Source organism: Phyllostomus discolor, chromosome 5 (genome assembly GCF_004126475.2).
Source record: "Phyllostomus discolor isolate MPI-MPIP mPhyDis1 chromosome 5, mPhyDis1.pri.v3, whole genome shotgun sequence".
NCBI classification, from domain to species: domain Eukaryota; kingdom Metazoa; phylum Chordata; class Mammalia; order Chiroptera; family Phyllostomidae; genus Phyllostomus; species Phyllostomus discolor.
Genome location: NC_040907.2, coordinates 84,607,529 through 84,895,886, shown reverse-complemented (window position 1 = coordinate 84,895,886; position 288,358 = coordinate 84,607,529). Strand labels below are relative to the sequence as shown.

At 40.3% G+C, this 288,358-nt stretch overlaps 2 protein-coding genes, 1 non-coding gene and 2 pseudogenes across 4 annotated transcripts; 2 read left to right on the top strand and 3 right to left on the bottom strand.

The window, feature by feature from the left end:
- The first annotated feature begins 5,303 nt into the window (after positions 1 to 5,303).
- Positions 5,304 to 33,860, top strand: SMIM13 (small integral membrane protein 13). Its single transcript, XM_028513353.2, has 2 exons — positions 5,304 to 5,435; positions 30,621 to 33,860. Exons 1-2 carry the CDS (start codon positions 5,360 to 5,362, stop codon positions 30,806 to 30,808), a joined length of 264 nt encoding a protein of 87 aa, XP_028369154.1. The 5' UTR covers positions 5,304 to 5,359; the 3' UTR covers positions 30,809 to 33,860.
- A 16,551-nt stretch (positions 33,861 to 50,411) lies between these two features.
- On the top strand, positions 50,412 to 51,676 carry LOC114497926 (annotated as a pseudogene).
- A 28,210-nt stretch (positions 51,677 to 79,886) lies between these two features.
- On the bottom strand, positions 79,887 to 261,585 carry NEDD9 (neural precursor cell expressed, developmentally down-regulated 9). Of its 2 annotated transcripts, XM_036026509.1 has the most exons (8): positions 261,425 to 261,585; positions 196,799 to 196,982; positions 105,615 to 106,061; positions 88,843 to 88,944; positions 88,288 to 88,389; positions 85,615 to 86,862; positions 84,276 to 84,365; positions 79,887 to 82,195 (listed from the first exon to the last, which is right to left on the bottom strand). In XM_036026509.1, exons 2-8 carry the CDS (start codon positions 196,808 to 196,810, stop codon positions 81,686 to 81,688), a joined length of 2,511 nt encoding a protein of 836 aa, XP_035882402.1. In that variant the 5' UTR covers positions 196,811 to 196,982; positions 261,425 to 261,585; the 3' UTR covers positions 79,887 to 81,685. The 2 variants fall into 2 exon arrangements, with proteins under 2 accessions (XP_035882402.1, XP_028367137.1); XM_028511336.2 differs by lacking the exons at positions 196,799 to 196,982; positions 261,425 to 261,585 and adding an exon at positions 124,307 to 124,622.
- Positions 178,960 to 185,794, bottom strand: LOC118500730 (annotated as a pseudogene).
- LOC114498188 lies at positions 186,937 to 187,052 on the bottom strand. The gene has a single exon (XR_003684637.1). It is a non-coding gene; the product is annotated as a U5 spliceosomal RNA (small nuclear RNA).
- Positions 261,586 to 288,358: the final 26,773 nt, after the last annotated feature.

Sequence of the window (288,358 nt, the reverse complement as noted above, 5' to 3'; positions counted from 1 at the left end):
ACTATAGGCTCAGCACTAGACAAAGAGGCAATTGCCTGCATGGACTGCCCTGCCTGCCTTTATTCTCACAATAATTCTTATAATAATTGCCTTTAATTCTGATTAATTAATTGCTTTTAATTCATACGTCATTGATTCTTACAATAATTCCCCTATTACCTTATTGCATGTGCACATGGTGGTTCTGCTTCTCTGATCAGATCCTATTTTCCAAACTAAGCAAAAATGAATTAAATGAAACCAATCTGCTATCCAGTTCCTTTCATTATAAGAATATATTAGATCACTAAGATTAATAGCTAACATTTATTGAAGAGCTCCTAAGTGTTGGGTGCTGTGCTCAGTTTTTTATACCATCTCATTAAACTCTCAAAACAACCCTATGAAGAAGGTACTGTTATTAGACCTAGTTTATAAATGTTTACAAATATAATAGAGGCTTAATCTCTTAAGGATGAAGTAATTCAACCAAGTTAGAAGTCATAGCCAGAGTCTAGTTATAAAACAGGAGTTCTCTACCACCACATAACACCTCTACTCCAAATTCATTAGAACTGAAAGAAATTGTATCTTTTCATGGAATCTTAAGGACCCTCACCCTTCCCCCACAGACACACACAAAATACATTTTCATGATTTCAAGACTTTTTCCTTAATCTTTCCCATTTTTCAAGAACTTTCCTACCATCGCCCCCAGTCTTGTGGTACAATGGAAACAAAATTTCAAGTCAGGCACACTGGAGTTTGAATGTCAAATCTATCCATTACCTACTACCAAATTTTTTAGATTTCATAAGCCTCAATTTCATCTATAAAAATCTCAATAATATTCATGTAAAATAATATTTAAAATTGTCACTTATGTGCATGCCTAGACCCACCTGCTAGCTTACGGATCTTTGGCTTTTAAAAGCTATAGCCCGCAGTAAGAATATATTTTTGTATTGCAACTCAAATCACATACATACACAGATAACTGAAACAAGTTTCATGAGCAGTGCTTGCCTTTACTACTCGTAGTGCATATTGATCTATTCTATTCTATTCTATTCTGTTCTGTTCTGTTCTATTCCTTTAGTGGTTGGTCAATTCCTCACTAAACTGATTTCATGAAGCACAGATGGTTCAACATTGAAAAAATCCTTGGGTTCTTTTATGTAAGGGTTCATATTTTGTTTATTTTTTGTATTGTTATTGGCAAATACAGTTTCTGGCACAAAGTAGGTATTTGGTACATACTTGCCATAGGATTGGGTTCCTTGAGGACAGGAGTCTCATCTTAGTTACCTTGTATGTATCCAACATTTAGCATAACTCTTCCCACAATATTTAGAGAACAAATGGCTAAAACTTAGGCCTATTGCCAAGCTTTAGAGATCAAACATTTGGATCAATCAGTATCTGACAAACACCTAATATGTGGCCATACAGAAATGCTGAATTCCTGGCTCCTTCCCTTAATTATTTTAAAAGCAGTATGGGATCACTGAGGGGGAACAAGGAATACATGTTGCCCAGCTGAGAAATTTAAAAAATGAATAAGACATATGGAGACCATACTATCACCTTTATTAATAATAAAGATTAAATCAGAAAACATATAATAATGTGAAAGCCAGTCTGGCCTGTTAATTAAACCCTAATTTGAGGCATTGCTGAACTTAGGTGGCCCTCCCTATGCTGAAAGCCTGTGCTGGTGAGGCATAAGACAGCTTAAGAAGAATGTGGGAAGAAACAAGCTCAGCAAACCCAGTTTATTTTTTCTAAATGTACCAATTAGATAAATCACTCCTCCCCTCACCAGCCACAGAAGGAATAAAAGAGCATAGAGAGACCAGACAAATTATTGCCAATTGAGCTTCCTCCTTTGTGGAAGGAAACGGCAGAGAGGGGGTAAATATTCCCTTTGAAAAATCAGATTTTGGTACACACACACACACACACGCACAATGTATGTATATATAAAATAATAATATAAAACAACCCAAGGAATATCACAAAATGAGTATTAATTGATTTTTAAATATAGTTAGCACTAGTGTTTCTCAAGTCTGACTGTTCATCAAAACCTGGAGGTTTAAATAACAGACCATTTACACCATACTCCCCACCTTCAGTAAGCCCGGAATGAAACTAGTGATCTGTTTTTAAAGCTACCTGGGTAATCCCAGCGTACTGGTAGGGCTGAGATAATTGCCTTAGATGAGCTAGGCAGACAAATGAACAGGAACTGGGAGGTTTTCTTGAGGAAGAAATTGGACAGACGTTGCAGGATAATTATGATTGAGGTAGTCAGAAAGGAAGGAGCAGAGCAGAGCATTTTATTCAGGGCTGAGAACTGTAAGTAGGAGGACTATAGAAACGATTGCGGCTCAAGTTACCTCAAACCTTACTCTTGAAAACCCTTACAGAATTTATCTTTAGAAAAATGATCTATGCTAATATAGCAAATGATAAGACATATAGCAGCATGGTTTCGTGGGAAAGATCTTGGACTTTTGAGTTAGGAGACTTTGTTTCCTGGCTGTGTGAATTTGTCACAGCCACAACATCTTCACCCAGACATTTAAGAATCATTTGTAAAGATACGAGTTGGTAAAGCATTCTGGGGGGATGGATGGTTGTACAATCTTCCCCATTTCAGGGAGTGGCTCTGCCCTTCACCTAGAAACTATGGCTAAAACCTGACATCATTTTTTATTTCTTTTTCTTACCAGTTCCCACATCTAATCCAGCAGCTAATCTTGATGATTTTTCCTTCTAAAACATATCCCTAATTTGTCTACTTTGTGTTTTATTCATCACTACCTTAATCCAAAACAACACCCTTTCTTTAGATTACTCTGGAGTTTGGGAATCAATAGGTGTGGGGCAGGGTTTGAGAACATGTGTTTCTAACAGGTTCTCAGGCGATGCTGATTCTGTTGGTCCAGAGACCATTCATTGAGAATCACTGCTTTAGGATAACGGTTCTCAACCGTGGGATTCACAAAAGTATCACCTGATCTTTTAGTAACTACTGAGCTTGTGCCTGATCTCCACCAATTCTGATTCATTTGGTATGGGGATGAGGGCTAGCCATTTGTAAGTTTTAAATCTCTACTGGTGATTTGAAATGGCCGTCCAGGGTTGAGAAACACTGCCAAGGTTTAGAGATATGGGTGAGTTTGTTTGCTCCTTGTGATTTTTGCATTAGCTGCCCCCATCACCTGGTACTCTCTCCCTCTTAGGTCTTTCCATGGCTGAACCCTTTTTTGTCATTCAGGTCTCATTAAATGTCACTTTCTCTAGTAGGTCTTCCCTGATCTCTAATCTAAAATAACACCCCTGCCATGAAAAAATACAATAAAAATGAACTATTAAAAAATAAAAAAATAAAATAACATCCCTATCTTTATCACACTGTCTGGCTTGTTTTCAACATAAGAATTGGCATTTCCTGAGATTTTCCTATTTATGCATATTGGTTCTATCTTCCAACTACAATAAGCATCTCAAGCATAAATGCCTTTGCTTGTCTTATTAGACTGCTGTATCTCCAGCACTTACAACAGTGCTTGGCTCTATTAGACATTCAACATATGTGAAGAGAGATAAAAGCCTTTAAAATAAATTCTTCCAATTCTTCTATGTTCTTTTTACCTTTTCAACTAGGTTTTAATAAAACATTTATATAATAAAATTGAACCATCTATGAAAGAAGCACTAATTTATTTTTTATAAATACATCTTAACTGCACTGAGATCATTCTCTCTTCATAGGAACCCTGTATTAATCTTTTGCAAAGTCATTATCCCTTAATGTCTCATATATAGTACATATTCAGTTATACTACTGTTTCATAGGGAATACAGTTTACAGACTAAGGCAGCTGGGTATGGTCAGGATATATTAAATCAAAGGATTGCTACACAGATTTCGTTTGCTTGTTTTTGGAGAGAGGAGAGGGTAAAGGAATTTGTAGCAGAGAAAGGTTTTGGAGGGAGCAAGAGTCATAGAAAAACATGAAGGCTATATCTGGTTCCTTCTAAAAGAGGCCTACACATTTATTTTCTCCTCTTTAATGAATGAATGTAATCTGGCAGAACTGAGGACTCTTGATTTCAGGTAGAGACAGAATACCGGAGATTATTAGTGTCCTGTTTCACAGTGGTTTGTTCAAGCCAGTGCAACACAATCTTCAGTTGTGGGTCATCAGTCGCTTGGTCTCAAGGACGCAGCATGGATTAAATTGACAACTGAGATAAATTAAGGGCAAAGCAGATGTCCTTAAGTACACCGCGGACCATTTCTGAAATACATAACTATGAAAATACATAGAATAACATCGTTGCAGGAAGAAAGAGGAGATTCCGTGCCTCTGGCAAGTTTCTTTGGCAGGGATGCGGGTACTTCCTCAAAACTCGCAAGTATACGACCTTCACCCCCAAGGTATAGGGCTAGGTTCATATGCAACCAGTTTTTCAGGCAGCTGCCACCCCTTTCCTTCCTCTTCGTGCTTTGTCATTCACGGTCTTAAACAAACGTCTTTGTATGTGGATAATGGTTGAAATCAGTCTAGCACTTCGGCACAGCCAACCGCGGGGGTTCTGAGAACACAAATCCCACAGTCGGTAGACAGAGGTTGTGGCTTGAGAAACACCAAAGCCAGACCCGGGGGACGGGGGAGGGAGAAGCAAAGCCACTGAGAAGTGGCGCATCCTGGGAGTTGTAGTTTGTTTGGGGCGGTCTTCTCAAGCCTCCACCGGGCTCTAGACTGCATTTCCCAGCCGTCCCCGCGCCGCGGAGGCGGCAAGGGGTGGGGACTCTTGGTGAGGAGTTGCGGCAGCGGGAGGGGGCCTGGGGCTGAGAAGCAGCTGTAGCGGCTTCAAGGAGACGTCTTCCGTTCGTGAGGGCCGCGGGAAGCCTCGGGGCGCGCGGCCACGACGGCCGTGTGATCGTCGCGCGTCCCTGTGCTTGCCCTCTCTTCTATCCACAGGCTCGTGGTGTCCGCCATGGAAGCGCATCCGGCCGTCGTCGGGGTCTTCGGGCGCCGGTTCCCTGGCTCCCGGGAGCGATGAGTGGGTAGGGGTTTTCCGCGGCACGCCTTCGCCCGCTCTCAGCGGACCCAGGCTAGAAGGGTCTATCGGCCGGTGGGCTGCGGTGTCTGCCCCACGCCGCCCCGCCCCCTGGGGGCGCTGCCAGCCCCTCGCCGCGCCGCCCCGCCCCCTGGGGGCGCTACCGAGGGGCTCCCGCCTCCCATGCCGCCCGGGTGCCGCTCGGCGCTTGGTGCCCGCCACTGAAGCCTGAGACCCGTCCGCCGGCCCGCCCGCGCCCATCGCCTTGCTGCTCTGAGCCGGCCGCCCCTCGCCCCCCAAGATGTGGCACAACGTCGGGCTGACCCTGCTGGTGTTCGTGGCCACGCTGCTGATCGTCCTGTTGCTGATGGTGTGCGGTGAGTGGGGCATCTGCTGTAGAGCAATTGCACGCCGCGGTACACATGCCAGCTTTACTGGTGTTGCTGACTTGCTTGTTCTGTCTGGTTAAAAAAAGAATAAGGCGTGGATGGACAAGTGTCTTAAAATCATCTGTTGTCTACTTACCTCTCAGGAGTGAGCTCAGAGGAGATGTACCCCTGACACATGACAGGCCCTCTGGCATCCTGGAGAGGGAAAGAACAGAATCCAAGTCTGGGCATCTTCACTCGGGTTTAAACCAGATATTGCTTCACCGGCAGCGTCTGCTCTTGATTGCCATTCTTACCACAGTCTGCCCAGATTTTAACCTTGGCCTGTATTCGAAGGTGAACTGATTGGTTACTCCTTTTTCTTTTTTTACAGATTCTTACACTAAAGAGAGGTTTTACCTCTCTTTTAATCAGGAATAGGGTCAGGGTTGGGTTTGAAGCAGATGTGAAATCATTTGCTTACTTGCAGTTCAGGCTTAAACTAAATTCCCAACAGAAATGTTGAGACTAGGTAGACCTTAAAAACACTGGCTATATTAAACTTCCAGGGTCAGGTAACCCAACTCTTAGTTCTGTAATAATGGTGCTATTTTGTCTGCTGTGGGTTTTTTCCTTCTTGGAATGAGAAGCCATAAAACTTTCTTCTCAAGGTAATATTAGCACAATTTTAGATCTTTTTGTTTGCTATATACACAGGAGTTAATAACCACAAGTGGTCTTTTAGCAGAGTGGCTGAGCAACTGTGAAAATTTGGGAAGTGTCTCGAACCCGGTATGAAAGAATTGATTTTTTCATAACTGCATTATTGAAGTATGGTTTCAGGTTAATGCAGTAATTGGTCAGAATTCAAAATAAATACTAGGGTGTATTCATTATATGATTAATGCACTAACTCCTTACCATCAGAGTTGTGTTTGGAGAAGATATGTGTGTTTGTGCATATGCACGTATATGTATTTATGTCTATATACTTGCGTATATTCTTTTAATTTTCTTGCTTTACTAAAGCACCAGAGTAAAGCTTCTAACTTACCGCCTTTCTTTTCTGATGATAAAAAAAATTGAAAAGATTTTTTTAATTTCTGCTTTTGATGTTAGCATATTTGGTATTTAGGATTCTTGAAGTAAGGAAAACCAGATCTTTGTGATTTGTTTTGATATGAGGAAGGAGGAAAGCACATGCTTTCTTTTCTAATTTGATGTAAACTACCTGGAGATGGCAATGTGATATGCAGACCGTGTGACATGTGACAATACCTTTGATATAATATTTGCCAAACTTGCCTTTGGGACATCAAAGTTCCTAATTGCTACAAATATCAGACTTGCTCTCAGCACTCAGTTACTATTTGACTTTACTCATTTTTTTCCTAAAGTGCCCTGTTTTTGGTTTCAGAAAACATGGAATTAGACAAGAGAGGTAGTAAATAAAAGAACACATTATTTTGATTGGAATGGTCAAGAACTAATAACATTATGGAGAAGTAATCCAAGCATTTTTTGGGGGAGCAGGGAGCTAATGATAGGGGAACTTCATGTTTTGACTACGTTGGCCCTGGGGTTTACAGAGAGGAGGAAAGGATCCTAACAGACGTGAGAGAGACCCTAGTGTGCTGTGTTAGTTTGCTAGGGCTACCATAACAAAATACTACAAACATTAAACAATAGAAAATTTTTTTGTCACAGTTCTGGAGGCCAGAAATCTGATATCAAAGTGTCACCAGGGTTGATTTCTTCTGAGGCCTCTCTCCTTGGTTTATAGACATTGCCTTCTCCCTGTGTCTTCACATGGTCTTTCCTATGTCCTAATCTTTTCTAATAAGTACACCAGTTTTATTAGATTAGGGCCCCACCCTTATGAGTTCATTTAAACTTAATTAACTCTCTAAAGACCTCTCTAGTCCTGGGCTGCTTGGTATGTCAGGTGGCTGGAGTATCACGTCCCATACACCAAAAGGTTGTGAGTCCGATTCTCGGCCAGGGCACATACCTAGGATGGCTGTTGGATCCTGGGTCAGGTTGGGTAGGGGAGGCAACTGATGTTTCTCTGTCCCTCTCTCTAAAATCAATAACAACAATGAAAACTTCCTCAGGTGAGGATTAAAAAAAAAATTCAAGGCCCAATCTCCAAATGCATTTGACAATAGAGGTTAGCAATCTGTGACAGGTATGCTCCATGGAAATCACAGCCAGTTTATTTTAGAACTCTTCTGGGCTCTTTTATACAGTAAATTGATTTTCAAGTTTCAGATTACCAGGGAGGTTTTCCTTTTGCTGTATACATTGGTTGTGTCTACTTTGTCAGTCTCTCCTTCATTCTAAAATGTTTTCTACTCGGGGTATACACTGAAGTTGACATTATAAAGGTCAGTAACAAATGGCTTACATATTGCTAATTCCATGGTCACTTATTAGTCCTAATTGTACTTAATCTCTTATACAAGTGAGAATTCTTTCCATGAAGCATTTCTCTTGGCTTTTTGTACATGTTCATACTTTCATGATGTTCTTCCTATCCTACCATCGTGTCTAATTGTTTATCTCTTCCTGGCTTCTCATTTCCCTAGAATTTCTTAGCTTTTTTTTTATCTGAATTTATGATAGGAAATACATTATTCCCACTACATTCATAAGTATATGAATTACATATATTAACCAGTTTATATATACATCTATCTACCTGTCAGGTCTCTATGAAATAAAAATGCTATGGACTAGTAGTACTTGCCCTTAGCCCATGAAATGCATGCTATTTTCTATTATATTTTTATAATATACTGTGCTCTAATACAAATACATATTTCTATTTTCAGTTTATTTCCTTTTGTTCTCTATCTATATGATATATTATTCATAGAGATTTAAATATTAACCAGTGACTAAAATTGGTATCTTCACCTTTCAGTTCTGTCCTCCATCTTAGGCACATGCATCAGAAATTTTTTTCTTTTTGTCCTTTTATTTTATTTTTTAATATATTTTATTGATTATGCTATTACAGTTGTCCCATTACTCCCCCTTCATTCCCCTCCACCCTGCACACCCTCTCCCACCCATATTCCCCCCCTTAGTTCATGTCCATGTGTCATAAGTTCTTTAGCTTCTACATTTCCCATACTATTCTTGCCCTCCCCCTGTCTATTTTCTACCTACCATCTATGCTACTTATTACCTGTACCTTTTCCCCCTCTCTCCTCCTTCCACTCCCCTGTTGCTAACCCTCCATGTGTTCTCCATTTCTGTGGTTCTGCTCCTGTTATAGTTGATTGCTTAGTTTGCTTTTGTTTTTTGTTTTAGGTGTGGTTGTTAATAATTGTGAGTTTGCTGTCATTTTACTATACATGTTTTTTATTTTATTTTTCTAAGTCCCTTTAACATTTCATATAATAAGGGCTTGGTGATGATGAACTCCTTAAACTTGACCTTATCTAAGAAGCACTTTATCTGCCCTTCCACTCTAAATGAAAGCTTTGCTGGATAGAGCAATCTGGGATGTAGGTCCTTGCCTTTCATGACTTGGAATACTTCTTTCAAGCCCCTTCTTGCCTGTAAGGTCTCTTTTGAGAAATCACCTGACAGTCTGATTGAAATTCCTTTGTAGGTTACTGTCTCTCTTGCTGCTTCTAGGATTCTCTCCTTCATTTTTACCTTGGCTAATGTAATTATGATGTGCCTTGGTGTGCTCCTTCTTGGGTCCAACTTCTTTGGGACTCTCTGAGCTTCCTGGACTTCCTGGAAGTCTATTTCCTTTGCCATATTGGGGAAGTTCTCCTTTATTATTTGTTCAAATGAGTTTTCCACTTGTTGCTCTTCCTCTTCTCCTTCTGGTACCCCTATAATTCAGATATTGGAACGTTTAAAGATGTCCTGGAGGTTCCTAAGCCTCTCCTCATTATTTTGAATTCTTATTTTTTCATTCTTTTATGATTGTATGTTTTTTCTTCCTTCTGGTCCACTCCATTGATGTGAGACCCAGCTTTCATTCCATCACTATTGGTTCCTGTGCGTTTTTTTTCATTTCACTTATTTTAGCCTTCATTTTTTTCATCTAATTTGCAACCAAAATCAACCAATTCTGTGAGCATCCTGATGACCAGTGCTTTGAACTGTGCATCTGATAGGTTGACTATCTCTCGGTTGCTTTGAAGTACTAGTTGTAGGGCTTTCATTTGTTCTTCTGTTTGAGCCATCTTTTTTTTTTTTCCTTTGCTCTGCTCTCACCTGTTATATATGAGGGGCGGAGCCTTAGGTGTTCACCAGGGTGGGCACCCCAGTCTCTGGGTCGTGATGCTGTATGTCGGGGTGGGGTCCGAGAGGGAACAGTGGTGTTTGCTCTGCTCTCCGTGGACCTTAGTCCCTCCCTCTGCTTCCCCTGAACAAAGTGGGCCCCTCTGGTGCCAATTCCTGTGTGGGTGGGCTTGTGCACCTTGTGGGATTTTCCAGCAACCTCTCCTGTGAGGCTGGGCGTCTTTCCCTGCCCCCTCAATCCCCACAGGTGTTTTCAATCAGTGCCCTGAGGCTCTGTTTCCCAGCGCTGTGATCCTTGGTTAGGCACAGTGCCTTGCTTCACAATCTCCGCCTTGCTGGCTCTGCTGGTTGCCACCCCTCGGCCGGGGTCAGCCTGCTGTGGTCTTGCGTGCCCTGGATGGCTTACGCGCCTGTCCCAATACTCTGCTCTCTGTGCTTCGACCTGCGCTCAGCTGCCCGGCTCCGCCCCCCTACGGGTCTGGATGAATGGGTCTATTTTAACTCCTTGGTTGTCCGACTTCCATACAGTTCAGTTTTCTGTCAGTTCTGGTTGTTATTCTGTTTCTAAATTGTTGTTGTCCCTATCTTGGTTGTGTGAGGAGGTGCAGTGTGTCTACCTATGCCTCCATCTTGGCAGGAAGTCTGTAGAAATTTTTTTCTTAATATCTCTACTTGGAGATCTAATAAACATCTCATATTAATAAGATGGCCTCTGACTTACAGTGGTTCAGTTTAGGATTTTTTTGACTTTTTGCATGTACAGTGGTGTGAAAGCAATACATACTCAATAGAGACCGTACTTCAGATTTTGAATTTTGATCTTTTCCTGTGCTAGCAATATGCAGTTGTATACTCTTGTGAAGTTGGGCAACACAGTGAGCTGTAGCTCCCAGTAGCCACAAGATCATGAGGGTAAACAACTGATCACAAGGGTAAACCACTGATACTCCCTCCACAAGAGTACTGTGTTGGGTTTTTGGATATTGGGGCTTGGCATTTCATCCTGTCTACAAAATGTCCATCCGTGGGTTCTGCTGCTAGTGAGAAGAAAGCAATTACTCTTAAGCACATTTAAGATAGGCCAGGCTAAGCTATGCTGTTCAGTAGGTGAAGTTAATTAAATGCATTTGTGAGTTAGGAGATTGTCAATTTACAATGGGTTTTTTGGGAGGTGACCCCATTGTAAATCAAGGAGCATCTGTACATCTAAACTAGCCCTCTTGATTTCCAGCAGTTGACTCTCCCTTTCCATCTCAGATGTTACCAGTAGGGAAGACCTTGGGTGTCATCCTTGGTTTTGCCCTTTGCTTTTCTCCCCATCCATCTCCCCTTACAAATAGCCACTCCCTCTGGAAATCCAACTTTATCTCTCTCTTTTTAAAAGGTTTGTTTGTTTGTTTGTTTGTTTTTAGAGAGAGGGGGAGAGAGGGAGAGAAACATCAATGTGTGGTTGCTTCTGGTGTGCTCCCTACTGGGGACCTGGCTTGGAACCCAGACATGTGCCTTGACTGGGAATGAAACTGGTGACCCTTTGGTTTGCAAGCCCACACTCAATCCACTGAGCCACACCAGCCAGAGCCCAACTTTATCTCTTTAAAAAAATCTGAAATATATTTTCTTCTCCATGTCTAACATCTCCATTTTGGGCTTGCCTTAGTTTCCTAGCTAGTGTTTTTCCATTCCCTCTTTATAATCTACTTTTCACATACTAGACAGACATGTTTTATGCAAAAAATGTTTTTTCAAACGTTATTAACAAAAGAAAATTTCAAAGCCAATGGTACTAAAAGACTTTTTAAAAAGGAGTTCCCTCAATTTTTTATTTTATTATTTCCCTCAGTTATTGCTTTCATGCTCCTAAATGATTTGTTCATAGCTATTTCTTGACTCTTACAGTTTTACACATTATTTACTAACTATGGTAGAGGTCCCATTTCTCCCCTGCATGCCATTAATAATGATAATTTTGGGCTATTAATCGTCAAGATTTATATTTTGGCTGTGTAAATAGTCCCTGCTGGTCAATAGTGTAATAGGACTATACTTCTTTTCTTACATGGTTTTCCATTTTTTTGAGGTTAATAATGTTAATAATTGCCTTTTTAATTGACATTGTATTACTGGGGGTTTTTTTGTTTGTTTGTTTTATTTTTATTGTTGTTCAAATGCAGTTTTCTGTGTTTTACTCCCATCCCAGCTCCCGGCCCCAGTTCTCCCCACCTCCCTCCCATTTCCACCCGCCCTAGTTTTTGTCCATGTGTCCTTTATACTTGTTCCTGTAAACCCTTCCCCTTTTCCCCTAAAATTCCCTCCCGTCTCCCCTCTGGTCACTGTCAGCCTGTTCTCTATTTCAGTGTCTTTGGTTATATTTTGCTTGTTTGTTTGTTTGTTGATTAGGTTCCCGTTAAAGGTGAGATCATGTGGTATTTGTCTTTCAGCTCATGGCTTATTTCACATAAGGCATAATGCTCTCCAGTTCCATCCATGCTGTCTCAAAGGGTAGGAGCTCCTTCTTTCTTTCTTTCTGCTACATAGAATTCCATTGTATAAATGCACCATAGTTTTTTTGATCCATTCATTTACTGATGGGCACCTAGGTTGCTTCCAATACTTGGCTATTGTAAATTGTGCTGCTATGAACACTGGGGTGCATAGGTTCTTTTGGTTTGGTGTTTCAGGGTTCTTAAGATATAATCCTAGCGGTGGAATTGCTGGGTCAAAAGGCAGATCCATTTTTAGTTTTCTGAGAAAACTAAATTCCATACTGTTTTAGTTTTTCTGAGAAAACTAAATTCCATACTGTTTTCCATAGTGGTTGTACTAGTCTGCAATCCCACCAACAGTACACTAGGGTTCTCTTTTCTCCACAACCTCTCCAACACTTGTTGTTTGTTGCTTTGTTTATGATGGCCATTCTGACCAGTGTAAGGTGGTATCTCATTGTGGTTTTAGTTTGCATCTCTCTGATAGCTAGCGATACTGAGCATCTTTTCATGTGTCTCTGGATCCTCTGTATGTCCTCCTTGGAGAAGTGTCTGTTCAAGTCCTTTGCCCATTTTTTAATTGGGTTGCTTGTCTTCTGAGAGTGGAGTCATGTAAGTTCTTTACGTATTTTGGAGATTAAACCCTTGTCTGAGGCATCATTGGCAAATATGTTTTCCCATACAGTTAGTTCTCTTTTTATTTTGATACTGCTTTCTTCAGCTGTGCACAGCTTTTTATTTTGATGAGATCCCATTTGTTTATTCTTTCCTTTATGTCCCTTGCTCTAGGGGACATATCAGTAAAAATATTGCTGCGTGAAATATCTGAGATTTTCCTGTCTGTGCTCTCTTCTAGGACTTTAATGGTGTCACGGCATATATTTAAATCTTTTATCCACCTTGCATTTATTTTTGTGTATGGTATAAGTTGGTGCTCAAATTTTATTTTTTTGCACGTAGCTGTCCAGTTCTCACAACACTATTTGTTGAAGAGGCTATTTTTACTCCATTTTATGTTGTTGCCCCCTTTGTCAAATATTAGTTGACCGTAGAGACTTGGCATATGACTATTTTGTATGTACACATTATTTGTCTCCCTCTCCCATGTTCCAAATCCCACATACACACCTATCAGAAATATATGCCATGTGTTCAAAGAAATTGTTCTTTCCTCCCCACCTCCTCACTTTCCCAACTCAGTCCCAAAGCCTCCTTCCTTCTCAATAGCTTTTGTTCTCTGCCTACCCTTTACCCTCTCTGCTGGAAACTGTTTTCCAGATCTTATTTCACCATCTTTCTTGGTTTTCACACTTGTTTTGTTGGAGCATGTTTCTTAAGTAGCTTTCTAAGAAAAAATGCATGGAAAATAATTTCTTGAGCTAATGCCTGCCTAAAAATGTCTTTTTGTAATTATTGGCATTCTGAAACATTGTAATGATATGCCTTGGTATGGTTATTTATTTTTCTGAATCCTTTGGTTCAGGTTTTAGTCTGCATTTCTGGGAACATTTTCTGTTATATCTGATAATTTTTTGCTTCCATTTTCTTTATTCTTTCTGAAACTTGTGTTAGTTGGGTGTTGGACCTCTTGGGCTAATTCTTAAATTTTATCTTTTTAGCTTTTATTTTTTTTGTCTTACCTCCTTCTCCCTTTTTTGTGGGGGAGATGTTTGGGGTTTATCTTCTACCTCATAAGATTTTATTTTAGCTATTCAATTTTTAGTTTCAGATTTGTTTTCTGTAGCTATAGTAGCTATTCTTGCTTCATGTATGTAACATCTTATCACTATAAGTATAGTAGTTGTAATTGTTCTGTTGTTTTTAATAGTGTTTCTTTTTCCTGCATTGCCTTTGTTTCTTCCGTGTATTTTGTTTTTGTTGTTGTTGTTGTTGTTGTTTTTGCTTGTTTGCTTTGGTGGTAAATTTTTAGTGTCAGCTCTGTGCTCATTGCAGGGTGATTGGGGTTCCTCTGTAGAGGAATCCCCAGTTGTAAGTGTCTGGAGGTCTATTTCTCTGTGAGTATTCCATCTCTCCAGAGAGGAATACCCTCACTACCCTATTGGGTATTGTAAACTTGGGTACTTGCATGACAGTTCTGTAAACGGACTTAAGTCCCATCCTTTTTTTCTTCCCTTCCCTCACCTCTTCCCATCTCAAGTCTTGATGTTTTGTATGGTTCTTGATTGAATTTTGGCTCCAATTAGCATCCCCCTCTCCTGCCATCCAGATTTTTGTTTCTTTTGCTTTGCTAGATCAGTACCACCCTGAGCCAGCCTGTAGTATATGGGTTCTTAAGAGTACATTTATTAAAGCTGTGGACAGTGAAACAAGGAAGGGCTTAGGACAGATGGAACAGCAGGGGAGAGATTAGGCAGGACTGCTGTCAGCTCACTGGAAAGTCAAATGAAAGGGGGCCTTGGAGACAGGTTCAGGGAGTTAGCCTAAGCACAAACTGCTGCTGCCCATTGTTCCCCTGGTTGAAAGTCTCCTGGGGACCCTTAGAATTTAGGAGATGCGTACCTGTGGGGGAAGAAGAGGGAGAAGGGAAAGATAGCGTGTGCACTGGGTCCTTGGTCCTGAGGGTTGTACGGGATGAGGGTTTAAGAGAGGATCTCAGCAGAATGTTCATCAGCTTTATGCTGATGTGCCAAAATAAAATTTATTTCCTTAGCTTCCTCTGTCCTTAGGTGTGGTTGGCAAATGGTACTAATTGGGTTTCTGCTTTCTAATCTCCCTGAGCAGGGTGATTTAAACTATTTGTCCTCTGGTTGGGTGGAGAAATGTAAGCCACTTACTCTTTAGTGCCCTTGGTTATGGAAAATAGGATTTACTAGATTGCTGCAAACTGCTGGGCCTTTTAACTATGTCTCAGTTTCTCTATTCCACTTGCCTAGGAATTTTCTTAGCTCCTTACTATCCTGCCTCCACTCCTTGTGTAAAACCTATTCTCCAGTGGTTTCCCGTTTCTCTCTGAATACAGCCCAAGGATCTGGGTGATGTAGCTCCTCTACTACTCTCCCCCACAACTCTCAACATTCCACCAACAGGCAAGCCTTGTACTTTCCTCAGTCTTCCTTATTTCTCTCTCCAGGTTTTCACATCAACTAACCACCTAGGTAGTCCATCCAGTCACTCTATGTCATTTAACCTTAGTTTAGTACTCTCTAAAATAAGCTACTTCACATGTGTTTCCCTAGTGAGAGTATAAGCTCCATGAAAGCAGGGACCTTGTTTTGCTTGTTCACTGCTGTATCCCAGGATCCTAGGGTAATGCTTGGTGTATAATAGGCCTTCATGTATTTTCAGAACGAATGAAGAAAGATTCCTGTATTAATTGTTAAATTAAATTCCCATTACATGTAAGTTTTAAGTGTGGTACAAGCCTGCGTTGTCTTGTGATGGAGTTGCCTTGTGTAAGAGTTCAATAAAATACTAAATTAACTCTTACATTTAGGTGCTGTGGTTGTGGTCAAGGGTGTCCAAAAGTTAATAAGGCATCTGTTCCCTTGCAGACCTTTATACTCCATTAGGGAAGACACCCTTACCTGGTTAACTGTAGTAAAGTCTGGGCTCCTGAGTGTTAGTTTCACATACATGATTCTTCTCCCTTTTCCGATGTTTTTTTAAAGCTCAGAATCTTTTCCTAAAATAACTTTGTTTTTGGTTTATGCACACAACCTAAGGCATTATTTTACCTTCCTCATTCATTACTAATCTTTTGGCCATGTCATACACCCATTCATCTCCCAAATATTTTGAGCATGTCTTGTAAGTATAGTTCTAAGATATTCTACAAAATGACAAGTTCTGGAAGAGGATACAGCATAGTCACTACTTTCAACAATTAATTACAAGATTGTGAGAATAGGTTCACTAGTGTAGGTACACTGTACTTTTAAATGGAATTCATCAACTTGTGTGTGTGCTCGTTCCCTTTTATCACCTTCTTTTCAAACAGAAATAGGCTTTTTCTTTGTCCATGTCTCCAAGAGCAATCAGCAAGCACTGAGTTCATCTCCATGGGATAAAAAATATATATATTTGGTGTTATTGGTTCCTGGCATTAAGCTCCCCCAAACCCTTGAAATTTCCTGAGTAGTAGGAGCATCTTTTGTTATTCATAGCAGGTCCTTTCTGACCAGGCCAGAGTTTCTGCTAATGAGAGGTGTCTCAGGCTGGGGCTTCTAGATAGTTTCAGGATTGGGGTTGATCATTAAAAAAAAAACAAACAAAGCCCTGGCTGGTGTAGCTCAGTGGATTGAGTTCGGGTTGTGAACCAAAGTGTCACAGGTTCGATTCCCAGTCAGGGCACATGCCTGGGTTGCGGGCCACAGCCCCCAGCAACCACACATTGATGTTTCTCTCTCTCTCTCTCTTTCTCCCTCCCTTCCCTCTTTAAAAATAAATAAAAATTTTAAAAAATCTTTAAAAAAACAAACAAGATTAGAGAACCAGAAGTTTTAGCTCCACCGCCTGACCTCCAAGGAGGGTGGGGGCCTGGAGATTGGATTATAAGAACTTTTAAATGTTGAGTATTATGAGCATTTCAAATTTAGCGAATCTAAAACCACATTCTTGATCTTGCTTTTCTACTGGCTTTCACCATCTCAGTAAATGGCAGCTTTGTCATTCTCGTTGTCAGTGAGGCCTCTCTACCCTCTCTGAGATATCAGCTTCCCTCACAAATGCCCCCTTCTGCTTACTCTGCTTTATTTTTTTCTATAGTTCTTCATTATCATTGGGCAAATATGTTACAGTAAGAATGGTTTTTGGAAATGATAGATGCTTGATGAATATTTGAATGAATGAATAAATTTCCAGCTCTTGAAGAAGAATTGGCTAGGATGGGGTTTATAGATGGGAGCAGGAGGCATCCAGATTGTGGTACCATGTGCATCACCTGCAGAGTTTGTACCAGTAGGTGATTTTGCAAGTAATCAAATCTAGGAAATTTGATGATAGACTGTATATCTGCTTATCTATGTCATATTTAGGTACAGGTGAGTAAATGTGAATTAATTAATGTTTGAAAAATGAATTTTCAAAGATTAAATCTGGTTTTAGAAATTTGAGTATCCTTAGTTTAACATGGTTTTACTTAGAATAATATACATTTCAAAATAATGGTTGAATAAAATAAGATGTATTGATCACTGAAAAGTGTGAACAGTTTGATGAGTTTTAGCAAATGTATACAGTAGTGTGAGCATCACCACAGTCTGGATACAGAACATTTTCATCACTACAGAAAGTTCTCTCATGGCCCTTCGTAGTCAATTCTCAAGCCCCTGGCAAAAACTGAAGTTCTTTCCATGACCATTTTGCCTTTTCTAGAATTTATTATAAATAGAATCATATGATATACTTTTGTATTTGACTTCTTTCACTTAGCATAGTGCTTTTGAAGTCCATCTATGTTGTGTATATCAGTGATTCATTTTCTTTTTGCTGGGTAATATTCCATTGTATGGATAAAATGTTACCAGAAAGTGGACCTGGCCCTGAGCAGGTCTGTCTAGGGCCAGCCAGTGGTATGTGGGTTCTTGACCTGGTACAGGAAAGATTTTACTACATGAGCTAGGCGATTTTTAGAGGACCTTTATTAAAGCTGGGGACAGTGAAACAAGGAAGGGCTTAGGATATTGGAAGCAAGAGGAGAACCTAATTGGGGCTGCCTTGGCTCTCTGGTAATGTTATAGGAAAGAAATGATAAGCTTTGGTGGGGCTGGTTTGGCTCACTGGGGAGTCAGAAAAAGGGAGCCTTGGAGACAGGTTCAGAGGGTTCGCTTGGGACGAACTGCTGGGGTCCATTGTGCTGCCCTGGTTGCAAGCCTCTGGGGTGCCTTAGAGTTTAGGAGATGCATGTCTTTGGGGGAAGATGACGGGAAAGGAAAGATGCAGGCATACTCCAGGGAGGATGTGTCTTGGGACCCTAGTTTTGGGGGGTTTTAAAGCCTGGGAGTCTAGGGGAGGTCTTAAGGAAGGGCCTCAATAGAATATCAGCTTTATGCTGATGTCCCAAATGAGATTTTATTTCCTTAACTTCATTTGTCCTTGGGTGTGGTTGGCAGATGGCATTAATTGGATTTATATTGTCTCCCTGAGTAGGGTGTTCTGGTTGGTGAGGAGAGGTACAAACCATTTACTCATAAGTGCCCTTGGTTACAGTAGATAGGATTTTCTAGATGGCTGCAAACTTCTTGTTTAACTACGTCTCAGTTTCCCTATTCCAGTTGTCAAGGAATTTTCCTAGCTTCTTACTGTCCTGCTTCCGTACTAGAATTTGTTTATTCATTTACTTCTCAGTAGATATTAGGATTGTTTTAATTTCTCTTGAGTAACTTTATAAGAAACTGACAAACATTTTGCATTGCCAACAGCCATGTGGTAAACTGTTCAGATTTTTGCCCATTGAAAAGAATTGCATTGTCTTTGTATTATCAAATTGTAATTCTTTATGTATGTTGAAGACAATCTTATTAGATACACATTTGTAATACACATTTTTTCTTCACATATGCATCTTGTGCCTTTTTATTTTTAAATGTCTTTAGAAAAGTCAATTTTTCATGTTAATTAAATCCTATTTATCAAATTTTTCTTTTGTATTTAATGCTTTTTGAATCATATCTAAGAAATGATTTCTTACCCAAGGTCACAAGATTTTTCTTCTACAAATTTTTTTAGGAGTTTTGTATTTTAGGTTTTGCCTTTAGGTCTGTGATCTGCTTTGAGGTAATTTTTGTGTATGGTTTGAGTTAAAGATTTTTTTTTTTACACATAATGATATTCAACTGTTTTTTGTTGAAAATCAGTTGACTAAATGTATAGGAGTGTTTCGGCTATATTTTAGGTTCTTTGTATTTCCTTGTATGCTTCAGAATCAGCTTGTCAAAATGGACATTGACCCTGCAGGTTAAGTTGACGAGAACTGACTTATTAATGTTGGGGTCCATGACCATATTGTATCTTCATTTTTAAGGACTTTAATTTCTCTTCGCCACATTTTGCATATTTTGATATGTAATTTAGTTCTTGCACTAGTTTAGTCTAATTTAACTGTAAAGGGTTCATATTTTTGATGCGTTGTTAATGGTATTCTTTTAATATTTGCTGCTAATATATGGAAACAAATGATTTTTGTATATTGACAGTATATTTGGCAAAACTGCTAATTCATATCATCAGTCATGCATTCATTTATTTGCATATTGCCTTTATATCCTGCAAATTTGCCCAGTTTCACTGTTCTAGTAAGATTGGGGAAGAAAGGTAGAGAGGATTTCTTTTTTGTTTTGTTTTGTTTTGTAAATTCCACAGGATTTTTTACCCAGAGGCTCATGTGAACTGCAAATAAAGATTGTTTTACCTATTCTTTTCAATTTGTATGTCTTTTAGTTTTTGCCTCATTAATCCTCCAGGACAGTTTTGAAAGAAAGGGTTGTTAACTGATGGTCCTTAGCACAAATTCAATACCAGGAGTCCCCACTTTAAGGTACTGTGAAGAAAGAAACTTTATTCAGTGTAAACAGCTCCATTGTGATTCAGCATGGCTGTGAAGAATGCTACAGTTCAATTATGAAGCAGTATGGCTGTGGAACAACATGGCTGTGAGGTGGCCCTGGGGCGAGGTCCCTCTCTGGGTAGACAGCTCTGTTCTGGTCTGCTCCACCTGCTTTTGTCCAAACTGCTCCACTTTGCCCTGGTTGGGTGAGACATCAGGAAACACAATCTTCAGTCTTTGGTAGAAAGGGAAAGGGAGTGTGCTCTTGGAGCCAGAAGGGAGCTTATTTATGTAGACAACAAGTCCCTGTCCCTGGTACCTAATTTGTGTTTCCCCATGCAAATAAGGACTTCAAATCCTTATAGTTTGATTGGTCCAAAAGGCACTGTCCTAATTTGCAGAATGGAGTTGCTATTGTTACAGAATGGTCCCGGGGTGGTGGAGGGGAACAATATACTATTACTGAATGGACCCACCCTTGTGCTCTGGGGTTCCCCAACCCTGTACTAGGTTCGCCTTGTCTGCCGCCAGGGAAAGACATCTCTTAATGCCAGAGATTGGTGAAAAGGAAAGGGATTATTTATTTAAAGAGTTATACAAACTTAAGGGTAATAACTTAATGTCTTCATTGAGATCCTAAAGTCCTTTAGAATACCCACAAACACAGATGATGCGTGGGTCACCAGCCAGCAGTGATCACGGAACGCTGCGGATGGCTCGTCGAAACTCGAAAAAAACATACACAGAGACAACCAGGTCCTGTGGGGGAATAGGAGCAGCAGGGCCACTCCTCACATGGGGAGCGCACCACTTGGCCACCCTCCCTGGTGGGGAGAATGCGCCGTTCCCCCTCCGGAGAGGCTTTTTATTGGTTTCGTTCACATAAGAATTCAGGTAAAAGCTCATTATTCATTGCTAGGAAGTAAAGGATCAAACAATAGATAAAAAGGAAGTCTGAGGGCCTATTTTGAGTCAGGGTCAAAGAGCTGTAAAACTTTAAGGAGCAAATTAACTTCATCCTTGGACCCTTCTCATTCAACTGAGAGCATTCCAAACAAAGAAGGTTTCACAGGAATTTACATATTCTTTCTTAGGCCTGATCACCGGGGGAACCCGCCCTTTTTAGCACAGAGCTGCACCACCCTGTCATTGTTTCAGGCTTAGGTGGAGCAAGGGAACTAAGGCAACTAAGAGATTAGGAGATTTTCTCCCAGACGATGAGGACTCAGGCTACGTCAAAGCCGAGGAGCAAGGGTCCATCACCCCCTTTTGCTGTAGCCCCCAAAGTCCTTCTTTTGGGGGCCTCCCACGTGATCGTGCCAGTCTTAGGTCATTCCCCCCTTGGGGAATCTTACCCGTCATTGGCTAACCAACCAAGCTTTGGGGTTCAGTTATGAATGAAGCAGCAGAAGCTGCGCTCCTTCCTGCCAGGGAGATAAGCTTTTGTCTCCTTGCTGGTTTACAGTTCCAAGGGCGTTCCCTTAGCCTAGGTGGGGGTTACAGCTTCTGATACCAGGCAGGGCGGTTCCCAACACCCACAGTCCTTCCTTCCCCCTCTTCCCAGTCCGGGGTACTGTATCTCAGAAAAAGAAAAGTTTGTGGTTCTTCTCTGCCCAAGCTGCATGGTCCCAAAAAGATGCCGCATGGCTGCCACACATGGGTTTAAATCCTAGTGCCAATCTTCCTCTGCCACACCATTTCTGACTCCTCCCACAATTGGCCACAGCTGCCAGCATTCCTTTTATTCTCCAGCTTTACTGGGCTCCCATAGTAAGTCTGGGCAGGGGTGGCCCTGCAGTGTGAAGCCAGTCATCTCCAAGCTCTTCTCAATAGCCCTGCTCCATGTGTCCCATCCCCCAGCTCAGACCTGTGGGGGTGAGGACATCCTATATATACATTTTTTTCTAATATTGCTTGGACATTGAGTTCTGGACCCCATTACAAATCCCTATTTGCCATCTCCCTTTTGGCTGTACCCTGTTACTCTCTGTTTAGTGAAGATGCTAATGGTACGGGTATAGCTGTGCCACTCTGATTGGACAGGGAAAGCCTTAATTCTGTTGGCTGAAATACAGTTCCTGAAACTCCTTTATAGGGGCTGGCTCAGATGACAGGAACACAACATGGGGAGGTAGTTCAGTGCACCTGAAGTGTGGTTTGCACAACAGGCCCCTGTGTGGAAAGAGCTGCTAGGCAGTTTTTAAAATTTGAGACCATTAGTCATCAGGAGCCCTTCTTGGTAGGTACTAGTAGGTATCTTACTTCTCACAGACCATAGGGATAAAAGCAGACTTTCCTCCCTGATCTTTTGGAGAGAAACATGTAGTCTTTCACCATTAAGTAGAGTGTTAGCTGTAGGGTTTTTTTTCCTTTTCTTTTTTTAGATATTCTCTATCAAATTGAAGAAGAAAAGTTTCCTTCCATTACTGCTTTGCTGAGACTTCTTTAAATATCAGAAATGGATGTTGGTCTTTTTTAGATGCTTTTTTCTGTATCTGTTGAGATGATCACGTGATTTTCTTTCAATTAATTTTATTTATTTATTTAAGTTTATAACAACAGAAATATATTTCTTTATAGTCTAGAGGCCAGGAAGTCTAAGATCAAGGCACCAGCATAGTGCATTCTGGTGAGAGCCCTCTGCCTGGGTCCTCACAGTGGTGAATGGGGCCTTCTGGTTTTTCTTTGTTAAATATGATGAATTACCTTAATTTCAAATGTTAAAGCAACCCTACATTTCTTAGATAAAGACCTTTGTTCATGATTTATTATCATCTTTGTATATTGCAGAATTTGATTTACTAAATTTTAAAGGTTTTTCTATTTACATTCATGAGGAATACCTGTAGTTTTTGGTTTTGTTTTTTTAATGCCTTTGTCTGGTTTTGTTTTATGGATCATACAGACTTCATCAGATTTTATTTTTTGGAAGAGTTTGCATAGAATTGTTATACTACTTTTCTATTACTACATAACAAATTGTCACAAACTTAGCAGCCTGAAACAACATATAGTTATTAGTTGACAGTTTCTGTGGGTCAGGAGTGTGAGTATGGCTCACCTGGGTCCTACCTTCCCTACCTCCACCTCATAAATCTGCAGTCAGGGTGTTGGCCTGGCCCATGTGGTTGCTGGCAGCATTCAGTTTCTTGTGACTGTAGAACTCTTGGTGACTTGTGCCTTAAGCCAGCAGGCAGGAGAATCTCTCTGACACCAGGAAAGGGCTTACACTCTTTTAAAGACTTTCACTTAATTAATTGAGTAGGCTCACCTAGGATAATTTCCTTTTTGAGTAACTCAGAATCAACTGATTGAGACTTTTTACAAAATAACTTTACCTTTACCATATAACATAACCTAATAAAGGGAATACTCTTTTTACCTCTATTGGTTGGAAGCAGGTCACAGGTTCTGCTCATACTCAAGGGTACAGGTCACACAAGGTTTATACAAAGCCTTGACTCATTGAGGTTACGGAGATGTCTGCCACAGTTTGTATACTTTCTTAAATGTTTGGTAGAATTAATCTGGGCCAGGACTTCTTTTCTGGGGAAGGTTTTTTATTTGTTTTTCCACATCCAAGCATATGATATGTCCATTGATTTTATTTTTATCCTCTCCTGAGGACATTTTTTTATTGCTTTTAGAGCAAGAGGAAGGGAGAGAGAGAGAGAAACATCAATGTGAGAGAGAAATATCCATTGGTTGCCTCTTGTATGCACCCCAACCAAACCTACAACCTAGGTATGTGCTCTGACCAGAAATTGAACCTGCGACCTTTGGTGTACAGGACAATGTGCCAACATCCACCAGGGCACATGTTTATTAATTTGAGAGAGAGAGAGAGGTATGGATAATAAGCCTGAGGCAGCCTTGAGCAAGTAATACAAGAATAAACTTTGTTTCATGTGTTCGCAACTATAAACCTACTTTTGCCCTACCCTGTATATATGTAGTGTATAATTTTTCCATTCAGACTTCCTGGAATTTTTAGTATCATCCCTTGTTCAGACTTAGCACTCTTTGGTAGATAGCCTATTACAGAAGCATTAGAGATTTTACTGATTCTACATACTGTGATATGGAAATCCCCCTCCCCCACATCCTCCTCCCATCTCTCTCTCCCCAAATTATAGCTATGTAAGAACTTAGTCATTTTACTTGGAGGATAGCTTGTTGAACTTTTCTCAATTAGTCAACATAGCAGTTCTTACCAATACTACAATTTATCTCTTAACATTGCATTCCCCTCCCCCCATCATTACAGTAGCCATTGTAAAAACCAAGCACAGTGGGTATTTGTTCTTTTTGGCTGCCCAGTAGATGAGCTCCATGTCTGTATTAGGGGCATTCTTTATCTCATGATTTTTTGTGAGAAACAGTGTCACTAAACACACAAACCACTTCCACCCTCAACTTTACACACCTTACACCCAGGGAAAATAAGGAAAGATAAGCATACTTTTCAAGTTTCTTATCTCCATATTTAGGGGTAAAAATACACCTCTTAAGGTGTGGCGTCAAATGGTTTAGCTGGTGGTGGAGGGCACTGGTGAGTGTGGAGATAGTGGTGTTAACTTGCTGCTCCACACTCTGGAGTTTTTCCAGTTGGCCATCATGTTCTGAATTTTGACTTTTCTATTAATTCCTTACATTGTCTGATTGCTGCAGTGATTAATTTTTTTCTTTTGTTTTATTAAAATTGGGAGAGAGTTTGTGATCTAGCTGAATGCTCTTATTTCTCCTAAAACTTACTGCTGCGATTGTTCCCAGTTCCTTGTTTTATAGATTTCTACTGTAGGAGACTTTGCTTTGTCTTAATCATCCCCAAAACTATATTGTTTTATGGTGGGAACTCCAGTGGTAACAGCCCTTCACCATGGTTTCTTTCCAGTCAAAAGGCCTTCATTAACCTCCCTTACTTTTCTTTGTGGTCATTTTGTGCCTTGTAGCCACTTTTGGAATCTTTGATCTTTATGAGGTTCTCATCTTTGAGCTTGACTATAATTTCCCTCATGGCAAATTCACTTTCATAATTTCTATTTAGCACAGTACCTTGGGCAAATGAATTATTTTAACATTTAGATTGGGTTCTCAAAATTAACCTAAGAGTTAAGGGTTTCCCGTAGTACATGTTGAAATCAATTGGCTTTATTAATTTAAGCCACTTAATGGCATTGGGCTGTTTAAAGCATATAAATGGACAGAGTATTTATGATTTACTTAGTCGTTTCTGACTTGTTTTTCTGCTGATTTACCTGATTATCAAAACCACATGTGTCTAGCCCTAACCAGTGTGGCTCAGTGGGTTTGGTGTTGTCCTAAAAAGTGAAAGGTCACCAGTTTGGTTCCTGGTCAGGGCACATGCCCAAATTGGTAACCAGGTCCCCAACTGGGGGCATGTGAGAGGCAACCTAATCTGTTTCTCTCCCCCTGTTTCTTCCTTCCTTCCCCTCTCTCTAAAAACAAATAAATAAAATCTTTTAAAAAATATGTGTCCATTATGGAAAATTTTCTTAAATATAAAGAAGTATTAAAAATATAGTGTAGGTCTCCACAGTGATCTACAGATTCAGTGCAATGCCTTTCAAAATTTTTGCTGCATTTTTTTTGTTGAAACTGACAACATAATTCTAAAAGTCACATGGAAATGCAACGGACTTGGGGTAGCCAAAAACAGCATTGAAACAACAAAGTTGATGGACTTATCCTCAATTTTAAAAGTTAATACAAAACTACTGTAATTAAGATGATGTAGTACTGACAATAAGGGTAGACATACAGATGGAATAGAATTGATTTTAAAAACGGGCAAAGTAATTAAAGACATTTCTCCAAAGAAGACAAACAAATGGCCAATAAACACCTGAAAGGATGTTCAAATCTTTAGTCATTAGGGAAATGCAAATAAAAGCCACAGTGGTAAACAATTTACACCCACTCAGGTGACTATAACAAAAAAGATAGACAATAAAAAGTCTTGGGGAGGACATAGAGAAATTGGAGCTTTTTTTCTTACTTTTTTTTTTTCTGGTAGGAATGTAAAATGGTACAGCTACCTTGAAAAACAGCAGTTTCACAACTGGTTAAGCATAAAGTTACCATATGACCTGGCAGTTCTCCTCATAGATAGATACTGAAAAGAAATTAAAACATGTCCATATAAGAACTTGTACACAAATGGTCATTGCAGCCAAAAAAGATGGAAATGTTGTTTTTTATAATAGCCAACAAGTGGAGACTAGCCAGATGTTCATTAATTGGTGAATGTTTAAACAAAATGTGATTTTTTTCATATGATGGAGTATTATTCTGTAATAAAAAGGAATGAAACAATACATGCAACAACATGGATGAAGAACCTTGAAGATACATACTAAGAGAAAGAAGCCAGACACAAAATACTATATATTGTGATTTCATTTACAGGCATATATCAGAGATATCGCAGGTTAGATTTCAGACCACTGCATTAAAGTAAATATCGCATTAAAGCAAGTGACACAAATTTTTTGGTTTTCCAGTACATATAAAGTTATATTTACAGTATACTGTAGTCTATTATGTGTATTATAGCATTATGTCTAATAAAACAATGCATATACCTTAACTGAAAAATACTTCATTGCTAAGAAATGCTGACCATCATCTGAGGCTGCTGAGTGACAGGGTAGAGGTTACTGAAGGTTGGGGTGGCTATGGCAATATTGTTTTTTTTTAAATCCTCACCCGAGGATATGTTTTAGAGAGAGAGAGACACACACACACACTGATTGAGAAAACATCAATCTGCTCCCTGACAAGGGATTGAACCTGCACCCTAGGTATGTGCCCTGACTGGGAATCTACCTGCAACCTTGCAGTGCATGGAATGACATTCCAACCAACTGAGCCATGTGGCCACAACTGTGGCAATTTCTTAAGATTACAATAAAATTTGCCACATCAACTGACTCCTCTTATCAATTTCTTTATAGCATCTGATGCTGTTGGATGGCTTTATACCCACAGCAGAACTTTTTTCAAAATGGAAGTTCTCAAACTTGCTGCTGCTTTATCAACTAAGTTCATGTGATATTCTAAATTCTTTGTTGTCTTTTCAACAATCATCACAGCATCTTCACCAGGAACAGATTTCACCTGAAGAAACCACTTTCTTTGCTTATTCCTAAAACAATTCTTCATCCATTAAAGTTTTACCCTGAGATTGCAACAATTCAGTCACATCTGCAAGTTCTGCTTCTAATTCTAGTTCTCTTACTATTTCTACCACATCTGCAGTTACTTCCTCCACTGAAGTTTTGAACCCCTCAAAGTTATCCATGAGGGTTGAAATCAGCTTCTTCCAAACTCCTGTTAATGTTGATATTTTGTCCTCTTCCCATGAATCACAAATGTTCTTTATGGCATCTAGAATACTGACTCCTTTCCAGAAGGTTTTCCATTTACTTGGCCCAGATCCATCAGAGAATCTCCATCCATGGCAGCTATAGTCTTACAAAATCTATTTCTTAATAACAAGATTTGAAAGTCACAATTACTCCTGGATCCACTGGCTGCAGAATGGATGTTAATGTTAGCAGGCAAAACATTAATCTTGCATATCTCCTTCAGAGCTCTTGGATGACCAGTGCATTGTCAGTGAGCAGTAATGTTTTAAAAGGAATCTTTTTTCAAGCCATCTCAACAGTGGGCTTGAAATATTTAGTAAACCATGTTAACAGATGTGCTATCATTCAGATTTTGTTGTCCATTTATAGAACACAGGCAGAGTAAGATTTAGCATATTGTTAAAAGCTATAGAATTTTTAGAATGCTAAATGCGCATTGGCTTCAACTTAAAGTCACCAGTTGCATTAGCCCATAACAAGAGAATCAGCCTGTCCTTTGAAGCCAGGCATTGACTTCTTTCTAGCTCTGAAAGTCCCAGATGGCATCATCTTCCAATGTGAGGCTGTTTGTCTGCATTGGAAATCTGTTGTTTAGTGTAGTCACGGTCATTAGTTAGCTTAGGTAGATCTGGATAACTTGCTACAGCTTCTATATCAGCACTTGCTGCTTCATGTTTTATGTTGTGGAGATAGCTTCTTTTCTTAAACCTCATGAACCAGCCTCTGCTAGCTTCTGCTTTTCTTCTGCAGCTTACTTCTCTTAGCCTTCATAGAACTGAGGTGAGGGCTTTGCTCTGGATTTAGGCTTCAACCTAAGAGAATGTTGTGTCTGGTTCGATCTGCCATCCACACCACTAAAACATTCTCTATATCAGCAATAAGGCTGTTACGGTTTCTTATTTGTGTGTTCAGTGGAGTTGCACTTTTACTTTCCTTCAAGAACTCTTTCTTTGCATTTACAGCTTGGCTAGCTGGCACAATAGGCATAGCTTTTGGCCTGTGTTGGCTTTTGACAAGTCTTCCTTATTAAGCTTAATCACTTTTAGCTTCTGATATAAAGTGAGTGGTGTGGCACTGGCTGGGTTAGCTGAGTTGGTTATAGAATGTTGTCTTGATACACCCAGGTTGTGGGTTTGATCCCCAGTCAGGGCACATACAAGAATCAACCAATGACTGCATAATAAGAGGAACAACAAATTCATGTTTTTCTTTCTCTCCTCTCTTATTAAAATCAATAAATAAAAGTAATAGAGAGATGTGCTGCTCTTTCTTTCACTTGAATACTTACAGGCTATTGTACAATTATTAATTGGCCTAATTTAAGTATTGTTGTGTCTCAGCAAATAGGGAGGCCTGAGAAAACAGAGATGGGGAAACAGCTGATTGGTGGAGCAGTGAGAAACACACACAAATTTATCGATTAGATTTGCCATCTTATATAGGCATAGTTTGTGACTCCCCAAAACAATTACAACAGTAACATCACAGATCACCATAATAAGTGTTAGCCTAAAATATTGCGAGAATTATCAAAATATGACATGGAGACATGAAGTAAGCAAATGGTGTTAGAAAATGGTACCAATAAACTTGCTTGGTGCAGGGTTGCCACACAGCTTTAAATTTGTAAAAAATGTAACATCTGCAAAGCTCAATAAAGTAAAGTATGCTTGTATGTGGGTTGCTCACTGTAGGCAAATCCATAGAGATAGAAAAGTTGACTAGTGGTTGCCAGGAGCTGGGAGAAGGAGGAAATAGGGAATAACTGCTAGTAGAGTTAGAAAACGGTGATGGTTTTTACAACCTTGTGAATATACTAAAACCCACTGTATTATACACTTTAAAAGGGCATATTTTATGGTTTTGAGTTGTATCTCAATTAATTTTTTTTTTAAAGTTAGTTAACAACAAAGTAGATCCCACTGCCCAGGGGACAACCAAAGCTCATGTCCGCTGAGCATTTACAAATGCCAGACCCCTTAGCCCTTTTCTATACCATCTCAGTTTTTCCTCACAATAGTTGTTTAAATCTACTGTCAGAACTGAGACTCCTGACTCCTTCTCCAGTGTTCTTTCCATTAACGCTGTGCCTATTTTTACAAAGAATTTTGGGTGAAGAGAGAGTGTGCTAGTTTGGAATGTCATTAAAATACTTACTATTTTACAAAATTAGGTGCCCTACCCAAGCACGTAGTTAGTTGACCAAAATATGTATATTTGTGGTATAGTTCAGTTAGTATGAAAGCTTAAAGGAATGCAAAAACTTGAGAAATGGGTTAAATTAGTCTGAAGTTAGCCTTTTAGTACCAAGGAGTTTATTAATACTTTAGTTTTTTCAGAGACTGTAAGAAAAAACAAGTAAAGTTAGAAGCTTCCTTAAAGTTGGCCATTCATCCTAGCCTATTATAATGCTGGAGTTAGAAAAGTTGTTTGGATTTTATTTTAATAGAATGCCAGTTATCCGAATATGCTGTGGTCTATTGCTTTTCTATGAAATTAGAGAGTTTAAAGAAAGCATGCTGACGTGCAAAAATTTGTTACAGTGGTTGATTTTATTTAATTTATGCTCTTAACATTAGAGCAACCAGGTCAGTGTGCTCCTTTATTGTTTTCTCTTATTAAAGCCTTGTAAAATTTTGTAAACTTCTGCAAAAATAAGCAAAATTTGATTAGTAATTTTTTTAAGGAGAGTTAGTCAAACTTTTTGATAATGTTGACATGAAGATACTATATTTTTAAAATCTTGAACTTAAGGTACCAGCGCTCTGGCTTTATTCTTTCATCATGTAATTAAAGAAAATATATTAATTTTCTGTGAGAATTTGTTTTTTCTAGGAACTTATGAGTAGCTTGATCCTAATGAGAAGTTTTCACCATAGAGCAGTTGATTCTTGCTATTTAATGTCCTTTGTGTTCTTATTGAAGAGAAAATTTGCTTTTAGTAAATATTAGTATTAAAGTATGAATTTCCAAGTAAATAGTAAAGGGATTCTTTCTTCTCAAGAAAAATGCTCTCAAAATTTTGATTTTAGCCCTGATCAGTGTGGCTTAGTTGGTTGGTCATTGTCCTGCAAAATGAAAGATAGCTGGTTCAATTTCTGGTCAAGGCACATGCCTAGGTTGTGGGTTCAGTCACTGGCAGAGATGTATACGAGAAGCAACCCATCAGTGTTTCCTTCTTTCTCCCTCCCTTCCCCTGTTAGAAAAATTGATTTTAATATGTATAATAAATAATTTTACTTAGGTATTATAAACTCATTGTAATTTTAATGTAGATGCACCAAGCTTGGATTGTAAATTCTGTAAAGACAGAACTGTTTTTTCCATGCCTTTATAAATCTAGATTTATCCTTATGCCTTGTTCATAGTCCATAGTAAATGCTTAGTAAATGTTTGTTATGTAAATATATATATATATTTCAAATCACATATATATTTATTTATATTATACATATTGTGTTGTAATATACTCCCAGAAGTTAACTGGAATATTGTCAACTGATAACTGTGTGTAATAATTATTCTTAATGTTTTTATCTTTCTTTAGGTTGGTATTTTGTATGGCACCTTTTTTTATCAAAATTCAAGTTTCTGCGGGAACTGGTGGGAGACACAGGATCCCAGGAAGGAGATCATGAGCCTTCAGGGTCTGAAGCAGAAGAGGATGCTTCATTGTCTCCACACAGGATCAGAGCTGCTCGCCAAAGGAGGGCACCTGCTGATGAAGGCCACTGACCCCAACTGTCATCCTGTGTTAGTGAAAGATGATGGGCAATCCGGAGCCTCTGTCTTTAATGACTTGGTTTTGCAATTGCTAAAATATTGAAGAACAGTTGTTACTGGATTTCAAGTCCAATTGAGAAAAAAAAAAGATTTACATGTAAGCCATATGAAAATAAAGGGAATTAAAACCAAATCGGATGTTACAAATTTCATCTTAAAGATTATCTTTTGCTTTACTAGCTTTTACTTATATCAATGGCTCTTGGGTTTATTTTTCTTTTTGCACTTGTGTGAATCTGTTAAACATTACAGGCTTGAAAAGTATATTTTTTAGTTCTATAATGTACTTTCTCCCACACACACATTGAAATTGGGACGTAATTCACCATTATTGTCAACCAGGCAATAGTCGATGTAATTATCTTAGCTTGTGCGTGTGGGGACTTACAGCTTGTCATAGCATCATCACTGTGTTGTTGATATCAAATGTGTCAGATTTAATTGGCATTTTAAAATGTCTTCTAAAAGATTACACTTTGATTCAGCACTGAAATGAAAAGTTATTGTGTATGCAGAAAAGCATGGAAACAGAGCAGTGAAGCAAATATCTGTTGCTGAAGGAATGACCGCAATTCCATATTTTATTGTAAAGCAGTAACAAAGTGCTCTTTCTAGGCCCTAAGAAGGGAAGATACCCACAAGTAGATAAAGCTGTACTACATTTTGTCATTGAGACATAAGCAAAAGAATTGCCTATCACATGCCAAGTGAAGCAGTTGAAGTTGGGAGAAATTGCCAAGACCCTTGGAATAGATGAAACACAATTCAAAGCAATGAGTGCAATCAATTCGTGTGTTGAGGACTGTCGTCAAGGTGTCAAACACTTTTTCATCCAAAGGTTCCTTCTGACATTAAGCAATGGTAGAACACTCTTTCGAGAAATGGTGTATCACCAGTGCTCTTGGCACCAAGGGTGCGGTTGTGGGGAGGAATGCAGGTATTGATGACTGATTCACGAAGGGATTCAGCAGAGCTGGGTCTCGGAATAGGAAGTTAGAGTTATAACTTAACCAGTTGATTTCACAACACTTTATGTATGCACAAGACTGACATGATAAAAAATCTGTTTAACTCGAAAAGCTCTTTCAATAAATACAAACATTCTATTATACATGATATGAAAGCATTATGTCATAGTTTAATTGCCTGTGTTTTTTCTTAGTGATACATATGGTATCTCAGATTGATTAAAAAGTAGTTTATAAATTTATTTTTTCCTAGAATAGCAATTATTGCTAACTTAATTCTGATTCTTATAGTGTTGTTAAAATAGTTACTCTTCATGAGACACTTTTTTTTTGGCAGCCTACTTAAGACTTTAATAATTTAGGAATCTAAGAACTTCTATATTAGGAAGAGTAGGATTAGTTACTCCTTTTGTATGGGAGGACTTCATACTCAAGGCAGGTGTTGTGGAGAAAATACTTCCTCACAAACAGCAATTCAGTGACAAGATCTCAGGGAAACTGGGTGTTGAGAAAAATAGAGTGGGTAAAAATGCCTGCTTCACTGTAAAATGACTCCTGCCAGGTTCCCATGCTTGTCTTCACTGAACTTTGGACTGAGTGTTTACTGGAGAAGAGATATGGATTAAAGAACCTTCCTGTTTAGTGTTACCTGCTTCGTACAAGAGCGAATTGCAAAGCCAGCTTATTTTATTCATTGAAGTTCTTTTATGTTTTTAAACTTTGTTTCTAAAGAACTAGTCATCACAGAGTATCACCTTTACTATGGTGTGTAATTGTGTTTGGAACCTCAAACTTCATGGTGATAGTTTTGTTACTCATTAGCAGTTCACTTGCTCTGCCCCAAGTGGTACTTCTGATGCACACTTCTACTGTCATTGTAGCCTTTTGTGTGTACAAAAGGGGACTTTACAGAGCATAACTTTACTTTTTCAATATTTGCTACAGAAGATCCCCAGCAACTGAGAATGGGGCATAATCTTTCTGTCTTCATTTCCGTATTGGATGCAATTTTCTATTCTTGTGTGACTTGTAGGGATTAAAAAAACAATGACACAAATTTCAAGCATTAATTTTAGTGCTTCCTACTAGCTAAATATCACATTAAAATGATCATCATTTAGGGGGGGAAAAAGCCTAAAAAGCTTCTTGGTACTGGGAGGATTAAATTAGATCTTTCATTGTCTAGTATTTTGAACTGTGGATTCTATTTATAATGGATATCTTAGGTTTAGATAACAATAGTTGCTGACAAATATTGGTAGCTGGAGAGCTTCCATATTGTATCAGTATTAAAGAATGATGGGCGATGTAATCCCCCAAAAACCTATAAGCGCCATCCACAAATTAAATTAATCCATGTAAAGGTGCATGTGCTCATATTATTTATTAATATTTATGCTTTGAGGATGTCTTTTTAAATGGAATTTTAAGAGATGTTCTGCTTTACTTATTTGGGTAACATACTCAAAAGCATATTAATAGCTCATACCCTACCATGTTTTAACTCAGGAGAGTTAAAAGAAATCACTGATGCCAATATGAAAATTCTATAAACTAATTAAACTAATTCCTTTGTTTCAAACTTTTTTCTTACTCTGTACTCCTCCCAAGATGCGCACCATAGTACATATTTCAAAGGCAAGAGAAATAGTTGCTAACACAGAATTATTTGTGTGATACAGTGTTTCAATGTCTTTTGTTTTTGTTTTATTTTAGAGCTTTTGTAACTGAACTTAACATCATTAAGGGCATTTTCAGTTTCTCAGTATAAGATGGACTAGCCTGTGGTTAATTTAAAACTTTAGAAGGCTCTGAGCATTAAAAACACATGTAAGTATGAGTCGTGTCCAAATGCTCATTAACAATGATGTTCAAGTGTGCCATTTTTGAGGAGTAATTCTAAAATTGAGGACTGGTAGGTTTTTTCATTCGTGACTAACCATTCCCAAGTCTTTCTCTTTGCCTCTGAAACTCTTGTGAAAATTGCTGTTATCAAATGTGTTGGTAGCATTACTCTGATTTAAATGCCAAAAAAACCACAACACTAAATATTTGTGTAGCACTGTTATATGAGGTTGTTAATATTTACATCAAGTTAAAAATAGAATTCATCCAGTGGATTTTGTGGCATTGTTTTCATGGTGGAAACATAAGTATGCTATTTGGTGAATAGCCAATTCACAGGTGTGCTGACCCATTTCTTTAGATATTATTAGGTGAAATAATAGCTTCAAACTGTTATTTTGTTGCAAGTTGAAAATATTAAATAATGGTTTCAAAAATACGGAATTTTAAATGAAAATGTGTTAAGTGATTTGAAAGTAGTGTTTTTTTACTTTTAAGCAACATTTTAAAAAATTATTTTAAGTCAACAATACAGTATTTTTTGAAGTCAGTTTTTCTGAAAAGTTTTGTTTTAATGTGATGTGTAACCAATGTAACTTTAGATTTTAACTAATAAAATTTTATATTTGAAGTTGACTTTAAAAAGCCATGAATAGTACTCAAAGGTTACAGACTCAAGCAGCTAATGGAATAGTATTTTGTTATGGTGTCTAGAATTAAAGCACCTTGTATTATCTGCATCTGAAGTATCTTATAGCTTTTAACTTAAAGCATAAAGAGTAACATTTTAATAGAAGTTACATTTTCCATTTGTTAATGTGTGCTGCCTGTTTTATGACCAATGTTTAACATGACCCTCCAAGTTAGTTCTATGCATAACCACTCACCAAATACTGCTGCTGTGGTTTCTGAAGGAAACATTCTGTGCTGTGCTATGATGCATTGTCATCTTGCTGCTTGATAATAGGTTTATAAGGAATTAAAATCGTGTATGTTAATAGTATCTTTGTAAAATTAGAGATGAGGAATGTGTGTAAGTGATCATTGTTTTTGTTTTAAATCTGGTCAATACTATATCTAAACTTTCTGTGGTTTGTTTATATGATGTTTTAACTTTTACTTTAAACTGCACAGAATAAATTAACATGAAAACATACAAAGTTGTGTATATTTCATTGATAGAATATAAATATGAAGGGAGAGATCTAAAAGCCATTTTTTCCCAACAATCCATCTTTCACCTCATTTTTTTCTTTTTTTTATTGTTCAAGTATAGTTTTCTGCCTTTTTTCAGACTCCAAAAATCTCTAGGAATAAAGACAAGACAGTAATAGTATTCTGAGTGCCATGAAAGTAATTGACTTAGAACCTGAAAGACATATAGTATTAGAACTAAATTACATTTACCATGTTTGGCCTTTTTGTTTCTTTTTATACTTTATCCAGTATTTTGATATTCTGTATAACAGATCATGTCTTCTATTTTTGTTAGTATTAACCACCAGGAGGACTGTATGAGAACAACAACCAAAGTCAAGAAAAAAGGTTAAGGAATGTCTTTGAAAACGAGTTTGAGATAGGAAACCATTAGTTGCAATGGCTGGGGACCAACTTTTGCTTTTTCTCCAGCAGTGCTCAAGCTGCCAAGAACATAGGATGGGAATCAGTGGATTGTGCCAGCATCAGGCTTTGTAATGGTAGGAGTGTCTAAATTAGGGCAAAGTCATTAGAGATTGCATTGGGATTTGGGCTGGATTATAAGAGAAGTCTGATCATTAAGGCACTGATAAATTGGATGAATGGGAAGGGGTAGAGATTAAGATAAAAATGAGTGTGATGTTTGTGTATAATGAACAGAAGGAAGTTTGGAGTGGAGTCTAGGGTTCTAGAGGTGAAACAATTCTGAGTAGTGACTGCAGCCGTAGAGCAGAGGAATCAGAACTGTGACTCATTCTAGGGTATTGTGTGGGCTGTCAGCATGGCCACTAATATAAGCTGCTGGAGTTGGAGAAAATGACAATGACCTGGGGACCAGGTCAGGCCCTGATCTCAAGGCCTGGGATATCAAGTGTGACCCTTGAGGGAGGAGTTTCCTGAAAATGAAAGAAATGTTCTTGGGGAGCTCTGAGAATGTTTTCTCTTAAACCTGCCTACCCAATCCCCACCTCCACAGCTCTATATGCCAGTGTATGATTGTTAGGTAAACATAAATACTTCAATCTTAAAAATGATATTTATGGAGAACTTTGGGGGTGGGTGGACAGAGAAAACAGGGAAGAACAGCAAGAGCTCTAAAAATCTTAAAGGAATAAGTAGGAGTCTTCCTGGTAGAGAATGAGAAGAGGATTCCAGACAGAAGAAAGAGCATGTACAAAGTCAGAGTCATTGGAAAGTGACTCGTCTGGAGAAGTGGTTGGTTGGTTATCAGATATTTGGTTATTCCTGGAATAGTGGTTATGGGGAACAATGGTTTGAGGCTGGAAAAGTAGAGATCTAGGTCACAAAAGACAAGCAATAGCAAAGGCTTTGAAGTGCATGCCATTTGTGATGGAGAGCATTGAAATATTTAAAATTGAGTGAGAACATTGATTCACTTGTTTAACATATTGAGTGGTTATCCTTCAGGCGTCTGGACTAGTTGTAGATGGCTTAGCAAGCTCATGGTAACTGCAGCAAGGAGGATTGACTTGTAGGCTCAGTGGAAATAGAGTGTCTTTCACTGTAGTCCAAACAAGAAAATAGCTAGTGGCAGGCTGGAAATGAGTGACAACCATGGGAAATTTGAAGACATGAAAAATCCACAAGATTTGAGATTGGATTGTGGAGGCAAGTGAAGGAGAAGTATAGGCGAAGGATGATTTTAACATTTAAGTTTGAGATTGATAACACAGAAATGAATGTAGAAGAAGTAAGTTTGAGGTGAGGTTGGTTACAGGGAGATTGAAGATGACAGTCCAGTTTTGGGTATGCCATGAGGGGCATAGGTAAAAATAGATTTGGTGAGCATCTGTATGTGAATGTAGTTGAAACTATTGGCCAAAAAAAAAAAAAGATTTGCTGGGAGAGGCTAGAATTAAAGACTCAAGGAGTGGCCCTTGAGAGGCATCAAAATTTAAGAGGGTGATAAAAGAAAAACAGGCCATTAAGGGCATTGAGGACTTGAAAGAGAACCAGGGACATAAATGGAAGTAAGGTGCTAGAAGCGAAATGAAGAATGAACTTAAAGAGCCAAGTGTTCTGGAAAAAGTCCAGCCATTATTAATATAATGAGAACAGTTTGTGCGACATGTATATAACCTGGTAGCCAAGGAGAGTGAACTGGAATTCACGGGCATGAACAATGACGATTTCACTGTACTAGTCAGTGGGGGCAGTAGATGCTGTTGAGTGAGCACGTGTACTTTGTGGCCATCACATTGAAAATAACAGCAAATAAAGCAACAAATCTGCATTAAGCTTGAACATTCCTCCACAGAAATTATTTGGGTGATTCAGAAGGCCACAGCTATGGGCAACTGGTGATTGGCAGCTTCATCATGACAACACGCCTGCTCATGCCCAAGCAGTGTTTTTGCGAAACATCAAATCACCCAGGTGACTCAGCCCCGCTACAGCCCAGATTTCACACCCTGTGACTTCTGACTTTTCACAAAACTAAAATTACCATTAACAGTGAAGAGATTTCAGACCATGCATGAGATTCAGGAATATATAACAGGGCAGCTGATGGCAATTGGGAGAACTGTGTGAGGTCCCAAGGTGCCTACTTTGAAGGGGACTAAGGCATCATTGTCCTATGTACAATGTTTCTTGTATCTCATATCTTCTTCAGTAATGTCTCTATTTTTCATATTATGTGGCTGGATACCTTCTGGACAGACCTCATATATTGAAGGATGACATTGCTCAGATCTGAGTTTAAGAAATGTGGCAACAGGAAATTTGTAGTTGTCCATACAAAAGATGTGAATCTGTGCAAGACTGGTGGCAGTGAGGACAAATTGAATAGATATTTATGGAAGTCAATTTGTCAGGAAGTCAATTTGGTGATTGATTAGATATGGGAGGTAAAGGACAAGGATGAATCATTGATGGATGGCTGATGGACATGAGGTTGGGACATGTTTGAGAATAAGTCCAGGTGCATGTAAAACTTGTGGAAAGGTCCAATCTAGATCTGAGGATAAAGGTCAGGAAAACTGAATTCCTACCCAAGTTCTGTCACTTGGTAGTTGGCAATTTATTTAACCCCGCTGTTTCTTGCTCTACTAAATGGAAATGATAATATCTAGGTTTGCTACTAGGAGTAAATTTTTCAATATTCCTGTCAAATAGCAAATTCCTTACTATATAGTAGGCAGTCCATAACTTAATCTCCCTCTCTTCTTTCCTTACTTTTTATTCACCTTTGTCACCATAAAACCCTTCTTAATGACAGCTTAGTCCAGAAGTTGCTCAGTCCATTGAAAAGGTCAGTTGAACAGGGAAGCCATGGAAAGGTATATGTTCATTCTGCACTGAGGTAAGGCCAAAGCTTTTTTTTTAAAAAAAACAAACAACTGAATATAGACCCATTAGAGTTCAATCTTACTTTCTTTGTAAAAGTCAGACATAATTCTGTGATTTCCTATTTTAAAATTGGAACAAGAATAGAATCTTGCAGAGCCAAGATTTTTTTGTTGTTGTATTTTTCCATCGTTTACAATTGCCTCACTCATTCCTAGATGTGCAGGAATTTTTAGCATCTTGCCTTTATCAAATTTTCCCAAAACCTTCAACTTAAGTTTTCATAGAAACAGCAGTCCTTTTTTCACACTCATACTTCATTGTAATATTTAATTATGTATTTACAATATCAAGACAACTGAGATAAGCCAATTTGGGGACCATTTTGATTAAACAAGTCTGATGAGAACAGAAGATATGTGAGCATAGAGGTAGCAGTCCTGTACCCTTGGTTATGCTCCCCATCCAGGCAGGTACTGTGCATCTTATTTCCCAGAGCAAGTGGAAGCCTCAGCCTGGAATCCACTCACCTTTGTACAGAACTTGCCCAGCCAATACATTAGAGGACAGAGCTCTTCCTGTGCATTGGGTCCTATTTTCCTATCTTTTCAGTGGATTAACACTGTCAATTATTTCTTTTATATATTCGGTCACTATCAATTGGATCATTCTCAAAAACATTAAAAATTTTTCATTAAATATATTCTGTCTTGAAAGAGAGAAAGAAAAGACTTCCTTTTCTACCCTCAGCTGTCAGCAACTCCTCTCTTCACTTCACACCAGACTTCTCTAAGTAGTTATCTCTATGACCCCTGATATAACATTTGAAGGACATTTTCCTGTCCTCAAGTTTACCTTCCCTCATGGTTGCTCATCCCTTCCCTAAAAGGAATCCCTTCCATTCTTTTCCTTTGGATGTAATGATACTGACTTCTGGCTTTACTAGTTTTAATCCTGTCCGTCTGGCCACACCTTCATCTCACTTGCAGGCTGATCCTGCAATTAAATGTCAGAATTTCCTGGGAGGCAATCCTATTTGTGATTTCAATACCCTCTCTCCACCAGTGGGGCCCCATTTCTGTCTCTTAAGATAGTGATTTTCTCAGTACCTCCTCTTGATTTTCTTATATACCCATCAAACTCAACATCTACAAAGGCAAATTTATAACCCCTTCTGAACCTGATGTTCTTCCAATGACCTTGTATGGTTGCGGGAACACTTTGTCTTATTAATTTTACTTCCCCAAAGCTTTTGAACCCATCTACTTTTCTTCATTTTTTTATTACCACCTGCAGGCAACGTCATAGAGTGGTCAAGAGGGCGCCCTCTGGAATTAGACTTCGGGGTGCTTCAATTTTCATTTGTAAAATGGGTGTAAGAACAGAACCTGTCTCACAGGATTTGTGTAAGAATTAAATGGATAAACACACACACAACATTCAGAACAATGCCCAGGATACTGAGCATTCCTTACCATTCTATTCACCTGGACTATTCTAGTAGTGACTATCTCACATCTGTTGCAGCCCCTCTTCAGTCTTTTCTCCTCATTGTTGCCAGATTTTTCTTTTATTTGAGAGAAAGAAAGAGTGAAACAGATAGACAGACACTGGTTTGTTGTACCACTTATTTATGCATTCATTGGTTGATTCTTGTATGTGCCCTGACCAAGGTTCAAACCGGCAACCTTGGCATATCTGGATGATGCTCTAACCAAATCAGTTACCCAGCCAGGGCCAGAATGATCTTTTTGAAACTCAAATAGGACCCTATCATCTCTTTGCTTATAACATATGAATGATTTTCCATTGCTACTAGAAAAAGGTAAGTTAAATCCTTAACACACTCAGGGATGTGCCACAAGATTGCACTTCCCAGCCTCTTGGCATCACTGGTGGCACAGCACCTGCCTACACTTCCAGCACTGTGAGCCACCCCCAGTCACACAGATGTGCAGTGCCCACCCACACTCCCCATCTCCACCTCTTCCCTGCCCTGAACACTGCCTCTCCCGCCCTTATCTCCCAGTCATTCATCAGATTTCAGCTCACAAGTTATGTTCTCAGGGGAATTTTCCTAAACCATCCCCACGCCCTTTTCCAGGCATAAGACAATCTTCGTTTAGTGCTGAGATCCCAGACAAGAATTAAACATTTATGGATGGATTTATTTGATTAAACACCATCATACCCATTGTATTGAATTAATATTTCACTGTAAGGTAGAACTTGTATCAAACAATATTCTAACCCACAAACTACATTATACAATCTTTTAGTTAGAATCTGAGTCTAGAATCAGAGGCTTAATTCTTGCCTTATCTGCATTTCTTGAAAAAGGTCATCGTTTTTCTTCCATCAACAAACGCAAAAGTGTATGTTAATCAAGTACTTACTCTGCAAGCCCCTAAGTCCTCCTGTGTATTCTGTGTCCATTAACCCTTCCTCCCGTCTGGAAAGGTCAAAAGATCCTGTCAGACACCTTCCGGCAGATCCCAGCAGATCCCCGCAGATCCCCGCAGATCCCCGCAGATCCCGGCAGAACAACAGCTCTTGACCACAAGATGGCGACAGATTTCTAGCGTTAGCAGGTCATATCGTTTCTATTCTGGTCAGGAGTGGGTTCCTTTAAAAGAGTGTTGTAGGGTTTGGTAATTAAATAGCACCCTACTTTGCATGATAGGTGTTTTACCTAATCCTCTTTTTAAAGCAGCCAGGGCCAGCACAGGAATCGTTGATCACACTGGAACACTTTGACAGGGAAGGGGAGGGGCCCCACCGTTCCTCACGGGCCTGGAGGACAGATACAGACCAGGCTGTTCTGGCCACACAGGGACGTTGCTTCCCTCCTTCTGAAGCCGAGATGAGCCACGTGAGAATATATGTAGTCCCTCTGATTCCTGCTGGGGAGGCCTTAAAGTCAGGACAAGGAGTGTTCAAATAGCATTTGAACTTCACCTCCCAGAGTATGTGACTCCAGAAAACAAATAATTTTAGGAAATGAGTGATGAAAGGATGATTGCTACAAAGATCCATACATTCACTTGTGGGAGTCAGGAATCTCTGCCTCTGGTGGGACATCATGGAAATAAGAATAATGCCTTCAACTTGCAAAATCCTTTTTCATATATTGTGTTCCTTGAACCCCACAGCTTTGTGAGGTCTATAGGAAGGCAGGGAAAATGTTATCCTTACTTTACAGGTAGAGACATTGAGGTTCAAAGAGGTACAGTACTTGTCTGAGGATGTGATTAAGTGCCAAACCCTGGGTCTCTGTACGTTGCTTAGAGGTGGAAAATGCATTTCTTTTTCACTCAAAGTATCCAAGTCCCCTTATGTCATTCAGCACAAGGGAAAATAAGTACATGTTCAAATACAAACACAGATGTAGCCCCAGCCTATATGAGTGTACATGTCAGGATAAACTAATTGAGAAAGTCATAGTGTTTATTTTCTTTGGTTTCTTCCTCACTTCCCTAATAGAGCAGCTGGCTGGTGTGTTCTATAGCACTGGCTCTCCCTCCCTTCAGGACAGGCTCAGCTGGTTTGGGCTCACTGGGGTTCTAAGTTTGATTTTCCAACAGGGAAAAGGGCTTGCAAAGGCTTGGGAGGAAAGGGACATTTGGGGACAGTGACTCAGTGGCTTGTGGAGAATGCTGTTGGATTCCTAAGGATTGAAAGCAGAAACTTGGACCCTGCTCACACATAGCCCTGGGAGATGGCAGGCCTCTGATGGGGTACCTTGCTGATACTTGGATGTGAACCCCAAGGTCCAGCTTTGGAGACTGCAGCTGGGTTTTCTGTGACCACATTGGGCCCAGCAAGTGATGCTATGAGTGGACCTCAGGGGACTCGAATGACAGACATCTCAAAGGCAGCCCTGGTGGACTTTTGCTAAGTTCTCTGGATTGTGTACGACCCTTTGGACTCTTAGGAAGAGAGGTGGTTTTGCCAATAATGACTATAATATTGAATGTCTCCCCAACCCCGGTAAATAGACTCAGTGTCACAGTTAACTTGATTTAGACACAAAACAAAATACCTGCATCTTTCACTGAGTGTTGTTAATTTGCACTCATTAATGATTACATGTAAAAACAAGCTCTTAGTGCTCTTCCCAGACGGAAGAGAAAAACAGAAAGAAACTGAAGGTCCTGGCCTTTGTCACCTTCCTCCCCATTTCACACTTTGGGTCCTTTAGAGTTGAGCGCTGTGCTCTGCTGCTGCAAATGCCCATCACCTTGACCTTTCTCACTTTTAATTTCCCCTCACCTTCCCTGTACCCCTCCTGCAGCCTTGTGCTAGCACCTCTGACAGAGCACTTCCCATTTATCTGTCTTGTTCATGGCGTTCTCAGCATGCAGAATCACCTGGATGCTTGCTAAATGCAGATTTTTCTCCTTATTTCAGTCGACTGAATCAGAATTTCAGGGGGTCAAAATAAATGTCACTATTTTTAATATGTTTTCTTCCAGGTGATTACTACCCTTTTTTTTTAAAACCTCCTGTGCTGGCTCAAATAGTGTCCTCCTGAAATTCATGTTTACCCTGAACCTGTAAATGAGATATTTGGAAACAGGGTCTTTGCAGATGTAATCACATTGGAATGAGGTCATGCTGGATTACGCTGGGCCCTGATCCAGTGACTGGTGTCCTTGTAAGAAGAGGAAAGATCAGACACACCCAGACACAGAGGCAACACCTCGTGAAGGTGGAGGCAGAAAATGGAAGGATACATCCACAAGACAAAGAATGCTGCCACGGACTGTGGGCAGCCAGTGGTAGCAGGGGGAGGGGCCTGGAACAAATTCTCCCTCAGCCTCCCAAAAGGATTCAAGCTTCCCAAACCTTGATCTTGGACTTGTAGCCTCCAGAGCTGTAAGAGAATACATCTGTTGTTTTAAGCCTCCCAGTTTGTGATACATTTCATTGCAACCCTAGGAAACTAGCAACATCCCCTCCACCCCACCCCCAGCTACCCTTTTCCTGCCTTCTATTGTCTTAGGTTATCTTTATTTTGCCTTCCCTCGACAGGAAGTTATACTTCCTATTCCAAGTATTTTAGTGTTATAGTGCACACATGTACATTTTTTTTAGTGGTCCAGTGGATGATCCGTTCTGGGTGTTCCCTTCCTCTTGCATCTTTGGGAAGCTGAGCCTGCCTCTTTCTGTAAAAGTGAAAAATCTCGCTGCTTGCTGTGCAGCTGTCCTGTGCTAGCAAGTTACCTGGGTGATGGCTTCTGGCCCTAGGAGGGGCCCCAGGGAGCGCTGGCTGTGGCTCAGCAGCGGTGGCTGCAGCGGTCTGATGACCCAGGCAGTTCTAGCGCGGGTTCTAGGGTGGTGTATTGGATTCCACAGCACATGCAGGTGGAGCAGGCTGCCAGGGCAGTGGTGTCCACCAAGCCAGCTGAGCAGCCTGACTGTTGTGAGGTCCTGCCTGTGCAGCCCTGAAGCTCAGGGCTAGCCTTTCCTGAGGCCCCCCAATCTACTGATATTTTAATAAAACTCCTGCTTAAATCACCACAGTTAGTTTCTGTTGCCAGCAACTAGAAGGTCTGACTGTCACGGGTGGACATTTTTTCTTTTTAAATAAAGATTCTGGTTCAACAAAATCCAAAGACAGACAATAGTGTTCTGTCCTCGATGTCAGGAACTTATGAGGTAGTAACTGTTCCATCTTATCCATTTTTCATCTTATTAGAGTTGAGGATTTTTTTTTCACCTTAATTTTAACTAAGTCATTAATTATTCATTATAATTATGACACAGTATTTGGAGTTTATGCTTCTCCAGTTTATATCAACATATTTACTGATTTCTTGGCTCTCTATTGTTTCTTCATTTTTAAAATGATTTTATTTATTTATTGTTTAGAGAGTGGGAGGAAGAAAGAGAGGGAGAGAAACATCAATGTGTGGCTGCCTCTCACACACCGCCTACTGGGGACCTGGCTGGAAACTCAGGTATATGCCCTGACTGGGAACTGAACCCGTGACCCTTCTGTTTACAGGCCGCGCTCAATCCACTTAGCCACACCAGCCAGGGATCTATTGTTTCTTGAGATTCAGTTCTTCTGGCTTCAGTTTCCTTTTCACCAAGTACCTCCTTTAGAAGTTCTTTTGGTGAAGGTTTGCATGGCGTGCACTTTCAGTCTTTGGACATGTTTTTCCCTTGTCTGTCCTTGTTAGATGAGCTGGATATAGAATTTTCTTTTTTTAAATTTTCATTATTTAACTGATAGCATTTACTAGGGTTGAAAATAGGTATACAAGTAATACCATTCCAATGTATACGTTTAGACACAGCCTCCCCCCCAAAAGCAGATATATATTTATATACTAAAGATGAACATAAACATTGCACCCATTCCAGGGTATACAGACACAAATGAAAGGCAGGTATATGTTAGATACAAGATTTATACAGTGTTAATTGCACTATTTGTAATAGTCCTGAGTTTAAGCTATTCATATGCCATCATCAGTAGAATGAGTAAAATTTGTTGTAATTATACAATGGAATAATAGAATACAACATGAAAAAGAACTAATTACAACTAAGTTTAACGATATAGAAAAACTCACAAAGTAATACAGAAAAAAAAGAAGCCTGGCAAAGAAAGTTGTATATATTATGATTTCGCTCATATGAAGTTCATTGGAAAGCAAAATAAATTTATGGTATCATTTCACTCATATAAAATTGTTCTACTACCCTCCTCCAAGAGAATAATGGTTTCTCTTAGTGCAGGGTAGTAATCACAATGGAAACTTCTGTGGTTCTAATAATTTTTCTTGAGTGTGGGGCTGGTAACATAAGTGTCTTCATTTTATTAAAACTTATACATTGGTATATTTAAATTTTATTTTTTTACTTTCTTGCACACATGTGTAAAATGCAACATATTTCAATACAAGTTTAAAACAGACAAAAGCCAAGTCTGAGGAAATTCAAAGCTTGTGTTTTTAACCTCTGGATATATGTCCACATTTTATTTTTTTTTAATATTTTATTTATTTACTTTTAGAGAGAAGGGAAAGGAGGGAGAAGGAGAGGGAGAGAAACATCAATGTGTGGTTGCCTTTCATATGGCCCCAACTAGTGACCTGGCCTGCAACCCTGACTGATGGTTTATAGGTTGGCACTCAGTCCACTGAGCCACACCAGCCACAGCTACATGCATACTTTAAAAATAGTCCAGAGTACAATAATCCTGGCATACACGTACACAATAGATATACAAACATAATGTTACATAACATAATGTTATTTTTATTATTTTATAGTGTATATTTTATAATACACACTATAATATACATATATGTATATATGTAATAACATAATATATATTATATATGTATCCATAATATATATAGTGTATATGTGTGTGCCAGGATATAAAATCAAGTTGGGTTTTCCATTCTGTTAGATGATCTTTGTGTCCTTGGTAATCTCTCCCCGTCATTACAACACTGTCTTGATTCCTGTAGCCTCTTTAAATAATATATATATATTTTATTGATTATGCTATTACAGTTGTCTCAATATTTCCACATTCCTCCCCCTCCATCCAGTACCCCCATTCCCTCCAGCAATCCCTCTTAGTTTATGTTCATGGGTCATGCGTATAAGTTCTTTGGCTACTCCATTTCCTATACTGTTCTTTAACATCCTCTTGTCTATTTTATACCTACCAACTTATACTTCTTAATCACTGCACCATTTCCCCCATTCTCACCATCCCCCTTCCCAAATAATAATCCTTCAAATGATAAACTCTCCATATTTATGATTCTGTGTCTGTTCTGCTTGTTTGATTAGTTTGTTAAGATTCCATTATGGATAAATTTATTGCTATTTTACTGTTCAAAAGTTTCATCTTCCTTTTCTTAAATAAATCCCTATAACATTTCATATAGTAATGCCTTGGTGATGATGAGCTCCTTTAGCTTTACTTTGTCTGCAAAGCTCTAAATCTGCCCTTAGATTCTAAATGATAGTTTTGCTGGATAGAGTAATTAGGTTGTAGGTCCTTGCTTTTCATCATTTTGAATACTTTTGCCAGTCCCTGCTAGCTTGCAAAATTGCTTGTGGGAAATCAGCTGACAGTCTTATGGGAACTCCTTTGTAGGTAATTCTCTGCTTTTCTCTTGCTGCTTTTAAGATTCTCCCTTTATCTTTAATCTTTGGCATTTTAATTATGATGTGTCTTGATGTGGTCCTCTTTGGGTCCATCTTGTTTGGGACTCCCTGTGTTTTCTGGACTTGTATGTCTATTGCTTTCGTCAAATTAGGGAAGTTTTTTTTTATTATTTTTTCAAATAAGTTTTCAATTTCTTGCTGTTTCTCTTCTCCTTCTGGCACCCTTATGATTCAGATGTTGGTACATTTGAAGATGTCCCAGAGGGTCCTTAGCCTATCTTTGCTTTTCTTACAATTCTTTTTTCTTCTTGCTATGTGTTTGAATGTTTTTTCTTCCTTATGTTCCAAATTGTTGATATGATTTTTAGCTTCATCTCCCCCACTGTTGGTTCCTTGTAGATTTTTCTTTATTTCACTTTAGTTTTTCTTTATTAACTTCATTTCTACCTGGGTCCTGTTTATGTCATTGAAGTACCTATTGAGCTTCTGGAGCAACCTGATAACCAGTGTTTTGAACTCTTCATCTGATAAGTGGCTTATCTCCATTTCATTTAGCTCTTTTTCTGGAGTTTTTTTTCTGTTTCTTTCATTTGGGCAATGTTTCTTGATCTCCTCATTTTGGCAGCTTTCTTGTGTTTATTTCTGTGTATTAGGTAGAGCTGCTTTGACTCCCTGTCTTAGTACCATGTCCTATTGTAGAAAATTGCACCTGTAAGTTGTATAGCCGATAATCATCAAGGCAGGGCAAACTGTGCCACTGCTCTGTGGCTCTATGGGGAATGGCTCAGAGACAGGAAAATACCACTACCTGGCCTCTGAAGTTTTGCTTAGGAGGAAGATGTCTCCCAGCAACACCCTAATGCCAGTCACTTCACTTTCTCCCCATCTGCCACTGGTGCCCATCCAGCTGTTGCCCTGGTGTTGAATCCCACAGGGAGTGGGTCTGCATAAGTCTTAAGTCTGTTGTGGACCCTTTAAGAGGAGTTTCCCATGAGTCCCGAAAATTCTTCTGCCACCCCAACCCCCACTGGTTTCTACAGCTAGAAGTTATGGGGACTTAACTTCCTGGTGCTGGAACGCTGGGCTGGGTGGTCTGGTGTGGGGCTGGGATTCCTCACTCCCAAGGTATCCCTCTTGATTTTTATGTACCACGTGTGGATGTGCGACTACCTGTTCCATGTCTCTGTACACCTCCACACCTCTCCATTCCTCCTACCCATCTGCATTAATGTGGCCCCTTTAAATCCTTGGTTGTAGGACTTCCATACAGCTCAATTTTCTGACATTTTTGGGTGATACCAGTTTTGTAGTCTAGTGGTAATTTTTCTGTAGTTGTGTGAGGAGGCAAGGTGTGTTTACTTATGCCTCCATCTTGACTGGAAGTCTGGGGTCCCATCTTTAGTGGGTCACCAAACCCCAGGGTTGCTTCATCTCCCTATTACTACTCTAGTTTTGATTTCTCTCTTTCTTCCTGGCCTCTGATCATCTCCCATCCTTTCTTTCAGGATTATGAAATACTAAAAAAAACCAAACTACTACATCGAACTTTTCTATGCGTTTGCAGTAGAAAGGAAGGCCTGTCTGTATCACCTTAGTATGTTATGTTGCTGAAACAGATCCCTAATCATGGGTATTGTGTTTAAACATTAACAACCAAATACAGCACTTTTGGGCCCCACATGACATGGGCCCACCTCTGCATAACTCCTGAATTTCTCTACAGTTGCCACCTTCAGGTGCTGTTTCAGCACTGCCAATTCCCATTAAACCTCAGATTTTGTTCCAAATATATTAGCCAGTTGTCTGCCCATGGGAATCACAATCTTCTGGGTAGTTGCTTTTTAAACTGTAACAAAAGTCATTGCTTGAAATTCCTAAGTACCATTATTAAACCTATGAGGCATGCTCTGAGTGACCTTCATATGTGTGAAAAAAATTAGATGGCAAAACTTGGCAAAAGAGTCTCGTAAAAGTGTATGGTGCCTTATGCTTTTAAAATTTCTTTTGTAATTGCTTTTTTTGGGGGGGGGTTGTTAGTTCTTTTGCTTGTTATTTCTGTGTGTTTTTCTTCTGTATGTGAAGAGAGTGACTTCTCTGGAAGAAATGGCTTAGGCAACAGATAAGAATCAAGGAATAGCTTAGCATTTTCCTAGGAGAGAAAAATATTTTCTGTGCCATAAAGATAATCCTAGGAAAGCTTAAGTAATATGTAAATTGGATAAAATGTCAAGGCATGACTATAAAATTATGCTACTTTGGGGGCATGCTATGGAAAGAAGCTTTATTATTTTTATTTGTTTTTAGTCATGAAAAGTTTATGCTGTTAGCTATTCATGGAGAAGTACCCATTTCTAAATGATAGTTCAGACATCTGGAAATCTTTCACACATTAAAAAATGTGACTTCAAGCCCCGGCTGGCGTAGCTCAGTGGATTGAGCGCGGGCTGGGAACCAGAGTGTCCCAGGTTCGATTCCCAGCCAGGGTACATGCCTGGGTTGCAGGCCATAACCCCCAGCAACCTCACATTGATGTTTCTCTCTCTCTCTCTCCCTCCCTTCCCTCTCTAAAAATAAGTAAATAAAATCTTTAAAAAAAGCAATGTCTTAAAAAATGTGACTTCAAAAAGTCTGCTTCCTTTGTTTTTTTCTCTTTATTGATTTTTAATTTGTTTTTAACATGTTTTATCAAATAGGAATGCTGTTTTTAGTAACAGAGGGCCAGGTGATTCAGACCAACTCTTTTGCTAAAAATAAAGGTAAAGCAATGCTGGATAAAATATAAAATTTAGTTTTAAAATCATCAAAGAATTAATAAGGCTGTGAGAAATTGCTGGTCAAGGTCTGGGAGAAGATAAAAATCAAGAGAATGAACCTAATATTTGGAGCTACTCTTGTCCTGGGGAAGAGTTGCAAATGTTGGAAGGAGAACTGAAATACTGAGCTGCGCTTTTAAAAACCTCTTGAGGCTAGGGAGAAAAAGCTATGGTCCAGAGTCTGCCAAGGTTGGGGGCCTGGGACGCACCAAAATTTGGGATTGAAACCCTGAAGAAATGCCCCCTAAAAGTAAAATTGGACTAGAACTAAATGAGCCCTCATGTGAACCGCAGCCTCTCTTCAGGATGTGTGAAAGGCCTAGGAAATCTAAAGCTTTAACATCAGAATAGGGTTAGTCTTGATTCTTAATAGTGTCCCCATGACTATGGTATAGTTATGGTAAAAGCTATGGTAAAAGCTATGACTATAGCTTTTTTTCCCTAGCCTCAACACAAGTCCTCTCTGTAGCAGGATATGTCATCCTAGTCCTCTACAAATAGTTTTTCAAGTACAAATATGTAGTGTACAATAAAAAATTAGTATGGAAATATTTTTTAACCTAAAAAAATGTATGTGTGTTTATCACTCAAAAGCCTATATCTTGTTTGATTGCCAAATGTCAGATACTTGAGGGAGTCATTCCCCTCAATTCAGGAACAAGACAAGGATGCCTGTTACCTCTGCAATTATCTTATATTGCATTGGAATGTTTGCTAAGGCAATTAAACAAGAGAAAACTATTAGACTTGTAAAAACTGGAAAAGAAAAGGCAAACTTTGTTGATAATGTAATTGTCTATCTGGAAAAACCAAAAGAATCAATGCAAAAGTAGTACAAATCATAAGATAATAAAGTTGCAGAACACAAAATTTCATACTAAAATTGTTAGTCTTCATATACATAAACCATAAGTAGTTTGAAGGTATAATAGAAAACTCTGCATATAATGACAAATTGAAGTACCTAGACATAGAACTAATAAGAAATATGCAAAAATAAAAGAAAAATTGTAAAACACTCCTGAAAGATATAAAAATAGCTTTGAACAGATTGAAAAAAAATAACATATTCTTGAGTAGGAAAACTCATCATTATAAAAATGCTATTTCTCCCCAAATGAATATAAATTTAATACAACCTTAATAAAAATTTTCTCAAAATTTTCCCCAGAATTAGACAAATGAATTATAAAATCTATATGAAAGAATAGAAAAACTGAGAATAGCCAAGAAATATTTGGAAAGAATATTTAATGCATGGTTAATCCTATTAGAATATAGTAAAGCTTGGCATCTGGGGACACTCATAGCTTTTAGCACCCGGCCCACCTTCTTTCAAGATGTCTGCTGTTGACAAAATTCTGTGCAAACTCAGCTTGGAGGGTGATCAATCTATACCCCCAAATGAGAGCAGGTCAATCAAAGCCTACTCCATCTTTGATGCTGACCGGGATGCCTCGAAATGCCATCAGGCAAAACGTCAACATTTCAACCAACCACAGCAATGAACAGAGGTAGGACATTGTCTTTGGCTACCAGAAAAGACCAAAAAGGAACTTGCATCAGCATTGAGGTCAGCCTTGTCTGACCACCTAGAGAGGATGAGTTGAACCTATTGAAAACAACCGCTCAGTATGATGCTTTTCAGCTGAAGGACTTCATGAAGGAGCTGGGGACCAATGAGGACTCTCTCATTGAGATCATCTGCTCAAGGATCAACCAAGAGCTTCGAGGAATTGATAGAGTCTACAAGACAATGTACAAGACTGATCTGGAGAAGGACTTTTTTCTGACACATCTGGTGACTTCTGCAAGCTGGTAGTTGCCCTCGCAAAGGGTAGAAGAACAGAAGATGGCTTTGTCATTGATTCTGAAATGATTGACCAAGATGTCCATGACCTTTATGGTGCTGGAGTGAAGAGGAAAGGAACTGATGTCCCCAAGTAGATCAGCCTGATGGCTGAGTGGAGTGTGTGTCATGGCCAGAAAGTATTTGGAAGGTACAAGAGCTACAGCCCTTATGACATGTTGGAGAGCATCAAGAAGGAAGTCAATAAGACCTGGAAAATGCTTTCCTGAACCTGGTCCAGTATATCTAGAACAAGCCCCTGTATTTTGCTGACCAACTGTATGACTCCATGAAGGTCAAGGGGACATGCAACAAGGTCTTGATCAGAATCACGATCTCCTGCAGTGAAGCGGAAATGCTGAAAATCAGATCTGAATTCAAGAAATGTGACAAGTCCCTGTATTACTACATCCAGTAAGACACCAAGGGTGACTACCAGAAACTGCTGCTATACCTCTGTGGTGTGGATGAGTGAGGTCCGAGGTGGTTCGAGCATCCAGGAGCAGTGCTTCTGTGCTCCCAGGTAACGATTCTAGAAAATCAGCTCGTGACCATTAGCCCCCTGTGCCCACCCTTGTGAGGAAGATGTTAGCATTGCTCCTGGCCTGACCTTATTTCAGTTGCCCAAACATTGCCTGGATTTCCTCTCTAGCTTCTCCTTTTAGCCAAAGAAATGAACATTCCAAGGAGCTGGAAGTGAAATCTATGATATGAGACACTTTGCATCTTGTGTATTGTGTTGTAAATAGATGAATTAGCAGAATTTTTACTTTAGAAAACATAAAGAATATAATAAAACATTTAAAATCCTTTAAATTAAAGCACTAACTTACTGGCTCGGGAAAAGGCTTATAAACCCACAGATCAGAATAGGTCCCCAGAAGTATAATTAAGGGAAATTTAGCATATGACAACAGAGGCATTGAAATCAGAGGTGAACGTTAACTTTAAATGATGTTGGGCCAAAAGGATAGCTATAAAGAAAAGAAAAAACATTTTTTTCTCACAATGTATTAGAGAGCTAAATGAAGATAAAACAAAAACAGGAAAACATACAACTACTAGAGGAAAACATGGGTGAATCTTGCTTTTATAACCCGAGTGGACATTTCATGAGAAAAATCAGAAGATAATTATAAATTGGGAAAACTTTTGTAACTTATGAGTATATCAGAAAGTATTAATATACTAATGCAATAAAGATTTCCTAAAAATTGAGAAGAAAAAGACCCACAACTTGATTTTAAAAATAAGCAAAGTTATGAATACAAAGTTCATAGAAAAGCTATTCTAATAGCTTTTAGTCACAATAAGAGAAATACATGTTAGAACTACTGAAATACTGGCTCTCTATATAACAGATTGAAAAAATCTCCAAAATTTGACAGTGCAAATTTTGGCAAAGCATTGTGTGGAAACAGGCACTTTTATATCCTGCAGGTGGGGACACAATATGGCACAATTTCTGTGAAGTGAAATTGGCAATATCTAGCAAAATTACACAGACACTCATTCTTTAATCCAGCAGTCATATTTCTAGGATCTGATCTCAAATATTCAACAACCAATTTATAAAGACAAATCCAGAAGGCTATTTACTGTGGCCTTGTTTTTTGTAGCAAAGGCTGGAAACAGTCCGAATGTTTCTTAGTAGAGAATTTGTTAAACTATAGCCTATCTGCAAAGTGAAGTACTATGCAGTTGAAAAAAGAAACAAAGAGGCAACTCCCATTTCCAGATATGACAAAGTAGTTAGCAGAAAACTGCTGCTTCCACTGAAAGAACTGAAAAAGATGGATACAATTAAAATTGATATATTTGAAGTTTTCAGAGAGCCATTGACACAGCCTAGAGTTGAAGGGTCAAGTTACTAGAGAGAAGGGAATCTCACTGAAGTGAGCCCAACATTCTGAAAGCTGCTTTTCTCCTTTTGGAACTTGGTAATTCTTGGCATTGAGAAAGATGCTGAGAAACTTGGGAGAGGATAGTCACTTAGGAGGCAGAGAAGCAGCACAGCTGTCAGCAGTCTCATAGGTCTGAGGCTATGAAACTTGGAGTGTGGGGTTTCCAAATAAGCCAGAATTCAAGAAGCCATGGTTCCAGAAAAAGAGGGAGGTTCAGAGAAGCTAGGCTGACATTTGATGTTTTCTCTTTGAAGTCCTTGGTAATTCTTAGTCATGTAACATGAAAGACTAAGAAGCTAAGAAAACCAGCTGGAAAGCACAGCGGGATTTTTGGCAGTCTTATGTTGTAGAAATCAGGAACTGACTAGATGGCAGCACTTAAATGTCCTAGGCTTTTAGTTGGGACCCTTAAGAAGGGGTACGTTAGGGTAGATCATGCCTTACTACAACTCAGTCTTGAGTCATCTCAGTCCCTGATTGCGTTGTGATAAACTGTCCCTACTCTAGCTGTCTGCCAGCCCATAACGTGAATCCTCAGCCAGAGCCTCTACACTCTTTCAACCCAGATTCTTAGTATCCTGAAAAGAAGGCCAATAGAATAAAGCACAACAGAAACATACTCATGATGCCCCAGAGCATTGCAGTTGTCACATAGAGATTTTAAAACAATAGTAATTAATGTAATCAAGATAATAAAAAGAATACATTTACTAGAGAACTGGAATCTGTATTTTTAAAATAAAAAATAGAAATACTAGATCTGAAAAATATAGTAATCAAAATTAGAACTCAATAAATTGGGTTTAACGGCAGGTTGAACGCAGCTGAAGAGAGGACTAGTGAGCTGGAGATAGGGTGGTAGAAAACTTCTTGGCTGGAATACAAAAAGAAAAAGAATGAAAAATAAAGAAAACAGTATAAGAGATATATGAGACATGGTCTATAACATGAAACATTCTAACATGTAATTGGAGTTCAAGAAGGAAAGAAAGAATGTGACAGAAGCAATATTTGAAGAGATAATAAAAGAGAATTTTCCAAAGGGAATAAAAAGATTTGAGTCACAATCAAAAATTACAGAAAATGCTAAGTAGGATAAAGGCAATAAAAACTATGTATAGGCACATCATAATGAAATTGCTAAAAATCAAAGGCAAAGAGAAAATTATAAAAACAAGTAGAGAAAGAAGATACATTGCTTTCAAAGAGGCAGCAATAAGACCGAAAGGTAAGTTCTCAGTAGAAATTATAGAAACCAAATGATGGAATAAAACCTTTAAAAGACTGGAAGGAAATAACAGCCAGTCTAGAATTCTACACCTGATGAATATATTCTTCCAAAATGAAGACTAAATAAAGATATTTGCAGAAAAATGAAAAATGAGAGTATATATCACATACATCACCAGTAGACTTATATTAAAAGAAACATTACATGAAGTTTTTAACATCTGTATCACAATTATGGTGGTGGTTACACAAATTCGTACATGCATTAAGATTCATGAAACTATATACCATAAGTCAACATTGTATTTTTTAAAAAAGGAGTGTGTTACGCATAAGGAAAATAGTCCCAGATGGAAATCTAGAAATGCAGGAAGGGATAAAGAACAATAGAAGAGATAATCATATAGATAAATGTAAATGAATATTGACTGATTATCATTGGAGATTGCTAGGGCATTGACTATTCCTCTGAAAATAACCAAACATTTTCCCCATTTTTTCCTTTCAAACTGCATTTCAGGGTACCAAAGTAGTTGATGTGGAAAAAGTATTCATTATGGAAGAATTACAACTAATAAACAGAGAAAAAGGGTTGAATTAGATAACCATACTTGCAGCCCTCATGAAATAGTTTCAATAAGAAACTAAAAAAAAACTATATTTTATTTTTTGAAGTATTTTTATTGATTATGCTACTACAGTTTTCCTAGTTTCTCCCCTCTTTATCCCCACTCTGTCCTGCCCCGGAAAACCCTCCAGCATTCTCACCCTTTAGTTCATGTCCATGGGTTGTACATATAAGTTCTTTGAGTTCTCTGTTTCCTATACCATTTTTATCTCTCCCTGTCTGTTTTATGTCTACTAATTACGCCTTTTCTTCCCTGTACCATTTCCCCCCTATTCCTCCCTTCCCTCTTCCCACTGAAATCCCTCCATGTGATGTCCATTTCTCTGATTCTGTTCCTGTTCTGGCTGTTTGCTTAGTTTTTGTTGTTTTTCTTTTCTTCTAGGTTCATTTGTTAATAGTTGTGAGTTTGTTGTCATTTTATTGTTCATATCTTTTATCTTCTTTTTCTTAGATAAGTCCCTTTAACATTTCATGTAATAACAGCATGGTGATGATGAATTCCTTTAACTTGACCTTATCTGGGAAGCACTTTATCTACCCTTCTATTCAAAATGAGAGCTTTGCTGAATAGTGTATCCTTGGATGTAGGTCCTTGACTTTCATGATTTCAAATACCTCTTTCCAGCCCCTTCTTGCCTACAAGTTTCATTTTGGGAAATCAGCTGATAATCTAATGGTAACTCCTTTGTAGGTAGCTGTCCCCTTTTCTCTTGCTGCTTTTAGGATTTTCTCTTTGTCTTTAATCTTCAGTAACTTAATGATGATGTGCCTTGGTATGTTCCTCTTTGAGTCCAACTTCTTTGGGACTCTCTGGGCTTCCTGGACTTCCTGGAAGTCTATTTCCTTTTTCCAGATTGGGGAAGTTTTCTTTTACTATTTGTTCAAATAAGTTTTCAATTTCTTGCTATTGTTCTTCTCCTTCTGGCACCCCTGTAATTCAGATATTGGAACATTTCAGGTTGCTCCAGAGAATCCTCAGCCTCTCTTCATTTTTTTGTATTCTTGTTTTTTCATTCTGTTCCAATTGGATGTTTATTCTTTCCTTTTGTTCCAAATCATTGCTTTGAGTCCTGGTTTCCTTCCTTTCACTGTTGGTTTCCTGAATATTTTGCTTTATTTCATTTTGGGTATCTTTCATTTGTTTTTTCATTTTTTGACCAAGTTCAATCAGGTCTATGAGCATTTTGATTACCAAGGCTTTAAATTCTCCATCAGATAGGTTGGCTATGTCTTCATTGCTTGGTTCTCTTTTTGAGGTTATACTCTGTTCTTTCATTTGGGTCATGTTTCTTTGTCTTGGCACCCCTGATAAGTTGTAAGGGGTGAGGGGCCTTAGGTGTTCACCTGGGCAGGGCAACTCTCTTTGCTGCACTGCAGTGCTGACTGCTGGGAAGGGGCCAGAGAGGGAAAAGTGCAGCTCACCTGCTCATTCCTAAAGCACTTTCCAACAGACCCTCATGTGAGACTGGGAGTTTCTCCCACCATGGCAACTGCCATAGTCCACGTTCCCCTTAAGTCAGCCCTGTCCACAGAGCCTGCCGCCTCACCTCAGCCAGCCCTGCCCGACTGGTCTGCCTCCTCTCCATGTTTTTCCTCAGCCAGCTGGCTCCTCACAGTCCTGGGTCCGCCACCTTACTGGTCTGGTTGTGCTGATTGATTTTTTCTTTAATTCCTTCATTGTCAGAGTTCCATGCAGTTTGATTTTTCTGGCACTCCTGGTTGTTTATTGATTTTAGATTGGTTATTATCTTCCTTTTGGTTGTGCAAAGAAGTGAAGGGTTTCTACCTGTGCCTCCATCTTGGCAAGAACTCTATAGAAAATAACTATATTTTAGATTCACAATAAAACCACCTTTAAATTACAGAATTGAAAAATAAAATAACTAAAATTAAGATTTTAATATAGCAGGTAAGATAGAGCTGAAAAGAGAATTAGCAAACTGAACAATAGAAGAATGAAAAATGAAGCATGACGAGACAAAAAGATGATTATAATTCAAAATTTAAACATCCCTCCAGAGTGTAAGAGACAAATATGACCAAGCGGAAAGATCTGACATCCATTTAATTCGTGCCCAAGAGAGAGGGAAGAGAGAAAAAGGGTCATAGCAATATTTTAAAAGATAATGGCTGGCAGGTCTCATAGCCCTAGGGTCTGAGGATGACATTCGGAAGCATGGTGGAGAAAATGAGTTTGCAGATTTCCTGAGAAGACAGAATGAATGAATTTGGGGTCATGCTGCTTTCAGAGACTTGAAGCAGAGACTTGAAGACATTAGCTAGGTGCCTTGTATTCTGAATGTTTTTTAGGTCCTACTTCTAGTCTAGGGTGGTGTCCACCTATGTTTTCCACTTTTTGGTTTCCCTAATTTTTAGAATAAATTCCCCTTTATTTGAGCTTTTTTTGTTTAAAGTGATTTGAAAAATATTTTCTCTTTATTGTTGTATTACACTGGTTAAACAAGTCATTCTCCTCTTATTTTAGACCTTTTTGGAAATAGCATTATTGCACTGTTCTCATTTGTTTTCAGATTATGGAAACATATTTCTATTTCAATCTACAAAGAGCTTGTGTATGTTAGGAGTGGATGTGAAAATTTATTAAATATCTTTTTGATATTTATATAGATGGCCATATGGATTTATTTACTTCGATTTATTTTTGTGATGATTTATACCAACAGATTCACTACTGTTACACTGGCCTTACCTACTTGGACTAAACTTACTCATTATTCTTTGAAGGCACTGAGGTATATTATTCTTTTAATTTACATGTCTACATATTTAATTTACAGTTTATCTAATTTACATTTTTAAATATTTAATTTAATATCCTGTTTAGAATCTTTGCATATATTTTGGACTAATTTTATATTTGTTTTTTTTTCTTGTTTTGGTACCAAAATTATGCAGTCTTTTTCTATATCCTGTAATAGTTTAGCTCACCTAAGGATTATTTATACCTTTCTCAAGACTTTGATAGAACTTTCTTTAAGATTCATAGGCATCTTGTCTTATTTTGGGGTTAGTTCTCTGAAAGTTTTTCAATATTTTTCCCATAGGGATTATTTCCCACTCAGGTTTCTGTCACTTCCTGATTTTGCTCTGGTGATTTAAAATGTCCAAGAACTGTCCTATTCACCAGTTTTAAACACATTAACATAGAATTGTGCATAGCAGTCTTTCCTCTACAGCATCATTATGTCTCCTTTCATTGGTAATGTTACAGATCCATGCTGTTTTCCCACTGCACACTGTTGCCAGAGATTTGTCTCTCTTGTTGGACTTCTAAGAACAAAAATCTTGATTTTACTTATTAATTCTACTTTTGTTTGTTTTCTAATTCACTACTTTTTGCTGTTATCACTATTAATCCTTTTTATCTATTCTTTTTAGTTTATTTTTATTTTTTCCTTATTTTTGAGTGAAAATTAGTTTATTTAGTTTAGTTTTTTGGTTTCCAATTGCTTTGTTTGGATATTTCTTAAAACTTAAATATGAATATGAAGATGGAGGCTTTCTCAAAAGCACTAAGAACATTTCCAGTTTTCAACTATGGTACCATATTAATTATGTTATCTTATTTGAGGAATCAATATGAGAGAGTTCACATGAAAATATGAAGTTAGATTTACTAGAAAGAAAAGAAGATTGTAGTTAGTTTGGTAAATTGAAACAATGTCTTTCTAGGAAAACATTAAGAAGTGTGAACGACCATGTTTCTATTTTGTTATTCCTGCTTAAGCCTGAGATTATCCAAGTTCCCATTTCCTAAAACTGCAAATTCAATAAGGGTATGTTTCCCTGAGGAACATTTTTCCTTTAAAAACCCCAACCCACTTAACCAAAATTTTTATTATTAATATTATTTGACAGCTCTCATTCGTTTTGGACCAACAAGTTCTGCAGTTCAACGAGCTTTGTTCAGAAACATTTAAAATTTTTTATAATGGGGAAAAGTGATTTACTTTAATTGAAGAGAGCTTGTTCCAAATTTCCAAAATGAAATTTGAGCTTACACAAAGAAAGCCTCAGACAGAAAAGCTAATTTTTCATAAACTGCTGAAAACAGGACGCAGAATGGATGCCTGTCTGTGACCTTAGCGTCTCTGGTGCCTGCCGCAGAACTGAACTGCCATTCTTCATTGTTCTGGGACTTAACCCTCATCTATGAATACTTATGTAAAAGAGAGGCACACAGTGGGGCATTCTTCATGAGTTTAAATTGTTTACAGTTTCTTTTGTAGCTATAATTCACAATTTAAACATTCCTCTAAGTGCATTTGTTTGTATGTTACACAAGCTTAACACTAGGACTTTTGAGAAGTCCCTACGTGCTATTACACTATGAAATGTCTACTTAGCATAGAAAAGAAGGCAGTGAGTGGATGGAGAATATGACCTTATGCACCAAGAACATGTTCAAAGAACCCAAGATGTACTGTGGGAGTCTGGGGAAAGAAATGATTCTTTCAAAAATTGGAGGAAGAGTTTGAAAGAGGTGCTCCAGTATTGTGGAGGATGCACAGGAGGAAAGAGCCTGGGCTTAGGATTGGACAGAGAGGTGAGGTGATTCCTGAATGATGAAGAAGAATTAGGTTAGTGGAGAAACATGGTGAGTGTATGCCAGGAGGGAAAAACACTGTGAGCAAAGTTAGGTGTGAAATGGCTGATGTGTGAATGAAGAGGTGCTTCGTGCATGGCTGAAACAAGTGTGGGTAGAATGTGAGGCAGGTGATGAGGCTCTGGTCAGGGAGGACCTTGTATGCTACACTGAGGAAAACATTAGGGTACCCCTGAAAGGCATCATAGTCACAATGGAATTAGAGGGAGGGGACCCAAATTCAGGATGGTGAATGGGTGGGAAAAGGCAGGGTGCATAGAGGATATCAGTTAGGAGGCCCTTGCGGTTTTCTAGCAAACAGTGGTGATTGGTAACTGGCATTAAGGGAATAGTCATGGGAAAAATATAAAGTGAACAGATTCTGTCATATTAGAGGCAAAATTCTGTTGCTCTTTGTCACTGGTAGGATATGGTGCTTGTAAGAATAGAATGCTTGTTGATATCTGACTTCACCAAGTGGGGTGGATGCCATTCACTGAGATACAGCACATATATAGAGATTGTGTGATAAATCTGAGAAGAGTGGTAATGCACACTGGAAGGTGCCAGAAATGTGGAGAAGGCCTGAGACAGCCTCATGGAAAATGAATAAGAGAACTGACCAAAAACTTGTTAAGCCATGTTTGGGTTCAGTTGATGGTGGGGACCTTGAATGGCAGTCTGTATGGTTGTATGATTTCCCCCCGCCAAGCTTGTGGGAGAGGCAGATGCTGACTACCGCCTGGGCCTGGTCAGATGTCCCTTAGACCAGAGCAAGTGCACATAGATGCAGAAGTGTCCTATCCAACAGTAGCCAAGAGGTGGAAGTAACACAGCTGTCTATCACCAGATAAATGGATAAACAAAAAGTTACTTGCCATGGATTATTATTCAGCCTTATAAAGGAAGGACATGCTGCCACATGCTACAATATAGATGAACCATGAGGACATGATACAAAGTGAAATAAATCAGACACAGAAAGATAAACATGGCTTGATTCTCCTCTTATGAGATATCTAAAGGGGTCAACTAACTAGAAACAGCAAGTTGAATGGTGGTTGCCAGGGGCTGGGAGGAGGGTAAATGGGAAGTTGCTTAATTTCAGTATGGGAAGATGAAAAAGTTCTGGAGATCTATTACACAACAACATGAATATATATAATAGTACTGATCAGAACATTAAAAATAGTTAAGATAGTAAATTTTGTGTCATGTGTTTTTTTAAACCACAATTTTTTAAAAAAGGTATGCTATAAGCAATAGAGATGCTTAGCTTGATTTATAGGTTAGCAAAAAAATGTCCCCTCTGTTGTAGCTGAGCAGGTCCTCCCATACTTTCTTCTTGCCTTGTTCATCTTGGCTGGTCCTGGGGCTGGCTTAGCCTGGTGCCTGCTCTCCTGACACCCGGGAACTGACTTTGGCCGTGATGTGAGGATTTACACTGGCCTCTGGCAGTGGATTTGCTTTTTCCTCTTGCCTCCCCAGCATGGACTCAGGGAAAGCATCAGGTTTTGCTCTTCATGGTTGGTGAATGACACAGGGCACTGATTCCTCTTGTTACCCATAGAACTCTGTCATGTAATATTTAGCAAAGTCCACCTGTATGATTTATGTACCACCACATTTTATTAAGCATTGAGAAAAGCTTAGCAGAGCATTTAGCTCTTTATAACTACTTTTTAAGTTGAGCAAATCAGTGCAAGAGGAAAATAAGGAGAAAAGCATAAGATTGTTTCCCTGGGATGTATTTTACAAGATCTGTTACAAGTAGAAGTGAGACTTGCCTTTGACTCTGAAAGTACCGGGGATCATGAGTGAGAAAACACTCATGGTTCCCAAGTCTACCATGCTCTTAAGACTCATTCAATAAATACTTGGCATATATTATATCCGAGACACTATTTGGCTTTGAGAACAAAACACTAGGCAAAGCAGGAAGGGCTTCTTCTCCCATGGGATCACACTTTAGGTGGAAGTAGAGAGAAAAAGGCAGGACGTGTATCAGCTAGCAATAAAGGTTCTGAGAAGATTAAGAGAAGTAAATGTGCTGGAAGGTAAGAGTGACACTGGATTGGGAGGTTAAGGCTGCTGAACTCTGGGTAACAATAAAAAGCCTGATCTTGACCATCCCTGGGGGAGCCTCAGGGGAGGGGGCAGCTGGTGCAAAGGAATGAATGGCTGATTTGACAAGAGAAAGAGGCTCCTGCTGTTGGAACGTGGTGGGGGGGTGAGCATGGTCTAAACTCAGGTCAGAGGTCAGCATTGATTATGAAGGGCATTAAAAACCGAGGTTCCAGTGAAAGGGCAAAGGGGACCAGAGGGCACTGAGCAGGCAGCTATCAGGATGCGATTTATGTTTCTAAAAGGTTGTCCTGGCTGCTATGTGGTAATTGCATTGTAAATGGGCCTGTGTGGAAAAAGGGAGGCCAGTTTGAGGGCATTTGCCTAGGAGAGGGATGACTGCAGCTTGGATTAGGTGGATAGGACTGTGCAAGGTCCCTCAGGGAGAATAGGAGGGAGTGTAGAAGCCCTCCAACAACCAAAGTAGCTGTTAGGAAAGCATAGCTTTTCTAGGTCTGAGACCCAAGAAAAATTTCTCAGGGGGGTTTTATAAAGGGACAGTCATGTACCCCAGAATACTTCTCAAAAGCCTCACTGCATTCTCCCTTCCCCTCCACTGCTGCCTCCTTCTGCCCTTCTTTCCAGCTTGTGTGCCGGGTGCAGACCTGGCGCCTGCTCTGTGACTCAGCACCTGAGAGGGTCTCCAGCACTCGCCACGGCTGACACAAAACCCAAGGGACAATGAGCAGATTCGTTTGAAGGAGGCTGGGCAGGTTGTTCTACTGAAGATTAAAAGAAATCCAGCACTCCTGAATGAATAAAAACCTCACATGAATGACAGGGTTTGTCACTGAGGCAGATCAAATTCCAATTTGATGGGCAGATAATCAACCAAATAAATGCACCTGCACAATTGGAAGTGAAGGACAAGAATACAAATGTGCTGCTTCACTCCACAACTCACAGACAAAACCCATTCTCCATTAGAAAAGTACAATTTGATTACACAACATCTGGCCTTGTATATAGTTTTCTCCACTCTGTCATTTCCTCCTCTCCCTTTCCTTTGTTGTACATGAAGGAACTGGCATATGTCACCAGTTCTGTTGTACTAGTATTATTTTTTAGTAAATGGTCATTGATATACTCAATTGCCATCAAAAGGAAATGGAGAAAAGATGGTTTCTGTAAAAAAACCCATTAGTGGTAAACTATTCGACTTTTATTTTTACATGTCATTAAATTATTTTGCTCTCATTGTGAGATGAACAATAACAGCAAAATCCATTGCATATTTTATTTGATTGGAGAATTTTAATATATTTCATTTATTATTGTAAAACCAAGGGCAGTTTTATAATTTTATTTTTTTGTACATAACCATTACATGTAGGCAATCTGTTTTTAAGTTGGAATAAATTTTTCCAAAGGAAATGAATCCTAAGTACTTTTCCTTTCAAGTCAAGTGCCCTGTTATCTAAATGAACTTCTCATTTAAAATTACAATATAAAAATCCACCACTGCTACCACAGAACAGCGAGACTATTTCTTATAACATGTCTCTCTGGGCTAGGCTACAGTAACAACTCAAAGAGTAATCACAAGTCTGTGAGATATGAGAGGCCAACACAGTGTGCTCTAGATGCACAGCTCGCTGGAGGGCTGTTTTTTGATCAGGACAAATGTTAGCACAGCTTGATGAGGTGCACATGTCTGGGGTAACCTCAAATGATTCTTCATCACCACCTCCATGCTGCAGTCACCTTGACTTGCTGGGTTGGAGGCATTGCCACCCAGCCCATATAGCCTAGGGATGCTATAGGTGGTTATTTTCCTGGAACAGCCACAACCAACTAGGGGCTTCTTGGGGAGCCCTAAAGCCCTGGGATGGTTGGAGACAGGGTTGGCTCAGGCCCTGCCAATATGAGGGATTTCTGGGTGAGAGTCTTCAGCAGCTTTGCAAAAAAGTCTCTTAGGTGCCCCAACTCTGCTCTCTTCCAGGAGAAATTATGATAGAAGCTAAAAATGGATGATTTTATATTCCCTTCATTGGGTTTTCAGTAAAAGACTTTCTCCTTTGGCCCTAGCTGGTGTGGCTCAGTTGGTTATCATCCAGCAAACCTAAGTTACCAGTTCAGTTCCCTGTCAGGGCACATGCCTGAGTTGTAGGTTTGGTCCCTGGTTGGGGGGGTGTAGGGAAGGCAACCAATCAATGTATGTCATTCACATTGATGTTTCTCTTCCTCTCTTTCTCCCTCCCTTCCCCTCTCTCAAAAATAAAAAATAATAAAATAAAATAAAACAAAACAAAAAGACTCTCACCTATACAGTTTGAAAGAAGTGATGGCTATGAGTAGTCTTTCTGATTTTTTAATTACTTTGTATCTTAAAATAAGGTTGGTCATCTAGGATCTTATATTTCTCTCCTTTATTTCTTGGAATCTCAATATAATATTCAGAGATGTGTTTAGAAGAGCATGAGTAGTTATTTTTTCTGTGTGTATTTGAACTCGGTATCTGATTTGTAATACATGTCACTGATTTTACAAAGGCAACGTTACAGAAGGAGCTGGAGCTGCCCCACGCGCTTTTGTCCCGACCCCATGACCCCTGCTTGTCTGATCGCTCATCCAGCGAGGCGCACACCACTCACACTACTCTGTGAAAACATTGACGTGTTAATTTAGTCAGTCAGTCAGTCCTGAAAGGGAATTTTTAGATTTGAGTGTTCATTTTGTTTTTAATTTCTGAACTGTAGTAATTATTTATCAAACAGGTGTATGATGCAGGCTGTGTACCACAGCCTGTTCTAAATATTTCACAAGTTCTAATTTGTAATTTTAAACTATGTAACAAGCCCATGACACAGCTATTGTTAAGATACGCATTTGACTGATGAGGAAATCAAGTCTTTCAGAGTAAAATAACTCAAGATCAGACAGCTAAGAGGCAGAGAGATTGAAACCTAGGTTCTACTACTGATGCTAACCTCTAATAGGTAAGATTGAAGTGTTGTTGTTTAAAAAATTTTTTATTTGTAAGCAATTCCAAATTAATAGAAAAGTTGTGACAATGAGAGCAGCACGTTTTGCTGAGATTCCCTTGTCAACATGCACAAATTCTTTTCCCAAAACATACATGCCTACACGGTGGCTCTTTATCCTGGAATACTTCAGTGCATATGTGCTAGGAATATTCTCTTACAGAACCAGACTACTCATGAATTTAGCTTTGATTAGATACTTCTATTTAATTTACTGTGTGTGTTTCAATGTTGACAATTGACCTAATAGTAATGTCCTTCATTTTCCCCTCCAGGATGGGGCTCAGTGTAGGGCAAGGTCGTCTGTCTGGTTGTCAGCTTTCTCTTGCCTCCTTTAACCTGAAAAGATTGCATAACCTTCCTTTGTCTTGTACCACATTGACAGAATGTGATCCCCCCCACCTTTAAAAAATAGAACAAGCAGGCTTTATTTTGCATTTATTTGATTTCAATCATGATTACATAAAGAAATTCAATGTTATATGGGTGATGCTGTGACCGTGTGACCTCTAGAGGCACATGATGCCCTTCTGCCCCTCACTGATGGTGTTGATTTTGATCACTCCACTCCATCAAGGGGTTGTCTGATTTCACCACCATGTAATTACTCTTTTTCCCTTGTAACTAATAGGCAGTCTGCATGGAGATTGAAGGATGTTTGTCTGCTGTTTGGAAGCACCAGTCTCAAGAAGTGTGTCTATATGAGGGTGCAAGGAAGTTCTTTCCTGCCAATGGAAATGGGAGGAGAGTGTGATACATGGGGTCTGTCTAGAAAACGTTCAGCCACTGTTAATATAATGAGAACTGTTTGCACCACATCAATGTAATCTGGTAGCCAAGGAGAGCAGACTGGAATGTGCATGCATGAACAATGATGATTTCACTGTATTAGTCAGTGAGGGCAGTAGATGCTGCTGAGTGAGGTATGTGTACTGTGTGGTTGCTACATTCAAAATGACCGAGAGAGTAGAGCAATGAATCTGTACCAAATTTTGCGTTAAGCTTGAACATTCTTCTGCAAACACTATTCTGATGATTCAGAAGGCTTTTGGGGACAATGTAATAAGTGCAGTGCAAATAAAAGTGTGACACAAACACTTCAAAGATGAATCTGTTGAAAATGATCCACCTTCTGGAAGGCCTACAACAAACAGAACACCTGAGAATGTTGAACATGCATGGGCTGCAATCAACATAGATCAGTGACTGACAGTGTGAGAACTAGAAACTGATCTGGGGATTCCAAAAACTACTGTGTCCATGATTTTGACACAGGATCTCGGCATGGAACACATGGTGACAAAGTTCATTCTGTGGCTTCTGCTACCAGAGCAGAACAAACACCGTGCTGCAGTCGCTAATGACTTCATTCAAACCACTACCAATGACCCAGATTTCCTCAAGAAGGTCATAACCAGAGATGAATCATGGGTCTATGGCTATGATCCGGAAACAAAGGCCCAGTCATCCCAGTGGAAGTTGCCTAGTTCTCCACTCCCAAAGAACGCACAGCAAAATCGCAGCCAGACCAAGACCTGTACTTTTTTGATTGGGACGATGTTGTTTGTCATGAGTATGCCCCTCCAGGCCAAACAATTAATAAGAATACTACCTCAATGTTCTTCATCAGTTGAGAGGCTCAATACAATGAAAACAGCTGCAGCTATGGGCAACTGGTGATTGGCAGCATCATGACATGCCTGCTCATGCATCACATTTCATTTAGAGTTTTTGGCAAAACATCAAATCACCCAGGTGACTGCAGCCCCACTACAGCCCAGACTTGTTGCCCTGCAACTTCTGGCTTTTCCCAAAACTAAAATCACCTTTGAAAGGGAAGAGATTTCAGATCATCGATGAGACTCAGGAAAATACGATGACAGGGCAGCTGATGGTGATTCCAACAAAGTATTTTGCAGAGTGTTTTGAACAGTGGAAGAGATGCTGGGAGGACTGTGTGAAGTCCCAAGGTGCCTACTTTGAAGGAAACTGAGGTGTCATTGCCCTATGTACAATGTTTCCTATATTTTGTATCTTCTTCAATAAATGTCTCTATTTTTCATGTCATATGGCTAGATTCCTTCTGGACAGACCTTGTACTCTCCCTCCACCTGCAACTGGAAAGTCTGCACATCTTTTAGTTACAAAGTTTACAGGTGTCAAAAGACATTTGTTACGGCTTAGACATTGTTCTCAGATAGAACATTTGGGTCTTGGTGGTTTCTAGGCACTGATGAGTCAAACGTGCATCTATGAAATTATAAATTGGCTGTGATGCCTTCTGAAAGAAAAAGGAATGGGCTACTAACCCTTAATGCTATCTTTGAGGGTCACGTAAGTTAAAGCTTGTCCAAGGCTGGGTTTCAGAAAGGGATATTAGTTCTCTGAAGGGAGACTGAAAGTAGTAGCAGACATGGAAATCTGGACTGTTCCCCACTCAAGTCTGGGAAAAATTGCAAGGAAAGGTTGATTTGGGGTGTGAGAAGTAGCCAACAGAAGAATGTGTCTTGCCCCAGCACCCTGGCCATGGGCCTATGCCATGGAAGAGAATAGCTATGGGCCTGACTGGGTTGGCCCAGCCCATGTTACCAGGGACATTTGACTGGGCAGGAGGACAGACAGAGCCCATGCTTCTGTTAGAGAACAGACCTGGGGGGTGGGAGGGTGGTGAACGATATATTATTACTGAACACCCTCCCACTTTTTTTCTTCAGGGGTTTCCCCCCCATACTAGGTTTGCTTTGCCAGAGAAAAGACATCTCTCAATGCCAGAGATTGGTGAAAAGGAAAGGAATTATTTACTTAAAAGTTATACAGATTTAGAGTAGTGACTTAATGTCTTCATTAAAATACTCAAGTTCTTTAGAATACCCACAAACTCACACAATTCTTCCTTCTCCCCTTTGCCCAGTCCGGGGTACCATGTCTCAGGAAAAGAAGTAGAAGTCCATGACTCAGGCTCCTGGCACCATCATTTGTGTCACTGCCACAATCTCCAGTTAATCCAAAGCCATGTGGCACCTTCTCATGGCCCACCAGCAAGAGTCCTTTCACCCCTCCTCTTGCAGGTGAAGTCTCTCCGGCTGCCTAAGCCACGTGGCCAAAGGAGCTCCACAGAGCTGCATGGTCCTAATTCTCGCCCAAGCCAAGTGGTCTCAACCTCTGCCAAAACCGAGTGGTCCCAACCTACTCCACCAAAGCCACATAATCCTCTCCTGCTATGGCTGCAGTGCCTGGGTTTAAATCCCCGTGCCAATCTTCCTCTGCAGCCCTGTTTCTGACTCCTCCCATAATCAGTTACACCTGTCAGCATTCTTGTACTCTTCCAGCTTTACTGGGCTGCCATAATAAGTCCGGGCAGGCATGGCCCCATGGCTTGGAGCCAATCATCTTCAAGCTCTCACGCAGGCGTTGTAACCAGGGGGAGTTGCTTCCCAATTACATCCTGGGTTGAAGTCACTACCATTCACCTGGCTCAAAGCGTGGCCACAGCTGTTGGGAACCACCCTGCCTGGTTTCAGAAGCTGTAACCCCCCCATGGCTAAGGCTGAGTGAGAGACCTTGGGGCCATAAGCCACTAAGGAGACAAAGCTTATCTCCCTGGCAGGGGAGCTGCCTCTTCTTCTTTTACTTCACCCTGCTTGGCATGACGTACCATCACCGTTATCCAAAACCATGGAGTCTTAATCCAGAGATGAGTGTCTGGTCTAATTACTCCAGCGTTGTGAAAGAATGCGCTGGAGCTGAGTCTGTAGGGAGCTATGGAACATGGAATCCAGCCTCAGGAACTTGCAGACAGAGGAATCACAGTCATCCAACAACAACAAAAAAGGGCACTATAAAGTAAAGGATGGAAAATTGCTTGTAGATATGAAAAATACAACAGAAACTTATGGACAGTCTAATCCTGCCCTTCGAAGGGTTTTCAGGTTTTACTTGTTATCTTTATGGATACTGCAAAGTCCTTTAGTTTTAAAGATCTCTTAACAATGTGGGATGGTCAGGGGTCATTTGGGGGTGGTTTCATTCATTTGTTGATTGATCAGTTAGCCAGCCAACAAACTGTGCTCCTTGAGCGAGCTAGGCTTGGGAGATGGAGGAGGCAGACTCAATAGAGTCTCGATCTGAAACACACAACAGAATAAGGAGATGTGCAAAGAAATAATAATACTGCTACATGTTTGTAGAGCACTTCAGACTTGTTTTAAAAATCTTGTGGTCACAGTATTGAACAAGGTCTGCATTAAAGTCTTTATTTCAGTGGGGATGGTGGCAGAATCCCTCACGGAAAACCAAATTGTCCTCCTGGGTCTTTTGTTTCCCTACCAGACCACAAGGGGGTGCTGTGTGTGGCTCCCCTGAGGGCTCCTAAGTGAACTCTGCTTTAAATCAGCAAAATTCTGGGCACTAAAAAAAAAGCTTTGAAATCACCCTAGGTGCTGTCCAGATAAAGACATTGTCACCTGGAGCAAATGGGTGCTGGCCATTTGCACCGGCAGGGAAACAAAGGGCTCTCAGGGATCCCCTTCCAGCAAGGATAGCCACCTGGGAATTGTAGGCGCACACAAGTCCACTTTCCTTTGTGAGCAACAGGACATGATTACTTTTTTCTACAAGCCTTTCTCCACAGGACAGGCCCCTACAAGCACTCTTCCTAATGTTTCTTGGAGACCTTTTGTTTTCTTGCTTGTTGATTTTCCTAATGCAAACAGTATTGAGGGACCCATTATTCAACTGAAACCTTCTTTTGTCAAATCTTAGACCCTTTCTAGTGCTGAGTGGATGTCTAGACAGATAGATGGAAATAATTGCTCAAGGGAAAGGACAATATTAAGTAAATTGTCCATTTACAATTGGACATTCTCATGAAAATACACCCACACCAGTCCTTTTTCTTAGTATTTCAACATTGTGCAAGACTCTGGAGTCTTCGTTGCTCCTCTTTCCAATGTTTAGATGCCCCATTCACAGCCACTGTTCTTGGAGACTTCAACTTCTTTACCAGGAATTTAAGTCAGGAAGGGCTCTGGCAGTTCTGAAAAGCCTGCCTGCTCCCTGGGTCATAAAGGAGACTCAGAAACCACTTTGGGTTTTAAGTGCTGGAGGAGGGATAGATGGTGTCTGGTGTCTGATGGTATCCTAACTGCCAGGCAGACCGGAGAAAATTAGGGGTATGTTTTCATTTAACATCATTCCTTGCTGACTCTTGTCTCCCTGGAAAATTATCCATGAGGAGACAAAATAAGATGCTCTTTCTGTTAACTCAGTTTTCTTAATTATAGTTGTTGGGAAATGGCTTAAATTATGTTGTGAGGTATGGGTTTTCTCTTTCCCCGCCACCCCCCACCCCGCCAGGCTACAGAGGAATTTGTTTTACGGACTGGTAATAGTAAACACTGAGATAAAAATCAGTATGTTAAAAATTTTTTGTTGCCCTTTCTGAGGTTTCTCTCCTGTATGTTGGTCTCTATTCATTAAAATCCTTTCAAGGTTGTTTTCTTTTCTCTTCTTTCTTTTTTTCAACACAGAATAAACATGTGCCTGCGTGTTCAGGACCTGGGGGAGGTCAGGTGGACCTCACACAGCCGTTTCCTCATTTGGTCTGGGTCTCTGGGCCAGTGCCGCTTGTCCTTGGCCTAGCCTGATGGTCAGTGCCAGGGAGGATAGAAATGTGGACTTCGCAGGCCGGTTTCACAGAGCTGTCGAGACCTCTGGTGCCTCCCAGCGCAGAATGGATCCATAGGCATCCAGATGCCTCAGTCTAGCTTCCTCTTCAGGTGCCACGTCCAGTTCCTCACAGTTCTGTTGATTTCCCCTCCCACATTCCTGGACTCTATCCACTTCACCTTTCTAATCCAGGCTACCTCTGCCTTTTATCCGAGAACTCATAAAAGAGCTTCCAAACTGAGCTTTCAGGATTCACTTGGGCCCCTCCTTAGCACCTTCCCCACTGCAGAGAGCTATTTTCAGAACAGTGCATGTGTTCGTATCATTACTGCCACTGTTTCAAGAAGCATTCCCACCTCCTCTTGGATGAAATCCCTGGGTAGGCCAGTCTGTCTTTGCCTATATTTCTCTTCCCATCTCTGTATTTTATTTTCCTTCCATTTTGTTGATTTTCATATGAAAAGTACTTTTATTTCAAAACTCCTCATATAAGATTAACCTTCCCAAAGCATTTCTTAAGAGAAAAAAAATTCTTATTCAAAGGAATTGATTCTTTAGGAAAGTTCATCCAAATTAATTATCAGTCTGCTTTCTTTCTTTTATTTTTTAAGTTGTCCCATAAGTTGCTTTTATTTATTTTTAAAGTATATTTTATTGACTATGCTATTAGAGTTGTCTCCATTTTTTTCTCCCCTTTATCCCTCTCCTCCCTGCACAGCCCCCCTCCAGCAGTCCCCCACCTTGTCCATGGGTTGTACATACAAGTTCTTTGGCTTCTTCATTTCCTATACTGTTCTTAATCTCCCTGTTTGTATTTTGTACCTACCAGTTATGCTTCTTATTCCCTGTAGCTTTTCACCCCATTGTCTCCTTCTTCCTCCCCACTGATAACCTTCCATATGAACTCCATTTCTGTGATTTCCTTCTTGTTCTAGTTGTTTGCTTAGTTTTTTTGGGGGTTTTTTTTTTTAGGTTCTGCTGTTGATAGCTGTGAATTTGTTGTCATTTTACTGTTCATATTTTTGATCTTCTTCTTTTTCTTAGATAAATCCCTTTAACATTTCATATAATAAGGGCTTGGTGGTGGCGAACTTGAACTTGACCTTATCTGAGAAGCACTTTATCTGCCCTTCCATTCTAAATGAAAGTTTTGCTGAGTAGAGTCATCTTGGATGCAGGTCCTTGCCTTTTGTGACTTGGAATGCTTCTTTCCAGCCCCTTCTTGCCTGTAAGATTTCTTTTGAGAAATCAGCTAATAGCCTTATGGAAGCTCCTTTGTAGGGAACTGTCTCCTTTTCTCTTGCTGCTTTTAAGATTCTCTCCTTATCTTTCATTTTGGGTAATGTAATTATGGTGTGCCTTGGTGTGCTCCTCCTTGGGTCCAATTTCTTTGGGACTCTCTGGGCTTCCTAGACTTCCTGGAAGTCCATTTCCTTTGGCAGACTAGGGAAGTTTTCTTTCATTATTTGTTCAAGTAAGTTTTCAATATCTTGCTCTTCTTCTTCTCCCTCTGGTGCACCCATGACTTGGATGTTGGAATGTTTAAAGTTGTCCCAGAGGTTCCTAAGCCTCTCCTCACTTTTTTGCATTCTTGTTTCTTCATTCTGTTCCATTTGGATGCTTAATTTTCCCTTTTGTTCCAAATCATTGATATGAGTCCTGGTTTCCTTCCCTTCACTGTTGGTTCCCTGTATATATTTTCCTTTATTTTACTTTGGGTAGCCTACATTTCTTCCTTCATTTTGTGACCAAACTCAATTCTGTGAGCATCCTGATTATTAGTTTTTGAACTGTTTATCTGATAGGTTGGCTATCTCCTCGTTGCTTAGTTATTTTTCTGGAGTTTTGATCCATCCTTTCATCTGGGCCATGTTTCTTTGTCTTTGTGTACCTGTTATGTGTAAGGGGTGGAGCCTTAGGTGTTCGCCGGGGCGGGGCAACCCATTTGCTGCACTGTGGCACAGTATGTGGGGGAGGGGTCAGAGAAGGAACAATGCCCCTTGCTCTGCTGTCTTCCCACTTTCTGTCACTTCCCGCAAGCACTTTGTGCCCTTTAGGTGCTGATTTGCAAGTGGGTGAGTTTTTGCATGTTTTAGGACCCTGTGAGTCTCTCCAATGTACTCTCCTGTAAAGCTGGGAGGTTCTCCTGATGCCACAATCTCCACAGATCTTTTCCACATCCTGTGGTTTTGAGTCTTTAGTTTCCCGCGTTGAAACCCAGGGTTTCGTGGTCAGTGTGTCTCACTCCCCTGCTTTTCCCCAGGTTTGTCTGAGTATGAATGTGGGATTGCCTGTGCGGTCCTCCAGCCACCGCCTTGCGTGTCCTCTCCACCCCGCTGCCCATCTCGCACCTCCCACCGTCTGGTTGAATGTTTCTTAACTTCTTGGTTGTTGGACTTCTGTGCAAATGTTTCTGGCAGTTCTGGTTGTTCTTTGTTTTTAAACTAGTTGTTTTCCTTCTTTTGGTTGTGCAAGGAAGTGAAGCATTTCTGCCTATTCATCCATCTTGGCCCCTCCACTTGCTTTCTTTATTTTCATTTTAGGATGTTCAGATGATGAGAAATGGATTGAGGAAACAATAAAGTATGTTTGTGTAGCTGCCTTGTTTAGATTCAGGAGAAGGATGCGTGCCAAAGGTCAGAACAGGTGCTACTCCTTAGTCTGTTGGTTCTAAAGAGCTGTTAAAGTAGAGGTATTGATTTTGATAATAGGGTGAGACCAGTCATGATTCTGTGAGCATCCTGAGACTCTGAGAAGAGTCTCATTAACAGATCTCATCCTTTTGTTGGGGGAGGGAAACAAAGACAAGCTATCTGAACATCTTAGACCATGTTTTCGTAAGTGTTAAGAGAGAAAACAGACCATAGGATCAAAAAAGTTTTGGGAAACAGTGGACAAGACAAGTTTCTTTATTGCAAGACTCCCTAGAGCCTTCAATGTGCTCACCAGCCCTATGTCGCTCCAAATGAGCCATGTGCCATGGTAGTTGTCTCCAAAATGACAACACAACAACATATCTACTATCAGTGTATTTGTAGGAATATCTTGAGAATCTAGATTGTCAAAGAAGATAAAATATTGCTTCAGAATCTGTATTTCATCATTATTTGTTTCACTGACTTGCTTCTGATTACTCTGTCAGGTGTCTTCCTGCTGTGTCTTCTCTCCCTGTCCTCTCTATTCTTCCCCTCTTTCCCCTCCCCTCTTTTTTTAAAAAATATATTTTATTGATTATGCTATTACAATTGTCCTGATTTTTCTCTCTTTGCCCCCTCCACCCAGCACCCCCCCCCACACCCTCAGGCTATCACTGCATCATTGTTCATGTTCCTGAGTTGTATATAAAGGCTCTTTGGCTACTCCATTTCCTACACTGTACTTTACATCCCCATGGCTATTCTGTAACTACACATTTGTACTTCTTAATCACCTCACCTCTTCACCATTCTTCACCTGCCCATCATCTGTCAACCATCTGGTAACTAACATTTTTTCTCTTGCTGCTTTTAAGAGTCTCTTTTAATCTTTAACCTTTGGCCTTTTCATTATGATGTGTCTTGGAGTGGGCCTCTTTGTATTCATTGTAATTGGGACTCTCTGTGCTTCCTGGACTTGCATGTCTATTTCCTTCACCAAATTAGAGAATTTTCTTTCATTTTTTTTGATAGATTTTCAATTTCTTGCTCTTTCCCTTCTACTTCTGGCACCCCTATAATATAAATGTTGGACCTCTTGAAGTTGCCTTAGAGGCTATTTATACTATCCTCACTTTTTGGATTCTTTTTTCTTCTTGCTGTTCTGATTGGTTGTTTTTTGCTTCCTTATGTTCCAAATTATTGATTTGATTCTTGGCTTTGTCCATTCTATTGCTATTTTTCTGTAAATTGTTCTTTATGTCAGTTATATATCAGTTTGTTTCTGACTGGGCCTTTTTGATGCTGTTGAGGTCCTCACTAAGTTCCTTGAGCATGTTTCTAAGCAGTGTTTTGAACTTTGCCTCTGACAGATTCCTTATCTCCATTTTGTTGAACTCTTTCTAGAGTTTTGATCTGTTTTTTTCATTTGGACTATGTTTCTTTGTCTCCTCATTTTGGCAGCCTCCCTGTGTTTGTTTCTATGTATTAGGTAGAGCTGCTTTGACTCTGTGTCTTCATAGTGTGGCCTAATGTAGGAGGTATCCTATAGGGTCCAGTGGCTTAGCCTCCCCTATCACCCAAGCTGAGTCTTTGAGGTGTGCCCTTTGTGTGGGCTGAGTATACCCTCCTCTTGTAGTTGAGCCGTGGTTGCTGTTGGCAGGTCAATGAGAGGGATTTACCCAGGCCAGTCAGTTGGAAAGACTGGCTGTGACTACTGATCACCAATCTCTGCCCTCCATTGAAGATCAGCTGTGCAGTGGCAGGGTGGTGGTGCTCTGAAATAGTCTGTAGCTGTCCACTGGTTGTGCTGGCCCTACAGTTTACCTGGTGGTGTGGGCAAAAGTCAGCCCCTACCTGTGTTTTGCCCAGGGTACCATGCCTGAGTTGTAAAGAAATCTGAAATTGCTGCTATTTGTGCCAGGCTTGGACATTTCCAGGCAAAGTCAAGCTGTGAATCTGATCTGGCTGCTGCTAGGACTCACTGAAGCCAGTTGCCTATTGCTTGTTTGATAGGATTTTGGAAGAAAGACCAGCCATTCTTATGAAAAAGTAGCTTATATGGGCCCTTAATTTGGGTGGGGCAGAGCCTCTGGGGACCTCTAAGCCTGGTCAAACAGTGTTAACCAGGTTGATGGAGTCTCAGATATGGCACCAGCTTGCTGGCTCCATGGGGGGAGGGTTTAGCAAAGGTACAATGTCCTTTGCTCACCTTGATGCCAGACACTTCAGTCTCTCCCTGTATACCACTGGTATGTTTCAAGCTGCTCTCCCAGTGCTGGAACTCAGAGGGAGTGTGTCTGAGTAGGTGAGTCCATTTGTGGGCTCTTTAAGAGGAACTGCTTGGGGCTCCAGCAGTTTCTTCCACCATCTGAATCCCTTCTATTTTTTGCAGCCAGAAGTTGTGGGTATCTTCTTGGCACTGGAACCCTGGGCTGGGAGGCCTGATGTGGGTCTGGGACTCCTCACTCCCAAGATATCCCTCCAGAATTTTTATCCATGTGGGTGTGGGACCAGCCTGTTCCACATCTGGAACCCTTCTACCATCTGGGTGGGTGTGGTTTCTTTAGTTCTGTAGTTGTCAGACTTCTATTCAACTTGGTTTGTGGTTGTCAAGCTTCCATTCACCTGGATTTCTGATGTTCCTGAGTGATGGTTGTTCTACATTTTAGTTGTAATTTTGATGTTGTTGTGTCAAGAGATGAGCCATGTCTGCCTATGCCACCATCTTGACTGAAATTCTCCCCTCCCCACTTGTTGCCCCTTTTTTCCCTTCTGCTCTCTTTCTCCTCTTTTTATCCCTTTATGGTTTGCATTGTCTTTCTTATTTGTCTCATTTTGCCCCCATAGGCCTGCTCTTTCTCCTTTCTGTCATTTGAAAGAATATGGTCTCTTGTCTAATGCTCAGTTTCATCAAGCCAACAAATATTTGGTGCGTGATATATTCTAGCAAGTGCTCCATCATTCCCATTTCCCCCTTGCTGTGCTTGTTCCTGACTGCCCGCCTCTGCCAGGCTTTCCTCTGCCCTCTGTCTATCCTGTTAGCCCTTCTTTTGCCATCAGTCTCTTTAACCTCAATTTTCTAACCATCCTAGATCGCTTTGCTTTTGGACTCTCTGAACAACTGAAGTCTTTGCCTGAAGCTTTCAGTTGGGTATTTGTCTGTGATCTGCCTTAAATGGTTTAAAAGGCTTATTTACTTTTGGTCTCGAACACAGACAAGCAGAGAGCAGGTTTTCTCCCTTTCCTGTCCCTTTGCTGCCTGGCACTGAGTGAGCAGACACTGGCTGGGAGGCTCCTCAGGCTGGGACAGTGGTTGCCTTATTGATGGGAAGGGCAGATGTGCCTGCTCTGGCTGGCCAGGCAGGAAATATTCAATGAGTAATGGAATCTTTATTTTTTTATGCCCTCTGGTGAATGGCATCATTTCTTTTGTCATAATTCTTCAAAAACTTTGAAGAGGGTAAATGTGGTTTATGGGGAAACATCTAAAGCCCAGATGCACATTTACTGACTAGGGGAGTAGGAAACAACATGTGTCTTCCTGGTTGGTCTTGAACAAGCTCAGGATTGACTTTTTAAAAAGCTGGACTTCAGATTTGACCTTTTCTGTGGGCCTTCCAGTGTTTCTGTGGGTTGTTGATAATATTGATTTGAAAAAAATGCTTTATATCTTTTTAAAATCAGCTTAATTGATCCCTGGCTATTGTGGCCCAGTTGATTAGGCATCATCTCTGAAAGCTAAAGGTTGCCAGTTTGATTCCCAGTGCGGGTACATGCCCAGGTTGCGGGCCCAGTCCCGGCATGCAAGAGGCAACCTATAGATGTTTCTCTTGCACATCAATGTTTCTCCCCCTCTCTTTCTCCTTTCATTCCCCTCTCTCAAAGAATAAATAGGTAAATCCCCCTGGCTGGCGTAGCTCAGTGGATTGAGCGCAGGCTGCGAACCAAAGTGTCGCAGGTTCGATTCCCAGCAGGGTACATGCCTGGGTTGCAGGCCATAACCCCCAGCATCCGTACATTGATGTTTCTCTCTCTCTCTCTCTCTCTCCCTCCCTTCCCTCTCTAAATAAATAAATAACTAAATAAAATTAAAAAATGAAAAAAAAACCCTATCCTTAGTGGCTCAGTGGTAGGCCAATGTTAAAAAAAAAAAAGAAGAAATAGGTAAATCTCTAAAAAAAATAAAATCAACATAATTGAGATATGACTTACATAATAAAATGCTTGCATTTGAGGTGTATATTATGGTAATTTTGACAGAGATGTATTTGCATAATTACCTTAAGAATCAAGATATAAAGTACTGTCTAAAACGGTGGCCACTAATCACATTGTGGCTATTTAAATTAAAATTAACTAAAATTAAAAACATTTCTTCAGTGTACTAGTCACATTTCAAGTGCTTAATTGCTGCATGTGACTGTTGTTTACTATCTTGGACAATGCAAATTATGAAACATTTCCATCACATACAGCACTGATATAAAACATGCCTAACACCAAAATAAAATGTATTCATCACACCAAAAACTCCCTTTGTGCTCTTTTCTAGATATTTCCCAACTCACACCCCTGTCTTCAGGAAATCCCCGATTTGGCTTCTGATACTACGAACTAGATTTGTGTTTTTTAGAGCTTCATATACATGTACTCTTTATTTGCCTGGCTTTTCCTCAGCATAGCATTTCTAAGGTTGATCTATTCATGCCTTACCTGTAAACTTAGTCCACTCCTTTTTATTGCTTGATAGTATTCCATTGTATAAATAGACCACAATTTATTTAGCCACCCACCTGTTGATGCCATTCAAGTTGTTTTCATTTGAGATGATGAATGAAGCAGTTAGTTTTTTTAGACATATATTTTAATTTTTCTTGGGTAAATACCTATGATTGGAATTGCTTGTTTTTATGGTAAGTGTATGTTTAACTTTATAAGAGATTGCCAAACTATTTTCCAAAATGGTTGTACCATTTTACATGCCTACCAGCAGTGCAGGGAGTTCCAGTTGCTCCATCCTTTCCAGTTATTACTGATTTTCTATTTACTTTTCTATTAACTACTGAGAGAGAAATATCTAAATCTCCACCACCTACAGTTACAGACTTTCCATTTCTCCTTTCAGTTATATTAGTTTTTTTTCACATATTTTTAAATTTTGTGATAATGTGCATACACATTTAGGAATGTTTTCTTTTCTTTATGAGTTCATCATTTTTATCATGAAATACTCTTCTTCGTTGCCACTGTTTTGAATTCTAGTTTGTCTGCTAATATAGCCATCCAGGGTTTTGTGTCTTTAATTAGAATATGTGTGGTACATCTTTTTCTATCCCTTTGCTTTTAACTTACCTGTGCATTTTTATTTAAAGTGAGTGTCTTTTAAAAAGCATATAATTTAGTCTTGCTTTAAAAAAAATCCAGCTTGAGAATCTCTGATTTTTAATTGGAGTGTTTTAGACCATTCCCTGCAAAATTGACAATTGGCAAAGAATAAACTGTATGTTTAAAAAAAAAAAATTTGGTTAGTTCCGACATGCATATACCTGTGAAGCCACAAACACACAATTCCCCAAAGCTCCTTAGTGGTCCGTTCCTCCCACCAGTGCTCTTTCCTGGCAATCACTCCTCTACTTTCTATCACTGTCATTTCCATTTCCTAGAATTTTGCATGAATAAAGACATACCATATGTACTCTTTTTTGGTCTGTCTCCTTTTATACATCACAAGTTTGAAATTCATTCATGTTGTTTTTTGTTTCATTTTTCTGGTTCCCTTTTATTTCTGTGTAGTATTCCACTGTGTGGCTATATTGCATAGATGGATATTTGGGTTGTCTCCAGCGTTGGGCTATTACAAACAGAGCTGCTATAAAGAGTCTTATACAAGTCTTTGTATGGACATATGCTTTGATTTCTTCAGGGCACATACCTAAGAAAGGAACTGCTAGGTCATATCATATGGTAGGCATTGATTTAATTTTTAAAGAAACTACCAATCAATTTTCCAGTGTTTGTACCCTTTTACATTCTCACCAGTAGTGTATGAGAGCTCCATTTACTCCCCTTTTTTGTCAAGAGTTGGTATGGCTTGTCTTTTTAATTTTAGTGATTCTATTTGGTACATTTATATTTCATTTACTTATTGTTCATACATGTCTTCTTTGGAAAGTTTCTGTTCAGAATTTTTGCTCAGTTAAAAAATTTGGTTGTCTTCTTACTCTGATGCATACCCTTTGGCTGGTGGATGTGGTGTAAATATTTTCTCCTTGTCTGTGCCTTTTTGCTTTCTTAATGGTCTCCTTAAAAGACTAAAAGCTTTTCATTTTGATGAAGTTTCAATTATCAATTTTTCTTTTATGATTTATGTGCTTTGTGTTCTAAGGAAACTTTGTCTACCTACACAAAAATTTTCTCCTTTGTTTACTTCTAGAAGTATTAGAGTGCTAAGTTTTACATTTAGGTCTATGATCTATTTGAGTTAATTTCTGTGTAGAGTATAATGTAACAATTCATTTTTCCCCACGAAGAGATCTAGTCATTCCAGCATCATTTTTTTTTCAAAAGACCTTCCATTCCCCATTGCAATGCCTTGACACTTATGTTGAAAAATCAGTTAATGTTTATAGATGTGGGCAAGTGATATAAAGTATATTCAAATACTTTATAAATCCCAGGAGGGTAGAACTGAGTGAAAGAGCGGTCTAAACATTAAAAATAATTTAGGTAGTTATGAATCCCTTTTTTCATCAAATGTAGTTTTAATTTTTCTTTATGTCTATTCCAGAATGAATGGAACAGTTTCCTTTATTCTAAAAGCACATGAATGGCAGTATCCATATGATAGCAGAACTATCCTACCTATTACTTAAAGTTATGGGCTTTCTGGTGAAGAGAAGCCTTGTTCAAGATATTTGGGTTTGGTAATGTTCACAGATTTCAGCATTTTCTTCAAATGCAAATACATTCTGAAGTGACACAAAATCCAAAAAATACACAACTGGATTTTCCTAAAAAATCCAGATCTATAATATTGATAAATTGACTATTGGGAGTGCCAAAATAAGCCTATGTTTAATTCTGTGATAAGGAAGGACATGTGGAAAAGAAAACCCAGTGGCCACAAAAACAGATCTAAAAAATTTAATGATTTAAAATAGCCTCTACATACAAGATAACAAAAAGAATACAGATTGAACATTTTGGTTTTAAAACTGGGAAATGTCACCACTTAGAACAAGTCTGTCATCTAAGAAATACACATTTATAATGAAATCTACAAGGACACGCTTCTAAGCTTTTTCAAGTGTTGTCAATTTTCAGTAATCCCCTTCCTCCCCACACATTTACTTGTCATATAATAATACAACCTTTAATCTTCTTTTGGCAGGACAGAACTTTGAGAACTACAATAACAGTTGTTTTGAAAAGCACCTTCTATGGTAAGTTTCACTGGTGTTTTACCATACTGAGATCATTCATTCTGCTCTTTAAATCTTGCCATGTTCCAATGACTTGGATGTTTAAAATGCAAGCTTAATTCAGTAAAAGCACATATTGCAAATAAAAATGTTTTCAAACAAGCTGGAATAAAACCATTAAGTAAGTGGGCTGAAAGATAGTGTGCTTCTTGACTTGGTAGTATGTGAATACATTTTCTCACCAGGCAGGAAGTATTTTATTTGCCGCATGATCAATCAGGTGGCTTATGGTGTGTCTGTGCTGTGCAACACTAGTAGGTACAAGGGGACAGACTATGGAATGGATGCTGCACTGAGTGGTAAGATGGTGGTGGGCTGTGTACACAAGATCGTTGGCCAGACAGAGTAGTAAAGACTAGATGGGCTCAAATAGCTACTCTAAGTGTCAAGTATGCCTATGCATGTTTAAAGATGGTGCAAGCTCAAGCCATGAGTTCTCTTTGAGTAGGATGTGGACTCATGGCTCTAAAGTTCAGGTGATGAAGGAACTGGTCCGTTTCCCTCAGGTAATGGGGGGATAATAGCACCTAAGTGAACACTGAAAGTCAGAAAGGCCTGTACTTGCACCTGGCAGATGAAACCATCCTTTTTGTGGATGATCATAGTCTGATTTGCCTTTATAAATTCCTGATGCACATAATATGGTTTTCACAAATCTGAAAACATCATTTGAAAAATCTCATGGCCAAATCATTAAAAAATACAGACCATTAAATAGCCCCACAGAAGCACATGCTCTCCTTTTATTGTGACGTCCTATTGGTGTTCAAACAACTCAGTCTTAAATGGGGACTTGGCTGCGTAACACACGTGTCTCTTCTCTCTCCAGCACCTAAAATATAGGAGCTTGGATCAATGTAGACTTTCTGAAACTTTTTCTGTAAGATGGCTTTTTCAACCAGAAGTGAGACATTTTGTAATACGTACCTAAGATAGCCAATTTTAGAAGGAGTTTCAAAACAAGGACAAGTTATATACCATGCCTTGTTATTTGGAAGGTGAACACTTGAAATAATTTGCTTCCCAGATGTGGAAGTGACAGGCTCAGAATAAATTGCTAGTATACATAGAGCAATATTACAACAAACTGGTATGTTTTCTTAAAAACAAATGCAGCATTAAAATGTGTTTACTAAGGTGCTTCTTAATTCATGTTTTTAATGGAATGTATCAAACACCTATAAACGAACACGAATACACAAGCACATACACACAAGTGGCCAAGTTTCTGTACAGTTTATATCTTAGATGCGTATGTGTGTACATAACAACACAGAGAAAAAAAAGTTCTCCCTCTAACTCCCTGAATGTTGTCTAGACCATACAATGTTAAAATATTTCAATTTCATATAAAATATCTACAAAAATAGATAACATTTACAAAAACCAGATAGTATTTCCAGTTTTCCTTAGTAACCCACTCTGCACCCCTTTCCTCCTTCCCTCTCAGAACGTGGCCATCTCCAGCAAAGAGCGCTTGAAGAGCTGCGCGTTCCTGGACAAGTCCGTCACTTGGTGCACCATTTCTTGCAGGGCGGTGGTGCTGGGGTAATGGAGGGCGGCCATCTTCGTTGCCGTAACTATAGTCTTGAGCTGTTCGCAGAGCTGGTTGCTGGAGTTCATCACTTTGTTGCGAATGTCCTGGGCAGCAACCTGCCTTGTCAGCGTGTCTCCAATGAAAACCAGTTTGTGTGCGCTTAGAATGACAAACTTGCTGTGTGCCACGAAGATCCGCGGAGGCTGGGCCGAGCTCACGCAACTGAAAAGAGCGTCAATGGCATTGAGAAGGGAAATGTAATGGGTCTCACACTGGTCGTAGTAGAAACAAAGTAACTGCCTGTCCTGAGCACCCACGCTGCTGTTTGTTGTCAGGAGGCTCTGAGAGGGCTTCCACTTTGAAATGTCATTTTCCACCGGCTTCGTAATTTCTTGTTCCAACAACTGGAACTGACTTAGCTGCAAGGAAGAAAAAACAAAAGACTTCATTAAGGGTAAGGTAGTGTGCTGTAATGAAAATTAACCAGGGCTTAGAGTTAAAAGACCAAGATTTTAATCCCAGGTGCTTATTAGATGTGAGGGCTTGGTCATGCCTTGTTTTCCTAAATTGTAAACTCTAAAAGTTGAGAAAGGTGATCCCTAAGAAATCCTCCAGCTCTGACTTTCTATCATTGGATGATTGGCTGCCTCTGCCCTTAGACTGGACGGCAGCATAGGGTTTAAACTCAGCTCTATTACCTACACCTTTATGAAAGGTAAATGAGTAAATATTTATAAAGTACTTACAATGCTGTTTGGAATATTGTGGCCTCTATGTAAATGTTTATTAAATGTTGAGTGGTGCAAGGGAAAAATCAAATGTAGGGATCTCTTTTTCAAGTAAATCAATGACACTTTGCTTCTGGAGGAAAGTCTTGACTCTGTTCTTCAAGATGCTTAGATAAATGGCAATCCATGTCCTATTTTGGTATAAATGACAGTCCATGACCCAATGCTCAGTGTAAATGACAATGACAATCATAACCTACACTTTCTGTCCAGATTTATAAGTGTTATTATTCAGTACTACAGGGAAGACTAATACATATTATATGTGCACTATGGAAAAGAATATCTCTAAGGAAATTTGAATGCTAACTCTGCATCGTAGCAGCTCCACAGAGTTGAAAGCAAAGGACATGCCACGGAATCAGACTTAATGACTATTAGCTTTCCTCTCCTCTCATTGCTTCACCCAGATTGTGTATTCTTTACGTTGCAATGATAACAACTTCCAGCTCTAGCAACAAACCTCAAGAGAGACTCTTTTGCAGTAAGGACTATCTGTAAACTCAACATAGAACCCAGTCAATGTTTCACCCTGGGCTAGGGCTGAGTCAGAGCAGGGATAACCTCACCCAGCTCCTTCCCCAAGAAATGCACCATGAGTTTTACTTTTCTACAGAATCTGTTTCTTCTTAGGAATTACTATCGCTTCGTTAGACAGAGGGGTGAGAGGTTTTCCCATTTTATAGAGAAGTAACACAAGTCCAAGGAGGTTAACTGACTTGTGTAAGGGCACACCACTGGGTAGTTAGAAAACAAGGATGAGAACTGTGGTTTCTTGAGTGTGGTGTCACATTTCACGTCTCTACATGCCATTTTATTTCAACTAAAAAAAAGGCTTATAAATCATTTCATTTCTCTTTATTTTTATGCCCCTGCCTAGTAATACACATCAATATCTGCCCCACTGAAGCTCAACTTTTGAATGAATCTGCCCTGCCCAAAGGCCTTAGTAAATGGACTTGGATATATTTTGAGAATATTGGATCCTGCCTTCCCACCCTTGGATTTGACCAAGAACAGCCAAGCCACAGGCTTATGTTGTAGGGAAGACATAGGTAGGTAGATGGATATACAAACAAATAGAGATGACCAAATCAGAATGTTTTTTAGGAATTTAATGAGCCACTGAAGGAGTTGATTATCAGGTGAGGAAGCTGAGATGAAAAGCCATCTACAGAAAGGGCTTTGAGTGACCATTTATGGGTTCTGCAAAGTTATAGAGGAGCCAAATGAGTAGATAAACAGAGGAAATTACAAGAAAATAGAGAAGAAGGAAGCAGATTTAGGGAGAAGCAAAGGAAGTACGAGAAGGAGAATGAATATACAGTCCTAGTTCTCATTGGACTTGGCTACATCTTCATTTTCTGTTACCGAATTTCCCTACTATGGCCTAACTCTAGAACCTGTTTGCTTGGGCTAGCTTGAGTAGGTCTTGATCATTGAAATTAACAGCCTTAACCAAGAGTCCTAATATGTTAGATGTACATGTTCAGCCTGTAAAAATTGCTGTTTGGATGTAATCCAGGTACACCAGCTGGATTACTAAAATCATAAACCTTCTCTTTGTTCTTACCTCCTATTATAAGCCCCGGAGTTTATTTATACCAAAGTGTGCTGGAAGGATCAAAATCATGATCTTTTGAAGTTATACCTTTCTTATTAAGCAGGAAATCTTTTCAATACCAAGTGGTTTTGTTCTGATTGAACTTACCTGATGATGTTCCAGCTGCAGCTTGTTCTGTTTGATGATATTTTCTTTTTCCAACAGCTCTTTCTGTTGCCTTTCAAACTCCTCTTTACCCTATTATTTTCCAACATAAAGAAAACATTACATCACCACTATGATTCACTTATGCTAACAATTTCATTGACAAATGTGTAAATACTCTTTCATTTCCCACTGCCTTGGTAATTTCCCGCATATCCAGTTAGACTCTGTGAATCCCAGACAGGGATGACGTGCTTCTCGGCCAGACTTCCAGAGTCACTGTGTGCGTTAGGGCTGCAAACTAAAACCCATTTCTATGCAGGGTGCTGCCCTCTCTGTTCTACTTTACCATTTTCGGAGAGCTATCCATGACTCTCTGCAAGCCTCCTTACCCAGTACTATTTCTTGGGTTTATTTTCTAATAGATTATATGTGAACCCATTAACCTCCTAACCCAGGTCTAAATGTGGTCTATATTGCACTTCTAGTTTCTTTGAATCATCTACAATTCCACACCATAATAATATTTCTCAAAAGGCAGAGTCGGACAACCAGTCCTTTCCTTAGCACTAGGTATGGCTCATTGCTGCCTTCCCTAGTTTCTTGTGCTCAAGGGAATTGTAGTTCAATAGTTCCTAGGATAATCTTTGGTTCTTAGTCAAATGAAAAGAATGGCAGAATAAGAAATTAAGCCAAATTCTAAATAATGGATCTTGGTAGAATGCTTTAATCCCCCACAGTGAAAGGGCAAGTTGTCAGGATCCCAGGCCTACTTGGTAGAATTTCCACCTATAGGAGGCAGACTTTGACTGCTCAATTTCCCATATGCAGGTTAAGTTCTAGGTCAATTGGGAAATGTGTCATGGTTTTCAAGTTTGAGATGATGGGACCTTAGAAATTCTCTAGTGCAGAGGTTTTCAGTTATTTTTTCTTAACAGTTAAACTCCCCCACTTAAAAAAAAATTATCCTGTGGAACTATATCATAAAATGTAAATAGAAGTGGAGCTGGTATGTTTACCTAAGGACCCACTCTGGTTCTTGGGGAAGCTCTTTCATCAATGGGATCTAATACAACCCTGGGCTTCATCTGTTTTCCAAATGAGGACATTAACATCCAGGGAGTTTACATAAGTTGGTCACATAATTAGTGTCAGAAAAAGGTCTCAAACCGAGGACTTTGGACATTCAGGTCACTGTTCTTCCTCCTGTGCATTGCCTCTAATTAGTGACCCACTAGGATTAACACTAATCGTGTTCTCTCTTCTGGTAGTCCAACCTACCAGCTTCACAGGCCTTAGTTCTGGGCTCCCTGAATGTGAATGTAGGTGCTGGTTTCTTTACCTGTAGGTGGACATAGTCATAATCATCCATCCAGCTCCTTTCAGAGCCATCACTGCTGCTACAGTCAGCTATAGGCTGGTCCTTGCCCAGGCTTGGGGGTATTGTCTTGTTGAGGGCCTGGGCCTTGTGGTCTCCAGAATGCAGCAGCTGTATCTGGGATCCAGCGTGGGGGTACTCAGTGGAGTTCATGATGCTCTCGGGCCCATTCTTTACATGTGAGCTGCCGGCGCTTGATCTGAAGAGGGCTTCTGCATTGGTGTTGATGGTTGTGGTGAGCTGTTTGGCATCATCGGGCACTGTCTTTGCCACCATGACAAACCGGTCCAGATCATCACACTTGTTTTGGGGCTTGTTGATGGCCAGCACATTGAGGGACCAACTGCACTCATTTAAGTCATGGCTGGTTTGACTCAGAATCTGGTGGGAGTCTTCCACTCTTTGGAGCTCCCGCTTCATTTTGTTGTAGAGGATGAGTTCTGGGAGGCAGGAAGCATTTGCTACAGCACCCTTGGCAAAATGGAGATAGTCCCTCAGAAACAGCTCCACCTTGTCCACCGTGGTGTGTATCTCGTTCATGTGTCGTTCCATGTATCCATAACACCGCCAGTCTGTGGTGGTGACTAGTGCCATTAGGTTGGAGACGCCCATCTCCAGGGTCTGCTGGAGCCGATGAAGTCTCTCAATGGCTGTGTCTGGATCCAGCAAGAGCCTTTTGTCCTGAGATGGGGAAGCTGACAGTGAAGACTCTTTTGAGGTGGTGGAAGATGTGGACATATTACTCCTGGTGCTGCCTGTACTGGAGAAAGATAATCGGTTGATTCCATCTACCACATCCTGACAGCTTTTGGCATCCACTGGGTTGTGCAGAGGGACATCGTAAACACCATTTCTTTCTTCAGGGTTTGCTCTCTCGCTGGTTTCTATTGGTGGTTCCAGAAACTGAACCCCTCGTGGGATATCATATGCATCATTCTGAGTGCCCACTGACGGTCCCAGCTGTGGGGGCGAGTGTTTCAAGGGAATGCTTTGGTGTCTTTGTGTCACCAGTTCAGCAGCTCCTGAAGCATCACAGTTATACTTCATGTGAAGGTCATTCCCCACCAGCTTGGTACTAGTTGGGGGGATGTCATACACACCCTCGGGTCTGACGTCTGGCCTTCCAGCTTGTCTCATCGGAGAAGGGAAATCATACTCTTTTTCCCTGAGCCCTGTTTCATCTCGGCAAGCAGAGGGTGGAATGGCGTATACCTGGAAAGTAAGAACAAATTGAAGGTAGTATTTGTTGAGTTGGCTCATGTTATCATGCGGAAACAACTGTATATTAAAATAAAGTCCTGGATTCTCAGTCCTGTTTGCTGCCTCCTCCTCCACCTCCACTCACTGTTGAGAGGTATTGCCAAGGATCTGCTCTGCTCCACTCCACTTCCTCCATCCTTTGACATGTACATCCTTCCCCTGGCCCCACTGCTGCCTGTAGCGTGGATCCTCCTGGCTGAGCTGCTCTCCCTGGGGCCCAGTCCCACATTTCTTTTTTTTCCTGAGGCTTTCTCCCATATTTTAATTTATTTGTTTTTCTACAATTATATTTTATATTATTGCTTTCAGAGGGCAGGGAACTCTTAGTACAAATGAACTTCCATTTGTAGTCAATTCCTTCATAAAATAAATAATTGCCAGCATTTTTAGAGGAGGACAAATTAAATCTCAGTTTAAAGGTACCTGGGGGGTTGTTATTTGAAACAATCATGTGCTAAATTCAGTCCCACGTTTCTGACCACCTCCTGGGTATTCTTCCTTGGAGGGTTCAGGCTGAGAGGCAGTGTATGCATCAACACACTGCACTAGGTGTCAGAAGACCTAATGTCTCTCCCCAGATCTACCAGCCGTGGGATACTTAATGAGCCACTTAAATGTCTGAGATATACTTCCCTTATCTGCAAAATAAGGATAATTGTACTTGTGTAGGCCTCCTCCTGCGGATAACAGAATGAATCAAACTCATTAACACATATACATGGACTGAGTAAACTGTAATACTCTGTATACATGAGATATATTAGTTGCTTGCCAAACTGAATGAATGATTTTACCTTCTTATTGATTTTCCTTATGACTACCCCAATTTTTTAGTGAAGGGCCCTAAATGTGGAATCCCTAGAGTTACCTTTTTTTGAAATTATTTCTGCTCATTTATTTGCCTGTCTCCCCTTTTCTCCGTGAGCTCCATGAGAGCAGGGACTATGTTCATGTTTTTTTTAAATTAAATTTATTGTGGTGACATTGAATAATAGGATCATATAGGTTTCAAGTATACAGTTCTGTGATACAAAATTTGCATATTGCACTGTGTGTCCACCACCTGAAGTCAGACCATCTTCCACCATATATAAGGCCCTCTCCACAATCCTTGATGCCCTTTCCTCCAGTAACCACCACCCTGGTGTCTGTGTCCATGAGTTTCAGTTTTATATGCCATATTATCAGTGAAATCACATGGTCTGAGTTATCTTTGATTATTGCCTTCTCTTCCTCCCCCTGTCCTTATCTCTCATCCCTTTACTCTCTCATAGACTAGTTTTTCCCCTTTGGTCTGCCTTTCCTGCTTTATCCAGTAAATACACACACACATACACACACATACACTTTTCTGCTAATCTGTAGAAGCTCACTCACCCCTTTAGTAGGAGGGATGTCATAGACCCCTTGAGGTTTCATTTCTCCCACTGGAACTGAAAACACAGGGCCTTTCACTGATGATGGAGGGATGTCATATACCTAAAAGGAAATACCTGAGTTACCTGGAATAGAAATGTCTTATACTTGTCATTTTTTATGCTATTAAGCTTTTAGTTATGGATTTATTTACCAGCTTATGTATTACAGCCTTATTCTTTGACAGCATTCTATGTAAAAAGGTTGGTGAAATTTTTCTTTTTAAATTCCTTATTTTTGAATTATACTGAATATAAAAATGATCTTAAGTAAAATATCCAGTGTCTGTACTTTAAACTGTAGTTGAAATGATATATTTTCTGAAATGATAAGGTGATAAGCAACAAAAAGTTTTATCAGATAATTTAAATAACATTAGCTACAATGGCTCCTGAATAGACAAATCAAACTTCCTATGAAATATAGATAGTTTGTAAATTTCCTTTCCTCTGTAGCCCTGAAGGAATGCCACCTGAAGCGCTCCTGTCCTGTGGGGATCTTGCTCCTGGTACATACCCCTTGAGTGGTATGGGAAGGAGGGATATCGTAGATGTCCTTTTGGTATCTGGATGGGTACTCATACACATAGCCGTGGCCTGTCCTCAGTGGGGTTATCACCTGTGGGCAAGAAGACAAAGGTGTAAAATTCTCAGTTCAAGTCCTGAGTGAATCTCCTAGCCTCTTCATCAGACACTTCTCTTTCAACTCCCTCATCAAAAGAAATGAAGAGAAAAATCCAAGAAATAGGGAAGAGAGAAAAGGAAGGAGACAAGGGGATACTGGGTCAGTAAACTTTTAAATCCCTCTTGAATTCCAGTGAAGAACAAGTAGCCGAAATATCTCTGTCCCCCTTCCCCATGGTAGCAAAATCCTCTCAAAGTTGGTCAGATAAAGTCTCAATTCCCAAAAATGTACTTCTAGGGAGAATCACTTTTACATTATGATTATCCTAGATCATTGCTTTGGAGCACCAAAAGCCCAGCATAACGAAAAAAAAAAAATGTTAAGGTAGTGAAACTATTTGTAAAGTGAATAACGCAAATAGAGTTCGGCCACTTAAAATTCCTCTCATACCTTCCCCAGGATGCCTCTTCATCTGACATTATTATGATTACAACTAAAATTCCATAGGTCACTAGAGTACTTTTGTTAAGCTAAGGCTCACACAATTGTTGCCTTTAGAAGCCTCTGGTAGCTTTCAGTCTAACTTAGAAAACAAATGAAATACCAAGTCAGGGAGTCCCCAGAAACAGAGTTCAGGCCTCTAATCATTTTCCCATTTCCACCAGGGAAGCAAGCATCCCCGACTGTACCCAAGTCCAGGGGATGTCAAGAGTCAAGTACACTCATCACAACTCTGGCATCTGGAGCCAATGTCAACAAAACAAACTGCACCCAACAGGCTCGAGTTTTCATGTCTCTGTACTTCACTGTGTCCTAAGCACAGACAGAGAAATCATTTGAATTTAAAACTCATTTTGAAATGTATTTAATCTCCCAAGGGCTTCTAAATTACCAAGGTCTTGTTTCTGCCTAAACCCTGTCCCTGAGTGACTAACAGAGCCCACCTCAGTATTGCCCACGACAGTTCTGAGAACAGATCTTGCAAATAAGGAAGAGTTGATTGTTCCTTAGGAGACCGTCATCTTTTATCCTTTCTCTAATATGAGAACTCTGGCGTCAGGCTGCCTACAAAACTATGTGAAAAATGCTCATGTCTGTCCTCTTATGCCGAAGTGGGTGGAACTCAGCCAAATGCACCAATGCTCTTCTCCCCAGGGGCTTTAAAATGCCCAAGTTCAATTTGGTTTTAAATCCCAGGTGCTTGTGGCTGATTGCTTCTTGTGATGAAGGTAAAAGAGATTAGTATGCAAGTATGCAGTTACCACCCCCATCAAATCTCTCCACTGCCTGCAGTTTAACTAAGGAATCTATTGCTTTAAGGTTTGTTGGCACAGAGCATACAGAACCGTTTTATCGAGTGACTGCTATATTGTGCAGAGCAAATCGTCCTTTTTAAAGCAGGATGCCCTTTGCTCAAGAAAAACACACTGTGTTCCTAGTGCTCTTACATAATTTTTTCACTGTTGTTGAGGAGAGAAATGAAGTATCTTCTCTTAGTCTATCTCATCAGTTCCTATATTTATAGCTCTCTATCTTGCTTTTATAATAGAACACACTCACAATGCAGCTTTTGTTCATTCTAAAAGTTTCTAAGAGTGGATTCTATCCAAGGTTGCCAAGTTAGCAATAACGCTAATTGAAAACCAAGGCTGGCTATGCTACAGGCCAGCTAAACAGCTTCATCTTTAGTTTAAGAAGGGAGGGGGCTGGGTTGTGTTGGTATCTGAAAATAACCCTTGGTGAAATGTAAACACATGGCATGACCTCAGGAAGGTGGGGGCACGGACAAGGCTTTTTCTTTGCTTTGTGGGTCTTCCCTGGCAGAGCATTAATGCTACCCGGTATTTAACATCTCACTTCCTGACAAATGTCACAGAACCCCAACTTGCTCTCTCTTCCTCATTTAGAGGATGCCTGTGGTCACCTGTTTTTTAAAAAACTTTGTATTCCAAACCAGTCATTTTCCTTGTTTATGCATTAAAAAAAACAGATGGTGAAAACCACAGGGGAATAAAGCCAACAACATACAACCTCCCCATTTCCAGCATTCCCGACTTTACCATCTAATTTGCATCGGTCCACGAATGGCATTTAAATGGGGGACCAGCTTTTTGCATCTGGTCAGACACATCCAGGGCATACATCAGTCCACTGTGTGACTCTTGAAAGAACATGGAGCTGGAATCTACTTTTGGACGCTCTCCTCCTCAGCCCATTACTTGGGTCACTTTCATGCCAATTGCGTGTTCCCTCCTCAGAGGAAAGTGCTGACTGTTCTGTACCTTACAAAGTATCCAGTTCTGTGGTTCATCAGGCCTTTTCTTCCTGGTTGACATAATAAAAAAAACCTTTCCACTATCCCCAGTTACTGAACCTCAGCCTACCAGGAACACCAAGGTCTAGCTCAGGGTACATAAGTTTTGGAAGAATCCCCCCCAGGCAACTGCACAGCAAGGCAACGATGGAATTGCTACACAAAGGGCATTTTAAAACTGATTTTCTCAATGAAATCAAGTTATGTTTCTCATTTCCTTTCTCTCTCAAGTTTGTTTTTCTTCTCTGCATTCCTTTCATTCTATGTATGTATTTATAGTTACAAGAGCTTAGACTTAGGAATTGACCAAACTGACCTCTTAGTACGTTAGTGTTGCTGCAAAAGGGGGCTAAACTGTGAGATTCCTAGGGCTCTCGCCACCTGCTTTCCTCATTACCCTGGAGGAGGACCTGCATTTTCTGAAAGTGGGTTTTCTGTCCTGATGAGGAATCTGCCCTTCCTCTAATGCTAGTCAACTAACGGAGGAGTCTGAAGGTGCACACTGAGAAGAGCTATGAAGCAGAGAAGAAGGGCTGACTGTAGACATTTAGATCAGGGAGAGTCCATTAAATAAATCTCCAAGGCTGGGCCCTGGCAGGCTACGATTAAAAGTCCAGAGACCAGGGTTTTGTTAGCTCTCTAATTAATCGGCTTGCATAGAAACAAGCAAACAGACATGACCTGCCCCACCCCACACTTTGATGTGTTTGATTTACACCATTTTGAGTCTCAGATCCTGGGCAGCATGAGCTGTTTTTAGAGATGCTTTAAATACTTCCACATCTCATAATTATGAGAGCCATGCATGCTGAAATTTTAAAGAAGAGAAGTCTGTCTTTAGGGTAGTAGCCGGGTCTAGGGAACCCTGAAAACCAATCCATGTGGGAGTCAGCAAGCTGGAAGAGAGAACTTCAGGGTCCGTCAGCTGTACCTCCACACTTGGTGTGGCTCGGCTTGCACCTGGAGAGAGCAAAGGCCTGCCGCTCATATGCCCGCTGGGGCTGAGCAGGGAGGGCGAAGGGAGAAGCAAGCCAGGTTGTGTAGGCAAGACAGAACTCACACCCTACAGAAAACAGGCAGGCAGTCCTCAGTTCCAGCCAACTGCCATCCTGAAAAAATATACCCTGTGTTCCCAGATCTTTCAAGTTTCAGAACAAACCAGAAATCTGGATTTTTATGTGAAATCTTCAAAATTGGCTCAAATATTTCAAACAGTGTCTTGGCCAAAGTAACCATCTCTCTGGCCCCCAGGGTACCAGTCTTTGCCTTCATTTGTGTATTTCTGTCTTCTTCCTTCAGTACGTTGAAAGCCTCTGAGGGCGGGACCCAGGAGCTCCCTACCAATTCTATGTCTTGGCAAGACTGAGCGTCTCAGTTTTTTTATTTCACACCCTGCCTTCACACCTCTGCACCTTCATTCCTGCTGTGTCTCTGTCAAGGTGCTCTTCTTCCTTTCCTCAGAATCAAACTTTATTTAATTTTCAAGGCCAAGCAGGGTGCCTCTCTCCCATGATGCCTTCCCAGACAGACATAATAGCTCCCTCCTTGGCACTCCCCCAGCAGAGCGTGCACCCATACACATCTACAGGTACTTGTCACTTGCGGTTTGGCTGTTTCAGTGCCTCCTGTCTCAGCACTGTGGAGACAGGGGCCATTTTTTCTTCATTTGTATTTAAACAGCAGGACCTAGCACAATGCCTTGAATATATCAGGTCTTAAATAAATGTATTGATTGAATATATTAACAAACTAAAGGAAAGGTCAAGGCTATTCTTAAGCAGGAGGATGTGGAACTGGAGAGGACACTAAACAAAGTCTGCCTGTATGGAGTAAGGTTGGCTATAGGAGAAGTTAGCTTTTAGTTGAGTGGGACCCAAGGGATAAAGGGGCATAACTGTGTCTTATCAACCATGCGTGGTAGTTTTGGGAGACAAGAAAGCAGAGAGACTGTTATATAAAGCTGAGAAATCAGAACCATGGAATAACTGTCACCTGAACCACTATTTAGTGCAAACCACTATCGGAGACCCAGTAGGGCCCCCAGATATTTTCCCTTTCCCCAGTCTACAGCCTGCAGGAGACACAAACACCTGTGTTCTTCTCGGCCACAGCTAGAAACATATGGGGGAGTTTTCTAAAAAGAGATCAAAACACTGCTGATGTTTTTACCTTAACATCAGAAGAAAAATACCATAGAAAGGAACAGAGTCAAGCTTTCTCTAGTTATGAGAATATGTGATGGGCCTGTGTCGTGGGAAGCTGAGTAGCAGAGACCATGGCCGCACTGGGCATTTAGCTCACTGAAAGGATTAGGTCTGATGAGGGGAGTGATTGAGAACCTCAGCTGGACTCGGACAGAGCTGGATCTAAATCCTGGCTCTCCCGCTTACTAGCTGTGAGGACATGACCACATGTCTGTCTATTGTAAGCCTATTTCCCCATTAGTAAAATGACAGTAAAAATGCTTATAGGATTCTATGAGCATTCAATGAGACAAAGTGCATAAAGTACTCAGCACAGAGTAAACCCTTAAGCCTTAGCTATTTTTAATACAGTTGTTATCTAGGTTGACCTGTTTTAACTCTGGACTTAAATTGTGGATTAGTTTATTTAGATTAACCATCCTACTGAAGACAGCTTAAGAAAATGAGGAAAAGACATTAAAATTTTTCTTAATAGCATCAAAGAGCTAAAAGATAGTTAAGGATCACCAGGTCAAAATTTGGAAGTAGAGGAAGAATTCATAGAGGTAAGCCCAAATTTTGAGGTTGCATTTTCCCTTAGAGCATTTGCTGATCTGAAACTGTTGTCTCAGATGCTACATGTGCTTTTTATACCTTTCTAGGACGAGGGGGAATATTGAACTGTACGTAGTGGCTTACCAAGCTAGGGACCTTGATAACCATGCCCCACTTTGAATTGGGATCTTAAGGGCTGCAAACGAAAGTAGGATTAACTGGAAGTGAACCCACCCTTGTGTAGGCTGAGGCTAGGTTTTAAATCATCGGGGTTGGCAAGAACATCTCAAAGTCTGAAATTAGAATCATGTGTGCCCATGAGGCTGGCAGACGGAAATAAAATTATCTCTGGAAGTAGAGAATATCTTTGTAGGATTTCTTTAAATGATTTCTACAAATATTAAAAAAATACAATGTCTAACACACAAAGATAACCAAGACAGTAGAAGATAAGACAGGGAAAAAAGACAACAGCCTCTTCTCGCTTTTTTTTAAAATATGATGAGGATGTTGTTTGTGTCTTCATGATCACAGATCTCAGCTCTTAAGGCCATTTCCTTCAAAATGTTTCCCGATTAAACCATGGAAGAAAACAAAATTTGATCACTCTTAAATTCAACTCAGATAGAAAGAAATGAATCTACACAAATGCATAGATTGTTCCTCGTGAGATCTATGAGACAATGAGGATTTGAAATCAAAGCAGTAAATGGCAAGAGACTTTGGCCTTGATAACCAGCAGTAGTTTTATTTGGGTTACTGTTTTACTCTGGTCACATCAGTGTTGCCATTGTCACTACTATCACTATAACAGCCTGACACACTTCACTGGAAAACCCCAGGAGAAAACATGCTTTATAAGGCTTAGAGATAAAGATGTTTATCTAAGAGAAAGATGACAGGGTCCAAAACCCAGGGCACTTGACGGAATTTCTCTTCAGACAAGGCTTTTTCAGCGGAAGATCACAAGCTGGGTTTGTCAATAGGGTCTCACCAAGAAGTAGGGCACATCCGTATCTGGAATGTCTAGAAGCAAAATACTTCTCACAAGACAACTTCTATCCACATGGTAACACTTGTACCAAGGTCTTGGCAAGTCTACTTGAGGGCTTCTTTCCTTGGGCATCCACTTTTCATCCTTAAAGCAGAGCCTGGGATGGGGGCATCTCAGCAGCAGAGGCCCTGAGTTTGGGAGAACTTCAGCTTCTCAACTGCATGCTGACAGTTCAGTGGAGTGCTGGGGGAAGGGAGCAGGCTGTACCATTCATGAAGGCAGATCCTCCTTTCCCACCAAGAATCCTGCAAGAGCCGATTCATAGGGCCTCAGATCTCACCACAGTCAGCTGTGCTTTTTTTCTGATGCCAGCCCTACCACTCAGTGACTTATCACAACTTCTCATCTCTCTCTTCCAACATTCATCCTTGTTTTGATTCCTTCCCTCTTTCCCATGCTACCAGAAACTCCAGAGAAGAACAAAGACAGTGAAAAGGATATCTAGATAAAGCCTTAATAATTAACTAATAGAGTTAACCCCTGAATCTAGCAGAGCATGAATATGTGTAACCAGCTCCTGGTGTTCTGCCCCAAGGCCTAGCCAAGAACTGGGCAACGCAGGTGGTGCTCAGGAAATAGAACACGTATATGATAACAAGTTAAAAAGTGCCACTGTGCCATAACAATTATAGTACAGACTTATAACCTCACCATTAACAGTACTTAAGACTGTCAGAATTCAAAAGCAGGCTTCACTGACTAGCGGTCATCGATTTGCATTTTTCTTGGCATATGTAGAAAGTAAAATTAGATTGCTTTCTATCTATCTCTAATTCCCCCAAACCCCCTGTTTTCCTTATAATTTTAAACTTTGTTTATTTTTATCTCTGGGTTTCATGCATTAACAAGAGTATTTAGACTTCTAAAACTGCCTGTTGGAAAGGACTTATTTCACTTAAATGCCCTTAAAAAGCATTAACAGAACCACCACAGTATTTATTAGATCTTATAATAACCTCTTTGTCTTCAAGCCCATGAACTGTGTAACCCTTTCCCTTAAAAGAGTACCCTAGGAAAAGAAACATTACTATTATCACTGCCTGCCCACTAGAACTTGGATCCAATTTTCAGAAACTGCAAAGTTATAGAAGTTTGTCTGTTTGAAATCCAAGATTACTAGTTGCTTTTCTATGACCAGAGGGAAAGCCACATGTTGCCTACGCTGGATTTATTAATTCTCTATAAATTTTCTCTGCCCAGCTCGGGTGCAGCAGTGAGCTCATTTATTTACTTGTATAGCAACAATATAATGAAAACTGGGTCTGGCTGTAAAAAGCCACCTTCCTGGGCCATGGCCATAGTTAACCTTTCCTAATGTTTATCTTGTGCTCATCAAGATTTTTCTCCCTACTATTGGGAAGCAATATACTCTCCTGTAAAGACATTTTGATGTTTGATTTTATGCTAGAACTATACAGCTAGTCTCTTTTTCCAAATGAGGAAAAAGTCACAAATGAAAGCTCAGAAGTAGAGCGGGGCTCTTGGGTCACTTTCATTTGACACAGCATTGGGCGGCGAACCACTCAGTGGAAACAGTACCCTGATTGTTAAGGCCCTAGCACGTCTCCCCTGCTGCTCTCAGGAAGCTCTTTGTGCAGCTAGCACTAAAGCAATATTTAGTTATGGAGTGACCAAGCGCCAAAGAGCAGCTAGAAGCATTTAACGTGAAAGAACAGGATGGGAAATGACGTCTGGGTTCCTAAGTGCTTGAGGTCTTTCTCTGGACAAAGCTGAATACAGCCCGTGACAGTTGGGTATACCAAAGCCATTTCTTTTTCTTCTTTTTAAATATCCCATGGACCAAAATGTTCTTTGAATAAAAACTAGAAAAGGCACAAGCATTTTTGTTCTTTTGATGTCCAAATAAATTCAACAGGACACAAAGCACTAAATCTAGATTTTGAAACAGATTTTAGAGAGATGCCCACTGATGCTCTAAAGGGGATGTAATTATGGAAATGAGAGAAGGAATGAAAATTTCTGGACCCAAATGCCTATGGGCATCGTTTGTTCCTTGAAAAGGAGACCTCCCACGACTTAACTGGGAGAAGACACAATGGCTGATGGAGCACACTGATCACGTGGCAGAACTTGGTGCCAGTTCTGAAGGGGGCTGACCCAGAGCTGTCGCTTCAAGAAACACCAAGGGCTTCTGCCAAACCAAGAGGATTAAACAGAGGAAAATGGGCAGAAAATAATGAGTTCCAGGACAAAGTATTTTCTTAGCTCTTGGTAACAAAGAAGGGATAAGAGTCTTTCTTACCCAGACCCAGTACAGGAGCTGGTCTGCAAACTCTCATTCTCCCTGGCTTAGCATATCCCAAGCCTCCCCCTGTGTCCCTGCCTGCTCCTTGCTTTCTACTGACAGGGTTCTGTCTTCTAAAGGAGACTGTGGTTCTAGGTAGGAAGGTGGACCGGATCCTAAGGGAAGGGTATGAAAGATTTGTCAACACTTAGAGGTCAACTGAAATTTATATTACCACCTGAGTTTCTTTTATTTAACAATCCTGAGGCCAGGTCATTTCATTAAACTTTTCAAGCAACAAGCTTGCGGGGGGGTGGGGGGGGTGGAATCAGATGAGATCACTTGGGTCATACAATTTTAGCAAAGATCATTAAAGATAATGCAGCTCTACTCCCCATTTCACAGCTGAGGGAACTAAGGTTCAGAGAGGTTATTCAGCTCCTTGATGACAGAGAAGAAATAAGGACCTTGGTTAGCTGGATCCAGCAGTCCAGCAGAATGCTCTGTTGCCTATATTAATAAGACATGTAAAAATTTTACTACTTTTCTAATTTCACAATAAATACTCCCAAAGAAAGTTACTTCTTTACTTGAGAAGCAAAACCTAAAAACTGGGTATCTTATTTTTGGGGATGCCCCTTTTATTGGGAAGCCCACTCTGGGAGATTTAACTTTACCTGGTTAAATGAAGTTATCCATTGGAAGCAATTTGAAAAGACTGTATTTCCGAAGGCAGAGAAAGCCCATCCAGCAATGGTCTCAGCAGCACACCCCAGACTTTATATCAGCGTAATCACCTGTTCAGTACTTCTGGATCGGCCCCGCGTGAAACTGACCACTGCAGCTGGGAGGTGGCATTTCTACATTTCTTCACTCAGCTTCCCTCAGCATTGAGGCTACTCTAAGGATCTGAGGTAGGAGTCTTCTGGAGTGACTTTAATTCTTCCTGGCCCACAGGATGCTTTTTAGCACCCAGGATTCTGGTGAGCTGGACTTGCTAATGAAGTGTCTAAATGTGCCCTTTTATTTTAGGGCTTGGCAACACCAACCATAAGCCAGGATGTAAAAATTATTAGTTTCAGAGTCAGGCAGACGTAGCCTGAAATATCAATTCTGCCTCTTAGTAGAGTTATGTCCTTTAGCAAGTTAACTTCTCAGACCTCAGCTCCTATCCTGTGAAGTGAAGGTTGTGAGGAACACCTTAGGAGGCTGTTGAGAGGAGTAGATGAGATTCTGGACATAATGTCTGCAACATGGAGCCAAAGTTCAAAGGTACCTTTGACTCGATGCCACTTTATGTATTTATTTTTTCAATGATTTATTAATTATTATGTTTTAAATCCTCACCTGAGGATATATTTATTGATTTGAGAGAGAGAGAAACATCGACTGGTTTCCTCCCACACACACTCCAATGGGGGATCACATCTACAGCCTAGGTATGAGCCCTGATCAGGAATCAAACCTTTTAGTGTATGGGACAGAGCTCCAACCAACTGAGCCACCTGGCCAGGATGAGTCAACCCCAGACCTAAAACTATCTTGAAAAATGAGTGAGTAACTTAATAACATGCTAAAGGCTACACAGTCGATTGTTGGTAAATTTGAAGACAAATAACTATTCTGATAAACAGCTGGTTTAAGCACACACTGCTTTGAGAAGACCTAATATTACAAAAATTATTCAAATAAATCAGATGTGACAATGGTGTTGCTAAAGGAGTCTTTTCTTCAAAAACTGATCGCCCCTAGGGTCCCTTGGAAGAGAGGACTCCTTTGTACTCTTACTGGAGTTACAACTTCTGAGAAAGACACCTCTCTAGGAGTATACCTTGACAACTAAGTTTGTGGCACAACTGTTGAGACACCAGTGCCTTTCTGATGGTATCTAGCTCTGCATTTTGCACAATGTACTCACACAAATCCACTTTTAAAGGTGTGGGCCGCCAGTATTAAGTTTGACTAGCATCATCAAATCAAATAAATAAATGTATTCTTTTCTTCTCCCTCACAAGTGCAGCATTAGCCACTTAGTGTGACATCATACTATACACATAATATCTGACCTATTCACTTTGAGGAGCACAGTCACTTAGCATGAAATCATTGAAAAGGGAAGATCACCTCTGTTTGCTTTCGTGTGGGTTTATAAGAAGTTACCACTGCACTCTTAGACATTTCATTATCTCTGAGCTTTGTAACAAACTGCAACTGAGTTTGTAGGCCTTGGCACTGACCAAACAAAAAGGATCTTTGTTCATTTTTAAGGAGCTCTTACAGTTTGCTCATTCCACTGGCATGGGTGAGTCTACGGGGAAGAGATACTTCTCATTTTCAAAGTGAGCTCATCATCAAGTCCTGCCCTTGAATTGCTCAAGGACTTCAAATTTTGTGTAAGATTTAAAATTTATCTTGAATCTCAAGGGTAGAGATTTTAGATGAAAGTTCACTTCTCTGCATAGCTCAACAAGCCATGTGCTAAGGAAATAAATTCATTTAAATTAGGACGATTTTCATACAGAAATGTACAGCTCTAGAACATGGTCATACTTTACTGAGTTTATAAGTGAAGAAACTAGAGGTACCTTCTGTCCTGTCAAACCCTGCTGTTTTTCAGGGGGTGTATATATGTATGTGTGTAAGGAGGGAATAAAAGAAAGTGAGGTAATGTCAGGGTTTATCTTCTCTGGGCAATTTCATTTCCTCTAAATCTATTTTTACTTGTTGGGAGACAGATCATACAGCTAACATACAGCCATTAGTTGGCCAGTAACTGAGTGTTGCTCCGGGCAACCAGATTTCACAATGCTTCAAATCCCAATAAGGGGAAGTCCTTTGCTCTTAAACATTGACTATGGGTGTGTGCGTATGTGTCTGTGTATATGTGTAATTCATGATGACTCAGTGTCTAAGAAGGTATAAACATTGTAGCTAATCTATTTCTGGTTCTTATATTACCTTTCAGGAATGGGCCTAGAAGACTGGACTAAAATCTTTGAATCATTTCCTGCCAACACATGCTGTATCCCATTTTGGAAGGTAGGGAATGGCCTTTAAAGATAATGTAATGAGGTCTAGTCTAGATAAATCTTAACATTACTTGAATTTTCTGAATTCCTATAGCAGTGCCGTTCTTGAAGCACTGCTTGCCCCAGCCTAGCCCATCATACCCACTATAATGGCAGACCACTACTGTTTTAATGAGCCCACGAGTGCCCTTGAGATTAAGAGATGTGTACTACATATTTTGGGACCATGGAGGAGGGAGACAATGCTGGTGTGCAGACAGAAAGCTTCACAGAGGAGATTGACATTAAAATGGGTCTTAAAGTATGAAGGGGAGTTCACAGGTAGAATAGAGGAAGAAAGGCATTGTGGGTCAATAGTATACACAGAGGAAGCTCTGCTCCTCAGTAGAAAAAAAGCCATTTTCCTTTTTAGGTCACTATAGAAGGATTAACTGATCTTGTTGTCTACACTGGACAAAATGCATAAAAGTTAGGTCTTCAGACAAGTTGAACTTTCCATCAGTCATGCTTTGGATGTTCGTGTTTTGTGTACAGATAGTTGTGATTACAGAAAACAGATGGTGACATTCTCTAAGACCTTCTAGGGGAAAACTACCATGTATAATGTGACATATGTCATAACAGAATATAATGAGCTGACTGATGGGATTTGAACCGTATGTGGCAGTGAATGGGTGATAAGAGCAGAACCACTTTTTAGTTTATTTAAAGGTCAACTCAAATTAAATGCTTCATTTCTCGCTTTGGCCTTGCTCATTTGCTCACTGGGTGTTATCTGTGTGCTAAGACTTTGCTATCAGCTTGGCCTATAGCAGTAAAGGCACAGCCACAGCCCCTGACTGCCTTAATGGAGTTTACAATTTAGCCCATAATCATCTTCAGAAGGACTCAAAGTAAATCTAATTCCACCACTTAGAATAGAAGCAACATGTCCAAACGATAATCAAAGAAATACACGTAACTCCCCAGAAAAATCAAGCATGAAATGGATGAACTCAAGAGGCAGTTTTATTGATCTCTAAAACAGAGAAATGAGACTGTTTCAGACCTTTGTAGACCATAGGCTTTTGGGTGTTTGGGGGCTCCACTCCAAACCATACTACCACATGAAGGAGAATTTTTGCTTTAAAAAATCGAGAACATTTAAAAAATATAATTCAGCTTTTCAAATTATTGGACTATGAGTAACTCATTTAATTTAGAATTGCCTGAGTTCTTGGCAATCATAGGACATATTTAGAAATCTTTTCAAAGTGAGAAAAATCTAACCTACAAATTGTTTTCAAATGTAATGAAATATTTATGAGCCCTAAATGTAATAATGAGATTGACATGATATTGTTTCCTACACATTTTTCTGTTTATTCATTTCTATTTTGCAGTTTTTGTGTTTCATAGGTTGGAGCCAAAGTTTTTTATTCAGCTCTCAAACATTCTCGTAGGCCCTGGGCATTCTGCCCACAAGGCCTAATGGATAAAACGGCCCTGCACACAAACTCAGAGTGAAAAAGACCAATGAAATTAAGTAAAGGTGTCAGTGTATATGGTTTCCAGATAACTTTGGGAGTTCTTTTCTACTCTGTGCAAAAATCTTGTAGAAACAGAGAGCCACATATGCAAAGGGAACAGCCTATGTGCTGGCATTGAAGTATTTGCATATTTGGTGTATAGTGAGAAACACAAACAGGGCTGATGCAGTTCGAAATAAACTCAGAGGAAGGAAAGAAGAACAAGGCGAGGCAGACTAATACTGTTAAGCCCCTGCTATGCTAAGCACTGTGCCAGGTCCTTTCTATGTGTTGCTTCATTTAAGTCTCACAACAACCCTATGATTATTCCCATTGTACAGGTGAAGAAAGAAAAGCCTACAGAAGCTCAGTAACTTGCTGAGGAGTAATAGCTATGAAGAAACAGAACCAGGAGTCAGCCTATCCCCAGCCCGTGCTCATGCTATCCTCATTTCATGAAAGGGTGGGGATTGTATTATATGATTATCTCTCCCTAACCACTGATTTAATGAATGACAAATGTCTTTTGAGATGGATGGGATGCAAGAAGGTGGGTAGAGGCTGGAGTTTCCCAGAGAGCAAAGTTGTAGTGACAGAAGGCAGAATTCACTCTTTTTCTTTCTCTCAGTGATTCATTGGTAGAAAAAAACTGTGGTGGATAAAATTTCTGAAGCCAATAGTCTGTTTGCAACATGAAGGGAATCTTTAATCATGGAAAGTCCCGAATCACAATCAGATTGGAATATATCCAACCCCTACATGGTCCCTTCACAGTGCTTCTCAGTGTGGAGTCCTGGACTACCTCCCCCAGAACTATCTAAGGAGTTTGCTAAAATGCAGAATCCCAGGCCTGGGTTTAGAATCCCAGAAAAGGCCTGGGGATATGCATTTTAATTCACCTTCCTTCCATCTATGGGTGATTTTTATGATCTCTAAAATTTTAAAACCATACTTTAGTGGTTCAGAGCAAGATTCCACTATTTCCTCTTTCTTCTTTAAAAGATTTTAAGGACCACAGCTTAAACTACCAAGAATGTCTGGTTCTTGGTCCACCACCCTTTTATAGATGAGATATTTGAAAAGAAAGTAGGCATGGGACTATTAAGCTACAATGAGAACTCATCCCCCTCACCCTCAGGCTGATCCCCCTAATATAGTGGGGATTAACTCTTGGGGCTTTTGCCTAACTCATTAGGATATCTGCAAATATATGAATCAGAAGTTTACACTGAGGGTGACATTGATAGAAGTTTTTAAAATGGCTGCTGTTACCTAGAAAGTTAAATTTATCTCTTAGCAGCCAAGTCATCTCCACTAGGAAGGAAGGAAGGAAGGGAGGGAAATAAGTGGGGAAAGAAAGAGAAGGAGAAAGAGGAGGAGGTGGTGGTGGAGGAGAAAGAGAAAGAAAAGAGGAAGAAAGGAAGAGCAGGAGAAGAAAGGGAGGAGGACAAACTCACTCCCATGGGAGGGGGGTTTGTAAGCCAAAGATCTAGTGAGTAGGACAGAGGTAGACAGCCTAGAGAACCAAAGGCTCTAAGATGACTTCCAGGTGAGATCAGGATATCCTGCAGAACACTTGGTGTTTGGCAGAAAAGAGCCTCTCGCCCTGCCCATTCTCACATGTTACCACATTAGGCCCCCACTGCTCAAAGCAGCTCAGGGCTCCAGGGGTACTCCCCTCCTGATCTCTGGTCAAGTAAGGTCTGCTGGCATCCCCTGAAAGGGCTGGCAGGGGTCCTTTTCAGAAATTGGCTTCCTCCTACAGAAATCATCTACCCACCTTTTGTTAACTGATTTTAGAATTAAAAAAAAATAAACAAACATAACGTTGAGTTCAAGTCCCCAAGGGTAACCCCAGCCCCCAACATCAATCCAAGGGAAGGTATGGTCAGAGTCTCTCCCCCTAACAGGATGGAGAGTCATAGACTGGAATCTGCAGTGTAGTGACAGCAAATAAAATGGGAAGAAGTCTGAGGTTTTAGGTTTTTCAGACTTGGAAATAAAAAGGGTGAGTCTAAAAAAGAAAACATGTTACCTTCCTGCCAAAATAAACTGTGATGAAAGTTTAGACCCCACCACCTTTCAGCCAAGCATTTCCTGTTCTGGTCTCCCCTGTCTGCCTCATACTAGCTCAGATGAAGGAAGAGCTATTTTTAAGGTGCAAACAACCGGGACTAAGAATGAGAGATGTTATTTATTTATAGTTACACCTTTCAACGTTCTTTTTCTTCTCTGAAGACAGAGGCCTGGTTTGGCTTTCTCTTTGAACTTGAAATTGATGGGGTAATGACTTTGAAAGGTCATGGCCAGTCTCTTTGTGGACAGGAATAATTGGCTTGGGCAATGCAAGTCAGAAAGATGTTTACTTCTTGAGGGATTCCTCCTAAAGTGCACACACTCGGGTTAGGCATACATGTGCTCCAAGAACTGTTTGGTAAAGCATACTTTAGGCAAAAGAGGTAATTTGGATTCATTTGTGGTTTTGTTATTTAAGAAATCCAACAGCAAATTCCCCACCCCCATTGTTTTTCAACACAGGATTCCATTATCATGCAAATAGATATTCCCTAATTTACATGGATTTGTAAATTTAGATTTTGTATTGGATTTTCTTGAGACACTGCACCCCATATATGTAGTGTTCTAAGAGCCAACAAGCTCTTTCTGGCATGGAGCTGCATCTTTTGTTATTCAAAAGTCTTTTCTGAGTCTGTTAAATTGTCCCCTTCTTAACTCCAAACTTACCGACCCTTGGAATTTGCCAGTAAACAAAAGAGAAAAGCCCTCCCTTGTAACGCTCACATAAGCATCATCTCGGTTGTTGTGGCTGTTACCCCCATAAACTCAATGACATTATTTTCTTCCCAGCACCAAACAGAACAGTTTGCTTCTGTTCCCCCACTACAATGTAAGCATCATGAAGGCTCTATTCACCCTTTAACTCATCACTGTATCACAAGCATGAAAGTATACTAGATACTTAAAATTCATTCAATTAACAAATTTCTATTTATCTCAAACTGTTAAGGCATTTGGAATTATACAGAGTGCTGAAGAGGGTGGTCCTTCCTTTCATCTTTTTTTTAACATGATACCTTTCTAAATATCTCAGCTCCACTGTTTTCGCCCACTGGCTCAGGCATTATTATAGAAATTACTTGAAGAATAAGAGGATGGCTCCTTTCTAAATACAAGTATCTATGTATTTTAAATGAGTCAAACTGTAAGCTAGCAACTCTGAAGAAGAAGTTGGTTGGCATGACCCACACTCCCGGCTTCTTCCTTCCTTGCTTCCCCTACTTCCGGTGGGTTCTTTGTGCAGCCAGGCCAATGGGGTTATGACTCAGCTTTTGGTGAAAGGAGGGTCCTTGCTGCATCACTGAGCTTGTACAAAATTTGGTGCCTTGTACCATTTAAGGAAGAAACCGAAAAGACTGAAACTATTTGAGTGCAGAACCTAGATCTGAAGGCAGATCTATCGGAGAGATAGAAAGGAACACTTAATAATCCCATATAACCTGGAATGGCACAGGAACTTATTATGGCCTTTGGTCAACAGTAATTGGCACCTGGTAGGAACTCAAGAAAGTTTTGCTGACCAATGTATGAAAAAATGATGCAAAAATAATGCCGAGCTAGGGCATTTAGATATACTTACTTCTTGGAAGACATACTTCTTAGAAGGGTCAAGTTCTTATTCTGGGAACATTTCTATTGCTCTGAGTATAAAGGAAAATAATAAATTGGAACAAAATTTCAGTCAGTTGTCCACTCACCTTTTTACTAAAGTGGGGACCATTAGCGCCCCCAATGCCTCTTTGCACAGATGGTGGTACTTGATACACATCTTGTTCCTGGGTACCATGACCAATGGGTACTTGATAAATCCCCTGATTTTGGTAGGAAGGTGGCACTTGGTAGATTGTTTCTCGAGGAGTACCCTGTGGGTTTGGCACTTGATAGAGCTTCTGTTGGCCAAAGGTCTGCTGAATCAGTCCAGGAGTAGGCTGGTCCTGACTGGAGGAGGCCTCCTGCATGGGACCAATCAGAAGCTTCACCCGGTTGCCTGGGACAATGCCTTGCCGACCATGTAAAGAACAGAGCCACCATCCTTCCAGTCCTCCAGTGTTCTGCTCTATGACAGTGAGGATGTCTCCTTTGCGAAAGGCCAGTTCCTCAGCACACTCTGGGACATTGTCATATAAGGCTCTTGCCATAAGATTCTAGGAAGGAAAGAACAGAGGGAAATCATCTTAGAATATTAGCTTAGTCCCTTTAACACCTAAAGCCCTTTCTCTTATGGAGGGGCGCACCTCCTGAAAGAAGACAGGAATAAATCTAAATGATATCCTGTAAGGAGAAAACCAGATGGTGCAGACAAAAGACAGATACATACATTCTGTGTCTGCCACCAATGACATCAGACTGCCTCCTTGGAAAAGCTTAGAACACCACAAGAGAGCTTTCCTCTAGCAGTAGATGCTGTGCCAAGGAATTATGAGTAGCACTGCTAAAGAGTCAGAGAATAGTTCAATATACAAAACATTTTTCTGCCTTTCTTAAAGCCAGCTTAAGGAATAAAATAGTCCAAGATATTCACATGTACTATAACTGACATTTCTCACTTTTTTCATGAAGAATCAAAGAACATCCCTGATAACAAACAGTACAAACAGCATTTACATTTGGTGTTAAAATGGAACCAACAGTACATTTATACGTGCCTTAGCAGTGGTTAAAAATTTATATTCTCAGTTGATCACAAGGTCCTTGGATACAGGGAGAATCTCCAAGCAAGGATTTTTTCCATGATCATGGAGCATGGGGCATAGTATGACGGGAGTCTCTAACTCCAGATTTGATGGCAGGGAGCTACAAAGAGTTTATCACACGTAGGTAGATGCCATCTCTCTCTGTTGGTCTATTATTCATACCTTTCCTGAAGGTCCCTCCTCACCCTGCCACTATTTCCTACTACTTGAGTCTCGCCATTCACATCAGAAAGGCTGTGCCTTCCCCTTTCAGGGGCCCAAAACACTCTCTCTCTTTGTATGAAGGCCTGTCTGGTACATTCAGTACTAAGCAGACAGCCAAAGTAGGCATTCAGCAGAGAGTGGGCAGGCAGTATGTGTTGACATTCTTGGAAGCCTTTCAAAGGCTCCAAAGATTTCATTTCTTGGCGTTAGTAATGTTTCGCAGCATGATGGCAGCCATTACCACATGCCTTTTCCTTCCCAGCACACAGAGGAGTCAGGGAATGTTGTAAATTCACCACAAGCACTCGGAAAACTAAAAACGATCTCTCCAGAGCTTCCCCAAAATGTCTGGGTACACTAGTAGATGTTATTGTGATGATGATCATTTGGGGGAGGAGGGGCTGCTGACTGCATGGAGCATGTTTGTGACTTCACATAAGAGTGAAACTTGGGGTTGTTGTTTGGACTTCTGTGCCCTGTTTTTTCTTTTCTAGAAATGTGGACTTCATCTTTGAGCTTCATGCTTTGCATTCCTTTGTAACTGACATACATTAATCATCTACCCCTGTACTGTGCCCTGTAACCGCAGCTATTGCTCTGTGAACTGGTTCTCTGCTACGGAGTGGTCGTGCTCTGAAAGGAGTCTCCCCTCTGGTCAGGGGTTGGGAAGAGGCCCTACTTTTACTCTGTTAACCAAACTCCTCTCAGTCAATGCAACTACTTAAGCTAAGGAAACGAGATAAAAGCCATAGAAGTCAGTACCCAGGAAGACTGGTGATGCTCTTTAAGGATAAGGTTAAAGTCCTTGTTCTTGAAAGTTTTGAGATCCAGGAAGTTGATGTAGCCAGGAAAGCAGTAAGGGAAGCCAAAGGGAAACTGAGGGTTTGTATTCCAGGTGAACATTTTACTTAGTATTTATATTCTAGGAAGCTTTGGGCTCCTTTTAACAATTAAAAAGTTCACATATATAAAGATAAAATCATGCACCATTCCATTCTGCTTTGAGGAACTATTTAAGAATGTGTCATGATCCTAAAATCTCCTCTGTTTCTCATTTTTCATCTTGTGGATGTTCTGTAACCTAAAAGAAAAGTCACAGATTACAGAAAATAAGATTCTAGTCCTTTGCACCAAAATGATTCGAGGGAATTACTCCACCAGAGTGTATTGGGACTACAGAACAGAGAGAGAGAGCTGACCCCCTCCACACACATACCCAGCCTCTGTTCCTTTTTCTGAGGCCCATTTAACAATTGGAAATGGCTGCTAAGGAAGCCCCAAGATGAAATCAGAAGTGATAAATAATAGAGGTCAGTTCTACAGGAACTAAGTGTGGGTGGCTGTGTACCTTGACTTCAAAGCAAAGAAGGAAAGGAAACAAAACAGTAGAAAGGTAAAGGACTACAGACTTCATCAGGATAAATAAGTTGAGGCTTTCAGAGCTGGGCCACAGCCATGGAACTCCATGGAGCACAGACATAGAACACTGGACCATGCTTGATTAGAGGTGGAGAGAAGTCCCTGTGTGAGGGCTGTTCTGGATTTTCTTTGTCAGCTGTCCCAGTGTCCTTCCCCTAACCTGGTAAGCAGCATGCTAATGTGTCTAGAGGTGCTTCAAGAGCTGCTTCTTTGGAAGTACTTTCAGAGTCCACTGTCCTTGCTAATGGAGCCACTGTGGGCGAATTTTCCTATTTGTGCATGACTTCCCAGCAGTCCTCCTTATTGCCTACAGAGATCAGGATTTAGAAAGAGGGCTTGTCATGGCTGTTAGTGCCAGACCCCCCAGTGCTATCTTGACACCTCCTACACTGACAGATATTCTTAGTCTTGGCTGAAGAGGAGTGAGTTATTTAATATCTGTGTAAGCTACAGGGAGCTAATGTCTATACCTAGCCACTCTCCCAAACAAAAGATTCCAGCTCCAGAGACCTTTAGAGACACTTGGACCCAACCTCCTCATTTTACAGACAAGAAAACAGATTGGGGTGGGGGGTCACATTTTATCATTTGACTAAGGCCACATTGTTGGAGTCAGAGATGAGGAGAGAACTCTGGTCTCTTGGTTCAAGTCCCTTTCCATGTTAGCTCTAGTAAACAGTGTCCTCCTAACTTGGCTCAATTCCATTATATTTCATTCAGTACAGCTTTAAAAATGACCAATTCTTCTTGTCATTTCTCTAAAATAAACAGATTCTTGGGGCTTGGTGTCATAATTGTGCAACTAGGGCAGATTACCTCTCCCCCTTGTGCCTTAACTTCCTCAACTATAAAATGAGAATGCAGATAATTACATCGACTTCATAGGTTTGCTGTGAAAATTAAGTGAGTTAACTCAAGTCAAGTACTTTAACACTGCCAGAGATTTAGGAAGCTACTGTTACTGTTTATTTCATTTGCTGGATGGCACTTTGGCCTTAGGCTCCCTACGCTGTTCGCCTCCTCTCAGTTCTCAATCAAGGGTACACCATATTCTACTGATGCTATCGTATATTTATTTAATACATATCTGATATTTCCCTTGCTTACACTTACATTTAGGAGAATTGTCTCTTAAAACAATATTGCTTTGAATTAATAATGAGTTCTAGGCATTGCAACCTCTTGTCAAGTATCTGCCTACAAACATCAGCAATAAAACTGCTGGTTACATTCAAGAGACCTTCTGAGACAAAATACCAATACTAATCCTAATGATATTATTGAGCAAATTTTTAAAAAATATTATTAGATTCCAGCAGAGTACAATCCATCAAAAAGTGGGAGAAAACATGGGCTTGGCTTTTGAAAATACTTAGTGTGTTGGGGCAAGAGTTCAGTAAGATGATAACAACAAAATTAAGTGTAGCTAGAACACAAACTATCTCATTCAAAAGAGCACATGCAATTTGTAAGTCAGCAAATTAGGAGTTAATTCCTCTGCCTAGGAGAAGGTGGAGGAACCCTCTCCTTCAGTGCAAAGGTATGTTTCCTTAGGGCCATAGAGTCAGAAGGTGATTATCTGAGTATCTTAGAAAAACCCAGGAAAGGCAGATATACTCTTTCTCACCCCCCACCCCCATATTTATCTCCATGGCAGGAAAGGTCAACACAGAAACAAATCAAGGAGAGATAAGAGAGCTATGTAATTCTATATCCAGCTGGATGGTTAACCTCCAGAGATTGGCAGTTAGAAACGCAGCTTGGGATTGGCAAAGTACCAAACAGTTGGGCACGGAACCTGAAAGCCAGAGGAACTTTAAACAATTATAGTTAAACTCTTTTACTTTACAGATGAGAAAAATGAGGCTTAAGAAGTTAATGATTTGCCAAAGTTACCTGGCAAGAAGGTCGCAGAGCAAGGACAAGAAAGAATTCAGGCTTCCCGAATTAGAATAGTATTTAATAAAGTTAAATACATATGCTACAAAAGTTGTGGTTCTAATCAGAATTGGAAATTGACCTTTAGGGTCCTGAGTCCTATTTGAGCCAAATACATGGTGACAGAAGATGATTTGACTTTGGATGGTGGGCACACAGTGTAATACACAGCTCATGTATCACAGAAATGTACACTTGAAACCTATATGACCATATGAACCAATGTCACCCCAATGAATTTAATTTTAAAAATCCTAATTGAGGGAACCTTAGTTGTAGCAGCCTCTAACATGGATCCCATCCTGCACTTTCTCGAAACTATTCTGGCTTCCATGTTACCACTTCCTGTTTCCCTTCTCTCATTCTTAGGACTACTCATCTTCCTTCTTGTTCACAGAACAAAAAAATTTGAGGGGGCTCTTTCCTTAAGTGATCATGTTCCAAAGGGATCTCTCCTTTGCACTTGTCTCTTGCCTGTATGCCCACTCCGTGGGCATACACGTCCCGTGATAGGAAATCACGTCCATGGTGTTGGTATCTAAACACAGATAACTCTCAGATCCATAACCCCAGCCTGGATACTGCTGCACTCCAATTCCATGTTTCCAATTGTCTAGTGGGTTTCTTTACCTCAAAATTAACAAGTGCAAAAATCCCTTTCTCTTGCTCTATTTTTCTTCATTAACAAGAGAAGAGAGTGGCTTCAGAGGTTTTCAGAGTCTTTTCACAACCTGAAACCCAATCAGCTTGGACCCTGCTTTCCTCCTCACTGTCACTCCTAGTTCAGGCCCTCAGCAACTTTGGGGGGAAGGGGTGGCAATTACTTCCCAACTGGTTTTACTGCATTTACTCTCTTCCACATAATTAGAAGAGTTATCTTTCCAAAATCTATCTAATCGTGTCTCTTCCCAGTTTTCTGTTATAGTATTTCTTACAGTGTAACTTGTATTATCCCATTCAAGATTGGGAACTCCTTAAATTCAGGGAAGCTGTCTCATTCCTTTGGCATTTTCAGAACTCTGTAGCCCAGCATCTGAAACAAAATAGATACTCACTAAATGTTTGCTAACTAGAGTGGATTCTGATTTCATGGTTCTCTACAGAAAGGGTAAAATTCTTTTCTGGAGACATCAGCATGATATTTCATCAAAATTTTCAGATGGGCATAGGAAGATAAACTAATGGAACCAGAAGGATAAGTGGTGTGTCCAAGTCACCAAGCCGCACAGCCAGAGAACATGCGATACAGCAAGCAGGAAATTGCCTGTCCCTACCTATTAAAACAGGATAATGAAGTTGATGGGAAGCCTGGATCCAGTATCCACAACCACCGAGCAAACAGGAAGGCGAAGAGGAACTGAGCATCCCTGCCAGATTAAATACAATGTTTTCTGTAACAGCCTTTCTCCCTTCCATGCAGCGACCCGTATCTGGCAGCAGGTGTCTGAGCATATTCATACTTTGCCAGAACATAGGGTTTCTGCTATTCCTGGTTCCCAAACTATGCCTGAGGAGTGGGAAGAAAACACTGTACAACTAGCCAGAACAGTGGGTAGGTCACATGATAACTCCCACATCACCCCCACTCTTCCCTGCCTTTTTTTCCCCCACTGCCATCAAAATGTCAAGAAAGCTTATTACTCCTACATCCAGGGAAACTATCTGCTATTCCAAATACAGAGAAGTGTGACTTGTAATTTCCATGACCATCTATGCTGTTCTTTGAAAAAAATTAGACACAATGGGTGGTGTGTCACCCCACTACAACTGATAGCATCACCAATAGCCCAACTTCCTTTTATTATTTTTACTTTATTCTATATTTATCAAGCAGGAGCTCCTGCCACAGCCTCAGGGCTGCCACATTCTCAACACCATGATTTTCCTGTACCTAATCCCCCAGACTTTAGTCTTGGGATCTGGCAAGGTTGTGTGACACATACACACAGAGGCATGCATATACTCTGGGCAGGGCGGATCGTGAGAAACAGACACAGTACAAAAGGAAATGGCCATTGTCAAAGAAATCAGTCCTAAAGGAAGTGGCTAAAAGATGAGCATCAAGGTCAGTCTGGGGGCACAGGGGAAGAGAAACGCTTGTGTGCTTTTGTGCCTACTGACAAAAATCAGCTTCTGTTTGAGGGTTGTCAAACCACTTTGGCTTCCGCTTACTATTACCTTCAGGGTATAGGGGGATATGGGATTTCCCAAAGGAAGGAAATATCCATAGAAAACATGCATATCTATAAGCATCTGGATTTCACTTCTTGGGATATTTTGGTTTACACATGGGTTTTTTTCATTGGACTATCTGCAATGTTGAATTAACAATCTTCCTGAGCTTGTTAACTGGTGGACACAACACTTTCAAGTTCAGCAGTTAGAAGATGTGATATATAGCACATCCAATTTTTTCTCCCCAGCAATAGTCATTAATTGCAGTCTCACACACTTTCCATCATGTGGTCTGAACTAGTCAGAGAAAGACGGCAGCAGGATCCTCGCAGGCCCCACTAGTCCCTTGTCATGCTGCTGATCACATGAGGAGTGTCCAATACATTCCATTGAAGATTGCTCTGGCCCCTAGACCACATTTCAGCCAATTTTTTAAAAAAAACTTCTGGAAAGTGCTTCTAAACCCCTATGATAGTTACAAAGCTTAAATGAGTATCCTGGACCCTCTCTGATTCTTCATGTCATTTACTCTGCCACAAGTCCTTAAGTTTTCTTAGATTTTCCAGCCTTGTGAACTTTTGGCCATAGCATTCTCTTTGTGTGGTTCAGAGTGGAAGATGCTTAAAGAAGGTGACAGGAGATACTTGCTTCCCAAAGGTAGTCTTTGGCATGCAGCAGCCCCCACATGCACTATTGGGGTGTGCTCTGTGTGTGGTGGTGCGTGAGGTTCCCAGAATCTTACCGTGTCCTCCATATTGACCTATTTCTATCCAATGAGGGATCATTCAGAACCCAGCATTACTTTGGTGGTTCATGTGCCCAAGTAATGCTTCTTCAGAGTTGGTGAGAACATTTGACACTGCTTGTAAATTTAGATATTTGGGTCTCAGAAAAATTTCTATCTGATCACACTTGGTAACATGATATGGACAGCAGAGATGTGAGATTAAGTTAAAAAAAAAGTGTTTCTTCAAATACTGGGCTCCTTTCCTTTCCTTTCCTGCATGAGAACTAATGTCACCTATTCTCCCTTAAGGTTGATAGAGGGCAGAATTTGCCCTCTATCAGAGGTTGGGATTTGTTAACCAGGAAGCCTAGAGCAAATTCTGTTTCAGATTAAAAAATGACAAAGGGTTTGGTAGGTAGGTGCGCACAGATGAGCGTTCGTGTGTGACTTCAGTCCTCTTCTCTTATTTCCCACCTAGTCATGGGGATGAATTTGATTGCTGACACTATTTGAGAAAACCAAATGAAAGTTTGAGAAAAACAAACTTTCCTAACAAGGCTGATGATCATAAATTATAGTTGTGTCTTTAAGAGCTCAATGTGCCACACTTGCGTGGTCTTTGAGATTGAGCTAAGCAACTCCTGAGGGACTTGGGGAAGATGGAAGGGCACAGAAGTTTCTGTGGGTATCAGTACCAGAGGTCAACCACAGCTTGACCAGAATCAACTACATTAGAATATCAGACTAAGAAGGGATCTGAGAGATCATTTTAACCCAATCTTCTTGTTTTACAACCCCGAGAGTCTCCTATTAGATTAGCAGCAGAGTCATAAATAGCACCTGGTTCCCCTCCTAATCTAGGATTTTTTCCACTAGACCAGGATGTACTTCCTGAGAGCCTTCTCCATCTTAGAATTTAGTACTGTTGCTATTAAGCCTTGGAATTTATAAGCATTTGTCCCACGTTGCCTGGTTTTGATAGATTGAAGTACAGTATATTGGCAAAGGATCAAAAACATGGGGCAGGCACAAACTCTTTTCAGGGTTCTGTCCCTAGATAAATCTGACAGGCGCCATATAATGATGAAGGCCTGACACCCACTCACCCAAAAGATAGGTTTTATTAACAATAAAACAACCACCTGGATTTCAGCCAACATTACAGTGTTGGCACTGGATCACATCTATCGGCCTGTCTAGACAAATCCCTCCAACATCCAGGTACTTAGGAAAGCGAAATGAGAATTGTTATAAAGGGATAGGAGACTCCATTCCATTGTATTACAGTATATTTTCAAAAACAACATCATTTCTCAAAAGCCAAAACATACAAGTTATAACATTTAATAAAATATTTGCACCAAGGGTAGCCCCCAAGGTCTAAGGCTGTATCTAAACACAGTATGATACAGTACCAACATCTAAATACGATACCAATACCAATACAAATACATACACATCCTGGTGACTTTGCCTGTCTCCTGGCCAGAACCCAACTGATGTAATTTGGATGCTGACACTCAGTGGAACTCTTTTGGACACCCCTTGACCTAGGTTTGGTGCTGATTGCCATTGTCCCACTTAACTTGTGAGGTCCTCAAAGAATTCTAAGAACTGGATCCAGACACTTGGCTGAGAGGGTGTATGCAATTGCGTGTTGTTACCATTGTAACTTCAGAGAAAGTTTAGATGCTGCTGCTTCCCTGCCAGAAGTGAGAACGATGACAGGAACAAATGGAATAGGAAAAAAAACTCCAAGTGAAATTGTTCAATGGCTAGGTGTATAGATAAGCTCCAACATGTAGACATTATCCATCAGTTTATGAGAACAAAATAGCTTTCTTTAAGGCCCATTTCTAAGTGCATTATAGACTATATATCAGACCATCTACGGCGACCTTAATTCTCTTAAGTGTCTTCCTATGGCCTGTTGGTTTTACATGTGACCTGAGGGAGACCGCCTGCTTCTTAGTATTTTGTGGTACTTGCTTGAACAAGTTGGTGCTAAGCATAAAAGGGGAAGTTTCCTTTTGGTTAGGGCTTGTTACACTAAGCTCAACCTTGCTCATGATAAAATTATGGCAAACAGTTCTATAGTTATATTTTTGTACTTCTATCACAACAAACCAGTAAGGCAATTGTTTTTAAGCAGAAGGAAGTAGGGGCATCTAAGGCCAGTGATTCTTAACTAAAATGGATTTTTGTCCCCCCCCCCCAGGTGACATTTGGCAATGTTAGGAGACATTTTTGGTTATCAGTGTGTGTTATGTGAGTTCCGGGTAGCTAGTGGGTAGAGGCCAGGGAGGCTGGCAAACTTTCTGTGATGCACAAGACAGTCCCCCACAACAAAGGCTTATCCAGCCCTAAATGTCATCAGTGCCAATGTTGAGACACCCTGGATAGGAGAACAGACACTAAACTGAATTAACAGAGTCTAGTCTCAGTCCTGAAGACTAATGACAATGAAATCATGCTACCTTTTGTGCCTTTGTCCCCCATCTAAAAAATGGGGATAATGAACATGTTCTTCATAATAATATTATGAGGAGTCATGAAATTATATATGCAAAGTGCTCTGATTTCTTCACAAGAAATGCTCTCTATAAAATCACAGCCCAGTTATTACTGCACTATTATGAGCTCATGAAATTGTGTCTTAAGAACTGTACTCCACCCCCTCAAAAAAATTCCTCCAGGAAAAGAAAATAAACCAGAAATGATCTCATCATGATTACACCTGCCACACCAGAAAACAGACACAGTTCAGAGAAACTAAATTCTTTCCCTCCAGCAATGAAGTAAGCTGTGTCTGTAATTAAGATCTTAATAAGGGAGGCAGGAGGCTTGCGCAGATGCTGCAGGCTATGAGGCAGAGTGCTACCACGCCAGGTCTAAAACAAGAACAACTGAAATACAATCTCCTGCTGCCTAACACTCTCAGGTGTTCTCTGCACAAGCACCCACTGCAAGACAGGCTTTCTGTCATTTTTACAGATGCCTATTTCTGCAAGACAAAAGAAAAGGACCACCTTATTACTTACAAGTAAATGCTATTTATGACTCTAAGTGAAAAATTTGCCTGCATACACTTAAAAAAAAAAGCTTCTTAGATAATTCCCTGTCAATAGACTGACATGAGGGGAAAAGGATGATGCCTTGGACAGTTGACTGATCGCTGGAGCAGCTCATGTTGACTGTCTAGAGTGGCCGAGTGTTCCTGAACTTTCCAAGACAGTCCCAGTTTCAAATATCCTTCCCATTGTCAGACCATATGTCCCTTCTTGGGGTTTTTCTAAACATGGATACATATCCACAGAAATTATATATGCATATATTTTAAACTAGAAATAAAAGATAGGCCATCAAGTATATGTCTTGCTAATGGATTTGCCTTGGTTAAATTTAGAATTTGAGAGAAAACAGATAGGTACAGATAAGAGTCTTTTGATTCAGTCAATGTTCAAGTTCTCTAAATGATAAGCTGATCTTTACAAGGAAATGAGATCTATTCCAAAGGCATCTGGGCCTCTGTGAGACTGTCTAGAATTCCAGCTTCACAGTGAATGGGGTTATTAAGAGAAAGAATGATGTTGGGCTAACTGTATTTTTATGTTGTCCTCCCTGACCCCCAAATAAGGGTGTGCTCATCCCACTTAGCTCTGAGTGAAAAAGGTTGGAGACTCAAAGAATAACATGAGTGTTCCATCCCAGGGGATCACTCAAGGGAAAGAGGGATCACTCAAGTATTGGCTGCTATGCCAATACTGCTGTGATAGTACTGAAATCCTGCTGGTCCACTAACCCATTTCCTGCCAAACTCTTAATTCATACCCCAAAAGATTAGTAACACCTTCCCCCCCCAAAAACCCTCATTGGCAGGTTACTAGCATGTACTGTTAGATACTAAAAACTGAACACCAAGAAGACTGGAGTGTCTGGCAGTCCACTTTGCCACCTTCCCAGTGTGTTGGCTTTGCTTGTTATGGTTATTGGGGGTTGAGGGCTGGGGACCTTGAATATCCAAGCTCATTCTTTCTGTAGCGTACAGAGCCTGCGGACAGAAAAGCCTATGGGAGTCACCCACATTTCCTGGGGGGTGAAGTGCTAAGTTAAGGGTAACAAACGGACTACCACAAATCCATGAAATTAGGGCTAATTCATATAAGAGATAGCATAGGATTTCCATATAACTAAAAGAAATTAGGAAAAATTAATGACACATCATACTGTCTAAATGCATATTGCTCTAATAAATAAAAAGATCTGGTTCATATCTTAACCTTATACGCCTTTTGGTTGCAGCAACTTTCCATTAAGTTTGACAAATAATCCTCTCCCCACACACATGAAGAGTAAAGAAAGGAATTAAATTCAAAAGGAGGTGTCAAACATTTTTGTGCAATGCTTGCACTTTTACATATATTCATGGTTGCTCAGTCTTTATTTCTGGTAAGCATAAACATTGACATTCCACATAAGGAACCTTTTTGCTAACATCTTATAAGTATCACCTTGACATATTAAAATATCAGAAGGAATTCCCATTTGCAGCATATACACCAAGGTTTACAAAGAAATAAGACACCTCCGAGGCAATGGACCCAGTCTTTGAACCAGGATCATGAACCACCTTGTTAAACATTATTTAGCACCATTAATGGTTGGGGAGGTGGAGATGGTGGTGGGGGGACTAACTCTTTTTAAAGAATAAACTGGTAATTAGTAGTCCATGAGGGGGCCCAGGCATATGTTGAAAACATTCTGCTGGCACGTTTAGTATCTCCATAAGCAAATGGTCCACCCTCTACCTTCACCTCGAAAAATCATCGTCATATGCCATCACTACTCACATTTTCTAGAGCACCTATTTTATCTTCCTTAAAGTGCAGGCCTCAGTTTACCTAGATCACATTGTCTACCAAATCTACATTCTAAAAAAATCACTCTTTGCAGTGGAGGATGGGAAAGGTCACCAACAAGGCCATTTATCTTGAAATGAAGATTCCTCAGGAAGATGGTCTTGTAGCTAGGCTGTAAGGTTCCCCAGGCTGCAGAGTCCTCCTCATTTACTAGTAAGAATTACCGCAGGGAGATGACTGGAATGTTCAAGGTAAATAAGATGGGGTGGGGAACATCGTTGACAAAGTATAAATAGTTTTTGGGGGTGAGGGGTCCCCTTTCCAAGCTCATAGTCTTTGCAATCATGCACTACCTAGGAAACCGGCAGCTATTCTCTGGCATTTTCAGTTGGAAATCTAGTATTTCTTCCCAGCGGCCCTGTTTTGTTTACCTTGGCAAGGAGGCCTGATAATTAAGTCTATATGTTACTGCAGAATAATGTCACGATCCCAGTGGCTGGCATTTGAAACCAATTTGTTTAGTTTTCTTTCTTACCCTAAAGCAATCTAAAAATAGATAACCAAGACCTCCTACTTTCCATCTACTTACACTTTCTGTAATAGGATAAGGGATATACAGGCTCTGGCACAAATAATGCCCCTTTTTATTACAAAATCTTTTATTACAACGCCATAAGCATGTGATCCTATAGCATAATGATATCACACTGAAACACACCATATGTCATAGGTGAAATGTTCAAATTAAAACTATAAATTATTACACCTATATTATTACCATGCCAACCACACTCAAGCAGGCGTTACTTCTGCTGGATCCTGTAGTTAACCCTGAACTTCTGTATCAGCAACTCACTACCTTTGCATTTCACCTTTGATTTTTTCAAGTTGATGATTTTTCTGTATATATTATATGTATCTATCTATATATCTTATAATGTACCAAATAGCTACAATTTAAAGTGCTTTACTATATGCTCAAAGCTGAGAAAGATGTTCACATCTTATTTCCTTACAACTATCTGATAAGACAGGTTATTTAATAAATCACACTCTTATCAATGAGGAAACAGAGGCCTACAGTAGCCTGCCTATATACTATTAGAAAGTAACCAAGAAACTAAGTAACCTTAGTTTCATGGTATTTGAAACTAAGTCCATGTTCTTTCTATTATGCTATAGAAAGACACTTTTATGCCACAGCATTCAGACACTTTTATAAATATAAATTATGTAAGTTACTTATATAAATATTTTACATTACTCAATATTTAATATTTGTTGAGTATGTACTATCAGTAACATTCTGTAATCACAGGAATATCAAGTCTTATTAATAGCAGTGAGGATAGCAAGTCATTAATATAGTAGCAAGAGGGTGCATAAAATGTGCTGGTAATTCCCTATGTGTGGCATTTGTACTTCTATAATACACATCCAGACCCATGGAATACTCAACAATATTCAGCCATCCTAACCTAGTAACTGGGATTTTCACATAATCCAGTCACCAAGTCTTGAATCCACACTATCCTTTAAGCATCCACTGAGCATCTACTGTACAAGGAGAACTGGAGGCGATTGGCATTGTCTACTTACTACACACCAGGAGTCATGTTAAGCAGTTTGTATTCATAAATTTTCTTGTTTGAGCCTTAGAACAATAGCATGAGGCAATGGTTGTTCCTATTTTCAGATAAGAAAACTGAGGCTCAGAGAGCTTAATTTGCCCAAGGTTACAGAGCATTAAATCACAAGAAGTAGTAATATCTTTCCCCCAAGCCCACACTCTACTTTGTCTCTACTACAAGACCACACTAGACCAAGACCCTGCTGCCTCAAGACAAAGGATCCTAGATCACACTTTTTATTCAGTGGCCTGTTTAGCAGTCTATCTCTATATGCAAATAAAGGCCACCTTTATTTATTTCTTGTGTTCAATGGGGCTTACTTAAAGCTGGACAGCCCCCCTATACCTGAAACTAATACAAAGTAACACTGAATGTTAAAAAAGAAAAAGCTGAACAGACAGCTTCGGTGGGTAACTTATGTGAGTTACAGATATCATTTAGACAGTAATTTGATTGAAAGTAAATTAGGTAGTGCAGACAGAGTAGGGCAGAGGTGAAAAATCCTACTGCAGGGATTACAGCAAGACAGTCAAGGAGACAAAGGTTTGGGCTTCATAGACAGGATGGATGAGGAGATTGGACCTGCGGAAAGTGACAGACTAACCAAGTCATGTAGATGTAAAGAGACAGGGGCAAATGAATCAGGGAGCAACAGAAGGCCAAGATTTCTCACAGCAGAGGCAAAAGAGAGAAGAGAGGTGGAGGTATAGGGTGTGCTTTGAGGGAATCATGAATACGTGGATTGGGGAGGCAAGCCCTACAAAAGTCAGCTATTACAGAAGCATAAGGAATGAAATGCTTGAATGAAAAAATAACAGGTGATGAGGACAAAGAAAGAGAGAATTCAAAAAGAGGATTGAAAAGTAGAGAGGAAGTTGTTTTTAGAAGTCTTGGGGGGAGGGGTACAGACAGGAAGCCACTGATGAATTCTGATAAGAGAATGCATCTATATCCTAGCAAGGAAAGGATGCTAAAGGCATCTTTGGTATGTCCCACACTGTGCAACTTGCTTTGTATGTGGTGTTATCAGAACATCTTCAGCCCTACAAAGTCTTTCATCTCTGTGTAGGTAAGTCATGTAGCTACAAAAGTACGTTTGCTCAATAAATAAATAATATAAAACAAATAATTAAGCAAGGATTTTTCAAAGCATTTTTTGGTGCTTCTAAATTTATAGATCTCACATAACATTTAAAAGTGGGGGCAGGAGTTTCTAATTTGGATTGGATGCAACAAATCATCTAGAAGAAAATCAAGAATTTAAAACCAAAATGCCAATGCAAGGAAATAATTGGGAATCATATAGGCTATGGTAAACAACCATAGACTAAATTGAAGACCCTCATTTATTTTTTTCTCAAGCCAGCTTGAGAAACTTAAAATATTTTCAAAATCCCCTCAAAAGCTCTTAATGGTACAGGCCCTCTTGTTTCTCCAACCTACCTTGCTCACAGTCAGCCAGAACATAGAAATCTGAATTTCAGGATGTAGTTTTCTGGCTTGTAAATTCCATCTGTAATTTTTCACCAACCCAAGCATTTAAGAATAAATTTGTTGAATGGTTAATTAGAGAAATAATTTAAAATTTTAATGGGGGCCCATGGGGTTCAGAAATTTGGCAAAATTTGGCAAACCCCAAAAGCTGCTTAGCTATTAGAGATCAGACAGGCAGTGCCTGCTGAGAGCCACTGACCAGGCCAGGGGCAGCACAAAATGGGCGGGGCCTCCAGCCTCTGCTCAAACGCAGCTTCGCAGTGGCTCTTTAATCACCCTCCTGGCAGACAGCAGCCACAATTGCCTCTATAACCTCAGGAGGGAAGACTTCCCTGGGCAAGCCTCAGTCTCTTCCCCCCACTTCAGGACATGTTCTGTATATTCAGAGAAGTTTGTCGAAATTCTTAATAAATAACACCCCTCCCCCCCCACACAAAATGTATTATCACAGAACCTCAGACTGAATACTTTTAAGAGAAATGAAATATTAAGCACATGAGAGTGACTGCACCCTTCCTATGAAGAAATAAAAAATATATGTACAATGAAATAAAAATAGACTAGGTAGGCGCTACCCAAAAATGTTTACCAAAGTAATAGCTTACATTCCACAATTCTCAAGATTATTGTAAAGACATAGCTGGCTGACCTTGAGCTGCAAAATGAGTGCAGGCTTGGGTGTTCTCCAGTTATGATCCCTGAAGTAGCCAAACCAGATAATCTAGTTTAAAAAAATCTAATAGTGGCTGGATTACAAATCTTTCAGTGAACATTTTTTAAGTCGGACTGTGCTAAATTTAGAGTATATAGTGCAACACAGTGTTTAAAATATGATTCCTAACTCCAAGATTTTACAATCCAATAATAATTTGGCCCTACTACCTAAGTGGCTCAAATTAAACAAATAACTGTGAAACATGCATTTCACTGTGCTTTGTAGAGTTACTGCCTAAAACAACAACAACAACAACAACAACAACAACAACAACAACTCTATCCTGCAGGACTGAGTGCAATGCAATAGTCTCAAATTTCCTGGAAGTAGAAAACACCAGTCACACAGGACATTTTAGAGAGGTCACAGATGGTTCTTTCTTTTTCTGTAATTAAAGTCACAAGTTCTGGGACCAGATAATATCAGTTCATATCCCAGCTCCACCACTTTTTAGTTGTGTGGCTTTGGATTTCCACATTTGAAAATGTGTATAATCATACCCACCTCATAGAGTTGTAGGGAGAATTAAAATGAAAATGCTGTATTGTTACTATAAGTCTTAAGAAATATTATTTATCACATCTCTACCTTGTGTCATCTCTTGCTTACAAAATCCTCTCCTTAAAGTTGTCTCTCATTTACCAGAGAGAAAACAGTCTTTGTAAGAAAGGGAGAGTAGACTGATTCAGCCATTGGTTCATTTTATAGTTACCACAAGGTGTCAATCTGTCATTTGGTCAGTCAGAGAAGTCAGTAGTTTTTTTCTGGTAAAGGTGTCCACAAGCTAGTAAGAATCACGTATTCACATCACTTGGCAGAGTATTCAATACTAGTAAGACCTAGCACAGAGGCAGGTTTTCTCCATGAATGCCAGTCATAATTTACATCATCTGTTGCCCTGATGTTTTCTTTCCATAAGAGTAAAATGAAACATGATGAGGTCACTGAATAAATGACTTTAAACTTTGTCACTTTCTAGTTTGGAGCACTCACTGTTAATTTCATCCATTTACACTTTCCAACAATAAATGTCCGAGCATATTTTCTTTCTGCTGGTCAGTTTTTATGAACTAAAGGAATTCAGCAATGGGTTAGGAGGGGCAAAGACTCACTGTGGGGTGAGCAATATCTAGTCCTACCACTGCTCTGCATAAGGAAACTGTGGCTATATGGGCTGAAAAAAGAACTTTCCTGCCATTACAGAAGGATTTGTTTTTAGTTGCGTCTTCAAGTCAAATATCGTGATCTTCAAGATTACCCATTCCTCTGATCTTTCCTATTGAGGCAGATAATGGAAAGCTGATAGCAGAGTGATAACTGATACCTGTGTCTTCAGATAGTTGTGACCTTTTCAAGGAAAACTCTAATTCATACTTTAGAAATAAAAGGCTTTCAACATTCAGATTTGAAGCTTTGAATAAGATTTATAACTCTTGAACAAAAGATTTATCCCTGTGGTGATATGGTGGCTACAGAGTATTTACAACATTACATTAAAAAAGGATGGGCCAGAGGCTAGATAATTCAGAGAGCAAAGTAGCTCCCGGCCAGCACAATCCTGAAGATCAGACAGGTAATACAAATTGTCAATCTAAAAGCATAGTCACCTTGCCAGAATTTCTTTTAATGATACACTTTTGTATAAAAGCACTAGGAGTGGTAAATATTCTAGAATGAAAATATTCATCCTCCAAGGAAAAGTCACATCCTGCTCATTGCAATCTGCTTCTGTCCAGTGTGCCTGGTAGCTGCTTGCCTCCTACGTGGGGGTGACTTAAGATGGAATACGCTGAACAAGTTATAACCCCTTTTTGTCTAGAATAAACACACAAACAGTGGTGTAAAATGCATGGGAGAAAATGCTGCTAAAGTATTATGGCACTCTGCAAACTTTAGGGACAATAAACTGGCCTGAGTGAAGCTTCAGATTCTCTGTCTATTCAAATGCCAATAGAAGTGTTTTCAAAAAATGGCAAATATTCATTTATTCTTACAACCAACGTCATTTACGGATCAACATTCTCCATCACCAGCTGTATAATGAATGGTACCTGGGGCTTTTAATTTCTTCCACCAAAAGTACACATGGCAAACTGCACCCCAGACTAAACGCTTAAAGCAAAGGCTGAAGACTGCTTTATGAGCCAGTCTGGGAGACTGCAGTTCTGATTCCTCTCTCATTACAGCTCCGGGAGACAGTGGAGGCCAGGCCTGGGGGAGCCGAGGAGACTTGAGCTAATACGTGCTCCGCTAGAAGTCAGACACCCTGCAATCTACAGTAGTGGCTACAGACCGCCTCTAAGACGAATTCTCCAAAACTTCCAGAGGAGACGAACTCGGGTGTACTGTGAACTCGGGGAGTGGGTTTAGAGACTGGGTCTCTGCCTGCTTCCTTGTGCGCCAGTCTCGGTGACTGAGACTCAACTCAAAACTTGATCACACAAGGGATCCCTCCAGAGGAGTTGTCACAGTAGGAACCACACACACACACACACACACACAAACGAAGACTTGTGTAAAAGACACTCCCTTACCTTATACTTCATCGCGTCAGCTGTGAATTGAGCCGTTTTCCTAACACACTAGTTAGACTGCATTGAGTACAGGCTCGTCCGCCCCTCCATGGAGTGTAGTACTAAATGAAAGTGAGAACGGTCCGGGCTGGGGCAGGTTTGTCATTCGCAGCCGGGAGCTCTGACTCAGAAAAAGCTCTAAAGCTTCTGAGCTCACTGTTTTGATTGAGGCGGGCCTATCATAGGCTTTATTTGCATACCTCCGCGTCATTGGCTAATGGGCTAAGGTAATGTGATGCCCCACCCACTTTTTAACATACGAAAATTTCTGACAAAGAACACGTACTATAATCATTTCTTTTTGCATTATCAAAAAGGGCAGAAAATAAAACAAAGTGGAAATCGTTCCCAATTTTACTCCATCCTTTCCATCACCCCTACCTACAAAGGAACGGGAAAAAGAGATAAATTCTTTTTAAAGATTAACTTAAGTCTTAAAGAAATCGAATTCACAAAGCAGTCTTGACAGTCGTGCTTCCTGTGACCTAGCAACTCCTTCATAAACCCATTTCATTTCAAAGCCATTCACCTCACAATCTCTACATGAAACGAATCCTGGGGAACAAAAGGTTTTCTGTGTCTGGCCTCTTTTTACTAACTACCCCTGCTGATATCTCCCTGGCTCTCCTTCTCTCCTCCCTCCCTCCCTTTGGGGTGTGTGTGTGTGTGTGTGTGTGTGTGTGTGCTTTTGTTGTTGTTGTTCTTTTCAGTGTTCAAAGTACTTGCTATGTCAGTCTGCAAGGAGCCAGAATACAATTCCCCCTCAGTGAAAAGGAACTCCCTAGGCCAAGCACCAGGATTCCTCTGGCCAGCTTCTCACAAGGCCTCACAGATTTGACTGTCAGCCACATTCAGTGACCTTCTCTGGCTTTGCTGAGGATAAAGGTTAGATGTGACCCCGCCAATGGGGCTGGCCAGTGCACGCCCTATACATCACCGCTGTCTACAGAGTACTGTGTTCTTTGATGGTTGGCATTTCTAGCTCCAGCTTTGAACACTGCAGTTTTTCCTTCTGACCTCTCTCCTGAAGATGACCCATGAACCCAACAACGCTTATTATATAGGGAACAAAAAAAAATGCCTACTGTTTGATGGGCCTCGTTAAAAAGACCAGGCTGTCTGCAGTGAAGGACAGAACATTTGCTTCAGCTTCATGATTTCTGTAGAGAAAGAGGTTACCCGGGGAGGACAGAAATAGTCACCTTCAGAAACTTTTCTGAAGGATAGAAAGGAGAGGGAAATTTCCTTTTTAGTGGGCCTCAGGATTCAGACTTGGTAAGTGCAGACAATAGGCTGTCCCTGAGTGGGATAGACTCCAACCAGACTACACGACTTGGATGGAAAAATCAGCCTTTATTTTTTTCCTGGCCAAATTGGACTAGAATCTGTTTGATTTGTTCCCCCTTACCCCTCTGAAATTCTCAATGGATTAAAACTACTTTTACAATCTAAGCAAAAAGAACAGAACAACAGCTGCCCTACAAAAGTGGTTTCCAGGTCCAGGGCTCACAGTTTCGCTAAAAATTTAATGTAGCACCGATTCCCTGGACATGACCTCCCGGCAGTCACAATGACCTTGACACACTGGTTCTGGCATCCACTAGGCCTTGCTTTTCCTCATTTAGTTTTTGAGTGAAAATGAGCTTGAGTGATTTTTCAAGGTCTTTCTAAAAACAATTTAAGCATGCAGCATATTGCACTGCACGGATCTTCTGAACAGTCCCACAGACTTATGGGAGAGTCGTTATTTTGCAGGAAATTGTTTTCCATGTCTGCCTGGATTAGTCAAAGACCTTTCCATCTGTAAGATGAGTCTTGTGGCTTCCAGGAGAGCTAGATAACATTCCATTGGCTTCCTAAACGGTCAAGTTGAACCCTCTTTCTGTTTTGTTTGATGAGTACCATTGAGTAGTGAACACTATCTTACCCCATTTTATTGCTTTTGAACAGTTTCCCAAAGCATATGCCAGGACTTTTTGTCATTTCACTCTCTAGTTAGAAAGCTTAATTCATGCCAAGTGGCCCTCCTGCTTCCCTGTTTCTGTACTGTACAGTAAGACACTTAAAATCTTCCTGAAGTTCATTTCAAGGTGGTTTGGTTCATTATGTTGTTAGTTATATAAAGAAAATCACAGTGGTGTTGGAGGCCGGTAAACCTGTGTTAGAATGTCAATATTTTTTTTAACTTCCTGATTTTGATGTCCTGAAGTATAAAATTGAGAAACTAATAATATGTACCTGCTAGGGTCATAATGAGGATTAAATGAGATAATGGGGATAGAAGTTAATAGTTCTTAGCACACAGTAAGACCTTAATAAGTGGTTGTTTATTATTATTACTATTATTAATTATTATAATGTTAAATTTATTTTATATTACTTTATTGAAATATATAACATTGTTAAGTATATAAATGACATTAATATTTAATAATTTTAAAAATTAGGATATTATCACCTTTAGACTGTTATTGGTATGTATAGTAAACATTCAAGAAAAGGGGGTAGGAATCCCCTCATTTGTATGCCATTCTTTCGCAGGGCAGCCTTCTAATTTGATGAATATTAATTGAGCACCTACCATGTGCCAGGTACTGTTCTAGGTGGGGAGAATACACAGCAGCCCAGACAAGTTCTTACCCTCTTTGAGCTTACAGTCTACTGGGAGTGGAGGACAATAATTAAATGAATAAATAATATGATTTTGGAGTAATAAATGAAGAAAAGTTAAGCAGGAAAAATTGCTGGAGAAAAACACCAGGATTGAGGGGAAGAGGTATCTTATTTTATTTTGTTTCTTATTTTTTAGTAGTTCATTTTTTTTGTATTTTCCCCATTACCATTTATCCACCCTATACCCTCTTCTACCTCCACCCACTCGGGGTGTCTTATTTTAGAGAGAATGGTCAGGTAAGTTCCTCTAAGGAGGTAATATTAAAGCAAAAATCTGAATAACATGATGGATTCACTCAGAAATGTGGGAGAAGAACTTTCTAGACAGAGGAAGTATCCCATGGATAAGGCTTGAGGAAGAAAGAGTTTGGTGGGTTTAAGAACAGTAAGCAGTCCAGGTGCCCTGAGGGGGGAACTGAGGGGCCTCCTGGAGAGGGCAAGCTCAAAGACATAGGCGGTAGCAGTTCGAATTTTCTCTGGAGTGCGACAGAAAGTCACTGGAGCCTTTGAGCAGGGAATGAGGTGATCTGTTCCATTTTTATCCTTTGATTAAACACTTAAGGACAGCAGACTATTGGTTAAAACATTGAGCTCTGGTCTTCATGCAGTTCACACAATGCTAGTAGTTTTTCCTTTAGTGTCATCTAGAATTTTTCCATCAAAGCCCTTTGGGAAAACACAAATTCTGTCATTGAATAGAGAAACAGCTTTCTCCCCATTGATTCCCTAGATTTTGGATGCAAAAATACTGTTTAAACCAAGCAATATCATTGCTGTTGATTGATTTACAGAGTCTCCCCAGTACTCCCATGGGTTAAAATGTGCCCAGCCCCTATCTGTGCTCACTAGCACTCTCTCGGCCTATTAGCCTTGCCACCTTCCTGCTTGTCTGCCAAGGGCTCTCTCTCCCAAGATGCTCATGTAAGCAGGAGCAAGCAAGGACAATGCCATCAAATACTGTCCAAATGAACTGGGCACAAGCATGGATACTGTAAAAAATCAAGATGATGCTAGAGGGATGAGATTCTTCTTGTCCACAGCCTGGGAGGAACCCATGTGGCTGTTCTTTAAAAGTAAAGGGCAATGTCAGAGCATGTAAGGGCAGGAAGCAACCTCAGAAGTCATCTAGTTCAGCCCCCCATAAAGAGGATGAAGCCATTGATCTGAGTGTGGGCACCCTGGACAGGCACCACCCCCCACTCCCCCAGGGAGATCAGGACAACGATCACTGCTTTCAGTCAGTTAGTTCCCTGTAGCTCTTGCTTGCTTGGGAACAGGTATTCTTTGTAGTTTTCCCTCCTGAAATTTCTCCCTGCTCCCACATTGCTACCTGTTTAATTTCTAGAGTACAGAGCTGATCACATCACCACTATGTTTAAAAACCTCTAGGGGATACTTCAATGCCTTAAAAAACAAAATCTGCACACTTTAGTGTGGACTATACTCTGAGACCACCCTATTTTTCTGTCCTTATCTCCCACCATATCCCAACGCCACATCCCACACTCTTGTCACATGGAGAAGAGGTGGGGGATGACTCACCGAATCCAAGGTATGTGAATACTGCCCTGACTTTGCACAGATGGGTCCTCCTGCTGAGGATGACCTCCCTTCACTCCTCTGCTATTGAGCTGAGCCCCAACACTGACTCGTTTGTGCTTCCTCGTCAAACAACCCCACCCTGCCCACCTTGCCCTCCCAGAACTAATTCCGCCTTTCCATTAGTACACACATATGGCCCTATTGTCGGGCTCTCCCATGTTGTATCAGAATGAGTTGTTGGTGTCTGTTTCCTCAGCTTCAAGGTGAGCCCCAAAGGGATGGAGTGCTGTAAAACACGGTGTCCCCTACAGCCTTATACCTTAGAGGTGCTTAAATGCTTGCTGAATGAATAAGAGGATAAATGTAACTTCAAAGAGGCCAGGTACCAGTTTTGACTCTTGCACAGGGATCAGTTAAAAAGTTTTTGTGCTTGCAGGCACTATTTTTTTATACAACCTATGAGATAAGAATAGCTCTTACATTTTTAAGTGGCCAGAAAAAATCAAAAGAAGTGTAATATTTTTGAGATGTGAAAATTATGTGAAATTTAAATTTCAGTGTTTATAAAGTTTTGTCATGACACAGGCACCCATTCATTTACCCATTGTCTTTCGGCTTATAGTGTCAGACTTGTGTGGGTTGTGCCAGAGATGGTGGACTGTAAAGCCAAAAATGTATTATCTGCCCCCCCACAGAAGAAAGTTTGCTGACTCAACTCTAGAGTGGTACAACACCTATCCATCCCTGAGTTCAGACTAAAGAATAGATCCTTCTTTATCTACAGAGAAACAATCTAGAAATACCCATTCTCGGGCCATATTTTACCATTTTTAGTTTGATACCAGTTTCTAAAAAGTCAATATATATGAAAGTGATTTCAAAAAATAATTTGAGGCAGCAACTTTTTAATTCTATAGGTCTCCTGAAACCTCCCAGAACAAAGACGAGCCCTTGAGAGTTTTCTGCTTCAAGCCAACTGGCCCCTGGCTCATTCAGCCCAGACCAAAACCCTTCCTGGTGCCAGGTCCTTTGTTAGATATTCACAGATGTTATTTCACTTAATGTTCATTTACTATAACAACCCTCTTGGGTAGGTTGTAGTATTCTAGTTTTACATGTAACAACTGGGACTTGGACAGGTTCTACAACTGGCACAGTTACAGGCAGGTGAATGGCAGGCCTGGTATGTGAACACTGGCTTTCTGGCTTCTGAGATGTGGTGTGCCACACTGTCCTTGCTTCCTCTGGGTGCCTCTGTTGTCTGAGTCCCGTTTGTTGGTTCAGGAAGGTTGTGTCTTAACCCTAGTGTGGCTAAATCTAACTGAGGAACAGGTATTGTTCTTGAGTTGTGATTAAAGTTAATAGTGGGCATACAATCACACCATCCCCCTTACTCACTCGTACTTTGAAGCCTGTATGTGATCTTTCTTGCCTAGACTGCCCTTCTTTCATCATCTGCTTGCCTATATGCCATCTTCCCCCTAGTCTGAACTCCATCTCCTCCATTAACTATTTCCTTAAAAATATCTTCATTGTTGATATTCCTCCAGCCACTCTCGATGTCTCTCATCCCCTATGACTACAGTGCTTCCTAAATCTGACCTCCCTTAAATCAATCAGACCTCCCTTAAAAAACAAGCTTGGATGCTCAGACTTATCCCCTTTCCATTGGGTTCAGTAGTTTCATCTGTGAAAGCTTCCTTCTCCACAAAGAAATTTTAAGCAAATTATAGAAGGGCATTTTTTCTTCAACTTGTATCACCCCTGTACCCATGTAGGTAACTGAATTTTGCCTTATGTCTTCTCAAAGCCCTATGTTTTGTCCATGCACTCAGCCTTCATTGATGTCCACATGGAAAACATAAGTGAGTTTCAGGGGAAAGAACACCTTTCAGTCTAGGCAGTAGTTCTGTTTTATCTGTTGAGCTAGTCACGATCTTGGTCTGAATGAAAGTCTATTATTAGAAATAAGCTCCAAGAACCGTCTTAGTGCTTGCTTCTTCGGGTGCTGTGGAATCGAGCTTTCATTGCTTTTTGCTTCCACTAATATTTTGGCACAAGAGACCTCATAAAGGCCACCCAACACCACTTCCCCCTTTTAGCAACAGTGTAACAGTGTTTTAGGAGTAAACTTTGTTTTCTGAAAGAGTTGTTAAAGGCATTGCTTTAAAATATTTGTTGCTGCAGATGGAGGCAGTGTTTACTAAAAAGGCTTGTTGACTCATGATTTCCAAATTACTTCTGATTTGGTTCCTCCCTGACTTATTTCTTATTCTCACTCAATGTGGAGCCACCTGGGGTTGGGTGTGGCCCTAAACAACAGAGATTAGAAATGATTCCTCTGGATATCTCTTCTGTGCATGACAGGATGGATTGCCTCACTGCGAAGACTTTGCAAGGTCTTGCCGACTCTTTTCATTTAGCCAAGTTTATGTGTGTCATTGTTCCAGACCTTTGAAAAACCCACCACCTTCCTTCCCTCTTCCTTCCCTCACCCCACTTCCCACTGCCTTCTGCCTTCCGTCCCATACTCTTTGGGGTGAAGTGCTAAAACTGAGTATCTCAGGCCCCTCTCAGTCCTTGATTACTATGAAAGAATACTAAGGTGTCACTAATGTGCTACTAAGAAACTAGTAGATCCCTGCAAATGTGACTGTGGGCAATACCTTAACCTGATTTTTGAAAAACTGTGAACTTTTTGATGTTACACATGTACAGATATAATAGCGTTATTGTAACTTTGGAATACTTCATTACTACCTGCCCCCAAAGAACTAAACAACATAACAGATGAAATCATATGCTATATGACAAGCAACTGTGAGGCTCTGCTTTAAAATTTAGTATTTGCTTTAAATGCAGGATTTGAGAGAATTAATTTGGGGTGAAAATATGTGAAAAATTAGAAACACATAATAAAGGTTAATGTTTATTTATCTTCATAAATGTGCAAAGGTTTACATTTCTACTATTTATATGTATCCAGCTGGACCAAGGAATGAAGTTCCATGGAACAAAAAGAGTTTAATAATAAAATTGTGCAGACTGCCTGGCAAAGGCTCTCTCCTGTTTTCCCTAGCCATGAGGTGTTCTGTTATTGCAAGCTTTAGTATGTCCAAGTAAACAATTTGTTATATGAACCGTCATAGAAATCTCTTCTGTGGGTAGAAACTTTAGACTGTGGATTTTTACAAAGGTCAAGGAGATCTGCCAAGACCAAATAAACAGGAATTCTGTGACTTGATGGAGAAGGGCCTCCTATTCTTTCTGAAGTCACTGCCCAACACAATAGTAGTGGTACATAATATGTACTAAGTAAGAAGGGGCAAGGACAACACATTTTCTTCTTGCGAATTTTTGTTCTTTATACATTCTTAAATTTGAAACACCTTCCTGATCCTTCTTCACACATGTATTATGATCAAATACATGCTATGACATGATAACATGACTTACTGTCCTAGAACGTGGCGACCCCGTTCCCTTTCTCCACTTTTGGCTACTGTCTAGGTGGAATAAGGAGAGAGGCTTATGGACCGTGTGTCCTGAATCCTGGATGGGGCTGGATGCTCTGCTTCCAGTCTACTCCTGAGCTCTACTGTTCTGCAGACACACTGATTCTGACAGTCACCCTCCACGTCCGGCATCCTGCATAACTCCAGGATGGAGGTGGGATGGGAAAGAATCTGGGAACATAGGGGTGGGCATCTGAAACACCAAAACACCAGTTTCCTGGAGGCACTGGGTAGATCATTCCTTTGGGCTTTGGCGATATATTCCCACCCCGGGGCCCTGAAAGAGCCTAGCTGACCCAGTTCTCCAAGAAAGGCTGCCTCCTGTCCCTGACAGCTTTCATCAGCTGAGGCCATTGAGCGTCCAGCAGGCTCTGTCCCAGGGCATCTGGCTCATCTGGCCATCCCAGGCAGCCGCCAGCTGGCGCTGATGAGCGAGTAAAAGGAATCCGAGTAATGCAGGGCCTGGGGTGGGGGCTGGGGGGCGGCAAGATGAAAGGAATGTGGTGTAGGGACACAGCATACCCCACACTGTTAAATCCAGGCTTATGAAGAGTTTGATTCATTTTAGAAAGCAAACAAAATGCTCCAGCTATCAGCAATCTTTTATTTTGTCTGCTAAAGGAATGCCTTTCCAGCGTGGGCTGGGGACTGGGTGGTGGCGGAGTCACCAGTGTCTACCCTTGACTTGCTGTGTGGAGTGTGGACAACGCATTCCTTTCTGCCCACTGAAGCTGAGAAGTAAAGAGTGGCTCCCTTCTTCATAAGAAAGTCGAAGGGGAGCCCTGCTAATGAGCGTGCACCAGACTTTAAGGCTCACTCACTCACACCATGTTAAGTTTAAGTTCCTTTAATTTGCTTAAGTCCCGGCACCCTGTGATTTCAGACTAGAGAATGTAGACAAGAGGTTATTGCAAAGGTTTTCTTGAACGTCATTGCCCGTGATTCTTAAGATTCACGCTCTAACCAGCCTTTGGAACTTCTGGTCTTTCAAAGGGTAGAGAATCGGAAGAAGCAGCAAGGCTTCCTGCCCTAAGAAGACAGGGGCTATATGTCCCCAGCTTTCAATTTTGCCATCTCAAAATCACTCTATATCTTCAAAAGCCATCTCCTGTGCAGTTCTGATGACCTGTAAAAGAAAACACCAAGAAAACAAAAAGCCTGTCTCTCCTTTCGCAGACAGCACATGCTGAGTGAGACGCGGCTCCCCAGCTCTCCCCTCTCCCATCTGCACTGCTCATCTTGCACGTCCTGCTCTCTGCAAGTACCTTCATGCCTCTCTCACCCACAGTTCCTTGTTCAAAAACCTGGAGGCCAGACAAATTGTGGAATTTAGAATATTGGAGATTTTAAAAACAGATTTAGCATCCATATCACACACCACAAAACTCCCTGTGCGCCCCAGGCCAGCATCCCATGTGCAAACTCATTCATATTTTGGCAGTTGGATGTACCCGTAGGGGTACATACTAAGTGGAATAAGGAAAGACTATGCATCACCTCAGGCCAATCCAGGTCAGGTGTTGCTATCAAATGAGTTATGAAAGAACTCTAGACTTTTATACTTTATAACTATGGGTGAGTGAACACGTACCATCAACACACTCTTTAGCCCTTCAGGACCTTCCCTTTGCCACCTCTCCTCCCAACACCAAACCAAGTGGCCTCTCTTTTTCACTTGCCACAGCCAGACGGTAAGTGGTCCTGGCCTCCCACTCAGACCTCCTCTCCTCTCTTCCTGCCACCCATTCCATAGACCACCATCGAGGCCAGCACTTTGCAAGCTCTCTGCCGTGAAGTATAGTGTTCTCCAATTTCAATCCATTATGAATTGGCAGTATTGAAAATATAGGATTCCCTCACTATCCGAAAGCAGAGCATTCCTATGAAAACTTGCATGAACTGAAATGGTTTGAAGTGAAGAAGTGATTGCTAATGGGTGCACAAAATAAACGGAGATAAAGCCCAGGAGCTGACAGACAATCCAGGGCTCTGAGTGTAGTTCCGGGGAAGGAGCCTGGCATGGCCAGTCTCACTGCTCGGGGTGTGTGCTGCCTCTACAACAGCGCATGCAAAACACACTCTGAATGCTATTTTTGCCTTTTCCCTTCATTCATAAAAGTGAAAATCTCTCCAGATTTCCTTCATTTAGGTAGGTATTAAATTAGGTCTTTTGTAAAAGCGAAGCAGCAGAATGAGAACTTTGGAAAAGCTGAGGATACCTGTACTTAAAAGTAGAAAAATAAAATAAAAAGATGGAAACATAAGCCTTGTTTGTTGTTATTATGGATTTCAACCAATATAAAATGAGTCTTAATTACCATCAGAGTTGCAAAGGGCTCACTCTCAGTTTCACTCTCACGGCGGCCTGTGCAGGGCGCGCTGGTGCAGGTCTGCAGGTCTCATTTTAAGGAGCGCTGCTTCAGACACTGGCCCTCCAGGAAGCAGTGGGGGCTCTGCTTCATCCTTCCTCCTTCGCATTCCCTGGATCCTGACACTTTCCACCACCACCTGTCTTGGAATGGTCTCCTCTCTTGGCTCCCACAGCGGTGGGTTCTTCCCTCCTTCCTACTTCTCTCACCAATATCTCTGTCTTCTTTTCAGGTAGGCTTTCCCTAAGGTTCCATCCATAGCCCTTTTCCTTCTGGATTTTCTCATTTATCTACTAGATATCTTATTCTCTTAATTGACTTCTACTCTCATTTCTATGCTGATGAAAGTCACATCTCCTGACCTGTGTTTTGAATTCCAAACTCTCAGTTTCTACTGCACTGAAATACTCTAGAAGCTTTTCATATATTCCTCAAATTCACAAGTTGTGACAGTTAATTATATATGTCAGTTCAGCTAGGCCAAAGTACACAAATACTGGGTTAAATCCTAGTCTGACATTACTGTGATGATAATTTTTTTGAGCTGAGAATAACATTTAATAAGTACACTTCAGAGTGTACTTATTACCCTCCATCATGTTGTGGGACTCATCTAATCAGTTGAGAGTTTTAAGAGCAAAAAGACTGATGTCCCCTAGGAAGAGGAAAGTCCACTGCAGATAGCCTTTGGTCTCACGCTGCAACATTAGCTCTTTCCTGGGTCCAGTCTGCCAGTCTGCTCTGCAAATTATGGACTTGTCAGGATCCACTACCATGTGAGCCAATTTCTTAAAATCAATCTCTCTCTCTCTCTTTCTCTCTCTCTCTCTCTCTCTCACACACACACACACACCTATTGGCCTATTGTTTCTGCTTCTTTGGAGAACCCTGGCTATTACATATATGAACCTCCAAATGAAACAGTCTACTTTTAACTATTTTATTTCTACTTATGATGCCACCATTGTTCCAGGTACCTACCATCAAAAGTTCAGGTTGTTTGTTTCTCTTTTTTCTTTATTCCTCCTACTTCCCACACCCAATCAGCCATGCCAATTTTATACTCTCAGTATTTTGGCACAAATAACTCCCTTTTATTCATCTACTAATGGAGATCCCCCAACCACCACTCAGGTTTGGTCTGTCATACCAGACAGGACAAGGCTGTGTTAATATCATCTTGTCCACAATCAGCACTCCAAGAATTTCACATGTGACTCAGAAAAAGTCAATATGAGATCTTTATTTTATAAATAAAATATTTATAAATATTTTATTTATAAAATATTTAGGGAGGGAGAGGACCCCTTTTGCTTTAATGATAAACTGTAAATCTAAGCTTGGCAGTGAACATCTTTTCCTCATTGTAGAGAGTGTCTATAGCAAGAGAGAACGAGTCCCTGTGATAAAAGAAACAAAGACATTTATCATGAAGGAATGGGGAGAGCCCTGATCCTTGTCTGTGTCTCTGGATCTAACCATTCTTGAAGTCTGCCCTTAGACAACCTAATTCACAAGGCAATATACATGCTTGTTTTCACCAACCTAGTTGGAGTTGAGCTTCTTTTACTTGTAACAACAGTGTCCTGACTAACCTTGGCCAGAAAGTACTTGCTCCTTGGGGCAAAGAACATACCTTATTAATTTGCATCCCTGTGGCTCCTTATTTAGGATAATCTCACTTGGCATGTTGCACTGAATTTCCAGATTGTCCTAAGGTACCAGTTACATTGTAAAATTTGTGTGAGAAGCAAGGCAGAAAGGACAAAAAGGAGCATTTTCCATGGTTTCTTTTAGAATGGAGACTTATACATGAGGAAAATTCCAGAGTGATGGTGGTTGGGGACATGGTAACTCAAATAAGAAGCAGATACACTCTCTTATATTTCAAATTCATTGATTTAGGTACACATATTTAACAATGAAATAAAGAACAAGACATATTTTTACCATTAAGTGTGGGGTAGCAGTGTTTTGTCTACCTGTAGATCCATATAAATATTTATATTACATTTCCTTGCCAATTAAGTTGTACTTGTTAATTGCTGCTAAGATTCATTCATCCATCCACCAATACTTACTAATTGCCCAATAGAATGCTATGCACCATGGGAGTTACAGAGATGAATAATACCCAGATGTTGCCCTCACTTGTTAAATACCTATTCGGTAGCAGCCAAGGGGACTTCATGAAGATAAACTTACGTTGAAGAAAAAAATCACACTGTAAAGTTATGTAAGTTTCTATTTTAAAATCATCTGGTTCTAATTTACTAAATTTAATGCTTTAGAGTCAATGCCAAAGTGCTACATTTGATTTATGGAAATACTTTAGCACATTTTTTCCATCATGCTCTTGTACAATATATTTACTGCCCTTTTGTTATGGTCAGAAAGATTATGGATCTTAAAAAAGTTCTCTTTACGAGCTTGCTGATATTTTATTATAAAATGCCATAAGATGGACTAAGAAGTCTAGTAAACAATCATATTCACTTAGGAGCATTCCACATGGATTAGCTTTGTGTGTGTATATGTATACATATATATGTGTGTGAGATATATATATATGTGTGTGTGTGTGTGTATATATATATATATATATATATATATATATATATATGAAAATGTAACAGAGAGCTCCATCTGGAAAATGGATGTTAAAAAACTTTCACTTTATGCCAAACCACTTCTTTTCAAAGCAGACAAGTTCTTGGGGGACAGTGTGGGGGGGATATTTAAATAGCAGCCATACCATGCTACACTGCTAACAAAATAATAATGTTAATACCAAAAGATAAAAGAATGTCATAGACCCAGACTTCCATCATCCCAGAGGGAGCTTACAAAATATTCTAGTAAAATGGGATATAAGTCCCATCTGTGTCATGTCAGTGGCTCAGGGCCCAGGTGCCCACCAGCAGGGCAGTGGCAAATCTGCTTCATGTTGAGGGAGGTGCCGGGTTGCTCTTACTTTGCCCTCCTGACATGCTCGCTCACTGGTGTCCTGATTCCACCGAAGAGGCACAGGTAGATCTACCCCAGGTTCCAGGAATGAACCACCTCTAACTGGGCTTGGGGCTCTGGACTGAACCAGCTGCCTTGGCATGGCAGCTTGACCACTGCCCGTGGCATTTTACAGAAACATCAAGACCACTTGCGAACCTTGTTGCTCAGGCCTCTCAGACAGGTTGTGGTTTAGCCAACAAAGCCACCTCGGATTTTCAAAGTGGTGTTTAAAGCACGCGTGTATATTCATTTAGTTCTTGCTTTACCCTGTCTTTCCTGGGCTTACAAAAATGAGAGGTTTTTCACTTCACACCCACATAAAATAAGGTGGCTGCCTAAGAATTCCCCCTTCACCTTGTAGCACTGTATTTCTTTAAAGCAAAGAAATCTCATTTCCCTCTAACAGAGTTTAAACAACTCTTGTAATAAAAACATTGCAAAGGCCAACCCAGTGAAAATGTTTTCTTTCCAATGAGGCTATCTTTACATCAAGTTATATGACGTGGGATACAGGCGTTCAAATGCATCAGAACGAATGATGATTGTTTGGCATAGCTCGAGGGCCTCAGATAATGAGGTCCTGCATCCTCTCACATTGAGACAGGGCCTGACCATCAAGAAACTGTCTAATACTGCTCTTCTCTGTCTGGCCATGATTTGTTCTCCCAACTCCTCTGTCCTGGAGACCAGTCTTCCTATCTTGTAATAAAACAATGAAATTAAAAGGAAACAACAACAAAGTACAGAGATTGCTGTGGTCTCTCCCTCCTGGATTCTTCTTTGGAATGTCTCCCACTTTAACTCCTCAAGTTCATGTGTTCCTCCCTGATCCTCAGCTCAAGTCTCACCTTCCCCTTGAAATGTACTCCAGCCTTAACTGATGAACCCTTTTCCTGAATTTGTGCTATGCTCACAGTCCGTTCCACCTAGTCTAATGTTGACATCATGGTGCCATTGCATATTACTTGTGAATCCCTAATTATGCCTTGTTTGATGGTGAGTGCCTCATGTTTGCATAACAGTTGACCTTGAAAGTAAGCAATCCCCTATTTTATCCAGGCAATAACTATTTGTTTTTATTGCATACAATTCACATACATACATCTCACTATTTTAAAGTGTATTAGTCAATGGTTTTTAATATATTCACAATATTGTACCACCATCATCACTATCTAATTCCAAAACATTTTCCTCACACCTCCAAAAAAATCCATGCTCATCAGCAGTCACTCTCCATTCCTCCTCCCTCCATCCCTCTCCCCAAACCCCTGGCAACCTCAATCACCAATATAATTTGTCTGGCAATAGAAAGTTATAACTGATCTCATGCATTTTATTTTCAGCACAGTTCCAAAGGTGGACAAAAACATGAGCCCGATCACTAAAATTTTTGTACGCACTTAAAAAGTTTTCTTCAGTTGTATGAATACATGTATACCTTTAATGCTTGCTAGGGCATATAGAGTGATAACCAAAAAATGGTAATTAAATATAGAAAGGGAAAGCAAAAGTTGAGTGGAATGTTGGTGAGTGAGGGCTTTAGAAAGACAGGAGAACTAAGGTCTTGCCATACAGACAGAGAGATTGTTTTCTTTGTGGAACATACGACTTCATAGAGATCTTATGTTCCAGATACAGCTAAACAGATGATCTAATCTCTGTCAAAACCAATCAGGTAGTAGTTAGGAATCCTAGTCTAGATGAGGAACCTATTGACCAGACAGGTGAATGCCTTGTCTAGAATCATAAAACTAGGGTTTAACCAGGGCTTGTCTGGCTTCAAATCTCATGCTCTTTTTAAAAAATATATATTATCGATTATGCTATTACAGTTGTCCCATTTTCCCCCTTTATTCCCCTTCACCCTGCACACCCCCTCCCACCCGCATTCCCCCCCACTCTAGTTCATTTCCATGGGTCCTACATATGAGTTCTTAACTTCTACATTTCTTGTACTATTCTTAACCTCCTCCTGTCTATTTTCTACCTACCATTTATGCTACTTATTCTCTGTACCTTTTCCCCTTCTCTCCCTCTCCTACTCCCCTGCTGATAACCATTTCTCTGGTTCTGTTCCTGTTTTAGTTGTTTGCTTAGTTGGTTTTTGTTTTTGCTTTAGGTTCGGTTGTTAATAACTGTGAGTTTGTTGTCATTTTACTGTTCACATTTTGTATCTTCTTTTTCTTCGGTAAGTCCCTTTAACATTTCATGTAATAAGGGCTTGGTGATGATGAACTCCTTTAACTTGACCATATCTGGGAAGCACTTTATCTGCCCTTCCATTCTAAATGAAAGCTTTCCTGGAGAGAGTCATCTTGGATGTTGGTCCTTGCCTTTCATAACTTTGAATACTTCTTTCTAGCCCCTTCTTGCCTGCAAGGTTTCTTTTCAGAAATCAGCTGATAGTCTTATGGGCACTCCTTTGTAGGTAACTGTCTCCTTTCCTCTTGCTGCTTTTAAGATTGTCTCTTTATCTTTAATCTTGGGTAATGTAATTATGATGTTCCTTGGTGTGTTCCTCCTTGCGTCCAACTTCTTTGGGACTCTCTGAGCTTCCTGCACTTCCTGGAAGTCTATTTCCTTTGCCAGATTGGGGAAGTTCTTCATTATTTTTTCAAATAAGTTTTTAATTTCTTGCTCTTCCTCTTCTCCTTCTGGCACCCACATGATTCAGATGTTGGAATGTTTAAAGTTGTCCTGGAGGTTCCTAAGCCTCTCCTCATTTTTTTGAGTTCTTGTTTCTTCATTCTGTTCTGGTTGACTATTTCTTTCTTCCTTCTGTTCCACACTGTTGATTTGAGTCCTGGTTTCCTTCCCTTCACTGTTGGTTCCCTGTACATTTCCCTTTATTTCACTTAGCATAGCCTTCACTTTTTTTTCTCTATATTGTGACCATGCTCAACCAATTCTGTGAGCATCCTGATTACCAGTATTTTGAACTGTGCGTCTGATAGCTTGGCTATCTCTTCACTGCTTAGTTATTTTTTTTCTGGAGCGTTGATCTGTTCTTTCATTTGGGCCTTTTTTTTTTTTTTTTTTTTGGTCTCAGCATGCCTGTTACATAGTAAGGGGCGGAGCCTTAGGTGTTCACCAGGGCAAGGCAACCCACATTGCTGTGTTGTGATGCTATATGTGGTGGAGGGGTCTGAGAGGGAACAATGCCACTTGCTCTGCTCTCTGCTGGTTTTCAGTCACTTCCCACTACCCACAAGCAAACTGGGCCCTTCTGGTGCTGATTCCCCAGGTGGGTGGGTTTGTGTGCATTCTAGGACCCTGTGGGTCTCTCCATTGAACTCTCCTGTGAGGCTGGGAGTTTCTCCCACTGCCGCCTCAACCTCCACAGGTGTTTTCAGTCAGAGGTTTTGAGGCTTTATTTCCCTGTGCTGGAACCCTGGGTTGTGCGGTCTGTCTCACTCCCAGTTGTTCCCCATGGTTTATCCACATGCAAATGTGGGACTGCCTGGTCCACCAGCCACTGCCTTGCTGGGAGTCCTCTCTACCCTGCTGCCCTCTCTGCCCTTCCTACAGGTCTGAATGAGTATGTCTTCTTTAACTCCTTGGTTGTCGGACTTCCATAAAGTTCGATTTTCTGTCAGTTTTGTTTTTTTGTTTTTAAACTTGTTGTTGTCTTTCTTTTGGTTGTGCGAGGAGGCACAGTGTATCTCCCTAAGCCTCCATCTTGGCTGTAAGTCACAAATCTCATGTTCTTAATATCCTTGTTATTTCCTTTGAAATAACGTTCCAAATTTCCTTTGGCTCTATAGATCCTTGACTGGTTCCCAAAATACCCTGGTGTGGAAATTGCTGTTCTATGGCAAACAGCCAGAAAACAGGGACTGGTATTATGTTTTACAGCCTGGACAGAAAAGAGCCTTGGCTATTGTGTTAAGCTGCTCAGGCTTCTGGTCTCTGTGGCTTTCACAGAAGCCTCTGGAGCCTCTGGACTATCACATCCTCATGTCCCCAAGGACAATCTCAATCAGGAGTTACCTTGTCCAGGCTCTTGAAGCCAACTCTCTGGTTGGCAGTAAGCCTCCTGAATACCAGAGCTACTCTGACTTTCTCCAGCTCTGGTAACTTACTTGATGGGAGACAGAGGCCCCATCTTGCTCGTGGGTGACCTTGCTATCTGCACATGGCTCTCCTTGAAGGGCTGGTCTCTGAATACTCAGCCAAGTGTCTTTGCAGTTCTTGCCAGCTACCTGCTGTCTCCTGTACTTGATCATTAAATAGTGATGCTGTTCAGGGCTCTCCCTTTGTTTTTCCTCTGGGCAATGCACCGACTTGCAATGTTTTCATAATCACCCATCTACGTGGCAATGACTCCCTAGTTTTCATTTCTGATAGTTAATTTTATATATTAACTTGGCTGGGCCATTGTGCCCAGATATTTAGACAAGTGTTATTCTAGGTGTTTCTGTGAGGGAGTTTGGATGAGATTTGCATTTAAATTTATGGACTTTGAGTAAAGCAGACTGTGCTCCATTTGTGGGTAGGCCTCATCCAGTCAGTTGACGGCCTGAGTAGAACCGAAGGCTGACCTTCCCTAAGCAACAGGAAATTCTGAAGATTTCCTTTGGACTTCATCTGCAACATCAGCTCTTCCTGGTTCATAGGTAGACTACATTTGAACTTGAACTGCAATTCTTTGCTAAGTCTCCAGGGTGCTGGCCTCCTCCATCAGATTTTGGCTTTACTGACACTTCACAAATATGAGCCAATTTTTAAAAATAAACATATATTCTATTGGTTCTGTTTCTCTGGAGAACCCTGACTAGTACAATCCCTGTGATCTAAATCCTTGTGTACACCTGATTACTGTACATCTTTGAGCTGTTCATAGTCACTTCAAATTATGACCCTGCCCCAGCCCTCAGGCCTCAGTCATCCTCCAGAGCTCCCCTAAAGGAGTATTTCCACATCCAGCTAGCATAGCAAGCTGGCATCTCCCTTGCCCAGATCATATCGATTACTAGACCTCTTGGTTTTTCTTTCTACATATCTTTCAAACTATCCACATCCCTCTGTACTCACTGTCCTTGGCCATACAGCTCAGGCCACCATTGTTGACAGATTATTTGAATCTTTGTGCATCCACTTAGGTATCCAATGCATTCTCTTCACTGGGGCCAGAAAGAGTTTTTAAAAATACAAATTGATTATGTTCCTTATATGCTTAAAGGGCTTCTTCCAAATTTTCTCAATAAAAAGTGACAAAATGAAATGAAACACAAATCCCTAATGTGGTCTATAGCAGTGCATCTCCAATTTTTCTGTGCACACCAACCTACTGGGGCTTTTGTTAAAATGCTACCCTGGTTCTGTGGTCTGGGTGGAGCCTGAAAGTCTGTATGTCCAATGAGCTCCTGGGGAACGATGGAAATGCTGGTCCATAGGCCACTCTTAGAGTGTCAATGTCTTAGAAGACCCAGATGATCCAGCCTCTGCCTGCCTCTTTGGTTTTCTGCCTGGAGACTCTCCTTGAATGCAGTGTTGCAGCCTATGACCTTTTAGTTCCTCAAGTGCAACATGTGGCCTCTCATCTCAGGGCTGACAGCACTTTACCTCCTGACTCTTGAGTGTTAAGGATCTGCCTTGAACATCACTCTGCTCATTGTGTTGGAGTTCCAGGTTACAGGTCACCATGGCACACTATGCTTCTCATGAGCATTCTTGTTATGCATACTTGCTATGCTTCTCATCACACTTGTTATTTTTTGCTCAAAGTGTCCTACAAAGTTCAGGTGCATGAGAGCAGGAACCATGCCTATCTCATTTTCTGCCTCATTACTGGGTACAGTTTAGCTAAACTGCTGGACACCTAGAATTGTGTTCACTCATTTTTAATCCAGTAGTCTAATACGTCAGTCAGTTCACTCCACAAACACTTATTGAGTACTATAGGTTTAGGTTTGACTGTTAGTGACAGAAAAACCTAGAACAGGTTTAACCAAGATAGAAATTAATTTTCTCTTCACTTATTAGAGGTCTGAAGGAAAGACCTCTAGCTACATCCAGCTAGCATAGCAAGCTGGCATCTCCCTTGCCCAGATCATATCGATTACTAGACCTCGTAATTACTAGACCTTGTAGAGCTGATTGAGGGCTTCAGGAAGTCTGCAGGGACCCATGTTCTTCCTGTTTCATGCTTTGCCCTCCTCAACAAAAGTTCCAAGGCTGCTCAAACTCTAAGCATCACATCCACATTCCAGTCAGTGGGACAAAAGAAAAGGGAAAAAAATGTGCCTTTTTCTCTGGAAGGTGCACACGGACCCTCTCTGCTCATATTCTGTTAGCCAGATCTGGTTCACATAGCCATAACTAACTGCAAGGTAAGCTGGGAAATGTAGTCTTTATTCTGGGTGGTCATTTCATGACTAAGGAAGAGGAGAATGAGTATTTGAGGAAGACTATTAGCGTCAGCCACAAGTATCTATGGTGTAAATATGTATAGTAGGTACTTGATAACTATTTGCTGAATGTGTACATATCAGGCTTCATCTGGCTGTCAGGGTAGCCCTCTGCACATGGCAGATAGTTGCACTGGGCCAGTAGGTTATATATTACATTTCCCTCCCCTGCCTAGAGGTTATGCTCTGTCTGCTGGCATAGGCTTTTCCCCAGCTCCTGATGCTGGATCTGCCCTCCTGGTACACAGCGCCATGAGTGTAGGGGTCATGGTGAAGGAGCTCCCAGAGGCTCTCGCTAGAACCAAGTCACTCCCAGCTTTCTCCAACTCACAGAATGCCTGTGCCATGACCACTGGTCCTGAAGTGGGTCATGAGCCCTCTCTGTTCCTGACACTCCACACAGAGAGACATGCAAAAGGATGGGTATGGCCCAAGCATAACCAAACACCCATTTAGCTTGTGATTCAGGGAGAGGGAAGGAGGGAAAAGCAGGGACTAGGAGAGGAAAGAGCCCCTGCTGGTGTCTCTCCCAACTGGCCATTATCTTTGAGGTGAAAGATGTTGTAAAGTCATAAAATTTTGTGAAATGTTGTCTTTGGATGAGAGCTGGAGTGCTGTGGCATGCACAGGACCCAAAGCCTAAATTTAATTTGACACACCATGAAAATGAGACAATTGTATCTAACTTTGCTGGAATCCCCACATGTCACTCTCCATTAGTTTCCATCTCAGAGTGGCTTCTAACATTACTCCTTCTCCTCAGCATCATAATGCTCAGGGGAAATATTCCTGGGTATCCTACCACACTGAAGAGGAGAAAAGCTGCTAAGTGCCCTGAATCACATTCTGAATATATGGAAGAGGTTTCTGCTGCCGTTCCTGTGACCATGGAGTGAGTACTCAGGGAACCCCCTGTCCTGCATGCTGACCTTCATTCAGTAGGGATCCCTCCTTCCCAGGCCCTGAGAGAGACCTGTTAGCTGAGCCCAGAGACAGTTTTTGAATTTGACAGTGTTTGTTCCCTTGGGTTGAATGTGTTGGAAGTGCACTGGGACTTCAGCCCTGAGACTCCAGAATTGGGCCCAACCCTACACCATTCTTCTGAACACTGAAACACCCTTATGATGAACAATGTTAAAATGGTACTTCTTACTAGATTGTGGGAAAAAAACCCACACCTGCAAATTCTCACTATCTTTAACTTTTATCTCTAACTGTCAGTCAGTGCACCATATTTTAATTTCTCTGGGCACTGTGCCTGGATCCTCCACCTGTGGAAAGTTCTCAGAATTTTGACTGCTTACTTTGGGTTTTAAATGGACATAACCTGCAGTGGAAAAAATAAACGCAATCCTATAAAAAATAAAGCTCTATAAAAACTGGTTGGCACCCTGGGCAGGTGGCTCAGTTGATTGAAGCATTGTCCCATACACCAAAAGGTTGCAGGTTCAATCTCCAGTCAGGGCATGTATAGGTGGCAGCCGATCCATGTTTCTCTCTCACACTGATGCGTCTCTCTCTCTCTCTCTCTCCCCTCCTTTCTCTTTCTAAACAATCAACAAACATATTCCCAGGTGAGGATTAAAAAACAAACAAAACAAACCTGGTTGGCAGCTATTTCATTCTCTCAATCTTAACTCTTTCAACATGGAAAACTTAATTGAAACTATATTAGTTAATATAGTCAACATCATTCTCACATTTCAGGGAAGATAAAGGTTTAGGGACCCATACAGGTGTTTTGTTGTTTTGGTTGTGGTTATTTTATTTAAATTACCTTTCTTGGCCTCTTGTTCTCTTAATAGAGAACAAGATATAATAGAGAATAAAATCTCTATGATGGGGACACTTCATAGACAGGAATTAAACAGATAGGAGTGTTGGGGTCCAGGGTAGTTAAGTGAGGAGCTCAAATCCATACTGTAGATGAAAATAACAACCCTTCTGTGGAGAACTCATGTCCAGAAGCACCTTGGGCTCTCATGGTCCTCACTCTCCCCTCTAAAGTGGGTGGGGCCCATGTCAGGGCCATATTTGGAGGTGAAGAAGCTGAGGCCTGTTCATTTTCTGCAGAAGGGATCTGTCCAGCCAGCAGAGCCAGTTCAGCCCAACTCCAGGTTTCTGCATTTGAGCCAGTTACCTTCCACTCACCAGGTTTGTTTCTAGTGACCCGTGACAGTTTCAAGCCTCAGAAACAGGTGCTTGACCACTTCGGGCATTTAGAAACAGTGCTACAAGGAGAAAACAAAGAAAAACTGGGACTAGGTGTGGCTTAACTGAAGAATATGATCCTTTTTCAGGTGTTTCTACAAAGAAATGACCCTTTGTACTCTAGTTGCCCCCAGAATGTTTGACTAATTTCTCTGTGGATCAATCCCAGGGGTATGTTTGCTGTGCGCCCTGTGTTGCTTAACACCTCAGCCCAAGTTTTTGTGTGTCTGTGTGTGCACACATGTGCATGCACTTCTTTGTGCATATATGTGTGTATTGGGGAGTGAGGTGCAAATTTTCCTCTTAGCCCCTGCTTTTATTTCACATAAATGCCTGTCCCATACCGTGTGCTTTTGCTCTGCACTGTGGTTTGAGCCTGTGTTATTTGATTCCTGTCAATCACAGATTGTATTTTGCTCTCCCCACGTGAATCAGCGCCTAACCTTCTATGCTGGCATTGAAGCACTACCTCTGCAAGATTCTCATGCCAGGTCAGTCCTGAGTGGAGCCCTTAGTAGCACAGTGGAGGCCTCTCCAGAGACAACTGGTATTCTCATTTTCTACCAGCCTAAGCATGTCATGAACTTTCTGGCCCACTAGCAGTTGAGAATACAGATGAATACAAAAATCAAAAAAGGGCTTTGGAGGCTCCAAGAGAGTGCCAGTCAAGTAAAGGAGCAGTAGGTGTCTATTGAAATATCTAAACCATCTAGAGTATCTGTTGTGTTCTTACCTCCTGGTAATTTATTTCTGTTTGTTTGGAATTCCTCAGCGAAATATCTCAGCACAAAATCAGTGCTGACATCACTTTTTGTGGGTCAGAGTGGGCCCCTCGCTTTCTTTAAGAGAGTAAACGAATTAATTGCATGCACACAGTCACTCCCTACCCCCACCCCGCCCCCAGCCCAACATACACACAATCACAGATACACGCCAAAACATGATTCACTGCAAATTGGCGTTAAAGACCCTGGAAACTATGGCTGACCTTTTCCCAGGCCTTCTGGAAGCACCTCTTTCCATGGTCAAAGAAACACTATAGAGATCAGAAAGGAGCTGCTAGGAAATGGACATCTTTGTTCCACGTCACTCACACTGTTTCATTATGTAGATACAGCCTTCCACACATGCAAATGAAGCTTTACCTTCTTAATATGCAAAGTTGGAAATGACAAATGTTGTAGAGAAACTAATTGCTAGCTTAGCATAGTTCCCTTTTCCCAGAACGAGCTCTTTCTCAAAAATATCTGGCCTGTTTTGTGTGTTGATTGATTTTGTACCCCAGGGTCAACATATCCTTAAAAAAATAAATAAAAATGAGAGAGACAGAGGTGATAAGAATACATCCCCCCACCCCCAATTTCAACATAGAAATTATTCTTTTGGAAAACTGGGCTTGAATTTGATGTTTTTAATGCTTACTGATGGTCACCTAGAAACAAAACATTATCTTCTGGGGAAACAGTAGGGGCACGAGAATGTTTAAGTTTGTTTTAATGATCTAAGAGTCTTGCAAAACAGCTGAGTCCCAAGGAAGCCAGGACATGTTCTTTTAAGAACTTCTAGACAAGATCAGGTTATGGTCAAAAGAAAATGCATAGACTTTAATCCTAATATTGGGGTTCCCATTGAGTTTCTCATGGGGGCAATGTCTTATTTTGGTTTTGCACACTCATGTATGTGTACAGTCATTCAACTCTCCAAAACTTGTCAAGTCAAACTGAGTTTTAATTTTGGTTAATACTAAATTAAAAAGTCTCACCTTGTAGGATTTTCAGGGGGAAAAGATATAATGAAATCAAATAAACTCTCCTCAGTTATAGGAATCCAACCTCCTCTGTCAAGGTTCAAGGTACATGTATGTAGCAGTTGGTACTTCTGAAGAGAAAATTTGATAGGGTATATGCCCCATTTTTCACTTTTATTTCCTCCTCCTTGAAAAGTCATAGGTCTCCAGGAAAATTTGTGGAGAATATATGCGTTTTCCTTTCCCCGCACAACCCCATGCTCTGGGACACACTCACATTTGATTATGAGTTAATTCCTGAACTTTCATGTTAACTTATTTAAAATGTTCCAAGTTGGTTTCTACTTTTCTATTTTTTCAATGTAAAATTTTATGTGTGGGAAACAGTGGTATGATTTTGGAATTTAACTCTAAATCTTCTGTAGGAACATTATAAAAACTAATACCAAAGCCCCTTCCTGCTTCCTGAACATAAGAGGCAGCAATACAAGTATGCATATGTAATGTAACATCATCCTAAAGATTCTATACAAGGAATAAAATAGGTTCAGCACTCACCCTTTCAGACAATAATGATTTAGTCAGTGATATGATAGCCATATAGACAAGTAAGCATTGAGAAAGAATGACTTTGTACTGGTATTCATTTTTTGTGGGTTGTCATTTGAAGCCACCAGTTAATATCATGGCATCTTCAACCATATGTTAAAAGCATGTGGTTAATTAAGCTTGTTAGATAAAATGCAGAATGACCAGATACATTTCAAGTTCAGATGAACTATGAATACTTTTTAAATGAATATATTCCATGACATAATTGGGACATATTTATAAAAGAAAATATTTGTTGCCTATCTGAAATCCAAATTTAACTGGGAGTCTTATATTTTTATTTGCTAAATCTGACAACTTTACATGCAGAGGAAGAATATTTACTCCCACGACAGCCTTTTGGAACACGAGGAGAACCCCACCAGGCCCCAAAGATGACAGTAACTTCCTGTTAATTGGGAGATGCTCACAATATACCTAGCTTCTCTCTCTCCACAGAGAGAGTACCTCTTACTATCTTCATCCTATATCCTCTCTTAGAAGCTCTAGTAGGTGGAATGTCACTGGTGCTAGTGCTGTCTTAAAGTTGGTACTTGAGATTATTCCCATCACCTAGGGTTTAGCGAGTGGCATTTCAGTTTAACAAACATTTATTAAGCACATACTACTTTGTAGGATAGTATGCTAGTTTGAGTCTCTTTTCTCAAGGAGTTTTTAGCCCCCAAAATAAGGCTGATATGTCTACAACTGATGCTAACTCAAGGCAACATGTGAAAGATACAAATAAGGATCTATAACATCATGGAGCAAGATGAATACATTCTGTGAAGGTGGGAGACAAGAGAAGAATTCATGGAGGAAAGAGTGGGTGAATTGGGCTTGGCAGAGAATGAAGATTCTCAGTGGGCAAAGATATAAACCCAACAATTTCCTGTGCTGAGAGGGTAAAACCATCAAACAGAAATAAGAATGTGTGTTCAGAGAGGGTCTCTCTTCTGCCCTAGGAGAGAATACTTTGTTTAATCGTTTGTTCAGTAGATAATTATTGAACACTAATGCATATATTAATGTAAAATCATAATTGTGGAAAGAGCTATGAAGAAGAACAGTACATGGTGCCATGAAGGGTAGTATATGAAGGAAGACCTAGCAAAGGAAGTTGGAGGAGGTCTTTTTGCTAAGGAGGCAAGTGACTGAATTGAGTTCTTTTTTTAAAAAAAATTTACTTATTGATTTTAGAGAGAGAAGAAGGAAGAGAGAGAAAGACAGAGAGAAACATTAATTTGTTGTTCTGTTTATTTATGCATTCATTGGTTGATTTTTGTATGTGCCCTGACCAAGGATTGAACCTGTAACATTGGCATATTGAGATAACACTCTAACCAACTGAGCTATGCAGCCAGGGCCTTGAGTTGAGTTCTGAAAGGAGAATTTATTTAACCAGATGATGAAGTGGTGAAGGCTTGGAAGGAATAAGCCAGTTGAAAACATGTGTAAATGGCAAAAGGAAACAGGAGGCATTCAAGGAACTGAAGAAAGCCAGTGTGTTTAAAGCACAGAGATAGGGATAGTAGACTTGAGAGGCAGGTAGCAGTTAGATTCAGGTAAGGCCTTTTGGAATCTGTTAAAAAATTTTTTCTTAATCTTCAGAGACTATGGACCCATTCTATGTATTTAAGTAGGAGTGTAACATAATTAGCTTGGAGTGCAAAAGAATTACTCTGGCTGCACTGGTAAAAAGAGGTTGAAGGGAAACCAGATATCTGTGAGGAGGCCATTTAGGAGGGTACTTTCTTAATTTGGGCATGACTTGGGTGAAACTGGTATTCTCTGCCTCTCCTGATGACCTTTTTTTTTTTTTTTTTTGCAACAATTTCAAAGGGATCTGGTAACAGCACCACTAAGTCTCAAGAGTACACCCACTCACAGAGTATCTGGGGCTTGATGGCCCAGCAAAATGAGAATTTCATAAGTAACTCTGTGTGTTATTGCTAGAGGGTAATAGGGCACCAGGTATCATAACTGAACAGTGGTAGTTCAACCGAGTCCCAGGGGGATATTTCAGGCCTCAGAGGGGTAGGGGAATGCAGGCTCACAAGCCAGCTGGCCTTGGCTCTTTAGAACCACCTTTCTTATGCCAAACACCTGACGAGGGAGAGCCCCAATTGCTTAAGCTGGAGTCTTACTGTGGAGGCCTTCAGGGCACTGGTATTTTTCTTCTTCCATTTGTTTCTTTCCTGCGAGGTATACCTGTGGCAGGAGGGTGGAAAAGTTGTACAACTCTTGGCAAACTCTTGGCAAACTCTTGGAATATCTTTAGCCCACTCCAAAATCATAGGGCACTTCTGCTGTTGTTGGCTGTACTCGCCAATTACTAAGAAGTGTAGGTAGCATCTCTTTCATATTGTTTGATATTTAATTCTTGTATTATATACTCATCAGTCTTTTAAGAGTGTGAATTAATTTAGGTGACATTACATGTTGTGCAAACTGAGAGCAGCCCTAATGTAAATGGAGTATTTGGTGACTGATCCAGTTTTGTGCACCTTCCAACTTTGCTGCAGGCCAAACCTCCCTTTGATAGCATTGGTCAGCCTCTGAATATGTTGGACAAGTGCTCAGGAATGCCAAAAAACAAGGCAAAATTTATAGGTATAGTGGGTCACGCTGGCTCTCAGGCCCTTGGAAAAATGCAAAGTATGATCATAAATTCATGGTTCCAGACCAATCCTTTTTTGGGGGACCATCAACCACATGGATATTATTAATGGTCAATAGACCCTTCAGATGCTACAGCCTAGGGTTTTTCAACTTTGGCACTATTGAAATTCTGGGTTGGATAATTCTTTTTCATGGGTGCTGTTTCTGTGTATTGGAGGATATTTACCAGCACCCCTGGCCTCCACACACTAGATGCCAGTAGCACCCTCCTCTCCCCAGTTGTGGCAACCACAAATGTCTGTAGCCCTTGACAAATACCAGACAGGGCAAGTCTCCCCAGTTTAAAAACCCTGGTGTTCTAAACTCTACCCTCCTCATTTATGTCAAGGGAAAATTAGGACCTGGAGAAGGAAGAGTGCCTTCTGAAAGCCCATGACCCATGGAAACAACCCTGGAAGTAGCCTTCAGGTCACTGGAGTCCTTGACTGGGTCTGTCCTCCAAACAGACCATTCTGTGCTTTGCTTCTTTCTGTCAATTCTCCCACTCTAGACACTGCTACTTACCCCTTCCCTTTTGTTCTAATTTTATTCCTTCTTGGGTCCTTTTGCTCCAGAGTTCTGCCTGGAAGTACTAAGAGATTTGAAAAGTCAAATTTCAGGCAAAGCTGTAAATTGGATGAGAACTGAAGCTTCTCATTCCTGCCTTCACAGCAGCCCAGCAGAGTGCTGGGAACAACGTAAATGCTCTCTCTGTGTGTGTGTGTTTTAACTGAGTAACATACAAGGTTATTTTGGTTATTCCTTGTCACTTGTTCTAGTGATTAGTCACTTGCTCACGACAAGTGTCCTTATGTCTATCTGTTGCTTTTTAATTTTTTTTAAATCCTTACCTGAGGTTATATTGGTTGATTTTAGAGAGAGAGAAAGAAAGATAGATAGATAGAGAGACACACACACACACACACACACAGAGAGACACAGAGACACAGAGAGAGAAGAATCAATGTGAGAGAGAAACATCAATCAGTTGCCTCCTGTATGCGCCCTGCCCGGGGATGAAAACGTCAACCTTTTTGGTGTATGGGATGATGCTCCAACCAACTGAGCCACTCAGCCAGGGCCATCTGTTGCTTCTAAAGACTGATACTCATTCACACCAAGATATAAATAACTGATAACCTCAAGTGATAATTTTCTGCAGAATGGGCATATCCTTAAAGAGGCAAAGGCCAGATGGAAGAAGCTCTGTTACAGCTATGTAACTCTGGACATTTTTCTAAATGAATCATCTAAAACCAAAGTCCAAAGTGGTTATAGACAAACTCAAGTTTCATGATAGCACTCCATTGCATACATAACCATCCATTTCCTGGAGTAGCTACATTATTACAGGACACAGAACATTAATTTATGAAGGCTCTGAGGGTGGCCTGTGCCTACCAGGGAGGCTCCAAGCCTTAAGCAGGCCATGGTGCTTGCACAGCAGAACAGTGTGAGGGCCTGGCCCCAGCACCTCAGATGGGTTCTGCTGTAGAAGGTGTGAATGCTGTTCTCCGAACTCAGCTTACAGCAAGTCTCGCTTAATGATCTAACATGTTTGCTATCAAGAATTTGAAGGGAAGTGGTTTTGTGGGTTTTAATGCATTTTTTTACATTTAAGTTTCAGGTCACTTGGTTATGGTCTGAAGAAGCATTTTTGCTATTTGACCTGCTTTAAAAGCCAGTTTGCTATCTCCAATCTTCCTCTGGAATATGGACTCTGGGTTGTAGGTTCTGCACCACCTGACTCATGCAAGTCGTGACACCACTGGTGACTGTGCCACACTTTCCTCCTAAAGTGAGTGTGAAGCTGAGAGAGGTTGTTAAACTCTCTGATGGGGTAATGTCAATTCAGGTTGGAGGGCACAGAGTCATACATTTTTCAGGGCTGACTGTGCCTCAAAGCAAGGTAAAACTGGCGAACATCTCGGGGAAGGGTTATTTATTACCTCATAGGTTTCTGGCGTTGCAGATGTTATTTCTGTCGTAAGAGGAGCTAGAAAAAGCTGCAATGTGAAACCAGAAAATGCACACCTCATTTCTCTCTGTTGGCACTTGGGGCTGCTGGTGTTTTTCTTTGGGGTCCAGTGGAATGTTTTCGTACGGGATTGAGGGGGACCTGGAAACAAGACCCAGCTCTGGGCAGTTCCTGTGAAGGTACTGGATGTGGCTTCCAGATCAGAAGGGAAACATGCTTGGCCTTTGTGCAGCACCAGGTGTGGCGTCCCTTCCTCTCCTTACCTAGTGACCCTAAGCAAGCTAAGGAGACTTACGAAATAAGACCCTCTGGCCACAGGAGGGCTCCTCCCTCTACCTCTGCTCTGAGAACCTGACAGGAGTGTGGTTTCTGCAAGTGAGGGTGTTACTGGAAGGCACTCTCTGCCTGGAACCTGGTTACTCAGAAACATTTTTCCCAGTTAAACTTAAGTTCAAGGACTTTTCACCTCCAAAGGCCAACTTGGAAGATGGCAGACATGCAAATCCCAAGTTTTTAAAAAGGCAAATCATTTTTCAGATTCCTGTAAGTTAAGTGTCTGATAATATCCTTGAAAACAGCAGGGCCCTACAAGAGCTTGATGTAATAGGGTAGACTTTGAAGATGAGTTTTAGTTCTGTTCCCCAAAAGTAACATTAAAGTGCCACCAGGAACAATTTTGAGTATGTGTAATAATTTAATCTTAGAGCCCTAGGCATACATTATTACTGATAAAATGACTAATAACAATGGAGTTTTGTTTGTACGCTCTTATTCACAATAAAACAAAACAAAACAAAAAAAGATACCCTACAAAACAATACACAGACATGAGTGGTCTATTAACATATTCCCTTGCCTTTCCTGAATTTGGACAGGTAAGTCATATTGTTAGCAATAATCAGCCTAATCTCTGACTCTCCAAATAACAGAGGTAAGTATTGTTTTAAGATAGACTGATCAAAGAGTAATATAGACTAGTCATTTTTACAACTAAGATAAAGACATTGAGAGTGACACCCCCAAGATCAAACCTTAAGAAAGATCAGATCAGATGGCTGCTTAAATGATACAGTTTCAGGATTGTAGTGATTGTCTCCTTAAAACAAACAAATAAACAAACAACAACAAAACCCCACAGAACAAAGGTTTCTTCCCCATTTGCTTGCCAGAGTGTCAGAATTGTATTAGTAGGGCCCTGGCCAGGTGACTCAGTTGGTTGGAGCGCCGACCCATTCACCAAAAGGTTGTGGGTTCGATTCCCAGTCAGGATACATACCTCAGTTTTGGGCTTGATCCCCAGTTGGGACGTGTATGGAAGAGACAGCCAATCAATGTTTCTCTGTCTTTCTCCCTTCCTCTCTCTCTACAATCAATAAGCATATCCTCTGGTAAAGGTAAAAAAATTGTATCATTAGGAAATTATTTATTTGGCCTGTGGCATACAGCTTTTCTTTTAAGGTACAGATAACCCTAAAAAGAGGAATTAAATCACCATTAATCACTTACATTATAGTAATATTTAGTTCTTTATACTCTTCCAGGCCTAGCATAGTCATCCATGTTTACAGAAGAGTTTAAAATATATTTTGGTGGATTGATAATAATAAACACAGTAGATGGTGTATGACAAGGAGCTCCCCAAAGACCTTCCTTCTCTTCATAAATATCTGCCCTAGCACATCAAAAATGTTCTGTGGTAGAAACGCTTGGGAAGGCAGGAAAGTGACGTGGTTAAAAACATGGACTTTAGAATCGGGTGGAATTGGCTTCAAGTCCAGATACTGCCATTTAAAAGTTATGTGCCTTTGGGTGAGTTACATGATCATTCTGATTTGGAAGACATCTCCACCATAACTACCTCCAAAATTCCTCAACTTTATGACTTTGAAGCATTTCTTTTAAAAAATCAACAAATTAAAATTACAGGTGGGCAAGTTTCAATTTGCCCACCTGTGAAACAAGGTCAATAATCTTTATTCATAAAGTTATTTGCTGTGAGATTAAAAGAGATGTTGAATGTAAAGCCACATAGTACATGTTCAATACATGATGAAGACTGGAATGATGATAATAAAGGTGATGATGATTTCTCACCCCACTCATTGTCACCTCGGTTGTGGGCATGGAGTGGCATGGACTCACCTTAACCGACTTTGAAGTAGTAGCAGTTTAAGAACATGTACGATGGGTCAAGTAACTTGAGGATATGGGGGACTAGGGGTAGGGACAGTATTACAGTGAAAGAAGATACAAAGATTTTGGTAGTCAGAGAAGACAAACTATTTTCCAATTTTTCTGAGGGTGGGTCTTTTTCACAGCTACTATCAAACATTCTCAGTGTCAAAGGATATGTGATAGTTGTGTGCGTGTGTAAGTGTGTGTGTTGCAAAAGAATTTTTCCTGGGGTTGGTGCCCTATAATTTCTGAAATTTGATTGTACCCTGGTTGGCTCACTGTGGGGACAAAGCATGAAATGTTATATTATTTTTAATTACTATAAAAACTAAGCCAATTTAAAAAGTAAGCTCAGATGTGGTATGAGGTTTGTTGTGACTATTAGCATTTCTTTTTTGCAAGATGAGTAACCCAGAATACTAGAACAGTGATAATAATGATAACAAAGAAAAATTTACCTTTGTGTGGATCTTTCCAGTTTACCTAACATTTTCACATTCAGTGTTGTAGGTGGTTTATATAACAATTCTGGGACATGAGCTAAATAAAGGAAGTTAGTATTTTAATTTTATAGATGGGAAACAGTTCTTGGGAGATTTAATACTTTCTCAATGAAATTCTTTAGAGCCAGGATTAGAACCTTGGTCTTTGGGTTCTTAATTTATGCTAAATATCAGTAATAGAGGTAAAACAATGGAACTTAATAAAATAATTGGCATGCTCTCATATTTATCTTGATTTTTATTAGCTTATTTATTTTTTACTTCATTCATTCAACATATACTGAGCTCTTTTCATTTGCTGTATGTCATTAGAAATACAAAGATAAACGTGTCACAATCATTGCCCTCAAGCAGCAATAAAATTGTACCATCTTTTATAAATTATATGTAGTTTATAATTTAAATTTTCCTAATTTAAAACTGAAACACACTACCTGGCAAGTATAACTACCTTTTTGGAAACAACCAGAGAGATTTCATGAACATGGGTCCTGGAAAAATCAGGATGTATGGTACATGGTAGTTGTTGATAACTTATACATCATTTTTACTTCATTTTCTCTGCTTCCCTTTATTTTTGCTCCACTAAAATCCCTAAACAGGCAAAGCCCAGATAGTGAAAATCACACTGGCCCAGTGGTGAAGCTTGCAGACCACCACACTCATTGTTCTGATGTGTTAGATTCTTGTCTTACCCTGAGGATGTCAAGTTTGGAACTGATTTGGAAGACATCTCCACCATAACTACCTCCAAAATTCCTCAACTTTATGACTTTGAAGCATTTCTTTTAAAAAATCAACAAATTAAAAGCCTTAAGTATTCTGGAATATTCCCCACTGTGGAGAAGTCCTCTGGCCTAGGTTCTACTTACTGTGAGCTAAAGGTACATAAGCTGTCTCTCAGATGGCCAGAGAAGTGCAAGAGAAAAAAAATTTTTAAAGATTTTATTTATTTACTTTTAGAGAGGGGGCAGGGAGGGGAAAACAGAGGGAGGAAACATCGATGTGTGAGAGAAACATCAATTGGTTGCTTCTTGTGCCACAATGAGGGACCTAGCCCACAACCCTGGTGTATGCCCTGACTGGGAATTGAACTGCAACATTTTGGTTTTTAGGATGACTCCCAAACCACAGAGCCACACCAGTCATGGCACAAGAAGAAATTAGCAAGCAACTTCCAAAAAGTGCACCAAAGAGGATTTGCTTGAAAGGTTTACTTTTTCTGTATTTGAAAAATTCTGGCAGCAATATTGGTGACAGATAATGTGGCAACTTCTTTTGGCCTAGGTAAATGTTTGCTCCTTTTTCCCCTTCCCAGACTGTGCAATCAAGAGCAAATGGGTCTTGATTCCCTCCCTGCCCCAAGGTGAAACACGCAACCTATCCTAAGTGTAGAAAGAAAACACAGACTTTGTTCACGTCCCAGATTCTCTGCTTGAAGCAAGTTTAGGAATTTATGTGTGGTTGGAATGGGGAATTATGACTATTCTGGAGCCTGAATACCACTCCACATTTCCAGTTTGGCTTCAATTGTTATTCCAGGATTGGGTTCTTATAGAAAAGCATTTCCATCCACATAGCCCAGAAAACCAAAATAGAAAACTCTGAGTTAAACACAACATAAATTTGTTAAAAAAATAAGTCAATGTCCAGCAAATACATGGAAAATAGGTTTGTGGAGGAGCAAGAGGAAAGATGTTTTTGGACTTCAGATAGAAACTTCAGGTTTGGAAATCATGACATTTTTTTTATGTAAAGGTCACAAATAAAATCAGGTGATATTTAAACAGAATCATACATTAAAGTGTAAACTCTGGGCCAAAGTCTCACCTGATGAAATTAGACGGAAATGGTCTTATCGAAAATGAGTTATTTCATTTTTCCCATAGTATCTCTGATGGTGAAAACCTAGGACAACCAATGTTTTAACAGGAAATCTAAAAGAAACAAACAATAAGTCTTTGGCTAATTCTTAATTTCTCATGGTTTTATGATATGCATAATAATTGCACTTTTGGTTTTGTTTGAATCCATTTCAAACCTATTAAAAATATGCTCAATTGGTGAGTATGTATTTCAGGTAAATCATTGTGTAAAAGTTAAAAATCATTTAAATCAGATAACCAGGCAGGATTTGGTAGTTTTTTTTGGTGGGATGGGGTAGATTCCGATTAAATGTAAAATAATTCAAAGAAGTTCAAGAGTCTGGTCTGTGTGATTAATAGTCTGCAATAGATATTAGAAATCCAGACAGACTAAAGGCAAAATACCTTCCCCTCACAGACAGACTGTATTTTAACCTCCAAGGACTCTGCTTATTTAGTCACTCTCTCAATTCAACTGCCTTTGCCAGCCCAGGCTTCATTGGATTAGAGAGTAGTGGAAAAAATCCCCTCCCAGGAGTGATCATATCAAATTCCCTGAGTGTTTAATCTGTCTGGCACATGGAAGGCCCTCTTGAGCTGCAGAGAGTGCACAGCAGAGAGAACTGCCTTGGGCTGGTGTGCTTTTGCATGGAAAGTAAAAGCAAGTTGTTATTTTCTCCTCCTCAACTCACATTCCTGGTCTTCGACATCGTGAGGTCATTGTTTGGTTGGAATGGAAGAGTGTGTGTTAAGGTCACACATGGGTAGGTGTCATTTTTGTCTGGGACATTTACACATGAAGTTTGTAACCTCTCTTGGTAGATGGAGACCTATCACGTTCACAGAAAGGAAGTTCATTAGTCCTAACCAAAATTTGAATTTATGGTTCCTTAAGCCTGTATTGTTTCAAACTTTAGATAAGATGGTCTATTTCCCTTGTAATAATCCATGTGGAGCATCTCCTAATCTTCCTGGGTTCAAGTTTAGACTCTACAGCCTATTAGCTGTGTGACCATGGACAAATTTCTTAACTTCTCTAGGCCTCAGTTTCCTCATTTTTAATAGAGAGACAATAATACTACTTCCCACCTAGAATCATTCTACATATTGAACAAGACCACATATGTAAACAACTAAAAGTAGTGCCACATATATGGAAGCACTCAGTTGATGTTTATTATTATTATTATTTATTAAATTCTATATCCTGATCTTTCACTTACTTTTGGTATTCCCTTATGCATCCTTTTTCTTAAGCCCTGACAAATGTTAATAGATTTCTTAATATATCCTCTTTATCAACAAGCATTTATTAAATACCTCTATGTGTAAGGTATTCTGTTTTGAGAGGCTTTCTGACACAGACTAAAAAAATAACTATTCAAACAGTCTGGCCTTTTCATATGTTAAGATGTGTATGGTAGACTAAAAATGCAATCAACATTTAGGGCAGTGAGAGTAGGAAAGAGTAAATTGGGTGACACTTGAAGAAGTTGGAGATTTACTTGCTTTGAGGAGTAAGTACTTAATACCAGAACATCAGTGTGAAATCATGGGATAACGAATCCTTGGTTATGTCGTGTGTATATTTTTGGAATGAGTGGGGACATTAAGAGCATGCAAGAAGATCTCCTTGGTACACACTAGAGTAACTAAGTTACTCAATTGCAGATCCTGAGTGGGACATTAAACAGAAAGAAGACCGGAGGAGAGAAACGATGGTTTATTCAGATAAAGGGGAGGATGTGATGGCTCTGTGCCTTCTAGACCCAATGGAAAGAGAGTGGAAAGAAGGGAGAATAGTCACCAGAGTTCCCTGGATATGGAAGAAGGGCAGTGGGAGAGGAAGGAAGATCTGCTCCCTCTGTTATTTTGAGAGAAGACAGGGCTCTGTGCCTGGTGTAGAGCAGAGAGGTGAGAGGAGTCCTGCACTGGAGCGAGTAGGCTGAAGGGCAGAAATGGGCTTTAGGAGATCTGAGCAGGCCAAGGGCTGGCCTCAGTAAGTGATGCCCCTGAGAAGAGGAACCAGGGAGCTGTGTGGAGCCACAACCTCCCAGTGTGGGTTCAGAGGTCACTGATGTGGGCACTGGCCATCAACTCCAGCAATGATCATGGAATGACATCTAGACAGCTTGAGGGCAAGAAAGGGTCACCCAAGAGTTGAATCTCCAGTCATGTTGTCCTTTGAGTATGAAAGCAGCAGGAAGATATCATCAAGGATTCAAAAGCACAGGAAATACAGCATCTATGGGTCCTTTTTGCAAATAAAAACTTTGTCTTGAAAACCAATCCAGCCAAGCAAAAAATGAGTCAAAATAAAGAATTCAGGAAATGAAAGGCTGTGGATTCATTTAAAATAGCACTGAGACCAAACAACTGTAGGAAGCATGACTAAAGAAGAAAATTTAAAGGTCCCATGTAAATATTATAACTAATCAAATTGGGAATGGGAGGAACAGGGGAAGGAAAAAATGTTAACTTACTTCCTTATCTTTCTCATTAGGGAGTTAGTAGATACCATTTAATGTCGAAAGGTGCAGTTTAAAAATAACAATTGCTTCAGGTCTTAAAATTTGGCATAAACATTTTCTTAATTTAGGAGTTCTTTAAGAACCAATACATTTAATGGTGAAGAAACATTGGTCTGAAATTCATTAATTTTTTTTCAGTTTGCAGTTTCTCATCTGAAAATTAAATTTAATTATTTTTATTTAAAAACTACATGAGTATAATTTCCTTTTGTAAAGGTCAATATGGAGCTGTGGAATAATCAATCCTGGGTTACTTGGTAGAACTTCGTATATCTTTGAGGCTTTATACTTGTTTGTGCACACAGGCAGTGTCTGGGAGAATGCTCACTGAACATCAGTGATCAGTCTTTGCGTGTGATGAGACTTGGGCTGATTTTTAAATGTTTTTTCCCCCAAATTTCTTCTATTACCTCTATTGATTTTTCTTTTTCTTTTTTAAATTATATTTTACTGATTATGCTATTAGAGTTGCCCTGGTTTTTCCCTCTTTGCTCCTCTCCACCCAGCATCCTCTATTGATTTTTTTCAAAAGTACTTGTTGGGCTTTAACCTGTTTTATTCTTTCAACAAGTCTATACTTAGAGTTTTCAATTTTAGTTTTCTAAGATGGAAAAGTGGATGGAAACACCTTTCTCTAAGAACCCTATCCTGGGATAACAATAGAATCAATGAATGTATTGTCCTTATGACCAGTTTAAATAAGTGGTCATCTTTCCGTAGAACAAGAGGCAATTCTTTTGGAGGGCTTGGGAGTGAGGAGTTGGGGGAGAGGTGTCATTGGTACAAATGAAATGTGTTTATTAAATGATGTCCTAAACCAGTGGTTCCTAACTGGGGATGATTTTGTCCTCTCCAGGGAACATTTTACCAAGTCTAGGGACAGTTTTGATTGTCACTACTGGGCTTGGGGAGTGCTACTGGTACCTAGTGGATGGAGACCAAGGATGTTGCTAAAGGTATTAGATACACAGGACAACTCCCACAACAAAGAACTATCTGACGCAAAATATTACCAGTACCAATTCTGAGAAACCCTGCACTAAAGTCTTGGAATAGAAACCATTACATAGACAATTAATTCACTTCTAAGAGTGAAGTTCGATGCCGAGGATCCTGTCATTGGAGGTGAAAACTTTAAGGAGCTGAGTTTATTCTTTCTGGCTACAGGGTTTTTAGCCAAGTACATTTACTAAAAGCAATGTTTCTGCTTTTTATTGGTCTTTAATTAGTCTTTAACTGTAGTATCAATTTGTCACTGAAGGTTGAAAAATTATAATTGTAATCAGTGGTCTAACCAAGGGTAGATGTAGTTTCTAGTGGTGCTGTTAGTGACCTTTACTGAGTTGGCCTCTGACCTCTGTCCTTACTGGCTGGGCAAGCCCAGCCAGACTATCTGAAGTCTTTGTAAAACCAGTTGATGGTTAGGATAAGTTGCATTAAGCAGGAAGTTAATTCAGGAAGAGTGGATCCGTCTTGGTATACTAAGCACGTAGAGAATGAACTACCCTTACCTCATTCATCATAAAGACTATCCACCACTGTGAATCAGAAATCACTAGATGAGAAGGGGGATGACTTAAGTTGAGTGGAGATTTTTCTCTGAGCCCAATAGTTTTTACAGCACCTGTGCCAGAAAAAATCTGTGCATGCTGGAACTACCTGTCTGGCTTTTGATTATAATCAGCCGTCATGTGATATCTCAGCATCTCTAGCTGCTGCTTTCAGCAGCTCTTTCTGAAGTCAGCATCCCTTGATGTCGATTATTTTACTTTAGCCATAGTCATTTCTCTCTGACAGTGCTTCCTGCCAATGTGTCTTTTCAAGAAAACTAAACCTACAAATGGCTTGTGACATACCATCTGACTTGATCACGCCAAGAACAAATGGCTCTTGTGCTTGTTAGATGTCAGATGAAGGGAATTCTTAGTCTGAAGCTTTGATAAGGTCATTCGTCTTTGCAAAAATAAAAAAGCTACCCCTTCCTTGGCTGCAGTGATGTAGTTCCAAATATCTTTTCATAATACCTAAGACTTGTACTTTGACCTAACTCTGTTGTTTAGAGCTTACAAAACGTAGACATGGCTTTATAGTAACATAGAATCCTTTGGTGCTGGAGAGCCAGTTAGGCACCCAGGGCTGTTAGAAGCAGTGGCTTTCAGCTAAATATGCTGATTGCTGCATGTTTTATCAATTTACAACCGAGATCCTAGGGAGCAAGAATGTGGGGATGTGTAATTCATTAGATGTAACACTAATGAGTTAGTAGAAAAAGAAAAAAAACATGAAGCTATTATCTACTGAGATATGGGTCTCGTCTAGGGGGAGAAGAAGTGGCTTTATTCAATTGTCCATAAACCAATTACTGGTACACCTAAATATTATATCTAAGGTATATAATAGAGTTTATTTCTAAGCATATGCCTTAAAAATAGATTGAATTTATGTAGAGAAATGTAAAAAAGGAATGAGCTTACCCCAAGGATTAACTCTGCATCATCAGTGCCTTAGACCACAGCAGATGCCCTTCAGCTTTGGGGGCCCTGTAACCGGACTTGATCAGTTCAGCCTGCATTTATGAGGCTCATCAGACAGACCCTTCTGATCTAATTCAAAAGAGATACTGTAGTGACAGCCAGAAGGAGGATTAGTTTGGAGTGAGAAATGTTATTGCTGAGTAAGTCAGTGAGCTGAAGTTATCACGAATTCCATACAAGAACACCAGATCTGTAGACTGAATAAATAATGCTTCACATATGTGCTCTACTGGTTCATAGATGTATATAGCTGCATTGATTTGAAAATATCACTGTATTTGTGTTTTTTATTACAGTTTTTCCCAATCAAAAGTTCCTAAATGCATATTTTGATTAGCCTTCACTTTCCCCCTTCATATGGTAGTCCCACCTCCCTCCCCGCCCCATGGCCACAGTTTTGCTTCCCACTGAGTTCAGTTACTTGCAGTCAGTTGTGGTCCAAAAATATTAAGTGAAAAATTCGGGAAATAAACAATTCATAAGTTTTAAATTGCACACCATTTTGAGAAGACTGATTAAATCTCGCATCGTCCTGCTTTGTCCTCCCAGGGGAATGACTCATCACTTTGTCCAGCACCTCCACCTGTTAGTCCCTCAGTACCATCTCAGTTATCAGACCCACTGCTGTGGTATTACAGCACTTGTGTTCATGTCACCTTTTTTTTATTTAATACTGGCCCCAAAGCATAAGAGTAGTGATGCTGGCCATTTGGATATGCCAAAGAAAAGCTGTACAGTGTTTTCTTTAAGTGAAAAGGTGACAGTTCTTGACTTAAGGAAAGAAAAAAATATCATGTGCTGTGATTCCTAAGATCTAAGGTAAGAAAGAACCTTCAATCTGTGAGATTGTGAAGGAGAAAGAAATTCATGCTAGTTTGTTGAAAGAGAGAGAAACCACATTCACATTATTTTTACTACACTATGTTGTTGTAATTGTTCTATTTTATTATTAGTTATTGTTTTAACCTCTTACTGTGCCTAACTTATAAATTGAACTTCAACAGTATATGTAGGGTTCAATACTATCTGTGGTTCTAGGCACCCCCTGGGGGTATTGGAACTTATCCCCAGGGACAGGGAGGGCTGTTGTGTTTTGGTACTCTTAATCTGTTTTTCGGGCATGCGATTTAGCATTAACTGACTCGAACATCTCAGGCTACTGCATGATGAAGTTGCCTACCAGCCAGTTCAGTTTCTGTGTTGTCATCTTTGTGCACCAATATTTGTGCCATTATTTGACTTTTTTCAGTTTCAATTTTACTCTTTTATAAAAAGAAGTGGAAAATAAAGTGATAGATAACATGCTGAAACTAGTAACTAAATACAGATCTCATTAACCTAATGCAATTGAATTTTTAGGCAGTGGCAAATTTTAGGTTTCCAATGACAGTCATGGTGCATAAGTCTGTTGGTTATGTTCACTTGTAACAAAAAAAGAATGAAATTAAAGAACATGCTTGAAATGATGAAAATATATTGTCAGCTATTGTGCTAAAGGGAATTTTGCATACAATTTCTAGGGATGAATTATATGACATGTGGGGGAACCTTAGAGCTTTCTTAGATCCAACATTAAAGGCCCTCTTCCCCTAAAAATTTCCCCCACATTTGAAAAGTCTGAAAATCACTGAGATAGTATCCTTCAGTCATGTTTCAGAGAACCTTAAGACAAATTCTGAGGACATCCTTTCCCCTGGCACAGCATACTTTCCACCTGTATAAGTGGACATGGACACAGTCTTTGGCTCCGTTTGGCTCCATGTAGTCTACAAGTCATTTGCACACTAGCTTTTCCCCATGCAAGCTGCAATGTAACTGCAAATAATTGCAAAATGGTACTGCCTGACAGGACTTAAGGTATGTCCTCAGTCTCCCTTAGCACACATCCACAAACCATCTCAGTGATGGTTATTCCTGAGCATGGATAAGCCCATGCATTTTGTGTTGATTTTTACTAGATTTTCTTTTTTTTTTTTTTTTTGTTTTGTTTTTTAATATATTTTATTGATTATGCTATTACAGTTGTCCCATTTCCCCCCTTCTCTCCCCTCCACCCTGTACCCCCCTCCCACCCACATTTCCCCCTTTAGTTCATGTCCATGTGTCATACTTATGAGTTCTTTAGTTTCTACATTTCCCGTACTATTCTTGCCCTCCCCCTATCTATTTTCAACCTACATTCTATGCTACTTATTCTCTATACCTTTTCCCCCTCTCTCCTCCTCCCACCCCCCTGCTGCTAACCCTCCATGTGCCCTCCATTTCTGTGGTTCTGTTCCTGTTCTAATTGTTTACTTAGTTTCTTTTGGTTTTGCTTTAGGTGTGGTTGTTAATATTTGTGAGTTTGCTGTCCTTTTACTATACATGTCTTTTCTTTATCTTCTTTTCTTAGATAAGTCCCTTTAGCATTTCATAAAATAAGGGCTTGGTGATGATGAACTCCTTTAACTTGACCTTATCTGAGAAGCACTTTATCTGCCCTTCCATTCTAAATGAGAGCTTTGCTGGATAGAGCAATCTGGGATGTAGGTCCTTGTCTTTCATGACTTGGAATATTTCTTTCCAGCCCCTTCTTGCCTGTAAGGTCTCTTTGGAGAAATCAGCTGACAGTCTGATGGGAACTCCTTTGTAGGTGACTGTCCCCTTACCTCTTGCTGCTTCTAGAATTCTCTCCTTTGTTTTTACCTTGGCTAATGTAATTATGATGTGCCTTGGTGTGTTTCTTCTTGGGTCCAACTTCTTTGGGGCTCTCTGAGCTTCTTGGATTTCTTGGAAGACTGTTCCCTTTGCCAGATTGGGGAAGTTCTCCTTTATTATTTGTTCAAATACGTGCTCAATCTGTTGCTTTTCCCCTTCCGATTCTGGTACCCCTATAATTCGGATATTGGAACGTTTAAAGGTGTCTTGGATGCTCTTAATCTTTTCCTCAATTTTTTGAATTCTTATTTCATCATGCTTCCCTGCTTGGTTGATTCTATCTTCCTTCTGGTCCACTGTATTGTTTTGAGACTCATATTCCTTCCTTTCACTATTGGCTCTCCTCCGCGTATCTTCCTGCATCTGTTTTATGGTAATCTGCATTCTTTCATCTAAATTTCGTCCAAAATCAACCAGTTCCGTGAGCTTTCTGATCACCAGTGTTTTGAACTGTGCATCTGATAGATTGGCTAATTCTTGGTCGCTCAAAAGGATGAGTCCTGGGGGACTGATCTGCTCTGTTGAAAACATATTTTTTTTCCCCTGTCTCTCCTTTTTTTTTTTCCGGTCTGGTTGCTCTTGTTACGGTGGGGGGCAGAGCCTTAGGTGCTCACCGGGGCTGGGCACCCCAGTCGCTAGATTGTGACGTTATATGTGGGGGTGGGGCGGGAGCGGGAGCAGGGTGGGAGAAAACAATGGCGGTAGTTCCGTTCCCCTGGACTCAGACCCTTGTCTGGGCTTCCAGGCCGCGAGCTCTGCCCTGGTCCACAATCGCTGCCCCTCTGGGTCTGCCAGCTGCAGCTTGCGTACTCAGGGATCACCGCTGCCTTCTTGCGCCCCCGGATGGCTTTTGCGCCGATTTCGCGCCAAACCTTCCCCCGACCTCCGCGCGCCGCCGACCGGAGCCAGCCCCGCGCCTGCCCGGCTCGTCTTCTCCTACCCGTCCGGATGAACGCGTCTACTTCAACTTCTTGGCTGCCTGACTTCCATTCAGATAAATCCTCTGCCGGATCTGGGTGTTATTCTGATAGTAAATTATTGTTGTAAATTATTGGTTTTCTAATCTTGGTTGTACGAGGAGGTACGGTGCGTCCACCTATTCCTCCATCTTGCCGGAAGTCCCGATTTTTACTAGATTTTCTAAGAGGATCATCTTTCCTGATTTTATCCTTAATTTGAATGTATTTATTTTCATCTCCTGTGGCTTGCCTAGTCCTCAAAGAAATGTTAGTTTACTACTACAGACATAAAGTGTTGATAACATTCAGAACATTAGGTGTTTTACATTATCAATAATAGAGACTTTAGTTATCGATAATTGTATTACATTTGAATAGCACTATATTGTTTGAGAATCATTTTCATAGCCAGGCCTTTTTGTTGCCTGATTTTGTATCAGGGTTCAAATAAATCAGAGGAGGAGGTAGAACAGGGCTCTCATTCTCTCCATCAACCCTGGTGTTTGTACCTGCCCTCAGATCAGGCAGTCTACCCTCTCCACCATCCTAGCTCTTTTCTCTGGCAGCTGGGGAAAAAGGCAATCTTATATAGCATCTTTGGAATATTTTGTGAGTCTCTGGGGAGCATAGAAATAAGCATACTTTGAACTATCCTATATATTAATCTTACAATTTAACTCTCAAGTGGAAATTTTGTTCCTTCCAGTTTTCCAATTATCTGGGGTACCTCAAAGGAGTTCCCATATGAGCCAATATGCTAATTTACTGTAGGGAACTGATCTGCCTACCAATGGCAAATGTAGCTCAACCCTATGGGAAAGTCATTACATGCATGGTGGCACGCAGGATGCCAGATCCATGGATCAGTCCTCCCGTGGGAAACCAGGCCCACATTATACCTAGGCTGCTTTGTGACTTTCCCTTGCTAAACCTCCCTCACCCTGAGTTGAGGCAGCAAATGCTTACTGCATATCTTTAAAGTAACTTACTGAAGTCTGTGCTATTTCTCCCAAGGATCGAAGTGTAACCAGACCAATTACTCTTATTGTTCCCTTGCATTTGCGACATTTTTTCCTTGTTAATCTGTAAGAAGTAATCAGTAACATCCTTTCCATTACTATCTGTAAAAAGTAATTACCTAAAGTAAACCTAAGCATAATGAATGAGAAACTTCTTTGATGTATGCTATTAGAAAGCCAATAAAAGCTTGTCAAGGCAAGGGTCAGCACGCTTTCCCCTTGAGAGAGTGGCTGCACCATCCCTTTTCCTCCACAGGACTTCGGTGGTCCGTGTGAATTTGTCTCATCTCATCCACAATGTCGTGGACACTGCAGGCCAGTGTCCACATCAATTTACTAATTTTGATACCGTTATTTCTTCTCAGTGACTTGTCTATTGTTTAGGACACCCCCTTTTCAGAGCAGGGTACATGGGTGGCAGAATCAAGTATCAGGAATATGTATGATATTAGGGAAAATGGACTTGAAGGCTTGTAGAAATATTTAGCTACACTTTTGAAAAATTTGATGAATAATACTCAGAAGCCTTCAGTTGATAAGGCCTTGTGAAGAAAGTCTTAGAAAAGTAGAACAAGTACAGTCAAAAGAGTGATCATGTGGATGGTGCTCACTGAAGCACTGTCTATGGGGAAGAGAGACACACTGTGGACCTGACGACTTGAAGAAATCCATAATGTGAAAATAACTGATCAGAGCAGTATAGTCATTAGACTCTATTTTTACCACTTTGGCAAAACTATTCCTATTATTAGATGGAAGCCTTGGCCTACTTTAACTCAGTCCTATTAACATCATATTGGTGTAAACCTCTTGTTCTGATTCCAGGGGCATGGAGCTCTCCTCTGGCTGTTACATTCCCCCCACCCCCCCATAAGTTTTAAGGTAGGTATCATGTGAAATGTCAGCATTCTGTTTCTTATGACAATAGTCTCTCAAGGGGAAACAGTAAAATGGTTCTTGCTTATGATAGAGCTTCCCATATAGTCTGAGTACAGGAGAGAATCACACCCACATGATTGCTTATTCTAGCCCACTGTATTTTGAATAAATTAGGCTTTCTAGAGGATACCCTAAGCCCATGTGCATTTTGGTAGATGTTGCCCCTGGACACAGATAAGAGTGAGTTTCTGAAGTTTTGAAGCAGAGAACCACCTCCTGGGATATAAATGCCTTCTAGAAGTACCAGCCTGTGGGATATTTCCCATGCTGTGTCTACCTGACTTTCCCACCTATTCTTTTTCATATAATTTCTACAGGTTGTTCAGCAATCTCTTATCCATTTGATTAATCTGAGTAAGTTCCTGAAAGTTTGATTATTCCTGGGACAAGGGTAAAATTATTTATCTTTGACTTCTATCCTGTAATATGGTGACTATACCTGGGGACAGGAGGTGAGTGGCTTCCTGTCCCCCTAGCTGTTCTCCCCTCATTAGCAGCTCTATTTCCTTGGCTTTTTAAAAAAAATTTCCTCAACTTCTAACTGAAACATGTGACAATTAGAAAAAGATGAGAAAACATATTTTTTTAGGACACAAGTAGAAGTAGTTGCTATTTTGTTTGGTAGAACATGATAGATAATTAAAATAGATCTTCAATTAATTTAAATTGAATTGTTTTCTGATTTATAAACTATCTTACATCAATTTTAATATTGGATGTCTGTCAATCAAGGTAAACAATAGAGCATTCTATTGCAAACACAAGAGAAATAAAAGAGCAGATATATAAAATAAGATTGAGTACAGATGGCCAATAGACATGTGAAAAGATGCTCAATGTCACTAATCACTAGAGAAATGCAAGTTAAAACCACAGTGAGATATCTATCATCTCACACTAGTGAGAATGGCCATCATCAATAAATTCACAGACAACAAGTGTTGATGAGAATGTGAAGAAAAGGGAACCCTCGTGCACTGTTGGTGGGAAAGCAGACTGGTACAGCTTATGGAAAACACTGTGGAGAATTCTCAAAAAATTAAAAATTGAACCGCTTTATGACCTAGCAATTCCACTTCTAGGTATATATCCAAAGAAACTCAAAACACTAATTCAAAAGAATATATATGCAACCCTATGTACATTACTGCATTGTTTACGATAGCCGAGATACTGAAGCAACCCAAGTGCCCATCAACAGACAAGTGGATAAAAAAGCTGTGGTACATATATATACCACAGAATATTACTCAGTCATAAAAAAGAATGGAATTTTACCATTCACAGCAGCATGGATAGACCTAGAGGGTATTATGGTAAGTGGAATAAATCAGACAGAGAAAGACTAATACCATATGATTTCATTTATATGTGGAATCTGAAAAGCAAAATAAATGACCAAACAAAGTAGAAAGAGTCATAGATACAGGGAACAGACTGATGGTTCCTAGAGACAAGTGTGGGGGGGGAGGGCGGTGCTGAGTAAAAAAGGTGAAGGGAAAAAGAAATACAAACTGGTAGTCATAAAATAGTTTCAGGGTTGTAAGCTACAGCACAGGGAATATAGTAAATAATATTGTGATAACATGTATGGTGCCGGGTAAGCACTTGAAATATCAGGGGGACTGGTTTATAAAGTGTATGATTGTCTAACCTCTATGCTGTACACCTGAAACTAATACAAAATGATATTGAATGTAAACTATAATTGAAAAATAAAATTTAAAAAGTAAAGTTGCCTTTTAATGATAATATTTTCTAGTATTTGGGAAAGGGGGCTAAGTTAGTATTTCTTTCAAATGACTGGGATAGAACCACTATATTATATTTTATGTTTTTAAGCTAGTTTCAGAGATACTTAAATCTACTTGAAATTAGTGTGGATAAAAAAAAGGCTTTATAATGTATTTAATGGAAAGTAACCTCACAGGGTGATCTGATCATAAAATCATAACTGGGCAGGTCATGGTGGGTAGTCACACCCCAGGCCTATAGCTTCTTTAATAAAAGTTTATCTTCGCCTTGCCTTAAGCGAGGCCAGTCCATTGTTTTTGTCCATCTAGGTTAACATGCCTTTGATATTCCTCAAGTTTAGACTCTCCTGAAGAGTAACCACCCTCAAGAGAGCACAGGATCTTGTTAACCATTCTATAATCCAGTGATAGAGGTTTCCCTGCCTTGCTTTTCCCCACCTTCATGTATTCTTCCTTATGTTCTCTCATTAATTCCAAATGTGCAAAAGAAGCTGTGAACTGTGATTCTTGGAAGCATTTTTCTCAGTCTGTTGAGATCTTGCTTCCAGGTGTGTCCTCTGTTTGACTCAAATAAACTCTAATAAACTCATACAAATTTTCTACAGGTTTGGATGCTTTTATGTCCATGTTAGGAAGAGAATTTTTTTGTGTTTATGAAAATTGTAGTAAAGTTGAAAACTGAAATTATAATTTGCAAATTTAAAGAGCCCAAATTGAAGAAATGCCCCCTGGCATTTCCTACCTTGCAAACGTAGTGTTCTCTTCTAGCTTTAAAATATTTAATGCAGTGAACTGTAATTCAGTGAACCTAATCCATTCACTATAAACTGGGTAGCTTTGAAGAAGGTTTTGCACAGGCGAAGAAAGTACCATAAGAGATGCCATTGTAGGATAGGCCTTTTGGTCTCTAGGTAACCTTCAACGGAACCTCCGCTGCTATAGTTCTGTCTTGTGCTCCCTCTGGTTAAGTCAAGGGCTTTCTTCTTGCTGCTGGAAACAATTTGAACAATTTTTTTTAACCTTCTCTGATGTCTTAGGCTATTCAGAGAGCTAGTGAGAACTTTGGGAAGAAGATTGAGAGATCATAGTCATCCCACTTGTTTGGGTCTGTTGTTATTTCCAGGGATACATTCAAATTGTGATGGCAAAATGGATCACTTATTAATTGGTTTATGGCAGGTTAAGCACTGAGATAATGCTGAAGTTTTCCCCAAAGGATTTTCCTGAGAATAATCTCTTTATTTCTTATGATTTAAACTGTGGACTAAGCCATAAAAACAAATAAGCACCCCCTTATTGATAAACAAAGAGAAAATACTCCCTTGATGTAAGGGGTGTGCCATGAGACTACTCCTAGCATTCTGTCAACTTCAACTAATGAGTAAAGCTTCAGTGTTTATTACCCTTAGGTTACAAAATAGTAAGTGGTTGTTAACTGCTCTTAAGAGGAGCTATAATTACAGTATCACCAAATGCTGAGTGTGTGGTTTCTCCCCCTCCCCCCTTTTAATATGGCAAGGATTCCAACATCTCTTCACACTGTTCTAATTTAAAAGTATCCCGTGATCTCTAGCCCCTCGGCATTTCCTACCATCCCAGGAATAATAGCAACACTTATCTACCTAAAATAAACAAGAAGACACTTTCAGGACAGCTGGAGACCTTGAACAGTCTTGGCCACAGCTTATCAGCCTCCAGTGATGCAGCTGTGAAGCCAGGAACTCTTGGGTGCTTCATTTTATCCTGAATAGCATCTCTAGCAGTGTCACATCTGCATTCTTGAGCTGGAAGGATTCCAGGCACTCGACGAGGTTAAATAACCAGTCCAATAAGTCAATTGGGAAGCGTTTATTCACTCTTGATGTGATTATCCTCATTATTCATTCTGCACACGAGAAAAACTGTTGTCTGTACATAGTGGTGCACTGAGCACGCCAAGAGTCCATCAGGTCTGTATCTGGTCTTTGCATTTTGTTGTCACTCTTACCATAAGGAGTAATGGGTTTCTCTGTGGATTTCTCCACAAAATTCAGGAGGTACCGAAATAAATGGATTTGGAGGAATCCCCAAAGTACTCACGTACGATGCCAACTTAGCAACCTGCCAGCCAGACTCTTAGGAGTAAAGTAGTATAACCTGAAGCCTGTTTGCTGTTTGATGCTCTCAGAATTTTACGGGTTTCGGTGGAAGCTAATGCAGGACTAAACATTTATAACAGTATAATTTATATTATTATATATATATGTATATATATTTAAGAGAGGGAGACAGACAGACAGACATGGGCTAGGAGACTAGTAAACCAAGACAAGTGGAATAGGGAAATGAGATAGATATTTAAACAAGCAGTTTGCAGCCATCTAGTAAACCATCTTCTCTAAACAAGGAAATTAAGAGTAACTGGTTAATACTTCTCCTCAGCCAGAGGGTAAATTGCTTAAATCACCCTACTCAGGGTGACAGATAGCAGAAATCCAATTAGTGCCATTTTCCAACCACACCCAAGGACAGATGAAGTTAAGGGAATAAATTACATTTTGGTGCATCAGCAAAAACTGATGAATATTCTATTGAGATCCTCCCTTAGGAGCTCCCTTAAATTCCCAGCCTTTAAAACCCCTCAAAAGGAAGGTCCCGGTGGGCATGCTCTCCCTCCTAGGAGCATACCCATGCAGCCTTTCCCATCCCCATCCCTCTCTTCTTCCCTTGCAGGCACACATCTCCTAAACCCTAAGGGACCCCAACAGGCTTGCAATTGGCAGTTCCTCCCAGGCTTTTCCTAAACCTGCTCCCGAGACCTCTTTTCTTTGACTTCTCAGTGAGGTGAAGCAGCTCAGCCCAGGCTCATTTCCCCACCTAGTCTCTTTCCTGCTGCTGCTTCTATCCTAGACCCTTCCTTTATTCACTGTCCCCAGCTTTAACAAACATCCCCTAAAAATCACCTAGACTCATGCTGTGAAATCTTTCCTGCATGCAGTTAAGTACCCACACACTACCGGCTGGCCCTAGGCAGGCCTGCTCTGGGCTGGGTCCCATTTCCGGTAACAATATGACATCAACATGTAACTTAGCATCACTGGAAGTGGGTACGACTGATGCACTATGAGTGGGACCCAACACTTACAATTTTCCAACAGTAAAATTGAAGTTACAGTGATCTTTTCACCTTCCAATGCTCTGTCCCACCTTCTGAATACAGGGTGGAGCAAAAGTATGGAAAATAATACAATAATTAACAATAATAATATAAGAATAAACGGTTTTGTACTCAACTATAAACCTACTTTTGTCCACCTGTATTGTATGTATATTGTGCGGACACCTGCCTTGGGCCCACTGTCCAGTTGGCAGCTGTGGGACTAATGGACCAATCGATGAATACAAACTGCCCTTATTGCACCATCAGTTTAGTGAAGTGACTGTAGGTGTGTGTCCATGTTGTTGGCTGAGCATCTACCACGGTGATTAGTTTAGAGACACAAAGATAGAAAGAGCATTGCTCCTGCCTCCAAAGAATTTTTAGTTTAGTTAGACAGAGAAACCTGAACAGATGCTTTGGAATCCAAAGAGGAAAGTCAATAGAAGAGAATTACTTGAAGATTTCAGGGAAGACTTGTTGGAGGAGCAATACATCTGACAGAGGAATTGGGGATGGGTGGATAAGTTAAGGCAATGGCACAGGGAATAACAAATTGCTGAGAAACAGTAATCATGTAGAGCTCTTCTTGGTGACCATTCCTAAGAGTTTAGAGTTTTTTATGGATTTGGTTTCCCTGCTTCGGCAGACTTTGGCAGGACAGTGAGACCTGCCAGGCAGTGTGGGCCAATCCCAGGGTGCCGAATGATTTCATAGATGGATTGGCTCTTAACTGTTAGCAGTACAATCTGAGCTCTATTGTCTCTTCCCCACAGCCCCCAAGAGAAGGACCTATAGAAGCATATTCTAAATAGTTAAATAGTGGTTGTACCAATAACAATAAAGGGCCCAGTGTGGAGTGGGGGTAAATATACCCTAGAACTTTAAGAAATCAAGGTAAATAGTCTTTGGTTTCATCTGCTTCATTTCACAGTCCTGTTTTACATTCACTCTTGCTTCTGTGTCTGGAAGGGAAACCACAGATTCATTATACTTTGATGCCAATGACATGACTAGATCTGGAGCTTCATTTATCAGCAAAGTTGTAGGTTGTCCATTCCAATGTTTTAATTTCTCCTCCACCTTCCCTTCTCCTCCTCCCCAATCTCAGTCATTTTCTCCAGCTGTTGTCAGTAAGGAAATGATAAACATGCACATAGCTTAAGTATGACAATATTAAACAGAGCTTTCTTTGTGCTGCTGCTATATAAACCAGGCTCATGTATTGTAAAACCACAATGAGCAACAAGAAGCATCCCTTACTTTAAAGCATATCTTTGGCTGGTTAGCCTATTGAGATATTTTTCCAAGCACTTCCTAGGTGGCCTGACCACAGAAGGTAGCTGTCATATCAATGCTCAGCCTAGTGAAGACCTAGCTTGTCAAATCAGGATACTCGCCTGCTGGGAGTCTCTTTCCACTGCCCCTCCCTTCTTTTCTTCCACTTCTCAGAGATTGCTCATTATGTCCCCAAAACAAATGAGATCTAATCATTCCCTCCACCGTAATCTTTCTTCCTTGGTCACAAATTGTGGCTTCTCCCAGCTGGCAAAATCCAGTGGAAGAAAGGTGAGACTGTGGCAAGATTTCATATTAACTTTCAGCACTTGACAAAAGCCATGATTGTTTTTTAAATTAAAACAAAACAAAATAGCCACCTCCTACTGTTAAAGTTTCTAGCTATAGCACAATTGAATGCAGGTTGATCTAGATTTGCTTCTTATTCTGCCTTTCATTACAACGTTTTAAATTAAGGGTGCATGCATGAGCACTGCACAAGAAGGGGGAGGACAGCACCACCATCCGAAGGATTAACTTCCAAGGTCACTAAGGAAAATTAGTGACCTTGGGAAAATTCCAAGGGAAAATTCCATTTTTCTCTAACTGGCAGAAGGTGTGTTTCCTCCTTCCCTAAACCCAGGTGGCTTGGGCCCTTGCCTCTCTCTCCCTTGCACTGGCCTTGACTTCCATAGACCCTGGAGGGTGTGTGATCCAGGAGCAAAGTCCAAATAATGAGGCGGTGGAGGAGCCTCCAAGTCAGGAGAGAAAAGCCCTGCCTGAAAAGTGCATTTGGAAGTACCACTCCTTTACTCCTGGCTTCATCCTACTCACACTCCATCACACATTCTGCAGTGTGCAAAGGCGAGCGCTGCTTATCCATATAGATACTAGATTGTTGATCTTCTTTGGTCTTCATAATGTTACAGGGTGGCAGCCAAGAGGGGGGGCCCCAAATAGGCATTTGAAATGGGGCCCAGAACTTAAGGTGTCTAGGAGATTTTAAGATGTCTCCTCCCCCCCCACCCAGGGTGTGGGTTGGGGAAGGGCCAAATGGCGCAGGTCCATTGAGAGCTGTTTAGCATAGCAACAGCCTTGCAGCTAAACTCTGGCGTGGTCCTTTGCATATCTATAACCTTTGGACTGGTTGCATAGATATGTTAAGTAGCTGTGATCAGCTCTAAGCCAGGGGAATGGAAGTAACTTCCCCACCCAGAAGTAACTTCCCCACCAGAGGTAACTGGGGGGGGGGGGGGGGGCAGGTCCCTGTGTTACAGCGCCCTGCGTGGGAGCTCAGAGAGGATTGGCTCCAGGACATGGGGCCACGCCTGCCAGACTCATGATGGCAGCCTTAGTAAAGTGGAAGGATTCGAGTTCTGGCATGTGAAGCCGAGTGTGGGAGGAGTCGGAAATGAGGGCTGCAGAAGAAGATGGCCTCGGGGATTTAAAAACCCAGATTTGGCAAGCCATTGAGAAGGAGAACCATGCGCTTTAGAAAGGAGAACCATGCTGCTTTAGAAAGGAGAGACCTTGCACAGCCCTGAGAGGGAGAACCATGTGCAGCCCTGAGAGAGGGCGAAACACGCAGTAGCCCTGAGGGAGGAGAACCACGCGTCTTTAGCAAGTGGAGGACTCCCGCATCCCAGAAGAGTGGAACCACGCGGCCTGGCAGAGTGGGGACCCCACAGCTTTAGAAGGGGGAACCACCACCTGGTTTTAGCAGAGATCCCAGGACTCAGCTGAGGGTGCTGGGAACCCAGGGAGTCTCCCAGTCGAGATCGGAGTACTAACTGGAAGAACCCGAGGACTGCCTGAGCCATGGACTCTATTTCCTTTCCTGAGATACGGTACTCTGGACTGGGCAAAGGGGAGGAAGGAAGGAAGGACTGTGTGTTTGTGGGTTGTTTTTAGGGACCTTGGGATTTTGGTGAAAACATTAGGTCGCTACTTTAAGTTTGTATAGCATTAAATAAACGTTTCCTTTCCTTTTCACGAATCTCTGGCATTGAGAGACGTCTTTCCTCTGGCGGTGGATGTAACGGACCCGGGGCCTTCTTTCAATAATAGTATATCATCCCAGGCCCCCCTTGTGTGTTCTGTAACAATAACATCTACTTAATTTTTATTTCTCTTCCTCCAGTTTGATTAATTTTCTTGACCCTGAAACTACTGGCTTGTCCATACGAAAATGCTGACTCCCATAGCAGCAGGGCCGGGAGAATGCACAGATTTGTCACATAGCAGTTCTTGTTTTCCAGTCTTTGTTGTTAACAGATTATCACAGGGACTGTTGGCTTTGTGCTGGGATATGAAGAAAAGACATTCCTATTGCTTAATTTTTTGCCCTACTTTGACTCAACAAGAAAGTGGTTTCTTAGGGTTAGGAAGGTAAAGGTTTATAAAAGGGAGTATCAAAGATATGATATTGTGAATTAAATAGCCATGTGATTACCTACCTACCTTCTTATGTGAGTGTATTTTTAACAGACATATTCTTGAAAATGTGTAAGTTGAAATTTAAAAATTATTATAACTACTAGTAGAGAGACATTGTTTAAGATTTTGGTTAAGTGAAAAATAGTTTGTAAATGAATAACCCCTCTCTTAGTTTCTATAAAATGAGTGTACAACCCTAGCCAGGTGGCTAAGTTGACTGGAGCATCCATCATTCTGTACGCCAAGGGGTATGGGTTTGACCCCTAGTCAGGGCACATACGGGAGGCAACCAATTGATGTTTCTCTCTCACATCAGTGTTTTTCTCTCTCTCATATCCTCTCTCTCTAAAATCAATAATATATCCTTGGATGAGGATTAAAAATCAGTAATAAAAGAATGTACATCTGTGAGTGATTCTTAGCACATGTTCAACATGGCTTTGTTCCCTAGAAAATTACTCTGTCTGTGTAGACAATCTGACCTCCGTGGGTATGATTCTAATGTGAGAGAAAACTGCTGTGGGGGTATAGGGATGCTGAAGTGCTCTGTCCACTTGTGTGGATCTGTTCTGTTTTCATTAGCATTTTCCCAAGTTGAGCCAAGAAATGAGGCCAATTAATTCATGACACTGTTTTCCAAGCAAAATCCCAATGTCCTTTGAGACCAAATTCTCAATTCTCTCTACTTCAAGCCGGAGAAGCAGGTTACAGTTTGAGTTACTATTGTTAGGACGCTTTTGGAACATACCCTAGTTTACATATAACCTGGTCTTTGAGTTTTATGGGAGTAATAATGAAGTACTATTAAAAAGGGAAATGATTATAAGGTTAAATAGTCTGGTCTTTATCTAGCCTGCCCAATCTTGAGGGAGTATCTGTGCTGTGTGCTCTGAAGGGCAATGAAGGCCCTGGCCCTCAGGGCCTTCCCGGACCAGGAAGAGATATCCCATTTACCAGCACAGGGATCAGGCCTCTCAGTGCAAATGTGTCTATGGCTGGTGCCACACTCTGGGCACTTCTGCTAGGGAAAGTTATTGGCATTGTAGACTGTCCTCCCTTTCTCACAGTTATTCCTAGGCTTATTCCTGCTTTCAAAGAATGTTAATGCCTATGATTTCCACTTTCCAATAATCCCTTATTTGATCAATTCATTTGTCCACCCTTCCCTGGGCCTGCTGGGCACAAAGCACTGTGCTTCATAATGGAAATGCCAGGCTGAATTAGACCCGCTGCAAGAGGGCACAGTCTGCTGCGAAGGCCACCATGATATGAGAGGTGCTGTGATAGAAGCATGGACACAGCATTGAAGACAAAAAGCAGGGGTCACTATGATAAACTTATGGTTTATTTGTGTTAATGTTCATCACCATGAACTAAAGTCTAAGACATTCCTCAAAAACACTCATACTGCTCAGTACTAGACTCTGTCATTTCTTTGCTAGTGACACGTGTGGACAAATGTGGAGGGGCACGTTTCTTGGAGATATTGACTTTGCTAAAGTAGTGCCTACTCTGAAAAAAATGAGAACTGAAAATATAAATCATACACTTCAACCTACCCAAACAGGGATTTAGGGAGTAATTTTACACAATTTCTATTTTAAAATATTTTAATCTACAAACATCATCTTAAGACATGTTTTCAGATACCGATGAATAAATCCTCAGTAAACTGGTGGATGTGTCATAAATTAAAAATGTCAACACACTAGGTTTGAAAGTGGGAGACATATCTCAGCCAACAAATTATGCATTGTAGAAACAAAGATGGATTAAGAAATACAGTCAAAATTCTACCAGTACCCATTGAAATGGAAATTACCTGGGTAGAAAATTACTCTTGCCCTGACCAATGTGGCTCAGTTTGTTGGGTGTTTCTGCAAAGCAAAAGGTCCCTGGTTCAATTCCCAGTTAGGGCCTAGCTTCGTTCCCCTGTTAGGCATGTGCCAGAGGCAACTGATTAATGTTTCTCTCTAACATCGACATTTCTCTCTTTCTCTTTCTCCCTCCCTTCCCCTTTCTCTAAAAAGATAAATACATAATTATTTTAAAAAAAGAAAATTACCTTTGTTAAGGGAATGCTTTGCAATATAGATTTTTAACATGTGATTCCATTGTTTTATTCATATACTACTTAACTGGCATTCATCCTATACCAGCCTGCATTCTTGGGGTGGGGGGAGGTCCTCCCTTATCTAAAATGCAAGTTTCTTGAGGGCAAGGATTTATCAAACTCAGAGGAACTGTGTGTTTAATGAGTGCTGTTATTTCTGCTACTGATGATTCTAGCCTACTCTGAGCCCACATCAGTGGTTAAAATCCTGCCAAGTCAAATCTTACCAGGCCTTTTAAAATTCAATTTCCACTTCTTTCTGGGACCACTGGCACCAACATTATGGTGCTTTTGCTTCAGGGTGCCTAAGTACTGAGAAGGGAAGAAGAGGAGGTACAAGTTCCCTTTTTACTTAGAAGAGCCTAAGAGTAACATTTGCCAAGCTTCCAAAGGGGAACGGGACAAACTATGGCTATTATTATATGTGTATGTGATGGAAAGCATGAATCCAAAGGAATTTGGAATGGAGTAATTTGGATGAATATTTTAATTAAATCTGGTAAAGGAATATCTAATCACAGAATCTGGAAAAAAACTTTATGCTATAAATGAAGATAGGGTCACAGCAGGGTCTCCAGTGCAACCAAGCATGTACATTGGCACAGTATAAAAAGTTCCAGAGCATCCAGCCGTGAATCTGAAAGTTAATAATTTTCATTTGCAATATGATGGACACAAGGATATAAAACATAGAAAGGAAATTATCACCTTGCACAGGTGTCTATGGGAAAGACCACCTGCTAACCTGAGCACCCCTTCTCTTACCCCTTGTACTTGGAACAGTACAAGGGAAGCCCCTGGAAGATAGGGACTTCTGCTTCTACTTATGTCACTCCATATTTGATAGGTAATAAGGTTCCAAGGACAGTTTTGGAGGGTAAAGGTAAACACAGCCCACAGTTGCTACTTTAGAAAGTGGGAGGTTGAAGGACCTGAACACTTTATTGGACAAAGGTCAACATTCATGAGTAAGAAGAAAGGGGTGATGTTTGGGGTTGGGGAGGCGATGGAGGAAACATTCCAAAGTGTGCTGCAAGGCTTAAGAATGCGTTTCAATTAGCAAAGGGAGTGAGCTGGGAGCTCTGTCTTCTGATGCACATGGGCAGGGGTGCAAAGGAGATGAAAAAGAACAAGTGAGGAAAAGGCTCAGGGAAGAACACGAACAATTCCATAAGGATGAAGGGCTTTGTGCTAAACCTGAAATACCGAACAAGTGTATGACAGTTTTTAAAATTGGACTTTTGCTTACAACAATATCGAACCATTTCAGTTTGGTACAAAAAAAATCTGTTGTCAGGGCATCTTTCTTCCAGAATGAGTGTGGCTTCAGGGGCCATTCTACAGCTATGCTATGTAAAGTTTGCCCACTCCAGGGCAAAAAGTCCTTTTTCTGATGACTTTCAAGCTCAAGATGACAGTTAACTGTGCTGGCTACTCTCCATTTACTTTCCCACCCATTTCAAATTCATTCTCTCCCTTTTTTGTGTGCTGTGCCCTGTGAAGCTGATCTTGAGATTAGAGGCTGGAAGCAGAGAAAGATCAGGGCATTTCTTCCCTACTCCCTTTCTACTTCTTTGCCTCATCCAGGGCAGTTGCTGTGTCTCTCCACAGACTTAGCTTTCACTGGGTTCCTGTAACACAACTTTTTCCCCTTCCAGCTCAGGCTAGCAACAGCTTTTCATTGTTGCCTGCAACACCCCTGGTTATTCCCTTAGCCCTGCCCATACTTCTGTCTTTCTACCTGACCATCTGAAGTGAATTTTGTCTCTTGCCAAAACTGCTATCACTGATATTGTGCCAGGCTCTAGTCTCAGTCCTCTGTGTGCATAGACCTATATAATCCTCCTAACACTTTACTGATGAGGCTGAGGCACAAGAAGGTTCAGACACTTGCTCAAGGTTAACACAGTAAGTGGCTGGGGTCAAGGTTTGAACTTAGGCAGTTAGCTCTAAATTCTGATCACTTAACCACTGATCCATCCTACCTCTCTTCTAGCTTGCATTACTTCCTGGAGCACAGCTAAGCATGAGAAAGTGGATGCAAAGAGTTCTAATACTAGTTTATATACTAAGCTTATTGGCTTATATACTGACATTATTCATAGGAAAAATTCTCAGGTCATAATTAACTCTTATGTTTCATTCTAATAAATTTCAGATTTCCTATCTGAGTGGCTCTCAACCCTGGTTGCACAACCAGAATCACCTGGGATGTTTTAAACTGTCCAATGCCCAGGTCATGCCCAGAATATTAAAATTAGAACACTGGAAATGGGACACAACAATGGATAATTTTTTTTAAACTCCCAGGAGATTTTAGCATGCAGTCAAAACTTGAGAACAATTGTCCTAGCACACAGTAGTTTTTACTAGAAGGCAAAGATTATAGGTGGACAGTTCTGGTGCTATAAGTAAAGAGTAACAGGTGACAGCTACACAAAGGGAAGACAAAGAGGAGCTATGGAGAATTTTTGCTAGGAAAGCTTCTGCCCCACCCTTGAAAAAGGTCATGATCTGGGTTCACTTAGTGCCTAGGCAAATTGCTCCTGTGGCTGAGGACAGCTTGCTGTTTTTCTATTTTTACATTATAATAATTGTCCTGGGTCACTTTTTAAAAATTTATCATTATTTTAAGGCATTAAGTAAAAAGCTTAACATACTAAGAAAGTGACAACATACAAATGTGCTCAATAGTGATATGACAGATTGACTTTTCTGTACTATATGTGACCTTGAGTTCTTTTAACCACTTGCATTTCCATGTTCAGTTATTCAAACTGATTATTCCCTAGAAAACACCTGGCAGATTATTAAGCATGAGTCACATGCACCAAGGGCAAATGCAAATGATTGCCAATCAGCCAAGTGTCACAAAGAAAATGATGAAAACTGTTCACATTGACCAGGCTGTATCAAAATACCCTTCTACTTGGGAGAGTGGCACCTATCAAATAATATTGTAGGAATTGTTCCTTAATTAAAATGTGAGCACCTTCTTTTTTTTGATTTGTTTGAAACCCATATGCTAACAAATATGAGAGCCACTCATGTACCAAGAGATTAGTCTACTTTCCAAAGCATCACAATCATCAAGAAAACCTGGGCATATGGGAGGTGGTGGGGGCATTATTATTGGTGGTTCAGGAGGAAATGGAGGCAGCCAGCATGATAGGAAGGGTGGTACTGGTGGTGGGTGGTGGTGGTGGTGGCTGAATTTTAGACCTGGTTTCCTGGTCCCTGTCCTGATCTTGGCATGGAGGGTGGGGGGAGGGAGAAAAGAGTACCACAGAGCAGCTTTCGACTTGATGTTATTTGGCTTATTTCCAGGATACCTGGAGGAATTCTCATTTCCTTCTGTTGAAATGTGATTTTCATTTCATTTGAAGAGCATTCTGTTCTATATAATTAGCTACTTTAGACTTTGGGGAAAGTAGATCAGACAGATTTTGCTCCTATTTCCATGGCCAGTGTAAACCACAACAGTTTTCTCTCTTAAAATCAGTTGAAGCTGTCTTCTGAGCAAATGGCAAAACATTTGTCACCAACTTTCCACTGCTTCAAAGGAGTTGTGGTATTCTCTTTTTGGCTTTTATGCTCTCTAGCAGGTGTTCTTTTAGGTGTGCCTTTCGGTTTATCATAAGCTTCAGAAACATCACAATTCTTTAGAGCCACACTTAAATGAAGCCACAGCTTTACTGTAAGTTTTATCAGTGCCATATCATCCCAAACATCAAATTGTCATGCTGGCCTGTACCACATGGAACAACACCGAGCCCTCCTGCTTAGGGACCTGACTACCACTACCTCCTTTTCCCATCTCCACTGTGAGGCTAATGCCGGGTGTGCAAAATGGGCTGCCTGCCCTCCCTGAGTCACTTTAAAAGGTAGAATTATTGTCAACATACTTTGCTACTCAAGGAAATATACACCTTTTAGAAAGCTTCTCACTCCCAAAGATGACAACATTAAGGTTATTCTTAAATAGGTAAACTTTAGATGTCTGGAAGATTCACTTAAAATAAACTACTTCTTATTGATCTTAATAGGTTAAATAAAAGACATTGTTGTATGAAACAAATGTTTATCAAATGCTCCTACCTGCTGACCTTTAGCAGAAGCTAAGTTCACCTGCTCTTTATTTTTGATCATAGTTAATGTTTAACAATTTTTCAGCCTTAACGTGGGTGGTCAGACAAACAGGGTGGTGTCAGCGGCTGCTTTTCCGGGAAATGGCCCCAGCACAAGGAAAGCACAAGCTTCAGTATCTAAATGCCAGACACAGCCTCCTGTGGTCATGGTGGGTCATTTCCTTTGGACTGGGGCTGAAATAGTCCAATGGCCTTTTCCGGACAGACAACCAAGCAACTTTGATTTATTTCTTATGTTTCTCGTGGCTGGTCTTGTTACGTGCTTGCCTGCAAAGAGCTGATGTTGGGATGCGATAATAGTGTGTGGGCTGATGAGTGGCTGGCACTGGTCCCACTGCAACCTAGCCATACTTCCTACCCTCCTGAGCTACCCTCGTGGTTAGCTCAGGAGTTGGGGTGTTGACCAAGGGGAAATTCAACAACGGCCATTCCAAGCATAAGCCAAGAGCCCCTCTATGCCTCACCTGCCTCAATCCTGCATCTTTGCTTCCCCTAACTCCTCCTCTTCCTGCTCTCAATGGGCTCTAGTGCTCTTTTTCATTAGTTCACCCCAAAAGAAAGATTTCAGCCCAGGTACACTGGGGTATCTTCAAGGTGTGGTTTCCAGGGAAGGTCCTACATGACAGCCTCGCACAGACTCAGCTCCTGTTAAGTTTTTCATTATCATCGGCACTATTGACATTTGGGACTATGTTAATCTTTGCTGTGGGGCTGTCTTGTGCACTGCTAGGATATTTAGCAGCATCCCTGGCCTCTACCCACTAAATGCCAGGAGCAGGCAGACCCTCCCCGAAGCTGTGACAATGAAATGTCTCCAGACATAGCCAATATCTCCCAGGGCAAAATTGCCCCTATTTAAGAACCACTCTACTAGGGAAAAGACAGTGGAGACCCTAACCATCAATCTCCATCGGACACTGGGGCTAAGGACTAAACTGAAGTCTCAGCAACTTTTGCTCCAGCACTTGGCTGTTAGATGTGTGGGCTGTTGTCCTCTATGTGTAGTGTTGTTGTGAAGATGAGGTAATAGGTCTATTCTGTACGGAACCCTTGGCTTGACTAGGAGATTTCTTGTATTCAGAGCTGTCCCAAGGTGAAATGAGTGGCCTCAGAAGTGGCTGATCTCCCCTTATGGGGCAGGCTGGATATCTTTTACTTGCCCCGCCAGAACCATCTTCACCCTTTTCTGCCCTGTTTTGTGCCCACAGTCTCACCTGTAGGGACTCTGTTGATGGGTTCCCTTGCCTTCTGGTGTTTAGTTGGAGAGAGGTTGGAAGTGAAGCCCTGGATTCATTTATTCCCCAGGTCCCCTCATTATGCAAGGTTGCTATAGGCTTACTGTGCCCCTGACATAGGTCTGAACTCCTGTTGGGGGCCATCCTTCAGAGTGCTCTGCCACCTCGGGCCCAGGTGTGACAGGAAGGCCTCTCTGGTACTAGCCTGGTTGCTGCATTACCCTATGGTCTCACTGTGCTCTGTCCTCACTCATAGCTGGTCCTAGCTTTTATCCTCTGAGTTCTTATTAAATTAGGATAATTGGAATATGGCATGTATTTATTGCTGGGACCTTATCTAACACACAAAGTCATGGGATTTTGTATGGAGAATCCATGGATTTTCAAGGTCTCTTCTGACCCCAGGTTCTATGATGCTATGGGAGGCACAGGTGAGCAATCAAGTAGTTGCTCAAACACTAACCTGAGGAAAGCAAACTTCTCATTTGGCTGAGAGATAACGCATATTTATTATAACTTCCTGTATCCGTATCACTGCTGTGGAGGGAAAGGGCACATTTAGAATGCCAAACACTTGTATTGTAGGCAGTATGGATTATTAACCCAAGAACCACCCCTTTAATTCTTTCTCTCTCACAGAATCTTGAGTCTTTTCACTCTCTGAGTGGCCATGTCCTTCAGAGACTCTGTTCCTCAGACCCAGAGTGTGAATGTAGATTTATAGCATTCTCCCTGCCAGGATAGTTTAGGCATGGGTTGTGCTACATTCTGGTTCATCTGAAAGCAAGTTCTGCAGGGGAGCTACTGGTGAAGTTTCCTTACCCTTGAAAATATACACAATGAAAGTCTGTCCCTTTTATCTCACCTCTGGACACTGTGAGAGAATATAACATCTGGGGCTGCCATCTTGCCTTTATGGAAATGGCAGAGTCCAAAGATGAAGTCCTTGATGATATCTTTGAGCCAATGAACTAACCCAAACTCACAACTACTCATCTCCCAGAGTTATATTATGTGACATGATAAATATTCTCATTGTTGAAGCTACTTTTAATTGAGATTTCTGTTATTTGGCTTGAAGCCTGAAGCACCTTAACACACCATTCCAGGTATTTATTTCACTAATCTAGTAATAAATTTGAGAGATTAAAAATTCCACCTTAACATCTCAGCCACTTTTGTTCATTCCCTCCTTGAAACACTTTTTAAATTTGGCTTCCCTGTTCCCATACTCTCCAGATTTGTCCTCTGTCCATTGGCTATTCCTTCTCCTTCTTTTCTTGGATCCTCCTCCTTACTAGAACTCTTCTCATTACTAGAAACTGCCACCCACATGGGTGACCTCACACAGTCCCAAAAATTTCATGCAGACTCTGATGATTCCAAACCTAAAACTATAAAACATCTAGAAGAAAATATGAGAGAAAATGTTTTGACCTTGGGTTAGGCAAGGACTTCTTAGATACTATTCCAAAAGCAAAGTTCATAAAAGAACAAATTAATAAGTAGAACTTATCAAAGTTAAAAATGTCTGCTTTTTTCAAAGACACTGTCAATAGAATAAAGAGAAACCAGAGACTGGAAAAAATATTTACAATACATGTGTGTATCTGACAAAATAATTGCATCCAGAATAAAATTTTAAAAAGTCTCAAAACTCAATAATAAGAAAAAAACCTAATTTACAAAATGGACAAAATATGTGAACAGATATATTTTACAAGGCATTAAAATGACAAGCACATGGAAAGGATGCTCAACATCATTATCATTAGGAAAATGCAAAGTAAAACCATGATAAAATACCACAACACACCTATTAGAATGGCTACAATTAAAAGAAAAATCTGGTCATACCAACTGTTGGCCAGGATGTAGAGAAACTGGAACTCTCATATGTTGCTGATGGGAATGTAAAATGGTACAACCACTTTGGCACCTGTTTGTTAGTTTCTCAGAAAGTTAGGCATACACTGACACTATGACTTAGTCATCTATTCCTAAGTGTTCACCCAAGAGAAAGGAAGCACATGTCCATAGAAAGACTTTTACACAAATTTTCATGGAGCTTTATACTAGTTGTCCCAAACTGGGAATAACCCAAGTGTATATCAATAGAAGAATGGATAAATACACTGTAGTCCATCTATACAATGAATTCTACTCAGCAAAAATGAAAAGAAATGAACTATTGATATATGCCAGAGCACAGATGAAAACCAAATAATTATACTGAGTAAAGAAGCCACAAAACAAAAATGTGTACTGTGATTCATTTAAATAGATTTCCATAAATTTCAAACTGATATATAATGACAAAAAGGAGATTGATGGTTTCCTGGGAGTAGAAAGGGACAGAAGATGAGATTGTCAAGGTCACGAGGGAAACTTTTGGGGGTCATGATTATGTTCATTACCTTGATTGTGGTGATGGTTTTATAGGTGTATACATATGTCAACATTATAAAAACATACACTTTAAATACATGTAGTTTATATATGTCAATTATACCTCAAGAAAGCCATCTAAAAAACCCAAGTAGTTAACTTCTTTTTTTAAAGCCCTGAAGCTGCAAGCCTTCAAAAAATTGGATAAAAACTCAGAATTGTTCCTCTCCGTGGAAATCTTTAGTAAAAGATGAAAGATATTTACAGTCTGAAGCGAAACCAGAGTATCCAAGTAGTTAACTTCTATGGACATAGGTTTATATGTGTGTCACAGGCTGGCATGAGGAAATAAGAGTATATGAGCCTTTCTCCCTAGATATACAGGGGAAACAGACAGACAAACACACACATAACACACTAATCAAAAATCTTGTAGAGACTAAGGCTAATGCTCTCAAGTTTTTATGCCATATTTTTCATTGCCTTTAGCTTTGCTTTCTGTGTACTGTCTTACATATTCCTGAAGTTCTAGAGTAGGGCCTTCTGATTTTACTTTCACCACAACAGATTTTATGTAAAATATAAGGCTTCAAGTGAACAAGATTCCAGACAGAGTTGTGAGGTAGAAAGTGAAGAAGAAACAGAGGTAAGATGCTAACCTATTACCCAGCAAGTGAGAGGTGTCACTTAACCTTTCAGCTCTGGAAGCTGAATTTTGTAATGAGCTGTCACTGTATTTATCACCTAACAATTACTGCAACTGGATAAAGTGTGAAAAACCTGGAAAACATTAGCCTGTCAACTACACTGGTATCTTTGATAAAGTTGTCTATGGCAGGGTCCCAGAAACAATTGAAAATCACCACATGGCCTGTTAAAATGGTCTAGTATCTTTCCATCCCTCTGTTCTGCAGACTTCTTCTGGCTTACAATATGGCAATTGTTTTGTCAGATCAGTAAAGGCAGTCATGTTATTAGAACATTTTGATTTTGATTTTCTATATGGTTCAGAATTACATGTGGCTGGTTCAGCTGTAGTTCAGAAAGAACACAGAGTAAGGTGGACCTGTTGCTGGGTAACATTACTGCCTGCCAGGTGTACCCATAAGGTGGTGTTTAAGTTGAAGACTATACCATAGTTTACGGTCTGTTAGTTACACAAATGCGATTTTGTTGGCATGTTTAAGGTGGAACCAGGTCACAGCATCAATATAATTACAGTAATTTAAAATAATAATACAACTGCAAGTAGACCAGAAAGCTCTGAGGCAGCTCTGTCAATAGGCTTACTATATGAGGAGCCAAATTACCACAAGGTTGCTGGTGTTTACAGAATAAGTACAAAGGCTTTTACTGATCTTAGAATATTACTGTCAATGGCTTGAGGCACTCTTACCCGCAAAAGGAACAATTTTGCCAAGTGCTTTGGTTCCCCATATGGTTTGGTGAACACTGCCAAGATAGTCTTTCCTAAATCTTCCAGGTTGATAGGCTCTGCCATCCAGAGAGTCTCTATGACCCCCTGATTCTTTTTATTACCCCTTGGCTAACCAACTCCTTCTGTTCACATAGCTTTTATCCAAACAGGCACGACAAAGCCACTTAGTTTTCTGCTCACTGACTTACAACCACATGTAAATCTTCCTTATTATTTTACCCCCAGATCGATGGGACTGCAGTTTGAGAAGCTCCCCTAGACTTCTATTTTATATATAGATGAATGACTTCTTGGCTTACATCTGCAATTGGCTAATTGTATTCATTCTGTTTTACTAGTTTGCATGCATTTTGTATTTAGTTTTCCTAGTTTACTTCTGAAAGCTAACATATTACCAGGTTTTGGAGATACCTACCTGGACTGCCTCCATCCCTTCTGTCCCCCATTCTGACCATTGATTTGAGCCCAAATTTGTCGGTAAACTAACCTGTGATTCAGTAAGCTCCATTAATTTAACTGGCTGCAATATCACTGTCAATAAACTGGGCACAATATTCCCTCCAGTTATAAGAATAAAATTTCTTTTAAAGAGGGGAAACAGTGGACACAGAATGAAGAGAATAAGATAGAAAGATTAAAAAATGAAGGCACATATAATTAAATTCTTTGCTATTTAATGTCTGATCTATAAATGTATGAAGTTCAATTATATTTTGGGAAAAGACAGCTAAATAAAGTAATATAATCTGGCACTGCTGTAAACCCAATTTCTATTATCCTTGTTATTTGATTTTATGTGATCAGAAATGTTTACGTTAAATCAACACCTTAATTTTCCAGTAGCAGATCTAATTTTTATTTCTTATTCCCTCCCTACCTGTTATGGTGGGAGAAGGGAGATCTCAGGATGCTAAATAGTTTACCTAAAAAGCCTTAAAACTAAGAGAATCACTATGCAGACTTTAACTACTCAATGTCAGATCTCCATATTAAAATTTGAAGTTCAGGAAAAAATTCAGATATATAACCTTTGTAATGATAAAGTCGGACTTTAGAAAAATAGGATGTAACTAAGTGTTCAACAGACGTTGATGTAGATGGTCAGAGGTGAAGCAAAGTTTTACCCAGATCTGCACACAGGGGTGTTTGCCACTAGTGGAGCCCGGCTCTTCAGACGGCTTTCAGAGCCCATGGAGGAGACCATCCTTCTCTGCACCCATTTCCTTATTCTTTATCAGGTATTGTTTTGGAGCTCTGTTTCTTCTCACATTTGACCTCAACTGTGAAGAGCACAAGCTTTCAAGATGTATTTTCTATGAGCCAATGTAATGGCTGCACATCAGGCTGAGATCATTCAAAATTGTTCTCCTTATAAAATTCTGTCTCCACCCTTTTGGCTGTCTTCAGAGAATCAAGCACAAAATGCAACCTTAATAGGTGACTTCTAGCCTCTGAACCAAGTATTACAGGGTATTCTGTTTCTATTTTTCTTGACTTTCTGAAAAGTAATTTTATATCCCTTAGGAGCCAATAAGCATTTCCTGTAATTAGGGTTTGCTACTGGCACTTGCTCCTTGAAATATTCATCTGTCCAGCTCTCAGACTGAGAGGAGAGCACTGGAACTGTGTGTTTCTGAGCAGGATGGCCATAGTCTTCCCCATCCTGGAACCCTGACTGGAAATTCCTAGAAACAATGTTCCAACTGTATCTTAAGATTTCTGGAATCAATAGAAATGGACACGAGGACTCTTGGCTAGTATTGAACTGAATTGTCACTGATCAGTTGTGTGTAACTTATGTTCTCTGGGTCTTGGTTGCTCCAATTAAAAAAAAAAACTTAAAAGGGATTGAAAGTAAGGGCACTTAAGGTCTCTCTGAGGCAAATCCTGTTAGCATCTTTGCACTTCTCTACATTTCTCAGCCTTCTTTGGGCCAATAGAATGCTCATGGAAGTGACTGACTCCACTTTTCCTGGCCTGCTCCCTACAGTGTCCCATATCCCCTCTCTTCTTATCTACACTGCTGAAGTGAAGGACCCTGAGATGGTGGGACCACATGATGGAAGAAAACTAGATCCCTGAGGATAGCTGTGCATTGATTGTCACAGGAGTAAGAAATAAACTGCTGTACTAAGCTTCTGAGATAATAGGGTTTACTTGTTATTGCAGCTTGCTGCAGTCCTACTCTAACTCATGTGTTCTTTCAGCTCTAAAATTCTGTGTTTTGAAGGAATGGCAGAGCATAATGCAGAGGTGGAAAGAAAGCTGCACACAGGAAGGACACACAAGATGTAAACCTATTGTTTAATTGGATTTCTTACTCAAAGATGCTTCTCTAAGAGCCAGTGTAAAGACCAAGGGGACTCTGGATAGCACTTAAAGGAGAGAGGTGCATGGTTCTTTTTAGTGTGACAGTGACTCTGTGCATGTTATAAGGCCGTCGTCAAAATTGGAGAAATATTTTTTAAAAAATAGAATAAAGCCCCTACTTCCCTCACTTCCGTGTGGCTTAGTTGGTTGGACACCTTGCAAACCTAAATGTTGCTGGTTCAACATGTCTGGGTTGCAGGTTCAATCCCCCTTCAGGAGGGGATTATGTGCGAGAAGCAGCCGATCAATGTCTCTCTCTCTCATGTCGAAGTTTTCCTCCCTCTCTTTCTCCTTCCTTTCCCCCCTCTCTAAAAAATATTTAAAAATCTTTAAAAAATAGAATATAGGCAAATTGTGGGACTATGATGAGATAAATCTCCTTCATTAATGAGAAAGCCCAGAATGGGTCTAAACCAAAAAAGCTCAGATTTCTGTACTTGTGATGTTTGTATAGAGATGGTGGGTGAGTACAGAGCCACCCTAGGCTTCTTGGTGACTGTAATATAATATTTTTGTGGTGATTTTTGAAGAAATATTTTTTGTCACATGGGAAGTGATTAGGTTGGGTAGATACTGATCATTTGGGGAAAATAGACTGTTACTTTCATGCTCTTAGTTTAATCCTTTTTCCAAATGGATTCACACAGATAACATTTTCACCGTGACATATTTTTACTGAGTGAAAGTACCATTTTCAAGAAATCCCCAAAGCTTCATATTTTAGAATACATGAGGCCACTCCGTGGGAAAAGAAAGCCACAGAAGACACTGGGAAACCACATGGCCCATGTTAAATCAAGGAAGACGTCTGGTACGGATGTGAAAGCCCATCTATGCTCAGGGCTCACTTTCTATGTTCCAGCTCCTGTTTACTCTCTGGACCTTGGTCAGTGTCTTCCTGACAGTATAATTTCTGCAGTGCAGCTGGGCTTTGGGACCCATAATCAAATGCAGAAAGCCTTCAGCAGTCCCATCCAGGGAGCTCAATTTTACTTGGTTTAAATGAGAAAGTTAAATCTCTATCCAGACGTGCCTCTGTACAGGCCCAATGAGTCTCACACCTGCAGGACAGTTCATCTTTGAGTGTGTTTTCCATTTTCCAGACAAGCTCAGGGGATCCACTCCCCTCAAAAATTCCTGTCTGCCCTAAATTACCTTATAGTTATAACTAATACCTCAATAAAACTATATCTTAAAAAGGAGAATTGGTTTGATTCTTTACCTGCCATAATTTATGCACATTTTAGTTTTGGAATACAGAGTATTTGCACATGGGAGAGAGGTCTTTGTGCTGTGATTGATATATGCACATCAACAGAACAAATGACAAGGCAGGGGAGTGGAAGTGACCTCTGGCATCTTCTGAGCACTGAACTCACATTTTACTGAAATACATTCACAGCCTTGAGCTGGGGCCTTAAGATTGTCTGGGGATCAGAAACCCTTGTGGAGCTTGCTAAACTGTGCATCCTTGGTTTTCACCCTAGATCCTTTGAATTAGATTCACTGGGAGGCAGGTCAAGGAATCTATATTTTAATAATCTTTACAGGTAATTCTGATCACATGAGCATTTGAGAAACATTCTTCAAGTCAGGAGATCAAGCCTCTGTTTCTGGATTGTAATTGATTATAACCAATTAACTATTTGCTAGAAGAAAGGGAAGGCAGCTAATTCTTGTTGGATGCCTTTTTGTGTGTGTCCAGCATTGTACCAGACACTCCAAGTGTGTATTTTTAATTTAAATATTGCTATAGTCCAACAAAGTTGGTATTATTATCCTCACTTTTTAGAGGAGAAAATGTAGATTCAGAGAGGATAAGAAATGTTAATACATAGAGGGGCAGAGATTTGAACCCATATCTTTTTTGGTTCTAAAAAGCATACTTTTTCCAGTAAGCCATACTCACTGACCATCTTGCTGGGCATTTGCTATGTGTCCAGCATGGACCAAATATTTAAGGGTTTATAATAGGTCACCCTTTGATCTACTGAGAGACATTATGAGAAATTTCTGAAGAGGATAATGGTAAGTCCTTCCATTCACTTGGGGAACTCCTGTTATGGACACTACAGTGCACTGACCAGAGGCCCAGCTTTGTCTCAGTCACTCTATCAGCTCCTGAAAACTTGGCGACTGGCAGCTCTCAACTGGATCCTCATCTGAGGAGGTCCTCAGCTGAAGAGAGCCTCTTATTGCACATCATGTCTCCTCCCTGGGTCAGCCCATATCCTATGTCTGGTTTGGGCAGGGGTAGAAGAGCCCAGCCCTTTTGCTTCAACTCCAGACAACTCTGATGGGCCACCCCAGCATCACAGGGCCCACACAGTCAGTCAGGGCCTGTATTATAACTATACTACAGCCCACCTTTCCGTCTGCCTAATCCTGTGTCCTTTATTGCCTATGGATGTTTCTAAGAGCGCTCCCCACAAACCTCCTGCATCCTAACCTCCATCCCTCCAGAGTTCACTTCTGGGAACTTAACTTGTGATGTTGTCAAATTTTTCTTGTGAATAAATTATGCTTATGTTTAGACAGTGCTATGGGCTGAATTATGTCCCCATGCACCCCTCCCCTGCCATTCATATATTTAAAATCTTAACTCCCAGTATCTCAGAATGTGACTGTACTTAGAGGTAAGGTCTTTAAAGAGGTGATTATGGTTAAGTAAGATTATTAGTGTATACCCTAACCCAGTATGACTGGTCTCCTCAAAAGGAGATTAGGACACAGGCACACACAAAGCAAAGGCCATGTGAGGACACAGTGAGAAGGAGGTCATCAGCACACTAAGGAGCAAGGCCTCAGAAGAAACTGAACTTGCTGGCACCTTGGTCTTGAACTTTCAGCCCTAGAACTGTGAGAAAGTTCATTTCTGTTGTTTAAATCACATACTCTGTAGCACTTTGTTAGGGCAGGCAGACCAAATTCATAAAAGTATTATAGGTTAGAGCTACTTCTTCATTTCAGTCCCTATTCTTTCATCTTTACTCTCACAGGACAATCTAGAAATATAAACAGGTTAAATTGCCATTTAGGTGTGAGGAAGTAAGGAAATAATTCTCAGTAGATAGAGTCATCATATTCCATTAAATATGTCAGAAAAATCATATATTTTAAAAGGTGAAAAAAGAATATATGAATTACTCCACATTATTGCATCTTCTTTTTAGGACATTTATCATAGACCGATGGCAAATGTAAATACATAGTCTGACAGCTATTTTGGACAAGAGGTGAATTTGTATTTAATGGGAGAAAAGAGACACTCTTTCCAAGTTCTGTCAGTCAATATGTTCTGGCCCTCTGTGAGGCAGTAGTTCAGTCTGGCTTTTTTAATTTAGATTAACCACAACAGACTGTGTTCAACTGCCAGCTTCCTGCCTTAGTATAAAAGGAGAGAGTAAGGAATGCCAAAAAAAGAAAAAGTTTTATAGTTTCAAAGATTTTTCTTCCAGTTTTTCCATTTTTCTGAGCCAGCCCCTTTATCATCCCCAGTGGTGCACTGGGAATTATTAAACTACCAGCTTTTTAAAAAAAATGAAACAAGACCAAACTGCCCTGATGTGTAGTCTTTGCAAATTTCTGTGGTGTGAATACCCCCACTATGGCCATTTTCACACTACCTAAGTGAACTCACTCACTGAGAAGCAGGAGCACAGTTGCCCTGGGGAACTGGAACTAGCTGCCTCCGCACCACTGATTCATGAAGAAAGGCAGGAGAAGGCTGCACAGGGCCAGCCTCCCTGCAGCCCTCAGATGGCTCTCCAGATGTGAGCACAGGCTGTCAGCAGTATTTGCAGTTACCTCAGGACTGGCTATTATATGCTGAGGTTATTTTTTGGTAAGGGGCTCACTTTTAAGATTGTTTTTAAAGTTAGTTAGCACAGTTTTCTTCAAAAGATTTTGCTGGCCATGTCCTCATGGTATATTCACTGTTGCTGCTGGAATCAAAATATCCCAGCATCAGGGAGCTCAGGGGAGCAACCAAGTCTAGCCTGAGTCAGATTCCTGCAGCCCCATTCTCTCACCAGGCCTTTCCTCACACTCTATTTCTCCCATTTTCCTCCTTTAGTGTTTCCTTTACTGCACAGACTACTTTTTCTGTGCTGTAGAACTCTGGGTTTCACTGAATCCTCTTTTGAGAGCTTATACTCAATGAATGTGCCAAAGCACAACTCTAAGAAATGTGCCCACTCAGCCCTATTTTATAGATGAAGGAACTGAGACACAGAAACGTTAAATGTTCAAGGTCATACAAGGTCACACTCGTAGTGTCCAGGCTGGAGTTCAATCAGGCAGTGTGGCTCCAGGGCCTTATTTTTAACTAGCATACTGTCCCCAAAAGAAGAGCAGGAATGTACCCTTAGGAAGCATTGATGACAAGGAATACATGCTCTTTTTTATTAGGTGAGACTAATAATCTCCAAATATTTACATTCTACTTAGTCTAGCATGAAGTTACAAGTTTGTGTGTACAGAGTATTCAAATAAAGTTTAATAATGAAAAAAACAGAAGTGATGCAATTAATGATCTCAAAGAATACTTGGACTCTGAGCATAGATAATTATAAAGCAAATGAAAGATTTTAGGTGGTAGAATTGTCTATTTTTCAGAGCTAGAATACCAAAACTTGAGAATCAACATGTATTTATGTTCATTGCAGGGACTCATGTGGAATGAAATACTGGCTGGCTTAATAGAATACTACACTTCTTTCTCGCCCCATCCCCTTCCCCACTCTGCTCTGTTTTTGTCTCTGTTTAGTAAAACTGACTGAGTATTTAAAAATGAAAATAGATAATTTTTGTTTCACCCTTCTTTAAGAAATTAATATTCATACTAAAGAATCACAAATAAATGTAATTTGTTCCAGTTCAGATCTGCGATTTGTTTGGTTGAATCCTCTGAAGTGTCTGCTTCTGTGACAGAGTTTTGCCATGGAATTCTAGGACTAAGAGGGATTTTTAAGAGGTCACCATTTTACTTTAAAACATCACAGTAATATGGCAATCTAATTGGTTTTTAAAGACTTTCACAGAAATTCCTTGAATACTTATCAAATTGTTTAAAGGAAAAAATTGTCATTTTATTTAACTTATAGCCACCCCCTCAGAGTGAAACCAGGCTGTCTTTAGAATGATGTGACTGTCCCATACTTCCTTTTTTGTGTTGGTAGTTAGTTCTCCATGGGACACAGACGACTAATTAATGATCGGACACAACAAGGAATGAACCCTTTTTCTTCTGAGCACATATTACTTTATGTGCCTTTTCTCTCCATTCTCAAGATAACCCCCCATCATTATTTCATAAATTTGGAAACAGAGATTCAAAAGGGCCACGTGACTGACTCTTGGTTACTTTACCGGTAAGTGTCCAAGTGAGGACAGAAATCCAGGCCTGCCTGACCCCTGTGCCACCATACTGTGCCATGCTGCCTGCCTCCCTTAGAAGTCAATTAATAGGTGCAATTACACATCACTTCTACTTAATTTTCACGAAGGTGTCAGAGAGCCTTAATTACACAGGCGAATTGACCATGTTTAACCCTCAACACCCACCAAGACAAGATGAGTTTTTCTGGAACAGTTGAATGGAAGGGGAATGGTTTGAAGGTAGCTGGCTGACAGGGAATGGAGGCACCAGAGAACTGGCTGATCTGTTGCTGAGGGGATCAGCCTCTGAACAGTTCAGTGGGTATAACGTCCAGACTGGCTTGAGCACTAGTTATACTAAGAAGAATGTTCCAGCTGTATATCAGACGACTGCTTCCCCAGAGATTTCTGAATGGAAGAGGATTTCCTGTGGGCACAATGCATCCATATAAAGATTCACCTGCCCTGACTGGTGTGGTTCAGTTGGTTAGGCATCATCCTATAAAACGAAAGGTCACCAGTTGGATTCCTAGTCAGGGCACATGCCTGTGTTGTGGGTTTGGTCCCTGGTTTGGGCACGTGCAAGAGGCAACAAATCAATGTTTCTCTCCCTCTCTTTCTCCCTCCCTTCCCTGCTCTCTAAAACTAAATAAATAAAATCTTAAAAAAATTCACTTAACAGAGCAAAAACTTGTGACCTAAAATCAACCTTTTGATTTCAAATATCAGTTGTAAACCTGGATGAGAACAGAATGCCATTTGTATTATTGTTTTGATGGAACTAGTATGAATTGAATTGGACAAAAGGCAATCACACCAGAAGTATGTTTTTTTCATTACTACTCACCCTTGCCCACATTTTCCCAGGTGATTTTCTCTTTTAGGCCAAGGAATGTTGGAGCTCTAGATCTTGAAAAGGACAAGTCCAGTGTTTTAGTCCTCTGACCAGTTTCTTCCTTTTCATAGCTCTAAAGACTACACGATGTCCTCATGCCTGTGTATGACATTACAGAATTCATAACTTCTTGAACCTGAAAAAAAAAGTTAAAATCATGAAAACAGGTAAACTCTAGGAAAGGCTGAGACACTTTTCATCACTTAAGGAATGCATCATAGCAGTTGGAAAAGGCAAATCCATATTCTCATGAAAAGAACCCATCATTCATTCATTCATTCATTCATCCATGCAATCAAAGAAAGCAGTTTTGGAGCTTCTATTATGCATTAGCTGGAACTTTAAGGACATATAAAATATGGGCCTCTTCTCAAGGAACCCACAGTTTAGTAGGGAGAACCAACAAATGCAATGCTATAAAATGTCACAGGCACTCTGGTGGAATATGAAGTGGGTCTGGTGAAGGCACAAATGAGGGAGAAGATAAACTTTGGGAGGAGTCTAGAATGCTGTTTGCCAGGTCTTTGTTATTTGGGCAGATCGGGAGAAGTGAGCGACCCTCCGATATCTGTAATCCACAACTTCCATCCTGTCATGGGTTTAACTTTTTTCAATCCTCCACCCTACTGCCTCATTATTTCCCTTTAAACTAATCAAATACGTTGCTGCTTGTATCATTCTGAAGCTTCCCAACATGTGTAATTCTACCTCTCGGCAGCAGCTTGTGGAGGTCACTGGAGCTCTATGCTTTTCTCCTTTCCTGGAAATGTTTTGGCAATGTGGCTTTTGCACAGGTTAGATGCAAACGCCAGACTTTGATTTTTTTTGGAAGAATAGAATTGACAGGGCTTTTGGTTGGTCAGTACGGCTAGTTTTTCACTTCCCTTTCATCATCTCACAGCCATAAAGTTCAGTTTGGGGATGGTGTGTGTGTGCTTCTGTATATGTCTATATGAACCTTTGTTGAAATATATATTCTTAGAAAAACCCTGACACTTAACCCCATATAGGGCACATGGAAGTCTTTTGGAGGAGCAGGAAACTGGACATTTGTAAAAGTAAAATGTTTTTCCTATAAAGAATGAAAAATCCTGAGTGAGCAATGTTCTAAAATGTGGAACAGAAAAATAAGGCTTGCATGTGACACAGAGTAGAAACTCAGCAAACTAGGTGATGGGCCTATAGAGCTACCCTGATGGGGAAAGAAGTCTTCCTAGAACTGCTCTCCAAACAGAGGATCATTGAGAACATTGAGAGTTGAGAGTTGAGACCAACTCTCAACATCATTGAGAGTTGGTCTCCTTTCACTTATACTAGAATGGGAACAGCTTCCTGTAATTTCAGTTTGATAAACTCTGTTTTTATAACTGTTGTTAAGGGGTGAAAAAGAATTTTCCTCTGAGGCACTTGTAGTGCTAGGCAAGAGGACATGGGCCTGTGACTCGTTTGTTATGCCTCAACTCACCCATGGTCACCCAAGAATATTGGCCCCAGACACTAAACAGAATCAGCAGGGACAGTTACTATATTTTTGACATTCTGTCCACTTTCCCCTTAGGGATTCACACCTTGAGGTATTTTAACTATACAGGATGTCTGAGCATAAAGATAGCCACTAAGAGTGGATTTGTCTGTGAGGGCCCCTTATCCTGTAATTATATATATATATATATATATATATATACATATATATATATATATATATGTATGTATATATATATATATATATGTATGTATATATAGAGAGAGAGAGAGAGAGAGAGAGAGATTTCATTGAGTGTTTGTAGTAAAATATAATGCACTTGCAGAAAACTGTGCAAAACAAATGTAGAGCTTGATAAATTGTTATAGATGTAAACTGCCACCCAGGTCAAGCCACTGAATACTGCCAGGACTCCAGGAGTTTTCTGGGTGCACTTTCTAATACAAACATTTTCTTTTCTGTGTATGCAGTACTGCCAAGCCCCACACAGGGAACCTTGTGTTGCGCCTTGTGTTTTTGAGCTTCTAGCTCTCCCCCAACTATGTCCCTTTCCAAGGGGACAGGAGTTTTACAGCCAAGAGGCCATGACAATCTGGGACCCATGCCTCCTTTTCTAACCATGGGCCAAGTACAGGGACATTTGGATTCCTTGTCCAAATGAGTCTGCACCCACTTCCAGGTCTTCTGGGTCTCCTCCTTGGCTTTTCTTTCCTAAGAGATATACCCTACGGGAAGATATTTGAAGGAGGCTGTGGATGAAGGTTAGACTTCAGGACTAGGAAATGTGCTTACATGAACACAAAGGCCCTCGATGGGATAGAGCAGAGGGAGGGAGGAGAAGGTGGATGGCCCTGCTATCTGGGGGCCATTTCTTCTTGTGTCACGTGTTCCAGTGAGAAACTCTAAGCAGTCCAAGAATTCTGAGGTGCAGCCTGATCTTCTAGTTTGCCATGAAAATATATTTGTCAGGATAGGAGGGTAGAATATCTTTCATTTAATAGTTGGTAAGTTAAATTTACAACTTCAAATATTTAGGCCTATGATATGAATTTCTCCACTTAAGTTCCGCAACTGTTAAGGGTGAGCTTGCCTAAAGGTAGCTGTCCTATTATGAAAATCCTCTTTATGCCTTTATTTACACTTGACCCACTTAAGTCTACATTCCTGTACACTACAATCAATGTACAGTTTTTGAATTCTGAATAAACATCATATAGTATATATTCTTTTAATTTGGCTTCTTCTACTCAGCATTATGTTTATGCAATTCAGCTGTGTTGTTGCCTATAGCTTTAGCCTATAATTATCATTGCTGTATAGTATTGTATTATATGAATATTCATCCATTTTAATGCTGATGAACAATTGAGTTATCTCTAGTATTAGGCCATATGACTAGTACTGCTAAGTAGATATTTTATTTATTTTTGTTGTGTATATACATAGGATCAGAGTGGCTGGATGATTGAAAAGCACATCTTCAACTTTAATGGAAAATACCAAACTGTTTTCCAAAGTGGTTGTACTAATTTATATTCTCACCAGAAGGGTATGAGAGTGCCCATTGCTCTTGAAAATGGTATTTTTTCTTAGTTTTAATCAGTCTGTGCTAGAAATATTTTAAATATACTACTAAAATTTTTCTTTTTTAAAATTTCTTTTATTTGCATTTTAAGATACCAAAGTGATTCTACTAACTTGGAGTTCTAAGTTGTCTGCTAATAGCATCAGTAGAGGCATATATAATAACAACAATAATATGATAATACCCACATTTTTATTTTAAATTCGGTACCTAAGGGAAAACCTGTAGCCTTGGCAGATTCACAGTAATAAAATCCAAATAAACAGGGTTGGTCCTTACAGCATTTGAAAAGAATTCACAGATTAGCAGACTGACCTAGGGGGTGAACTGACATACCAAATATGAATTTGACATTGACTTCCTTTCATAGGGGTATGAATGTCCTCAGAACTTGCTCTGAAAGTTGGGGCAGCACTGGGTACAATTTGCTGAATTACCCAGCTGGGATGAGTCAGGACCACCTTAGAGTAGCAAGATCAGCTGGGGGAGCCCATCAGTTTGCAACTCATTAACATGCCACATCTGGTAACATCTGTTTTTCCAGGAGGCAGAAATAACCATGTGCTCTGGTCAACAGAAAACAAAGGACATGCTCCAGCCTCTTCAGCAGAAATAGTCATAGTCTCCTCACCTCACACTTCCTTCTCCACCTACTTGGGCTCCTGAGCTTTCTTCCTCTTGCTGGTATCCTCAACCTCCTCACCACTTCCTCCTTTTAGTGCACTCTCCTGGGCAAAGCCCAGCCCTAGATGAACTCAACTGTTTACTTTCTCTATTTCAATTGCCCAGCTGTTGAGCATTGCTGGAAAAAACACACACACCCTGCAGATGGTGCCACTGTAAACTTACGGTCACCAAAGCTATATGGGCTCTTATTACTGTTAGGCAGCCCTTGTCTGTTTCTCTGGTCAGCTCACCCTCGCATACTCCCATTTTTCTATTACAGTGATAATAGGTCCTCTTCTGTAATGATGCATTGGGTGCCTAATCTAGACACAGCTGGCTATTGTCCGTTATGCACAGGGCTATTTCAGACTTCCTCTGCTCTCCTCAAGTCTCTGGTTTTATTGCCTGCCCATTTAATTAGCCCCAATCCCAAACTCCACTGTCAGCCTCAACAGTCAATCTCTCCCCCTGCTTCATGAAGAAAGCTGGCACCATCTGAAAGGCACGCTCTTGGCTTCCCTCCTCTAAATCTGCAGATTTACTTTGCATCCAAACTCATCCCATTTTCTTCCCTGCTTCTTTATGACAGTAAAGGAAGTATCTCCTCTAGGGCTCAATCTAATACCTCTGCCTGGTTACAGTGTCTTTTCAGGGATGTCTCTCTACATACCCTGTCTCCTGACTTCTTCCTAGCACTGGTCAAATGGACTCACATCTTTCCATGAAGAACCTGGTGACAGGGGCTTCCTTGGCTTGATCAAGACCTTCATCCAAACAGGGCAGGAAGCAGTGCTTTGGGTTGAATTACGTGCCCCCCAAAATCACATGTTGAAGTCCTAACCCCCAATAACTCATAATGTGACCTTATTGGAAACAGGGTTGTTGCAGGTGTGATCAGTTAAAATGAGGTCACATTCTCTTTGTGTCTCAGTTTCCTCACTGGAGACATGAGGAGCAGCTGGGTCATTATTTTTGTGGCGTGCAGTTCCCAAATCTGTGGGAGCAGAGGTGGCAGAATGGGGGAGGAATATTAGAAGGGAGAGGTCAGAGCCCTTTACCTCCCCTCTGACCAGAGCAGCTCCAGTCTGAGCTGTTTTATGTTTTGCAACTCTTAGTAATAGCTGGCTTTAAAAAGTGTTTCATCTTTTAAGTGTTTTACCTTTTAAAATAAAGTAAAAAATTTAAATCTCCTGACTTAGGTGATATTTCAGAGCTTTTCCAACTGCCATAGGCTATGATTATAGAAGGTTTTACAAGTTAAAGCATATGGATTTGATGAGAACATATAGCACAGATTTTCCTCAAAAAAGCCTGATGTAATAAAATTTATTTCTTTTCAGTAAAGGAAATTTGTTAGGGACTTACTAACACAATTTACTTTTAAACATTTTAAAGACGTTTATATAAAACACTCACAAATTAGAAAAGCAATCTGTTTTTGGACCATATGTTGGAATTTGGGGTTTAAAACATGCTCACTGTCCACAGGGGACTCAGACCCATGTGCAAGCAAGCACTTGCGTACAAATAGGAGCTTTAAGTGACAAGCACTGGAATGATGCAGACAGATGCCAAATGCCACTGGCTTGAACAGTCAATGAAAAATTTCAGACACTGAGTGTAGACTTCTCTGTCCAGAAACTTTACTCTAAAGAAAAAAAGAGAAATGGGAAGCAGGCATCATAACATGAGTGTTCATGTGCTTAGGCCCACCCAATTATCCTTCTGTTTCCCTATGACCTAGCTTAGTATCTGGTACACAGTTGGTGCTCAGTAAATGCTTACTGAATGAAGATATATGACAAACTAGACTCCTTTTTTTTTATCCTCACCCAAGGACATACTTACTGATTTTAGAGAGAAGGGAAGGGGGCAGGGGGAGAGAGAGAGAGAGAGAGAGAGAGAGAGAGAGAGAGAGAGAGAAACATCAGTACAAGAGGGAAACATCTATTGATTGCCTCTCACATGTGCCCTGACTGGTGACTTAACCTGGACCTAGGTATGTGCTTTGAGCTGGAAGCAAACCTGCGACCTTTCTGATTTATGGGATGATGCTCCAACCAACTGAGCCACACTGCCCAGGTCTGAAGTAGACTCTTTACCTGGTGCTCTGTGAGAATTCTTGGTGAGAGGAAAGGAAAAAGAACTTCTTTCTCAAGGAAGAGTGGGGTGGGGTGAAATCTAGAAACAGAAGAGAAGGCCAGTGCTCCTGACCTAGGCACTGAAAATGCCTAGGTCAAATACCTAGGGGTGAAAATGGCAAGACTTCTTTCTGCCTTGGAAGCCATGGTAAAAATGCTATTTAATTAAAAGGAACAGAAGCTAAGTATTTATCAGTCATAAACATTATATTAATAAACTGAATGCATCTGTCTGGTAACTTTTTCAACCACCTGGGTAGTGTCCTGAGGGGATGGAGTCTGACCTGGGTGAGATTTATGGGAAAAAAATGTTGGAAAGACCCTCCTCAGAGGGCCAGGCAATGTTCCCCCAGAGGAAGATACCGAGAGAAGGAAAAGCAGAGCCCTGGGCTGAAACCAGCTGAGTGTCTTTCGTGGTTCTAAGGGCAATTCTGGACCTGGGGCTAGAGCACACTGGCTGTTCACTGTCTGGCCACTCTTGGTACCGGAAATGGAGGCCTCTTGAAACGGAACACTTAACTAACTTGTCTTCCCTAGTAATTTCACTTCCCTAGGCTGCGGAGCCTTACTAAGATGTTGCCTGCCAGCTGCTGATGGAGCCTTCTGCCACATTGGGATTCGCACAGTTTATTTTGGTAGGTAACTAAGACAAAGAGACAGAGTTAATTAAACCTTTCATAAAACAGTCCATCAGCCACCTGCTTGCACAGCAAAAAGTCAGATATTTTTGTTGCTTTTTGGCAGAAATATTGTGTTTTCACCCCTCTCTAGGGCCCCATTCAAGATTCTAACCAGGCTACCTGTGAAAACTTCTTCTTACTTATGGTATATATCTTTTCCATTTGTGTAAAAACAATAAATAAATACTAGTGATCTCGTCAGGCCATGACAAAGAAGAATTTGTTTGGGATTTAGTGCCCTAATGCACTGAACACACTGGAATTTGGCTAAACAGTCAAATTAGGTAGTTTGACTCAACTTAACCAGTTTAAATGTTGTTGGTGTATTGTTTTTCGAATGATTTTGGTTTTTTCAGAATGATCCCTAGAGGGGATTGGCTTTAAGTGAATTGGAAATTTTCAGGTATGTTTTAAAGATCTACCAAACAAGCCTTTCCTTTGTTTTAAATGTGCAAGACTCAGAAAAGAGTGAGATGAAAAGGACTGTTTGTTATTTCATCTAGGTGTACATCTCAACGTGCACCCTGGGGGTATAGCAACAAAATAATTCCTGTTTTAAATTTTTCTACAAACAGCAAGATATTCCAAAGCACAGCCAAAACTCTGACCAAGAAAAAGGGCATGGCAATGATCATGAAATAAATGAGAGTGGAAGTCCTTTAAACCCTTTTGTACTTAGGTAAAGCCTTGCTGAGTGCACAGCCTTGATTCTTTGCCAGTAAATTTTTAGGAATCTCTTGGCAAAAGAGAAGACATTGTTTGCCACACCTTCTAATCCTGTAGAGTTTTTGGATGCTGACTATTTACAGTGACTTTCACCTGCTTCCTTCACCTATCCGGTATTACTTTGTATTTCTTCCTCTCTACTAGGCTCTGATTCATCTCTGCCCAGACCTTTGGGTTTCCTTAAGACCTTGCTTCTCCAGTCATGGTATCCCACCCAGGTAACTCAGCTTGCTGTTGTCCATGGGAAAAGGAAGGCTTAGGTGCCTAGTCTCAAAGAATGGGATGATTCACTCTTTCATCCAAGTCAGAAATGGAGAGGTTTCCCTTATTGCTTCCTTTATTTGCCCTCTCCACATCTAAGCAGTAATGGGACCTTGTCATTTCTAGTTCCTTAGGGTCTCCAGCTACCTCCCTTCCTTTCCCATCTCTACCTCTCAGTTGTCACTCCTAGCCAATTATCTCTCTCCTGGACTATTGAATTGTCTTTATTCTAAATTCTTAAGGCAGTGAGGAACACTGACAAATTTTAACTGGGATGAAACTTGCTAACGTTTCCTTGTCATAAAATAGCACTAAATCTAGTGGATGAATTGGAAAGGCTGCTGGAATGGAGGTGGAAAGAAATCCATGACAACACTGTGCTAGCATCCAGATGAAAAATGAGGACGGCCCAGATTAAGCCCAAAAAGACAGTGAAAGGAGGGGACGTGTATATTTAGCAAGTAGAATGGATAGAGCATAATAACTACCTGGAATTAGAAGATAAGAGAAGGGGTAAGTTTGTAATAAATGTCTCCCAGGTGGAAAGTTAGGAGACTGGGTGCATGATAGTATGATTCTGAGAGAGAGGAAATTAAGAATCAAGTCTGTGAGGAAATGATGAATTCAGCGTGACACGGTAAGCTCCAGTTTCATGTGAGGAATGTCATGTGTGGAGAGAATCCATAAACAGTTTATATATACAAGTCTGGGATTTAAAGAAAAGTGAACATTGAAGATACAAATTTTGGAGTCATGAGGTTATAGTTTAAAGCAAGGGAATATATGACATTGGATGGACAGAGCTTATAAAACAAGAAAGAGAAAGGGTGAGCCACTGGGTGATATCACCCCTAAGGAGCACACAGAGGAGAAGGGGCAGGAGGAAATTCAAGGCTGTGCTGTTACAGAGAACAAGAAAGGAAAGAATTTAACAGTTAGATTATGAACGTTCTTAAGGAAATAAATTTCACTGGATTGATGGGGACAGATGCCAAATGCCATTGGTTTGAACAGTCAATGAAAAATTTCAGACAGTGAGTGTAGACTTCTCTGTCCAGAGACCCTACTATAAAGAATAAAAGAGAAATAGGAAACAGGAGTGATAACATGAGAGTTCATGTTCTTAGGCTAACCCAGTAGTGGCCAGTGCACAGAGAATAGAGAGGCAACTTAGGTGTCAAATTGACTGGGCCTTGGGGTGCCCACGTATTTGGTCAAACACTATTCTGGGTGCTCCTTCGAGAATGTTTTTGGCTTTGATTGACATTTAAATGAGTAGAACAAGTAAAGCAGATTATCCTCCCTCTTGTTGGTGAGCTCTATCCAATCAGTCAAAGGACTGAATAAAACAAAAAGGCTGACTCTCCCTGAGTAAGAGAGAATTTCTCCTGCCCAAATGTCCCAAAACATTGGCTTTTTCTGCATTTAGACTTAAGTGAGACATTGGCTTTCTGTAGACCTGCCAGCTTTCAGAAGTGTTTCAGATGACACCATTGGTTCTCCCGGTTCTCAGGCCCTCAGACTTGGACTAGAACTAGATCATTGGCTCTTCTGGATCTCCAGCCTGCCAACTCACTCTGTAGATCTTAGGATTTGCTATCTTCATAATTACATAAGCCAGCACTTATAAATAAACCATATGTATGCTATTGCTTCTGTTTCTATGGAGAACTCTAATATAGCACAGAATGGAAAAAAATAAAAGGAAAAAGGAAGGAAGAGAGAATGGAAAAAAAGTAGGATGAAAGAGGTCTCTGAGAGCCGATGTGCTATGAAAATGTAGAGAGAAGGAGTCTGACTGTTTAGATCTGTAATCTCTAATGACATTGGTGACTCATTAATGTCACATAGTTAAAATTAGCCTTTAGACATTGCGGTCTTGGAGTTTCTTGTCTTTTAGAAGCAGGACTTCCTAGCTTGGCTTGTTTTCTTGTTATTTAGGACCTGTTGCTAGCATAAGGTCATACTTAGAAAATTGAATCCTCAATGAGATTACTCAGAGATTTGGCTACTTTCCTTCTGGCCATTTTGTCTTTCGGTCACAAAGAGAAACAACTCACTTTTCTAAAGTGACATTACACATCACTTTGAAATATGTCCTATAGGCCAGCCCTGAAATCTATGGATTTTTAGGGGATGCTCATGAAAAAGAAGCTTTTAAAAATATGTAAAACAATTTTCTTTTACTATAAAAAGCTTCAATAAGCCAGTTTTTAGGAAACTACTTGCTGAACAGAAGAATAGCAGAAGTGAGAATTTGTCCAGCTCCTATCTAATTCATTTCTGCCACAGGGAGATGATAACCACAGAACCACTAGGGTGAATTAAATGAAAGATTTATTGGGCACTTAGAATTCATTTAGTTTCTGTTCTATTTTTATAATTCTTTTTGATATAATTTTAAAGTGACAGAGAGAAACCATTTTATTTGTGAATGTAGGAAATGTGATTTGGAATTATCTGCCCAGCTAAGAAAGATTTTCTTGGTTGCTCTGTTCATGCAGAGAGGTAGGTTCCAGACTTCAGTTTGGACAGCATGATCATACTTTACTGTTTAACAGCTGCCTGGACCTGAGGTGGATGCCTGAGCTGAATTCAGAGTCCATAGCCTTTGCACATGCACTGAGTCACTCACACAGTCCCCCTCCATGAGTGACCTTGGGAGTATGGCTGCATTTCGGCCTCTGGTGCTGTGGGATATACCCTGTCCTTACAGTGACCACCTCCCTCTCCTCCCTTCTTATCTCCCTACCCCCACTCTGCCTCTACCAAGCTGAACTGAACTGTATTTTATTACTTTTAGCCAAGCATACTAATTGATTCAGTTGTAATAAAATAATAAAAATAGTCCTTCCTTGGGTCATATAATAAAAACTGAAGCTTAAGAATTTTAATGGTAACAGCCATGGACAGTGCACTGGGGAACCCAGTGTTCTAATTAAATAACTCCCCATACCCTTGAACCCCTTTCTTACCTCCCAAAAGCCTCAGAACTAGTCCCAAAAGGGACTGCCACAGTCTTTCATAATGCTGGTGGAAGCATGGTCAGTGCAATACCTATGGCAGAGAATGTGTCCGAACCTATCAGGATTACATGTGCCTACACCTCAAGGGCATTTGCAGGAATTTATTCTACAGAGGTACTTGAACAAGTGCAAAGAGACACAGTACAGGGTTACTTGGTAAATATTGTTGATAACAACAAAATATCAGGAACAGACTAAATTTCTATTAATATAGAATTGGTGAAGTAAGTTATGGGAACCCATACGAGTGGAGTACTATGATGCTATAAAAAAGAATGAGTAAGGTCTTCATGTATGGAAAGATCTTTAAGATATGATGGCAAGTGAAAAGAGCAAGGTATATAACAACAGTGGGTTTTGTAGGCTATCATTTGGGGATAACAATATCTATTCAAATTTGCTTATATATACATTGAAAAAATACTCTGGAAAGAGCAACAAATAAATCAATACCAGTAGTTTACTTGTGTGCATAAATGTGTGTTTGGCAGGGGGTGGGGACTGGGCAGCTTAGATAGAAAGTAGGAGTAGGAAAGAAACTTTACCTGTATATCTCTTAAGGTCTTAAACCATGTTATACTGTGTGTTGTCAACTATTCAAAAGAAAGTAGGGAGGGAGAGCAAGAGGAAGTGGGAAAGGGAAGGGAAGAATTAGGAAGAGGAGAAGAAAGAGAAAGAGGAGTGAGGGAGCAAAGAAGGAAGGAAGGAAGGAAGGGAGGGAGGGGAAAGGAAGGGAGGAAAGGAAAGAGAGAGGGAGGTGGGAGAGGGAGAAAGAGTGAGCAATGGCTATCAACAAAAATGATACCTTTAATCAGAATCTGTTGGTTATTCCTTGTAAAGAATATATTTGAAACCACTTTCTCTTGAGCAGAAGAAACACTGACAGTGGTGAACAGGGTACAGCTGCGGCCATTGCATAGTGTCTTAATTGTCCCCAAGTGGCAGGAATCACTGCAGAATTAGAATCTCTACCATTTCCAGCTATGTCCACCTCAATCAGACAACCTTTTCCTTAGTGGAGGAGAGGAATCCTGTTGGGGACTGCCCTGACTGGTCTCAGGAAGCTGTAACCCCCCATGACTTAGGCTGAATGAAAGACCTTCGGACCAGAAGCCACTAAGGAGACAAAACTTATTTCCCTGGCATGAACGCTGCCTGTTCTAATGCCTGGCTCCCTTGCATGATTGGCAGTCAAAGACAGGTAACAATTCTCTAAGAAAGAGAATGAATCTAAGACAGATGTGATCATGTGAGAATGCCCTAAGGGAAGAGACTCAGGGCTGTGGATACGAAGGGGTGATGGACATCAACCCCTGCCCCCTCAGCTTTGTCAAAGCCTGAGTCCTTGTGAGAAATCCAAGTCTCCTGGCTGCCTTTGTCTTCTCTGTTAACTCAGGTCTGTAGGGGCGGTGCAGCCCAGACCAGAAATGGCAGACCCCCGGAGTAATCAGGTCTGGGACATAGAACATGCAAGATCCTGTGAGATCTGTTTGCTGGAGAATGTTATTAACTTGGAATTTAAAGGCACAAGCAGGAAACCTTTAGAACTTGTAGTCCTTTCATATGTTAAACGCTCCAAACTTTGCCCAGAATCACAGCGGGGGTTCTGTCTGCACCTTTGTAAATCACTTACTTCTTTTGATCTTTTCTGCCAGACTGTGAATCCACAAACTAAGTCTGTATTCTCAATAAAAATCTGCTTGGGAATAGATACAGCGTGTTCTCCACTAGAGAGAGTGGCCATTCTGTCCCTATTTCCCCACAGGACCTAGTTGTCTCTGTGTATGTTTTTTCTCGTGTTTCGATGAGCATATGCAGCCGATATGGATACTGTTGGCCGGTATCCACCACAGAAGCCCAAACTTGATGAAGCATTAGAGAAATAAGACTGAAAATTCCTTCCCTGTGGATAAAGTATATTATTTCTCAGTTCCACAATGGAAAACATGCTTAAGTTTTTACTGTGTCTGAAAGAGAGAAAACAGTGACTCAAAATGCACACTAAGGTACATAAACTTAAATTGCTATTTGTCTTGTCATAGATTTTTTTCTAGAGAAGATTCTTTGTACTCACCATCAGCGATAGGACCTGAAAAAAATACAAGATTTCTTGGGACTGGCCCATGTGGTACTGACAGATAAAATACAGGACACCTAGTAAAATTTGAATTTCAGATCAACAACAAATAATTTGTATACTAAAAATACATGCTAAAAATACTAAAAATTAGTTATTGTTTTTCTGAATTTCAAACTGCACTGGGTTTTTTTTTTTTTTAATTTTGTTAAATCCATCAACCAGGCCCTGGGGATGGCTTGTTGGAGTGGAAGCTCTGGTGGCCAAGGTTCAAGTCACAAGTGGGAAGGTCCATTTGTCTCTGTCATTTTAAGGCAATAACAACCAAACACCGCCTCCTCCAAGACCAAATCAGATACCTTGACACCAGATTCCAAGCATGACAGCCAGCACTGACTTTTCTGCCACCTCTGGTCCTACCTAGCAGTGAAAACCACCCAGTCCCCTACAGGTGCTCCAGGTCCTATGGATAAAATATGAGTATCTCCTCACATGGACAGAAGAATTTTATTGCCATACCATCAGAAGGACAATTGTTTGACTTTGTGTTTCTAACAGCAAACATGGATTTGTGCTTCTCTCCCAAACTTTCTCACCTGGCCTGCCCACTATCCTGACCTAAAAAAGACAGAGTGACAATATCTTAAATAATGTGGAGAAATTCCCTTCTAATAATCAGAATGTGGTCTGAGACACCCCTTCCAAGTATAAAAGTGGCTGACAAGCCTTGAACATGGCAGTCGCTCAGTGAGAACAAAGGGGAATGGACCACTGTGACAGCTGCATCTTCTAAGTGTATGTAGGGGGAACGGTGATTCTAATGGTACACCACCCCAACAGCAGAGACCATCTGTTGGGGTGGGGTAGCTATGAGGTGGCCTGCTCATGTGCTATCTATGACCCCATCAGAAAAAGGGAGCCAGCCTATCCTTAAAGATGTCTGTTCTTAATCTTCCCTGACTGATTCAAGGTATAGATCACGCTCATGAAATATGTCTCAGGTTTCCTCTTCCTTCACAGGGGACTGTCTTGCACATGGGAAGATCTCTTGCAACATATGCCTTTGGGTTATAGTCTACATGGGCAGCCAGCTCTGTGGTTACAACATACACAATGGCCATGACATAGTGACAGTAAACACAGTTCTCAGCACCCCACAATCCCAGGGACAGAAGGGATGTATAAACCCCACAAATGACAGGCTTGTCTTCTCTGAACAGTGGTCCTCCCAGGACAGGTTTGGCTTTTTTGGAAAAGATGGTCTCATGGAAGAACAATTAAGATGACAGCTATGATAGATCAGGGCCACAGCAAAGAAAATGACTCTTTCCTGGAATTGCAGCTTACCAAATAAAAGCCAAGGTCACTGACAGCTATGGTTTGAACACAGAAGAGCAACCACTGGAGTTGTGATTCGGAGACGCTGAATTCTCCACACACTGTGAGTGAATGGCTAGGGTTGTTACATCACAGAGACTAATTTTAAAGTGCTGTGAACCCCAAGTGAGGTTTGTAGGGCAGACATACAATTGCTTGCAAACAAGTCACAGGCACAATGAGCAGCATTTTGTGTTTCTTTGCAGGTTTTCTCTTTGGTCTCTCAAGGGAACTGGGAGAAGAAACTCAAGTCTGAAACTCAAACCTACCTCAGGCATTATTTCCCCTTAAACTAGATCTAACCTCAGGAGATCTTCTGGAGTATTCACCAAATTCTAATGGGAACTGAGCCCTCCATATATTTATTATTCTTATTATGTTTTGCTAATATTTTTCACTGGAAACATATCATACCAAGATATCTTGGACCCTTTACTTTCTCACCTTATTTGGAAGTTAAAGTGATCAGACATCCAGCTTTGGGGCTGATACAGGATTTTCATGCCATGGTAGGTAAAGCTTCCAGGAAAAGTCTCCAGGGAAGGCTAAGAATTTCTGAAAGTATCTGAGGACAACAAGTGCAATGTTACTGGGCTAATTCCCCTAACTAAACTGAACTGATGAAAGTGCTTTGTGATTTACTGGCAGGTAGACTGGCAGTGGCCTGAGGCCTCTGAGGCCTGAGCTGCGGGAACCCTCCAGTCTTGCAACTGCTGCTTGAATGCATCCAGTAGGGGCTGGGTTTGTGGACCCAGTATTGCCAGTCAGACACTGGGCTGACTGTGCAGGATGTGGAGGGGAGTCCAAGTACTTTCAGCCTCATCCAACCCTTCTTTCTCTCTCCTTTCCTCCTAGCATAATAGAGCAAGATGGAGTTCAGTGTTTCTCAGGTGAGGTCCACAGATGACCTGCATCAGGATCACTGGAAATACTTGCTTAAAATCCTAATTCGATTTCCAGCTCTAGACTTATCTACTGAGTCTCGTGGGTGAAGCCTGGGAGCCTGCATTGTTCATTAACACCTCCAGGTGAGTCCTACATGCACTCAAGTTGAGAAGCATTGGTAGAAGTGAAAGTCTTAGACAAGCAGCCAAACACTCGAGTTCAAAATCATGTACTTCCTGGGTGGTTTTGGGCAGGCTATTTATTAACTCCCAGACTCATTTTTCCATCTGAAAAAAAATGGATATGCTATTTTTTAGGGATTATCTTCTTTTTCTCTCTGAGAATCAAATGAGATGACATATGACAAGGCTGGCAAATGATGAGCTCTTGCTAGATATTAGGACATAGTACCATAATATAGAAAAGGGATGGTGAGCTAACAGATTCTTTGTAGGCCTCAAGATGTATATATTTTGCAGCAGTTTTCAAAGGCTCATATAACTCTTTTGGATGGACACAGAGCAAAGAGACTTAGCCACAAGTGGCTTTATTACCCACTAAGGCCTTACTAACATACCCAGAAGTGAGAGATATAGTGCTGTAGGGAAGATAAGGTGGTGAAAAGAGACACATCCAGAAAAGCAGACACAGGCTAATACAAAAGTGGGATAGTAAGTCTAGCTAAGAGCACATGGTGAAAGTGGTGTCTTCTGCAGGAATGTTCTTCAGCAGGGGCCCATATACTCTAAGTCACTGATTCTCACGGAAGGCAATTATGTCCCCTAGGGACATTGAGCAATGCCTGGAGACACTTTTGATTGTCACAAGAGGGGGAGGAGTGATACTAGCATCTAGTGAGCAGAGGTCAGAGATGCTGCTAAACATCTTACAGTGCAGAGGACAGTTTCCCAAAACAGAGAATTATCTTGCTGAACATGTTAATAGCATGTCAAAATTAAGAAACCCTGTTGGCAATTATCACAGAAGACTGAGTTGTGAGTGATGGAAGGAGGCCTGAGTGACAGCCACATGTTGCTGTGTTGCAAAGTCTCACAGATGAACAATGGGACACAGAGTCCTGCAAGCTGGCAGGTCACCATTCACCACTTCCAATTTCATGTGTTCTGTGTTGCTAGTTTCCTGCTTGTTTAAAATGATTGTGAAAAGCATTCTGTACCAGGGGTGTCCAGGCTTTTGGGCCACACTGAGCCACACTAGAAGAGTTGTCTTGGGCCACACATTAAATACAATGTGACACATACTCACAAAAAAGTCTCATAATGTTTTAAGTAAATTTATGATTTTGTGTTGGGTTGCATTCATAGCCATGCTGAGCCACATATGACCCATGGACCACAGGCTGGACACCCCTGTGATTTTTGGAAAAGCAGAGGTGCTGTTCTCTACAGGTGAAGATGGAGGCTGTCTCACTCCTAGCAATGATCTTGTTTTTTACCAAGAGGAAGGAGCAGTGGGAGGGAACTTGGAGGCTATGCGGTCCATCAGGGTTTGCTACCCTAAGCAGCTAAGTACAAGCACATGAAATGGACTACGCAGGCTTAGAGGGATTCTATGGAAGGCACTCAGGATTGCAGTCAGATCCACGTGTCATTGGTTTGTGATAACCCTTTGTTAGTATCTTTCTTCCCTATGTGATTCTCAGCTTTAGTCTGTGGTTCTTTTCAGATGCTTCTAATTTAGTGTCTTGGTTAACCAGCCTTTGCTCCATTTGATCCTCCCTCTACCTGACCTCCTGTCTCTTTTTTGTCTCCTCTTTCCTGGCATGGTGTGTACTCTGGGGCTACACCTTTTATTGCCCTGGACTCTTCCTGTCCAGACTCCTAGGGTTCTTTCTCATGCCCTACCCAGGTCTCTTGGGATCTCTACACCATTTTCACATGTGCTGTCTTCCTGCATGCAGGACTAGCAATGTGGCATGTGACCTGTGTGATTACCCAGGACTCCATGCTCAGAAAAGCCTCGTGCTAGGTTTACTGCTCTGCTGTCACCCTAGTGAGCTTATTAATGGAAACTTGAATTTTTATTTTGTAAGTGAATTATGATAGGATAACAGAACACACACAAGAACAGAACAGATACATACAATATGAGTGTCTGCCCTTTCTACTACCCCATTCTCACAGAGTGTTCACCATGAACACAGACTTCTTGTGGACCCAGGAACATGTGGGAGTTCATGGAGATTCAAAGTGAATACAAGCTGAAGTGTGTTTTGTCTAGAATGGAAGTGGCCGTGGGGGAGAGATGCCAACAACCAATAAGAGTCCACACTTGCCATTTGAACCAAAATTTGCTACAAACACGGAAGGCAGTCACGTTCTAAGAAACATGAATGACCAAGGAACTCTATCATGTCCTCTTTCTCATGTTATTTCACTGCACTAGCTCACTACTTGTGCTAAAAATGATGACAGAGAAGGAAAGAGATAAGGCAACTCCTAAGTTCCTTTTCTTTCAATTCTTCCTTACTCATCAGTGAGCTAAAGGTAAAGATTGTGGGTAAAATACGCATATCAAGAAATTAAATAAAAGCAGTTGAGTTAGTTTGTGCAGATTTTCCATTGTTTTAGTAAGAATAAAATATGCAAATTGTGTAATTTTGGTGATTAGCATATGAGTTAAATTGCTCTCATATTTGCATTTAAAACTGGCATCACACAATAGAGATGAAAGGTAAAATTCATGCTGATCATATAACATTTAAAATGTAAATTTTTCTTACAGTTGCATTAAATAGAATATTAAAAAAAAGCCATGACTAGTGAAGAGAGAGACTGTGGATGAAAGGAAAAGGCTTTTATTTTGGTACCCCTGATGGCATCTTTTTCCTGCTTGTAGAAAAAAGGTGCCCACAGTTTTATTTTACATTGGGCCCTGCTCTTATACTTTTACTTCATAATCCCAGAACTGGTGTCTCTTTGTGCTCAGACTGTCCTCTGGCTGTAGGAATCAGTTAGCCTGTATGCACAGACAGCAGGCGTTGCCTGGGAACTGGTGTTCCCTAGGACCAGTGCTGACCCAGGGCAGATTGGTTAGCCCCTCAGGACAGCCTTGGAATGTGGCCTAAATGAACTCCAAGTTCCCCTGTGGGGTTCACCCAAGTTAACCTCTATACAACTTCCCTTTGTTTGCTCCTTTACCTTTGTGGTTTCACTTCCTCACTCCTTATGGTTTTTCCTGGGGAGATTTCAAAACAATCACTTTCATTAAACTTAAAGGCACCCATCCTTCCCAGTTCTGTGGTCTGTCTCTGCCAAGGTCATTGGTTTTATGAGGCTTCAATGGCAGATAGTGATCAGGTTGTGGGGCAGGAAACCCAACACTATAGACATTCCTAAGGGAGTCTTCTAGAAATGTTGGGTTTTGAGGTCTATGCTGAAACTTTTGATACAAAAATCTTTCCATGCAGGTCAAAGGGAATGTGGAGAGAGCACTCTGGAGAGAGTGTTCATCATAGGCCAGTTTACGACTAAGCAATGTTCTGGGCAGATCTAGGCCAAGTTTTCAATGAATGGAGACTAGTTGGCTCAGACCTTAAGAAAACGTGCTCTAGTTATCTAACAAGCCTCCTGAAGTCACAACATCCCTGACTCTTCTTGCTTGGGTAGGAGAAAGAAAAATAAAAATTGCGAACACCAGGCTGTGTATTACCTTATTAAATTAGTCATAATCTGTTCTATAAGAACTGGACCAGAACCAAAATAAAACTCATATCATCTTTTTCCACTCATCTAGGTACATGGTTACTTAACCTGAAAAATCTTAGAATGTCTTTCATCTTCCCTGGCTGGGGAATTTTTATTTAGGCTTCAAAATTCAATGCAAATGCCAATAGTCTGCCTTTCCTATGCCATATAACATTCTCCCATAAGTATTTACATGTGTATTAACCATCCTCCTTAGATTATAAGGACTTTGAGTCAGAATATTTATCTTATTCATTTTGAAGCCCCACAGCCTTGTACAACACTTAGGACATAACTGATGTCAAAAACAATTGATTAAATAATAGTAATGTCAGCTAGTATGAACCAGGCACTATGCTAAGTACTTTACATGCATTATTGTTTTCACTGCTCACAACACAGTATGAGGCAGTTACTGGTATCCTCATTTCTCAATTGGGGAAAGGGAGGCCAAGGAAGGTTAAATAACTTGCCCGTGATCACATGCTTCCAAACAGTAAAACAGAGTCAAGCCCAGGTTTGCCAGCCCCACAGCCTTTGTTGTTCATCATGGAATAAGAGAAGTCGGTGAATAGATATTTCCAAGGCTGTCAAGAAGAGTGCTAATTAGATAGACAGACTTGTCTGTACAATAGCCTCTTAATTAAATAGCTTAGCAAAGTTCTTTATATTTAAAAGGAGCCATTTTATTTTCTAGCTCAATGTGGAATCAATTTCCATTTTAACCAGTTTCTCCCAAGTTCATTGAGCTTTGTTATCAGAAGGTCTTTTTTACACAGGTATTTAGTTCTGGTGCAAGTTAAGAGCAATAAAAAAAGCCCCTGCACAGCTGTGAACCCAGCTCCTCCCAGATCATGAGTACAGCTTGCTACGGGACTCTACCAAGGTTACATTTTATGTTTACAGTATATAAGAAATTCTGGAGGGTGGTACTGATATACCAATTAAAGATACTGGCATTTTTGGCCCCATGGGGCCAACAAGAAAAAGTGATATCAGTTTGTTATGAGAAACACTTCCATGCTTATAGTTAACTTTTATTGTTCACAAAGGATTTCAAAGTATTACCAAAGAAAATGAACACCATTCTTGAGTCATGTGGGCACAATGGACTTCCATAGCCTAATGGGTAGTGTTTCACACTGTATTTTTTTTCATTCCAGAGTGGAATCATTAAAAGAAAAACATCACAAAAATTCATCAGTTTCTTGCCTGCCTCCAGCCTTTGGCACTGAGAATCTGGGAGCACATGGATAGCTGCCTAAGCTTGGTCAAGGCAGTGGGCTTGATTGGGGCCCAGCTGATCCTGCTCCTGATGTATCTTGTTTCCTCCTCCACTCAGGAACCAAAGGACCCCTAGCTCAGGCTGTCTGAACTTGGAATTGTCATTTACAGCCACCTAAACTTTGAGGATGACTAAGCTGTGAAAACATGAAAAATGAAATCATGTAGAAGAAAAAGTTTTGAGAACCATTTACCATGTCGATGCAGTTTTAGGCAAAAAGAAAAAAATCCTTCACATTTTAATACACTTGTGAGTCGCACGTAAAGTAAATCAAAGAGTTCTGATATTATTTTTGAAAGTAATAAGAGCTTATGACTCTCCTACAGTAACTTCACAATCAACAAACAACTATGTCTGTAGGTTGAAAACCTCTTGATGGGATGACCTGTTAGCTCATCTACAGTTCTAAATTTCTCTGATCACCTGGTAACTGAAGCGCTTCACTCTATGAAATATAGGAAGAGAAAGAAGATGGAAAATGAAAGGCCAGCTAGAAGTCTGAAGCTGCTGGCCATCAGTAAGGGTCTGGGGCAGGGATCTATATGAGGATGTTAGATGGGGAGGAAGTCCCCTAATCTGAAGGCACCAGGACAAATTTCCCACAGAGAGAAAAGGGAATGCTTTGCCTTGGGGCAAATTTTCTCCCACCTAAAGACCACTTGCTTTTCACCTAGGACAATTCTTAGAGGGTATTCGCAGTATTAGGAGATTAATAGGGTACAAAAATGAAATGGCTATGCAGCTGGTCATTCTCTTCTCCTATCTTCCACCCATACTATTTCACCCTAGGGGAAGAAATGGGGCAGTGAAAACCCACCTGCACATCTATAATAGTGGGTCTCAGATCTGAGGTCTGCAGAATTAGCTAGCAAAATAAATAAAGAACTAGTCTGCTGCCTAAGTACTCCCATGCATAGTGCTAACATTCAGATTTCTAAAGCATTAAACTTGCAATGTGCCCAGTGGGGGCAGTGCTACCCACTAAGTGGTGCTGAGAAATGCATGTATTAGGGGTTGGTTGGTTGTTACAGTATCTGAAGGTAGATGCCACTAGTACTTTTTTTGCCAAGAAGCTTGGGATGCTGAATGCCCTGCTATGAACCTGAGATACTTCCATAATGAAGAGTCATCTCACCCAAAATGTTAAAAGCATCTCCACCCAAAAACACAGAGTAAAATAATGGGCTTTTATTCCTTACATGTAAATAATTATTTAGGCCCTGTAGGAAGGTTCAAATCCCACTGGATGACTTCCTGTGGTGCCAGACCATTGGGCAGAGCTTTGAGATGGAAACATGTTTATTCTGATAGCCCCTGGATAAAAGGAAAGACAAAAAGTCACCCCAGAAGACACTGGGCAACTCATTATCACTGCAAGCTAAAGTATATAAAGTATTTTGTGGCATGGTTTCTCTTTACTCTTAATTTTGACAGAATTATTGAATCATTGTCTTCATTTACTTGTGAGATGATTGACATTGTCCCTCAAAACAGAAAAACAACTTGAGCTAAATCTAAAATGCAAGTATGCAGCCAACAAGCAGTCCTTTGTCTCTGCTTTGCCTTCTATGGTAAACTTGCACTTCTGAGTTTGGTTCCATTCACTTCAGCTAGAAGTGTGTGGTGAATAAACTGTTCACCAGTCTTCCCATGGGATGGCTGACTCAGCTTTGCTGTGAGTTAGTGGCCCAGCGGGAGCAGGCTAAGAGCTCCCTCTCCATAAGATGTCTCCTAACAAGAAAGCAGTCAGTGGCAGCTCACAAAGGAAGCTGTGGCCATAAATATTTCAGTATTCAATTTCTTTAAAATCTTAAATAATGAAAAACATTTGCTTATTTAAGATTTTAAGTCCTTCAGTCTTTGAATTCATGCTCCAATGTCTTGCTTCAGAATTCTGTGGCGAGACACAGGCATGGCATCACAGTCAGGAGGAGTACAGATCACAGAGGGAAGGGCTAAACTCTTTTTTTTTTAAGATTTTATTTATTTATTTTTAGAGAGGGAAGGGAGAGAGAAAGAGAGAGAGAAACATCAATGTGCGGTTGCGGGGGGTCGTGGCCTGCAACCCAGGCATGTATCCTGACTGGGAATCGAACCTGCGACACTTTGGTTCACAGCCTGCGCTCAATCCACTGAGCTACGCCAGCCAGGACTGGAAGGGCTAAACTCTTAAGAGGGCCATAAGACAAATACAGAACTTTGGCCTCGCATGTGTCAAAGACCTGTGCAAGGGAAAACTTCTTTACGACTTTGGTCCTGGGAAGAGAGACTCAGCCTGGGTTAGAATTTATAGCTGACAAGCAGCTGATGAAGCAGTGATGGCCATTTAGTGCATGAATGGACACTTTGGGAACAGGCAGCTTAGCACACCAGGCTGGAAATCTTAGAGTGAAGCCTAGGGCAACCCCTTTCACCTTTGTTGTACTAAGTTAATTCACCCCATAATATGTCCCTTGGGCCTTTTCTCTGCCTTCCTGTGGATTTATAGCTCCACCCTGCAGTTCTTTTGGTCTTCCACACACAGGACAATTTAGTATCGGGGGAATTCCCAAGACCAGGCAAAGAATCTTTCTTGGCTATAAAAATGTCATTCTAAAATTTTTCTTATCTGTAATGTTTCAAGGATGCTTGGAATGTGCATGGCCTGTCCCCTGCAGCATCTCCACCCTCTAGGAGCTCACAGCTTCCTGAACCCATCTTGCTCTCTAGTTCTCTCTGACCCCCGAAGTGTCAGCCAGTTTCAGTGTAGTGATTCTCAACTGGGAGCAGTTTTTTCCACTAGGAGAGATTTGGCAAGGTCTAGAGACATGTTTGATGGTCACAACTAGCTGGGTGGGTTGGTGGGTGAGAGTGGTACTAGCTTGGCAATATCCCATACCCTTTGGACCAACTTGGGAGTGTTACTAGCATGAAGGGGATAGATGCCAGAGATGCATATACATGTTTTACAGTGTACAGAACAGCCCCCATGACAAAAGAGGATCTGGTCCCAAACATCAGTAGTGCCAAGGTTGGGAACCCAACATTAGGGCAAGGAGTAGACTGCCTTTACGTAGGTCAAAAGGTGACTGTCTAAGCTTGCCCTGTCCAACGAACTTTTCGCAATGATGAAAATGTTCAAATCAGTGCTGTCCAATATATTAGCCACAAGAGGCATATGGTTAGTTCACACTTGAAATGTGGCTCTTGTGACTGGTGCAGTGAATTTTTAATTTTATTTTACTTTAATTAATTAAAACTTAATCATCCCATGCAGCTAGTGACTCTGATATTAGACAGTGCAGGTCCATACAATGGGAGCATGAAAGCATTAGGAGCATTGAGATAGCCTGCCCTAGCTAGTTATCTCCACTGGTTGAAAATAAGAATTCTACAGTTAGACACTCCTTCCTTATCAACAACTTTGACTCATATTGATATGTTTCCTTGGTAGTGAGATAATTTTTAACTTATAAAGAATTGATGCTAATTTAACATGACTAATGGATCTGCAAGAGGTTCTGACAGGAGCAGAGAGCATTGGGGGCACTGAAGGAGGGGACACCATGAGATTGAACAGGGGACTTGGGGTGGGCATCTGGAATAACTGGGGGGACAGAGACATGGGCTGGAGGTAACAAAGGCAAACTGTGATTACTTTAATTAAATAAACCCTGCTGATAACAGAAGCCAAATAATCACAGTTCCCAATCAGATACGTGCTCTATGAAAACTAGAGCCAAAGGGAGGCAGAAAAGACAAAGTATAGAACAAAGGTGAGCCTGTTTCCGATTCCTTCTCTACTTGCCTTTAGCTCTTAGGCCAAATCTCCAAGCAGTGAAATATTATGGTGTTCCCTCTGATGTATAAGTAAAATAAAAGGAATACTAAAACACAAGATACAAAATGGTTCTTCCCTTTAATTTGGTTATAAAATTCTAGATAAGTCTATCAAAGTCATATTGTTCTGATTTCTATGGTGCCCTAAGCAAATAACGTACTTTGCCGTGTATAATTTGCCGTTCACACTTTTTGTCCAGATTTTTGATGGAAAAATAAGGATGTGCATTATACCTGGGTAGTACTAGTTCATATCTATATAAATGTTTTTAATTCTTTTATTTATGCTTATGCATTAAAAGTTTAACTGTAGAAAGCAATATTGATATTCATATGCAAAATAATACCCTGTAATATGATAATCAGTTTTGTTTCTAAATATAAATAAATAAAAAATTAAATTACAAAATTAAAGTGAAAGATTTTTTCCTGAAAGTTTGGGCCAAAAACATGGATGTGCATTATTCATGGTTGAGCATTACATGTGGCAAAATACCGTTAAGTGCCTCCTAGTTAATCTAGCATTGTTTTAGGGCCTATTTTCTATATAACCATTGAATAACTAGTTTATTACACACATTTTTACATATAAAATATTTTGTAATTTAGTGTAAAGATTTCTAGAGAAAGCAATCACCAACCTCACTTGGTTAGCTACCCATATTTCTAGAGATGGGGAAAGAATAATACTAAACCCAAATCCTTCTTCCTAAATGTTCTGTAGGGTTCAAACTGGAGCTCCTGATGGCATCAGTTTTAGTGATTCTCATGGGGAAAAATGGAAATTGAACCAAGAGAGTAAGTCTACCAAAATTATGAAAGAGATGGGGAACTGTGGTAGGAGAAGAACTAAAGAGATGGAAATTCTCCTGCCCAGAAAGACACTATTGGCTAGACTTGCATGACAGAGACAATAGACGGCTGTGAGCATTGACTGGTTTACAAATTGCCTGTTTGTCTGAATGAACACGGCGGGAGTGAGAGGTGTGTGGAGGGAAATGTAGGTAAACTTAGCAGCATGGAAGGAAATATTTTTGTCTTAGTCAATTTTATAAGGGTACTAATCCTAATCCTGTTTCTGAGGAACACAAGACATGCTGTCTATAGAAGTCTGTCCCTATTTCCATGAAATTCATACCCTTTCTGCATACAAAATACCTTCATTTTACCCCAGTGGCATCTAAAATCTTTAATTTGTTCCAGCAGCAATTCAAGTTTCAAGTCTCATCTAAATATTAACTAAATTAAATACAGGTAAGACAAGGTATGCCCCTGAGGCAAATTTCTTTCCAGCTGTGAATCTAGGAAGTTCTGCTTCTTTGTTGTTAAAAATTCCATCTTTAAGTTTTTCTCTCTTCTTGAATTTTACTATAAGCAGTCAGGAGGACCCAAGTCACATTTTGAACACTTTGCCTAGAAACAGCTTCAGTTATTTTTTTAATTGGATTGTTTTGGGGTTTTTTTTTTTTGGTGTTGAGTTTTATACGTTCTTTATAAATTTTGGATATTAACCCCTTATCACATGTATTAATGAATACGTTCAGACATTCTGCAAAGAGAACACACAAATGGGCAGTAGACATATGAAAAGATGTTCAACGTCACCAATCCTTAGAGAAATGCAACTTAAAACCACAATGAGATAACACCTCACATGTGTTGGAATGGCTATCACCTATAAACTAACAAACAAGTGTTGGAGAGGATGTGGAGAAAAGGGAACCTTTGTGCACTGTTGGTGGGAATGCAGACTAGTGCACCCACTGTGGAAAACAGTACGGAGATACCTCAAAAAATTAAAAATGGAACTGCCTTATGACCCAGTGATTCCACTTCTGGGAATTTATCCAAAGAAACCTGAAACACTAACTTGAAAGAATATATACACCCTTGTTTTCATTGCAGCATTACTTGCAGTAGCCAAGATTTGGAAGCCATCCAAGTGTCCATCAACAGATGAGTAGGTAAAAAACTGTTGTACATTTACACAATGGAGTACTACTCAGCCATAAGAAAGAAGAAAATTTTACCCTTTAGGACAGCATGATTGGACCTGGAGAACATTATGCTAAGTGAAATAAGCCAGTCAGAGAAAGACAAACCATATAATTTCACACATATGTAGAATGTAACAAATGAACTCGACTAATAGGCAAAATAGAGACAGACTCAGAAAGTAAGCTGACAGCTTGCGGGGGTGGTTAGGGGAGGAGGGGTGGAGCAAAAAAGAAAAAGAACTCATGGATGCGGATAACAGTGGGGTGTTTGTGGGGCATGGACAGTGGGTGGAGGTGGAAGAAGGTATAAGGGGGATACATGGTAATGGAAAAATATAATAAAAAATAAACTATTAAGAAAAATACAAAAAGAAACAGCTTCAGATAAATATCCAAGTTTATCACTCACTAGTACTAATTTCCACAAAACCCTAGAACTGAAACACAATTTAGCCAAGCTCTTTGCCCGTTCTTCCAGTTTCCAATAACTTGTTTCTCATTTCTCCTGGAACCTCATCATAATGGCATTTACCAGTCGTTTCTACCAACATTCTCTTTACGATTACTTAGGTATTCTCTTAGAAGTTCCAGGCTCTTTTTTTTTTTTTTACAGTTCTCCCTTTTATTTTTGAATGCTCATCAGAATTGCCCTCAAGGCTTCACTCCTGGCAATTCAGGCTTTTTCTAGCATATATCTCAAAACTCTCCCAGCCTGTACCTATTACCTGGTTCCAATGCTTTTACATTTTTACCAGTTCGTTATAGTACCATCCCATTTTTTGTAGCAATTTCTGTTAGGCTGCTATATAACAAAAACACCGAAGATTGGGTGGCTTGTAAAACAACAAGCCACCCAACTTATTTCTCACAGTTCTGGAGGCTGGGAAGTCCAAGATCAAAGCATCAGCAGATTTGGCATCTGGGGAGAGTGCTCTTCCTGGTTCATAGACATTTTCTCATTGTGTCTTCACATGGTTTAAGGGACAAGGGAACTCTCTGGGGTGTCTTTTATAGGAACATTAATGAGGCCTCCACCCTCATGACCTAATCACCTCAAAGAGGCCCCACCTCTAAACACCATTACACTGGAGATTAAGCTTCAAAATATAAATGGGAGAGGAAGGGGCACAAACATTCATTCTATGTCAATTAATACAGTATGGCTGGGGGACAGGGGCGGGGAGGAAAGTGATTTAAGAGCCTTTTATCCTAATGACAAAAGCTGCCAAAATAAAGAGCTACAAAGATGTTTAAATGTAAGACAACAGTTCCAAAACTCAGTCTCCACTAGAGGAAACTAGAATGTTCAAAGCTAATCATTAACGATAGGCATAAAGTGATGCTCCGTCTCTTTCCCTTAATGACCTCTGTGCCATTCTCCAAAATTCGACACTAGACCAGTCTTGCCACAAGCCTTCGGGTTTATTTCATATGGCTCCTGTTGCTAAATCTTACAACTGAATTTACAATTTACCCATATTTGATGTGAGCAGCTTTTTACGTGCTAGTGCTGAAACAGGCTGAGACACATGGTACCTCCCTGGGTAGAAAATGGTAGCTTCTCTGTGGCAGAAGCAAGCCCAGGCATATGAGGTGGGGAGCTCTCATTCAAATGCTCTAATAGCTGTTTTTAAACTGTTCCCCTCTAAATCCTAGAGTGCAATGGCTGATTATTGGGTCAACAGACATGAAAAGCTTTGTCAATTGGCCCAAGTTTGAACCAGAAGCAGCATGGCTTTCATAATGAAAGATGTAAGATTAAATAACAGCATTGGTAACAGTGAGCGCTATTTGAGGGTTTTGTTGTTGTTGTTGTTGTTGTTGTTGTTATGTATGTTTTGCCCTAAGAGAAAAGGTAAGGCAATAAGAATTATAAATTGTCCTTTATTTTTCTTAACCCAGAGTTGTAAACCATGAGATATCTTCCTGTTTTCATTATAAGAACTACAGAGTAGAGTTTCCAAATAGATTTTCAGCTTTTAGCTTTATAAGACAACATTCATATGCAGTGGTACAGTGACCATTGGTTCGGTGAATCCCTTACTGAGCTTGAATTTGACATTATCTTCCTTCTTAAAATCCTTAAAATTCATCAGTGGCTCTCCATTACCTCCAGGATGGTGGGGAGTCTCTTGTTATTATGCACACCTCTTATCTTTGCTCCCATCACATGGAGACACTTCTAGTACTCCAAGTGTTCCATGTTCTCTTATAACTCCACCCCCTTGCTGTTCCCTCAAAATCATGTGCATCTTCTCTGTGAAGCCAACCTTGACACCCCTTGAATTAGACTGTCCTTTGTACTCTGTGTTTAACTTCATTATAGCACACATCATGTCCTATTGACATTAGCTCCCAACTCAACTGTGAGATCCTTGAGGCCAGGGTGTGGGTGCTATGTTGCAGTCCTCTCTGCTTTCTCAGTGCCTAGCATAATTTCAGGCACACGGGCAGCAACAGGTCAGTATGTGCCTAGTATGGAACAGATGAGTTTCAATGAACCATAAATGATAAAGACTGTTTCAACTTAGGCACATATCATATTTTCTCTTCAGGAGAATAAATGCTAATAGATCAGTTAGTAGTCCCTCATATTGGCTCCACGTAGTTAAAGACACAGTCTAAACTATGGCTTCCCTTAAGAGAAATTAAAAAATAGGCAAGAACAGAAACAGTTCACACACTTTAGAAAAAGAAAAGGGAAGGAAGGGTTTTCCTTTTGAAAGTCTACCTCAGGTGCTGGTGATTATTTATATTTTGTTCTGATGGTTGGTCCAGGAACAAAAAGGAGAAAGTGACTAAAATATATTACATTCCATCCATGAGATTAAAGAGGGAATGCCTTTCAGTTCCCAATCCATCAAAAGACACAAGTTTTATTTCTGCAGAAGCTCAGGTGTGTAGGAGTTGCATTAGAAAATGGAAACCAAAGTGAACCAAACATGAATTGCCTGATTAATTAGTCTGTTTATTTCCCAATACCTCCTCTTTTCATTTTTGAGAAATTAATAAACTTTATTAATCATCTCAGTTGGACTTGTGCTCAACAGGTATTGTATCTCCTCTTGAACAGAGCCACTCCTCCCCCTCCTCCCCCCTGTGGAAAGACGAAGGGCATGCTAACACAAACTTAGCCTTCCAGGATGTGGAGAAAATGTCAGGTGAGTGACAGGTGCAGAGGCAGGGCCGGGGCCACGCAGCCTGGAAAGGTTTTACCTCCTGCAGAGAAGGCTGTCTCTACTTGCTTTTCCCTGAGATGGCTCATCAAGAGCAGCTGGGATTTGGGCAGCCGGCAGCTGTGTTTAGGAGTGCATTTGCTTTATCCCCCACATCCTTTGAGGATTTCATTGCAGGCCATGTTATCTGCTTTAATGAATGCTCTGGCAGTTTCTGAACCCGGAGATGTGTGTGCATGCCTTGAACTGTGATTATTTTCACCACTGTTGAAATTGAATAGAACATACATTCACGAATCCTTTTCATGTAATGTGTCTTTTAGTTCAGGCCTAAACAAGAGACAACTGTAGGGAGAATAACTTTAGCTCAAAAGTTGAGGTTACCCAGCTTTCTTTCTTTCCCTCTTACTTCATCAGCTAATCAATCACCTCCTGCTGCTATGTATAATTTAACAGTTTCAAAGCTGTGCTCTTGTTGGCCATGTAAATATGATACATCAATTAAAAATTAACTTGTACAAATTTACTTATGGAATAGGGGAGTGTGATACATAAAGTGGAAAAGGCAGGGTACAAAATAGTTTTAGTAAATGACTACATACGCATATATATACAGAATTTTGAAAAGAACCTAATAGATTACATGCAAAAATAAATAATGCTTATTCCTACAGTGGAATTAAGGGTCATTTTTGTATTCCATATGCATGAACGTTTTTCCATTATTTTTTACATTGAACATGCATTGACTTATAATCTGAAAATACAAAATTTTAATAAAATGAAATGAATGTGTGCAAATAGGGGAAAATAAGTATTCCCTGTGCTTTCTACTCCTGTGACCACAACTATAGTTTGTTGCTCTTTTTTTTTCCACCTACACAAATTTCCTTGCATGGCACCCTCCCTTTAATATCTCCTCCATTAATTCATTATCTCTTATAAAGATCTTCCTAAAAGGAAATCTGACCAAGTGGCTCCCCTAAATCGCCCAGGGTTTCATGTAGAGTAAAGAGGTCCAAAATCCTCATGCTGAAAATGAAAATGCTTCAGGAGTTCATCTGCACCTGAGATTCATCTCCAACTCCCTTGTCTCTATCCTGAGTCACTAGAAGGCTGCCTAGGTCTTTCTTGTTTTGCACATGGCAACCACTGGGAGTCCTTTCTCCCTTCACTCACCTCCCACTGCCCTTACTTACCTCTACTCTCTGCCTCAGTTTTCAGATGTCAGCTGTTGTGTCACTTCACATAGGAAACCTCTCTCAGCATCTGCAGGTCCAGTTAGGGGTTTTCTTTTCTGCCTTGCTCATATCTCTACATTAGCATTCACCACATCAACATAATTGTCACTTCATGTGTGTCTTTTCTCCATCTAAAGGGCAGGAGGATGTTCTGTCCAGCTCTGTGCTCAGCTCCCAGTGCAGTGTCAGGCAGTAATAGGTACTTCTTGGACATTACTGAGTGAATATACTCTTGGTTGGCATGAATGGGGGAGGAGAGGAGGTGGAATCTGAGCTTACTTTCCTTGTATTGCTCTGACTATAGAAACTGTCATTCTTAGTTAACCAAGTTTCAGCTCCTTCTCAGAGGATGATAATACACTCAAAACTTTTGAGGTATCTGATCATGCCATAATTTATCCACTTTTCATGTTTGAGGAATGTAGCAATGCATCCCGTTAATTGTACCTTATAGATATTGCAAAATACTTCCCCTCAATAAGCAGTGTAATCCTGGATAAGGGAGGTATTACTTGATGTTATGGCTTGAGTTGTACCCCATCCCCTTAAATTCATGTTGAAGTCCTATCCCTCCAGTGCCTTGGAATGTGATCTTATCTGTGATCTTATCTGTTTCCTATATAATTTGTTAAGTTAAAATGAGGTCATTGGGTGGACCTCTTCATTGATTATGACTAATTCAATATGACATTCTTATAAAAGTGGGAACTGGACACAGAAACACACACACATGCACATGGTGGGGGGGCATCATGTGAAGATGAAGGCAGAGATTAGGGTGATGTTTCTACAAGCCAAGAAATACCAAGACTTATCAGCAAACCACAGAAGTTAGGGGAGAAGCATAGATTCTTCCTCAGAGATTTTGGAAGACCAAACCTTAATCTCACACTTGAAGCCCCCCAGAACTGTGACATCATAAATTTCTTTTGTTAAGCTACTCAGTTTGTGGTACTTTTTTATTGCAATCCTAGCAAACTAACACACTCAGGATAATTTCAGGGGGATATCAGAAGGAACGACTATATCCTAAACATCCCTACTGAATTATAATAACCATCTGGCATGGTTGTGGGTCCTTCTACCAATGAGGGAGGCAGGGACCTATTGCTAGCTCTTTTGAAAATTGTATTACAGCTGTTATTTTCTTTTTCCTATACTTTCAGATTTTCTCAACTGAAAAAAAATACAACCTATCTGAATTTAGGTACATGTAGAACTAAGTTTAAAAGACAAAATGATAGACTGAAAAGTAAGTTCCCTGCTTGTTCAATCCCTGCTACCCAGTTCTCCTCCCCAGAGGCAACCTCTTTTGTGTGTGTGTGCATACACGAATCTCTTACATAAATGATTATAGGCTATGCATATCAATCTGTACCTGGATTTCATGCCTTAATTACAGATGTTAGAGATAATCCTCTGTTAGAATACATAAACATACCACATTCTTTTTGATGACTGTGTAGTATTTCTTTGATGAATATTTTCTGACCATTCTTTTTTTTTTAGAGTACATACATTTATTAAATGTACAGTGAAAAAAGAGAGGACCTAAAATAGAAGCAGCAACAGGAGAGGGACTAGATGGGGGAATGAGCCTGGGCTGGGCTGCCTTAGCTCACTGAGAAGTCAGAGAAAAGAGGCCTTGGAGACAGGTTCAGGGGTTTTGCTGCCTGCTGTTCTCCTGTTTGAAAGTATCATGGGGGCTCCCAGAGTTCTTTTGTAAAAAGCATATGCCCAAGAGAAGGGCACAGGTGCACTCCAAGGAGGGTGCACTTTACTGCTCACTCTTAATAAATTCTTAGTTGACTTCTCATAAAACAAACAAAACTTTGAAAAAGTGATGAGCCTGCCCACTGCTTTTACCCCATTATTGAGATGGTTACTCTGTTTGCCGCCAGACTTGTTAGATATGTTTTAAACTCTGTGAAAAGCTGGCTCTCCTCAGGTTTTATACAGGTGTCTCCAAAGTACAGCAGCCTATTTGCTCTGGGACTGACCCTCCTGGCTCACTAGATTCTATGTTGTCAAATTTTTCTCCTCCCATGGGCTCTCATTTCATGCATGAGTAGAAATGATCAACTCAATGCATGCTGGGCCAGATGAAATGTGAGACCCCATGCATTAGTTAAAACCTTTGAGTAATGTATCTATTTCCTTCCTGTGGCCAATGGACCATCATTCATTTCCTAAATGCTACTGATGCTGGAATTTCAGGGCCCATCTGAGTTCTCTTCTGTTTGCAATTCGTGAGCCTTTCCTAAATTTTCAGAGGCAATTGGGAAATGCTTCTTGTTCAACAAGACTGTACACACATTTGTCATCTAATTTCTTTTTTTTAAATTTATTTAGTTTTAGAGAGGAAAGGGAGGAAGGAGAGAGAGAGAGAGAAAGAGAGAGAGAGAGAGAGAGAGAGAGAGAGAGAAACATCAATGTGCGGTTGCTGGGGGCTGTGGCTTGCAACCCAGGCATGTGCCCTGACTGCGAATTGAACCTGCGATGCTTTGGTTTGCAGCCCGTGCTCAATCCACTAAGCTACGCCAGCCAGGGCTCATCATCTAATTTCTAAACACAGGTTAATAAACTCATTCAACTGTAAAATAACTACATCATATTTCATACAGTTGATTGTGAGCTTATGGAGATAAAGGCTATGTCAAACTCACTATGTTTCACATTAATCTAAGGAGCTCTTTAAACATTAGCCATTGCCACAGATTCAGGGGATCTTCAGAAGCCATATATGGAACATCATCCCTGGTGGGTCTGTGACTTTCAAATAGGCCAGGCAGCCACATGCACAATACAAATTCCCTTCTTTTTCAGAGTGTCTGTGTCTCATTCATCCCTCAAAATCTAACTTATTGCTTCCCAGAAGTCTCCAAAGATCTCTCCAGTCTGAATGAATAGCTTTCTCTTACTCAAGAGATGATGATAACGTGTACATTTACTTAGTTCTTATTTACTTTAATGTTAAGATATTGTTTCCGTGTCGGCTTCCTTTACCAAGCAGCACATATGCCTTGAGGACAAGAACTGGGTGTCTGTTACCCCTCATACACAGAGTAGGAAATAGCCCACTGGGTCAAGAGATGATCATCACACAATCAGATGTCGAAGTCCATGTACATGTTTGGGGAGTTCCTCCCTGAGTACATGGCTGAGGGCTGGACACTATGTGTGCGTGGATAAGCAGTCCAAGGCTTACCAAGTATCAGCTGCTGTGGGACTGAGATAGAAACAAATATAATTGAGGTTGAGCAGTTATGGAGGTAAATATGTAAGTATTTTAATTCGCAAAAATTAAATGAAATGTAAACTTCAGTTCCTCATTCATATTCAAATGTCCAATAGCCACTACCCTGTTGCATGGTGCAGACATAGAACGTTTTCCTCAATGCAGGAAGTTCTATTGAACAATGCTAATCTAGAGTCTCTAAAATGTAAAATTCACGAAGCCCAGCAGTCAATCACAAACCACTAAAAGTGGAAATACACAAACAAACAAAACAAAACAAACTCATGTAATCTAGAGTAAAAAAAATAAAAGCTGTCAAAAGAAACTGATTCTAGGATGGATCGAATATTGGACTTAGAAGATAAAAACTTTAAAATGTTGTTTTACAGTGCATATTTAAAAAGTTAAAAATATATTCACTAACATTAAGAAGGGAATTACAGAGTGAATAGATCAGGAATCTTAGCAGAGAAATGGAAACCATAAAAAGAACTGAATGGAAATTCTGGAATTGTGCAGTACCTGGAGGGGCTTGCAGAGTAAAGGTGGGAGAGGAAAAAAGCACTGCCATTGGAGACAGATAAATAAAAATAAATGCAAGATCGGGGACCTATGAAACAGAGTCAAGTAGTCCAACCCATGGGTGATTGACATCCCAGAAAGAGAAGAGCATGAGAGCAGGAAAAAACACATATAAAGAAACAGTGGCCAAGAACTTCCTCAATGTGCCCTGGCTGGTGTGGCTTCGTGGACTGAGCGCTGGCCTGTGAACCAAAGGATCACCACTTCAATTCCTAGTCAGGGCACATGCCTGGGCTGTGGGCCAAGCCCCCAGTAGGGAGTGCATGAGAGGCAACCACACAGTGATGTTTCTCTCCCTCTCTTTTTCCCTCCCTTCCTCTCTGTTTAAAAAATAAATAAACAAAATATTTAAAAAATATATTTTAAAAAAGAACTGCCTCAATGTTTTAAAAAATGACTTACAAATCCCAGAAGCTCAAGAAGAACAAAGATAAAGAAAATCCTGCATAGATATGTCATAGTTGAACTACTGAACACTCAACATAAAGAAAAAATCTTGAAAGTAGCCAGAGTGAAGACACATTACATACATGGAAATAAAGGTCAGAGTTATGCTAATTTTCCATTAGAAATAGTAGAGGCTAGAAGATAATGAAATAATATCTTTCAAGTGTTAGATAAATAATCCTGCCTACCCATAATTCTATATTGAACAAAAATATTTTTAAAAAAGATGAAATAAAGATATTCTCAGATAAACAAAATCTGAGAAAATCATAACTAGCAGGTTTGAATAAAGGGCATCCTTCTGTCCAAAGGAAATAATACCAAACAGAAACTACAGGAAAAACAAAAAGTACCAAAAATAATAAATAATCAAATAAATAAATCATGCTGTATTCATACAATGGATTAATACTCAGTAATAAAAGCAAAAACTACTGATAAATGTAATAACATGGATTAAACTGACCCAAAGAAGCCACATACAAAAGATGTCATGTTATATGATTTCATTTAAACATACGACATTCTAAAATAGGAAAAACTAGTCTACAGTGATATAAATCATATCCATGGTATCTTGGGGGTAGGAGATTGACTATACAAGAGCGAGGGGAAATTTCTGAGGAGACAGACATTTCTATTAACTTGTTAGTATAGTGGGTATATACATTGGTTAAAACTTGTCAATTTAAACAATTCAAATGTGTGAATTTTACAGAAGATAAATTATATCTTAACAAGGTGGGTTAAAAAAATTTTAAGTTACATTGTTATTGAGGTTCCACCATTTAAATTTGTACCCTAATACTGCATACATTTAGTTTTCTCTGTAGTACATATCACTGTCTACCACACTGTATATTTTATCTGTCTTGTTTCATCTTCCCTTCTAGAAAGTAACTTCCATGTGGGTAGACACTTTTGTCCATTTCTTTCACCATTGTAAACAGGACCAAGAACAGTACTTGGCACATAACACATGCTCAATAAATATCATGTGAATGAATGAATGAATGAATGAATTCCTTTATTGTTATCAAATATAAAATTGAGTAGATAGCCTTAAATAATACCACATTATGTTGTGAAACTCAAGACATCAGATTTTAGTCTAACTCAAAGTTAGAAGTCAGTAAACCTGAGTAAAAAGCTGTTACACATAGACGAAATACATGTGTGTGTAGTTGACATGTCATGTGAGATACTTTACTTAGGCTCTCAGATGCATTACAGATGTTTACAATAAACATAACCTCAGATATTTTTCTGTACTTTGCCTACTAGAGATAGAGGTATAACTAGGGAGAAGATGACAAGGAAAAGGGAAATGGGGTTGCAGTTTGTAAGAGACAGAGGTGGGTGGGCTACTATTTATCATCATCCTGAGATCTACCACCTTTTTGGTTCTTTCAGAGACTAGTAAGTATAAACTCTATTAAGTGTAGTGATCTCAGCACACCTGGGTCTGCCATGTCTCTGGTTATAAAAAAGTGATTGTAATGGACATCATTATTAAAATATGAATGTGGCTTGGATTCTAAAGAGTTAGGCACCTCATTTAGCATCAAATTTCAGACACCTGAAAAAATCCACCTGGTCTTTCCTATTAGATGGTCCACTCTAGTGAAGATATTTACCTTGAAGAGAGAGATCAGGGGGTGTGCATAAAATACCAACAGCATCACGCACCTCTCCTAAGTGTTACACCATTCCAGAAAAAAAGAGGGAACAGGATTCCAAGTTGCAGATAAGGGCATGTTTATTCCAGGTCGCAGTTTAGTTGATAAAATAAGATTCCAACATATAGTCTGGATGACTCTGAAGTGTGTGACCTCAGTGCCACCTCCTCCAAAGCAAACTGCAGCCTCTCTGATTTCTCCTGTACTTGCACTGCATAGCACACACTCCAACGTGTGACTGCACTCTCATGGGCATTGTTCCTGGTTGTTGGCCAATACTACACCCCTCCCTTAGCCCATCAGGAATATCAGCCTCTCCATCTCTAAAAGTCAGAAAATATGTACCTTATCTTCCACTTTGTTTATTTTTTTCATCAAAAAGCAATAACTTTCTCCTCTATCATCCCTCTCTTCCTCCCACTCTGGCCCCCCACTCCCATTAGAGTCAGTATTCAAAGGACCTGGGCATTGGGACTCAGCTGGGAGGAAAGAAGAGAAAAGTACTCATACTTCTCACTCTATGTCCTTCTGAATGTTAGAATTATAAATGCGAGGAGTCACCAGCTTAATGGAAAGGAAAGTGTGGGGACATTCTTGTGGAAGTAGAGAAGATGTCAAAAAAGAAGATATTTTGTGAAAGATCTTGTCTGGAATGAGGTGGCTGCGGAGAGGGCCTGGAAAGAGGGGCAAGGCTGAGGCAGTATGGGAAGGGGTGAGAGAGAAAATAACCTTGAAGATTCTGAGAGAAGAACCCTGGCTGCTGTGGCTCAGTGAATTATGTGCCGGCATGTGAAGCAAAAGGTCATTGGTTTGATTCCCAGTCAGGGCATGTACCTGGGTTGTGGGCCAGGTCCCGGGTTGGGGCCATGCGAGAGGCAACTGGCCAATGGGTCTCTCACACATCAATGTTTCTCTCCGCCTCTCCCTCCCTTTCCCTCTCTCTAAAAATAAAGAAATCAAATCCTTTAAAAATAAGATTCTGTGGGAATACTTAAGATTTAACAGAGAGATGCTGGGAGTACAGGTGAGAGAAGAAGATGAACTGATTAGTGCTTTAACCCTAAGCCAAGAAAATTGAGTAACAAGAGACTGACATTTGTGATATGATTATTTCAACAGTATGTCCTTTGGGACAGTGTGAAGGAATTTCAGGGTTTCAAGTTACCTGTGTATATTATCTTGGTTATCTTGGTTCAGGACAGCAGTGGACAAGACAGAGAAGCAAGAACCAAGATTGCAAGTGTGAGCCTGTGTGTATGTGAGTATGTGATTGAGTGTGTATGCTGTGTTTGAAAACCTTAAAAAAAGACTTTTCTCCTGCCCACTCTAGCTCTGTATTTCTCTTCCCCTGCTGTCACGGCCACCATCAGTTATGGCTTTGTTGCCAGGTGAACCTCAGTAAAAATGAGTTTCTAGACCCAATTCTGATGTGGAGAGTTCCCTCATACCAACGAGCAATTCTTGGATGCCAGCAAGGTGTCCAGAAATTTAACTCAATTCTTACACTATCTACCCAGAGATAGCATCAGATCCCACAAGTTAAGGTTTAAGTCCTACAAGACTGCTCCCCTACCCACACACACTTCAGATGCTAGCTGCAATCCCAGGTTGTTAGCTGGGCTTCTGATCAAATGTCCACAGATTATAACAACCTCAGAATGCAAATTGTAAGTCTAGGGTGTCATCTATAGTTCTGACTGCCTGGCTATAAATCAGAGGCTCCCATGACCCCTCCTCAGATTTGACTGATTTTCTAGAGTGGTTCACAGGACCCAGAAAAACATTATAAAAGAACGTAACTCAGGAACAGCAATATGGAACAGCAAGACATGTTCCATATGGAGAAAGGGCTCAGAGCCTCTATGCCCTGCACTCCCCTCTCCCTGTACCCTCACATGTTCACTCGTCCAGAAGCTCTCCCCCCAAAAAGACCAACAAGCTCCTCCCCTGGGTTTTATGAAGATTTCACTACATAATCATGATTGACTAAGTTATTAGCTATTGGCAATTGATTCGGCCTCCAGTCCCTCTCCCCTCCCTGGAGAGTGGATTGGTAAGACTGAAAGTTCCAAAACTCTAATCACATGGTTAGTTCTCTCGGCAATCAGCCCCCAATTTTCAGTGGGATCCAAATTCACCTCCATGAACATAACAATGACACCTTCCTCACTCCAAACACTTAGGAAATCCCAAGGGTTTGGGGAATGTGAGCCAGGAACTATGTATGAAGACCAAATATCTTGCAAGTCACAATTGTCACAATCAGATTGTCCAATGTTGAATCTTTTCTTAGCCCCCTGTCCGTTGCCCCCAAGCTTCCAAATGGACTTTCAGGAGGAAAGATTATATTGTCAACCTCACAAACACTTGCAGAGGACTTATCTCTGACTAGAAGATATGCAATACATCATGCATGGGTTGTAAATAGTAATATAGTACTAAGCAAAGCGGCATTAGAGAAAGGTATTTTCAGCTAACATCAAAAGGCTAAGTCAAGGTGATAGATGAGGATGGAAACAATTTCCAAGCTCATCTCTTACCACTTTCCCTGGTTCATGCCTTCCAACCCCACTAGCCTTTTCTTGTTTCCTCACACACAATTTGTGTCCCCACTTTCTTTGCCTGAGGGTATGACTCCTGAGACCTCTCAATCTAAAGGATCTCCTGCACCACATCACTCACTTTTAGCTTCTATATGACACTTTCCACTCTCTGGCATGATCTAGTATATCTATTTATTTATTTGGCTTATTTGTGTATCCATTATTAGACTATAAGCTCTGTGAGAATAGGGACCTTGTCCACCTTCTCTAGCACTGGAGAGAGTGTCTGGCACTGGGGAGAGTGTCTGGAAAGTGCTCAATAAATGCTCATTGAATGAATATGCATGATCATTAATGTACTATTTGAATCTTTTATATTACATAGAAGAGATTTTTCTGTACTAGGTACTGATTCAGCAGAATCTCCCAGCCTTACTATTTCTTATGGCGAGGACAGTCCTTAAAAAACAAAAGAAGGAGGGGGACCAGTATTAGCTGTTAAATACCCCTCAAAAGAGTACTGTTCTTTATTAAGGAAATAAATATCTGGGGTTCATTTTTGTAGTATGGTCCTCAGAAGGCTCAGAGGCCCCCAGGTAAGTTCAATGTTCCTTCTGTTTGTTGGGTAGAATCAGTCTCATTATAATGGACACATTAGAATTTGCAGGCAGAAAGGGCTTGGCTCTCTTTGGCTTATTTCCATAATTTCTATTTGAGGCCAGACTGGACTCTTCTTGTGGGAGGAAGTTGGGACTGGGCAGCACTGGTGTTGAAGAGAGGGTCTGGGCTGGTTGCTGACGGAGCAGCTTCTCTCTCAGCTTTTCAAGGTTCCTTATTAGCTCTGTCACTCAACCAGTAGCTGCTGCGGGCAGCTGCCTTGATGTTGTGCTCAGTAAGGTCCCAGCTCTTGGGCTCCATGTAGAGATGCTGTGAAAACTTCTGTTCTCTGTAGGAACGCACACTTGATAGCTATAGCCCAAAGCTACTTACTGAGTCAGACCTAGCCAGAGTTGTAGAGGGTCAGCCATTTTTTCCTGTTTCCTCTCCTCGCAATTGCATTTCTGTGCCTCAGTTCCTTCCCCTCACCCCTTATGGATCCTCATTTGGACTAAGGAGTATCTGGGGCACAGCTTACCCATTCTGCTCTGCCCAGTCCCCACCCTACCTGTCCCGCTTCCACCTCTCAGCATCAACTCAGGATGCCCATCTCTCCACAAGAGCAGGGCCAGGAGGTATGGGGTGAAGAGGGGCACTGTGGGGACAAAGACTGGGATCCTGGGCCACTTCTTTTCATCTTTATGACCCACAACTTTGGGTAAGTCACTTCTCCCAGAGACTCAGTTTCTTTCTTTGCAAACAGTCCATAAAATTCCCCCATCTATCTAGCTCAGAGTATCTCTGGGATCAGAAGAGATAATGGATGAAGTACAAACTTAAAGTCTTTTCCAACCTTCAAGACTGAGAAATCCACAGTTCACAGTTCTTTAGGGACTAGTCTGGGAAATACCATTTGATCTAGTAAACAATAAACTAATTTACAATTGACTCCTAATGGCCAAAAGTGATTTCAAGGGTTACACCATTCGGGTAATGTATTTTCATTTATATCCAATCTTTTCATGTATAACCTGCCTCAAGGAGAAATCATTTAGGGTGGGGATTTCAGTTATCAGGCTGACCTCTAGAGGCAATAGCTTGAGGGAGAAGGCTGTTTAAACACTGAAGTCACAGTTGTGATAAGTGTCCTCTGGCTCTTCCACAAAGCTGACCCATATAGCATCTCCTATAATCTGAATGGGCCCAAAGGTGGTCTCAGAGGTTACTGTCACTGTTACGCAATTAATTATTTTGCAAGTCTTGCCTCATCAAAACTATGTTTTTCTCTTGGTTCAGTTTCCCTTTCAAACACCCTGATTACAAATTGCAAAGATCAGGCAGACCTGGGCAACCTCAAGCAGAAAGAAGTCTAATCATCTGGCTTTGGCAACTTCCTGTTCTTTGTGACTAACTGTGGGAAGAGAAATTGAGACTCACAGACTCTTGCAGTAGATGGAAACTTAGATATCAACAGGCCTGAACTCCTTCAATATTTTCAGTCAACATGCTTATTGAGCACCTACTTTGTGCCAGGTGCTAAAGGGTATATGACCAAGATGCTGAACAAGACACTATGGCTAAACCCCTGGGAAAGAGGCAGGCAAGTAGATAGCTAGTTGGGGTGCATGGATAAATATAGTGTAGTTGTACATTGTACACTTGCAGAGCTCTGTAAGGAATGTCTTGCAGGGTTGGGGGAAATCAGAAAAGGCTTTTTGGGAGAGGTGGAATCTGGAAGGAATAAAAGGAGTAAGCCTGAATAAGATCAAAGGGTATAAGAAGATGTTCCAGGGAGAGTTTACAGCATGTGCAGGGCACAGAGAGCAGAAAAGAAAAGGGGTGGGAAGAAGGAAGGAAGAGACTGAGAGGGTGAGGTAAGGCAATGAGAGCAGACCAGGATGGGGCTGTGACTGAGCTCTTCACACATTTAGGGAGCTTCCAGGAGACCCATGACTAGACTGTTAAGTTCAAAGGGAGAAGTGGTAGGAGATAAGGATGGAGCAATAAGCTTTGGCCAGATTGGGGTGGGGCTCCTGGACCTTCTTAAGGAGTTACAACTTCATCCCAAAGACAAGGGGACTCTGAAGGTTTTAAACAACACAGCAGTTTGAGAATACTAGATGAATTCTAAGGTTTCTTCAGTGGTCCCCCAGCAGATAGCTCATTCCATGGTGAGGCAAATGAACTTGTTAGCAAACTGTAGGTTCAAATGGAGCCCAAAGCTGCCATCACAAGATGGGGGGTTTGGCCCTGCCCTCTCTAGTGGCTTGCTCTTCCACGTACAGCATCCTCAATATCCAAAGACTTTCTCTTATCCTACATGCATCTCAAGTTTTCTCTTCTTCAGGGTTAACAAACCCAGTTCCTCCCATCACTTCTTTGAGACACAAGAGAGTTTCTCCTGGGAAGCATGGATGTTGGAAACCTAGTTTTTCCCTCTTACCTCTGCTCCAGAGAAGTGAGTTGTCAATATTCAATGAATCCTTTTCAAGTGGGCAATATAGATATTTACACAGAGAGTGAGCCCAGATTGCTTAGCCATATTAGCAACAGGCATCTGTCATTTGCTTCTTTGATCAACTAACTCTCCTGCCACTGATCAGCTGGCTAACCACTTACTCTTCACTCTAGCCTATTTCCCCAGGAATATACTCTTTTTGTGTTGCTTGACATTGTTAAGCCTCTAATTCAATTATTCAGTTTCTCCTTGTAGCTTCCTTTTCTGAGGCTAAGTCAATCTTAATTTGGATGCCTTAATGTCCCCCCAGCTGCATGGCATAGTGGTAAAAGCAGTCTTCAGAGTCAGAAAAGCCTAGGCAAATGACTTAGTCTGGTTCAGCTTCAGTTTCTTCCCCTGTATATTGCTAACAACATCCATCCTTCAGAGTCTGTGAAGATCTGAGCTAATTTAGGTAATTTCCTGGGTACATAGTAGGCATGTGAGAACTGATGACTATTAATACTGAAAATGAAAATAGTAATAATAAGAATGATGTGGCCCTTCTATTTACAGCTTTATGTTCTAGGTCTACTCACTTATCTGGAGCCTCAGTTTTCCCATCTATTAAATGAGGCTAATAGCCTCCATTTGGCAGAGCTATTTGGGGATCCAGTGTGACAAAATGTGTAAAACACACAGTAGGTACTTGGAGCACGGATGTGTCTCTACCTCTTTGCCCTCCAGGGGAGCCCCTTCCCCTTGTAGCTCTCACTTCCATCATTACACCCTTTCCCCTATCTCAAGGTATTAATGGTAGGGGTCTCAAAATCTTTCTAGGAAAACAGCCTCTGACATGAGGGTTTGGTTGCCCAAGGTCAAAGAGTCATTTTTTTCTGTCCCTTGTTTTTCTTTTGTTCTCTCTTTCCTGCCTGCTATGGGTCGAATTATGTCCCCTGTACTTCCCCTCAAAAAGACATGCTGTAGTCTTAACTCCCAGTACCTGTAAGTGTGGCCTTATTTGGAAACAGGGGTCTTGGAGATTTAATCAATTTAAGATGAGATCATTAGGGTGGGCTCTGATCCAGTATGACTTGTCCTGGTAAGAAGAGAGAAGTCCTGTGAAGACAGAGACACACAGGAGAAGACGGCAATGAGAAGATGGAGAGAGGTTGGAGTTTTGCCACCACAAGCCAAGGAATACCTTCCAGAAGCTGGAAGGGGCAAGCAAGGATCCTCCCCCAGAAGTTTCAGAGAGAGAGAGAGAGAGAGAGACAAAGATGTTCTCTCTCTGGTCCCCAGAATTGTGAGAGAATACCCTTATGTCATTTCAAGTCACCCAGGTTTGGGTACTTTGTTACATCATAACTGGGAAACTAACACACTGGCCCCATTGCTAGACAGAGTCGACATGATTGAGAGGATAATTAATATGTATAATAAACATTCTTAAAGCACATCTTTAGAATAGACAAACTGTTTACACAAATTAGGGGTATATTATGCAATTATGTACAAAATAAAATGAATCAAATGGAGTAGGGACAGGGTGATGAAGGAGTGGAAAAAAACTTCTTAAAAAGACTCAAAACACCACCTTACTGACAGATAGGAGAAAGCAAGTTGTAAAAGTTGGAACGGCCTTAAATGAGTGTCAGGGTGAGAATAATAACACGAAGCCATAATTCAGAGGTCTCAGGGGAGCTGGCATTTTCATGCTGATCAATCTAAGATTTCAGCTTAGCTAGGGATAAGGTTTACAGACTAAAAATTAGCCACAAGGTACAACTTTACTCCTGGCTTAACAGAGGACTAAAGAAGAAAGCAAGTAGCTGTGTTAGAACTTGCAGGGCAGTGTGAGATGCTGTGGTTTGAACAAAGCTGAGTTGGCCAGAGTATGAATTACAGGAAGAAAGGAAGGAAGAAAAAGAAAGAGCCCTGAGACTATTTATTCCTTTTCTATGGGACACGTTGAAGAAAAGACCGAGTCATATGTCACAGACCCAGCTGGAAAACGTGGGGCCAGACAGGACACAAAAGGCATGAGTCACCAGCTCCCAAGTTGCAGGAGCTCCGTATTTGGAAGCCCAGCAAAAAGCTCTCTGTTATTCGAATGGAGTCCCCTGGTTTCTGGGGCTGCTGTGAGCTTCAGCCAAATGTTTTGTGGGTCTTAAAAATTAAGACTGCTGGTGATGGCCTTGGACTCTCATAGCGTGGTGTTTCAGGGCAAAATCAGCTAGGTGGGGGTGGAGGATGAAACTGGAGTGCAAGCTGTTGATGGAGTAATCAGGTCTGATGGGGTTGGGGTGGTTCATGGCTCAGTTTAAAACTGTGGTGGACTTTCAGTTGTCCAGCATCTGTTCTTCCTATTTCTGGGAACCAAATTCTGTTGTCTCTTTGGAGCCTCAACCTTTCTTTTCTCAGGAGCTAGGGGCGGCACATGCCCATGGCCCTGTCAATCAGGACATTCCATTGTCCTGGCCACAGAAATCAGTTTAGGAATGGGTACGTGGTCCATGTCAGCCCAGAGAAAGTCAGCCTTAGGTAGGGACTTTCACAAAACTGTTGGGAACGAGCTGCAGTCAGCTGGGTTGCTGAAAGGAGAGGGCATGCACCTGGAGCTGCTGGGGCCCTTCTTGCTACCACAGTGGAACATCCAGCCCAACTGAGCCCAGGGATGGAGACAGCAAGTCTTGATGAGACTGAGCCCCTCTATCCAGCTGTACCTAAAGCTTTTTTCTGTTTCACAAGCCAGAATGTCGCATGCTTTTGTTTTCCTAAGCCATTAGAGGTTAGGTTTCTTTTATTGGCAATCTAAAGAGTTCTGACTAATACACAGACCTCAGCAAGGCACAATAAGACCACAGAAAACACCACAAAAATATATAGAAGCCAGAGAGAAGAACCAGTCTGTATGCACATGGCATATTGGACCTCAGGGCTTAAAAAATGGAAAAGATATAAACATAGTAATGGTTACAAGGGCATTTTAGAATACTTAGATTGCTTTAAAACATAAAATAATGGTGTTACTCCTTTAAATTCTTCTCAAATTAAAGAATAAAAACAAAGTGAAAAACAGTAATCTGAATTCTTTTTGCAATAATGTGGCATAATAATAATAGCAATAACAATAAAAAGAACCATCCCAAAGGCAAGAAGTGTGGGTTTCATCTAGGCTCTGACCTAGGGCTACCAACTCTACCTGATTTGTACAGTGTTTTGTCTCTGTTTTAAAATGGAAAGTCCCATGTTTTCAGAGCCCAAAGCAAACCTGGATTATCAGCCATGCCACATTTTGGGGGAGCTCCAGCTTTTTATAGAGGGCTGCAGCAGCCCCTGCTGAAGGGGGAAGGGTGCTGTGTTACCTCTTCTACTTCAGTCATTGGAGTTTCTCTTCTAGATGTTTAAAATTTCAGAGTCTATCAAAGATGTGTTGGGGGTAGGGAAATCTGCCCTGTGAGGAACCTGTCTCTGGAATTCCATGTCTTTTTTTTTTTTTTCTGTTGTTACAGGGCAAATGGCTCTTGCAGACCAGTTGTTCTCACACCTGGTTGATCATAAGGGTCACCTAGGGGATTTTAAAATGATACACATTCTGGCTACCGCACCTGGAGATTACAACTCAGACAGAATTGGGTGGAGCCAGAGATCTGTCTTTTGAAAAATCCTGGTAGGTGACATACATATAAATTATTCATAAATGTTGGTATATAAACTATCATTAATAATAAACCACTTTCCACACACCTCACAAATGGCCAAGACACCATTGTCTGAGAGACTGTGTTCCAGTACATCTTAAACTTTCCGTGAACCAGGAGGACTTGTTAAAACAGCTGGGCCCCACCCCCCAGGGTTTCTGCTTCGGCGGGGCTGCGGGGCATGGAATTTGCCTTTCAGAGCGTTTCCAGGAAGCATCCAGGGGCCTTTAGTATCATGATTGTAGACCATAAGCTCAGTTGAATGTCCTATTTGGTCTCTTCAATCTTTGTAATCATTTTAACATTCCCTTTCACCACCCCAGTATAGAACCCAATAAATTATTGATGGATAAATGTGTTATTGGCTTCAATGACAGTGACCTTTACACCAACTTTCTAAAGGATATTGTGACCCACACCCTTAGCATGTGAAAAAGGTTTCCGTTGGTTATCTAAGGAGTATTGTCCCATGGGACCTCAGCTGAGGACAGGGTGGGAACAACAGGATTTCCTGCTCTCAGCTTTAGGGGCTTTGTGCTGAATACAATAAAGCAATTGCTGTGCTCTGTCCTGGGGCCTCCAGCCAAGCCCACTGGACTCTCTCAAAGACCCCATTCTGCCTGTTTGTCACTTTTCATCCACCAATTCCTTTCTGGCTTTCTTTAGCTTGTCGTCATACTTAAGTTTTAAACTGATTTGCCAGAGGATTACTCAAGCATATTAACTCTTCTCCTGTGGGTAAACTAGTCATTATCCCTCTGGAGGCCCAAGCATGACTACTCAATTTCTGAGCAGGCTGTGCGGGGCCCCTTAATCGCCCTGTGTTCTTTGGCTTGTGTTTGATCTTTGTTGGTGCTGGAACAGCTGTGGGCACCTTGGCACCATCTTCCTACCCATCTTCATTAGTACAAGCAAAGTGTCTTGAAATACAGAGACCTACGCATGGCTGCAACCCAGACCTCTACCCAGACACACCCCAGGGTTAGAAAGGAAGAGAAAGCCACTGACCATTATTGGCCATTAAACAGGGGAGTGCCTTGTCCAAGTTCTACAGGAACATTCAGATGGTGTTTAAGTGGCTTTGCAACTTTTATGTAACAACTTGAAATAAGAAACCACCCATAAAAACACAAATAACCATAGTAATAATAATAGAATTTAAAACTTCGTTCTCTTTATTTTAGACTCCTGCTACTACGATGATACCTCAAACAGTTGATTAGTTGGTATACAGTCTTGTTACCCATGAGAAAACAAGAATGTGTGTAGAAGCTGGCAGGAAACAGAGGCCTTCCCAACTCCTCCCTGGAAAGAAGATCTAGTTTTCATCAGAACCTACACACAGGGAGAAATAATCTGTTCTAGATCAATTCTACATCAGCCTTGTTGAATGGCCAAGTTTGTGGCAATCAGCAAAAGCAGCCTTCTCTGCCTTTTGTTGCTGCAGTCACTGTGAGTCTTGCCTCCAGGGGTAACTAGTCAACAACTAAGGGAGGAATCACTCTGCTGTTCTCTAACATTAACAGTGGAACAGGAGCAAAGTCTTTCTCCTCAATGCTGTAAGTGGCAGAAATGCCCGCCACTGCAGAAGTGTTCTCTAGTGCAAACTGGTCTGGAGGGCTAGGCCATATGTACCCTGGAAAGTTCTGGAACCCTTTTGGTGTTGTGTTAAGGACATCCATGTTTCAGGACATACCTCTGAGCCTACCTGACAGGAAAATATTGTGTTAGGCAATAAATAAATTGAGGGTTTAATAAATTTTAACACTCCAGAGTCAAGTCACTCTAGATGGAGAGTGGGTATTTTACTTATAGGTTGCCTGCGGACTTTCAGACGTGTGGAGGGTGGTGGTGGGCAGGGGAGGTGGGAGAAGAGAAGAAACATGGCCTGCATGTCACTCTTAATAATTGCCTCTTGATTTAGAATCAGGACATTTATTTTTTTTCTCTGCTTTATAAAATGTGGGATGGTGGGGGAAGGATGCTGCAAACAGAGATGTAAAACAACTCTGACAGTGCATAGAGGCTGCAGAAATTCCCATACTGAGGCCAAGTTCACATCATTGGAGGCAATCATGGTGTAAGGGAAACTAGGAAATCCTCAAAGTTCATCTTTTTAAAAGGGGATCAGGAACAAATATTTTGTAAGAGACTTGTTAAGTTCAAAAAGCTTAGAGAGACTTGAAAAGGCTTTTGTATGTAACTGAGAGAGAATGGAAAGTTCTCACCATGTGGAGGGCAAGTCCCCAAGAGTCTAACTCAGAGGACTTACAGGAAAAGAGCTAGCAAGGATTTCATTTGGGACAGGGGTGGAAGGGGCACAGAGAGGAGCATCCATATTTATCTCTGTGTAGGGAAATTGTTGAAGAAGCAGACCGAAACTTTCCGTAGACCATCATGTTTGCACCTGAAGGAATCCAGAGTAAATGGACCTTTGTGGGGAGTCTGCAGGGGTCTCTTCTGTGTTTGGATTCCTCTGAGCAAGAAGATGGAGGAAGCTCCTGCCTAATGGTCTAGCATCATGAAGACATGCCCATCTGGCTTTAGAGAAGCCCTCCTGTCTATATGTCACAATAGTGTGCACTGACTAGTTAATTTTTGGTATATTCACAGTAAAGAGAGAACTTCATTTTTTCAGTTCAGCTATCTGTAAGTTTTCCTTATTCTCTGTACACAGTTAACTTAAGTTTCACCTCGTGTCCTTCTGGACACCTTCCTCCATGCTGATGTTTAGATGTCATCATGGTAGTTTCTACAGAGCTCCTTCAGTGATTGGTAGAGCTGGACATTTTCCTTTCATAACTTCCCAAACAAACTGCCACAAGTTGCTAACTTGAGACTTGAGCAAGATTCATCATATGAGGTTGGCATCCTGTCCATTAAACACAGTCTTTGTCATTAAGATATTCTCTAGTTGGCAGAGTTTAACATGTTGGTGTATCATTTTATAGTCAAATGGCTATTCCCTTGAGACTTGGTTCAACTCTTGGTTCATGCCATTGAGGGACAAACCACATCTTTAAGCAGTGTAATTGACAATTGTGTCTTGAAAAGCAAGGCCTTACCAAAAATTTTCTGCAATTTCTGTATTGTGAGAGAAGGAGGATGCTGTTTTATCTGCAGAAGTCAGTGTGGAATTTATAATTAAACTATTCATTGTGTGGTAGAATTCCACAGGCTTCTACTGTCAGTGTGTCACAGGGTGGAGAGACAATAGTCCTTTCCAACTCCAAGTTCTATGGTATCAGGAAACTGCTGTTGGAAGAAGCATCAGTCTCTAGTGCCACCCAAAAGGGAAAATATCAATAGATTCAAGAGAGATCAAGCAAAAGAAACCTACACCTTAGGGTGTAGATCTGTGACATATGAGGAAGGGTTAAAATACAAAATATTGTATATACAGTATTAGCAAAATAATATCCAAAGGAGAACATGATCAAGAGTCTGCTAATGCTTTAAAGGAAGTTGTAGAGAAGAGAAGTAAATAATCCTCACAGGTAAGAACTGTGTGGTCACATTGCCCAGCCAGGTAAGAGCACTACAGGGACCTTTGTGAGGGAAGCTAGCAGACCTTCCCAGGTAGACCAGTGTAGCAGAAGGAACAGAAAGGGTGCACGTATGGAAGCGTGTGTGTGTGCATGTGCGTGTGGTGCTTGTTCTTATCTCCATTTACTTTTGAAGTCCTCACACTTGATTCTAACAATGATATTGTGAAGGAATGGTCTCCCGAATTAAAAAGCTGATCTGAAAACAAGAAAACAGACTTTGGCAAACCTGGTTTTGGGTTTTGCTAAAGGAATTGTTTGTGCTTAATACTTAGCAATGCCATGGGGCCAGAACTGAAGAAAAGGCGGCCCTGGTTAAAGTTGGAGTAAACCCTAGATGGCACCATCTTTTTACCTGGGTCACAGTAAATGGCTAAGAAGTGCTTGTTGCTGATGAGGGAACAAAAAACCCTGCCACTTTTGTTTAAACACTCAGAGGTAAATATGTATAGTATAATGAATATATAAATATGTACATGAATTTATATTTAGTTAAGTGTATATTACCAGTATATATTTTATATATATATAATATCTAACATATATACACAAATATGCATATGAATGTATACATGTATGTGTGTATATAGGTATACATCTCACTGTGATTCTAAGGAACAATATGTAACATTAAAACAGAAGCTACATGTGTTTGCAGGAGAGATAAACCATGGTGGCTGGGGTGGTCTGGGTATTCAAGAAAAGATGTCAAGAAGAATGGAATATGTGAGCTAAGCCTGGTGGGTGGACAGGAAGAAGAAATTAGTCTGGACAATGGTGGAGAAATTCAGGAAATACATGGTAGATTGCAGAGAAAAAAAATGGTCTTAATCATGTTATGCTGTCACTCTTCCATTTTCATTTTTCTCTCTCTTTCTCCGTCTCTCTCTCTCTCTCTCTCTCTCTCTCTCTCTCTCTCCCTATTTTGTGTGTTCTATCTCTTGCTTCTCTTCTGCATCATTTAAGCCTTTCAATAGCAGCCTTGGGCCCAGCTACTAGCAACCAGAGCTTCAATAAATACTTTGACCTCCATATTCTATGAACTTCACTTCTTATTTTTCTAGGTCCCATTATTTATCCTTCAAATTATGATATTAACACATTATTCTTTAACTTTAGTTTCCTTTTCTTGCCCACTTCTGTCACTGGAGGGAAAAGTATAGGTTGATTATAGCCATCCAATACCCATCTACCCATCTGGGATGTCACAAACCATCTAACCCAGAGGTGAATCTCTTTTATTAAATGACAACACATTAGGGATTGAACATTAAAGGAACAGACTTTTATTTACCTTTTACCATATGCAATTACTATGTGAGGCACTATGGGGGACAGAAATGACTAAGAACTTATAAAAGCTTCATTTATTGGAAGAGACAGATTCATAACAACTGACTGTGCTAATGTTGAAACACAATATTGCCCTAAGACTTTATTTCATCATGACAATATGGAACTCTCTGTTGATAATGCATATTTTTAACTTAAAACTTTTTCCTCACAAAGTTTCTTTCATAAAATTTAAATATTGGGACAAAATTCAAAAAATTCTGCTAGCCATGTCCCATTTCTAAAGCCTTTTTTAAAAAACTAAAAGACACCTCTCAACTGGCTGCAGTCAAGCACTCCATCTCAACACAGAGATTTCTCTGGTTCAGCTAAGCTAATTTGTACAACTCTCTACTATGCATTTATAACTAACTGTTGGATACATCTGCTACCAATCCCATTGACAAAGCCAAAGACACACAAACCTCATGACAGATGAAGTAGAGGGAATTCTGTGATTTACAGAGCTTGATCAACTGGTTTGTATTAGGAGAGGGTGAGCAGGAAAAAGTTCTTTGTCAGATTTTTTTAAAGCCAAAAATGATTTACAGTTGGATGATTTCAACTATGTGAAGACTCACTATCTAAATCTTGTGAAGGAAAATTCTTAGGGTATTATGGATGCATATCCTGAAAAGTGAGGGATTTCAGCAAAGCATGCCTAATTGAGTAGAAGGGGACTACTGTGGTAAGTTCAAAATATGCTCCTTTGGGACATTAAAGTACTAGACCATGTCTACACTTAGGTGTAGGTCTAATAAATGAGGTTTCTGCACCAAAGTGTGATATTGCTTGTGGTTTGAGGAAGCTATGTCTCAAAAATAAGCAGCTACCCTGAAAGGCTCCAACCACTGTGAGCCTGAGAAGGAAGGAATCCACCACCTCCATTTTCTGTTGAGGTTTGGAGAAGGATACTATTTTGCTGATGCTAGAGTGAAGCAAATGAATGCATGGATGCTTTTTAGTCAGGCAGATGTGGATTCAGATTCTGGTTAGGCCAATCTTTCCTCTGTATTTATTCCAATCTTCAGTAATTGTTTTCTATTTGATAGTAATGGCTAATAAAGCTTTAGGGCTTCTCAAGTATAAGGCATTGCTATAAGCAGTGGGTGTGTATTACTTCATCTAATTTGACAACAATCCAATGAGGTGATGTACAGAGAACTGTTAACATAGCAGGGCCAAGGCTGCTATCCTTTGAAAGCCCTGCTGGCAAGATTGGCTCTTGGCTGACATCAGGAAACCTGGATTTTGGGGGATTTCCACCATTCGCTGATAAGTCATTCACTGCACCCAATCGTTTGTACAAACAATGTGGTTTTTACTGAACACCTGCTCCCTTTCTGGGAATCTGGAATTTTGGTACATGCTTGGGAGAGGGTGCCTAAGTGACCAGCCCTCAATCAAAACTCTAGCACTGAGTCTCTAGTGAGCTTCCCTAGTAGACACCATTTCATACCTGTCATAACACTTTGCTGGAGGAATTAAGTGTATCTTGGGTTATTCTATTGGAAAAGGACTCACGGTAGCTTGTGTTTGGTTTCCTCTGGACTTTGCCCTATGTACTCTTCCCTTTGCTGATTTCAACTTGTATCCATTTGATGTAATAGAGTCTGACTATATGTTGAGTCCTGTGAGTCCTCCTAGTGACTCACTGAACCTGGGAGTGAACCTGGGGTACCTCTGACTCAGGTGTGTAATCTTATTATCATCTCAGTTTTAAACGTGATTCATGAAGAGGTTAAGTAACTATCTTTAAGTCACACAGCAGACCCATGACACAACCAGGATTTGAACCCAGGCAGCCTGGCTCCAGAGCCCTTGTTTCTAATCCTTTTGGAGGCTCTGAAATTATATTAGCAGTAACACCTCCCTCATCGGGTGATGAGTCAAGGGAGGTGTGTTTTCTCAGGACATATTAAATGCTCAATAAAACTTTATTAGTATTATATCATTATCTCTTCCACCTGCTAACCAGGAAATCTACCATGTATTTCCCACAGTCCCAATTATAAGCAGAATGTATCCAAGAAGCTGAAACATCTGTGAAGAGTGAGGAGAGAGGAAAATGGTATGAACTCATCCTATTGTATATGTTTTAACAATAATATGCATTACAATAATTTTTCTTTACAAATGGAACCTCTCTACTTCCTCTCCTATTTCTTTACCTCTTCTGTGGTCCCCTTGTGTACAGCTGGAACTGCGGTGGCAGTGGTGAAGTCGTAAAGCAGGCTGGGTTTTAGGAGCACTGGGGCAAAAGGAGGAGAGGGTGGGCAGTTCGGCTGAGCCTCTTTCACTATATTACTCATATCTCCTACCACCCCCCCCCCAAATGAAAACACATTATTTTACAATAGAATATTTAACATTGTTTGCTGAAATTATTTCTCAATCACCTTCACCCCTTCTTACCTTTCAAGCCTTCTGGTTAATGTAGAAACATCCTGTTTCTTTCCAATGAGGAAACAAAATGACCCCAGCATTCCACAGATCCATTCTTGCACTGCCTTTGAAGAAAAACAACTCTCCTGCTAAATGCCTGTTTGCTGTTCGTCATAGCAAATGTATGGCAAGTTGCTATGTTGCCTTACTTGGTAGATCAAAATGTCCTAGTTAGAACTGACTTGGCTAAAGCACATTACATCTACATGGAAGCATCTGGGCAGCAAAGAAACATGTCTCTGATTTAAAATTTTATCTTCTCCATCTAATCCCCCAAGCCCACTTTACTTGAGAAACAAACTTCTTATTTCATAGTAAGAAACAAGGCTTAAAATGTAACTAGCAGGTGAGTAGTGTCTTGATATTGTATTAGCTGAAATCGAGACCAAATTCTGCCCTGGCTGGTGTGGCTCAGTTGGTTGGAGCATTATCCTGTAAACCTGTAAACCGAAAGGTCATGGATTTGATAACCAGTCAGAGCACATACCTAGGTTATGGGTGTAGTCCCCTGTTTGGGCACATATGAGAGGCAACTGATCGATGTTTCTCTCTCACATCAATGTGTCTCTCACCCTTTTCTTCCTTCCCAAAAGAAAGAAAAGACAGAGTGAGATACTTTCTCTGATTTTTTTTTAGTTTTTAAAGACCAAATCCTTTTCTACAAACACAGTTTGTTAAAGTAAAATTGGAAGGAACCCATGGGTATTAGGTATTTAAAAAAAAGACTTAGTCATAACAAATGCCACAAAAAGGAAATGTGTTATAGGAAGAAAAACTGATGATATTGAAGAGTTACTTCATGCACACAGTAGATTTTTCTATGGGAAATCTTGGCCCTTGGTGGTCAGCACTTTAAGAGAAATATGGGAGACATAGAAATAAAAAACAGCAACAACAATTTGACCCTGGCTGGGTAGCTCAGTTGGTTAGAACATTGTCTTGATACACCAAGGTCACAGGTTTGATCCCCAGTCAGGGCACGTATGACAATCAACCAATGAATGCACAAATAAGTGGAACAACAAATTGATGTTTCTCTCTCTTTCTCTCCTTTCCTCTCTCTCTCTAAAATCAATCAATAAAAAGTTTTAAAAAGTGCATTTTTATCTAAGAAAAATCAATGTCCTCACACCACAGGAATCTATGTTGGTAAGGATCTACTGCAGTTGCCTAGTCATTGCATGAATGCTTTTTAGCAAATGATTTACAAAAGCCTTGAGTATAGTTCCAGCTGTGTCATTTGATCAGTTGTCTGATCTAACATGAGTCACCTCATCCATCCTACCTCAGTGTCTTCAATTTCATTTCTGTACAGAGGGGGACATAAATACTTCCCAGGACCACTGTGAACATTAAATAAGATGATGCGGGTTAATGTGCTGACTGAATTATAAATTAGTCTCTAAATGTTAGCAGTTAATATTTTGATCCAATAATGTTAAATAGCACTGAGACTGAAAATAAAAAGCTAGTTTTCACCAAATTGCATTAAGAAAGGAGGATCACCTCAAGAGGTGGGCCTTATAGAGCTAAATTACAAATTAAAAGGGTGTTGCAATAAACTGGTCAAACGTTAGCCTTTTCACATTGCAGCAGCCTTAGTCCCTCCTCCTGGGTATGTCTGGTTAAAATCACACACAATGGTCTCAAAAGGCAATGGGTATCAATTAAAATTCAACTCAGAGCCTCTTAAGTAGCCAGCGATTTAGTTTCTAGGACTAAGAAAGACAAAAATCTTATGTGTGGCTAGATAAGAATAACATTCCTTTCTATTGTGATCATCTACATCAAGGAAATATTTGAAATTTAGGCAGCATAGTATGAGGTGCCTGCTAAAGTTATTATATGGTTGAACTTTTGAAAAACACAGCAGCACAAATGTGTTTTATCAATCTGTACTTTTTGTAAGAATCTTGGAGAAAGCAAATTCAACTCATCTCCCACTACAGCTCACGGTAAAATGGATCATTGCTCTAAAGTACTCATGATGCCTGTTGGATTGATCTCTCTGCTTGGAGTCCCTTCTCCCTTTGTCATCATTCAAATGTTCTGTGCTCTCTTCGCAAATGCTGCAGACTGTCATTAGGCTTAGCATAGGTTTCAATCAGCAAGTCTCTCAGCTTCTCTTACAAGGAACTTAATTTTTCAGTGGAAATTTCTGTAATGGTTTCTGTCTGATTTTCAACTCTTCCATGGAGACCATACTCTCCAGCTCAATCCTTAGCAATGGAACTCTAAGAATGAATGGTACCCCTTTGGATCAACTAATTACTATATTTTCTTAAATTTAGCTACTAGCTATTTTGGCACCTTCCACATAGCACCCATTGCAAATAAATAAATTCTGCCGAGCTATGAAATGTCTGGCCTGTCTGAACTCTAAGAGATCACAAGACTGGATCTGGGTTCTCACAAGGACTCGTCAGTGTGGTCAGGAGCAGTAAGTAAAAGCTTCATTGTTTCAGGGACCCACTTGCCTTTATTTTACTGAGTGAAGGTGATGAGGTATTTGCCAAAGTCACCCAGATCAGTGGCCAAGGGCAGCTTAGAACTTACTGTGGCAACCTGACAGTTGCTACACCCCTCTCCCTTGGGCCCACAAGGCAATTTGCAAGTTGTAAAGGAGAGATGGGCATGGAGGAAAACCAGAAATCCAAGCAGATGGAGAAAGGCTTCCAACTTAAAAAGCAAAACAATGATGATTTATTTAACTTACAAATAAAATAAACATAATTTATCAATTATATTTATTCCTGTGATTCCTCATTAGCACAGAATATCAAGATTTGGCTGTAATTTTCTTTTCTATTTATTAATGAGTCACACTGAGCTAACTACTGTAACATTTGGGAACATTACAAATCAACACACAATGAAAGAAATAATCCCAATAGTTTTCTACTTTAAATGAACTTGAAAAAAATTCCATGCTGGCAGGGACTGTTGGTCTTATTCCCAGTAGGGACCAGCACACTGTACACACTCCGTAAATATGTGTTGACTGATGACTAATACGTGGGTTGGTCTACATGATAGCAAAAGAAAGCAAACTTTAAAACATTCTCCTTATATCAATACAATATTTCATTTTAATACTTGTACTATGTACTCCTGCTTAGCACCTAGGTCATGAAATATGATTTTTACTTTCTTTACAGACATTGAGCTGAACTTAATTGGATTGTTTCGTTCACACCCTTTGATCATTGTTTCCTTTTTCATTTTTTGTTTGGAATTCTCTTTTCTTGTCGAACCCTACTTATTCTTTAGGCCCCTTTTATGAAACCTTATTCTCTCTCTTCCTCTTCCTCTTTCTAGCTAATGTGTATTAGCACTTATTCTATCAGTTACTACTTTAGGTACCTTGCGTATATTGACTCATAGAACACTCAAAACCATATATTGACTCATAAAACCTTCAAAACCACCCAGTGAGGTAGGGCTGTATCACCTCCCTTCTGCAAATGGGAGACTGAGAAATAGAAAGATAAAGTAACCTACTCAAGAGCACACAGCTGGTGGATGGGGCAGGTGGGATTCAAATCCACACAGCCGCCTCTAGAGCCACCCTCTTAAGCACCCCAGCAGTTACTGTTGGATCTGCCCATTTCCTGGACCCCAATGATAATTTTTTTCTTTAACAAGGAGAAAGATAATAATGATTATTTTAGTGGAAAATAAGTTTATATAGTATGTTCTATTGTATTTGTTGCTTTGATTTTTGGCTCCCATCTTTTCATGCTTTTGTGCATAAATCAGCCTTCTTCCTTTTTAACAGTAGCACAGTATTCCAAAGTGTGAGTTGCCAAATTGTAGTAAGGACCCTACTGATGGACCTTTGGATTGTGTTCATATTTGCAATGGTATGCACAACTGCATTTCAACTTCCCTTAAAAGAAAGAAACTCATGCTGGATTGAACTCAAATAGAAAGTGTTAGGCCAAGGGGCTCCTCTATACTATTAAGAAATGCTAAGTTAGCCCTGGCTGGTGTGGCTCAGTGGATTGAGTGCCGACCTGCAAACCAAAAGGTTGCTAGTTCAATTCCTAGTCAGGGCACAGGCCTGGGTTTCAGGCTAGGTTCTCTGTTAGGGGCATGTGAGAGGCAACCAATCAATGCACATCTCACACAGAGAGGGATATTTTTCTCCCTCCCTTTCTTCCTCCTTTGTTCTCTAAGTAAATAAATAAAATCCTAAAAAACAAAAAAATAATGAATGCTAAATTACACAATAGAAAGAAAAATGTCAAAGAAGTGACCAAAATTTTCTAACTGGGTATTGTTGGGGATATTATCATTGGGATTTTAAATGATATATGTGAAAAATCTATTCCCTATGCAACACTTTGTTTAACTACAGAGTGGACACATTTTACTGTTAAATCATCCTGTCAGGAACCAGGGAGAGCCAATCACAGGCCTGCTTAGAGTTAGAGAGAATATGGAAGCATTACTGGAGTTTTCCTATGGCTGAAGCAAGCAGTCAGTAACATTTTCTCTGAAAAAGTGCTTAGGCCAAAAATAGTCTTTGCTCTGCTATATTAAGTTGAACTCTGTTTTCAATCAGGCTGTTATTCAAATACTGGAGCAGATCCAAAATTGCTTTCCTGAGGAAAAGTCTGTCTTTGCTACAGATTGTGCAGCCCGATAAATCGGACTTCTTACTTTCACAACGGGTTGCTAGGCTGGCTGCCTACTTTTCCAATGTGCAAGAAAAATGGCTTCCACTTCTGCCCTCCAGGCAAAGCGATCAGTTCACAGGTCCCCAGAAGTGCACAGGTACAAGGCTGCCCTGCTTCTCTCTGCTTAGGCCATGTTTTCTTCCCTTCACAATCTCATACTTTTTATATCTTTTCTACTCTACAAAACTATCCCAAGCCTCACTCTCCTGAATAAGTTTCTTGGCTTAACTTGCTCTTTTCCTCCTATATAGTAGCACTTGTCTCTTAACACTCAAGAGGTGATTCATTCATTCATTCAGCCATTCAAAAGATATTTATTAAGCACTTACCAAATGCCAGAGATACAACAGTGAACAAAACAAAGTCTTGTACCACAGAACTGGCATTCCAGAGAAAGAAACAGACAATAAGTAAATGCACAAGTATTTACTATGTCGGGTGGTGATAAGTCTATGGATCCAAATGTGTGTGTGTGAGGTGGCCTGTGGCTCTTTTCTATAGAATGGCAAGGGAAGGCTACATGATAAGGTGACATGTGGCCCAAGAGTTGAATAAGGAAAGGGAGAAGACTTGTAAGCTGGAAGTTCCTTCCAGTGCTAAAGTCCTGAGTTGGACACAAGCTTGGCCTTTTGGGGAAATATCAAGGAGGCCATTTAGCTACCTTTAAATGTGATTTTAAATGTATGCTCTCTCTTCACCTTGAATGTCAGCTTCTTAAGAGTAGAGGCTATATATTAGAGATTACAGGTGATCAACTGTGACGAAGCCTTCTTTGAAGCAAACCACCTTGTGCCCTCTCTAGCTCTTACCTAAAACTTTGATTGGATTACTACCCTAAGCTGTGGCACTCAAGTATGCTAATAAAATGCTGAATTCTTAGAGTGCAAGTTATGCATGTGACACTCCTGTGCCCATGGCCATGTGCAGCACGTAGCAAGAAGTGACACAAATAATCCCATCATTTTAAGAAAATGGATTCGAGGTTCTAAACAACATGAACTAATTCCTTTATTTCTAGTGCTTGCCTTGCTTCAGACAAACACACACACATTAAAAACAGAGACCAATAAAATAAATAATTTAAAGCAACCAAAGGAACAAACACTGTTTTGTGGTTCTAAATTTTACCGAATCAATCCTTCCAAAATCATAACACCTTAATTAAGTGGTTCTTTTTTTTAAATCTTCACCTGACAATGTGTTTATTGATTTTTAGAGAAAGAGGAAAGGAGAGGAGAGAGAGAGAGAAACATTGATGTGAGCAAGAAGTAAGATCAGCTACCTCCTGTACATGCCCCAACCAGGGATCGAACCCACAACCTAACTATGTCCTCTGACTGAGGATCGAAACCACAAACTTTTGGTGTACTGGACAATGCTCCAACCAGCTGAGGCACCTGGCTGTAGCTTAAGTGGTTCCTTTATTCATCTTGACAAAAAATTAAGAAATTATGAAAAAATTTAAATAACTATAAAATACCCTGCTCATATTATTTTAAATATAATTTTATACAGTTTGTTAATCCTTACTGTCATTTATAACTAAATTCTATGTGCTCCTGAAAGCTATGTAATGGATAGTATGTTGTGTGTAATTGTTGGAATGTGTTTATGGTCACTTTATAATTCATATCTGAGGTCCCTGTTGACCATAAATCTGTGAAGACACAACCTCACTATATTCCAATACCATATTTTAAGGCAAAATTGGATTTGATTGGCCGTAGTGCTTCTTGAGGTTATGAAACCTACTGAAAGTGCTCTTAATTACTTGGGTGTCTCCCCCATATGAGGATGGGGACTTTGCTTGGCTTTGCTACTGAATCCTCAACATCTAGCACAGTGGCCTGGCCCATAGTGGGCTCTCAACAAATGTTGAATAAATAACTACTAACTTATTTTATGAAATGAGATATAGTATCTGTAGTTGTTAATTTTATGTGTCAACTTGGTTAGGCCAAGATACCTGAATATCTGGTCCGACATTATTTTAGGTGTTCCTGTGAAGTTATACAGGGCCCAGCAGAAGTATTGCCTGCATGAATGTGATTGGTAGGATATGTGAATGTCCCGCATGAGACAGACAGCAATTTGAACATTTCACCTAAAATGTCATCTGGTGTGTCTGAATGTCATATGGTTATGTTACAGAATCACATGCTTGTGATTTTGTAATAAAAGGCTCTGTAATAAAAAGGTCATTATTTGTGCCAGAGCCTGTATTTTAGGTAAAATTAACATTGAAATCAGTAGATTCTGTGTAAACTACATAACCCTCCACAATGGCAGTGGGGCTCATCTGATCAGATGAAGGTCTTAAGAGAAAAAAGGCTGACTTCACCTGAGCTAGAATTCTGCCGGCAGACTGACTTTGCACTCAACTGCAATATCAACTCTTCCCTGGGTCTCCAGCCTGCCAGCCCGCTCTGCAGATTTTTAATGTGCTAGTGTCCATAAATGCAGGAGCCAGTTTCCTAAAGCAAATCTCTATGTATACATGTACGTGTATACGCACGTCCTAGTGGTTCTGTTTCTCTCTAGAACCTCGAACAATTACGGTATCCTTTAGTCATTTACTCTTTCAGTGAATCAATTGATACATTTTATTCTAAGAATCAGCACTCACGAACCAAGGTCCCACAGTCACCAAAGCCAGACTAGGGACATAACCTCTGACACTGACCTCAACTTTTCCACTCCCCTGAGGGAGGCAGAGAACATTACCTCCTCACTGTTTCGTTTCTCTAGTGATACAAAGCACCTGCACATCTTCTCTTTAGAGAAGCAGGTGCTAAGAGAACCTGGTACAGAATGAGGCCATGCTGTGATGGTATTAGGTGAGGCACTGACTTACCACTGGACTCTTAGGGGGAAAATACTTCCTATGGTGAAGCTGAACGGCTGATGGTATCACTTCCTCTAAATATTTCCACTCTTTACAAGTGAAGCTGTGGGTGGGGAATTTCAGTCATGGAAACTAGTCAAAAGGTTACAAAAGGTTCACAAACACTTTCCCATTTAATGACTGTGTGAGAGCTAATTAGTCCCATATACTGTAAGGAAAAAATGAATCTAAAAATACATCAATGGGAAGGCTTGTGGGAAGCATGGTATGAAATTTGGTTCAGGGTCTAGGAAAGTGATCAGCCCTGACAGCACCCATTTGCTCATCTGGGGGAGGATGCTTTTGTACAGTGAGTTTTTACAGAGATCCTTCTACCACGGCTTTGTGTGATAGGGGAAGTGGACAGTGAGGGCAAAAGCCTTCCTCAGTGTGCCCTCAATCAGCACAGTTTTTCATTCTAGAGTATGTTTTATCTCCAGCCGTCAGTTAAATCTCTTCCTTGTCTCTATGTAAGGCCTCTTCTTTCCTTTGATGTTTTTTATTTTTTTCCTGGCCCTCAGGTCTCTAATTCATTCGTCTCTTATCCCCATTTAAAACCTGTTTCTAACATAAGACAAAGTCCCACGCCTGTGCCGGTAATATTTTGTACATCAGAGAGGGAGAAATTTGGGGGGGCATTGTGTTGTCCTGAAATAATGTTCTGAGCCTTCATCTTTGATCTTTGGCAACTACTGAGCACTGTCAATTGATAGAAATCATAGATGGTCATATGTCTACACGATAAAATGCTGTGAAAATGAGTCATCAGTACCTATTTGCACTGATATGGATAATATTCCAAAATTATGTTGAGTCTGAGAGGCAGTTATGGAAAAATAAATATGTTATGATCACATTTGTTAAAATTTCCCAAGCAGGCAAAAATAAACTGCACAGAAACATGAATTATATATGTTAATTTATATGTAATACATAAAAATTGCACATACTCATATGCATATATATGTACGTATAGACACTGTACATGTACATATGAGGCCAATCTGAAAAGAGAAATAAGGGAATGTATTTAACACAAATTTAAGACTGCAGTTCCCTTTGTGGAGGGGGTGGGCAGAGTCAGACATAATTGTTCAGGGGCACGCAGCTGGCTTCAAGGGTTGTTGGTAAGAAGGTCAGTAGGTAAATGTGTACATATTTCATTGTTTCTGTGGTTATTTAGAATATACATATACATTATACACACCTCTTTGTAGTATGAAATGTTTCACAATATTTAAACATTTTCTGAATTGAAACTTACCTGGACTATTAACCCCTCATCACATTTCTTGGAAAGTGGAGGGGTGAAGGCTTAGAGAACAGGTGGTTACAAAAATTAAATAGAAAGTTAAATGAGTTATAGACCTCTGTTAACCAAAGCATCTATTTGAAGTGAATGTGAAAAGGGATGCAGATGCATTGACACCTCAACCTGTCGCTTCATTTCACCATTGCTGAGTTACTTCTAAACACTCAGTATTTTTCCTTGTGGCTAGAAATACCATGTAATGAAGCTTTGTTTTGTCAATTATAAGTAGTCTATACTAGCACTGCCTGGATATTTGGGAGCCCATGTGGCCAGTGAAATTATTTACTTGGATGACCAAAAACTGAACCAACCCCGGGCTGGGTCTCCACCAGCTTTTACAGTCCTTTGACTGGGAAGCAACATCAGCATCCATTGAATACCCAAACCATGAAACTGAGGTTCATTTTAGGCCCTTCCACCTTGCTCTTCTTTCCTGTCTATAACCCCAAGTCCTGTTGATTTTCCTTTCTGAGTTGACTAGTTTCTAGTTGTATAATTCTATTCCCACTGTCACCACTCTTGGTTTGTCTGTATATATAACTAGGAGTGGAATTGCTCAGTCATTTGGTAATTTTGTGTTTAACTTTTCAAGAAACCATTGTAGTGTTCTCGGAGAACTCATTCTTCTGTGCTTCTATTTAAATGTTAGAATTTCTTGAGGTTCTTAAAAAATCTTATGCTACCCTTCTCTTTCCTCATTTGATGTTCTTAAGTATAGTCATGCACTGGCTTAGCTGACTTGATTGATCTAACTGGGCTCCCTGTCTAGAGCATGGCCCCTCCCATCCATTCTCCATACTATATCAAGAGGGAGTCCTTAAAAATGCAGATCAGATCACAGCACCTCTAGCTCCTTCACTCTTTTAGAAATGGCAGCATTTTTAACTCTGCTCCTTTAGACTCATCTTAAGCTACACCCCTTGTCCCTCTGGCCACACTGGCCTTAACTGTGCTGGACAATTCTATGGTCTCCCACCTCAGGGCATGGTAAAACTGTTCCCAGGGTCTGGGTATTAGTCAGTCCTTTGCCTTGTGAACTCCCATGGCTTTTTCAGTCCTCATATCCATCCTCCGTATGGAAACCTCCCCAACTCCCAGATGAGATTGTTTTCCCCACAGTATGTTCTGGTCCTCACCACATTTGTGTACATATTAATTTACAAAGGCCAGTCCTCCCCTGGACTGGCCTTTTTTGGAGGATGGGAAAACATCAACTTTGCTTCAACTTATGTAAGTTTTGACTTAAAAGTGCCCTCCACAGAGTGGATACACACTAGATGGTTGTTAAATTAATTAATGAGAAATGATGGAGCTCTCACTCAGAACTGATTTCATATCCTTCCATTTCTACCATGTCATTCCATGCCATCCTTAGAAGAGGAATGTCCTTGAAAATAACCACACTTGGGAGGAAACAGGAACAAAGAGGAAAATTGCTTGGCTGGTTTCCAGGATGCTGTCATGGACATTGCTCTTCACACCCACTGCGGGGTAGGAAACCACTCTGTAGCAGGGGAAAGGGGCTCCTCAAGCAGGAGTTAAAAACATGGAGCACTCATTTTACCTCGCCTCACCAGTGCAGAGAAAACACTGCTCACCCACTTCCACACACGCAGCCTTAAACAACATACAACAGCCAGTTGCCTCTTAACCTGAGGGAGATAATGTTCCCAAACCCCATGAAACCCCAAACAGTACCGAACCCTATATAATTTATGTTTTTTCCTATACATACACACCTGCAATAAAGTTTAGTGTATAAGTTAGGCACAGTAAGAAATTAACAATAACTAATAACAAAAGAGAACAATTATAACAATATACTGTGGAGAAAGTTATGTGAATGTGGTCTCTCAAAATATCTTATTGTACTGAACTCACTTTTTCACTTAAAGGAAGCACTTTACGGCATCTCTTCGGCATATCTGAATTGCCAACATCATTACTCTTGATGCTTTGGGACCATTATTAAGTAAGAGGAACACATACACCATGATACCAATACAGTTGATCTAATAACTGAGATGGTACTAAGTGGGGAATGGGCGGGAAGTATATACAGTGGAGATGCTGGACAAAGAGATGATTCAGATCTCATGCAGGGTGGTTTAGTACAGTGCAAGATGTCTTCATGTGATTCAGAATGGTATCTAATAAAAAATTAGGAATTCCTAATTCTGGAATTTTTCATTTAATATTTGCCAACCATGGTTGATGGCAAGTAACTGAAACTGTGGAAAGTGAAACCGTGGATGGAAGGAACCACTATACAACCCTTTTAGAATAGCTTCCCCATTTAAAATTGTATGTGTTCTTCATTTTGAAGTAATTTCAGCAAAATAAAAAGGTGACTCCATTTTTTTTTGTGAAGAATGGCAATTGCAAGAATGAATGAGTTAAATGAATTAATAAATATAGACAAGAATATGGATTTGTTGTGGCCCTGTTTGGACAGGTAGAAGAGTATCATTTGTCTTCAGCCCCTTAGAGAGGATGCAGGTGACCAGTTCTCTACAGAGCTCAGACACACATTGAGTTCAATTCTCAATCACCATTATTTGATCCCCAGGAGTCATTCCCAGAGAGGCTGCATGTGGCATTGTAGATGACTCTAATCCATCATAAAATGGAAGTGACAGCTCACAGCCTGAAGTACTGAAATAATTTAGGAAAAGTAAAAGCTCAAAGTTAACATAGGTAAGCTCTCTGAGGATGGTAGGAAGAAGGAGAAACCATCTGCTTTACACACTAGGACACACCTACCCAGGATGATTTCAACAAATAGAACCATGTAGATTTTAAGTTGCATTAAAGCCAGTGCCTCCAGGTCAACTTGAAGGAGACTTGGAACCACTGTTTCTCTTTTGGGACATGTTGAGTCCCTCCCACCTCCATTTAAGGCACATTAACAGTGGGGAACACCACCAGCTAGAAGTCTGACAGCAACTCAGGAAGTGAGAGTCTGAGCAAGTCTCCCCCACTTCTCCCCTCAGGTCACAGCAAGTGCTTGAAAACTCACCCAGGGCAGAACCATTGGTGGATCATCTGGTCTCCCTGGTGTGTGTACCATTCTCTGGGCAGGCAGGCAGGCGGTGGCAGCTCAATCCTGTCTCACGATCATGCTTCTCTCTTGTTGGACCCACCAGACTTGCTTCTAAAGGCAACTGTAAGCATTTCCCTACTGAGCAACCACACACGTAGAATGTGAGTGGTGTAAGCGTGCGTATGTTTTTCCTTCCGGTTTCTGTGAAGTGATGTTGTCTCAGTTCATTTCCTTTCTGAGCCTCTTCTTTTTTTCTCAGTCAGAACTTTTGATACACTGTGAATATTTGTAGTTTAGTGACAGGCGAGAGATCTAGTTAGAATCTGTACCATTTGCTATTTTGAGAAAGATAGGTGATCTTTAAATTATTATTGCAACAGAACTCTGTGGAATGTACTTTCAAAGTGGCTTAAGCTTCTTTCTAGACTGTAGTGAGACAATAATTAATCTATTTTAAGGCCAATAAAATTGGGACTTTTGTGGCCTCAATATGCTCCAGAGTTCCACTATAAATTGACATAAAACATCCTTCCATCCTTCCACTGCACAAGTATTTATAGAGCCTATACTTTGTGTTAGTCACCCTGCTAGGGGCTAGGTACATAACTGGAGACTCTTCTATTTAAAATGTGGTATGGGGTCTTGACCAGTGTGGCTCAGTTGGCTGGATGTCACCATGCAAAGCAAAAGGTCAGTGGTCTGATTCCCAGTCAGGGCACATGCCTGGGTTTCAGCTTTGGTCCCAGTTGGGGTGCACAGGAGAGGCAACCTATTATTGATGTTCTTCCTCACATTGATGTTTCTCTTCCTTTCTCACTCTCTTCCCCCTCTCTAAATATAAATAAATAAAATCTTTAAAAAATAAAATGTGGTATGGAAGCCTAGATTTGAGTATGTGAAAGGGAATTAGAAAGTCACTTAGTCCTGGCTGGCATAGCTCTGTGGATTGAGCGCAGGCTGCGAACCAAAGCATCACAGGTTTGATTCCCAGTTCAGGTACATGCCTGGGTTGTGGGCCATGTCCCCAGTGGGGGCCACGTGAGAGGCAACCACACATTGATGTTTCTTTCTCTCTCTTTCTCCCTCCCTTCCCCTCTCTAAAAATAAACAAATAAAATATTTTTTTAAAAAAAGAAAGTCACTTAGTCCCAAACGCTTCATGTTTTCCTGGTTGTCCTTTTGAGAAGCAGTCAAGCAAGTGTGCTCCCAGGCTAAGCGCCCAGGTTTGAACTATTTCTACCCTTTAAAGACTTTTGACATTTCTGTGCCTTAGCTTTCTCATCTGCAAAATGGGTGTAATCATAGGGTTGTTGTAAGAATTAGATAAGTTAGCATATATAAAGCACTCAAAGAGTGCCTGGCACACATACATAAATAAGCAGTATATAAGCATTTGCTATTATTGCTAATGGCAAGTAATACTATTATAAGCTCAGTCCTTTGCTTTTTTCCTTCTCTCCCCTACTTTCTACCTCTTGTTGGTACCTAGAAAATGACTTGGGGACATAGAGGGTTGAGAAAAGAGAGACACAGCTGGAAAAATTGATGCTCCCAAAATGACCCGGTGGTACCTGATGCTCTTGCTTTTTCCTCCTCTGGCACCAAGACAAGGAAAGGATTGTTTTTGGTCCTCTTCTCATCCTTATACTAAATGTTGTATGTTGCACTCTCGGAACTTCTGATGTTTTGTTTTATTTAATTTGCAGTTATGATTTCTCTGAAATTCAGATTCACGACATTTATTTTAAAATGTTGAGCTAGCCCTGGCCGGTGTGGCTCTGTTGGTTGGAGCATTGTCTTATAAACTGAAAGTTCACAGGTTCGCTTCCAGGTTAGGGCACATGTCTGGGTTATGGGTTTGGTCCCCAGTCACAGCACATATGAGAGGCAACCAATCGATATTTCTCTCTCACATGGATGTTTCTCTCCCTCTCTCTCTCCCTCTCCCTTATCCTCTCTCTAAAATTAATAGGCATGTTCTCGGGTGAGAATAAAAAAAGAAAATTTATAAAGATGTAACCTAAGATGTACTCCATTATTTCTGCATCATCCTATAAAAAATGTTGAGCTAGCTTACATCATGCTAAGGAATACTCTGCCCATAAGCAGATACCACATCTGAACAAAGAAACACACACTCAGGCCAATACCTTGTGCAAATAAATTAATAACAAGAACACATATTAATCATCATACATATATTGCATCCTTAAGTGAAATTAGCAAAATCCATGGTAAAAATATCAAGTTATTCTATTTTTCATTGTTATCTCTTTCTCTCCCTTGTTAAAAAACACTCTAAAATACATGCTATGTATCAAAAACTGTTACAAATTTTGGGTAGAATTGTCCTTTCCCACATTTTATTTTATTATTATTATTTTTTAAAATTCTCACCTGAGGATGTGTTTATTGATTTTAGAGAGAAGGGAGAGAGAAAAAGAGAGAAACATTGATGTGAGAGAGAAATATCAATCAGTTGCCTCCTGTACATGCCCCAGCTAGGGATTGAACCTGTAGCCTAGGTGTATACCCTGATTAGGAATTGAACCCTCACAACCTTTTGGTGTACAGGACAATGCTCCAACCAACTGAACTACTAAGCTAGGGCCCAAATTTTATTTTATAGTGCAGAGTATTCATAAAAAATTGATAGAAGTAGAGGAGTAACATAGACATATATTTTTTCAAAATGTCCCTCTATTCATTTTCTATTGTACTAATTATTTAAGATATTATGTTCTTCATTAGATATTTAAGAAGTATGAATTTAAATGTGTCAATTTTGAAAAAATAATTTATAATTATACAATATAATGAGAAGATTAACGCCATTGAGTTGTCCCTATAAGTCAATGATTCTAGATATACTAAATAAAGCTAAGGTTGGCCATAATTTAAATAAAGTAGTTGAGTTTAGCAACTTGATTATACTTAGCTCTGTTCTTTCATCTACATCCTCATGGCTTCTTTTCTCACTTTGAGCTGCCTGGACCATCCACTGTGGAGTTCTTCAGAATGGGGAGAGAACATTTTTGTCAAAGCAAACTAAGAAGCCCAATCTTTGTCCAAAAACAGATTATAAAAACAAGTTAAATATTTTTCCTACTCGGAAAGATGGAGGTTTTCTATGTCTGTTTTCCTACTTACAGTCTTAGATTATTTTCTTCTTTTTCTTCTTCTTCTTTTTTGGTTTGTTTTCTTCTTTTTGATTAGTAGTAGGTTATGCCATGTGTCAAAATTTTGACAAACCACAGATGGTTCTGACAAAAAACAAACAGCTGTAGTTTCTAATTACTCTATCCAATAAAGGCCATGTTTACATTTTCAGCTTTATTTAAACAGTCTTCTTGAATGCTTTAATTAGCTGCTGCATGCCATCTCAGTTAGATGGAATCTCAGTTAGCACCACAGAATGGTTTATAACTACCTGTTAAGCAGTAGCCAAACCCCAGGGAACTGTTTTGAATTTGCCATGAATATTTGGTCCAGGAAGTGAACTGTTGTACGGAGTGGAGGTTGAAGGGTAGGGGAGAGAGAAATCAGGAGCTAAAAAATTAGAAATCTATGGCCAAGTTGTGTATGCATTTGTGTGTGTGTTTTACTCCATTTCTTTGACTCATTTCCACCTGTGATTGAAGACAGTATTAGCTATAGAGAATCAGCTGCCCACTAAGGAATTTAAATAAATTTGCTCAAGAGTTGGCTTGGCAAGTTTTAAGAGGAATGTTGTCTAGTATTATAACATATGCCTCATTTTCTCTCAAGAATAGGAGTTAGTTTTGTGGTTTTCATTTTTAGTTGAAGAAATCAGAGTTCAAAAAGATCCAATTCATTTGTCCATTCAATAACTACTCTGTACCTGCAAACTCCCCTGAGCTTTCCTGTGCATTTTTACACAGGGCCTGCCCTCAATAAATTCATAACTTAATTGGGAAATTATCTAGTGAGATAACTATTCTAATGAATTGGTTTACTCATGATAATAAAAGCAGTTATTGAATAAGTGCTATGATAAATAAGAAATGAGTGAAAATAAGCTCCTTCCCCAAGAGAAATTACGATCTAGTGGACATGGCAAAATGAGCTCTCTACCTTTCTCTTCTGCTCTCTAGCCACTTACAACCCTCATTTCCTCTCTCTCATAACAGGACATTTTTTTGTCTTCTGCTTCTTCTGTTCTCCCAGTCCAGCAGGCAAGTCCTGGAGTCTAGTACTCTTACATTGTCAACTCCCCATAACCAGTTATTTTAGCAATGCATCAATATTGATTTCCATTTTCTTGTTCTTCTGAGTACTCACCCATTTGCAGCCCTAGAAGGAGGCTCAGTCTACTTTCCCTCATGCTCCAGAGCTACTCAGACTCACTGGGAAAAGTCAACAAAGGCCAATCTCTTTCCTTGCAAATTCTCCCCAAATAACCTCAACTGAGACATTTTTGCTGCTTAGGAATCTTCCTGTCACTTCCCACCGACTATCTGTCAAGTCTTCTTGCCAAAGATTTCTCACTTTCCAGAAGCTCTGAGCCCAGCACTCACCTCATGCCATGCCAAGGGTAAGAGCTGCTGATTTGTGCTCTATTAGCATCTCTCATGGTCTCTGAGAATTCCAGTCTTTCATCCATCCTGTTCCTCATTCTTGGCTCATCCTTCAGTCCTTTGAATGACAGATAGCTTCAGTCATTACCACTTCATTAATAATAATAGTAATAGCCCTCATTTTTTATGTTTATCATGAGAAGGTAAATGGCATTTGCAAAGAAAAAACCTTTCTTTTAGTCCATGCAATAGCTGTTTGAAGAAACATGAGCACCTAGAAGAGCAAAAAGAAAAAAGGCTGAATTACTTTTAAGAGAAAGCTGATGGAAAATTTGAAAGATTCTGATTTATTGAAAGCATTCATTGCATATGGGCATCTGGCTATCACCAAGTACTGATTTCCCTCTCCATTACTTACATCCTGTTTACTTATCTCTCTACTGGGTGGAAACCATCTTTAACTTCCTAAAAAACTCATTGGAAAAATCTTTTTGGTGGCAAGTTTTTCATAATTTTAAAATTAATTTTTAAAAATCTACAGGGAATAAATTTATATGGTAAACAAGTAACATTGCAGGTAAAACTAAAGTGCATTTAACCATCAGCCCTAATGTTAGTTTCATCCCCTGCTTTATCCACAGTGAACCCTTGCCATCAGTTCAGGATGTATTCTTCCAAGATATTTTCTAGGCAATTCTATAAATGTATGTAACTACTGTCAATTTGCAACTGAGCACACGTGCAGTCTCACCCTTGAGCATGCTTGTGCTCACAGGACATGAGACTGAAACCATCATAGTACACCCGGTTTCTGAGGGAACTATATAAACTGCTGTTCTGGTTTCACATGAAGTAGCAATTTGAAAACAACATCTTATTCATGAGAATATTAAAAATAAAACTACATGGCTGCTTTCATTGGTTGAAGAAATTAGATTCCATATTTTGTCTGACTTTTCTAAATATACAGAAATGTGGACTTATATCCGACTGATTTGCCTCTGAGTAAAGACTCCCAATCAAATACCAAAGGCCCATTATTATGTGATAAAATAATTTTATGGATTTTCCTTTTGGCCTACACAATTACTTAACCAAAAAATCAAGTCAAATCATGCCTCTGTTTAGGTGTGTCTGCTGCCCCTGACAATGACTCCAGTTCCATGTGGGGACAGCCAAGAGCTGGGATCACTGATAGTCATTTTCTCTCTACAATGGCTGAGTCTTTATCTTTCCTCTTCCTTGAATGTTTTCCTCCTTCCGATTCTCAGAACAGCCTCTGTTTCACAATCCCATGTTAAGAGATTACTGCTTTAAAGATCAGAAATGTTTTTTTAAGTGATTCCCAGTACTTTAAACCTCAGAACCACTTGTTTTTTTCCCTGAGTTTGTATGTAATAATTTTACTCTAAGACAATAGAGGAAATACAACTTATCCCTCCTCAGTTTTCACCACATCTCTTCCTGTTATATAAGTGAAAGCCTTGTGTCCACATGTTCAGAGAAGCCCTAAATTCTAGTTCCTTTGCTCTATCTACATTCTTACTTTGCCTCCTCTTCTCTTCTTTGTCTCATGCTCAGCTTTCTCGAAAGAGTAGTTTATGTTCTATGACTCCACTCCCACACCTGCCATTCCTTCCTTCTTTACTGCTTGTGTGTCTTTCATTCCTCCATCTGCCTACCAGCCCCACTTTGCACTAAAGTCGTCCCTGTTGATATTACCATGGCAACCTAGGTGATGAAACCATTAGACATTACAGTGTCTCCCTCTGTTCATTTAAAATGACTGATCCCTTCTTTCCTCTCAGGCCCCTTCTTGCTTTCTTTGGTGAACCCTACTCAGCCTTGGTTAACCTCCTTCATGGTTCACTATACCTTCTCCACTTACTGCTACCCATGTTTCCCCATTGGACCTCACACATTTTTGGGACAGGATAGTAAGAGGTTAGGAAAATTCCTTGGCACGTGGAATAGGGAAAATGAAACAGATAGCAGAACAAACTTGCTGAGCAATTTACAGCCAGGTGCAGATGGTCACAGAAGGACTCCAGTGCCTGTCAAGGGGCAAAACTGGGAAAACAAGGACCTTGCCCCCAGGGTAACCTCTCCTCCAGTGGCCTTTCCTCCCTGGAAGTAACTTCTAGGAGATAACATCTAGTCCTCAGCTGTATTTCAGCTCCAGGACTAGAAAAGCAGCAAAGCAAGGTAGGCGATGCCAGGATCAACTGCAATGATTAAAAAAACCATGCCCTGCTACTGACCAATCATTCAGTGGAGACCATGACCCTGAAAGGGCACACCTGGAGAACTGATGCATATTCTGCTGAACCCCTCCTCTGAGACATCCCATAAGATTCCCACTTGCAAGAAAAAGAAAAGTGACCCAGTCTCTGTGCTCTTTTTCTAGGGAACAGTCCCTGCCATTTCCTTTCCCTTCTTCTTCCCTTACTTCTTTCTTCACAGGTAGGTGTCTCTTAAACTCAAAGACAACAGGCAGCTGGCAGCTTGTCCCAGGCTAATCCTCTGAATCTGTCCCAAAGCTCTCTTCTCTAACTTCCCAGTGAGCTAAGGCAGCCCAGCCTAGGCTCTTCTCTTCTTCTATGCTAAGCCCTCCCTTGTTTTACTGCCCCCAGCTTTAATAGATGTGCCCTCATAGTCACCTGGACTCATGTTGTGAAATTTTTTCCACACAAAGACAAGAACCCACACCTACCAGCTGGTTCTAGGCACACCCGTCAGGGCCAGGTTCCTGTCCAGTAACATTTTCATTCTATAACTCTCTGGTTGGAATCATCTACTTCCATTTAAGTCTGGGTTAAACCTTTGCCTCTTGAACTCCCATTAACATAATTACCATATACTTAGTCTCTGTTCAGTTCTGGCTGCTTTAACAAAATACCATGAAGTTGGCAGCATAAACAACAAACATTTATTTCTCACAGTTCTGGAGGTTGGGAGTCTGAGAACAGGAAGTTGTTCCAGTGAGAACCCTCTTCCTGGTTTGCAGATGACCACTGTCTTGCTGTGTTCTTATGTGGGGAGACAGAAAGAGTCTATATTGTTATTCAGATTCTAATTCCATTCATGAAAGCTCCTTTCTCACAACCTAATTACTTCCCAAAGCCCCATCTCCTAATACCATCAAATTGGGGATTTGTCTTCCATATAAAGTGGGGTGGGGACAGAAACAGTCCATAGTAGTCTCTCTCCCCCAAATATTGCAAAACTTTCTCTTGCTTCTTAAATTTAATGTCACCAAATCCTGTGTTTTTTTTCCTTTAAACTAAATCTCAAATGTTGTTGTTGACCCATTCAATTTTCTCTATACATACCCATTGACACTACCTTAGTTTTGACTTTCCTTGCTTAGGTTATCTTAATTCCTAAGTATGACAGGCCTCCTCTAACCTCTAATACATTGCTGGGCACACAGCAGGTCCTCAGGAGGTATGAGTTGAATGAACATCTGCACAATACTAGATATTCTCAAAGTCAAATTTCAAATCTCTTCATGTCACCGTCTGCTTAAAAACTTCCACTAACATATTGCCTACAAAATAGAGTTGAACTGACTTTGTGGGTGAGTTGAGGTCCATGCTATCTTCTTGGATTCTCTCCTGGTTGCCTATCTTTAAACTACCCTCCACCCATCACCCTGAACTGCTCACTGGTCCCTAATATCTTCTATTTTCTCACAGTTGTGGCCTTGTAAAGTCCATTTCCCTGCCTACAATACACTTCCATCTTCTCTTTTTGGCAATGTCCTTCAAGACTGCACTCTCCTAAACAAAGCATTCTTTCCTCCTTTTACTGTCACAAGGAATTTAATTACTTCATTGATCACATAATATCACAATAGTGTGTCTCCCTCCCCTGGACTTCAAAGCTCCTGATGACAGGGAACTAACTACTCATTATTTATTTTGGGGGCCAAATGAAACATTTTACATAGTGGCCTGCAGAGGTGTTGCTTCAGAATCACCTAAAAGGCTGGTTAAATATAGATTCTGAGGCCCCACCCTTGAACTGCTGAATCAGATTCTCTGGGGAGTCAAACCCTCCCAGGTAATTCTTATGCGCATGAACATTTGAGAGCACAGTTATAGTATCCAACAAATATTTGATGAATAAAAACATGATGGAAAGTACTGAGATCCCTACTCCTAAAAATCTGTTCTATTTCCTTCATTCCTCTGGGGTATATTTTTGCTGGAGACAGATCCAGGGAATTTGGCTCAGTCATGGATCAAAGTGGCCTAATGGGAAACAGCTTTGCATTATTCTCTAATCAAGTCATGAAAAGTACCTATTGTCCTGTCCAAATGCCAAATTAGGTTTAGGGTCATTCAGAGCCCTGAAGATGGTTGGCTGTGATAAGAACTGACACATTCTTGTTCAAGTGAGAACTGGTATTGCTGGCATGCTCTGCATTCATAATTCACCAAAGCCAAATTCTTGAGCTGAAGTAGTCCACAAGTACCTTCTAAGGAGTCACACTGTCTCATTTGCTGTGTTTATGGCCAGTGTTGGTAACTCTAGTATCAGTTAATAGCTCTCCCCTGTTGACATTGGGTGGATTGTGAATGGGCTTCAAGGGTTTCAGACTTTAGGTGAGGCTGATGGGCTTGTGAAGAAAGGCATGTCTTGTTTAAGCCAGGAAGTCTCTAAAATGTCTTCTTACAATTTCTTCCAATTTTGAGTTCCATTAACACGATCTTGAGATCTGTCATATTACATCACACCAGGCTTAATGAAGACTAAAAAATATGCATTATCTAAATGACCTCATGACTACACAAAATGTCCTCAACAAATATTTCTTCGATTTATTATTTAGTAAATGACTAAATCTTTCCAAGAGTACATAGAATGAAAGTATAGGAATACACTGACATTATTGGGTAGTTAAATACAAACATATATACCTAAGTCATGGGAAAAAAATAAAGGCATCAAGAGTGATTTGAAATTTGTGGAGGAATTGAGACTGGGCATAGCTCCAAAAAGAGGCAAGATGGTGGGTGACAATTAAGCCATCTCTTAGATTGTTCATATAATGTCACAGCTGGGCCAAGCTTTGGAGGTTGTCTGATTTATTTTAGCATATGTTACTTATTCTCTAGTATTTCCAATATTTATTATACAAATAGCATATACTCATTGTTGAAAAGAGAAAAATAAGTCATTTTAAAAGATCACATAATGTTACATCGGAATGTATAGTTTTAAAATGTTTTTCTATGCATATGGCTTAAAACAGAACACATTTATTATTTTACAGTTCTGTAGGTTAGAATCTAACACAGGTCTCACTGGGCTAGAGTTAGCAGCATTCTTCTGGAGGGTCTAGGGAAGATCCCATTGCCTTGCCTTTGCCAGCTTCTAAAGGCTTCCCCTGGTCCTGGGCTCCTGGTCCCTTCCTCTGTCTGCAAAGTCAACGATGTTAAATCTCTATGACCATTATTCTGGTAATCACATCTTCCCCCAACCACAGCTGCGGAAAAGTTCTCCTCTTTGCTTTTAAGGACCCATGGGATTAGAATGGACTCACATAGATAATACAAGAGCCCATCTCAAGGTCCCTAACTGAACATTAGTTAAACCTTTTTGGGTTTCTAGAATCTGATACAATCCGATTCTCTGCTAATGGAGATTTATGATAAAGGGATGTAAGGAAGAACTGCAAAGGGTTTGAATAAACAGGGAACCAAGTCTCCTAGGAACCGCCACTTTATTCTCAGCCTATAGATACCATGATTTTTTGCTGTCTCAACAGCAGGAATCCCTGACACCAGATGAGGTCACTGGCTATTTCTGCTGCAATCTTGACTCTTCTCAAACCTTTCTAGCTCCCTCCAATGTCCTTCTTTTGCTGCTTAGCTTCTTATTTTCTACTGACTCATGGCCTCTACTCACTGTCTTCTCTCCATGAATCTCTTGGTTTCTGGACTTTTCTGTCACTTTTATTTCTTTGTCTATGCCAACTTCAGGCTCCTTAAGAAAAATGATCTAGTCAAGTCTGCTGGTCACCACAGGGCACAGGACATCCCTGTCTGATAGAGGGTTCCCATGGGTTATCTCATCTGCTGCCATCAACTTAAGGATGGCTATCTTCAAAAACAACTGCCACTGCTTGGTTCCATCATCAGGGTCATAGGGTCAAATGTGACAATCTGAATGTAAGGAACCACATAGGGTTACTTCCCTCACAATAGGGCCACAAGCCAGTGAGCACAAAAAGAATCTTCAAATCCTAGGGCAGAATGTCTTCCTAAAGTGCCCCTGCATGCACTGCAGTTAAATTGTATCTGGGAACTACAGCTAGAATAATCAAGCTGAACAAAAGAGTTCAAGCAGGGGCTGAATGAGAGGAAAGGAACAGTGCCCAGAACTAATACTGAATATGGGCATTTTGAAAACAGTGTAGGTAATTGCTTTCATTACTTTAGGGCTAATTGCTGGTCTTTGACAAAAGAGGCCACACAGACTTCTGAAAATTCTAAAATTACATCAATTTTATCAGTAACCAGGACCTCAGTTTGCTCCCACAAACCTCTCAGGACCTTATGAAACAGGCATTAGAAAGAGGACTCAAATGTCTCTAAATGGTGCACCCATTTGCTTCTCCATCTACGTTTATTCTGCAAAGGGGAAAGTGGTCTCATTAACTTGGAAAGAATGAATCTAAACAAGTTTCAGGAGGAAAGCTTTCTTGGGCATGCTGAACCCTGCCACCACCCCCTTCCCCTTCTGAATGGAAAAATGCTGCAGTAAATGTTACATCTGATATTTCCCACAGAAATGTGTGCTGTGGTCACAGCTCACAGATGCCAACACAAATCTCAAACACAGCCACCTCCTGACAGAGAGCACAATCTGGGCTGTTTTTAGCTGGGACCTTAGTAACCAGGGACAAAAGTTGATTTCAAGTTTCAATTAATTACATGGGAAGAAATGGATGTCCAATAGACAGGGAGACAGGGAGCTCTTAGCATGAATGTTTTCTCCCTGGTGGCTAAGTATTGGAATGCTGCCATATCACACACAAACAGGACTTTTTCTATGTGGTATGCTATTTTTTCTCTTGTTGTGTTTTTAGAGAGAATGCCAATGGCATATTGTCTCCTGAACTTTCTATACCCTATAATAATTTATTGGATTCATTCATTTTTCACTTGGAAATACACAGCATACTTCATGTAGGCAATCAAAAGTTATTTTTGGAGCAATGACCACTCTGTTAGGAGCTCAGAATAAAGTAATGAGTAAAAATATACACAGTATACTGTGTGTATCAGACATTTTAGCTACAAGAATGTAAAAATAGAACTTAGAGTGGCTTGAACAATAGATTTTTGTTACCTAATCAAGCAAGAATTCTGAGGTTAGGATATCCTGGGGTTGGTTTATTCAGTGGATCAATAAATGTCTTCGTGTCAGCTTTATTCTCAGGTGGTTAGTTCTTTCATGATTGCAGAGTGGCTGCCGTAGCTCTATATAGTGTATTCTCAACCACGTGCAAGTGAAAATTAACACATAAATAAACAAAGCCAAAAGGAAGACATTCCCCTTTCGGGGTCTCTGTGCCTTCTTCTGAGTGAAGATTCATTTCTTAGAAGGATGTCTCCCTCCCTTACTCTCCCATCCCCTATTCTCCCCTCCCCTCCTCCCAGCGGAAATGCCCTCAAGTCTTAGGAAATCTATCAGAAGCTTGTTCCTAAGCCAATCGATGCAAAACAAATAAAATAGTCATAATAGACCAGTCGAATTTTGCCTCCTGAGGTTAGGAAAGGGCTCAGTCTTTCCTAAAGCATGAGCTTGCCCCATACACAAACAAAATTCAGTCCTTTTATCAGGAAGAAGGGGTTTTAGCTTTGGGGTAAGAAACCATTTGGGTCTGCCTCAGTGTGAACTTGCAGACAACATGGAAGGGAAGGGGAAAACTCCTTCACACATGTTTTTCGCAGTCTAAAAGACTGATGTTCCAGTATCCTCTTTGCTAGTGGTAGTTTTAAGATCTTGGGTTAGTCATTTAACTCTTCAAATTTCTGCATATGTAAAATGGGAAATCATTTGTATCCCATTGGAGGTGTTATAAGGATCAAATATGTTAGTGTATGCACAATGCCTACCACTGTGTTAGGCCCATAAGAATTGCCCGATAAATCCCACTCCCTTCCTCAAAGCCCTCAGGTTGCTTGCAGTCTAAATAGCTGTGTAACTGACATCACCAGCTTGTATTCTGATTGATAGGCACATGGCGAGCATGTACAGAGACTCCCTGGGGCAGGTGATAGCATCATATTGCCAGGAACCATGAAGGTCTACAAAATGCTTTTGCTACAATTGGTGCTTTCTTTTTTTTTCTTTATCTTTCTTTTACTCTTGTCAACTCCCTTTCTTTTGAAACTCTATCTTCCCTTGTGTTCTATGACAACATCCTTTTGGCTTCCCTCCTGCCTCTCTAGCCACCTTTTTCTATGCTCCCTTATAGGGCTCTCCTTTTGGCCAGCCCCAGAGCTGTGTTCTCCACTTCCACTGCAATCTCACATGTCGGTTTTGGAGGTGATATTTTATCCTTTAATGTACTTTCAATTTCTAGTTACATGTTTGACACATATTATGCATTTAATACCTATTTCTTTAATACATTTTTCTTCAATCATTTACTTAACAAGTATTTATTGAATGCCTATTATATGCCTGATACTGTTCTTCAAGCTGAAAATATAGCAATAAAAAAAGACCAGTCCCTGCCTTTATGAAACTTACATACTAGTGAAGAGACAATGAATAAACAGATAAACATTTCCTATGTTAGATGGAGTAAGTGCTGTGGGAAAACATAATGCTGGGTAAGTAGGGTAGGATGGACATGGGTAGGGACAAGTCCTTTCAGGGTACCTAGGAATGCCTCTTTGATAACACAGTATTTGTATAGAAACTGGAGAACAGTGAGTGACACAAACATAAGGCTAGACAGAGGGAACAAAGAGCACAAATGTTCTGGGTTGGGACTGCACTTGGCATCTTCAAGGGACCCCCAAGTGGCTAGAATGAAGTGAGCCATAGTAAAGAGGAAGGAAACAGATCAGGGGGCCATGGGGCAGGTCAGGGAGGGCCTCACAGGCAATGTTAGGGCTTTGGCCTCTATTTTGAGCGGAGGAAAGCCATTGAGGGTTCTAAGTAGAGGAGTGATATGATCAGACATGCTCTTAGGGGGTCACTCTGACCTCTGTGTTGAGAAGAGACCTAGGAGGCTGGAGCAGAGGCAGGATGTCTATTAGGAGACAATTACTACAGTTAAGGCAAGAGATAGTCGGGGCTTGGATTGGGGAGGTAGCAATGTAGTGGTTAGAGTTGGGTGAGTTTTGGTTTTAACTTGATGTGAGGTCAATGGATTTTCTACTGGATGTGGGAAGTGAAGGAAAGAAATCAAGGTTAAGCCAAATGTTTTGGTTCCAGCAAGCAGAAGAAAGGGCTATAATTTTCTGAGAAGAGAACTGTGGGGAAGCAGGTAGGGACGGGAATGAAGAATTAGAGTTGAGGCAGGGTAAGTTCCTCTGAGTTATTAGGCATTGACGTGTAGCTGTTGAGGAAGATGTTGGGTTTAGGGATGTGGATGTCAGAGAAGAGGTCTGGGCTGGAGACAGACCTCTGGGCATCAGCATATATGTAGATGACATTGAAAGAAGTGACACTGGATGAGATCACCGGGGGACATGTGCAAAGGAAAGCAAACTGGTGACTGAGCACTGAGTAGGCCCAACCGAGAGGCTGAGGAGAGGAGTGAAACCAGTAGAGAAGATGAAGAAGGGGTGGCTTGAGAGGAAGGAGGCCCACCACCAACATGTGGGGTCCTGAAAGGCCTGTGTCAAAAGAGTGTCCAGCATCAGGTGAAAGAGTGTCAGCATCTGATGGGAGAGTACGCAGGGGCTGAGAACAGCCTGATGGATTTGGTGATGTGTGGAAGTCTTCGGTGGCTATGACAAAGCAGTTTCAGCTGTGGGTGCAAGAGAACTGGGAGGAGAAGTTGGAGGCAGCAGTACAAACAAGTCCTTCAAGGAGCTCTGCTGTGAACAGGAAAATGGGTAATAGTCAAGCAAGGCTTTTGGGGTTTAAGAGAGATTTGGTATTCTTGAATGATAATTGAAAGTCTAATAGAAGGGGAAAATTTTATGGTATAGGAGGGAGGAGTGAGGTCCATGAGAAGGTTTAGGGGTGGAATCCAGGGAATAGTGGAGTTTACCTAAGCTACTCCATGGCATTGCTGCCTCAGCATCCACTCTGTTGGGCCCAGCAGCCTGCAGGGAGCCTTCAGCTGTCACTGGCCCACATTCAATCACGTTCCCTAGACAGCAGCCACAGAGTCATAAGAAAATGTAAGTTCCTGGTATGACTTGCCCAACAGCCCTTGTGATCAAGTCTTCCCCACCTCCCAGGGCCTTCCCCTTGTATGCCCCTTAGGTAAGACCTCTGTGTAACTTACCCAAACCCCACTGATTTGGATCCCAAAATTATATATCCGCTTACCTTCTGATATCTATGCCCCAGAATTTCCCATGGGAAAATTAAAGTAATTTTCCCTCTGTCCACTTTCACCTAACCCTCCTATGCTCCCTATTTGAGAGAATGTCACCCTCAGTGCTCCTATTTTCCAAAGTAGAATAATAAAGCCTTTGAATAGCTCATAAACTAGTATATGTCAATGGTCCTTATTTTCTGAGATTGAAAACAACTGGTACGTGAAGCACAGGGTATGAAATGGTGAGTCTCCTCCGTTCAACAAAAGACCACAAGAGACATTGAAATTGAGAAGCTTATTTTTCATTGATCCTGCAGGAAGTGCACAGTACACTTTGAGGGGCCACGGGGGGAGGTCAAGGCAGGTTGCAAGCAGAGAGATCAACAGGATCTGGGCACATGCCCTTAATACATTTATGGGTGGAGTGCCTTTCAGTTCTTGGGCTAAGACCATGATTAGCACAGTTTGAACACTATCAAGCCAAGATACCTGTGAGAGATGCAAGTGGGAAGGGTGAGTATGTATTGTAGCTGAAACATGTTGGGTGACTGACTGACTGCCTGGTGTGATATTTTTCCTTTAGTAATTATGAGGTGTGCATATGGCCCAGTGTGCATCCAATTCACCTGGGGGTTTTATTTACAGCAGATGGTGAGTCAGTAGCTCTAAAGCCATGCTTCAGAGTCTATAGTTCTAACAAACTCCCAGATGATGCCAATAATATTAGTTCACAAACCGCACTTTGAGGAGCAAAAGTTACGAGACAGAAGCCCATGCAGATTATTTCAATTTAATATGTTAATTTTTTAAAAAAATTATTTATTTTTAGAGAGGGAAGGGAGGGAGAAAGAGAGAAAGAAACATCAATGTGCGGTTGCTGGGGGCCGTGGTCTGCAACCCAGGCATGTGCCCTGACTGGGAATCGAACACTGCAATGCTTTGGTTCGAGGCCCACGCTCAATCCACTGAACTACACCAGCCAGGGCGCTAATATGTTAATTTTTAGAATAATAAGGGAACTACATGAACATAGTTTAGCAAGTGGTTTAAGGCAAAACCATGGAGACTGTTCACTGTCAGGCCAAGGAATGTGTTCTTGATTCTGAAAACAATGTAGAACAATGGAAAGATTTGATCAGTGGGATCACATGGTTTTATTGCAAAATGCTAAAAGTGGTCATGAGGATGTAAAGTAAAGCCTAAGGAACATGGTCAATTGTAGTCAGGAACATAGTCAATTACATTGTAATAACCATGTATGTGTGGTGTCATGTGGGTTCCAGACTCATCGAGGGGATCACTTTGTAAGTTATATAATGTCTAACCACTATGCAGCACACCTGAGACTAACATAATATTGAATGTAAAGTGTAATTAAAATGTTTTTAATTTTAAAAAAAGAAATGTAAGTCAATCATGTGTTGACTTCTCCCTAGGTAGTAGAGATAAAACAGTGAACAGGAAAACCAGACACCTGTCCTCGGGGAGCTAACATCTGGAGAGAGTTAGACAGGTAATACTAAGATAAATAAATAAGATGATTTCAGATTGTAGACATGCTTAAAAAAATAAGAAGGGTTAATATGATTGAGTGTGGGAGACTCCTCTAGTGGGAGGTTGTTTTTTTTTTTTGTTTGTTTGTTTGGTTTTTTATAAATTCTATGGAGCTCCCTGATCCACAATTCTTTATTTTTTTTAAAGAATTTATTTATTTATTTTTAGAGAGGGAAGGGAGGGAGAGAGAGAGAGAGAGAGAGAGAGAGAGAGAGGGAGAGAAACATCAATGTGTGGTTGCTGGGGGCTGTGGCCTGCAACCCAGGCATGTGCCCTGACTGGGAATCGAACCTTCGACATTTTGGTTCACAGCCCACGCTCAATCCACTGAGCTACGCCAGCCAGGGCAGGGAGGTTGTTTTTAAGCCAGGAGCTAACCATGCAATGGAGTCGCCAGTCCTGCAAGGATCTGCTGAAGAGAATTCTGGGCAGAGGGAACAACAGGGTGATGGCCTTGAGGCAGGAGAGAGCAGTGAGGCAGGAAGACCAATCAAGTCAGTGTGATGGGGCCTTGTGAGAAGGGGAAAATGGTATGAGATGGGATCAGAGAGATGAACAGAGGCCAAATCATAAAGGCCTTTGAAAGCTGCAATAATGACTTTGTATTTCATTTTAAAAGTGGTAATAAAAGTATGATTTTTAAAAGATTACTCTTGCTATTGTGTGAAGATTGGATTGTGAGTACGTTTGTGGGTTCAGGTGGAGGGGACATGCTCAGAACTGTGCTTTAGAAAGATGAAATGTGTCAGCAACATGTAAAACAGTTCAGAGGGGGAAAGCAACTCTTCAGAAATGTCTACGACTGATGGTTGAAGAGAGCATGAACTGGGGAATTCAGACCCACACTTCCAAATGAGGCGACAGGATGTGAGCTAAGATTCAAATAATCCCCAACTCTCTTCAGTCAGGCATGGAGGCCAGGACTTCCTCACTAATTCCCTCATGTAATCCTCTCCAAAACCCCACAATTCTGGTTACAAATATCAGTTTCCAGGTTTTAACCCAGACTTACTACGAGAGAGCTCCAAGGGCATCTGCTTGTCAACACATAAATGCTACAGGAGAACTGAAATTCAGGGGAGGCTGGAATTACTGAGTGTGTCTCTACCTCCTCTGCCAAAAGAGGTGGAGATGCTTATCCTTTTGATTATCAGTAGCTTTCTGTCTCTAACACTTTGTGCCTTTCTTTAAACCCTACTGATTAATTTACAACTCAAATAGCAGTGAGATTTCAGGAATTCCAGGATGAATCCACCTCAAAAATACCAAACTGCAAGGTTAGGAAGCCTATGAGGCAGTCTCTACTCCTTGCTGGGTTGCTGTGCAATGCTGCTGGGAGATTTAAGGCACAGGCAGGTCTTTGGGGTAATTCTTTTAGCTGCAATCCTCATTTGTATTTTAATGTAAATGAGTTTCAGATCCTTCTTGAAAGACAATTTTGCCTGGGAACTATGGATGGTTCTGGGCCCACAGTTGGGGCAAAAGCCTTGGGGGAGTTGAATGGGGAAGGGGAAAGGGGAAGGAGTGGCCCAGAGCACTGAACTTCACTTCCTTTCCTGTGTTTGCTAGAACCAGGAAACAACTGCCCACCCCTTTCCTGAGCAGAGGGCTCTCAACATACTGAATGAAGAAGAAAATAATTTGGTTTTATAACTTTGCATTATCTGTGCTTGGTTAGATTCTCATGTGAGCTGTGCATCTGGATGGTTACCTTAAAATATGCATTTCTTCAAAAAAGGAAACTCCCACCTGCACTTGGACCCCTTTCCCTTGGTGTAGCCACTGGGCTGTGTCTCTAGACCAGAAAAGGTTTGCAGGCAGAGGGGAACTACTAGAAAAAGACAGGGAGAATGTTGTACTTGACAATTTTGTACTTGACATTCATTTTCATAGAAATGGGGAGATGAAACAAAGAGAAGGAAGGAAAGTGAGGGCCAGTGTGCACCTAGCTCTGCTTGGGCACTTCTCAGGAAGGTCATCTCAGGGGCCGTTTTCCTCTGTTCTTGGACTCTCCAGGATTAGTGGTCACCTCCAATAGTTTCCAGCTGGGAAACCCAGGGCTTGTGGCTCACTTTTCTCTACCATGAACCTCTTGGTCATTCATTCCAAATATACAGAATTAGGAACAGTGACCAGAACAGGTAGTAGTTGATGGTGAAATTCAGAGTATCCATTTAATTAATCTATTCATTCAGTAAACATTACAGCTAGTACCTGCCAGGAACTGAGATATAGAAGGGAAAAACATAGTTTTTGCACAGTGAAAAAACTATAGATTTTCATCTTTAAAAATAATAGGATAGGCCAGAGTATCTTTAAGGTCTGTTATAATATTAAAATTTATAGTTAATGGTGGTCTGGCTTAAATATTTTGTTTGATTAATAATATACTCCCCAAAGTGAATTTTCCACACAACTGTTTCCTGAAATTATGCTGTGTATTGTGTGGTGAGTGGTCTTCAGGAGGTTGAAGGCTCAATCCAAAGCGATCCACTTAGGAAAAAGTAATCATGAAATGTCTTTGCCATCTAGTGTGTTTTGTCTTAAAAGTTTATGCACATCCTATTTCTTCATGTATTTGACATCGTTTTATTATTAAAGGGTTTTAGGTTTTATTATTGTTCATTGAGACTCTAGGAAGATAGGCCAGCTTCACCCTTTTGGCTTAAATATTTACAGGTAGTTATAGCATAAACTCTGAGCAAGGATTAAAGTCCCTGGATGTCTCTATTTTCTAGTCTTTTTTCACTTGCCTACTCACTGCCAGCTTCCCAGAGGCAGAGTCTGAGCACCAGCTTCCTGCATAAATGAAACAGAGTAGCTTAACTGAGTTACTTGATCTTTATAAATGTCCTGGTCCACAGGGAATCAAGTAACTGCTTTCTGAACCTTAGCATCTTAGCTACTCACATACAGTATTATTCATACCCACTTGGTTGCATGACTTTTCTTTACAAAAGAGTATGAGATATGAAAGCCACATATATAAATAAATGCCTGAAAGAAACACACATGCACATTAGTTGGATTCTTGGCAAAAGACTGAAAAAATGTCCCACAACTGATGAAGGAAGTTATTTTTAGAACAACTTTGCCCTAAAATGTGTTGGTGCTTCTGTGAATGAGTTCATAGCACATGCTACAAACTCTTTTGGCCTGATCCTTTGAAAATAATCTCCGTTTTTCCTTTTTATTACACAATAAAATAAAACGAGCAGTCTCCCAGTGCTGTCTCTTGGAAGCTTTTCACAGTTGAAAGCTCTTTACTTCTACTTCCATCTTTATGTCGCCTTTGCCTTTTCATATGACCTGCCTTTATGACCTAAAGGTGTTAATAGAAATTTAAGTTCTTTCCATCATTCATTTAGAATTTTAGCTGTCCCCATTTTTAACCCATGAGCTCACCCTGATGATTCATTAGATTTCCAATACTACAACCCTCTGTTATTTTTCTAATGAAAAGGTTGAAAACTAACACTTTATATGGCATTGCAAGAGAAGGAGTAAACCACTGGTAGTTACTGAGATCTGACTTTGTGATAAGAGATCTGCCAATGATTAGAAGACCTCACCTAGCTGGTCTTAAAATGGAATTAGTTCGATGGTGCCAATGGGAATTAAGGGACAGCATGGTCCCAGAGCAAACACAATACCTGTCTTTTGGATGCTTTTAATCTCAAAGGCAAATGAGGGAAATAGGTCTTTGTGAAGCCTAGCCACACATTCCTCAGTGATTATGGTACCTAATACTTGTGATTCAAAGTGACTGTTTATCAGATAGTAGAAACATCTATATCATTAAAGGATGTAAAGGTCTTCTTTTTTTCTGTTTTATTGTTGTTCAAGTACTAGGGACTTTGAATTCCACTTCCTGCCACCACTTTTCCTTGCCCCATCCACCCCCACCTCCCACCCTCAATTCTTGAGGGTCTCATGTTATTGAAATTAATGTGTTCTGAAGTCATTTATCCACACCTGAGGCTGCATCTACAGAGGTTTTCAGTAATCTTGGCCATATATATACTCTTCTAGAAAGCACAGCCCAGTCATAGATGTTTCCTTAGTGTGTCCTGTATACTTTGTTTACAGAAAGAACCTCTACTACGTATATTATATTCTGGATAAATTTCAGGAACTCTATGCAAACAGGCATACTTACAGTACTCCTTTATGTTTCCAGCAGCCTAGAATTTGGCATCTGAATTAGAGTAGCTTCTGAGAATATACATTGCTTTTAGGAGTGAGGAAAATCCAGAGGCCCTCAGTGCTCACAAGATCTTGCCCCATAAATTATCCCTATAAAACTGTCCGATGACAGAATTAATTATTCAGTCTATAGGTTTAAGCTTGAATATCTGGCAAAATGCACATAGTCTGTAACATTCTTTTCGTTATCATTCATTTAGACTTTAATATGAATAAAGATTCTGAAAGGTTTGGATATAGAGTGGAGAAGAGAGCTCACAGTACTGGGCTGTTTTGGGTGATAATGAGAAAAGACTTTCTGAGGATGGAAATAAATCCTGACTTTGCTTAATTCAGCAGCTGTGCATGGATGGCCTTGCCCTCAGTTATGAAACTCGTGCAATTCCTTTGACAAGGAGGTGGTTCCAGACTTGCCACACTGTTTTTGTGAATAGGAATGGAGTGTGTATACCACAGAACCTGAGACCAGCTCCCATTTCCAAAGGCCCCCTCTTGTGGGCATGCACCCATCTGTGCCAATGTGGGCAAATTGAAATGGCTTCCAATTGGAGGTCCTAGACATTTGTATCTATTGCACATTCTTTACGCTGAATTTCTCATTGCTGGCTACAGATTTGACTTTTGAAGCTGAATGATATAAACACTTCCTGTCAAGTTATGGAGTCTGCATGTAAAGTTTTCTTTACTTGTAATGTTTTGTCTGATTTTAGTATAAGGGTAATCCTAACCTTAGACCATAAATTGGAAAGTGTCTCATTTTTTGGGGGGGATTTATAAAGGAAAAATTCAAATGTTTGATACATTTCAACAAGTAAAGACATTTGGGCCTGGGCTTTTCCTTGTAGAAAGTTTTTTGATTACTATAACTGTGGAGGAAAAGAAAGATTAGTGGTTGTCTAATGACCACTTAGTAGTGACTGCTAGTGGCACGGGATTTCTTTTCCAAGTGATGTAAAGGTCTAAAAGCAAATTGTAATCATAGTTGCTCAACTGTGTGAATATACTAAAAACCATTGAGTTGTTTACTTCAAATGAGCAAAATGGCATGTGAATTATATTTTAGTAAAGCCATTTAAAAAGCAGGTATTGATTCTGCTCATTCTCTTTACTGTTTCTCTTTTTGTATATTATTAATTTCTTCTTTCTTTCCTTCTTTTTGATTTTTGTGGGTTTGCTCTTTTTTTAGCTTATGAAGTTGCAAACTTAATTTATTCATTTTCTATTTTTAATTTATTTAAAGTTATAAATTTACCTCTAAAAACCTTTTAGCTACATCTAACAATTTTAAAAGCAGTACTTTTATTCTGCTGTAATTTTTGTAATTGTCATAAATTTCTGTCCCTAAAATTATAGCTTCAAAATACTTAAAATACACAAATATTTTGCAATGTGATTTTTTTCCTCATGAGTCATTTAAGAGAAAATATAAAACATTTTCCAAATATGTGTTTGTGTTACATTTATATTTTTCCATGGTACATTTATATTTTTTATTATTATGTAGTACCCACATTTATTCTTATGAATGTGTTATATCTGAAATTCCACTCTGTCTAGCATTTGATATTGTTATATAGAATTTCTTTGGTTATTAATTGCCTGGTACCAATTTTCCATAACTATCAATCTTTCTGTATAATTGTGTTTTAGATTTTGTTTAGTGTTTCTCATAAATATAAGCTATCTGTCTTAAAAATTCCTAATCTGTTCATCTCTGTCATTTACCTGATGAATTTGATCCATTTTCATGGTTAATAATTACTCATATATTTGTACTTATTTCTACTTCCTTATTTTCTTTTTACTATGTCTTTTTATTGGATCCTATAGATATCCATGTTTTCTTTCAAATAATGTTGTGGCTTTTTGTTTTGTAATGAGTATTCTCCATGCATATTTCTCTCCTCTCTGTTGGTTTGGAAGCATTTTTATTATTTTAATTTTATTATTTTTGTTATTTTAATTTCTGTCTCCAATCTTTGACCATGTTATTTTTCTGAAAGTCTAAATTTATTTAAAAAATTTTCAAATTGCATGTCAACTATACTTGAAAAGTAAATTTAAAAATAAAGAAAATAAATGTATTTATTTTAAAGAAAATGAATATTATAAGCTCCTTGGGCAGCTACCCATTAAATTACTATCTACCCATTAAATTACTACTTCCTAGAATTTTAAAGCTTTTTCTCTACAATTGCTAAAATCACTTTTAACATTAAATTAAATTAACCAGCCCTGGCTGGCATAGCTCAGTGGATTGAACACGGGCTGCAAACCAAAGCATCACAGGTTTAATTCCCAGTCAGTGCACATGCCTGGGTTGCAGGCCATGGCCCCCGGCAACTGCACATTGATGTTTCTCTCTCTCTCTCTCTTTCTCCCTCCCTTCTCTCTCTAAAAATAAATAAATAAAATCTTTAAAAAAAAAGACCCTTGTCTCCCAGGTTAAGGAGTTATGGGTGATAGGTTGCCTAATATTTAAAAAAAAAAATTAACCAACATGTTTGTTGTTAAATTTATGTTTACTGCTCTTTCTTATATTCCTTGCCTTTCCTCTGAGTCCTTTTAATTAAATATAGTCTTTCATATTTGTATTCATGAGAATCAATTTATAGTAAACTCTTGGTATTTTTTTATGAATCTAAAAACACATTTATTGCCCTTGATTTTGTTCGAATGACAGTTTGGGTATAAATGTCTAGACTGAGTTACTTTAATTTAGCATTTTGAGGATATTTTTCTTTCATTTCATGCTATTGTTGCTATCAGTTTAACTGTCAGTCTTTGGTAAGTAATCTGTCTTTTTTACTCCAGTAGTTTTTAAGATACCCCCCTTCCTTTGTTCTTGATTATTTGTAGTCTCACTGAATGTATTACCTTGTAGTAGTAATTAACATTTATTTTCACCAGCTTCCAATTTGCTGGTTCTGAACTGTTTAGCTGTTTTTCAAAACTTTCTCAATAAATATTTTTTATGACTAAAATTTTTACATTGTTTCTTTTAGATATACATTTTGTTTAATTTCTTCTTGTTTTTGCTAGCCAATTCTATGTTCTATTTATAGTGAATGTCATTCTTTCACTTATCTCCTTTATCACCCTATTTTACTTATTTTAAAGTCTTTATCAGACTATTCCGATACTTTAATTTTGCTTGGTTAAATGTACCTTTTTCTAATTTGTAATTTGTATCAGATATATGTCTTAGCATTACCATTACTTTGCTTTGGTATCACGGTGTCTAGGCTCATTTTGAGGAGAAAATACTTTTTTTTTTAATTCCTCTGCCTGTCTCTTCCTCTGTAAATTGTTTTAGTGATTGTCTCCACCTCTCTCGTTGACTAAAACACATCTTATTTGCAGGTTTGGTCTCAGGGTTTAAGTTTATGGCCAATTTGGTCATAGAACCAAGTGTTAGCTTCTTTCAGATTCTGAAGACAAGGTTGTTTTATGTCCTATTAATTTAAGAAGGAGGCAATATTCTTGGACAATGGCAACAATTAGAAGGGCAATTTTTCAGGCTTTTTAAATTTTTTAGATGGGGGAGTTCTGCCACTTTCTAGAGTAATTTTAGTTACCATTACTTTAGATGGGCCCACCTCCCAGATGTCTTCCTGCCCCAGAAGCAAGCCTCCAACCTTTGTCATATGCTGTTGACTGTCTTGTTTATCTGGTTCATGAACTGGGTCCATGTAGAAGCTTACTGTGTTTGAACCTGCTTATATTGTTTTACTTATTTATTTATTTATATTTTGCCTGTCATTTTTCTTGTTTGAAATGGGGTGTGAAAATTGGGGGGAGGGGTAGGCTAAAAAAAACATGTATTTAATAACCTAATTTTATACCTCCTTAGGGCGATTCTTGCTTAAATACAATTTCCAAATTGTTTTAAAAAATTAAAAATACTTTGAGGCCAAGTGAAATAAACACTTCCTTTGTGCTTTCTTAAACCGTAAAGCAGTATTGTCCAATATAAATATAATCCAAGCCATGCATATACTTTTACATTTTCTAGTAGCTGCACTAAAAATATAACAAGAAGCAGAGAAAATTGACCCTCACATTTTACTTAACCCCATATATCTGACATATTATTTCACAATACGATCAATATAAAATTATTAACAAAACACATTTTTATACTAAATCTCTGAAATCAGGCATCTATTTTATACTTACAGAACTTCTCAGTTTAGAGTGGCCATGTTTTCAATGCTCAATAACCACCTATGACAAAAGGCATCAGTATTGGATGGTTCAGACTTATGCTATTTATAAAATAACAGTAATTGAATCACCACTGCCGCTATCACTTTGCATTTCTGGACTTTTTTCCCCAAGACATTTATTAAGTAATTAAGATGCACAGCAAAATTTACATGGCCTCAGAAGCTGTATTTTCCTCTGTATTATATCTGTCATTACAATGCTAATATATATGGAGAATTCTCCTTGGCTTCTCTTTTTCAACTGAAGGAAGATAGTGGAATGTCCTGTGTGTATAAGTTTAAAATAGGAACAAGACCATTTATGCTATCAATCTTAAAAACCATTTTCTGAAAAATCAAAGTTTTAGTTTTTACATTACATTAATTACATTAATGTAATTACATTAATTATCTAATTACATTACATTAATTATCTAATAAATTAATTAAGAAGTTAAACTCTGTTTACTACTAAAGAGCATTTGTGGGTGCTGAAAAGGATTTGAAAGGAGTCAGAAGTGTAAAATATGGTGGAATTTTATGGCTTTAAATGGAATTGTTTTCAGTTGAGATTACTTTTCAGTTCCCCCGAGACAAAGGATATTTGGCTTTACAGAGTTCCAACAATGATTGTGATGGACTGTTTACAGGCTGACATCCCAGGTATCTCGGGCAGCCAGGCAGATCTGTTTGGATGCAAGAACTCCTCGTCTGTCCTCCGTATGGGTATTAACAACCCTTGCTACTTCTGGGGAAAGTAATCCTTTCGAAGTATACTGTTACATTATTAAATCACATGTTTTCCAAAGCATGGGACCACCTTCTCTCAAGATCTCTAAATCACACTACTTTGTAAAACTGCTTATTTATACAGCTTAGAAACATTGATAATTCATCAACCGTCTGCTTTTATGGTCAATCTTTAAACATGCTAATTTGTCATATCTTTTGAAACTCCTTCCTTCATCACTGCGGTTTTCCCCAGTAATTCCCAATCCTGTCATATTTAATGAAAACAATACCAGTAATTACATTGGTACATAGCCCTTTTCTCTTGGGAATCTCCAAATGGTTTCCAGATTGGTGGGGGGTCAGTTTTCAAAAGCTCCTTGTGAAGCAAGAGGGGGGAAGGGATTAGTTTCCAGGCAAAGTGGGGGAGTGAGGCTCACCACAGGCTACATCATTGCGTGTGCCCTTCTGTCCATCTGAGCTGTAACATTTCCATTTTGACCGAATGGTCCAATAAGCTGACATGCACCTATTTGGCAGGGACTACTGCTATACTGGGTAGGGGACCATCATACTGTCATCACAGCTGGATGTAACGGGTTCCAGGAGTTTAGAAATTGTTCTTGACATGATGGGAGGCATTTTTATGTCCTAGCATCAGGAATTCGTCATTTCCTACATTTCTATGTAAGTAGTACTGCTCCCCCGCCCTCAGCTCTTTCAATGTCAGTTACCATGGTTTCTTTTTACCTATGGCACTTATCACCACATAACATGTCACATATCTTATTTTCCTACCCACAAGTATGTAACTTCTATGAAATTCCTGACTGTGTCTGTTTTGTTTACAACCGTGTTTCCTGCCCCAAGAACTCAGTAGGAGCTCCATAAATACTGAATGAAGGACTGAATTTACAGATGAGAACGGTGTCTTCTTTCAAATCTTTGGTGAGTTTAGAAGCCTGGATTCACATCACAGTGCTATAGTTAATTAGTTATGAGATCTTGAGCAAGTTGCTTAAACTCTGGTTTTCAGATTCTCAGATATGAAATGGAGTAATAATATGTACCTTCTACATTGATGGAGAACTAGATGATGTAAAATGCTCAGCCAAACATAGTATCTGGCTTGCAGTAAGCACTCAGAGAA

Excerpts from the sequence above, each read along its gene's own strand:
- NEDD9 (XM_036026509.1), bottom strand. Across the intron at positions 88,390-88,842 it reads CTTCCCATACCACTCAAGGG|GTATATGACATCCCTCCATC; the intron begins GTATGTACCAGG and ends ATTTCCTTTTAG. Across the intron at positions 84,366-85,614 it reads ATGACTATGTCCACCTACAG|GGTAAAGAGGAGTTTGAAAG; the intron begins GTAAAGAAACCA and ends GGAAAATAATAG.
- SMIM13 (XM_028513353.2), top strand. The coding sequence starts at position 5,360 with ATGTGGCACAACGTCGGGCTGACCCTGCTGGTGTTCGTGGCCACGCTG. Across the intron at positions 5,436-30,620 it reads CCTGTTGCTGATGGTGTGCG|GTTGGTATTTTGTATGGCAC; the intron begins GTGAGTGGGGCA and ends ATCTTTCTTTAG.